The sequence below is a fragment of the Mauremys reevesii genome, linkage group 3 (genome assembly GCF_016161935.1).
Source record: "Mauremys reevesii isolate NIE-2019 linkage group 3, ASM1616193v1, whole genome shotgun sequence".
Classification (NCBI taxonomy): domain Eukaryota; kingdom Metazoa; phylum Chordata; order Testudines; family Geoemydidae; genus Mauremys; species Mauremys reevesii.
The window spans coordinates 200,297,411-200,574,971 of NC_052625.1; the positions used below are offsets into that span (position 1 = coordinate 200,297,411).

Below are 277,561 nucleotides of genomic sequence, written 5' to 3' on the forward strand. Positions count from 1 at the left end.
CTGGGGCGCTGACGCGGGTGGACGTTCCCTCGCGGGACAAGGACACTTGGTGGGACGCCCCCCTCCCGAGGGCACTTGGATACCGAAGACGGCGATGGACGCGGCCGGAAGTCACGCTGCGCGGCTCCCCGGCTCCAGCGTCACCTAGCAACCATCGGAGGCGGCTTGAGGACATCGCGTCAGGTGGGCCCGCCACGCGCCCACACGGCACCGGCCGGCGCTGGGCCCAACCCCGCTCCAGGCAGGATCAATCCGACAGCCGTAGGGCTGCCCTGCAGTTGCCTGTGTAGCTTCCACGCCGCGCTGGGGGTGGTTGAGCGTTTTAATAGCACTCGGTTTATTCTACGTCCCTAGCAAGCCCCGCTTCCCCCTTGGAAAAGCGCCCTGTTTTGACTTGCCTTCCCTTTTAAGTCAGGCACATCTTCGGGCGCCCTATTCTGCGCCCGAGGGGAAGAAAGGCCCCGTTCTCCCAAGATGGCGGCGCCGGCTGGTTACCCGGGGGCTCTGCGCGCCGCTAGCTTAGAAGGCCCCAAAGATGGCGATGCTGGCAGAGCGTGAGTAGTGGGGCTGCTGCGGGGGGTTACAGCCGGCAAGGCGGGTGCAGGGAGAAATCATTAGGTGCCTGGGAAAGGGAGCTACCACTCTCTACGCCGGAGGGGTGTGGGGAGAAACCATAGCCGCTGAGGAGGTGGACACCACTAGGGATTGGGGGGAGGGGAGCGTGTCCGTGACGGAAGGATGGACGGAGTTATTGTGAGGGGTAGGGAGATACCACTATTCCTCCAGGGGGTGGGGGCGCCGCTCCCTGCTGCGTTCCTGTGTCCCGCTGGGCGATGTCCCCTCTGGAACCCTGGCTCCCTGCCCCGCCCGGGGTGCTCTGGGGCCCCGGCCCAGCGGTGGGGCTGCTGGGAGGAGCCCCTGGGCGCTACCAAAGCAAGGAGGGGGGGGGGAGGAACGTGCCTTGGCCCAGGCATTGGGGGAGCGAGTGGGGAGGCCCCTATGGGGGTCCTGCCTGCTGGGCCCCTCTGTGGGGCTTTGGGCAGGGTGGGCACTGGGCCCCAGCCCCTCTGTGGGTGGGGGCAGGGTGCTGGGTGGGGGCAGGGTGCTGTGTTGTTGGCCCCCCATGGGGTTGTTTCCCACACCAGCGTCGCTTCCCCCCCCCCCTAAAAGAGCCACCCATCTGAGGGGAAAACGCTCCTCATCGTGGCCCTTGGTGTGTGCCCGGACACTGCACTATGGTGTGAGCGCGCACATGGATGCCGTGGTGAAACACAGCCGTCTCTGGCGAGGAAGGGTGGCAACCGCTTAACGACGCACAGCAATTTAGGACAGGAAACGAACACTGCCTTATCCCCAGTGATGGCAAGAGGGGTTTTCTATTGTCAGAACAAAACTTCGTAGTATCTGCGTGAGAGAGTACCCTGACTGTGTAAAGACTTATACATATGCAGGAAGTTAAGAACATACTTGACATAGCCCCGCTGAACTCAAACAAGATTTGTGCTTAATGTTAAACGTTAGTATTATAGAGGTTTTGCATAAGGAGGGTGTATGTTCTTGTGGGAGAGGCTTTTTTTTAATTGAGTGTGCGGTAAACTGTTACCACTATTTGATTATTTAATGCTGCTGGATGATGGAATCAAGTTCGAGGTCTTGGTACATATCTTCAAAGCACTCAAGGGCCTGGACCCAGGATATGGAAAAGATCAGCTAAAGTTCCAAGATAAAGACTGTGATCAGCAACTTTGCTCTTCTGCTGCAATGGAAATCTCAAAGGCTATGTCTACACTGGCAATTGTATGACACAACTTGAGTCTTTCAGAGGTGTCCCCTCCTCCCCCGCCCCCCGACAAAAGTTTTGCCATGACAAGTGCCAGTGTGAACAGCGCGTTGTCGGCAGGAGCACTCTTGTTGGGGGTAGAAGTTTTTGTTGGCAGGAGAGCCAACAAACGGCAGCTACACTGCATGACTTTTAGCAGCACGGCTGTGGCGACACTGCCATGTCGCTAAAAGCTGTGTAGTGTAGACAAAGCCTAAGAGAGAGGCTTATTACTATGGTAAAACACTCATGGTCTGATCCTGAGATGTTTCCTATCTACCTAAGCCAATAATACCTGGTATTTATTTCAGTAAATACCAGGTATTATGAGATACTTAGCATAAGTGAGCAGGATTATAAGTAAAGATCTAGGCCAATTTAGGCTATATAACTGCTACAAAATTTTGTGCTTGATGCATACTAATGTATATGTGGTGCGGATAATACATATTACTGTAAAATATATATATAGATATGTGCTGGCCAGCATGTATTGGTCAACAGAATGTATAAAATAGTTTTTAATGCCTTTAGATGGTTATTGAAAGCTTAATTATTTATTGGGGCACTCAGAGCTTTTGAATGAGCATTCTTCTTTTCTTTTACTGTCAAATCTAAATAATATATTTCTGGAGGACTGGGGCCAGAATATGTAATGAATCTTAAAAGTTGTTTTTTTTTTAATTTGGGAGACATACTTCTGAGTTGATTTGAAAAAGTTATACCCAGAGAGCACAATTACATGTAAGTCCCCATCAGCATGGTTATTCAGAATTGTGCAGTATCCAATGTACAATAATTGAAAATTTAGTGCTGTGTTAACATTTATACTTGCATATACTGGGAAGCACTGAAATAGTTATTTAAAGAATAAATCTAATTACGTAGGGTTTGCCAGAACTCTGAATGTGTGACTAGCTTGTGGTAATTTTGAAGGCAGATTATGCACATTCATTTTTGTGTGTGCAGTTCTGGACCAAATTCAATCACTGTATTATCAATATTCATTCCAAAAGAGAGCAGGAGAACTATTTTTTATCCATCCACGTAGCTAAAACTCTTGTCCAAGCTCTCATTCTCTTGGTTCTCAATTACTGCAACATCCTTCTCTCTCGCCTTGACAAAAGCAACCTTGCCATGCTTTTATCCATTCAAAATGCTGCTGTAAAGACCATTTTCCTAGCCTGTTGTTTTAAGCATGTCACTCCTCTCTTTGCATCCCTCCACTGGCTCCCCCTTCTCTATCGCATCAAATATAAGCTGCTTATTGTCACTTTCAAGGCCCATCCCTAGCCTTACTTGTCATCTCTCATATCAAGATGTCAGCTCTTGCATCTGGTCAGCTCATGATGCTGCCTCCATCACCCATTTATAAATTTTCAAACTAAGATCTTCTGCTTTCTCCCATACTGCTCCTCACACTCAAGAGGCGCTTCCCATAACAATTGAAAAGCCACCTTGTTATCCTTTTTCAAGCATTCTCTGAGATGCTCCCAGTTCCATGTGCAGGGCCAGTTATACAGGCAGAATTGCAGAGTCTCAATGTGTGGATGAGACAATGGCGTAGGGAGGAGGGGTTTAGATTTATTAGGAACTGGGGAATCTTGGGAAATGGGATGTCTATACAGAAAGGACGGGCTCCACCTAAACCAAAATGGAACCAAATTGCTGGCACTTAACATTAAAAAGGTTGTAAAGCAATTTTTAAACTACGGGCTGGGGGAAAGCCGACAGGTGCGGAGGAGCACATGGTTCGGACATCCCTTAGGAGAGGATCTATTAATAACGAATCTCTATGTCCTAGTGAGGACGAGAGGATGGAAAATGATAAAATATAGGCAGGGTCTGATCAGAATCAGTCAAATAAAAAAGACTCCCATTCAATTACATTGTGTAATGTCAGACAGCTAAAAGGAGCGAGGTTTTTAAATTACCTCTATACCAGTGCTAGAAGTCTAAGTAATAAAATAGGTGAACTAGAGTGCCTCATATTAAATGAGAATATTGATATAATAGGCATCACAGAAACTTGGTGGAATGAGGATAATCAGTGGGATTCAGTAATATCAGGATACAAAATATATCGGAAGGACAGAACAGGTCGTGCTGGTGTGGGAGTGGCACTATATGTGAAAGAAAGCATAGAATCAAATGAAGTCAAAATTGTAAATGAATCAAACTGTACCATAGAATCTCTATGGATAGCAATTCCATGCTCTAATAATAAGAATATAGCAGTAGGGATATATTACCGACCACCTGACCAGGATGGTGATAGTGACTGTGAAATGCTCAGGGAGATTAGAGAGGCTACTAAAATAAAAAACACAATGATGATGATGATGATGGGGGATTTCAGTTATCCCCATATTGACTGGGTACATGTTACCTCAGGATGGGATGCTGAGATAAAGTTTCTTGACACCTTAAATGACTGCTTCTTGGAGCATCTTTTCCTGGAATCCACAAGAGAGGCCATTCTTGATTTAGTCCTAAGTGGAGCATAGGATCTGGTCCAAGAGATGAATATAGCTGGACCCCTTGGTAATAGTGACCATAATATAATTCAATTTAATATCCCTGTGGCAGGAAAAACACCACAGCAGCCCAAAACTGTAGCATATACTTTCAGAAAGGGGGAACTACATAAAAATGAGGAGGTTAGTTAAACAGAAATTAAAGTGTACAGCGCCAAAAGTGAAATTGGTGCAAGCTGCATGGAAACTTTTTAAGGATGCTATAATAGAGGCTCAACTTAAATGTATTCCCCAAATTAAAAAACATAGAGAACCAAAAAAGAGCCGCTGTGGCTAAACAACAAAGTAAAAGAAGCAGTGAGAGACAAAAAGGCATCCTTTAAAAAGTGGAAGTTAAATCCTAGTGAGGAAAATAGAAAAGAGCATAAACACTGGCAAATGAAGTGTAAAAATACAATTAAGAAGGCCGAAAAAGAATTTGAAGAACAGTTAGCCAAAGACTCAAAAAGTAATAGCAATTTTTTTTTAAGTACATCAGAAGCAGGAAGCTTCCTAAACAACCAGTGGGGCCACTGCACGATCAAGATGCTAAAGGAGCACTCAAGGACAATAAGGCCATTGCAGAGAAACTAAATGAATTCTTTGCATCCGTTTTCATGGCTGAGGATATGAGGGAGATTCCCAAATCTGAGCCATTCTTTTTAGGTGATAGATCTGAGGAACTGTCTCAGATTGAGGTATCATTAGAGGAGGTTTTGGAACAGATTGATAAATTAAGCAGCAATAAATCACCCGGCCAGATGGTATTCACCCAAGAGTTCTGAAGGAACTCAAATGTGAAATTGCAGAACTACTAACTGTAGTCTGTAACCTATCATTTAAATCAGCTTCTGTACCAGATGACTGGAGGATAGCTAATGTGACGCAAATTTTTAAAAAGGGATCCAGTGGTGATCCCGGCAATTACAGGGCTGTAAGCCTGACTTCAGTACCAAGCAAACTGGTTGAAACTATAATAAAGAACAATATTGTCAGACATAAAGATGAACATAATTTGTTGAGGAAGAGTCAACATGGTTTTAGTAAAGGGAAATCATGCCTCACCAATCTACTAGAATTCTTTGAGGGGGTCAACAAGCATGTGGACAAAGGGGATCCAGTGGATATAGTGTACTTAGATTTTCAGAAAGACTTTGACAAGGTCACTCACCAAAGGCTCTTATGCAAAATAAGCTGCCACGGCATAAGAGGGAAGGTGCTCTCATGGATTGGTAACTGGTTAAAAGATAGGAAACAGAAGGTAGGTATAAATGGTCAGTTTTCAGAATGGAGAGAGATAAATAGTGGTGTCCCCTAGGGGTCTGTTCTGGGACCAGTCCTATTCAACATATTCATAAATGATCTAGAAAAAGAGGTAAACAGTGAGGTGGTAAAATTTGCGAGATGATACAAAATTACTAAAGATAGTTAAGACCCAGGCAGACTGTGAAGAGCTACAAAAGGATCTCTCAAAATTGGGTGACTGGGCAAGAAAATGGCGGATGCAATTTCATGTTGATAAATGCAAAGTAATGCACATTGGAAAGCATAATTCCAACTATACATATAAAATGATGGGGTCTAAATTAGCTGTTCCCACTCAAGAAAGAGATCTTGGAGTCATTGTGGATAGTTCTCTGAAAACAACCACTCAATGTGCAGCGGCAGTCAAAAAAGCGAACAGAATGTTGGGAATAATTAAGAAAGGGATAGAAAATAGGACAGAAAATATCATGTTGCCTCTATATAAATCCATGGTACACCCAGATCTTGAATACTGTGTGCAGATGTGGTCACCCCATCTCAAAAAAGTTATATTGGAATTGGAAAAGGTTCAGAAAAGGGCAACAAAAATTATTAGTGATATGGAACGGCTATTGTCTGAGGAGAGATTAATAAGACTGGACTTTTCAGCTTGGAAAAGAGACAGCTAAGGGGAGATATGATTGAGGTCTATAAAATCATGATTGGTGTAGAGAAAGTAGATAAGTGTTGTTTAGTACTTCTCATAACACAAGAACTAGGGGTTACTAAATGAAATTAATAGGCAGCAAGTTTAAAACAAACAAAAGGAAGTATTTCTTCACACAACGCACAGTCAACCTGTGGAACTCCTTGCCAGAGGATGTCGTGAAGGCCAAGACCATAATAGGATTCAAAAAAGAACTAGATAAATTCATGGATGATAGGTCCATCAATGACTATTAGCCAGGATGGGCAGGAATGGTGTCCCTCGCCTCTGTTTGCCAGAAGCTGGGAATGGGCGACGGGATGGATCACTTAATGATTACCTGTTCTGTTCATTCCCACTGGGGCACCTGGCACTAGCCACTGTCAGAAGACAGGATACTGGGCTAGATGGACCTTTGGTCTGACCTAGTAGGGCCATTCTTATGTTAAAATTCTCCTCAAAACTCTCCTATACCATGATGCCTACAAAAAATTTGACACTGGTCAGGGTGCTGGTGTGCAGAGTATACTGCCTATCATGCTGTCCAATATTGTCATGTCGTGTCCTTGTACTGCCCTGTCAGTCTGTAGCTGTCTGTTGTCTCCTGTCTACTTAGACTGCAAGCTCTTTGTGGCAGGGATTGGTTTGGTTCTCTATTTGTACAGCACCTAGCGCAACAGGGTCTGATCCATGATTGGAGCTCCTAGGTATTACGTATCAGAGGGGTAGCCATGTTAGTCTGGATCTGTAAAAAGCGACAGAGTCCTATGGCGCCTTATAGACTCACAGACGTATTGGAGCATAAGCTTTTCTGGGTGAATGCCCACTTCGTCAGACGTGAAAAGAATAATCTAAAACAAGAGACAACAGATGGATTCAGATGGATAGATGGGAGGGCAAGGAGGGCAAGAACAGTAATGTTATTAGCCACCTCTTAGTGCAGTTTAGCAGCTGGAGACATGGAGGAGAGCCATTAGCACATCACCAACCAGCTCTCTGCCTGTAATTATTGAGTGCTCCATGGACCACAGTTTCAGAACTGCTAGTTCAGCGTCACATTCAGGGCTGCAGTTGGGCAAAAGGTGTGCAGGAACTGATCCATTGCAAACAGCACAGAGCTGGAGTTAGTGGAATAGCAAAAGGTGTCTTGAGTGAATGAAGTTTTTCTCCACTGGATGGTGCTGCTTGTCCAGGATATCAGTAGCACCTCCACAGTGTAATTCTTCAGGGGCAGTTTGATACAGCGGAGTGCTAGTGTTGGAACTGAATCACTTCGCTTGCAGGATGATAGGTAGTTTACATCTTCATTTTGGAAAGATTACAGTGAACAGACATCTCTGACAAAGAGAATTGTTCTTTCCAAAACTCCTTTGGAGGAGAAGGGATTTTTCACTAGGAGAGTGGTGAAGCACTGGAATGGGTTACCTAGGGAGGTGGTGGAATCTCCTTCCTTAGAGGTTTTTTAGATCAGGCTTGACAAAGCCCTGGCTGGGATGATTTAATTGGGGATTGGTCCTGCTTTAGCAGGGGGTTGGACTAGATGACCTCCTGAGGTCCCTTCCAACCCTGATATTCTATGATGGCTGCAGCACAGAGGTTGGATTCCTGGCTCTGCCACAGATTTCTTGTTTTTAACTAAGTCACTTCACTTCACTTCTCTGTGCTTGAGTTTTCCTATCTGTAAAATAGGACTAACACGTCTGCCTCAGAGAAATGTGAAGATTAGTACTCTGTCTGTAAAGTGATTTGAGATCCTGTGATTGAAGGTGCCAGGAAAGTGTTACAGATTTCAGCTTTGAGAAGCTACTCTACTAGGTCTTGGAACCAGGGTTCTCTGGGGAGTATGAACCATAAAGCATCTTAGATATATGTGGCAGCTTTACACCTGTGTAGGATGTACCAGTTTAATTCCTCAGGTTTTGTTAAGCCATCATCCTGCATAATAGTTACAATAGACAGAAGAGGAGGGTTCTGCAGATGTTATAGCCGGTAGGAAGTGCTGAACAGGTGGGATTATAGTGATTTGAGGAAGGTGAAAGAAGAACAATGATGAGGAGACTTCAGGCTAAAGGGGTACAGGAAAAGGGACAGTGTAAGACGTGGAATTGGGAAGGAGACATTAGTGTACTTGAAACCTTCCGTATGTGTGTGACTATGTCCTCTTGAATTGATCCTCCTATGCTGCACTGGTTGACTTTTTTTAAAAGTACAACTTTCTGTGGCTTAAAGGGACACTGGCCAAGATTTTCAAATGTTGTGAGATTCAATGTTCAGTTCAATTTTCAGAGGACTGGTGATCATTATTTTTTGAAATCAGGTTTCTTTGAGGTGTGTTAAGTTGGTTGCCCAAAATCACTAGTTAGCTTTGTAAATTTTGGCCAGCATCCACATAACTCCTTTTGGTTGAGATTTTCAAATTAGCCTAAGGAGGTGAAGTGCCCAGTTCCCAGTGAAGATCTGTGAGAGTGTTGGGCACTTGGCATATTTAGGCCCTTTTGATCATCTCAGCCACTTTGTGTTTATCTGTAAACACAAACAGTCTGTATGTTGTTGGTATCACTGTAGATTATCCACACTAACAGAGCTTTAGACTTTTCTCCCTTTATGCTCTATTAACTTCTTGAATTTTTACTCAACTTGGATAGTGAAAACAGGCTGATCAGTTTCACTTATGGAAAAGCATACCGGAAGTCACATAGAGATCTCTCTAGAAACCTCTAAAGTTTTCCAGAGAATGAGATCCTTTCTAGTGGTATTTAACCATCTGATGGAATTTTGGGGTATTCCATCAGCAGGGTATAATTTCCTCTTAAATCCAATAGGACTTTTCTTGAGGGTGGTTTTTCTGTACTGCACAGGGTAGTTACTAGCGCTTCTAATGCTGCCTGGAAACTTTAATGTTAAAAAACACAATTAATTTTGTAATTTTGTTCATCGCTGTGTTTTGTGGATTTTTTTTTTTTTAAGTCGGAGTGTTTTTTTAGAAGAACCAGAATTGGGGCCGAAACCAAATTGTGATCCTGTACTCTTGTTCCTATTTACCACAGGTGCATTTAGAGGAATGATGGTCTTGTAGTTAAAGCATGGAATTGTGACTCGGGAATTGGGTTCAATTCCTGGCTCAGCCACAGAATTTTTATGATCTTGAGCAAGCCATTTATCTCTCTGTGCCTCCATCTGTAAAATGAGGGGAATAATACTTCCTTTTTCTGTTTAGGCCCTGATCCTGCAGACAGTTATGCACATGCTTAACTTTGCTATGCCAGCTTCACTTCGTTGGTTTCAGTGGAAGTTAAGCATGTGCATAATTGTTTGTAGGATTGTAAGCTTTTCAAAGCAGAGGATCTTTCTTACTGTGTCTGAGCACAATGTGGCCTTCACCCTCATTTGGAGACTCTAGGTGGGTGCAACTGTAATACAAATAATAATGTCATCTGAGTTCTCAGATAAATTAGCCATTCTCTGTGCAGCCCTTGAAAGTTTTCATCACATTGGGGCTTGTTCTGTACTTGTTTGAATAAGCAGGCGTCTGTGACTAGTTATGTTTAGGTTTGTTTTTTTTTTAATTAAAGCAGTGATTAGATTTACTATATTCTGACATTCAGGGAGGAAGGATGGTCCAGTGATTAGGGCACTAGCCTAGAACTTGGGAGACCTGAATTTGAGTCGCTGCTCTGCCACATACTTCCTGTGTGACCTTGGGCAAGTCTCAGTCTCTCTGTGCTTCAGCTCCCTGTCTGAACAGTGGGGCTAATAGCACTTCCTTACTTCACAGAAGTGTTTTGAAGATAAATACATTGAAGATTGAGATGCTCAGATACTTTGATAATAGGGACTATATAAGTCTGTTTTAGATTCTGTTTGGAGGGAAAATAATGTCTTGACTTTTTTTTTTTTGTAATTGCATTATCAGCTTCTGTGATATTAAATGGAGCATAACATTTTTTCCCCCCTGCTGTAGCCCGTAAAAAGCAGAAGTGGTCCGTGGATCCTAGAAACAGCGCCTGGAGTAAAGATGAATCCAAATTTGGCCAGAAGATGTTGGAAAAAATGGGATGGTCCAAAGGAAAGGTATGGTCTAAAGGGAAGTAAGTGGACTTGCAGAAAAGCAAACTCTCAGGTGTTGCAGAATTTGAAATACTGAGAGAGATCTGGATACAGGAATTCCAGGCAGCTCTTAGGCCTGTAGTTGATAGGGCCATATCCTTTTTAGTAGGTACTTTACTGTTACCCCCTGCTACTGATTTCTGGATCTCTCCTGCTGTCCTGGTTCCTTTTTTTTCCCCTGTTCTGCTCTCTTTTGATAAGGAGATGGGTGACCCCAATTCAGAACTGCAGGAGCTACAGATGGGCCTCCCAAATGCTGACAGCTGCTTGGGGTGTAAGATGGAGCAGCTCCTGAAGCTTCTCTAACTTTTGACAGCTTTCAGTGACCCCTTATGATCTGCTCTTCCAACAGAATAGCCAGAGCATTGCATCAAGCCACAACTCTTCCCACCCCAGGAATGCTCCTATGGTAGAGAGCTCTGGGTGGAGGCCAGTGATCTTCCAATGCCAGAAATATTCCCTGTTGGCCAATAAAGACATCTCTACTACCTCTTTACAGTGGCTCAACTTCTATAGAGACCCCACAGAGCCCAGAACTGAGGCCTGTGTCTCTTCAGCATTTCCAGGTGCTAGTTACCTGACTAAACGCAAAAGAGAATAGTCTTCGTTGTTTTTGTTTTTAAAGGCATCTCTCATCTCGGATATTCCTCATCCACCATTTATAAAACAATATTAGTTGGGGCTTTCTTGAGTTTAGGAGACTCACAGAACTTCTGATGAAAGAACAGAGGTACTCCTGAATTTCTCACAGTAACTGTGTTGACTTGGGGAAGTTGCTTAAAGAAAAGAGGTTTTTAACTGGCTCTGATTTTGCACTTAGTTGCTGGAGCAGAATTTCGCATACAGACTGCAACAGGTAGGGCCTGATCCCAAACCCATTGACATCAATGAGTCCATTGGCTTCTATAGGTTTTCTAACTGTGATTAATTAACTTCTTGATTTGTAAGCACAAATGCACATTTGTTAGTGCTTTTAATGTGATGTGAAAATAAGTATGAAAGCCATGGGATTTTAAAACTGAGATTGAAAGGATGCTGTCAAACATTCTGCTCACATTGGATAAAATCATGCTGGCAACAGCCATGTCCAAGCACAGCTGTTATCTTAACTAAAGTGGACAGAATTTTTTTCCGAAGTATCCTAAAACCATGCTATAAGTCCTGCCTACACTGGAATTACAGCTAAAGTGGGGAAGATCGGTTACAACACAGACCCAATAGATGTATGTGGCAGTGAGAGGAATCTGGCTAGCATAGTTTTTAAAACAAAATTCACTGTCTGCTGGGCCCATGTTAGCAACAGTCATGTTTAAATATGAGTTATTGCTACATAAAACAGGTTTTCAACCATAGGCCTCATCTACACTACTCCCAAATACCGTGATGTGGCCTACAAGTGTTCTTATGTGACTTCTCCTTATCTGTGTGGCTAGGAAATAATAAACAGGCTAGAGAATGAGGTCTTATCTTTGATCGGTACCTTGGCTAAAACATGGTATCCTAGCATGGGCTTAGCATGTTTGGTTTTCCTGCCACCTGGGCAAGAAAATACATATTGGGCCCCAAACATATTTCCTTACTGAATTTAAACACTGTTAGTTTTTAGTATGGACAAAGCCAAGATCTGAAGTCCTGACTTGCCCCCAAACTCTTCATGGACAAGCAAATAGTAACAAAATTGTGTGTGAGAATGCAATGGAGGAAGGAAAAAGGTAAGGAAATGGGTCCTGCTGAGTTCCAGTTAGAGTCCATTACATTTTTATTTGCCTCACTCTAACCTCTCTCTGCAAGTTCAGTATTCTTCGTTTCCTGTTTGGCAGTTGTTTAACTAAGCACAACAATTACATCTTCCACCCCTGAGGTGGATGCATTTCTGTGGTGAGAGAAGCATTCCCAATGTGTGCTCTCTCTTTCTGTGTTCAAAGTTGTAAAGCACTGCAGGATCACCTAGAAATGTAAGGTGGTGTCCTGATTAATCATGCACAACTCAGTGATATTACAACTTTGGTGTTTTGAGAGGGACATAAACAATAAGTTAAAAATACACAAATTCTCAATGTGCTGCTTATAGCATTTGCCTGAATTAAATCATAGGCTAGAAAATAAATAATATAAATTGTGTCTTGTCTGTATTTCAAAAACAAATGGTCTTTCGGTGTGATACCTATATTTATCTTTAGTGTTGCTCCTGAAAAAAGCTTACAATTTGCCTTATATTCTCATTAGGGTCTTGGGGTTCAGGAACAAGGGAGCACAGAGCACATCAAGGTTCAAGTGAAAAACAACACACTTGGTTTAGGAGCAGCCATAAATTATGAGGTGAGTATTAGTTAGCTTTGCTGCCAACCCAGGTAAGAGTGTGCTGATTGTTGACAGCCCCTTTATGTAATGGGAAGGGAGTGAAATCTATCATCAAGTTTGTGTGGTGTCGGGATAATGATGAACATCTCACAGAAGAGAGAAACCAGCTAACAGCGGTATTGGTACAGTTGTGTCCTCTTGGGTTTTTTTGGGGAGGATGTTGGAGCGAGGAGGCAGTGGTGAATAATGGGGAGTAGGCTGCTCAGAGATGCCACTTCCCACAGACAACTGAAATGTTTGTTTGCTGGTAGATATCCCTTTGTCTCCTTTTACTAGGCCTGGTTTTGTGCCTTCCTGTCATTCTGCTCCCTATTCCTGGAACAGTCCCCATTTCCCGTTGGCAGTCGTGGGTTTGCGCAGAATGTGGGATCGAGCCCTAAAGGCGCTGTCTGAGTCAACATCTGAACTGACTTTGTGTGTTCTCATCTTTTGTGCTGCAGGAAAATTATGTTAGCATTTCCTGCCTGTAGCTGAAAACAACTTGCCCAGACTGGGGCATGACAGAGCCAACAACAACTCAGTATTGTTTGAAGACTTTACAGCGCAACTCGTAGGCACTTGGAGCGAACTTAACGAGCTGTAGTTAGTGTTTCTACCTGTGAAACTTCAGGGGATTCCTAGTTACCCTTTGATGTTTAGAGCTAGAGGATGTAGAGTGAGACTCTGATAGACCTTTTGATAGGATCTTTTGCCTCTTATTCACTTGGGTGCTATTTACAGGACAACTGGATTGCTCATCAAGATGACTTCAACCAACTTCTGGCTGAACTGAATAATTGCCACGGGCAAGGTGAATCAGGTATGTTAATACTTCGCTATATTAGGTGCTGGAAGTTTCACTGAGAATTTCCTCTATTTTTCATTTCTTAAAAGGCAAATTAAAGTCCAGTCCTGTGGGCTGGCGATACTTCTTGCACAGTGCTCATCCCCCTTCAACTCTCATTAAAATGAATGGGAACAGAGGGCTCAATGCCATGCAGAACCAGGGTGTTGATTTTGATGAGAATGTATATGAATTTCATTTAAATTCCATAGATTGTAATGGGCTTTGAATCAGGCCCTGGTTAGGGCTTTTCAATAGAAAAGGCAGACGGATGTGTTCCCTTTATCTGGTGGGATATGCAGAAGCAGCAGCTGGCCACTGAAAAACAGCCTGAGGCAGTTCAAAGGCGTGTGACACAAACATTCTCCATTGCCACACTTTACCTCTTGTCAGCCTCATTGATGAAGAATTGTGTCTGGCTTTTACCTAGTGGCAGTTTCTTCAGCGTTTCCCTTTTTCTGCCCTGGAGAAACTGCTGTTTACATGAGCTGGGGTCAAAACCTACGTACTCTTGAAATATGGTGGGGTAATGTGATTTAGTTGGGCGAAAGGGAAGGACATGCAGAAGCAGGAAACTTGTCAAAAATGTCCGAAAAGAGCTGTCTCTTAGTCTCAGAAAGTACTTGGGCCTGGTCTGTGCACATGCTGGTTTAAATAATAGGAACAAACTAAACTGATAGAAGCAAGATTTAAAACAGTGCAAGCGTCCACATAGTGCTGGATAAGTTTAACTAACTCAATCTACTATCCTGCCTTTGCTTAGACTGGGGCAATTTTTATGTGCTGACAAGCCGTTGGGCTCCAGGTCTGCAACCGTTAGTTCCCTGGTGGGGCCCCATTAAAGTCAGTGGGGTTCTGCCTGGGTGCAGCGTCTGGTCACAAATTATCAGTTGCAGTATGTTGGCCTTAGTGAATTTATTCAAAATATTCAGAGCAAACTGTAGCTGCTAATGAGTTAATCCTAAAAATGACAGCAAGAGTGTGGGGTTATTTTGGAGTTACAAGGAAGATCAAAATCAGTTTTTATGGTGGAGAAACTACAATCTCCCCTTAATAAGCCGCACACCTACAGGGCTGCGACTGGTATCCTGGTCCTCAAACTCTAAGGGCCAGATTTTTAAAGGTATTTAGGTGTCTAAAGATATAGAGAGGTGCCTGGGTCATTTTCAAAGTGTCTAGTTCTTAACTTCCATGGAATTTAGGTGCCTTTAAAGATCCCACTGGGAACCTCTCTACATCTTCAGGAATCTGAATACAATTAAAAATCTGATCATAAAATCCTACTGAGCTACAGGAAGTTCCGTTAGCTGTAACCCCTGGGAAGACCCTAATGTTCTTTGTAAGTTGATGCCATCCATTAAGTGCTTTTAAAGGTGGGCAAGTGTCACTAACCCCATTTTTACAAATATGGAAACTGAGGACCAGAGAGGCTTAAATGGCTCATCCAAGGATGCACAGTGAGTTAGTGACATTGAAGGAAGCTGTCCTGGTTCCTAGTCCTGGGCTGTATCCCCTAGGTAGACCATTGTGACCTCTCCAAAGTTCTATGCTGTGCTAAGTTTTGAAGACCCTTGATATCGAAAGATATTTATGCTTGGCTCACCCCCATGGTATCTGAGCACCCATTTCGTAGTTCAGTAGTCACGAAAAGTGAATAGGATATGGACATAAAGCAGATTTGTTTTTAAAATGAGGGTGAATATTTCTGCAGCATTCGCCCAGCCCTAATACTGAGTCTCAGTAGTGTAGAGGAGGTGATAATGCATCTCTCCAGTGAAAGCTCCATAGATAAAATTCCTGATGTTGGATACTGAAGTTCCACCTTACAGCCACAAGAGGGTGCTGATGTCACTCTTGCTGGAAGTGTGAGATTGCGATTGACACTCCACTGAGAATTCTTATTTCTGAGAATGTTTTGTGTTCCCCCTGGATTAGACAGCAGTGGATTCACGTACCTAATCCTTGTTTGGGATGCTGCTATTATGATGCTCAGTTTCCACACAGGACCTGTCTTTAAGGGCTTTCAACTCTGTCTGCAGCAAATTCTTTATAGCCTCAGATTTGCTAGACCTGTGAGTAACTAGTTATTTACTAGTAATTTAAACAGATTTTCAGTTTAAATGCAATAGGGGCTGGATGGATCAGGGAGTGATCATGGGTTATTAGCTTTTCCCCTCTAGGTTGCTGGTTTAACTCCAGCTCAGTCATTCTTAATTCCAGGCAGTGCCACCTGTTCTAGTCCATGGAGGGTAATGGGTTTGCACAGGTTCACCAAGGGACTAATTTTGTCTGCAGATCCTTGATTACAGGTGAGGGTGCGTGAGAATGAAGGAACCCAGCTTGGTTCTTGGTACCCAGGCTGAGTCTGCAGGCCTAGCAGTTAGAAAATACATCTTAACTTATAAACTGATGACGATGAGAGGGATAGCTCAGTGGTTTGCGCATTGGCTTGCTAAACCCAGGGTTGTGAGTTCAATCCTTGAGGGGACCATTTAGGAAACTGGGGTAAAAATCTGTGTGGGGATTGGTCCTGCTTTGAGCAGGGCATTGGACTAGATGACCTCCTGAGGTCCCTTCCAACCCTGATATTCTATGATAATAACACTTCTATGATAGTATTGTGGTAGCAGGTAGGAGCCCTAGTCGAGGACCAGGACCACACTGTTAGGTGCTATGCGAACACAGAACAAAAAGCCGTGAAGAGCTTACAGTCTAAGCATAAAATGAGACAACAGATGGGTACAGGCAGATGAGGGAGCACCAGGAAACAGTGGGATGATATTGATCAGCATGATAGGTAGGGTCTCTGCAGATCTGCAGCCTAACTGTTATCAGGGTTTTTTTTAAGCATCCTAGCATAGGAGTTGGGGGTGGACAACGAGATAGCTTTGTGGATGTTTATGAGGAATTCCTCTGAAGCGTGTGGGACAGCATGGGAGAAGGCATGAAGGTGCTTGTTTGAAAATTGAATAAGTGGATGATGGAGACTGGCATGATGGGCTGATCAGAGGTGAGTAGCAACCTCTTGATGCTAAATGAGAGATGCTAGGAAGGGTGGGAATTGGCCATGAAAAGCCTTGGAAAGGAAGAGAAGCAGCCTATGAGTGATTGCACTAGAAAAATGGGAGTCACTGAGAGATGATCACAGAACCTCACAATGCCGTTTCCAGCCGCTTTTCAGGGTAGTACCCTAACTTAAAGTCGCTCCTATATATCAGTGTGTTTGTCTTCAAGAATTCCTTTTAGATGAATTGGTATGGTGGGCAACAAATGATAACAACAGACTCTATCTAGGGGTTGTACATAAAGACAATGTAAAGCACTTAGAAGCAATCAGGTTGGCGGGCCATTGTTCTAGGCACTGTTGCCATATAAATGTTTAGTAACAAGACACTGTCCCTGCTCTGAAGAACTTGCATCTTTTTTTTCAAATTACTTTTATAACAATTGGGGGTAACAATAGCTGGGAAGTGGGGTAATAAGATCATTTGGTAACGTATCTTGAACAGCACTTACCATGCTCCTTTGATGTTATGTTGTGACTGGTTGTTGGGACATGGCCCTAAATCGTTGTGTTAAATATACTGATGTTTGAGTTTAGTGGTTAGCGTTTGTCTAATGGAAACGTAACCTTTGTGTTTTAGAGCCCTCTAGCGAGCAGAAGAAGACATTCAGTCTTGAAGAGAAATCCAGATCCTCCAGGAAACGTGTTCATTATATGAAGTTTGCAAAAGGTATGGGGCACATTGTTGTTCTTCCATGAACTGCAGGGTTATAAATATCTATGTACCAGGATGACACATACCCTCTGACTTACATTTGGCATTAGACACATCCATGTGGCAACCAGCTTTAAATTATAATACAGCCTTCCTGCTTTATTTGGCAGTTTATGTTGGCTTTAGGCTGGTATTCTTGAATAATTCAATCATTGTCTGTAGGAAGCTGCTATTTAATAAGGAAGGGTGACTATTTTGAATGGTATAAAAGAAAAAACACAATGGTCCATGTGTTGAAAGAACTAACTAAAAGTTGTTGCTTGGACATCTGTACAGCTATATCCTGTGCAATCATGATAGCCCCTCTTAGTGGTCATGTGTGTAAGATCAGTGATAAGCTTACACTTGATTGCAGTAAGAGGAAAGCCCTGTTACCAGGTCTTCTCTCTATCATTGATCATTGGTCTAAGTCACCCAAATAATTGAATTTAACTCCTGAAGTTTTGATTTTTTTTCTTCGTGATAACTTGATAACAGCCATCCTCTGCTTCTGGCTTTTCTTTAATAGTAATCCTATCTCTCTATCAGTTCTCTCTCTCTCTCTCTCTGTAAGTAAATAAAAATGTCATTGGAGTTGATTCTACCCATACATACTATTTTCCACTAATGGGTACTTTGTTAAAATATAATCCCCGGTATAATGTTGTGTTACACTAGTGAATGCATCACATAAAATAGTGGCAGTTGATTTCTGAATGGGGCCATATTTTAGTATTGGGGCTCCACCAAAGGCTGCAGCTAACTTTTGGTGGCATCTCGAGATGTCACATCACTCCTCCTTTCTTCCCCTTCCTCTGCTTTGTCTACCACTCCTGTATTCAGACAGCGTAGTATGCAGATGGGGATAAAGCTTATTGTAGGGCCTGAAGCATCACTGCCCTGCCCTTGAAAACGTTTTTAGAGACCTGTGAGCTTGGGGCAATCTGATACTTTCCAACGGTAGAAGTTTTGCTCTTCATGAGCCAAGATTAACCCCCACCACACCCCCCAGCCTCGATGGCTACACTGTATCTAGAGAAGAAGACACAATGCTGTCAGAGGCAGGGATATCCATCCAGAGTTCGAGGAGACGCTTTCTCCCTGCGCTCGCCCTGTCTGTAGGGGGACACAGACCATGCCTCCCTCTAGCTTGGTGCAGCCTTCTCCACCCTGCTGCATCCAGTCAGCAGCATGTCCATCAAGGTGGAGGGAGAGGGGGTAGGGCCAGGACTCCACCCCTTCCCTGGCCTCTTTGGGATGACTTGAGGGAGTGCAGAGAGACTTTTTTTGTCTGTCTGAGGACAGGCACTACAGTGGGCTTCTTGTGCCCCCTTGCTGCCTCATCCCTACCCATTCCTCCCTCTGCAAAAGGGCCAAGGACAATCAGCGTTTAGCATGTTGTCCCTGTCTCTCCCCCAGCCCCCAAGGCTTCTGGAACCCCACTGTTCACTTTTGACATTGTCCAAATGAATAATGGCTGCATTGCTTTGCTCTCCCCTCCCCACCCCTCCAGGAAAGGATCTCTCTTCCCGCAGTGAAGATGACCTGTCCTGCATTTTTGGGAAACGACAGAGTACAAAAACTGAGGTAAATCATATGAATGTAGAACTGGGAAGGACCCCCTGGGTCATCAAGTCCAGTCCCCTGCTATCACAGGCAACCCTGTCATAAAATCCTGTTTATAAACGGACCAAGTTTCATCTCAAAACTAGTTAGGGCAGTGGTGTGCAACCCACGAGCTGCACGCCGCCCGTCGGGGTAATCCGCTGGTGACCCGTCAGACAGTTTGTTTACATTTGCACGGTCGCCTGCAGCTCCCAGTGGCCGCGGTTTGACGTTCCTGGCCAGTGGGAGCTGGAGGAAGCGGCAGCCAGCATGTCCCTGCAGGTCGACAGGCCAGTACGTCTTTCTTGATCGTGGGTTCAACAGTATAAATCATTCCTCTTCCTTTAACATTTTTCCCTTTAAAGAAACCCATGCACATATCCAAATGCCTTGGTGCAAGTGAGATTTTTACATACTCTTCAAGAGCAATGGCTTTAAAGCCCCCATTAAAGCTCTGAATGGAAGGGCAAGCTTTTAACTGTTGGGTGAAAAGAGTGAGTTTAGTGGATGTTTTAATGATCTACTGCGGGCATGGCATAACTTCTCTACAAATCAGTCAGTATTAAGAATTTTGTTTTTCCTTTTACACTCTTATTTGCAGTATAGAATGCATAGTAGCTATCTGTTGTTGTTCGAGTTGCAGATTATGTACATATTGTAAATATAAAGTACAATAGTTAGCAAAAACTGACCAAACTCAGCAAAACAGCAACTTATGTTTCCACAAGAGAGCTGAATATTTACAAATTCTAAACCTGAGGAGCTTTTTAATGTCACCTTAAATATGGTGGCTTGGTTTTCACTTTTGTTGTTCGGTATGCAGTACACACAGGCATAAATGAGTTCTGCTATTAAATATCTCCCAGGGACTCTTTGTTCCTTCAGGTAGGTAAAATGTGAAGTCCAAATTGGCACTTATAGACTCACCTATGTGAGTTCTGTAGGTCACAGCTAGGTTTGCACTTAATGTTTCAGTAGCATTTTGCTGTTATGGGGAGGGTGACTGTCTTATGAATATGCAGAGTGATTCCCTTGTGCAGGAACATGACTAGTGCAACCAGGCAAGTGTTTTGGCAATACTGATGATCACTAGTGTGCACACACAGAAGGGACAAAAAAACGTGTCACAGGGATTATACTGCTAATCCTGTGGGCACTCTGAAGTTGGTTGTGGTTAGAGGGAAGTCTGGAGCCTGTGTTTGAACTGAGAGGATTTCTTGAATACCATATGTGATGGAGCTAGACTATGCAGAGCCTTGTGCCAGCTTCAATCAAAAACATTTTAAAGCTGTTCTACAGCTTCACGGGAAGCCAGTGACAGGGAGCTTGGGAATAGTGTGCTAGGAGATCCTGTCTCTGGTGAGTGTTGTAACAGTAAAGATCTCTAGGCTATCAAAACTATAGCACCCCCATGAGATTGCAGGCTGTAACCCAAACTAGGATACACTGCCTTGCTGTTCTCCTACAATTTACCATTTAAAATTTTTTTTGGTTTTAAATAAATGAAATCTTGGCAGGGAGAGAAAGTGGGTAACAGATCTGCTTCTTATGATAAGAATTCCCCAAACTGCAAGAATAACGCTACCATTAATTGAAATAACTGAGGCTAGAAGAGACTTAAAACCAAGAACCGTCCTGTCTTGTCAGCAACTGAGAGTCATAATCCAGACCTTCATTTTACAAGCCACATCATTTGGACTTGATGGATAACAGTTTGGGGAGACTCCATCAGCCACAATATAGCTGATCTTAATGATCCATTAATTTATTGCAGTTTTGAAATTAGCTTTTGGACTTCAAGTCCATAGCAGCCACCAGCGGCCTAAGCTATCATATGCCTTCAGTAGTTGAGCCCCCTTGATTAACGTCTCCTATTAGCTGTATGGCCATGGGCTCTCTTGTTGAGGTACTGCCACCTGATAGCTCAAGGTGTAGCAGAACCTGCTGAGACTTGTAGTCTTTTTATAGTCTTCATCACCACATTAAATTTAAGGAACTCATGGATCACATTTTGCCCAGAGTTATCCAAACAGTGATCTCACTGTAGAATCGTAGAGCTGTAGGACTGGAAGGGATGCTGGGAAGTCATCAAGTCCAACCCCTTGTGCTGTGGCAGGACCAAGTAAACCTAGACCATCCCTGACAAGGTGTTTGTCCAACCCGTTCTTAAAAAAATTCCAATGATGGGGATTCCACAACCTCCCTTGGAAGTGTATTCCAGAGCTTAACCACCCTTAGAGTTAGAGAGTTTTTCCTAATAACTTATATCTCCCTCACTGCAGAATAAGCCCATTACTACCACTTCTACCTTCAGTAGACATGGAAAGCAATTGATCACAGTCCTTTTTGTAACATATTTGAAGATTGTCAGGTCCCCTCTCAGTCTTCTTTTCTCAAGACTTCATGTGCCTAGTGTTTTTAGCCGTTCCTTATAGGTCAGGTTCTCTAAACCATTTATTTTTGTTGCGCTCCTTTCAACTCTCTCCAATTTTCCTAAAGTGTGGCCTCCAGAATTAGCCGTAGTACTCCAGCTGAGGCCTCACCAGTGCTGAGCAGAGTGGGACCTCCCATGTCTTATACACAACCCAATTTTAATACACCCTACAATGATATAAGCCTTTTTCACAGCTACATCAGATTAACTCATATTCAATTTGTGATCCACTACATCTAGCTTAAATACATCTAGCGTATCTAAATATACTTTAACTTATTCTTTCCCTATTTTAGCTTGCATTCCTTTCACCTGGTGGTTAATGTTTTGTTGAGTATCTGGTCACCATTAACCTTTTTAGTGAAAACTGAGGCAAAATAGGCATTATTAAATAGCTCCGCTTTCTTGATGTCATCATTTAGATATTCCTCCCCACTAAGTAGAAGACTATGCTTTCTTTCATCTTTCTCTTGCTCCTAATGTATTTTTAAAAAACCTCTTCTTATTGCCTTTTATTTTGTGCCTTAACCTTTCTGATTTTTGTCCCTACATGCTTGTGCAATTCTTTTGGACTCCTCCTTAGCAATTTGTCCATGTTTCCACTTTTCGTAGGCTTCCTTTTTTGATTTTTCAGGTCATTAAAGAGCTCCTGGTGGAGTCATATTGGCCTTTTACTATATTTCTGTCTTTCCTTCACATCACGATAGTTTGCAGTGAAGCCTTTAATATTGTCTCCTCGAGAAACTGCCAATGACCTGGCAACCCTAAATGGCACCCGAACCAAAAGCCCAGTTACCCCAGGGTGGGGCGAGATGCTGGGTAATTAACCCGCACCGACACCTGCTCAGCTGGGGCTGCCTGCTACCTGCAGGCAGGCTCCTTGTGTTGAGCCAGCAAGTGATGGGAGCATGGAGGGAGATGAGTGACCAACGGGGGCGGGGCCTTGCGGGGAGAAGGTGGAGCATGGGCAGGGTGTCTGGGGTCTGGTTACCAGCTATTTGAAAGGTGGCGGCACTAGGAGTGGAAGCACTATAGAAGTGCATTCAGATATAGACATGTATTTATTCTTATCAAAACGTGATGGCTAATGGCTTTGATGTGGCACTGAACTATGGGGGTGCAGGAGAGGTGCTACTCTCTGTGATGCTATTCCCTGTTCCCTGGCTAGATTTCCATGCTGAAATAGTGGCAGAAGAGGTAGGGCAACTTGGCATGGTGGAATTGCCCCCTGTATCCCCTCTGAAGCTGCTGGTAGACCTAGCCAATAGCAGCACAGCTGCTTCTTAAGCCATTCTAGCCACAGTGCAATAGCCCTCCCTTCTCTCTGGATCCCAGAGACCTGTGACGTTTAGAGGGCGAACAATATAAAAACTGCACTGCTCAGCCCCTCAAGTAAAGGGAGACTTGCAGCATGGAACTTCACACACTTTTCCTACTCCTCTTTCGTCTCCTACACTTGATTTTCCATAGGAAGGGGGAATCTGGCTTGGTATTACATTAATTGGTCAGTTGACCCTTTTAAATGGTATTTGTCAGGTTTATTTGTGGTCTCTGCTACAGTTCCTGGACACTGGGCATTTCCCTGATGTGGCAAAGAGAGAGCACTGCAGATGCTGTAATTCTCCTGGACAGTAGTTTATATCAGTTCCTATTCAGAGAGAGAGTCGGAAGAGTCCTGGTGTCCATCAGAACCCTGGGATGTGCTTTCGGACACTGGTAGTCTGTGGTCCCTTGCCTTTTCATTACAGTTTCAGCCTTCAGCAGTTGCATGCTGTCATCCCTGCATGGGAGAAGTCAGGACAGGTGGATTTAGGTGCTAGAACTACTGCTACCAAGGAGTCTTATTGCCTTCTAAAGCCTTATTGTAACCACACTTTGTATAGTGCTAGGGCGTCTTGTATTGCTCCTGCATTCTCAAACCATGTGTACTTCAGAGAGATCTCTTTCAAAGAACCGGTAATAGAATGTCTAATATTTTGCCTCTAGTTCATAGAATCCAACTCAGGTCACTGAGTCATCAAAACTCCTCTACATGTAATAGCTGTTTGGTGGTCTGTGTGAGGTGGTTTCAGTCCATTTCCTGCTGGACAACTGTCCATATCACACAACCTCTAAAGAAAGCACTAAGGACTGAGTTAACCCGAACGCTAAATTCCCTTCTTATTCCTAGAGATGGTCCCACCAGCTGAGAGTCAAGAGATGCAGAGAAACTTACATTGTAATTGCCTGTTACGTACCTATCCTTGGATAAATCTTCAGTCTTTGTCTCTCAGAGATCTCAATGGGTAGTTGTGGGCACATGGCTTTTTCCTGAAAAGTTCTCAGATGTGGGGGCCATGGGGTGCCAGTCTGTCACCTTTCCCACTCTACCTGAGTCTGAGCCATTAGGAGGATTAGGTTATTAAGGAGTCGTGGGGGTGTTATCAGTATGTTGCTGACACCCAGCTGTATCTCTCTCTTGTCCCACTCTCCTGATGCAATTCAGCACCTCAGCCAGTAAGATTGAGTTATGGGTCAGAGCAGCCTGCTTGAAGCTCAGCGTAGACAAGACTGAGGTGATGGTGGGCCGGGGGAAGCAGCTAGAGGAGTTGGTGGAGATAATATACGTCCTCGTGAGGGAGTACATCCACCATTAGTCACTAGCGTTTGCAATTTAGGGGTGGTTTCAGCTCCCAGCTGCTGTTTGATGACCACATTAGAGCACTACACCTGCACCTGGCTAGGAGGCTGGGACCTTTCCTTTCAAATGTCGACCGTGTCACTGTTATCGATGCTTTTGTCACCTGAAGATTAGACTATTGTAGCACATTCTGCTTGGGGCTGCACCTTAAAACCATTTGGACACGGAAGCTGACACAGAATGATGTGGCTCACTTACTGAGCGGGACACATCACTGGAAGCATGTGACCGTTGAGCTCTGGGATCTGTATTGGCTGCCCATTAGGCTGCGTGTGGAGTTTAGGATGTTGGTTATACCCTATAAAGCCCTGAATGGTCTGAGGCTACCTGCCTGAGGGACCACCTCTCTCCCTACCTCATTCTGCCTCCTCTGCAGTCAGCAGGGATGCACAAGCTGGATCCCCCTCTTTATGAAAGAGATGGGTGGCTGGCAGTGCATTCTCTGTGAAGGCTCTGAGACTGGATCTTGCTTCCCACCCCCAGTCCCAAGTAGCCTGAATTTAGCCACCTTTCAGGCAAGCTGAAAAAAACCACATCAGGTTGGGTAAGGTTTTTAGAGAGGGCTGTGTGTTTGCTCCCCATACCCATGAAGGGGTGGAAAGGCGTTTTGGTAGGTGTCTGGCTGGCTGAGATCTCGTTAAAGTGATCGCGTCAATGCTGCTGGGATTTCGTTGTATGTATTGATGATGCGAAGGTACCCAAAGCCTTTGATAGGCGTCTTTTTTAAATTATTTAAAATCTAAAATAAATGTTTCCCTTCATGATAGATCGTGTGGCCAAACAAAGCCTTTTTAATAAACTACAGAGGGACCTCTGGAACCGTCTCCCTTAAAGTGAAAACAATGGCTGAGCTTTGGAGCTCACCTAAATTGGAAACGTCTGCAGTTTTCTCAGGGAGACAATGAGTGATCGAAAATATTGAATTGTAATTATGGCGCTCTCCCGAGACCCACGGTGGGGACCTGCTTGCAGGGCAGTGCCTGCCAGCCTTCTCCCCCACTCCCCTTTAATTTTCTCACTCGCTTCGGAGCTGGGGAGACAGAAAAACAAATTCCATTAGTTCCTATCTGGTTGAACTTCCTGGAACCCCCACTGTTTTTTTTCTTCTCAGAATTTCCTTCCTCCATCCAGCTGTGTTTCCTGATGGAGCCTTATCACAGGAGAAAATACTCTTGAGTGAGACTGAGGATTTGGGAATGAGTTAGACGGTCCCAGCTCATTAGCTGAATAACATGATTCTGGCACTGACTAATTTTGGGGTTTGGGGGAGAAGCCCTGATTTGCTGGGATGCTTCTAATAAATCAGATTCTTGCATAGAAAACTTGAGTGCTTTAAGCCTTTCTCACTTCCATGTCTCAGGCCATCTGATCAGTAAACAGCTTCCTTAAATTATAGTAACATAGATATTGTCATGCATGAGTTCCCCTAAATGGACAAAGACTAGCTGCTCATTTACCTGCAGGTTTTGTGTGATTCCTTTCCTGTTCATCATCCGGAATTTTAGCCTTCGTCCCTATTGCTGTCTCACTTTTTATCAGGAAATTGGCTTCTCACACATTTTCCAGAGTTTCCTCAATTAATTTGCATTTCCCAGCAGTTATCAAATACCTCATTGCCTAGTGGTTAGAATCCAGAACTTGAAAATGTGCCTAATCCTGGCTCTGCCATTGACTCACTGAGAGGCTGTGGGCAAACCACTTTCTCCCTCTGTGCCCTGGTTTTCCCCTTTGTGAAATGTGAATGCTGATACTTACCTGACATAGGGTATGTGAGGCTTAACTAATGTGTTCTTAGGCTAGTCACAACTTCTCTCTGCATCAGTTTTCCCATCTGTAAAATGGAGCTAATACCTGTGTCACTGCGGGGTGTCAGGATTCATTAGCTGTGTTCTTCAAAGCTTGGTTTGTGGACATTATTAAGTGTTGCGTTAGACAGAAGTTGGTTATCAGATAAGAATTACTGATAGTGCTATTTGAGCTTGGCAAGATCACAGCTGGCACAGGGTGTTCGGAATGGGAATGTGCAATACAAAAAGGACGCTGAAAAGCTGGAGAGAGTCCAAAATGAGCTTAGTAAAATGGCTAAAGGGTTAGAGGGCATGTCCTAGAAGGCGGGAGTGGAGCAATTGGATATGCTCGTCTTAGAAAAGAGGCAGGAGGAGACTATAAATATCTGGGTGTGGGAGAGTAATAAAGGAAAAGGAAAGGCTTCTTCTATTCAGGGTGGTCAAAAGCTGGGAATAGAACAGGGAGCAGGCACTTAGTTAGGAAAAGGAAGACACATGCCAGGTCTTCTGCAAGCTTCCTAATGGCAATGTCAGTGGGATACTCTCCGAAGGGAAATCCAAGCCCCTACAGTAAATAAGTCAAGAAAACTGGATTTAATATGTCAGCGGTGGGGAATTATAAACTGGTTTATTTGAAATACCTCACAAAAATGTGATGGCTCCCACAGCATTGTCTTCCTCCTTCACTCTCTAGTGGTCTCTAATATGTATTGCATTTATTCTCCCCTGCTGTATTTATTTGATATTAGATGTATAATATCCCCAGTATTCGAGGGTGAGGAGCTGTGACCCAGGGGTTGTGACTTGGCCCACAGAGGGAATTTGTCAGAGATGGGATTAAAATTTAGGACTTCATGGCTCTCAGACTCTGAGCACAGGACTTTGTCTCATATATATCAGACAGCCCTTCATGTTTACAGCTAAAGAATGTTTAATGCATTCTGTATTGTCGAGGGGTAAATATTAGGTTCATTGCTTTTAATGCAATGTTTAATATCAGTAAGGGAAGTAAATGAGAATAAATAGTCCTGTAATGAAGTGTCAGATATTGAATGGATGGTTAAATACTGAACGACTTCTATTGTAAACCCTGACCAAACACTCCAGTAACAACATAGTCACCACTTAGACTCCGCTCACAGCTTCTGGTTTTTGTGATGGCTGCTCCTTGCAATTTGTACATCGGTGATGGTTTTTCACTTCAAAAAATCCATAGTTTGGGAGGTGGGGGTGGGGGGGCGGAGAAAATGCTTGATCACTTACAGTAAACTCTGGTAAGTGATTGACATGCACTCTGTCACCCTATCAGTAGCCGTGGGAAATTGCTTTATGCTGTTATATAGGAGAGCCAAACTTTGAAGACAGTGATTGGTAGGAACCCTCCCTGTGAGCTGTTAATTTTTGTCTGCCTTGACCATTCATGGTTTACTCAGTACAGATGATTGGTATGTGTGCCTATATGTATAATTTGAGAAATTGAATGTTGTGTAATTAGACCAAAGGGTGGATCTAACGCCCATTAAAAGGCAATTATAACACTCGTTGACTTCAGTGGGAGCTGGCCATGTTTCCTGAGGCACAGGCACAAAGGGAAAGAGTTAATATTGTACATTCAGTCTTAAGTTCTGCATTTCCTGCCTTTTGACCATTTGAACGAATTACCTTAATGTTACTTCTGAAAGAGAAAAGTTTTTGTGAATGTATTGTATTAAATCTGTGGCCTCTCAGGTGTTGCTACACTGCAAACCATGGCCTGTGAAACTTCAGAGACAAAAGCTCCTTCGTCAGCTGTTAGCAGTATAGGGCCTTTGACCCACATTTGAGCACTTTGCCACTTGAGCAATTCTGCTGCATCCAGTAGAGGGCAGTGGTACGTACAAATACTAGCTAACGCATGAAACTATAAATAGAGGGCCCAGGTCATCACAGCCTTGCACCTTGTGCTCTCATTACAGCAGTACAAAGCACTACTAGTAGCATTTTGCACCCATTTTGTGCTGGTGTATCTGAGTGCCAGCTGCAGGGCAGCAGTGAATCAGACCCCATGTTTTTTATTCGGGGTTATGTTTGGTGCTTCTCAGTACCGGGCCTGTTATTGCGGCAGCAATGGTAAACATTCCTTTATCTACTGTGGTATCTTAGCTCTTCTTTCCTTCTATCAAGAGAACTGCTAAGTATTGACGTTTCATTGCCTATTCTGTAAGCACCCTGTTAATCAACTGAGGATAAATTATTGCTGTTCAGAAATCAGCAGATAGAGAGACATCTCCCAGTGTCAAGGAACCTGTGCTTTTTCTTTTCTCCTCATTGGTGAAGAGTCTTGCCTCTATCTGTTCATTCCTTGGGGGTTTAGTTAGGGACTGCAGTGAAACTGGGGGGAGCTCTTTTGATTTATCTTCTCTCCTTCCCTTTTGGTCACTTCGATAGGCTAAAAGAGCCGAGTTGGCTTTAATGTGTCGCTGTTAGAGACCAAGCATTAGCAGGAATAAACCATCATGCCTCACAGTGAAAAATGTCCTCTGATTGGCTAATTAATCAGTCAAAGGGGAATGACATGGCTCTTGGCTTGAGGGACTCTGCTGCAGAGGTAAACAGGCCCGTTGATAAATGGTTTGCCCACAAATTCATATATCAGGAAAACTTAGTCATTTTTTAACTACACTCTGTGAAAACTGCACTGCATTTTTTTGGGAGGTAAGTTTTTTGCTGCTGCTGCTTTTTGAAGAGTGCTTTTTAGGTTTGGGTGGTGAAACATTTTAAAGGGAGAATCCCAGATATAACCACCTGCTGCATTTATCACTCATGTCTGCTTTCTAAAGTGCAAAAGGCCTCCCTCTGTCAAAGCAACCTCAAAAACATAAATCCTTGCCCTGGATTGGTAGTGAAGCTAGGTAGTATATCAGGTTGGAAAGTGTGGCTTTCACGTTTATGTACATTTCAATAGTTTAACGGGCCATATCATCCCTTCAATGAACAATACTTTACTCCATGATCAGGCCCAGTGGCATCAGTGGAAGAACCTATGGGGTAAACTGTCCAGTGTAATTAAGACTTGACTTTGCCACCCATACACTAAATGGGCTCTTCCTCTGCGAACGGTCTCATTGATTTCCCAGCAGGCCTGTTTCCAGAGTGAGGTACTACCTGCTGTGCAAAAAGGTGGCAGAACTGGGCCCTTAGCATTTACAAGTTGATTTGATACAGTGTAAAATAATATGATCCAGATCCCTCCTCAGAGGAGGAAAGGGTAAACCTAGGTTGGAGCAGTGCAGCCATGTAAAGAGCCATAAAAACACGCACACTAGAAAAGGTTTAATTGTTGAATTTGTCACGTAAACCAAGAGATGACAATTCCTAATTGGCTGTTGTAAAGCTTTTAAACTATGAGAGAGCTGCACCCATCATATAGGAATTTTGGATTGGCGCGTGGAGAGCTTAATTAGCCTTGACTTTGTCTTGTGTAACCCATTTCTGACACAGCCCTTATTACGGACATTACAATTTTGTGACAAAATTGTGTGTTTCTAACTTGTCTTTTAAAAACGTGGTTGATTTCAGACATTCTTTTTAGAAAATTGGTCTGCTGGACGGGAAATAAAGTGATGAGAAAAGTTCACTGAAGTTATAATCTATCCCTCACAGAATTTGTATATCATACTGTGATATAATTACACCTTTTGCTGTTAGTTTATGGAGTCCTAGGTCCCTTTTGATGTACAGCTCCTCCGTTCCCCAACCTGCCGTCTGGCCCTGGGTTGATGAAGTACACTGCACTCTGCTATCCACACGTGGCATAGGGCAGAACATTGGTTTTCAAACTGGGGTGCACCCACGTGTGAGGAGATGATGAGGTTACCAGGGAGGCACGGGTAGGGCTGCGGCTGGCTGGGAGGGAAATGATGTGGATGGTGGAGTGTTTTGGTTTGCAGGTTTTATGCGCGCACAGTGTATTTGTGTTAGAGAAGGCTGGTTGCAGTGTGCTTTGCCCTTGGAGCAGAAGGTGGTGAGATTTGTGGTAGCTAGTTCCTGCAGGGGTTCAGTCCACACTCTCAGGCAGGCCCCGAAGAAAGTGCTGTCTCCTGCACAGGGGAGCTTTACCTTAATGGTAGAAAGTTCTATGGTGCCTGAGGAGCAGAGGTGTTAGTCACAGTCTTATTCTGTGGCCTGGGATTATGTCTATACTGCAATTAAAAACCCATGGCTGGCTTGTGCCATCTGACTCGGGTTCATGGGGCTCGGGCCCTGGGGCTGTTTAATTGTAGAGTGGACACTCGACCCGGCTCGACCCCACGAGGTGGGAAGGTTCTAGAGCTCAGGCTCCAGCCCAAGCCTGGAAGTCTACACCGCAGTGAAACAACCCGATAGTCCGAGCCCGCAAGATCAAGTCGGCTGGCCCGTGCCAGCTGCGGGTGTCTAGTTGCTGTGTAGACATACCCATAGTATGAAACTGACAGAGGCCTTGAACTTGACTCAATATATTAGTTGGATAGCAACTGTAGAGAGCAGAGCACAGGTGTGATATGCTCACGGTAGCCCATCTTGTTGTGGAGATGTACTGCAGTGTTCTATACTAGTTGGAGTTTCCAAACAGCTGATGGCTACATGTCCAGGTATATCACATTGTTGTGGGCCAGCCAGGAGGTGACAAAGGCCTTTATAACAGAGGCTGGGTCATAGTCCATTAGTGTGGGATGGAATCTCCTAGCCAACTGTTGATGGAAAGTGTTATGCCAGCATTCTAGAGCGTTAGAACTTAGTGTCAGTGAGACACTCTGAGGTTCTTCTGTAATGAAATCGTTCTCAAGCTAAGATCCTGCAATGCTTGAACATAAGAATGGCCATACGGGGTCAGACCAAAGGTCCATCTAGCCCAATATCCTGTCTTCTGACAGTGGCCAATGCCAGGTGCTTCAGGGGGAATGAACAGAACAGGTAATCATCAAGTGATCCATCCTTTGTTACTCAGCGTCTGGCAGACAGAGGCTTGGGACACCTTGGCTTGGCTAATAGCTGTTGATGGACCTATCCTCCATGAATTTATCTAGTTCTTTTTTTAACCCTGTTATAGTCATGGCCTTCACAACATCCTCTGGCACAAAGAGTTCCACAGGTTGGTTGCATTGTGTGAAGAAATACTGCCTTTTGTTTGTTTTAAACCTGCTGCCTGTTAATTTTATTTGGTGGCCCGTAGTTCTTGTGTTATGAGAAGGAGTAAATAACACTTTCTTATTACTTTCTCCACACCAGTCATGATTTTATAGACTTCTATCATATCCCCCCTTAGTTGTCTCTTTTCCAAGATGAATAGTCCCAATCTTATAATCTGTCCTCAAATGGAAGCTGTTCCATAACCCTTCACAGTCTCTGCACGTCTCAGGATCAAGTCCTTAATTTAAAAAAAAACAACTTCTTTAGGATAAACTCTAGCTTGTTTAAGTAGCAGTTCCCTATCACCAGTCTCACTCTGTCCTATAATGTAGTAGTACAAACCTAAAACCGTTCTTAGAAGACCATCACATCATAGCTTTTTTTGTATAAATCCTGCTTTTGGTGATGCTTTATTTAAATCTCGGGCTGCTATGCTATGCTATGCTATACTATACTATACTATACTATACTCAGCTATTGGTTTCTGCAGCTCTGACATTTGCTTGTATCTAAAACGTTCTGTAGGGCGCAATCCTACACTGGCACAGGAATGGACTAGGTGACATAATTTCCATCTGTAATACACCTCTACCCCAGTAGAACGCTCTCCTCGGGAGCCAAAAAATCTTACCGCGTTATAGATGAAACCGCATTATATTGAACTTGCTTTGATCCGCCGAAGTGCGCAGTCCTGCCCCCCCCAGAGCACTGCGTTACTGTGTTATATCCGAATTCATGTTATATCGGGTCACGTTATATCGGGGTAGAGGTGTATTTGTGATTGTACTAATGCTTAAAACTGTAGGTTAGTTATTGACTTACATTTGATATTGAAAGCAGTAGGATCATAAATGTAGAGCCCGTTGTAGAGGTGATGACATACAGTGGTGTAACCTCACATGTCAACAGTGACCATAAGGGAGTCTATTGTAACTTGCATGCCAAGAAGCTGAAAAAAGCCAAGATGCCCCTACTTTAACTTACCCCTCCTTACACCGTCTGTCAGTTGCTGCTCTTTCTATGCCTGTCTTTTCCAGCCCCTTGGCATTTTATGCCAACACAGATCTGGGAGTATAGTTTGTGCTAGTTTGTACATCGCCCTGTAGTGAGTCTCATGAACGTGATTGAAGCAAGACTCTCTGAGCCAGTAGTTAGGACTCCTTGGCTCAGTTCCTGGTTCTGCCACTGACTTCCTGTGTAAATTTGGGCAAGTCGCTTTAATTTCTCTGTGCCTTGGTTTCCCCATCTGTAAAATGGAGATAATTAATTTACCAATGGGTGTCGTCAGCCTTTTTTAACAGCTTAACTGTTTACAAAGTGCTTTGCACCACCTTTCACCTGCAGATGTTAAACTTCCTTTGGCTCCCCCTCTCTATCCCATCAAACATTAGCTGCTTATATTCACTTTCAAGGTCCCTCATGGTCAGTCCCCACCCTACAGATCATCTCTGATTCATTTATCAAGTAGTCTGTGCTCTCCAATCAAGCCATGATGTCAGCCTCCGTTGCCCACTTGTGACTTTTCAAACAAGCACCCTTGTGCTTCTCTCATGATGTCCCATGTGCTTGGGAGACACTTCCTGTAAACATCCGCAAACCTGCCTCATCATGCACCTTCAGATCCCTCTTTAAAGCTCTCCTGTGCCATGATGCCTACAAAATACTTAAGTCAGGTTACTGGGATGCTGTGATAAATGCAGGGGATGTTGTCTCCTTCTCCTCTCCTATCTACATCCATCTGTTGTCTCAAGTCTTATACTTAGATTGTAAGCTCCTTGGGCCAGGGACACTCTTCTTGTTCTGTGTTTGTACAGCACCTAGCACAGTGGTGTTGTGGGGCAAGATTAGGTCTCCATGGCTCTATGACAGGGGTCCCCAACGCGGTGCCCACGGGTGCCATGGCACCCACCGGGGTGTCTAAGTGCGCCCGCGTACTGGCTGGAGGTCGAGCATCCGCCGAAATGCCACCAAAATTTGGCGGCATTTCGGCGGCAACACCTCTCGATGACGCTGCTTGTCGGTGGCATTTTGCGGATGCTCGTCCGCCGCCACTGTCCTCCGTGGCTCGTCATCTGGTGCCTGCCAGACGAAAATGATTGGGGACCACTGCTCTACGATAATATAGTAATGTGCATGTGTATTTACTAACAACGGCTGCTGCTGGAGAACTAAAAAGCTGTCTGAAGTATGCTTTGTGAATGTACATACATCTCTACCTTGATATAACACAAATTTGGATATAACGCGGTAAAGCGGCACTCCGGGGGCGTGGGGCTGCGCACTCCAGTGGATCAAAGCAAGTTCGGTAAAACACGGTTTCACCTATAACACGGTAAGATTTTTTGGCTCCCGAGGAGAGCGTTATATCAAGGTAGAGGTGTATTTATCTTTTGAACTCTACAGCCATAGTGCCTGTAAACTCAATGCAGTGGGTTTAAGATATCCTAACTTAATTAGACTTTCTGAAATTCCTGAAGCATGACTGGCTCCAGCTTGCCTGAAATACTTGCAGAAGCAAAGCTGTTTACATAATATTAGGATGAGGAGGGACAGGAGGAGGGAATGTGCTCCAGAGAACTAAAATGCACATATGTGGAGCGGGGGGTATGGGGCGGGGAATGGGGTGCTACTCTAATTAGATCTTTGGGTCTCAGAAAGCTGAGGTCAAATAACAAGTGAAGAGGTATCTACCTGCTGGAGTGTTTGTATAATCTGTTGCTTCTGGTTAAGTGAAGTAGCAGCCCTTGTTTTGACAGTTAGTACTTAATGCATCATTTGGGCTGCTGATTCCCTGACATCTATTCATTACAACAGACCTCCTCCAAAACAGGTCTTGCAGACTGGAACACCTCTTTTTCCCCCTTTCCCCCTTTAATAAGCCTAGTGTTTCTAAGTTACCAAATGGCGAAAGAATGTTACATGTAGTAATTGTAGTGGATCTTATCCAAAGGCTCAGAATATGGTCCATGTTTTTTCATTTGTTTGTTGGGGGGAGAGGGTTCTCCCTTGTTTTAGGATGCCCATGAATAGCCCTCATTTGTTGGCCAGCCTCCCCACTCCAAAAAACAAAAACAAAACCAACCCAACCCTGGGGATTCTGACTTTAACCTTTGCTACTAGGAAACCCACAGTTTGTCACACTCGGAAACTAGCCTTGCAAAAACACTCATACAATGAAGGGCTTTATGCTGAGCCCTAGCCTGTGCTTGCTTTCTGGGGATGCTCCAGGATAGCGGTGACAGTCACCTTCCATGCATGACCCTGCTCCCCTTCTTCATTAACTTACGGAGCCGGCCCTGCATGTGGGGAGCTCACGATATGCTCTGTGAAAAGGTGACCCAGTGGCCATGTTCCCCCTCTACTCCCAGATGCAATGTGCCTGTCTCAGGTACATTGCTTCCCAGAGCTCCATCTCAAGCAGTGTGCCATCCCCTTGTCTAGGGTCTGGTTTTAAATAGGCCATCAAGCCCAAAACATACTGTAGACACACCAGGAGCTTTTGCAGACATTGCTCAAGCCACTGAGTAGAACTAAAGTCTTTATCTTTCATCTGTCTCTGTCTCTCACCTCTATCTAAAAAATGTATTGTGGGGCACCTGGCAATGGCCACTGTCGGAAGGCAGGATACTGGGCTAGATGGACCTTCGGTCTGACCTAGTCTGGCTGTTCTTAGATTCTCTTGAATCTTCAACAACCCATTCTTCAATGAGAGTTAGCAGCCATTAGTGATACAATGGCATAAAATGTTCTCCATTTGTATCTTAGGAATTTTCTTGTATGCTGGTTTGAGCCAAACGGCTGCGTTGGAGAGTACGGCCCAGCACCGGTAGTGCTAAGCAGAGAGTGAACGGGAGTGTCGCTAAGGTTATACCTTGGCCCGTGGAACCCTTATTACTAGTGCTGGTGGCTAGGGCTATGTCTACATTTAAAATGCTACAGCAGCCCAGGCAGAGCGCTTCAGCGTAGCCAGTTACTGCGGCAACGGGAGGGGTTCTCCCATCGCTCTAGCTATTCCACCTCCCCTAGAGAACTCTTCCATTGACCTAGCGTTGTCTGCACCAGGAAGTAGGTTGGCTTAACTACATCTGAGGGATGTGATTTTTTTCATACCCCTAAGAGACATAGGTGTGCCAGTGTAATGTAGGTGAGCCTGGAGAGGGAAAGAATCCAGCTTGACTGTCAGATCCCAGGGTGAGTTTGCAGGGCTGGCAGCTAGGAAAAATCATCTTTTATACTGAGCATACTTCCTCTGGATATGGAGCTATGGAGTTATCTGAATGCTTTGAACTTGAGAGCTAGAAAAACATTTTTTGCCAATTAATATACAGTCCGGTGGGAATTGCTATTAGCCAGAACAGCAGAAGAATGCTGCTTCTGTCTGTCCCCAGGGTTGAACTCACTGAGGGAGGGCACTGAGGTATTCTTCTAGGGGAGCCTTTCCCTTTGGAATTTGATCCCTGTTAAAATCTCCTCATGCCAGAGCGAGGCTACCTTCAGGATGGATATTGTGCCAGATCCATCCATTCAACTTCCCATTTTATCCTTCTGGAAGAATTTCTTGCTGTGTTGCTGATGGTTGAGTAAAGATGGTTGCTCTGTTATTTGGCTGAGTATTCTCGGTGGGAGTACTCTGGTTTTATCTTGTGATATTTTTCTTCCTTTCTATACTGGCGCTTAGATGTGCTGCATGATGGTGATAGGTTTATTATACAATCGCTAATACATAAATGATCACCCTACTTGAAAGGGACAGGTGTTGAGAATGGGCATAGACCAACATGACTCTTTGAAAAGGTGCATCTGGAAACAAATTGTTCTGTAAAGTAGCTTCACTTTCTGACTTTATCTGGTGAAAGATGACCCTTTCCCATCCAAATTGTAATGCTGACTATTTCCACAATTGTATCTAATAAAATTGCCTGTGTGTAGGAGATCCAGGTAGTAGCCTTGCTTAGGACTGTGGTTTTTATAATGTCCAGTAATTTATGAGCATTGTAGCCTAGTGTGTTTCTTAGAATTGGTGCCCGGTTGTTGTTTAGGAGGGCATATTATTCACTTTTGTCTAAAGACTTGGAAAAGCATGACATATTCATTTGAAAATCGTACCAGCTCCTTTATCACTGCCAGTCATCTTCAGCAGCACTGCATTCCTCGGCTTGACATGAAGGAGGAGGCTTGCCCTGAATAAATACAGTAGATAAATGGTCTTTCTGTTCCTCAGAAGAATTGGGCCACTTCTCAAAGCTGGTGCCAGAAATATGGTAGCAGAGTGGCATGCTTAAAGTTAATTGCACTAACTTTTTAGTTAAAAGTCTAACTGGCTTGTCAGCTTTGAATTTATATTTTCACAGTTCAGTAGGGAGTGATAATAGGGAGGCTTTGATGTAGTTTGCTGCTGTTTGCTTTGTGCCTTAAGCGCCAAAGATTAGTTAGTAAATGTTTGAAGCATTAAAAAAAAAAAGGACTTTTAAAACTTACTGGCCAAAAGTGCATGGTGTACTTGTGTGCGGCGTTTAAACAATCCGTGGTTACCTAGGGCTTCACAGTAGGCCCTGTGCTGCACACCATGGCCACTCGGAAAGTCACAAGACAGCAGAGATAGAATATTGATCCTCATGCTCCTAGAGCTCAAAGCCCTGCCACGTAAATTAAAGGAGCCTCTCAAGTACAGTGCCTCTGATAGACAGCGGAGCAGTTCTGATTCCATCCAGCAGAGGGCAATAGAGTGTGCGCATGCACGCTTTTCTACACGAACGCTTGCACACACGTGCAATATCGATAGTAGGTAGCATTCTGAAAATAGGACTGCAGAGTAATTGTACAGTAGTTAGATAATTAGTAACTGATTGCTAATGAAAATGAGATTTTCAGTCTTACATAATCATGATCGTATAGTAATACTTGGCACATAATTGGTACCTTCAATCAATGTTCCAGATACCTTAAGGCCTGGTGTAGCCATAGTTTTTGTACTGGTATAACTATTTCAGTTAGGGGGCTGATTTTTTTTAAACCAAAACAATTATACTGGTTATTTATTAGGGGGTTATTTAATTAACCCCCTAATCCACCCACCCCACTTCCACCCTTATGTGGACCGAGTTATATTGACATAAAAGTGCCTTATACCAATATAGTTTATTCCCTTCCTGCATAGTAATAAGCTCTATGGTATAAACATCCTTATACCGGTTCAGCTGCATCCATACTAGGCAGTTGTACTGTGTAAGTATGCCAGTATAGTTTGTGTGTAGACAAGGCCTAGCTAACTAAGCTTCACAACTCTCCTGTGAGATAAGTTGTGATTTCGTTGTAAATGGAAACTTTTCAATAGAAATAACAGTAGCCCTTCCTTCCTAGAAGCAATAGATTTGATTCCTTCCTTTGTAGGAGAAATAGCTTGATTATTTTGTTTGCATATTTATCTGGGGTGTGTGAATAAATTACTGAGGGGAAGTCAAAGAAATGAGTGTTGTGTGTAGTTCGGAAGCGATTAGTTCCGTGCTTGTTCTTCCATCCTGAAGCAGGCAGTTCCATAGGGTTTGTCTACACTACAGCTGCTACATGACACAGTTACGTTGCTGCAGCTGAAAGGAACGAGGCTACAGACTGATTTTAACATTTGAGTGAGGAGTGACTTTCTTTTTTTGCAAGCCCTACTGATGTAGATTTCAGCAGCTAGCCCGTGTGATATGTCATGGGTAATAACTGCTCTCCTTAGAAAAGTAATCAGTTTTGTTTTAAAATGTCTTGGGTTTTGTCCATTCTTAGCCTGATGCTTGAGGATTTAAAAGGTTGATGTCCTTTTCAGCAGAAGAGTTTCTGTTTTCATGTTGAGACCCCTAACAAGAAAGGATCACTTACTCCAAACAAGGTGCAGTGTCTACCTGTAAGAATAATTTCTGCTCTAATTGGAAGAATGTATATAGGAAGATGCCCAAAATTTCAACACAATTGGCATTTATGTGTTTTGATATTTGAATACAGTGCACTCTGTCTACATAGCTCTGTTATCCTGACAGCATAACACTAATTCAAAATTTGCAGTTGAAAAGAAATCACAGGCCAGTACACATTTTTCATGTAATGTTTATTAATGTATACATGATCCTCCTAAAGTGTATTTCATAAGTTCTGCCTGACAAGAACGACATTTACATTTTTTTAAGCAGCAGTGATAGAAAGATCATGAATTAAAAATCTGTACTGTTTTGCACCAGTATATTATGTTTAGTAGCACTTCAGCCAGATAAGACTTTCCATAGGATCACTTTGTTCTGCTCAGATTCTCAACATTTGTACACATTTATCCAGAGACATTATACTGGGGAGGGTATCCTGCAAGTGACACTTAGATATGCTCTTAATTGAGTTACACGTTCACGCTTACATAAGGCCAGGATCACATACTCCAGCAAGTAAAGACTGGGATCAAATGATTGCCGTGTATACACTTAAACAATACAGACGCCCCCTGGGTTATGCAAACCCAATTTACGCAAATCCTCACTTACGGAAAAAGTTCCGTAAGCTAGAAATGGGAGGGTTTTTTTGGTTAGTTTGGTTTTTTGCGTAATGGTTGGTATACGTTTCCGACTTATGCAAAATTCGAGTTATGCAAGGCATTCCGGAACGGAACACTTACGTAAGTCGGGGAGCGTCTTTATGGGCTTAAGTGGAGCAGCCTGTATTGCTAGAGAACATCCACTCCTCAAGACAGTGTCAAAGTGCATGTAACAAATAGAAGGCAGTCTTTCTGAGGCTGTTGTGATTTGATGGAGCATTAGATGCCTTTATATAACAGTTCTGGTTTACACTTTGTTAATTTGGTGCTGTTTCTATGTTGCGAAGTATCTTTTATCCCAATTCCCTTGCCCTCCCAAATTTACAATCCCAATTTCCCTGTATCACCCCCCTCACATAACCCACTAGCCTCCCATCTAAGTCTCCGTTCCCCCTCTCCCTTTCACCAGTCCAGCTCTGGTCCCTTCTGCATCTGAATCAGGCAGCTGCCTCCTCCGGAGGGGTACTGAGGAGACAGGAGAGGTGGTTTACCTGGCTCTGAATTCCAGTGCCTTGCCCCAGCACAGCCCGCAGCACCCAGCACTGCAGTTGCACAGAAAGTTCTGCTCTGGCCTAGAATGGGGCGTGAGCAGTGCAGATGGAATCTTCAGGAAATTTAGTTGTGAGGTTCTAGCAAGTCTCTACTGAGCATGTGCAGACTGATTTTTTCAGAGGTGTGTGACTTCACCAAATTCTGCTGGACTTTCACAGGGTAGGGTGACCAGACGTCCCAATTTTATCGGGACTGTCCCGATATTTACTTGTTTGTCCCGTGTCCTGACCGATGTTCGGTCGGGATGCAAATTGTCCCGATATTTTGCCCTCCGGTGCACAGGCAGAGGGGGCTCGTGCCCCTCTGGCCCCACCCCGACTCCACCCCCTCCCTCCCCCATTGGATCCCTCCTCAAATTCCCATCCTTGCCCCGCCCCCAGCCCTGCCCCCTCACTGCCCCATTAGATCCCTCCTCAAATCCCTGCCCTGGCCCCACCTCTTCCCCAAGCATGCTGCATTCCTCCTCCTCACCCCTCCCTCCCAGGCTTGTGCTAATCAGCTGTATGGCGATGCAAGCGCTGGAGGGAGGGGGGAGAAGCAGGATGTGGCAGCCAGCTCAGGGAAGGTGGAGGCATAGCGGAGGCAAGCTGGTGCAGGGGGGAGGGGCATGGAGCTGCTGGTAGGTGCTCAGCCCCCACCAATTTTTCCTGTGCTCTGGCAGCTCTTTTTCTTTTGTTTTTTGTGTTTTTCCTCCGCCACCGGCTTCTGATATTTCACGGCTCTCATCTGATCACCCTATCACGGGGTGACAGAAGTCACATACTGACACAAAGGCTAACCCTTGCCAAATTTCAAGTTCTGGCTCCAAAGCATGCAGGCACTAATGCTGCTTAAAGAAAATGTCACCAGTATTTGTTGACTTGAGCAAAACAAGGTGTTTTTTTCCTAGCCTGCTTCTTGGAAATGGCTGAGCCATTGTGGCTAAAATTCTCTAAAAATATTCAGTCTAAGGCACATCCCAAGCAAGGAAACTTCGGCCCAAATGATTAAAGCTTGGCAAAGTTATAAGCAACTGAAAACAGGGTCTTATAATGGGAAGCATCAGGCAAATTTATTAATGGGCAGTGCTACCAGCCCCTATTTCCAGCTCTGCCCTGACTCAGTGTGACTGTAACCAAGATTCTTTGACTGCCTGTCTCTCTTTCTCAGCACAGGAATAACAGCACTTAAGTACCTGTTTCACAGGGGCATTGCCAGACTGATATTCTAAGCACTATACACACATTAAATTATATGTAAAGTACATCTTTGTTCTGTTTGCATAACACTTACACAATGGCATCCTGACCCATGGCTAGGGCTCTCTGCAGTTTTGCAATCATATAAATAACTATACAAATGTAAAGCACGTGGGCTAAGTGTTAAATTAGTATCCAATATCTACGTTGTAACACAGAAGTCTCTTGCTATAGAACAGTATTATAACTGTAGAGAATGAAAGCCAAATTCATCGCTATGTAGGCACCTAAATAAGTGTCTTGGATTTAGGCAGTCGGGTTTGACAATGTTGGCCTTAACTATTAGGTTAAAGAATTGTCCATTGCAATTATGCATATTATTCCTGGTTGGTCGTGTGAGGGCAATTCTTGCCCTATCAGAGAGGGGAATTGTGACTTTTGCGGGGAAATATTTGAGTCATTTCATCTAACATTTACAAGGGTAATTAGTGCTCAGCATGTAGCCTTGCAAAGGAAGTGCACCATCACAGGAATTTTTCTATTCCTGTTTGACTCACTTTATGATGCACTTACATTTTTGCCTTTTTTGGATTGCTGTTTCCTATGCAAGTACGGTCAGCTCAGTGGGAGGCTCAATCACAGTGAGAGATGATATAAATACCTAGGCAGAATTTCAGCCTCTGAAGCCACTCTATTAATCCCTGCCATCAGGGAAGCTTCTTGTATGTGTCACCTCGTGAATGATACAGGTGAGAAAGCTGAGAATAAAAGCTTTTAACAAAGACTTTATTTTCTGTAAAATTACAGAGCTTGGGGCTAAATTTTCAGCAAGGGCTCAGTCTGCCCTCCATTTATACGTGCACACATGTAACTGCTTCTATGTGCCATTTTTTGTCCACTCTCATTAGCAAGTGTATATAGATTGTTCACACACCAACCATTATTTGTGGGCTGACCCAGTAGTATTTCAGGGACAATTATGCATGAAAATGACTGAGCACAGGTCACACACGTACAAATAGAGTCCATCTCTTGCAAGTCTGTCTTATTAATTAAGGCAGCAATAATCTAATACTTTGCATGTGCAGTGCCTTCCCTCTGAGCATCTCAAAGCATTTCATAGAGAGATTTGTCTATTGGTATATGAATTCTATGAGTTAAGTATCTTTGTGTGGTTAGACTTCATCTGGAAACTGCAATGATACTTCATTTTCAGTGGAGGATAAAACTAAATGCACAAAAGAAAACTTAGACCTTGGCTGCCAACTGCACTAATTGCTGTAGTGTATTGAGTAAGGCATAGAATAGCGTTTTCCAAACTGTGTGTACCAGGTGGGGCAGGGTGGTCATGAGCTATTGAGCCAGCAGGGAGGGGAGAGGTAAGGAGCAGAATGAGAAGAACATCGAGGGGAGGGAGGCAGGGGCTCTGGAAGAAGCGCAGCTGGCACCCAGGTCCCACTCTGCCTACTGGGCTGTCTTGTCAGAGACCCTCAAGACATATCTGAATTTCCACCACTGCCCCAGCGGGCTTTATTAACACACGTGAGCCCATAGTGGGTCGCAGCATGAAACACTGGCATAGCGGATTCAGAAGTCTATCTTATCATCTGAGTCAGTCCTCGCTTTTTATATGATAAAAAGTTGAAATATTAAAGGCAGGATTGGTTATAAAAGCATGCAGCCTGTTTGGAACACCTTACTACACAGAGGAGATGTGGCTAACCAATGTGTTTTTTTTCAGTCAGTTGATATTCCTGGCTGAGTTTTACTTGGGCCACCACTGAAGTACTTCAGCATAAATTCTCTACCTTCCATCTAATCTGAACCTTCTAGCAGTGTACATTAGCTCAGGTTGAGACAAATAGGTCACAATGTTAGTTCAGTGTCTTTCTCAGAAATAACCTTGGAAAGTCAATTCTTGATCTGTGAAGGCTTCTGCAATACTGTAGTCATCTTGAAGTCCTTTGAGAGTACAATGTCACTTGAGATCTTTCAGCTGTTAGAGACTCCCTTCTCCTATGCCCTCAGCTTTTTCTTTTCAGATCCATGAAGCGTGTTGGGCTATTGATGCAATACACCTGCTAATAACAGTCCCACACCTCTGCTGATGATGCTTCCTATGTTTGCTGCAGTCTCCATAAGAACATAAGAATGGCCATACTTGGGTCAGCCCAGAGGTCCATGTAGCCCAGGATCCTGTCTTCTGACAGTGGCCAGTGCCAGGTGCCCCAGAGGGAATGAACAGAACAGACAATCATCAAGTGATCCATTCCCCATCACCCATTCCCAACTTCTGGCAAGCAGAGGCTAGGGACACCATCCCTGCCCATGCTGGCTAGTAGCCACTGATGGACCTATCCTCCATGAACTTATCTAAGTTCTTTTTTGAACTCTGTTATAGTCTTGGCCTTCACAACATCCTCTGGCAAGGATTACCACAGGTTGACTGTGTGTTGTATGAAGAAATACTTCCTTTTGTTTGTTTTAAACTTGCTGCCTATTAATTTCATTTGGTGACCCCCTAGTTCTTGGGTTATGAGAAGGAATAAATAAATCTTCCTTATTTACTTTCTCCACACCAGTCATGATTTTATACACCTCAATCATGTCCCTCCTTAGTCATCTCTTTTCCAAGCTGAAAAGCCCCAGTCTTTTTAATCTCTCCTCATACGGAAGCTGTTCCATACCCCCAATCATTTTTGTTGCTCTTTTCTGAACGTTTTCCAACTCCAATATATCTTTTTTGAGATGGGGCGACCACATCTGCACATAGATCTGGGTGTAACATAGATTTATATAGAGGCAATATGATATTTTCTATCTTATTATCTATACCTTTCTTAATGATTGCCAACATTCTGTTCACTTTTTTGACGGCTGCTGCACATTGAGTGGATGTTTTCAGAGAACTATCCACAATGACACCAAGATGAGGAAAGAGTCCAGCGGAGGGCAACAAAAATGATTAGGGGGCTGGAGCACATGACTTATGAAGAGAGGCTGAGGGAACTGGGATTGTTTAGTCTTCAGAAGAGAAGAATGAGGGGGGATTTGATAGCTGCTTTCAACTACCTGAAAGGGGGTTCCAAAGAGGATGGATCTAGACTGTTCTCAGTGGTAGAAGATGACAGAACAAGGAGTAATGGTCTCAAGTTGCAGTGGGAGAGGATTAGGTTGGATATTAGGAAAAACTTTTTCATTGGGAGGGTGGTGAAGCACTGGAATCGGTTACCTAGCGAGGTGATAGAATCTCCTTCCTTAGAGGTTTTTAAGGTCAAGTCTGGCAAATCCCTGGCTGGGATGATTTAGTTGGGGGTTGGTCCTGCTTTAAGCAGGAGGTTGAACTAAATGACCTCCTGAGGTCCCTTCCAACCCTGACATTCTATGATTCTGTGATCTCTTTCTTGAGTGGTAACAGCTAATTTAGAACCCATCATGTTATACGTATAGTTGGAATTATGTTTTCCAATGTCCATTTTTTTGCATTTATCCACATTGAATTTTATCTGCCATTTTGTTGCCCAGTCGAGAGCCCTTTGTAGCTCTTCTCAGTCTGCTTTGGACTTCACTATCTCGAGTAGTTTCGTATCTGCAAATTTTGCCACCTCACTGTGTACCCCTTTTTCCAGATCGTTTATGAATATGTTGAATAGGACTGGTCGGGACACTACTATTTACCTCTCTCCGTTCTGAAAACTGACTATTTATTCCTACCCCTTTGTTTCCTGTTTTTTAACCAGTTACCGCTCCATGAGAGGACCTTCTCTCTTACTCCATGACAGCTTTCTTTGTTTAAGAGACTTTGGTTGAGGGACCTTGTCAAAGGTCTGAAAAATCTAAGTACACTTTATCCAGGGGATCCCCCTTGTCCACATGCTTGTTGACCCCCCTCAAAGAATTCTAGTAGATTGGTGAGGCATGATTTCCCTGTACAAAAACCTCTTTCCCAACAAATTATGTTCATCTATATGTCTGACAATTCTGTTCTTTACTATAGTTTCAACCACCTTGCCTGGTACTGAGGTCAGGCTTACCGGCCTATCATTACCAGGATTATCTCTGGAGCCCTTTTTAAAAATTGGCATCACATTAGCTATCATCCAGTCATCTGGTACAGAAGTTGATTTAAATGATAGGTTGCAAACCACAGTTAGCAGTTCTGTAATTTCACATTTGAGTTCTGGTGACTTATTTCTGTTTAATTTATCAATTTGTTCCAAAACCTCCTCTAATGACACCTCAGTCTGGGACAGTTTCTCAGATCTGTCACCTAAAAACAACGGCTCAGATTTGGTAATTTCTGTCATATCCTCAGCCGTGAAGACGGATGCAAAGAATTCATTTAGTTTCTCTGCAATGGCCCTATTGTCCTTGAGTGCTCCTTTAGCATCTTAATCGTCCCGTGGCCCCACTGATTGTTTAGCAGGCTTCCTGCTTTTGATGTACTTAGCAAATTTTTTTTTATTACTTTTTGAGTCTTTGCCTAACTGTTCTTCAAATTCTCTTTTGGCCTTCCTAATTATATTTTTACACTTCATTTTCCAGAGTTTATGCTCCTTTCTATTTTCCTCACTAGGATTTAACTCCCACTTTTTACAGGATGCCTTTTTGTCTCTCAGTGCTTCTTTTACTTTGTTGTTTAGCCAGGGTGGCACTTTTTTGGTTCTCTTACTATGTTTTTCAATTTGGGGTGTACATTTAAGTTGAACCTCTATTATGGTGTCTTTAGAAAGTTTCCATGCAGCTTGCAGGGATTTCACTTTTGGCGCTGTACCTTTTAATTTATGTTTAACTAACGTCCTCATTTTTGTGTAGTCCTCCTTTCTGGAATTAAATGCTATAGTGTTGGGCTGCTGTGGTGTTTTTCCCACCACAAGGATGTTAAATTTAATTATGTTCTGGTCACTTACCAAGCCGTCCAGCTATATTCACCTCTTGGACCAGATGCTGTGTTCCACTTAGGACTAAATCAAGAATTGCCTCTCCTCTTGTGGGTTCCAGGACTAGCTGCTCCAAGAAGCAGTTATTTAAAGTGTTAAGAAACTTTATCTCTGCATCCCGTCCTGAGGTAACATGTACCCAGGCAATATGGGAATAATTGAAATCCCCCATTATTACTGAGTTTTTTATTTTTATAGCCTTTCTAATCCCGCTGAGCATTTTGCCCTCACTATCACCATCCAGATCAGGTAGTCAGTAATATATCCCTACTGCTATATTCTTCTTATCTGAGCATGGAATTGCTATCCATATATATTCTGTGGTACAATTTCATTCATTTAAGATTTTTACTTCATTTTCTTCTACGCTTTCTTTCACATATAGTGCTCCTCTCTGACCAGAACGACCAGGTCTGTCATTCTGATATATTTTGTACCCTGGTATTACTGTGTCCCATTGATTGTCCTCATTCCACCAGGTTTCTCTGATGTCTATTATATCAATCTCTTCATTTAATACAAGGCACTCAGTTCACCCATCTTATTATTTAGATTTCTAGCATTTATATATAAGCACTTTTTTGCTGTCTGCCATTACATGATGTAATTGAATGGGTCTCTTTCGTTTGACTGTTTCTCCCAACATTGCTAGATAAGATAGGTATTTTCATGAAGAGTTAAGACAGACAGAGAAGGATTTGTGTCTTGGAGAGCTGTTTAAGGTGGACCTGATGAGCCTACATCTGATTTGGCTGTCTTCCCTTGAGACTATCTTTAGAAAGGTGCAGAGATGCATGTTGGCATGCATTGACATATCTTGGTTAATTCCACAAAAGATATGCAAGCAGTTCCATCCTGTTCTTCAGAGAACGAAAGGCACATGTTATCTTGCCATCACCCTGTCTTGGTGTCAGAACATCTGCCTGTTGGCATCGTTATTGTAGCCAAGGGAAATTGCCTGATATCATTTAGAAACGTCTGAAAATCTAGACTGCTTGAGTTGGGCACTCGGTGGATGAATTGCCAGATGTGGGGTTTGCCTGTTGGTAACGTCATCCAGGTAGACAAAAATGCCTTGATTTTAGTTTTAGTGCCTGTGGTCTTAGGGGAGGAGCAGCAGAGAGGAACCAGTCAGAGACTCCAGCTGATAGAAGCAGCTGCAGCAACAATCAAAGCAGGGACTGCTGCACTGGAAGGAGGGAGGAGGTAAAGTGGATGTGGCCCAGCTAAGACAACCCTTTCCCTCAGACCTGTGCAGGGGGAGACCCCCCCCCCCAACACACACACTCTGTGGGCACCAGGACCTACATGGTTTAGTGTGTCTCTCTCTCTCTCCTCCTCTTCCCCCCCCCCCCCCCCATGTTGGGGACAGAAAGAAGCCAGGCAGAGATTCCTGCTGGTAGAAGCAGCCAAAGTGGGGATCTTTGGACATTTAAAGAGCTTCCTACAGTTTTAACTGGACTTTCTTTGCCCTGTGCAGATTGGCTGTTTGTGCCAACCCTCCCGCTCACCCTCCTTCAGTCTGTTTACCTCAGCTTCACACCTGCCCCTTTTCCCCTCTTCTTCCATGCCTGTCCCCCTCTCCTCCTTCCCTTTGCCCTTCACTCTTCTTTCCGTTGAGCTTATTGCCTCTGGACTAAACCTACCAAAAGTAAATAAATTGTGGCACTAGCACGATGTTTGCCACCATCACATTGTTCGCTCTGCTCCCTTTCCCCAGCCAGTGTCTGTCTTGTCTTGTCTAATTAGCTCTTCGGGACAAGAAATGTCTTGCTTCCGTGTTTGTACAACATTCAGCATAATAGGGCCTCGTTCTTGGTTGGTTGTAGGCACTACCATAATAAACATGATAAATACTAACGTGATTTAGTAAATCCTTGAAATGCACTTCTACAGATGAAGCAGAGACAATTCCAAGTGCTACGGACCAAGTTAAACATCTGTTTCTTTTTTTAATATAAGTTGGCAATTGCCAGTTGTATCTGAAGGCAGAGCATAAAGAAGAGTCTCTTATGACATGGCTTCTGTAAGAGAAGAGATCTTGGTGTTTTAGAGTCCAAGTTGTTCACTATATGTTCTGTGAATCATAAGAAATAAAGTAAGAATATCTTCAGCCCTTGCTGTAGAAGAGAATTACAGAAGGTCAGACCATTTTAAATGGAGGCTTTTGCACACTGGTGTCCAGATAAATCCACATCTTTTATCTGTATCAGGCACACTTTATACAATCTCTGATGGTTTTATTTTGGTGGGAAGTACCGTATATACTCGTTCATAAGCTGAATATTTTTGGTAAAAAAGTGACACATCAAAGAGCGGGGGGTCGGCTTATAAACGGGTCTACATCAAAATTTGATGATTTTAAACTCTATGGAATCATTAAATTGAATAGCTAATACATTGTCATTTTGTTTACCTGGAGCGTCTGCAGGCATAGAGCCCCTCAGCTCCCTGTGGCCGCGGTTCACCGTTCCAAGCCAATGGGAGCTGCAGGAAGCCATTGGCTGGGAACGGCAAACCGCGGCCACAGGGAGCTGAGGGGCTCTATGCCTGCAGACGCTCCAAATAAACAAAACATTCCAACCAGCCAGCAGCTTACCCTGACGGGCCGGGAGCCAAAGTTTTCCAAACCCTGAAATATAAGGTCGGCTTATAAAAGGGTCATACAGTTTTTGCTATTTTTACCTATTCGTTTTGGGGGGGGTTGGCTTATAAACGAACGGACTAATGAATGAGTATATATGGTATATTTTACTTCCCCTATGTACGAGAGAGTGTACACTGTTTTCTGAGAGATTTAACCTGGCCATGATGATCCTAGTAAAATTTTTTAGCTATTTAGACCATTTGCATTTTTGCATATATGAACATTTTTCTCGTCATAGAACCAGTGAGATTCTAACACTGAGCATTGCTCTGTACTCATTGTAGAATCCTTTTCCCGCTGATTTTTTGGCTTTCTCCATAATTAAGAAACCAAATTGCTGCTCAGACAAGTTAATTTTCCAAAGGTCCTGTAGTCCTTATCTGAAGTAGACAAAACCTTTTAGGAAGTTCATTCAGAGTTTTGTTTCTTCAGACACCACCACAGAAAATGGGGCTTTGCCAAACAGAACCCCACTGAAATGGTAGTTGTCTTTCATTTTTCATTGTTGTTGTTCTTTGACAAGACTATCTCGCTGTTGTCAAACGAGAGCTCGCTTAACCAAAACAGTAGCAGTAACAGTATCCAGTCGCTGATCAGTTTTTGCCTCCTGAGATTTTCATGAGTTTATTTTGCCGCTCTTGAGAGGCGAATTCTTTTACAACCAATCCTGCCTTTGATATTGCAGCTATGTGGAGGTACTAAATTTGGCCTGGCTTTATTTTCTGAGGACTTCCTGAGCTAGTCAAATCTTCCTTTCTTTCCTGTTCTCTCTGATATCTAGGGATAAACACACACAGACACATTGTCTGTTCTATAAAATCAGTAACTTTTTAAAAAAATATATAATTTCAATTAATTGAGATTTTGTTTTGGAGGAACAGTGGAGACTTCGTCATCTGTGTTTTTATATTGGTGCTCTACACCGTAGTATCTGTGCATCATGCAGAAAGAGGGCTTAGTAATTGACAAGATTGTGAGATCGTGAAGGATGTTTATCTCACCACAAGAAGCTTATCTTTAGACCTGTGCTGCTTTGAAAGTGTGATATCTGAGTCATGTATTTCTGCCTCTAAAGAATCTGTGTGTACTCTTCCTGAAGTGAATTTAAAATAAATTTAAAAAAAATTGTATGGAACATTGGTGAAAATCTACCTATTCTCGAAGCAGGCCTTCTTAAATTTTCAAACTTTTGTAAGGGATTGGATTTGTTGTTTTAAAATTTGGCAACACCGAAAATGTACCTGTTGGATATGGCAAAGTAATTTAATAGTAATAGTAATTTAGCCATTTTCTAAAATCTTAATATGCTTTAGAAATATCAGTGAATTAAGCCTCCACATATCACGGAGATAGGGAATTTTTATCCCCATTTTCTAGATGAGGAAACCGAGATTAAGGGTAAAATTCTCAAAAGTGCCTAAATCCACTTTTCTAAAATGACTTAGGAGCCTTACGGGTTGTTTATGTGGCTTTGGAATTCTAAGCCAAAAAAGATACTCGTGCTGAAATGTGTGTCCCCACATGGGGAGTTATATCAGTATGGGCTTGTCTACACTAGAAAGGCTACTGTGGCACACCTGCAGCTGTACTGATATCACATTTCAGTGTAGACACTCACTTCAGCGATAGGAGGGGTTTTCCTGTTGCCATAGTTAATCCACTTGCCTGAGAGGCAGTATCTAGGTTGATACAAGAATTCTCTCTACACTGGGGTTAGGTCATTTTAGCTATGTCTCTCAGGGGTGTGGATTTTTCACACCCCTGAGTGACATAGCTGGATTGACTTTTTTGATTGGAGACCTGACCTAAATTATATTGGTTTAAGTACACACCTTATTTTACACCATGTAGACAAGCCTTTAGTCTGGTTGACTTTCAGTGAGATATAGGGCTTGTCTACATGGAGACATCCGGGAAAATTAATCTGAAATAACTAAAGGGGTGAAATGAAAGTGGATTAGTTAAACTGCATTAAACCCCTTTGTGAACACCTTCTTTCAGAGTTAAAGTGGCCTTAATTTGATTTTAGCTCAATTAAGTTCCAAAGTGAATTAAACTAAACTGAATGAAAGTCCTTTAATTCTCATTAACATTGTCCATACAGGGATTTAATGAGGTTCATTTGCCACTTCATATTCACCCCTTAAATTAATCCAAGTAAACTATGCTGGCTGTCCCCATGTAAACAAGCCCTTAGTCTCCTAAATCCCATTTTCAGAAGTAACTAAAGGCTTGTCTACACAGGGACACTCAGAAAAATTAATCCAAATTAACCAAAGGTGTGACTTGGGTTAGTTAAACCTCATTTAAATTCTTGTGTGGCCTCAATGTTATTTATTGTAAAAACTAAACTGAATTAAGGCTACTGAATGAGAGTGACCACATAGTGCTTTAATGGAGTTTAATTAATCCATTTTCATTTCACACCTTTCGTTAATTTGGATTAATTTTCCTGAGTGTCCACATGTAGACAAACTCTCAGGCCCTTTGGATACAATTTTCAAAAGCACCAGAGTGACTTGTCCATGGTCACACAGGAAGTCTGTGACAGAACTGGGACTAGAATTCAAGTATCCTGAATCATAAATCCATCCATCCATCCTCCTCCTTAGGTTCAAACGTACTTTGCTGTTGTGGTCACTTGCATGGTTTGGCAACCCTTACAATACTGAGATCATCCACAGTTTCTAGTGATATCCCTTGGGTTGTATTGTTTCCATTTGACATCTCTTATGATGAACTACCTAATGTTTGTACAGCACTGTAAACATGTAAAGCACTATATAGTCACTAAATTGTTATGAAGTTGTAATCCTCCCTTTTGACTAAATAGAGCTGAACTTGGGTGTCCGCCAAAGGGGCTTTGCTAGATTGTTGGCAGCTATCATAGTGATGTATCCAAGGGGCAGGGTTGTGATGTAGGAGCAGTGGCTGGCTTTCCAAAATGTGTTATGTGGCAGTGAGTGAGTACCTGCGTGGGTACCACATAGGGAATGGAACCATGATAGTGTTAATTATTAGTAGGGATGTTTTTTGTATACAGGTTTTGTATATATTGTATAATAGTGTGTGTGGCACTTCCCAGAGACATTGAAGATGTGGTCCCTTTCTTGAGGCATTTACCATCTAAATCTTCTCATAGATGAAAGCCACTTCCGAAGGATGGTGAACCGTAGTCCATCCTACGGAGTTGGTACTCTGGTTAAAAATGACACATCGGGTCAGCCTGGTGCTAAGCATCAGTGCAGTGTCCTGCCACATGGGACGTTGGCATTCAGGTATGGGGCTTGGGGATCTTATTCTTGGGACAGCATTGCAGAAGCAAGATGCACAGTACCTGAAGAAAGCAACAAAGAGTCCTGTGGCACCTTATAGACTAACAGACATATTAGAGCATAAGCTTTCGTACCTGGAGAGTGGGTTATAGTTTGAGACAGACACGTGCACACCTGCTGCACTTCTTGCCCAGAATGATGGTCACTGCCATCCAGAACATTTGAGGCTGCTGAGAGGACCTGGAGGAAGCATGAAACCTCTCTTGCGCTCCTCACACTTTCTGAAAATATGACGGTAATATTGTAAAATCCTGCAGTAATTTTAATATAAACTTTTTGGGGAGATTTAGAAATCAGTTTATTTTGTACAAATTAGGTATGGGGGTGAAATCATTTTCCCAGAGGTTGAACCCATTCTAACCAGTGGTTCAAAACTCAGATATTATTGAGGTTGCATTCCACTTTATAAGAGCCAGGTATTATTATTTATTGTTTACATTTCATCTGTAGATCTCAGAATGCTTGACAAAGGAATAATGCTAGCTCAGTTTTACAGATGTGGAAATTTAGGCACACAGAGATTAAATGACTTGCCCCCTGCTCATCCAGCATATCAGTGGTACAGCTGGAGTAAAACACAGGGCTTCTGATTTGCAGCCCAGTTCCCTGTCCACTGGACCATACTGCAAAACACAGTAAGAGAACGCAGAGAAGAAAGGGACTGCAGTAATATAATGTGAGAAATGCAGCAACAAAATAAAAGAATGAAAAGGAAGCAGAGAGAAGTGTGTGTGAGAGAAGTTCTAGTAAAAAAAATACCAATACCGTATATAGGACATGCAAGTGTGCATTGGGGGTGGGAGGAGGCACTTTTCTTTACTATAGTACAAACTGCCATTTAGAAACGAAGAACTGTTTTGTTTTGTTTTGTTTTGAATGCTAACTCATCCTTGGAGTGGGAGGAGTAGAGATGGGCTTAAGTTAGGGGATGGGGACTTTCAAACTCCAACTAGTTTTTGCCAACCTCAAAACATATTTTGAGAGGCTCATGAAACTTCCACCTGCAGTAGGTTCAGCCAGGCTTTGTACAAACTGTTATGAGAAATGTTAAAGTCTCTTTATTTTTCTTTTCTTGTCTTACATGAGCTAGTTGCATTTTACTGCCAATCTTGGTGGTGTCTGTGCTGGAGAGTAGCAGGAAAAGCTGATAAGGCCATAGGACAGAAATCTTTGTGCTTATCTCACTGCAGCACATGGAGCTGAGAGTGCATCCTTTTCCTGTCCTAGGACAGGAGACGTAAACTGACCATCTCCTGACAGTAGCGACTTCAAACGGGGGCTGTAACGTCTACAGGGTATGAATCTTCTCTCAACTTCAGAGGCCAGCTAGGTGAAAGTGGGTCACCGCTTGTTTAGAAAGCGGTTTTTGTGCCAGCGAAAAGTTCTGATAACTGCTGGGTCAATAGACGACTTTGTATATATTATTTGAAAAGTATAAATTCAGCACAACTCTTGATTGTTTGTTTAGATTTTTACCAGGAGATGAATTAAGTAGAAAGGAGTCGACTTTTTTTCAGTCAGGCAATTCTACTAAAATAACAAGTGAGCTACAAAGTTTGGATCCGGGTTCAGATCAGAACTTTCCCCAAGTTAGGGGGGAATATTTGGACAGGGAGTTTTTGTCCCCATCTCTGAATAAAAGAACATGTGGCTGATTTAACCACTGTCTTTACTAGAAATATAAATGAATTGGAGGATCCAGTTAAAAGTTGTAATGTAGATGGGACTGTGTCCTGAAACCAGCACTGTTCAGGGTTTTAACTTGGTTACAGGGACTTAGATACAGAGCCCGTGGGACTTAACATTTAGCCAGGCTGTAACCAGGATCTCTTATGGTTGTGGTATACTGAATAACTCAGGGAAAGATTTGTGTACAGTTATGAAGGGTAGAGAACCTATAAGTATATGAGCAAAGCTCACCCTAGCTGTTCCCTGTACATTTTGGTTATGCTTCTTTTCCCCTTCTCATTCTCCCCACCCCACAAACTGTCGCCAATACTGCAGCACATACATACTGGGCACAAGGGCTGAACATGCAGCTTCCCTTAAGAGAGGGTACAGCCTAATGCTTGAAGCACTGGACTGGGAATCAGAACTTCTGGGTTCTGCTCCCAACTCTGCCACTGATTTTGGGCAAATCCTTTTATCACTTTCTGTGCCTCAATTTTTCCATCTGTAAAATAGCCTTAATATCTATTTCTCCATAGTGGTGTAGGGCTTACTGCATGAGATCAAAGTATTTCTGTTCTAATTAGCCAGCTGGCAGGTGGGCACCCATACAGTGACTGCAGTCTGAAGTCTACCATGTAGATCAAGCATGTCAGGTGAGCATGGCGCCTGGTTTCCAATTACCCAAAGATCTCAATTCTAATGGTTGCTGTGCAGGCTACCCATGTTTGACAGCTGTGTAGTGTGTTGCCACCTCAACTACAGGTGCAGCCTTATTTATAGTATTATTTGAACTTTAATTTATTGCTATGTTATTGGCTGGCACACCTTGCAGAAGAGTGAGTCTCATAATATGTTTCACACACTGGCGGTGAGTTCTCATCAACGCCGAAGTAGTAGCATATGATCTCATCATTCCCCTTTGTTTCAGTACCTGATGCAGAACGGTTCCCTCTTCTGTCTTTCTTTTAAACCATGACTCCTAATAATGTGTGTGAGAGCAGTATGAATTATTAGTCTCTCCAAGCCACCTAGACTCAGCCTGGAGTTTGAGGTTTGCTGCATTCCTGAATCTCTGCCCATGCTCAAAAAGTTTGTCAGAGATTGGCTTTGACTGGAAAGCCAGCAAACTTTATTCCCCACTTCATCAGCTACCCCCTCACTCCCAGGAAACCCCAAGATGCTCTCCTGAGTGTATCTAAGTTCAGGAGTGTTCCCAAGGCCTTTAAATAATGAGGATTGGAGATGGGCTCCCCTTTGATTTCTGAGTTGATCAAATTGAAGCTTGAATCTTCTGGTTCATTTCCAATCCCTGTGAACTAGACACGAACTGCACTCTACAGGGCTCTCATCTGTCTGCTCCTGCCTGTGGTGAATAGCAGATTATGTCATCTACTCATCCAGCTTCATTAACAATGCAAAGCCTTTCATTCTAGTATTTAAAAGATCATCTTGGAGACTTTGTTATGGAACGCTTTCCTTTCCCACTTTTATATTGAATCTCAGGGATGCAGAATATTGCTAAATTAGCTTTAGCTCTGATTTAAGATGCAGGACTAATAGCTGCCAGAAATAACAGTCTGCTTCTAAAGATGCTGTGGACCTGAGACTAGAGTAGACTAATCTTGCTGTGATTACCACTTTCCTTCTGACTTTCACCCACCTCCTCTCTCTTTTCTGTTCAGTTAAGGAATGGGCCCAAACCAAAACCCAGCATTTGAAAATTCCTGAAGGCAAGGCTTCATAAATGAGCTACGAATATCAGCGTACCCAAATCTAGCAATGTTCACATTCATCACCTTAGAGAGCTTTGAGTTGAACTCAGATCCTGACTCAGTGTTGGGTGGGGGAGTAGGAGATTGGGTTAAGGCTAAAATGGGTTATTTAAGGGAGGAGAATTTTAACATCACTCAGTTTGACGTAGATACATAGGCAACCATAATGTACAAAGCATGGACTAGTAATTAGAGCACAGGACAGAATCAGAAATTCTGGGCTCTAGTCTCCATTCCTGCCATTGAGGGTATGTCTACACTGCAGTTAAACACCTGTGGCTGGCCCGTGCCCACTGACCTGAGCTGGTGGGGCTTGGGCTGAGGGGCTGTTTAATTGCTGTGTAAACGTTCAGGCTCTGGCTACAACCTGAATTCTGGGACCCTACCATCTCACGGAGTCCTAGAGCCCAGGCTTCCACCTGAGCCCGAATGTCTACATTGCAATGAAACAGCCCCTTAGTCCGAGCCCCATGAGCCCAAGTCCACTAGCACGGCCAGCTGCGGGTTTTTAATTGCAGTGTAGACATTCCCAGTGTGGCTGACACTTGGGCGTGTTCCTCAGTTTCTTCAGCTGTAAAAGGCGATCGCATTTTCCTACTGCACAGGGGGGTTGTGAGGCTTATTAATGCTTGTAAAGTGCTTGCGATCCTCTTATAAAAGGGGGATACATTAGAGGTGAATTAGTTGCTTGTTTATTAATTTGATTTAGATGTTCATAATTTTTTGTGTGTATATAAGATGTTAAAGGAAACTTGGCATTCTCTTTCTAGTCTTAGCTAAGAATCCCGTGGCCATTATTCAGTGATCCAAAGTACATCTGTCCTCTCAGAAGGAGACTGCATGACCCAGAATTATAATTTATAGACAGTTTGATTTGATTTGGCTTCCATCCCAAAGGACATTGTGCCTTAGTTTCGATAATTTCTGATGTATGTTCCTCAGCTTGGGGAGGCTGTCATTTATCTTTCAAACAACTTGGGCCCCAGCAGTATGTTATGAACCGTTGTTACATGAGTCACGGCAGCTTTTCCGTGCCCCTGGACATTTTAGAAAGGCGGGAAGTCAACTCCTCTGTCTCCCATCCCCCTCCTGGAGATGGAGTGTTGTCGGGAAATTCCTTAGTTACTTCAGGAGTGGTTGCTATAGAAAGTGGCCTTTTAAACGTGTTTGTATTGGCTTTTCTAATTGGCTGGCAATACAAGCATCTGACTAGGCAAAAAAAAAAAAAACCCCATAAAAACAAACTTTTAGTATCTGCCATCTGATGTTAACACTGGCAGCTTTTTCTTGTAACTATTGCAGTAAAATTAACTTTGGTGGAGGAGTTTTTCAGAGGTGCCGATGTACCAAATCTGAATATTTTTTAACCTCTTTAATTAGATTTCGAAATCTCTCCCTCTCCATTTCCAAGATGCCATTCACTATGGCATCTGGGTACCAGGATGTAAGGTGGCATAGAACAATTATTTAAAAGCACCATTATGTTGGTTGGTTTCTTTAATCAGTTAGTAAGTAGCTTTTAACAATCGTGTTGCTCCAGAAATACCAAGACCTAAAACCGTGTTTTAAAAACTGGGCATGCTGCAAAGCCCATTTTATGGTCATTAATGGAGGACTTAGGCCAGGGATGGGCAACCTTGGCACGCGGCCTGCCAGGGTAAGTACCCTGGTGGGTCGGTTTGTTTACCTGCTGCGTCAGCAAATTCAGCTGATCGAGGCTCCCACTGGCCAGGGTTCGCCGCTACAGGCCAATGGGGGCGGCGGGAAGTGGTGGCCAGCACATCCCTCGGCCTGCGCCACTTCCCGCAGCCGCCATTGGCCTGGAGCAGCGAACCGCGGCCAGTGGGAGACGCGATCAGCCAAACCTGCGGACATGGCAGGTAAACATGGCAGGTGCTTACCCTGGCAGGCTGCATGCCAAAGGTTGCCGATCCCTGACTTAGGCAATTGAGAGCAGGATTTCTGTTTGTTGGGAGAATGTGGTGGGAGGTTTAAATTGTATTGGTCTCATGATTGGTGATTAAATGATGAGTGGTAGGGTGGGAAAAAGATCCCTGATGCTTTGGGTACTTAATCCTCCTCCTACATCAGGGCTGGCCAACTTGAGCCTGAGAAGGAGCCAGAATTTACCAATGTACATTGCTTAAGAGCCGCAGTAATAGGTCAGCAGCCCTCCATCCCGCTCCCAGCACCTCCCACCCCTCGGCAGCCCTGCTAATCAGCGCCTACCCTGCCCTCCCCGCTCCTCCCAATCAACTTTTCCGTGGCATGCAGGAGGCTCGGGTGGGGGAAGCGAGGGCACGGCAGGCTCAGGGGAGGGGGCGGGAAGGGGTGGAGTGGGGGCAGGGCCTGTGGCAGAGCCAGGGGTTGAGCAGTGAGCACCCCCCGGCACATTGGAAAGTTGGTGCCTGTAGCTCCAGCCCCGGAGTCAGTGCCTGTATTAACTGCTGAAGAACCGCGTGTGGCTCCAGAGCCCCAGGTTGGCCACCCCTGTTCTACATTATTGTGGTTCTAAATGTGCATCAGGGACTCCTGGAGCTGTGGGTGGGCATCACAATGCTGAGTTCATTCTAACTCAAATGTAAATGATAAAAGTGTTTTGAATAATTAAAATAATTAAATGCTGCAGATGTGCACAGCGGATACAGCCAGCCAGACAGAGCAAGGTTTGAAGCTGTATAATTTACAGTTTGTTCTAGAGAGACTAGACACAGCAAGCCATAGAAATTGTTTGGTTTTGCGGTCTTTGTTGTTGATTTATTTGTAGTGTACGAAAGATACTACTGCTCTGACCTTTTGGGAGGGATAGCTCAGTGGTTTGAGCATTGGCCTGCTAAACCCAGGGTTGTGAGCTCAGTCCTTGGGGGGCCATTTAGAGATCTGGGGCAAAAATCTGTCTGGGGATTGGTCCTGCTTTGAGCAGGGCATTGGACTAGATGACCTCCTGAGGTGCCTTCCAACCCTGATATTCTGTGATTTTAAGTTAAAGGTGTCTACCCTGAAGAGCTCATATTCTAAAAACACTGTAGTGTAGCTCTTGGAAGATGCACAGTCAAATTTTCTTCCTATTGAATCAGTTTCTTCAATAAAATCTCTACCATTTAGTCACTCCTCCTTTACTTATGGCTTCCCCCTTAATGCCCACGTTCTCTATGCCTCACTTCCCCCGACCCCCTTATCCCTCAGCATTAAATTCCAGGGTGAGTTTTCATTCTGCTCAGAACGTGTTACAGTGTAACCTCTTGAAAGGGAGCAAATCCCTTCTCACGGTGGAAATAAATAAGGTTGCTTTGGTGTTGCAGTACCAGCATTGTTGTATGGCTAAAGCTGTGAAATGGGAAGACGCTGGTCTGGAAGGAAATTTTGAGAATGGATTTTAGGTGGTGTAACTTCAGTTTTAATGTGACCAATGTGCTGCTTTTGTAACATGGATGGAAGCATCTGTAGTTCTAGCATTTTTATTCACAATAAAACCTAACAATTGCCCTGATTTACAGTGAGACATTGACCTTGTACTAGCTAGTACTGCTTAAGGTTCAGTGCTATAAACTTCACTTCAGCCCCAAGCAAATACCTGCCTTTTAACAAGGGCCATGTTAGCAGGGAAGAGATGGAATATCCCTGGGAAGCCAGTGCAATGGTGGTACAAATCTACATTACTAGTAAGCACGGACGGTGTGACTAATTTTGCCAGCTGTTAAATTCGGACTCCTTTTATCTACACTACAGAAATAAGCTTGTTTTGTATCTGTGCCCATGTGGATTAGGGGCCCTAATAGGAGTCCTGTTGATTCTGTGTATCCCATTTTAGATTGCAAAGACGTGTGTTATTTCAGGGCCAGGTGAACTACCTGTGAGGGAAGACGGGCCTTAAACCCAGGCCTTCAGGTCACCAGGCAGCTCACCCGAACCACCGGAGAAGGGGGATAGCAAAGCTCTAGCTCACAAAGGGCCTGTAGACGTGCGGACTCACCCCTGCGGCGCCTCCTGCTGGCTGTCCTCGGGAATTAGCTCTGGAGTGCTCTCTGCAGGCCGGTGATCCACCTGGCCTCTGTCCCCATGTCCCTCCCAGGACCCTGGTGCCCCATTAGCTGGGGTGCTGCCCCCGGCAGTAACCCCTCAGTCTTAGGGTCTCCCCTCCCCAGGGAACCCCCACCCTCTATCCCCACCTTGCCTCAGTATCAGTATTGGCTACTGCCAGTCATCATCTAGCCCCACGCCCTGGGGCAGACTGCAGTATCAGCCACTCATCACTGGCAAGGAGGGTTTGGACCTGCTGCCTTGGCCTACCTCTGGGCTGCCCTCTGCAACCCCCTAGTACCCCTTGGCCTTCTGCTAGGCCGCAGCCTGGGGCTTTCCAGGCTGGAGCTCCCCAGCTCCTCAGCCCTGCTTCACTCAGGTACTCTGTCTCTAGCTCCCTGCAGCCAGGCCCTTCTCTCTCTGAATGCAGAGGGAGACTGCCTGGGCTTCTGGCTCACAGCCTCTTATAGGGGCCAGCTGGCCCTGATTGGGGCCTGGCCACAGCTGAGCCTGCTTTCCCCAATCCGCCCAGGCTTCTTGCCCCAGCCACAGCTTTCTCCTGGGCTGTTTTAAGCCCTTCAGGGCAGGAGCGGGGGGACCACCCTGCTACAGGGCCCCACCTACAAAACTCCTGACTGGAGGGAGGAGTTCAGCTTCCCTGATTGGCTGGGACACGCTACTTAAGCCATAAAGAAACTCAGGAATTTGTCCAAGCAGCCAGGTAAATCCTTGGCTGGCAGCTGCTATAGACCCTGCCTAGTTGACTGACTCCTGAGCCCTGCCTGTTCCTGGTTCCTGCCTCCCAACCTGTTCCTCCTTATCCCAGGCCCCCGTTTGTTCCTGGTTCTTGCTTTCCTGCCTCACTCCGTGTCCCTGCTCCTACGCCCTACCCCAGACACTGACTCCGGCTCTGACTTCTGACTGACTCCAGCTCTGACCTTTGGCTTGGCACCGGACTCTGACCCCTGGCTCTGGACTCTAACCATTAGACCTGACCACCCTTGCCCTAGTCCATACAGCACCTGATCATGTTCTGAAATCTTGCAATTCTAATATTTTTTTTCTGTACGTTTCCAAAAGGGCTTTTAAAAAAGTGGGTTACCATCCCCATTATCATTTTGCAGATAAGAAATTCTGAGATGCAGAGAGGAGGTATGATTTGGCCAAGGTCACACAGCTTGAAGAAGCTTACATTTCTTGGTGTGAGCACTTATATTGCATAGAGTAATGTATCTTTTTTTTTTTCTTTTTTAAGTCAGAGGTGCAGTTTGACTTTCAAAGTATCCAGGACCTTAAGCTCCATGCAAAATGATTTCTTTGAAAGGTCAGGAGCCCCACCCTGCAGCTTTTCTTGTGGCATGAAGTATGGGGCAATCGAGGGAGGAAATAAAAATGAGCCGGCACTGCTGAATAACTGCAGAGATCTAAATCTAAGTGAATTGTCAGGTGTGTGGGCAAAGCACAACTCAGGAGATTTACACTGTTGGAACTGACTGGGTGGGGCAGGGATGGCATGGAAGAGCTTCTACTATAAAGGAGAAGGGAGGGTAGGAAAGTTGACTGACAGGATGGTAAAATGAAAGTAAAAATAGCTTTTTAGTGGTGGTCTGGCTATTTAATCTAGACCTGGAAGGATATTGATAAATTGGAGAGGGTTCAGGGAAGAGCCTCAAGAATGATTAAAGAATTAGAAAACATGTCTTAGAGAGAGAGAATGAAAGAACTTAATCTATTTAGCTTAACAAAGAGGAAGTTAAGGGGTGATTTGATTACAGGCTGTAAGTGGCTATGTGGGGAACAGATATTTGATAATGGGCTCTTCAGCGTAGCAGAGAAAAGTATATGAGGATCCAATGACTGGAAGTTGAAGCTAAATAAATTCAGACTGGAAAGAAGGTGTACATTTTTCATGGTGAGAGTAAGTAACCATTAGAACAGTTTACCAAGGGTTGTGGTGGATTCTCTATCCCTGATCATTTTTAAATCAAGATTGGATGTTTTTCTGAAAGACCTGCTCTAGGAATTGTTTTGAGGGAAGTTCTGTGGTCTGGTGTTAGACAGGAGGTCAAACTAGATGATTACAGTGTTCCATTCTGCCCTTGGAATCTATTGTGAAAACTAGTGTAGTCAAGTGATTTAGAAAATTAATTGCACGCTTAATCTCACTGTTAATAATAGAATACTATTTATTTAAATATTTTTGGATGTTTTCTACATTTTCAAATATATTGATTTCAATTACAATACAATACAAAGTGTACGGTGATCACTTTATATTTATTTTTATTACAAATATTCACACTGTAAAAAATAAAATAAATAGTATTTTTCAATTCACCTCATACAAATACTGTAGTGCAATCTCTTTATCATGAAAGTTGAACTTACAAATTTAGAATTATGTACAAAAAAAACTGCATTCAAAAATAAAACAATGTAAAACTTTAGAGCCTACAAGTCCACCCAGTCCTATTTCTTGTTCAGCCAGTGGCTCAGACAAACAAGTTTGTTTACATTTGCAGGAGATAGCGCTACATGTGTCACCTGAAAGTGAGAACAGGTGTTTTCGTGGCACCATTGTATCTGGCGTCGCAAGGTATTTACGTGCCAGATGTGCTAATCATTCGTATGCCCATTCATGCTTCAGCCATCATTCCAGAGGACATGCATCCATGCTGATGATGCTCGTTTAAAAAAAATGCATTAATTAAATTTGTGACTGAACTCCTTGGGAAAGAATTCTGTCTCCAGCTCTATTTTACCCACATTCTGCCATATATTTCGTGTTATAATAGTCTTAGATGATGACTCAGCACCTGTTGTTCGTTTTAAGAACACTTTCGCTGCAGATTTGACAATATGCAAAGAAGGTGCCAATGTGAGATTTCTAAAGCACTCGCCCCAACGTTTAAGAATCTGAATTGCCTTCCAGAATCTTAGAGGGATGAGGTGTCTTTCAGAAGTCTTAAAAGAGCAACATTCTGAAGCAGATACTAGAGTACCCAAACCACCAAAAAAGAAAATCAACCTTCTGCTAGTGGCATCTGAGTCAGATGATGAAAATGAACATTCCTCGGTCGGTACTGCTTTGGATTGTTATCTAGCAGAACGCATCATCAGCATGGACACATGTCCTCTGGAATGAAGGGACATATGAATCTTTAGCATATCTGGCATGTAAATACCTTGCAACGCCGGCTACAACAGTGCCATGAGAGCACCCGTTCTCACTTTCAGGTGACATTGTAAACAAGAAGTGGGCAGCATTATCTCCTGTAAATGTAAACAAACTTGTTTGTCTTAGCAATTGGCTGAACGAGAAGTAGGACTGAGTGGACTTGTAGGCTCTAAAGTTTTGCATTGTTTTGTTTTTGAGTTCAGTTATGTAACAAAAATATATACATTTGTAAGTTGCACTTTCAAGATAAAGAGCTTGCACTACAGTACTTGTATGAGGTGAATTGAAAATTACTGTTTCTTTTGATCATTTTTACAGTGCAAATATTTGTAATAAAAAATAATATAAAGTGAGCAGTGTACACTTCTATTCTGTGTTGTAATTGAAATCTTTATATTTGAAAATGTAGAAAACATCCAAAAATATTTAATAAATTTCAATCGGTATTCTGCTGTTTACCAGTGTGATTAAAACTGCGATTAATCATGGGAAAAAAATTGAGTTAATTGCGCAAGTTAACTGCGATTAATCGACAGGCTTAATAAAAACCTTTAATGTTTAGACTGGTAAACTCCTCAGGGCAGAGGCAGTTTCCTTTTGCAGTATTGCCAACCCCAGATGTTAAAAAAAAAAAATCATGTCAGGCTCACTAAAATCATGAGATTGGCTTTAAAATAATGAGATTATGTACAAATAGATTTTTATCTGTCTTCTGCCTTTTGAGCCTTTAGCACACATGGGGCCACATTTTGAAGCTTTTTCCACAGTCACAAGGGCTAGAAACTTACTTTTTCTTTAAGAATGAAGGTTGAAATCACATATCCACTTGACTCCAGGAGCTGGGACTTTAAGGAAAACAATAATTATGAGACTCGTGATAAAATCATGAGAGTTGGCAACACTGCTGCTGTGAGTTCTCCACAACGCTAAGCACCCTGCCAGTGTCTCAACATATAATAAAAAAATGTTTCTAACTAGCATCTGCCCTTAAGTGAGATCCTGCTTCTCGGTGAGCTAGCTGGCTACATTGAATTACAGGGAGTCAAGTAAGTTACTCAGTCTCATTGGAGAGTTAGCACCTCCTGTGTTTTTGCTCTCACTTGAAAACAAAACTCCATCAATTCTTGACAGCATCTACAGTTGCCTTATTACGATAAAGCATTTCTGACAGATGAAATATTGGGTTTTCCTCCTGTTTCATCATGCCCTCACTCCTGACGTCTTCCTTCAAATCTTTGCATCTCCCTCATGCTGCTGCTTATTCCTGAAACAGTTTAAGGACCTAACCAAGAGACATTGGATCACCCATACTGGTGTGCTTACATGGCACTTCTGTGTAAAATAATAACTTGTATTGTTCTGTACCCACTCATGGCTTTAGCTTCTGAGCTCTGTGAGGCACATTGGCCAGCTGTGCTCGTGTGCATCTTAGTGCACTATATAAATTATAGTAATAAAATCCCGGTAGATCAATAAATCTATTTGGATTTATAGGCATTGGTATTTCCCCATCCTCTTCTGGTCACTGTTACTAAATATGTATGCAATGCCATATGCCTGGCGCTTTACAGACTTTAAAAAAATGCAAAGAGTTGATCATTTTGAATTAGATGAACTCTGGGAATGACAGTACCAGAGGGAAGTGAGGACCGGGGTAACTGCGAAGAAGTTACTAACTGAAACTTGTGTGACGCATTGAAGTTTTGAGAATAAGGCATAAGGAAGTAAAGCACAGTATAGTGGAGGAGTTGTCAGCTGTCAGAAGTGAGCCTCTAGAAATGAATTTTGAGGTGGGTATTGGAGGCAGAAAGTGAGGGCACTTGGCCTTCTGGAAGAGGAAGGCTGCCCTTGGCCTAAAGGCAGCCTGAAAAAAATTGTGAAGTCTGCAAATAGGAGGAGACCAAATGATGAAATTCTATGGCCTGTGCTAAGTGGGAGATCAGACTTTAAATGATTGTAATTATCTCTTCTGTCTTTAAAATCAGTGAGCATTGGACACAAGGGGGAGATAGGTAGAATCAGGTGGGGAAGAGTACAGGTATTTGATGCTGAAAGATACAGTGAGCTGGAGGGACTAAAGGTGTGATCTGCCAAATGGTGGGTGAGGCTGTTGCATAGATTGAAGTAGGAGGAAGTAAGAATTGAGGCTAGAAAGGAGAAGGGTACAGTAATCTAGGTGAGAGAGGAGCAAGGAGAGAGCCAGGTTTTCAGCAGTGGTGAGGGAAAGGAATACGTTACGCTCTAATAAAGGACAGGTCTTGAATTAATCTACACAGGGATCAGAACTCCTCCCCTTATTCAGGATATCTGTTCCAGTGTGTCACTGATATCTGAAGTCTGATTGACCAAAACGAAGAAGCCAAGTCTTTGACAGATAGTCTGTATGATGCTATGAGTTTTTTGACGGGAAGTGAAACAGACCAAGGGAACAAATATGTACAGGCTGATATAACAGCCCTTATCCCTATAGGACTGAAATGTACGCAGTCGTCAGTGTCTATGTTTTACAGGCCAGTGTTCTGCCAGTGGGACAGATGTCAACCCTTATCCATGAATCCCATCATCTTTACTACTGGGGAATGACCCATGGAAACTATAGGTCTCAGCATGCCAAGCTCCATTTTGCTCAGAGTGGGAAGGCTGCTCAGATCAAACTGGAGCATGGCTCATTAGGAGCTGTGATCTCCAAAGACCATCCCACCCCCCTCACTGCTAATGTCAGTAGCTGCAGCCTCCTCTTGGCAAGGTGGCCATGCAGTTGGTGGCTGGGAAAAGTCTGACATTGACCCTGGTTCAGGCTGTCATTAGAGAGCACTAGAAGTGGTTATTTCAAGGCCAGAACTACTGTCACCAGATCTGTGATCAGTACTGCAGTGTGTGTTCCATTCCATCCCCCACTGTCCCACTTGCTCTGAAACACCCAGTCCCCCGAAACAACCTTCCTCCTAGTGTAATCTCTGAACAGACTGCCTTCCTTCCACTGCTCACCCTGGGCACACATCCTCTCCCTTCCTCCACTCTCTGCACCCTTCTCTCAGTTCCCAGTTTCGTGCCTCACTTGCCCCCCGGGCAGGGTCTAGACTCCGCTTTCTCAGCCTGGCTGGGATTAAGTGGAAACCCCATACAGCTGCTTTGGGTCATGACTCCCAGTCACTCTCCTTCCAATACCATGAAGAGAGGCAGCACTAGAGGACGTGGGCGCCATGCTCAGGAGCAGCCAAGGAACCACTGAGGTGGCTTCACTTTATCCCTAAACGGCTGAAGAACTGGGAGCAGATGTTCTCCGGTCTGAGGGCTGGGAAGGGCTTTCCCCCTCCTCCCAGCGAGGGAGGTTTGGAGTCCTTTCAGGGCCAGCAGCAATTAGTCTGTCAGCCATTCGCTAATGCCAAGTGATCATCAGGGGCAGGACCTAGAGGTTCTGGCCAGGTCGCGTTATTCCCCACTAAGCAGTATGGAGTCTCCGCAGAAAAGGTGATGTGGAAATGCTGTGCATTTCTGTCCCACATCTGTTGTTGTTTATTTGTTAATTTATAGTGCCCATATGTCTGCGGATTGCTTCAGAGAAAACAGATCCATCCCCCAGAGAGCTTACAATCCAAGGGATGGACATGACAAGTGAGGGTATAACGTACACAAGGGATGGGGTAAGGAAGGACACTGGTTAAGTAGATGTTCAGCTGGGCATATGTACATCTTGGTGGTTTTTGTTCGTTTGTTCTTTAAGTTTAAAACGGTCACGTTTGGTAGGTGCTGGTGTGGAAGTGTGTCTTTTGGAGGGATCAGAATCCTGTGAGGCCCATGATTTGCTTGTCATTTTGGAAGGGTGCCCCAAGTATAAGGGGAAGCTTGCAGAAGGCATGGAAACATTTATGAAAGAAGGCAAGAGGTGTCCCAGCTGATCTCTCTGGCAGAGTGCTTGGGATGGTCACCAGGAGACCCAGTCAGAAATGTAGGCAGGGGAATGTGTGATCTAAGTCCTTGAAAGCAAGAACAAGAAGATCACATACAAAATGAATTACACCTCACAAGGGAATTTCCCACGGCCACACAGCATGTCTTTGTCAGAGCTGGGCCTGGATCCCTTTCTGCACTCAAACCCTTTATGAAGACCCACTTCATCCATGAGGCCCCCAGCTTCCCCCCACCCCCCCAAGGTAAGAATATGTATGATTTTATTTTGCATATACACTCAGTTCCCTGCACTCCCAACACATCTTGTCTTTCTGTACCTCCTAGACTACAAGCTCTCCTAGGTGGGGAGTACGTTGTGTTTCTGTTGCTTGCCCTGTCTGAGCAGCTTGCTGGTCTCCTGATTGGCAGTCCTGTACTGGAACCAGGAGGATAGCCACCTTGGCACCGTGCAAAGGAGAGGAGCTAGTTAGCGACGATGGCTTGTTAAGCAGATATGTGACTAAAAGGTGACAAAGACTTTCTTAACAGCTCCTCTGCTGCCACTCACTGAAAAACAGGAAATGTCTGTATCCCCAGTGCAAGGGCTCTGACTTGATTCTGGTTATATGGATCATCTCCGAAGCTAATTACCCCCTTACGGAGTAATTTCAACTGTGTATTTCCTTCATAGAAAGACTTTTTAAGGAAAAGCCCCTAGAGAATCAGGCAATACAGTTTTTATAATCCTCCGAGGAGCTTTAATTCCTGATTTTACGTGACCAAAGAGGTACAAGTAAAGGTTCCCATAGGTCCATATTATTTTCAGATTTCAAAATACATGTGTTTTCCTCATCCTTTAGAAACCAAGCCCTGCTGTTGACACGGCTTCCTCTGATAATCTTGGCCAGAAATCTTTTCCGTCTTTTGGGTATTTTCAAGTGCATTACGGCATCATTCCTCCCAACTGCTTATCTCAACAGAATCTCCCCACGCCCCCATCCTCTGATATCCTTGCTTGTGGTTTGGCTACCCGAGTGCGCTGACATGTGTCCCATCCAGTCCGTGTAACTGGTGCCGTGTCTGACAGTGGGGAGCAGATCGAAATCCTTCTCTTCAACCAACAATTGAAGAGGGTTTGGTGTACTAGAGTCTGACTAAAAGGATTAACAGTTATGCACATTCCAAGTGCAGCTGAATAGTTCCTGCAGAACCACAGGCAGGTAACACAATTGCCCCTAGAAGAAGGGTCTATTCTCAGTGCAACTTTACCATCTTTAATTCATTGGGGGAATAAAACTACATTATTGCAAACTTAAACATCAGGAAATTAAAAAGCTGAGGCTGCTTTATAATTCTGCCACTGTAGTATGGTAATTTTTAATTGTATGGTTACATATTTCCCAAGTAATATATCCTCTGGTTTATCTGCAACACAAATGTGTGTGAACCTGCAGCACTATATGTGCCAGTTAAACAGTTCCTATAAGTCATTTATATGAAGAGGACACAGACTTGGAGAAAATTCTACAGGTGAAATATTACAGCGTAGTGAAAATGTGTGCTTGGCATGTATAAGAAGATGATTGCTCTTCAAGGCAGGGGCCATGTCTTTCTATGCGTTTGTACAGCACGTGAACAATGAGGTCTTTCATCCTGACTGGGGTCTCTGCATGCTACTGCAATACGAGTAATGAATTCAGGGCTGTCTAGCCCTGTCTGGAAGGCTATACTGAGCCATTATAGCATTGAAATTAGTGTAAGTGTACAAGGATGTCAAGATTAATCTGAGGTGAGCCGTGTGTATCTAGGGTTCTAATTGTATTTGAAAAATAGTATGTGTGGTCATGTTATTGAAGATTATCATACTGGATATGTACAAAGGGACTTGTGACCTAAGACTGCATTGTCATCCTTAACCGGGGTATCTTTGGAACACCCAACCTTGCCAACTTAAGGCTGCATAAACACACGGTCTTGATATTTCCATAATTCTTTCTACTTCTTCCCTTGGAGGATCTCAAAGCACTTTGCAAACATTTAATTCATGAAAAACTTACAACTCCCTTGTGAGTCAGTTAAGGATTATTAGACCCGTTTTACAGCTGGATAGCCTGAAGCACAGCTAGAGTAAGTGACTTCTTGTTCAAGACTGCACTGTGAGTCGATAGCAGAGCTAGGAATGGCGTATGGGAGACCTGGCCCTCCCAGTCCTGTCCTCTGATTACCAGACCATATTTCCTCTATTATTATGCAAGGCGAGAACACACTGATTAGGACTTCTAAATAAGTCCCTTGGAAGGGGGAAGATGAGGTCACTGTTTGGATTTCTGTATTGTACGAGTAGAGGAATCCAAAGGGAAATATCTTCCTTAGCCTTGTTTAGTAAATCTAACACACAGCTGTAATTTACAAGGAAATGAATAGGAAGAGGAATTTTGTGACCTCAGCTGTGTAGGTAGAGTGGATTGGGATGTTACCAGAATGTCTAGGTTTCTTGCATTCCGTTTCACAGCTTGGTTATTACTGTAGGCAATGCATCAATTTACCCTCTTTTTCCCTCTCCTTATCTCCTCCCACTGTGTTCACCTTTGGGTTTCCATATCCTGCTGGGGCGCGATTTGCCTGCTGCCGTTTTGTTTACACTACAATATGTGTGGTTCTACTCTAAGAACAGCAGCATGAAGTTCCATAAGAATTTTTGTGACACCCTATCACGTTTGCTAAGCAAATATTAGAAAAATGTTTGTCCTGATGGCCAGGGCTATTGGCCTAGCCCGGGATCTGAAAGTAAAGCATGTCCTTTGTGGCTGTTATATCACCAGTAATTAAAATCTTTCTGGCCAAATTTTTATCTGGTGCACCTGTGCAACTCTGTAATCTTCAAATTCTGCCATGAGTTACATCTGTGTTCAGTGGGGTTGAACAGGTGTAACTGAAGGCAAAATTTGGCTCTGCACTTAGTTTACTTGCAAGTCTGTTATGATGCATGAGCCAGATTAGAATCCAGCTCAGTCTCTGGGAGCTGTGTATGCTCTTTAGGACTGACAAGAGTGGTCAGCGATAAAAATGTATTGTTTCTAAAATAAGAAAATAGAATTCTGGATACGTAGGGTTCACATCTGTTGAGTAAGATGACATCTTCCTGTTTTTAACTGAAACTACATATGAATTTAAAGAGAAATAAAAGCTGAAATTGTCTATTTGCTGAGATCTTTGGCACAAGCTCTTGGCAGAAAGTTTATAAAGCAACCTGGGATGTTTAACACCTTTTTAACTGAAGTGCCTCATTTCTGAATTCAAGAGGGAAAAAAACTTAATAAATAACACGGCATATATTCGATAAATGTGCAGGAGTGTCTAAATAATGTCTTGGAATCCATATTTTGACGGTTACTTAAAAGCAAAGTAATTTTAGATTTATACAGTAGGACTTTTATAGTGAAGTGCTCTTTTGTTTCCTTGTCCAAAAACAGCTTTATAAGCAGGGATTCACTATAATAGGCAAAGACCTATCTGGAAAAGACCCCTCACCTTTTATACCGAAAAAGTAGTGGCAGCACCTCTTTTCGTCCTCTCCATTTGCAGAGCTGAAGCAGTAGTAGCAAAACTGGTTCCTCTTCACTCCTTTCAGGAAACAGCTGCATCAAGGCTGGAAGACAGATTCCTCCTTTCCCCTTCTATAGGTTACTCCCAAACCCCAGTCCTTGTCTGCTTAGTCAGAACAGAGGGGTGGGAGAAGGAGCTGATGCCTATGGAATGCAGCGTTTAGCATCTAACTGGTGGATAACGTATTTTCCAAGGTGTCTAGCAAAGCACAATATGCTTATAGGAGAGTGAAAAATAGTAAAGCTATACTGATTGCAGTAACCAGAATTAAAGTCCTTTTCAAACATGCTGCCACCATTCAGGATTCTAATTCTGCTTCACAATAAATGGAATTTTCATGCTTGAAGTTTACTTATAAGTGGGTTCTTCAGTTTAGGATTAATGTACATATGCCATTACATCCTTGTAATGTAACGTGAGGGTCCAAGAGGAAATGAAGGAGAACAATGAATAGCAGAAAAGGAACAAGCTATTTGGGAAAGAAAAGACTGAATGTTTGAGATCTTTCTTCTGGATAATAGGGTCTGTTGAATTAATGTGGCTGGAATATATAGGCCAAAGGTGTTAACATAACCCAGTTACTGTCTAACTTAGTGTTAAACATGGGAGAATTGGCTACAGAACTGTGGGAACAGTTTTTAAAAATACGGTGCTTAAACTAAAAACACCACTACAGCCATTACTTGCTGTGTTGTCTGTTTGGTCCCAGTCCTGCAAACAGTTATGCACATGCCCAGCTCCAGTGTTTAGTCTACGCCCCTGATCCTACAAGCTCCTCGGAGCAGAGATCTTGTCATCTTTAATGTCTATAAAGTGCTGTGCACATCTGTTTGTCTGCTGTGCTTCTTTACATCAGCGTTGGACCTGGGCTCGAAAGACACAAGGCAGCCAGGAGCTTTTTCTTGCCTGCCAAGTTTTACTCCCTCCAAGGGAGTGGTACAAACTCATCTCTGCAAGGAGGACCTAAAGTAGCAGTCATGAGACCAGATTCTCTAAATCTCATTGGTACGGTTCCTCAACAAGGAAATCACCTCTCCACTCTGACAGAGCAAAGAGTCAGGAGGTAAGGATGCATAGGGTTTTAAGGCCAGAAAGGACCCTTATGATCATGTAATCTAACGTCTTGTAACACAGACCATAGATATACTCAGTAATTTCTGCACCAAACCCAACTTCTATTATTTAGGAGAGCATCTATTAAAAATAGGGCTGTCAAGCAATTCAAAAAATTAATTGCAATTAATAGCATGATTGAAAAATTAATCACACTGTTAAACAATAATAGAATATAATTTATTTAAATATTTTTCTATCCCAACAAATGCATCTTCATTTTCATCATCTGAGTCAGATGCCACCAGCAGAAGGTTGATTTTCTTTTTTGGTCGTTCCGGTTCTGTAGTTTCCACATCAGTGTTGCTCTTTTAAGAGGTCTGAAAGCATGCTCCACACCTCCTTCCTCTCAGATTTTGAAAGATAGTTCAGATTCTTAAATCTTGGATCAGGTGCTGTAGCTATCTTTAGAAATTTCATATTGGTACCTTCTTTGCATTTTGTCAGATCTGCAGTGAAAATGTTCTTTAAAAGAACAATGTGCTGGGTCATCATCCAAGACTACTTTAACACGAAATATATTGCAGAATGCAGGTAAAACAGAGCAGAAGACATACCATTCTCCCCCAAGGAGTTCAGTCAGAAAATTAATTAACATGTTTTTTAATCAGCGTTATCAGCATGGAAGCATATCCTCTGGAATGGTGGCCGAAGCATGAAGGGTCATATGAACGTTTAGCACATCTGGCATGTAAATACCTTCCAATGCCTGCTACAAACGTGCCATGCTAACGCTTCTTCTCACTTTCAGGTGACATTGTAAGTAAGAAGCAGGCAACATTTATCTTCCGTAAATGTAAACAAAATTGTTTCTTTTAGAGATTGGCTGAACAAGAAGTGGGACTGAGTGGACTTGTAGGCCCTAAAATTTTACATTGTTTTGTGTTTGAGTGCAGTTATGTAACCAAAAAAAAATCTACATTTGTAAGTTGCATTTTCACGATAAAGAGATTGCACTCCAGTACTTGTATGAGGTGAATTGAAAAATACTATTTCTTTTGTTTATCATTTTTACAGTGCAAATATTTGTAATAAAAATAAAATAAAGTGAGCATTGTACACTTTGTATTCTGTGTTGTAATTGAAATCAATATATTTGATAATGTAGAAGAACATCCAAAAATGTTTAATAAATGTCAGTTGGCATTCTATTGTTTAACAGGGTGATTAAAACTGAGATTAATCATGATTAATTTTTTTAACTGCATGAGTTAACTGCGATTAATCGACAGTCCTTATTAAAAATATGTTCAGCCTTGTTCTACTATGCCATCCTCAGTGCCACTGTACTTTTTATTCCACACCATTCTGATAGTCATGTAAGTGTCAACTCCTGTTAAGTCACATAACAGGGAAGCTGAGACATGGGGAGGTAAAGTGACTTGACCAAGGTGTTATAGTGAGTCAGCGGCAGAGGTTGAACTAGAATCTGGATCTTCTAAATCCCGATCATGTCCTTGAGGCATTAAGAACAGCTTTCTCTCCTGTTCAGAGTTCACCTGAACCTATTTGAACTAACACAATATCCACTGTTGCTTACATAGTAACCACCAGTTATTTTGTAGATGATTGATTTGTTACTACCTCGCTTTCCCTCCTAGAAACATGTGGGACCCACTTTTTCTGTCTGGACTTCTGTGCTACTAACTCAGCTCTTACTCTCCTCTGCTGTTGTCAGGTTTCTCTGTGTCTTTTAACAACTGCCCCTTTCCCTACCAAAGGTGGCTGCGTTTCAGTGGTGGGTGAAATATTTCCTATACATAGTTGGTCACTCACTTTGGGCTGAAAGGTGCTAGGTAAGTATAAGGTAACATGGGGGAAATCCTGACCCCACTGAAGTCAATTGGCCTTTTGCCACTGACTTCAGAGGATCCAGGATTTCACACTGTAAGGTTGTTATTCTGCTGACCTATTGAAATCAGCTTTTTGTTTTTTAAAAAAAGTAAAAAAAATTGAATATCAGTAAATGCTTAGCACTTCAAAGCATGTTTCTTGGGGTGCAAAAACTTAAGTAATTCTGCATCTCACCTTTCTAGAGGTTGGACAGAAGCCATGTGTATAGTTCTAGGATGTTTCCATAGTTTCTTAATCAGGTACAACACAGAAGGGGAGGAGGAACATTTCTGGCACTTAACTGCCCTTCCAGATGATTTACGATTTTACATAAGCTTTCCCTAAACTGAAGGGATTTTTTTTAGGGTTGGCACCTCCTTCCCTGTCTCCATGCCCTGCTAGTTTTGTGTTCAGTGGCCCATGGTTATTAAAATTCTTATCAATACAGGAATTTCTGTGGAGTGTGCTTGTTTTCTGGGATCACAAATGCCTTCTGAAGTTATGGGCTTAGCCAAAGAACAAGTTTCTGTGCCATGTTTTTAAAAATAAATGTATAAGGTTCAGTTAATATTCACATTCAATTACAGTAATTAAATTGTCAGAATCAGAACTTGCCAAGGGAATTAACAAACCCTTTCCTGCTTTGCCCCAGGGTTAGTGGCGCTCTGTCCAGGAGGACATTTTGTATATCAGCGAGGGCCAGTTTTGGCTTGTGTCCATTGCTGAGAAAACTGGGAGACCGTTTGTCATTTTGTAGAGCAAGGTGTCAAAATCGTCTTGCAGGTAGATGGAAAAAGAAAAGAAAGTGACCCGTTTAAATTTGCCTTACCAGGGCAGCTATTTTTGATCTGCACCAATGTTGCTTGATAGGACTCAAATTGGAAGGTACCTTGTTACAAAGACTGGGCTGTGCTAACAATCTAACAATTTATTCTGTGGATTCTGCCTTGTCAAGCTTTTCCTGCATCTTCCCCCATCAAATGTAGAAAAATTGTGGGGGGAGGAGCAGGAATTCAGCTTTAAATAACATTTCTTAATAACAGAGTCCTACAGTTGCATTAACTGTGCTTAAATTTCCCCTTTTAAACAAGGTGTATTCCTAGAGGAAAAAGTACCTAATTTTTTTAAGTGCCCATGCAAACATTACTGGAATCTCAAGTGTAACGTTATTTTCGTTCCACTAGAATAACTCTCTTGAGAGCAGATATGAGGAAGTAGCCACTCTTGATGCGTCGCTAATGACACAAACCTGCAAATTCTTGCTCACACGAGTAAATATTACTGACATGAGTAAAGATCTGTACCTGGAAATCCTCACTTAAAAACTTAGAAAACCCCATGTCAGCTAGCAAGTTAAATATCATACCCTAAAGAGGACTGAGACCACTCATGTATGCCACCAAACAATAACTACAGTATTTGAGATCAGTGGTTTTATATTCTCCCCGTTCACTGCTGCCCTTCACTCTGTGCAGCAGTTTAAATCTATGTGGCTATAAAATGCTAGCTACCATTCTGATTTGCTTGCATTTTACACCCACTTTGTGCTGGTATAAGATAAGAACGGCCATACTGGGTCAGACCAAGGGTCCAGCTAGCCCAGTATCCTGACTTCCAACAATGGCCAATGCCAGGTGCCCCAGAGGGAATTAACAGAACAGACAATCATCGAGTGATCCACCCCCTACTGTCAACTCACAGCTTCTGGCTGTCAGAGGCTATGGACACCCAGAGCATGGAGTTGCATCCATAACCATCTTGGCTAATAGCCATAGATGGACCTATCCTCCATGAACTTATCCAATTCTTTTTTGAACCCCATTATACTTTTGGCCTTCACAGCATCACCTGGCAACGAGTTCCACAGGTTGACTGTGTGTTGTGTGAAGAAATACTTTAGTTTTTTGGGGAGCGGGATAGCTCAGTGGTTTGAGCATTGGCCTGCTAAACCCAGGGTTGTGAGTTCAATCCTTAAGGGATCTGGAGCAAAATCAGTACTTCATCCTGCTAGTGAAGGCAGGGGGCTGGACTCAATGACCTTTCAGGGGCCCTTCCAGTTCTCTGAGATGGGTATATCTCCATTTTAAAAAAAAATTGTTTTAAACCAGCTGCCTATTAATTTCTTTAGGTGGCCCCTGGTTCTCATGTTGTTATGAGAAGGAGTAAATAACACTTCCTTATTCACTTTGTCCATACCAGTCATCATTTTTTAGATCTCTATTATATCCCCCCTTAGTTGTATCCTTTCCAAGCTGAAAAGTCCCAGTCTTGTTAATCTCTCCTCAAATGCAAGCTGTGCTATACCCTTAATTATTTTTGTTGTCCTTCCCTGTACCTTTTCCAGTTCTAATATATCTCTTTTGAGATGGGGTGACTAGAACTGCATGAAGTATTCAAGGTGTAGGTATACCGTAGATTTCTATAGAGGCATTATGCTATTTACTGTCTGATCGATCTCTTTCCTAATAATTCCCCATTAGCTTTTTTGACTGCCATTGCACATTGAGTGGATGTTTTCAGAGAATTACTCACTGTGACTCCAAGATCTGTTTCTTGCTTGTTTGTAAATAATGGACACCTTAACATGCTTTGTATTTTCAATCCAGTTTATTTCTATCGCTTTAAGAAAAGGATTAACTTTTTAATAATCCAGTATGTCCATTACTCAACTCAGTGGTTATTTGCTTCTTATTTTATATAGATTGTCTAGATACAGAATCTCTTCTCAAACTGTGCGTGTGTAGAACCGCTGTTGAGTTCAGCAGTGGTTCTTGGTGTGAAAGCCTTGCTAAATCTGGCCTGTAATGGAGTTTGTTCTTTCTGATAGCTTTGCTGTGTGTGTAATATATATTATATTAAGGGAACATTAAGGTTGCAAAGTCAAGCACTCAAAAGTTAAGAAATGCCTGAATGAAGGTTGCTTGAGCATTATTGAAAAAATGTATTATTTCCCCCCTAGCCTCCTTATCAGAAACAGTGAGCCATTTTTGCTGACATCTTCCCAGAATGTGCAGCCTGAGGCGGACACATGGCATGGAAAATGTCAGCCTACAAAGTTAGAAAAAACAGAAAACGGTCTTATAATGAGAAGCGTCAGGCAACCTTAATGATCTATATTAAGTAGTGCGGTGCTATGGTAAAATGCGAAATGATACGAAACAGTTATGAAAGAACTTTTCAAATGATCACAGGTGTTAGATGAGATTTGTTACCTCAATCTCCTCCTGCCAGTGCTGGAGTGTTCCCTACAACATATGTTCTCGTGCTTTAAGTATCTTCCGGGGATGAGGTTTCTACCTCTTCCCTTGGGAGACTATGCCACAGATTAATAGAGCTCACTATATTTTTTCCTCACCACTTTGCATCTTGTGGAGACATTTGTACCTGTGCAAAGTGGGTGTAATACACTATTTGGATTTGGGAGCGTTTTAAACATGCTTTGCATTTGCATAGATGACTGCATATGGTGCAAACCAATAAAGAATCAGGCCCTCTTAAGTCTGAATATTCCTTGCCTTAATTTTATCTCCTTATTCCTCAGTATACCAAAATATTGGCAATGTTCACAAAAACTGTAGTATGGTCTCTCCTTTCCCTTGCCAATTTAAGAAGGTGGGTTGGTTGGTTCCCTGTCCCCTTCACACTGCACTAATTTCTAAATTTCAGTTTTGGGCCCCACACTACAAGAAGGATGTGGATAAATTGGAGAGAGTCCAGCGGAGGGCAACAAAAATGATTAGGGGGCTGGAGCACATGACTTATGAGGAGAGGTTGAGGGAACTGGGATTGTTTAGTCTGCAGAAGAGAAGAATGAGGGGGGATTGGATAGCTGCTTTCAACTACCTGAAAGGGGGTTCCAAAGAGGATGGATCTAGACTGTTCTCAATGGTAGAAGATGACAGAACAAGGAGTAATGGTCTCAAGTTGCAGAGGGGGAGGTTTAGGTTGGATATTAGGAAAAACTTTTTCACTAGTAGGGTGGTGAAGAACTGGAATGGGTTACCTAGGGAGGTAGTGGAATCTCCTTCCTTAGAGGTTTTTAAGGTCAGGCTTGACAAAGCCCTGGCTGGGATGATTTAGTTGGGTTTGGTCCTGCTTTGAGCAGGGGGTTGGACTAGATGACCTCCTGGGGTCCCTTCCAACCCTGAGATTCTATGATTCTAGATCCTGTTCCCACTGAAATCCATGGGACTTCTGCCATGACTTTCAGAGTAGGGGCTAGGGTCTGACCGGAGATACTTTTCTTGTTTTCTCTCTTTAGATGTTGAAATGCAAAAAAAAACCTTTAAATCCATATGCTGAAAATCTTTTCCCTGATGGCCTTTAAATTATTTCCCGCAGGAGGACAACACCTGTGCAGATTCTCCGGAAGAGGACAGAAAAGAAGACCATGGGATGCCCAACTCAGTGGACCATAGTAATACAGTGACCAGCACTATGACGGTGCAAGAGTATTTTGCCAAGCGCATGGCAAAACTGAAGAAATTCCAGAAAGAACCAGAGAGTGAGTTAGCTGATCCTGGCACGACCATGGCTGAAGACTTAGAGTCTTCACAAGGACTGAAAACCAAATCCAAAAAGAAAAAGAAAAGCCGGAAAAATGCTGAGGCAGAGAACGTGGACAGTTATGAAGAACCAAAGGTGAAACGCTCCAGAACAGATGGCTTGTGGGAAGAAGAACTGGAGACAGCAAACACTGAATACCAACCAGGGAAAAAGAAAAAGAAAGCTAAAGATCCACGCAACGGTGAAGATGTCAGTTGTGATGGAAATTCTTGTGTTTTCCCAGGGAGTGGAGAAATTTACCCTGGAACATCTGACGGGGAAAATCTTGGTGAAGAAGACTCCGAGACAAAGCAAAAGAAACCATATAAGAAAAAACACAAAAAGCAGAAAAAAGAGGCAGCTGATTATGTCGACGGAATGCAGAGAAAAAAGAAGAAACATTTGAGTTAACTTAGCAGCATCTTGGACTTAAGAATGAGTTAGATGTTGACATGTTGAATATGAAGCCTTCGGTAAATGCTAGCCAGACATCAAAATGTAGTTCATCCTATGTGTAGCACTCTCTCTATCTGTACTGAAACCTCAGACTCTTTAAACACAGCTCTTGTTGGCAGGGCGGGAATACATTGTCTCGTCATAGGTGGGGATGAAGCCTGCTATTAACTGTTGTACATAACAGTGCTGTGGGCCAGGCTTTCCCCAAGTCTGCAAAGCATGGCTTAAATGTAGTTAGGCTCTGCCTGTGCTTAAGTCAGTCTCTCTCTCTCTCTCTCTCTCTCTCTCTCTCTCTCTCTATACTTTAGCACAGAGGACCTAAACCTACTCTCGCTTACACTGGTATCATTTCACTGAAGTCAGTCACCAGTTGCTAGTGTGAGAAAAGAACAGGACTGCGTTATAATAGAAAATGCCTACAGATCACTACCCTATCCACTGCCCTCTTCCCAGCCTTGCAAAAATTTAATTCAGTTGCCTTTTTTATCATCCCTGATTTCTTTTGTGCCCGTGCAGTTGCCTTCTGTGAGTCTGAGCATGTACCGTATAGATGTGTAGAACCTTTTCATTGATTTCCTTTTGCAGCTAAAATGAATTTTGCTTCCTCTTAAAATGCCTGCTCTAATTAAAGGATTATGCCCATGTGTCAGTGCAGGAGAATGGAACGAAATAGTTCCTTTTGTTCCCTAGCCAATAGTTAACTATTGCCGGGTAGGTATTATGTTGTTACAAAGCTACACAAGAATTCTTTTTAGTAGCCTTGTCTGTGTAGCTTAACTTTGAGTTTCAGGCCACAATTCTGGTATTTATATTGACCCATTCAGTGTTCAAAATGTCACACTTGAGGAGCTTTGTATGTGGCATACCTGTTAGCAAAAAAAATATAAACAAATGTAGCTGTTCGCATGCATTGAGGGAAGGAGTTGCCATTTGTACAAGGAATACCTAATTGATTAGTACAATTTAGCTATTTAAATTTATTTTTTAAAATTAGCTATACATTAGAAATGGAGGACAGCTAATGTTGGGACACACGACTCCCGTGGAGCAGTTTTGTACACAAGTGTAAATGTTGAGGACCAGATTCTGGCGCGCTTAGATAGAGGGTGGCAGAATCAGGGCCTGAGGAAGCATTTTCTCTTGGACCTTTTTACAAACCTTCAGCCTGATTCTGATTTCATTGACACCAGGGAGGAACTCCACTGAAGTCCGGAGAGTTACTCTGGATTTCAGTCAGTGTAACCAAGTAGCGCTTGGCTTTTAATATTGTTGTATTACAGCTGTGCATTTGACTCTGGGCCAGAGTCTCTTTATATCACCACTCGAAATCTGGAGTAACTCCACTGGCCTTGTCCTGACACATAAAAAGGGAGGGGTTTTTTTTATTGTGTTAGCGTAACATGATTGAAAACCCCACTGAGATGCAGGCTAACGTGTATGAACCTGCATTAGCTGGCCGTGCTGTAGCCTGAGAGAAGCCTATGCTGCACCACGGCCCATTAACATTGCTTCAGACCTGTTAACCTTCATCTCAATGGGCCTTTGCAATTGTGTCAAGCTAACACAATTGAAAAATGCAGCCTCTTTGCCCATCCGGACATAGCCATTTCCTGCTGTGGGATTATTCCAGATTTACATCAATGGAACAGCAGATTTTGGCCGCCTCTACGTTCCACACTGTACTGTTTGGCTTTTAATCCCTGTAACATTTACTTTTCAGTGCTATACAAATATTGGCCATCATGATGCGGCTATGGCTGGTGCTGCTACATGGCTTTCGTAAGCAACATGTCACTTACACAGTGTGAGTCTACTACAGACCTGAGGTAGAAAAAAGGGTCATTTTTCTCAGTGAAAGGGGCCAGCTACACATGCTGTGATTTGCGGCGTGAGCATTCTAAGTGGTGCAGGCCTACTTCTGAGACGCAAAGCAGAGTAGCACAGGCAACTCATTGCTCCCAATAGGCATGCTGCCTATTGAGGGCCAAAATCTGACTTTTGACCTTGGTTTTTAGCTCTGCATTGGCTGAGTGTTACAGCATTTATCGTGGATGAATTAAAACTCAAAGATGCTATTAAATACTTTTTTTCCCCAATTAACTTTGATCTTTTGTTTGTTCTCTGTATTGGACTTCACTGAGATGCTAACTGTTTGGGAGGCACAAAAGGCCAGATTCCAATCTCAGTCAAAACAAGTGTAAAATCAGGAGTAACTTCTTTTTAAGGCAGTGAATTTACAGCAGTTAAATATAATGTAACTGAGATTAAAATCTGGCCCAAAGATTCTCTGCTTGTACAGGAAGAAGTGTAAATTTCATACTAACCCAGGAAGAGTGTGCAATTTTACGTACTAGAAAGTCCTTCAAAGCTGAAGCAAATCTGGGTTGTCATGAAGAGGAATATTTCTTTAACAATGGTCCAAAAATGGAGAAAGCCTTATGAAAAAGGTCTTCTCTAACTGGCCTCCATTTTTTGCAAGTATAGTTTTGTATTTTGCTGTTTGTTTTATAATTAACTGCTGGTGCAAATGCTGTTAGCACTTACGCCCCAGTCTACCTAATTTCCAGGTGCAGTTAGGTAGCTAGCAACATAGATGCAGTGCGGTGTCCTGTTGAAGTCAGTGGGGCCCCATATGAGTGCCGGGTTCTGCTCCCGCAGAGCACAATGCCGGAATCAAGGAGGTAGCTATTAAAATGTGGTGCTGGCTTTCCAGACTGCTACTGATTATACTGCCATGGTCACAATGAAAAGTGACATTTTCACATGGCCATAGTTGCCTTGATGTAACTCAGAAAGTTACATGTTCCTACGGGGCAGGTTTAAACAGGGTGCGGGATGGAACTGATCTCACAAAGGCAACCAAAATGTCTGACCAAAAAAAAAAAAAAATCAGAGGTGTGATGTTTTCCTTCATTCTCGTGTATGCTTGCAAAGCCCCTCAAATGTGGTCGAGACACAGAGGAAGATTGTGGAAGAAATTCCAGATCTTAGTAGTATTTATTCCTTTACATTATCGTGGCACTTAGGAGTTGCTCCCATGGACCAGGACCCCACTGTGCACTGGACAAACCTAGATCTATCTACTTATATGGCTTAAGGCCCTTCCGATTCCATGGCCATGTAAAGATGTGGACCGTGAACTAAGCACTTGCCCATGAAATCCCATCTCCCCATACTGCTGGGAGTGTCCCAGCTGGCTCCTAACTGCTAGTCCAGGCTGGGCTGGGGAGGGACAGGACTTGTCCTTCCCCTGCACCGCCACTCTCAATGGGGAAATTGGAGCCACCTCCAGAGGCAGCAGTGAGGGTGGCAGCAGCCCTGGAGCTGGGCTTAGCGCTTCCATCCATGTAGCTTCTGTCAGCATCTGGGCTCGGGGCTTCTGCACCCTGTGGCATCTGCCAGGGCTTGGCCCACCTGGGCTTGAGTCCCCCGCAGCTTCTTCTGGTGCTCAGGGCACCTGCTCCCTGCAGCTTTGGGACCCCCAAAACCCTTTTTGGGTCAGGACCCCCACAGTTACAACACCCTGAAATTTCAGGTGTAAACATCTGAAAATATGAAATTGACCAATTTTCAAATCCTAAGGATGTGAAATTGACCAGAATGGCAGTGAATTTGGTAGTAAAGTACTTTTCAGTAGTTTCTCTGGCTTAAGTCTTTAGACTTGGCGAAAATGCTCCTGCCTTTTTTACAGTGTTTGGGGCAGCAGAGGGCAGGCAGGTGGCTGAGGTCCTGCACTTGATTTCAGCCAGAAAGGGACCCATCAATCAAGCCACTCCTGAGAGGTGAGTCCCTGCAGATAAGAGCAGAGGCATTTTGGCTGCCCCGTTTAGCTCCCTGTGCCTGGACGAGTGTGAGGGCATCTCAAGTGAACTGTGGCCAACCGCACCCCACATCTATAACATGCCCCGCTCAAGGTTGCAGGCTCTGAGGCGTATCTGTTTGAAAGGCAGGCACTGAATTTTCTGTGAAATTGGCTTAGAACCCTGTTAGCTACAGTTCCCTGTCCTCTTAGGGGTGTCAAAACTGCTGGCTTAAAGTTAGAACAGAAGCATGGAACAGTGTGTGAAATCAATAGTCCGTCTAGCCCAGGCTCTTGTCTTCTGAGAGTGGCCAATGCAAGATGCCATAGAGGGAATGAACGGAGCAGGGAAATTTAGCCAGTGAGCCCATCCCCTATCATCCAGTCCCAGCTTCTGGCAGTTGGAAGTTTAGGGATGCCAGAGCACAGGGTTGCATCCCTGCCCATCCTGGCTAATAGCCATTGATGGACCTATCCTCCAGGAGCGTATCTAGTTCTGTTTTGAACCCGGTTATAACTTTGTCCTTCACAACATCCCCTGGCAATGAGTTCCACAGGTTGACTGAATTGTGTGATGAAACATTTTCCTATGTTGGCTTTAAACCTGCTGCCTGTTAATTTCATTCGGTGAGCCCTGGTTCTTGTGTTATGTGAAGGGATAAATGCAATTTCTCCACCATTTTTGATGTATACATCTCTGTCATATCCCTCCCAGTCATCACTTTTCCAAACGGAATAGTCCTAGACTTTTTAATCTCCCCTCATGTGGAAACCGTTCCATCCTCTAATCATTTTTGTTGCCTGCCCTGTACTTTTCCCCAATTCTAATATCTCTTTTTTAAGATGGAGTGACCAGGACTGCACAATGTATGCAAAGTGGCGGAGTTGGGGGATTTATACTGTAGCATTGTGATATTCTGTCTATTATCCCTTTCCTAATGGTTCCCGGATGCCACATATAAAAACTGAAGCATCTCAGATCAAGTCCCTCTAGCAGCTGCAGTGTGCAAACTGCATCCGTGACACCTGTGCATGTTCCCTGCTGGATTACTCTTCAGGCACTAACTGCACACTTGCAATGGATACTGGAGACAGACAAGAGTCAGGTAAATGAGTCCGGGGCATATTTGAATTGCGAGCGCAATCGCTACGGGGAGTTACTGGCTGCACATGTAGGATTCCTCCCCGGAAGTTTGCTGCTGCTGCTCTTTCTAGACCAGACCTCCAAAACGCAGATCAGGGGAGTAACTACCTCCTGGGTTATTTTTTAAAGGAATTTAAAAATCTGTTTTGACAGCCAGGAAATCTCCTGGGCCTTTTAGACTTAAGAGAAGTTGCCTTCCTGTTGTGTTCTCCGATAAAAGAGACTCAGATCAAACCCACTTGTAAATAACTAGATTTAATCAGTTTCCCTTGGGAAACGTTGATGTTTCCGCGCAGTTTTCAAAGCCTGGTTACCGAGAGAGCCTCGTAAGGGCAGTTGCTTTTGTAGGGTGTTAAATAACTTCGCGCGACGTTTCTCCACCAATTCTGCCCCCACCGTCGTAACAAAATTCCTAGTTTACCAGCTCGCGGATGCACTGAGGAGTGTCTAGGGCTCAGGGAGCTGCGCCGGATCTTGGGCCCGCGCGATACGTTTACACGCCACCAGTTAGATCACCTGTAACCTGGCAAGTGTCCGCAGAACCCGAGACACGTGTTTGAAATCGCCCTGTCTGGGGTCCGCCTGTGCAACCCCCCGGGCTCGCTGGGACTCTCCGTGCGGAGCAGCCAAGCGGGCTCCCGACCCTTTGAAACGCCTCCCCAGCTCGGGGCCTGGCTCGCTGGCAGCGCACACGGGAACTCCACCAGCGTTCAGCCGGGAGCCGCTCAAGGGCTGCAAGTCAGAGTCAGACAGGGACCCGGGGTCTGACCAGAACCGTCTCAGCGCCGCAGAGGCGCTGGCCACCGCCTAGCCCCCGAGGAGGATTTCAGATCCCTTTGCAGGCTGGGGGTGGCTGCACCTCGGTCTCTGGTGCATTGGGGGGGGGCTATTTAGACCCCACATTTCTGGCTGAAACTTTCCAAACAATTCTTAAAACTCCTCCCCCGTTCTCCTTCCGGCGAGCAGCACCTGCTGTTGGCTCTTGGTTGGTTTGTTGTTAAGCAACAGCTTTGGGGTGATGCTATTTTCACTTGAGACGTCCTGGATTTCCAAGCAGGGATGCGCAGGGGTGCAAAATACCGGGGGGGGGGGTTGTCAAGGAGACAAAATCTTACACCTGGGGCGGGTGACAGCGGCTGGATTGTAGAGGGCAAATTCATGCTTCTGGGGAGAGAAGGGGGGATCTGTAGTGTTGGGGGACCAGGGTGTGTCCGCGTTTCTTTTTGTAGGCTTGGCTTTTCCTGCCTCCCTGCGAGGCTCTTCTTGCAGGTGTTCCCAGTCGGGTGACCAGATGTCCCGATTTTATAGGGACAGTCTCGATTTCGGGGTCTTTTTCTTATATAGGCTCCTATTACTCCCCACCCCGTCTGGCTTTTTCTCAGTTGCTGTCGGGTCACCCTAGTTCCCGGTGTCTTGGGAAAGCAGGAGCCTGGGCTTTGCTTGGGTCTTTGTGGGTAACAAAAGCCAGGTCGCCTTCAGGGCCCCTTGGATTCATTGTTTGCGTGGGAATGTGAAGCTCACGCGAACTCTATAAGCAGCTCGGTGGCAAGTCGCCCCGCAGCGAGGGCTGTCGGTCTCGGTCTAGTTAAAGGTCCCCATAAGGCTGGCAGGTGCCTTCAGCTGATGTCTGTTGGGCTGCGGCCCGTAGGCGTCCACACTGCAGAGATTTCCCCGAGTCTGGGGCCGCCTGGCCTGTCGGAAACAAGCACCGTCCGACAACCCGCCGCACGGGCTGGTGGCTGGGGCAGGGGGCCAGGGCGTGAGTGGTTCTGCAGCTGATTGGCAACTGGACCTTGGTCAAGCCACGTGGCTTCCATGTGCCTCAGTTTACCTATATTGCAAGTAAGGGGTGACGTGAGCTCCGCTTTGCAGAGGCCCGTGAGATCCCGGACTCCGAGAGAACTGAAGGGAGGGGTGGGTGAGAAGGAACCAGGCCTTGGTCCTTGTATTCTGAATGTGCAGTCAGACTACGGCGGGGGGACTCCGATCTTTTTGAAAGCTCCGCGTCTTCTTTTCTTCCCTCTTTCACCCAGAGCTGCCCAGCGGGGCCACGCGTCGCTGCTTTTACGCCCTGGCTCTTCCCTCGGTTACCTGCCCGCAGGCTGGGGTCGGCAGGTGGCTGGATGTTGAACCTGGACGCTTCCCCCCCCCGTCCCCCCCAACACCGGACTTGCTCCGTGGCTGGCAGGCGGAGTTGGAGCCTGGCTCGCTCGGTTGCATTGTCCCCTGGGGGCAGGCGGAGGGCGCCCCAGCGAGCCAAGGTGGGCGAAGCAGCTGGAAGGCCGGAGGGGGGGTTCCCCTCCCCCCCCCAGGGCTGAGCCAGCCCCTCTGCTGCGGGCAGGTCGCAGGAGAAGTTGCTCCCAGGCCTCCTGTCTGGGGCGCCGGAGTTTGAAAACAAGGAGGAGCCGCAGGCACCTTCGGTGTCATTGGCGGACGCTGCTCCGAGGAGCTCATAAATAGCGAGCCCGGGCTGCGGGGTGCAGCTCGGCCGGGGGCCTGGATTAGGGAGCCGGAGCGGGAGGGAGGGGGGCAGCCAGGGAGCCCCGGGCGCTGCAGCGGGGACGGAGCCAGGCGGCGGGGGGCGAAGCGGGGGGGTCCCGGCCATGGCTGCCCTGCTGGGCTCCTGCCCGTGGTCCGAGAGCCTGGAGTGCCCCGGCCGGGCGGCGGAGCTCCCGGAGGGGCTGTCCCCGCCGGCCGCGCACCGCTCCCCGGGGGAGAAGGGCTCGGAGCCCCGCATCCGGAGACCCATGAACGCCTTCATGGTGTGGGCGAAGGACGAGAGGAAGCGGCTGGCGGCGCAGAACCCGGACCTGCACAACGCGGAGCTCAGCAAGATGCTCGGTGAGCCGGAGCCCCCGGCCGGGATCCGGGCCCCGGGGGGACCAGGCTCAGAGCTGCGGGGACCCCAGGCACCTGCCCCGGGCTCGCCCCCTGGGACCTCCCCTGCCGGGCTGGACTCCGGTAGCCAAACAAAAGCAGGTGCTCGCCTGGCCCAGACCCAACCGCCCGGGCGGAGCGACTCCCGGCCCCGGTTCTGCGCTTTGTCTCCCGGATCCTGGCCGGCTTTGGGGGACCCCGCCGGGACTCCGGGCCCGGAGCACGGAGGGGGGAGAAAGACGGTCCCGACGCGCCTTATTGTCCGGGTTGAAGTTGTCCCGTTGTGTTAGTTTTGCCAACTCTTCAACCCGCCCCGTTCGCTAGAGCCCGGGGCGGGGAGACACGGTCTGACCCGGGGGAAGCGGATCTTCGGGGCGAGGGGGGGTTAACCCTCAAAACAAACCCGGGGATTTATTTGGTCTTTTCCTTCTGTGCTCAGAGGGGGGGAAATGCCCTTCCCGACCTGCCCGCGGCCATTCACTGGCCCGGGTTGCTTCCCAGAGTGTAACTAACTTTCCTTCGTTGGGTTTGTTTGACAAATGTCGCGTGTCTCCGTGGGTCCAGCCCCCCAGGCTCTGCGCGGAGGGGGCAGATTGTTTCCATCTTTCCCCTTGGAAACTGCCACCCGCGCTTGGGTCTGTTTCCTTTTATTTCGTGCTCAGACGCTGGGGGTCCAGGGCACGAAACGCGCTGCCCGCTTTGCAGGAGCTCGGCTCGGTCCGGTTGCAAAGCCAGGGGGCTTCTCCGCATCTCAGGCAGGGCGGGGGTTTGGTTTAAGGGCGCGGGTCAGGGAGCATCTGATCAAAGCGGTTGTTTAAAGGGGGGAAACCAGCCACACGTGGCTCTCGCCCTCCCGCTCCAACCTCTTGATTTTTTGCTCTCCTGGGGGTGTCCCACTCCCTAGAGCCGTAGGATTCGTGCAGTCCCCTCGACCCGATATTTTGTATAGGGTCATATCGCTGCCTTGAGGCCAAATCCCAGTTCCCTTGGATTCAGAGGGTGTTTGGCCATTGCTTTGTACAAGAGGAGGCTCTGCCCCTTGCTCCCAGCCAGCGCTCAGGGAATCAGGCCCTCCATGCCCAGCTGTGGATTCTAAGCCGATTCTTGTTCCTTCCTTGTTGCAGGCAAGTCCTGGAAATCTCTGAGCCCTTCCCAGAAGAGACCTTACGTGGAGGAGGCGGAAAGACTGAGGGTGCAGCACATGCAAGATTACCCCAACTACAAATACCGGCCCAGGAGGAAGAAGCAGGTCAAGCGGATCTGCAAGCGGGTGGATCCAGGCTTTCTGCTGGGGAACCTCTCCAGGGATCAGAACTCGGGGCCGGAGAAGGGGGCCTGCGGCAGGACCGTGGGGGAAAAGGAGGGGCAGGGTGAGTACTCGCCTGGCCCGGTATTGCAGAGCATCAGGGGCTACAGAGAGGCCCAGGCCAGCCGCGGCAGCAGCACCAGCATGGACACCTACCCCTATGGGTTGCCCACCCCGCCTGAGATGTCCCCTTTGGATGTGATCGACCCTGAGCAGAGCTTCTTCTCCTCCCCGTGCCCGGAGGAGCATCACCACCCCGATGTGACTGGGGCCCCTTACTCTCCAGAGTACTCCCCCAGCCCCCTCCATTGTAACCACCATCCCCTGGGCCCCATGGCCATCCCTCAACCCAGCACCTCCATGATCCCCCCAATCCCCAGCTGCCCCCCTCCTCCTCCCACCTACTACACGCCAGCCTTCCACCCCATCCACCCCCCCACCCTCCATGCCCACCTTGGTCAGCTCTCCCCGCCCCCTGAACACCACGGCTTTGACAGCCTGGACCAGCTGAGCCAGGCAGAACTTCTGGGGGAGATGGACCGCAATGAGTTTGACCAGTATCTCAACACTCCTGGCCACTCAGACCACAGCGGGGTGATAATCAATGGACACGTCCAGGTGTCTCAGGTTGCGGGTGGCTCGCCCTCTACGGAGACTAGCCTCATCTCCGTCCTAGCAGATGCCACTGCTACTTACTACAACAACTACAGCGTCTCCTAGGCCAGAAGGAGCAGGGCCTGGGGACTGGCTGAGGACAGACCCTACAGTATTACTGGCATGGCTCCATGGACACAACAGCTGGTGGACACCTCGCTCCTCACCTCAGGGTTGCCAAGTCAGAACTGAAACGGTTTGGGGGCCTCCTTTCTGTCCTAGGTAATGGATTTTGCTTCTCAGACCTCCACTGGCATCAATATTAAATATCCTGCTTTAAAAGGTATTTGATATTCTGCTTCAGAAAAGGTCTGTGGTCAAGACCCTTTTCCAAGCCAGCTGGTCACTGGCTGCAGTCCTCCTACCAATTTATTGTATAAGCATGACAAGTCTTTGGATGGTGGGTCTGATTTTTCAGTGGCACCGAGGCCCAGCTCCGTAAAGGTATTTAGGCTCCTAATTTCCAGGATCTGGCCCAGAGCTCCCTCAGTTCCAGCTGGATCCCATGGGGGCTGCAGATTCTCAGCTCCTCTGAAAAATCAGCCCCTGCGTCTTGTTCTGTGTCGCACTATGCCTTTGTGGTAGGGATGGGGGAAAAGCAAAGACGTGGCAAAGGAGTTAATGCAACCCTCTGGTCAGTGTGTGCCGCCTTCTGGGCCTGCTGGTGTGACTCCGTTACTGCCTTAAACCTACAGAACCTGGCTCTTCAAGCTGTAGTCGCTAGTTCAGTAATGCAGGTTTCCAATTCCAGTCCCAGTATTGGCTAAGATGGTGGCTGTCACAACCAGCTATTGCTGTACAGCGAGAATACGATCAGGTGATCATGAATGTCCTGTTCTCCCGTAATTACCCTACGTGAAGAGCTTTAACCAAAGACAGCTCTGAGGCTTTCATTCATAGCCGTGTGCGTTTTCTGTTGGCCTGGTCTTGCATTCCCTATGTACTCCCAGAAGTGGCTGGGAGTTTTCGAGTGTGCACTAGCATAAGGAATGCAATTCCGGTGAAGTCACTGGACTTGCAATCCCTAGTTCCAGAAGTGTATTTGGTCCTGTGTATGCAAAGGCATCTAATCTAATCTGTTGCGCCCACATAGCCTCGCTCTGTGTCCCTTTGGCTCCTGAAACTTTTTGTGGATTTCAGTGGAACTCTGAGGATGTATGGAAGGAAAGATCAGACCCAAGGAAGGAAAGATCTGGCCCAGGGTGGAACCCTGATGTCATTCCCACCCCCCCACCCTGAACAACTTGAGTGGGAGAGGAGGTTCACAATAACTGGAACTGTGGTGTGGTGACACAACATGGTCTTGTGATAATGGACTGACTGCTCGCTGCTCCAGTGCTAAGGTTGCGGCTCAGCTTCTGTTTGAAGCTGAATTTTGTGCACTCTATAAAATTCAGCTGGACTTCTCTTTAAACAGAGTTTCACTGGGCTCTGATCCTGCTTTCCCTGAGTTAAATGGGAGCAAGATTGGTCCCTGCCTGAGTCACTACAAGTAATTTCCCATGTACGTAGCCATGGGTGGCCTTCGTAACAGCTACTCTGAAGGCCAAGAACCTTCAGTAATATCCCATCATGTCCCCTTTACCTGAGGCTACAGCTGGAAAGAATTTATTGTGATGAGCACTTTGGAAAAGAGGTGATACGTAGCAGACACATTTGTATCAAGCATCATTTGAAGGCAAATGTTTAGAAATGAAATGCCCATTCCTCTTTACATCAGTATATTATTGGTTGTAATATAGCTGTACATTGATTTGTATGTTCCATTATTTCTCCGTCATATTTTGTATTGCTCTTTTTTCATAAAGATGACATTTTATTTTAAATCAATTATGTATCATGATTAATCTTAGGGTTACTGTATGACATTTGGTTATGATTAGTTAGCAGCATGGTTATGATTTTCTGGTTTCAATCCTGAGTGCGTAATTAATTGCAAATGATAATATAATTGCAAATAATACTTTAAAAAACCACAACTTTTAAGCTAACATTTTCCATCTTTTTTTGTGTGTGACTCTTATGCATTTTGAATGCGTGTAGATATGAGTTCGCATAAAATATTTAATTTAAATAAATATGTTTTTATACAATGACTGTTTTATCATTTAGATTGCTGTAGTTCTGGACAAAACTGTTCAAAGGGAAAGCATTTATTGTGCTCGATGTTGCATTGGGGTTTTTTAATTTTCAGCCAAACTTTTCTTCATCTGTTTTGTTTTGTTTTGTTTTGTTTGTTTGTTTTTTTAATAAAAAGGGCCTGTGGCTCTCTTTAAAAATTGTGTAATCCGGGACTAATTTAAGTCACAATTTGAAATATTTTTTCCCTTTCCAATGTATCAGTGGAAGTCTCATTAAGGGACCTGATTGTGCATTCCTGCTTACCCAAAGCACCCTTCGATATCAGAGTTTTGTGTAGGCGAGGATTGCAGGATCCAATCCAGGCACCATTTGGGGGCCCACTGAAGTTAATGGGGAATTTGCCATGGACGTGGCGTAGGAGTGGACCTCAAAATAGGTGGACTGTTTTGCTGAGTATAATATGAGTCTATAGGGCACGATTCTTATTTGCACTAAGGACACTTTACACTAAACATTTACACCCCTTATGAGCCTTCCTTTACATTGCCAGAGTGATGTAAAGGGGCCTTGGAGAATCAGGACGAATAGTCTCCGAAGGTGAAGTTGTGGGTGTGAAATGTAAGAAGTGGGAAAGAGGGGAGGTAGGAAACGCAGGGGTGTGTGATGGATGGGTTTCAAATTGTAACTCTGAGACATAGTGGGCGGAGAGCTCTACAGACAGAGCCAGATCCCTCTCTACTCAACTGGTGTAACAGACGAGAGTTTAGCCCTTATCCCTCGCCTGATCCTGCCGGCCAAACCTACAGCCCATCCATGCAAAACTTTACTTGAAGCTTTGCCTTGTAAGGACTTTGAAATCGGGTCCATGGACCCATATACCTCTGTAAGGCCTCTTTCTTCCCCTCAGATCCATGGGGCAGGAGCCAGTTTTCCAAGACATCTTGTGATGGGTGACTATGAATTCTGAGAGGAGTGAGTCTTGGGAGAGTCCAAACTAATCAATTTCACCGGCTTTATATGCACCAGACCAAGCATTCTCATGATGCCCTAATATCTATACCACGAGGCCAGAAGGGGGACCGACGCTAGGGAAAGCTGCCTAGAAATCCAGCGCTCACTGACACAGCCTCTTCTTTGGTTTCTGCTCCTCAGCGTACACACTTCTGTGGCTATGGTGCGTCTGTATTGTTCAAGTGAGTTTCGATGGGTATTAGGGACACAATATACTACACTCAAACTCTGTGCATGTGGTTTGAGGGAACTATGCCAGAAGGAGCCCTTTGCAAGATGTTTTGCGATCATGACTGAATTAACCCTCACAATCCTGCAGAGTTGATATTCCTAACCCCATTTTACAAGTTGGGAAACTGAGGCATAGAGGAATTAAGTAATTGGCCCAAGGTCACATAGCGAGTCAGGAGCAGAGTCAGTACTGGGTCCTACAGCTCCAGACTCCTATTTCCATGCTCCAACCACGATACCAGGCTGCCGCTCGGATGATAGGGATGACTTCAAAGCACGAGAGCAGCAGAGCCGTAAAAGGAAGTCTCCATTTATCAAATGTGGGATAGATTCCAAATTCATAGGGTAGCTTGGAAGTGCTGCAAAATCCAATCTGGATTTAGTTTTCGAATACCCCAGCATTTGGGGCTTCTTTGATTCAGGAGTTCTAGTCAGCTCCTGGGAAAGAGAAGAGGGTGCATGCAAAATTCAAAATGTAGGGTGAGATTTTCAAAAACAAATTTTCCATTGACTTGCAGGGTGACTTCTGTTCCTGGGTCAGATTGGTGCTTCTGCAAATCCCACCCCACTGGCCCCATTGAAAGTCAGTGGGGTTTGTACTTCTAAGTCACCTAAGTGCTTTTGAAAATCCCCCATGTAGTCTTTCAGCTGAAGTAGTGAGGGCTCATGCATGTAGATCTGGAGATTGCAGGTTGAAATGCTGCGAACAGACCAAGCAGGGTTGGTTATAGTAGAACCCATACTAGGGTGACCAGACAGCAAATGTGAAAAATCGGGACAGGGGGTGGGGGTTAATAGGAGCCTATAGACCCAAAAATTGGGACTGTCCCTATAAAATCGGGACTCCTGGTCACCCTAACCCATACCCCAATCAGTATTGGGCCTCATTGAGCTAGGGGCTCAAAGCACAGAGACAGACGTGGTCCCTGTCCCAAACAGCCTGCAATCTGATTTGATCGTAAAGAACCAGCCTGATTTCTCCTCCCATCTCATAGGCAGAGTCTTGTTTCCTGAACAGAGATTGCGTAATGACCACCAGGGAGCATCTCACCAGCGGCCTACATTAGGAGTAGATCTGTCTAAGGAGGTCAGGCTAGCAGTGCCCCCTGAAGGCAGTCTGGATCCCGGGTGGGTGCAAGGATGCAAACGGCTCTTTTATCCAAACGAATCGGTCTCCCAGCCCAGCGACGGTACAAACAACAAACACACACCAAAGCCTCGCAAGGAAATTAGAGCTTGGGGCTTGTAACAAGCCAACGAAGCTCCCATCATGAGTCTCTGGGTAAGTTATAACCGTTTATTACATTATTTGTATCTAATGCAGATATTGGGTCTAATTTTCCGGGCCGCCTGGTTCCCATTGACATCACGTGGAGCAATGGGTGCTCAGCACCTCAGAAAAATCACATCCGGTGCATCTTACCTACTGGTCTGAAGATGTAACAGGTATTTTTTAAGCCCTCTAATCCATCTTGCAGGGCAGAAGCCAGCTTAATCCTTGGTTTAACTCGGCTGACTTCTGTGGCATTATGGAAGGGATGACTTTGTGCCCCCTTGTTTAAAACAGAATCACATGAGGAAAAGCAGCGTGAGTCTCCCACACACCTTACTTGTAGCAGAGCTGGGCTGAATCAAAAACCTTGGACACTGGGGGAATTTGGATCTGAATTTGAACGCTGGGTTTGACTCTATAATAGACAAAACTGGCATATTGGGCACACCCGTACTTTGGGGAAATCTGCTTCTGGATCAGAACCTGGTCACTGGGGTGGTTTCTGCGGTGGAAAAATTCGTGATCAGTGCCACCAACCCATCTCCTGACCGTCTTAATAGCCACAGCAAAACTGAGTTCTCTGTTTTCATCCTAGGTCGCTAACTCTGCAAAGTCAGCGCTCTTGGGAATTTATTTTTCGCTCCAGGGTTTCAGTGGTGCCGGAATGGCACCCTGGAAGGCACAGTCCCTTATTTACTCGCCAAACAGGGCATGAGCAAGTGGTAAGCTCCCACTCAGTCCTCCAACAACGTTTCTCAAATCAGACCTGCAGGGACCATTTCCGCTCTGCGGGGCAGGGACTCTTGATTGCTCACTATGTGTATGTACAGCACGTAGCAGAGTAGGGCTCCAATCTGAGATGGGGGCTACTGGAAAATAAATAAATAGCCATCAGACATGGTAAGGAACATGCTGCCGTTTCTAGGTCCACTCAGTCCTTGGCCTCTCTGCTGCAAATACCAAGTACGAGCCTATTGTGGTGGCGGCTTTTGTGACATGGCCATCTCAGAGAGCAGCTTGTTCCACATCGATACCCTACGCGGGTCTGTCTTTCCCCTGCAGCAGTTGGCGACTCTCCCCAGAACGACCTAGCGTGAGGCCTCGTCTTTGCACCAGGCTGGCGACGATTCTCCATCTCCTGCTCCTAAGATGCGTCGGGCGTCTCTTCCAGATTGCAGCGGGCGGGGAGTGAAAATGAAAATGAGCCCGGGGGAATTCAAACCCAATCTCTCCTGCAGTTTTTTGGCATGGATCCAGGGCAGGGATGGGAGGGAGGAGGAGGAGAATTGGAAAAGTCACCTGTAGCCTTGGGCTGGGGTCTCAAAGCCCACTGTTTGAACCAGCAGGGCAGCGGTTTTCTACACTACATTCAAGCTGCAGTCAATATTTTTGTTGTGCAAGTTGCACTGTGAGTAACTCTGAGCAATCATGACCTCACCCTTCCCGGATAGCCCTGGAATTCAGTCCGTCTGGGAGTTAGTGTGTGTCATGCGCCTGGCCTCCCGGGAGAACCGATTTCCTTTAAATGCATAGAACAGGTGGTGATTCTTCTCAGTCACTGAGGCCAGAATTGCTGAAGCTGAATCTGTCCTAACTCAGCCACTATGGGGAAGGAGGAGCCGCCAACCCTTTTCTGTGCCTCTTTGATTGACATCTGACCAGATCTCATTCTGTCCGAGATGTCAGAGAAGAAAAGGTTGAGTGAGAATCAACCTAGCTATGTGGGGGTCATTTATTGAGTAGTCAATGGCCCAGCTGGTGTAACATGGCCTCGCTCTCTTGCATCCTGTGTGTTTAGTGTGGACATGGCACAGTCCCACCCCAAGGAGACTAGATTCTAAAGCGGGGCCAGACAGTTCAGAAGCACCATATGCTGGGTTGCTGTTGCTCACCGAATCCCAAGTTGGGGTGGATATTTTCAGTGGAACCCCAGTTGGCTTAATTGGAGGGGGGGGTGACCATTTGTCACAGGAGGAGAAGGATTTTTAAGGTCAGGCTTGACAAAGCCCTGGCTGGGATGATTTAGTTGGGGTTGGTCCTGCTTTGAGCAGGGGGTTGGACTAGATGACCTCCTGAGGTCCCTTCCAACCCTCATCTTCTATGATTCTATGACTTGCAAGTGGCAACAGCAGCCTGGATAGCAAAATCAGTCAAGCATAGGCAACGCCCTCACGGGTGGGAGAGGCTCTCATCAGAGCAGTCCTATCATTTGGAAAGAAGGGTGGTCCTGTGGTCAAGGAGAACTAGGTACATATCCCAGTGCTGCCACAGACTCTCTGGGTGACCCCAGGCAAGTTACTTCGCCTCTCTGTGCCTCAGTTTCCCCATCTATAAAATGGGGATAAGGATGATCCCTTTGTCTGTGTTATCTATTGAAGCCTGGTCTACACTGAACAAGTATGTTGGTCAGGGGTACGAAAAACCCCCACCCACCCTGACACAGCTTTGCTGACACTCCCCTCCCCCCTGTGCAGGCACAGCTAGGTTGATAGGAGACTGCTTGTGGCAACAGGGCTAACTTTGTTTGGGATAGCGGTGTTCCCCGTCTGCTGGTGCAGGCTGTGGCTACAGCGACATAGCTGTGCCAGTACCATCTCTGTATCACAGGGATGGCCTTACGCTAAGCTCTTTGGGGCAAGCACTGTCTCTTACTATGGGTACGTCTACACTGGAGCTGGAGGTGCAATTCCCAGCTGAAGTAGACTTACCTATGCTAAAAATAGCAGTTTGGCTGCAGCTGCATGGTTGGTGGGCTGGGTTTGCTGCCCCACGTACAAGCCCGTCCAGGGTCCTTAGATCTCTGAGTCCTTTACAAGGGAGTGGGGGTATCATTGTCCCTGTATTACAGGTATGGAAGTGGAGGCATAGAGAGATGAAGGGACTTGCCTAAACTTGCACTGTGAGTCAGTGGCGGAGACCCCTGATCTTCTGGCTCCCAGCGAAGGGCCCCGCTTTACTGGACCCGGTGAATGCTGGGAATACAATAGGGTGGGATTGGTTTCTCATTTCACTCGGAGTGGAGTCTTGGTGGGGGAATAAAACTCGTAACAGGAAGATCTTCTCTCGCGCCTGTTTGTGGGGCCACATCTCCCGTCAGGGCCGGTGTAACCACTAGGTGAACTAGGCAGCCGCCTAGGGCGCCAAGATATGGGGGTGCCAAAAAGCAGTGCCCCCCGTTTTTTTTACACTACTGTATTCATTTTTGAAAGTTTATAATAAGCGATGCTCCGGGGGCGGGGTGGAAGTTTCGCCTAGGGTGCAAAATAGCTTTGCACTGGCCCTGCCTGCCCCGTACCAGCCCAGCCAGGCCTTACTCCGGGAGCTCTCCCGTTCTGGACAAGGAGAGTTTTTCCCCCGAGTTAGGACACCGGGCTCAGGCCCTCCCTTGATTCAGAGGAGGGAATGAGTCTTTTCCTGCTGAGCGCTGCCAATGGGAGCTGCAGGGAGTGCGGGGAGGATGTGCCCAGAGCTGAGTGTTTCCTGCCTGATAACGCCGGCCCCTCCTGCCGGATGTTATGAGTCCGGGTCCTACCTTCACGATTCAAGTAAAGGGCCCAGGGAAAGCCTGGCTGTTTATGTCAAGAAAAAATAACTTCTCCCTCCAGACAATTCTGCAGCTCCCAAGTTTTCCCTCGCTAGCTCCCTCTCACCTCCACAGGACAAAACGCTGGGAAAATGAAAACAGGCCCAAAGCAGGAGCTGGGTGCCAACGGAGGAAAGGACAGAGGCGCTCCTTGAAATGTGCAAACGGCGGGCCCTCTCCCTCATAGGGTGACCAGACAGCAAACGTGAAAAGCCAGGACAGGAGGTGGGGGGTAATAGGAGCCTATATAGGAAAAAGACCCAAAATCGGGACTGTCCCTATACAATCGGGACATCTGGTCACCCTACTCCCTCATGTCTGTTATGAAGCAGAGGTCGGGCAGAACAGGAGTGTGGATCTGAATGCAATGGGCCGGACTCTGCACTCAGTTACTCTGGTGTAAAACTGGAGTCACTTCACTGAAATCAGTTGAGTTACTCTGGAGTGACCCCCATGTTAACAGAGAGTGTGATCTGCCCCCATCCCTTTATAATGGGGTGAAACAAGCACCCAAGTCTGATGACTCCTGAATTCACAGGTGTGAAACCCAGATTCCAATGGGAACTTTCCCAGCGTTCACATTTGGAGTTCAGATTCTGTTGCAGAGAGAGGCTTAGGCTGCGAACGCTGATCCCAACCCAGATACAGGACTGGAAATTGGCTTCAGGCCCATCTCTGAGATAAAAGACCTCAGTAACTAATAAGCAAGATGAGAGTGGGTGACAGAAGCATTGTGGAGGAATGGTGAGTGGGGAACACTTTTCTGGGAGGTTTTAAGCAGGGGAAGCCAGCTGGTGGGTGGAGAGGGAATGGCACCCAACTCAGTAGGCAAAGGCCATAATTTCTCTAAAAATCTGTAAACACCAGCCCAGGCTGGGACCTCTTTTTATCTGTAATTGAGCCTTTTGTGCTGCCTCTCTCTCTCTCTTATGCAGCAGGGCTGGGCTCCAAAACAAAACAGTGCTGTGAAAAGCAGAATGACACTTCTGCCATTCCTAGATGGACGTGAAATGACGTTGTCCCCAGTAGGTGGCGTATGCACGGTGAAGGGCCTCGGTGTCATTGATAAAGCAGCACGTGTGGCAAAGCCCTTTATGGTGACAGTCCTTCAGGCTTCCACTCTGGATCTCGGTGTGCTTTGCAGAGGTGAGCAGTCTCCTTAACCCTACTTCACAGGCGGGGAAGCTGAGGGGCACGGACCCGCCTGAGATCACATAACCAGGTCATTTCACTAGAAGGGTGGTGAAGCACTGGAATGGGTTACCTAGGGAGGTGGTGGAATCTCCATCCTTAGAGGTTTTTAAGGCCCAGCTTGACAAATCCCTGGCTGAGATGATTTAGTTGGGGTTGGTCCTGCTTTGAGCAGGGGGTTGGACTAGATGACCTCCTGAGGTCCCTTCCAACCCTGATATTCTATGGTTCTGTGATTCCAGAGCTGGGGGTGGAACCCAGTCCCTTGCATTGGCCCATGAAAGGGTGTCCTGAAAGGGTGAGATCCTGGACCCTCTGGAATCAGTGGGAGTGTTGCTGTGGACTTCAGCGGAGCCTGGATTTCACCCTAAGTGTTTTCAGTTGTACAGAGCTGCTCCGGGAAGCTGTAAGATCAGAACAATGATCCGGGAAGCCTGTCTTTGGTGGACAGGTGGAACATTTCAACACACCTAAAGGTAGTTAAGACCCAGGCAGACTGCGAAGAGCTACAAAAGGATCTCTCAAAACTGGGTGATTGGGCAACAAAATGGCAGATGAAATTTAATGTTGATAAATGCAAAGTAAAGCATAATCCCAACTATACGTATAAAATGATGGGGTCTAAATTAGCTGTTACCACTCAAGAAAGAGATTGTGGAGTCATTGTGGGTAGTTCTCTGAAAACATCCATTCAATGTGCGGCGGCAGTCAAAAAAGCCAACAGAATGCTGAGAATCATTAAGAAAGGGATAGATAATAGGACAGAAAATATCATGTTGCCTTTATATAAATCCATCACGCCCACATCTTGAATACTGCATGCAGATGTGGTCGTCCCATCTCAAAAAAGATATATAGGAATTGGAAAATGTTCAGAAAAGGGCAACAAAATGATTAGGGGTCTGGAACGGCTTCCATCTGAGGAGAGATTAATAAAACTGGGACTTTTCAGCTTGGAAAAGAAACGGCTAAGGGGAGATATGATTGAGGTCTATAAAATCATGAGTGGTGTAGCGAAAGTAGATAATGAAGAGTTGTTTACTATATCTTATAACACAAGAACTAGGGGTCACCAAATAAAATGAATAGGCAGCAGGTTTAAAACAAACAAAAGGAAGTATTTCTTCACACAATGCACAGTTAACCTGTGGAACTCCTTGCCAGAGGATGTTGTGAAGGCCAAGACCATAACAGGATTAAAAAAAGAACTAGATAAATTCATGTAGGATAGGTCCATCAATGACTATTAGCCAGGATGGGCAGGAATGGTGTCGCTAGCCTCTGTTTGCCAGAAGCTGGGAATGGGTGCCAGGGGACAGATCACTTGATGATTACCTGCTCTATTCATTCCCTCTGGGGCACCTGGCATTGGCCACTGTCGGAAGACAGGATACTGGGCTAGATGGACCTTTGGTCCGACCCAGTAGGGCCGTTCTTATGTTCTTACTTTAACCCGGGGGGGGGAGGGGAGAGGTAGAGGTCTCCCCCCCCCTTGTGGGGCACAGAGAGGAGCCAGAAGAAAGGAGATGAAACAGCCTTGAAATACAGCAGAGGGAAGAGGGGCAGCTCCACAGCATTCTCCATCCTCCTTCACAGCTTGTGGGAGGGGGGGATCTCCATGGACACCATCCCGGGTGCGGGGGGAGTTCTGTGAATTTGGGGGGCACGTGTGGCAGGTGATGTGCAGCCGAATAGCAGTCAAGCTGCTGGACATAGGGTTGTGGTGAAGAATCAGGGTGTTAAAAGCATCCGGATGGAGCTTTGAACTGCCTGCAGCCCATTCACTCACGCACGCCACACGCTCTTCCGCCAGCCCGGCCCAGCCGCCACTGCTAAGAGACGCTCCCTGGCCCAGCGCAGCCCTGCCCTGTTGTTATTTGCTCTCCCTTGCAGGCACCCGTGTGCCTGCTGTGTCACTCAGCCCCGAGAGCTTCAGAGCTAACAAAACATCAGACCCATTCTGTGCGCTCAGGAAGGAAAGCTGCTCACGTGACGGGGTTAGTCTGATTTCTGTCCGCTTCTTCTCCAGGATCCCAGGCAGCAGGAGAGGCTGCTGACCAAAAATGTGTCTGAGACCAAACACCAATGGGGGTGGCAGATTCTGGCTCGCCTTGCTGCCCGGCTGGCTGTCGGGAGCACACATCCAGGGGTGGCAAGGCCCCTAGGGAACAGCTTGGTAATACCTCCCTTCTTAACGTGCCCGGCCCGAAAAGCTGTTTTTTGCTCCCATCTTCCTGCCCTGAGATCTTCAAAAATGTGGTTAATGTTTTCCTGTGAATTTCCTGCAGGTGAAAAGTGCTAGATTTACAGTCCTGCGGAGGGAAGGCCTTGCGGTAGCCACAGCTCAGGTGCAGTTTGGGCAGTAGCAAGAGAAGCTTCCCCTCTCTGCCTTTGAATCCTGATTCGAAACCCGTTGAGGCCACTGACTGCAGCAGGCTTTTGGATCGGGCCCCTAATGTCCTGGAGGGACCAGCTCCTGGGAAGAAGAGACATTTAATTCTCCATAGCCTGTTATATCCTTGTTTTCTCGGGCGTCATACAGTGCCAGGCGAACAGAGGCTGTTACAATGCAGACCACACGTCTGCCGAGAAGTGCCATGAAATCCCTTCCATTGTGTGGAGTTCAGATTTGTTTCTGGCAATGATTGACAGTAGAACATTTTCTCCAAATGAACAATGGAAGACGTTGGGGCTACAGGTTACAGCAGGAGTCAAGAATCCCAGCTCTGCCACTTACTGTCTGGGTGACCAAGGGCATGTCTCCAGGCCTCAGTTCACCCCACGTATGCTGCGTAGGATGATGTCTGCCTCACTGAGATGCTGGGAGGTTTGATTCGTTTGTTTGTTTAAGTAATATTCTTAAAGCTCTTAGAGATTCTTGGATGAAAGGTGCTATCAAAGGGGGAAGTATTATTGTTATTCAGTGACAACAAAACAGTAAGCTAATACTGAGAGGCTATAAATACGTATCAATCACTAAATTGGGTGTGTGTGTTGGGGGGGATTAAAACCATTGGAAAGCCAGGAAACAAGTCCAGGTAAAACTTAAAGAACTAACATGGGAAAATAGGAAATTATAACATTATACTCAGAGATATAATTATAGGTGGCACTGGTAGCACCACTCACAGGTGCCGACTTTCTCATTTCCCCGGGGGTGCTCGACTCCTGCACCCCACCAGACCCTGCCCCCACTCTGCTCCTTTCCCCAAGCCCCCCCTTCCCGCCCCCATTCCACCTCTTTCCGCCCCACTCCTCTCTTCCCACCTCATTCCACCCCTTCCCGAGTGTGCCCTGCCTTTGCTCCGCCTCTCCCTGCCCTCGTTCCTCCCCCTCCTCACAGCGCCCCCTGCCCGCTGCTGAACAGACAGCTGATCGGCGGTGGGTGGGGCACCGGGGGGAGAGGGAGGAGCTAATCCGCAGGGCCCGCGAGTGGGTGCCGAGTGACCACTATTTTTTTCCAGGGCCGCCCAGAGGATTCAGGGGGCCTGGGGTCTTCAGCGGTGGGGGGCCCCCACCACCGAATTGCCGCGGAAGACCCGGCACTTCGGGGGCAGGTCCCGGGGCGGAAGGACCCCCCGCTGCGGGTCTTCGGGGCACTTTGGTAGCGGGTCCCGGGACAGAAGGACCCCCCGCCATGGGTCTTCGGGGCACTTCGGTGGCGGGTCCTGGGGCGGAAGGACCCCCCCCACACAGCGGGTCTTCGGGGCACTTCGGTGGCGGGTCCCGGAGCGGAAGGACCCCCTGCCGCCGAATTGCTGGCGAAGACCCGGAGCGGAAGAAGCTCCAGCGGCCCGGGCCCCACAAGAGTTTTCCGGGACACCTGGAGCAAGTGAAGGACCCCGCTCCAGGGACCCCGAAAAACTCTCGTGGGGGCCCCTGCGGGCCCAGGGCAAATTGCCCCACTTGCCCCCCCCTCTGGGAAGCCCTGTTTTTTTCCTGTGGGTCCTCTAGCCCCAGAGCACGCACAGAGTCAGCGCCTATGGCCCCGCCTATTATTAAGGTTACCTGACATTTTCCATTATAAGACCCTATTTTCAGTTGCTGATAATTTTGCCAAACTTTTACAATTTGGCCTGAAATTTCCCACACTGGGTGTCTGCCACAGTCTGAATGTTTTGGAATGTTTCAGCCAAAACTTGATCGGAGCTTGCGCGAGTCTGTCCAGCCGGGCTGAGGCTCACTCCCAGCTGCAGTGTAGACACACCCTCTGTGACTTACCTCCCTGTCTGTAAAATGGAGCCCGGGCTCTGAGACCCTCTCCCCTTGCAAGGGGCCTCAGAGCCTGGCCTTCAGCCCGAGCCTGAAATCTGCACTGCAGTTTTATAGCCCTGCAGATCGAGCCCACACGACTGAGTCAGCTAACCCAGCTTAGCCACTGTGGGTCTTTTATTGCAGTGTAGATACATACCCCCATGCACGTGAACAACACCTATAAGGCTGCTTCCTGGGTACTGCCTTGCAAGGGCAGGAGTAGGAGGCAGGCCGGGAGGTGGCCTGGGGGTGTGCTGTGGCTGCATGCATCGCTATGCAGATTCTGGGCAATGCTTCAGTCCCAGGCGGCTGCTGTAATGTAGACAGGCCCCCTGAGGTTTCTAAGTCACACCAGAGGCCTCTCCAGCAGCCGAGGCTCAGGGGAGGCACGAAGGTGTCTCACAGCTACCTTAGTCCACATGCCCCCATGGCTGACTTCTGTGCTCCACCTCATGCTGTTACTCTATTCTTTGCATGGCTGTAGCACCTCCGGGTCCCAGTCATAAGTGTTGCCAACCGCGTGCGCTCAAAAAGCACGAGTCAGCCCCTCCAACATCATGCGATTGACCCTAAAATCATGAGATTTTTCTTAAAAAGCCAAACCATGTTTTTTAATCTGTGTTTTGCCGTGTTGACTCCCCTCTAGTCCTCTGCCAATGTCTCTGTGATAGCTTCAGGTGGCAAAGGCAGGTCTGGTCTGCATTAGAAAATTAGGTCAGTTTAAGTACGTCAGTCAGGGGTGTGAAAACTTCACCCCCCCCACCTGAGTGGCCTAGTTAAACCAACCCAGCTCCCCATGTAGACAGCGCTAGGTCGTCAGAAGAATTCTTCCGTCAACCTAGCTGCTGCTTCTTGGGGAGGTGCCAAAATCCTGTGGCTTGTGATCTGTTCAGGAGAGTTGTCAATGCTGCCTTCCCCTGGCTGCTTGGAGGGGACTCTCCTTCCCTACCACAACCCCAGGCTGGGGGAGCGGCCATTCCATCCCCTCTTCTCCCACCCCATCACTGTCCTCTGCACCCCCCTCAGTCTCCCTCCTGCCCCCCATTCCCCTGTAGGTGCCTCAGCCTCCCTCCTACATCTTCCTGTGCCCCTCAGCCTCCCTGCTATCCTCACATCTCTCGGCCCTCAGCCTCTCACCTGCCCCCCCACATCTCCCTGCAGCCTCTAAATCTGCCTCCTGCCCCCCCCTTCCCATCCCCCTTTCACAGCATCTCTACTGCTGCTCACACTCCCTGTGTCCTGTCCAGGCCCTTGAACCATAGTGTGGCAGCCATCTTCTCTGGGCCTGGCTTCACTCTCACTGAAAACAGTGGGAGGTGGCAGCCAGCACTGTCAAGGACTGCCTGCATGTGCAGATAGGCCGTGGGGAAACAGTGGCCATTTGCTGGCTTTAGTCCCATTGACAGTAATAGAGGGCCAGTGGCCATTTTGAATATGGGAATATTCGTACAGCAGGGCCTTTCATCGGGTTTCATGAGATGGACAGAAACACCCATAATCGCTGGAGTTGGCGATACTGAGCCATGGACAAGGACCCATCATGAACCTCTAGAGGGCAGATTTTAACAGCCCTGAGGCTTCTAGAGATTAAACCGATTGACAGGAGTGAGGAATACTAATACTTTGTTCATCTTTCGTGTGAGGGTCTCAGAGTTATTACACTAGGCCTCACTTCACCCCTAGGGAGTGAGTATTATTATTATCCTTATCAGCCCTCTTTTACAAATGGGTAAAGTGAGGCGTAGCAATAGTGAGTGACTCGTGCAAAGTCACACAGCCAGGCCCAACCAGGGGCACTAGATGATCCCAGATTGCCCGATTCCCATGCCCCAGGCAGGGGCGGCTCTAGACCCCAGCGCGCCAAGCAGGCGCTTGGGGCGGCCGTTTCCCGGGGGGGCGGCATTTGGCTCCGGTTGAGCTCCCGCCGGCATGCCTGCGGCAGGTCCACCAGAGCCGGGCAGCGGACCTGCCGCAGCCATGACTGCGGCGGGTCCCGTCTTCCCGCGGCTCCGGTTGAGCTCCCGCAGGCATGACTGCGGCAGGTCCGCTGGTCCCGGGCTCCGGTGGCCCTGCCGCAGGCATGCCGGCAGGAGCTCAACCGGAGCCGCGGGAAGAGGGGACCCGCCGCGGGACCGGGGAAGGGCGGCGCAGCGCTCCGCGCTGCTTGGGGCAGCCTACTTTCTAGAGCCGCCCCTGGCCCCAGGACACTCAGCAGAATAAGACGGGTCGAGGAGAGTCAGGCCATACATTTGTTAGACGGGCCTCTTGCTCTTTATTGCCAAATTCAGAGGGCCAGCATTGCATCAGGAAGCTGTTAAGAGGACAATAAAGTCGTAGCTCCCAAAGCTATGCTAGCAACACTTCCGTCTATCACACTGGCCCATTCCAGCCAGGGTAAGGTGAACAAACAGCCCAGCATCAAGCTATGGATGGAGCGTTTAAAACTCAGGACTGAAAAGCACAATCCATGTTATTACAGGTCAGTCAGGGATTTCTGCTAAGTGTTACACCAACCAAGATGCGTCTCCTCACTTCTTCTTTTTCTGCGGCTGAGCTTTGGTTGACTTCTTTGCTCGTTCTTCAAGAAGGGGAGGTGGGGGGTAGGGGACAGGAGGGTTCAGGATCAGGGCCCTCTTCTGGAGTCTCAGGTCCAGGATCTCGAAGGTGGTCTGGATCTCAGTCTGCAGGATCTCACGGAGAGCTTGGATCTGGGTCCCGATCACTTCTTTCACTAGGGTCTCCAAAATCTGAAGAGCAAGCAGAAGAACATGAGGGCTGTGGTTAATTGCATCTCTCTTTTTACTACCTGTATTACATTACAAAGGGGCCATTCCCTTTGAACTGATCCTGGGCCAAGCTGGCAGTGAATGAAAGAAGTGGGGGGGGGGGCGGGCAGAAAAGGTGGTGAGGTGCCTCCTGTGTATCAGCTTTACCTTTCCCCCAGCCTGGTGGAAGGTCCTTCTAGCCGGCTCGGTGAGGCTTGAGATCTGCTGCTGAAGAAGGTGCGGGCCTGGGCATGCCTGGGAGGTAGCCATTCTCCAGAGCAGCACCCTCCACTTAGCACTGCAGAAATTCTCTGCATGAGTCACTGATGACTCTGAAGGCAGGTTCCCCTCTGCACTCTGAAGCACCAGGGTGGGGAGGGCGAAGACATGGGCATACTGCTTCATCGAAGCCACGCTGCCAAGAACTTTGGGGTGGGGCTCGGAGACAGCATAAAAGCACAGAGTGTAGCATTTATTGTCAATATAACAGAGGCCTCCATGCAGATGGCCCAGGCCACCACCAGTTTTCCTGAGATCTAACCAGATCTACGGGCCAACTCCCCCTCACCCCAGCTGATTCCGCAAAGAAGAGGAGCAAGATTCCCCATCCCACTGAGAGCCAAGAAGGAAACCCAGAGGGAGTTTCCAGACCTATATTGGGACTGACCCACATAAGGGGCCTGTGGTGCTTGAAGAACCAGTTAAACTTTCCTGGCTGCTCTTCTCTGCTGTTTGCGTGAGTTCAAAAGGTGATTTGGGAGGATTGTCTCTGCTTGACTTGACCTTGCCAAGAGAGCAATTAGCCACCCGCACGTTATTGTACGTTAATTCCACGAGACAGGTGGCCCAATAATAAAAGTGCCTCGTTAGAGTTTAATTAAGTTTCCAAAACGATTTGCTCCTGGGCTGAGAACCTGTAGTGCAAGCTGAGGCAGGTTAACGTATTTTTTTCCCTAAGTGTTACAAACTCTTCACAACTGGTTCTGGAATGAGACTGGAAGTGGCAGCCCAATACCTACCCTAGCCATGAAAAGCCTCATTCTGCATTGTTTTGCACACCCAAGACTCCCATTGACATCAGTAGGAGTTCAGTGCTTGTGTGGGAGCTGCACGCTCTTGCACCAAAAGACTTGAATGTGATGAATACAGGGTGGATCAAGAATTAAAGTTGTGGCCAAAGCCTCAGGACTGTCACCTCTATTAAAGGCTCACGGTCAAGTAGTTTAGTTCCCACCAGTTAAGCGTGGTTAAAAAAAAGGGATTGGGACATCCTAACACGGCGGCATTGTGTGAGGGCAGGAGAACAGGGCAGTTGACTCTGCTCTCTCCAGATTCACTGTCCAAGCTCAGTAAAGCGCGAACAAGCAGCATCGGTGGTGAAATGTACTTTTCTTGTAGCTTTTTCCAAATGAATTTAGTGGCGTGAGGGGTTATTGTTAATGCAGGAGAAGAGGATCTGCTTGTTTAAATACAATGAGGCAAATCCTGCAGCCTTTACTCAAGCAAAGCTCCCACCGGGTATGGATCACAGACTTTGGTCCAAGGCTTTTCTCCCTTCCATTAACACACAGGTCACCGAGGTAGAGAGCTGAAAGCAGCCGTGAGCTGTACCACTCCATGCTGAGATTACAAAATCACTGTAAGTAAAACAAACCCAAGTTCCATCACCTCAGGTGCGGATCTCATTCACTCAGCAGTGCCTGGAAAACAAATCTGCATGAATATGAGTCAGTGCCAACAGAGCAAGTGGTATCTCGATCTTTTGCGTCAGAGCTGATCAGGGTAAGATGTGTTTTGTTACCTTTGCGTTTCTTTGCTGTCTGCTTTATTTAAAAAAAAATACTACTATTGCCCCAACGTATAGAATGCCTTCCTGAGATCACTGGACCAGTCCCCCACACTCACTTGTTACTTCTTCAGAGCACTGCACTGGGAGTCAGGTGCCCTGGTTTCTATTTCCTGCTCTGCCACTGTCCTGCTGGGTGACCTCACTTTCCCCATCTGTAAACTGGGGATAACAACCCTGCCCTCCTTTGTAAAGTGCTCTGACCACCACTGCGGAAAAGTGCTATACAAGAGCAAGGTGTGATTATTCCCATCCTTATTAAAGCCTCGTTTCTCCTGTCAAGACATACATGGTGTGGTCAGCTGAGTAACTGTGTCACCACATCCATAACTTACGTCCTTCTTTGCCACGTCTCGTCATGGCGCATGTTGTACCCTCGCTGGTCTGTCATGCCCTTCCTTCGGGGCTGTGTTCTCAAACCCTCTCTCACATTAGTACCTTACTCCCGCTGAAAGTTGCAGGGGGAAAGGTGGCTTATAGAGTTTCAGATCTCCGGGACAGGGACCTGCTCTTCGTGTATTTTGTATGAAATGCCTAACATGCTGTGGATGCCACAAAAAAATAAAGAGTGGGTCAATAGCATGGCTGCCCCTTTTCGACCCAAGTTGCTGGACAAAGTTTGGGGTGCTGGGGGTGTTCCAGTCGGGAGTAGAAATTGATGATCATCAGGTGTTTCTCTGAGGCAGTTTTGTTGATCTACAAAGAATGCAAAGAGTACTGTGGCTCTGAATGCAATATGGATCAAATAAAAGGAAACAGCTTCTTTTGCTCACAGCCCCAAGCTTTTCAGCCTGCACCCCAACCCGCAAACCCAAAAGGTTTCTTCCAAAGTCAGCCAGACACTTTCAGCTGCTCCTTCAGGGTCACTCTCTCTCTCTGTTCTTGCCTGCCTCAGTGTCTGTGTGATCGCTCTCTCCACACACACTAGGGTGACCAGATGTCCCAATTTTATAGGCACAGTCCCGATATTTGGGGCTTTGTTTTATATAGGTGCCTATTACCCCCACCTCCCTCCCAATTTTTCACACTTGTTGTCTGGTTTTGGCTGTGGAGTTGAGTGATCCCACTGGATACGGCCATCAGGGCTGGCTCCAGGCACCAGCCCAGCAAGCAGGTGCTTGGGGCAGCCAACGGTGAGGGGCGGCACGTCCGGGTTTTCAACGGCAATTCGGCGGCGGGTCCCTCACTCCCTCTCAGAGCAAAGGACCAGCTGCTGAATTGCCACTGACGACTGAAGCGGTGGTGGTAGAGGTGCTGATCACAATCGTGGCTTTTTTTTTTTTTTTTGCTGCTTGGGGCAGCAAAAACCCTGGAGCCGGCCCTGATGGCCATCCAGTCGGAAGAGTGTGAGACGGCCTATGTTTGGGGCACATTTTCTAGCCCCCCCACCTCCATTTGGGATGAGCAGAGGGGACCCTAAAAAGGCCTGCTCAGCCACAGCTGCTGCTGCCGAAATGCACTTCTGTCTCATCCAAGCACAAGATGATTGTCACACGGCTGCTGCCTGCGTGCAGATTTGTGACTAAAGACTCCCAGAGATCACTGCGCCCGTCTTCCCCGCCGCTCATCCGTCGCCGCTGGACTTTGTGTGGGTGTGAGCCCTTTGGTGCGCAGGTGGTGACCATACAAGACTTGACAGGAGGAAAACCCTGACCCAGTGACAAGGAAATCCAAGATCACCAGGGTCCTCCCTTCTGCTGCAGCCCTCATCTGCCTTCACAGCCACAGATGAGTCAAAGGTCCTCTATTTGCACCTGCTCCACCTTTGGGGTCTTTGCGAAGTTTGGACCGCAGTTAGTCAGGAAACTCGCCTCAGATCTGCTTGCCAAGCGGGACCCTACCTGGAGTATGAAAGCTCTGGATGATTGCTCAGGCATTCTTGTTTCTTACAAATAGTAACCTTATGTTTCCATGCCTGTAAATACACTCCTCTATAACCACTCAAAGGCGTAATTAACTGCCTGGAAACAGTGAACTGTGGGTGGAGGAAGGTGGAAATGGATCTCATTTACAAGTCCAGTTGATTTCAGTTAAAGGTAGTCCATAGGTGGCAAAATCATTTGTCCCAAAAATTGTCTGAGGTTTGAAATTTTGTCCAGATGTGTGCCAGGGAAAGGGTGGTGGGTGGGGAGGCTGTGGATAAGGTTTCATAAGCCAATGCAAAAGGAGGTATGCAGGATCCCCCAGAACAAGGATGGGAATGTCATTTTTGACAATGTCATTTGGTGGGAATAGCGTCCCAGCTTGTCTGTAATGTTGACTTCCTATTGGCGAAAAATCCTGGCATCACGAACTTTTCTAGTGCAGCCCATGTTAACATTCATAAATCAAGTGCTGTTGTCCATGAGGACCCGCATACCAATGGAGTAGCACCCTTTGTGGTTTATGTACTCGTGTGCTCCTTGAGGAGGGCAAACGATGGGCACGTGCTCCATCAGTGGTCCTGGTTTGGATGACCCATTCTCTCAAAGCCAGCAGTTACTTCCGAATATCTTTTACGCTGGCCACATTGGGGTAAACCACACCCCTGGTCGCCTCAGAAACCTCCACCACCGCTTTACCAACAGTCGACTTTCCAGTACCACACTGGTTGGCCACAGGCTGGTAGCAGTCCAGGGTAGCCAGCTTCCAGATGGTTATAGCGACCCACTCATGAACTGGCAAGGCTGCCCTCATGAGGGTATCTTTATCCTGGAGGGTAGGGACAACCCACTCACAAAGCTCCAGAAAGAATAGTTTTCTTCATGCAAAAGTTCTGGACCAACCACTTGTCATTCCAGGTCTGCCAGGGGATGCAGTACCACCAGTCTGTGCTTGTGGCCCTGCTCCAGGAGTGCCAGTCTATGTAGGGAGCATGAGCGGCTCTACCAAGCATAGTGAGCAACATCACCAGTTCGAGTCAGCCATGTCTGTGTTCTCCTTCTCGTGCTCCTGCTCTATCAGAAGGTCTGTTAGGTGCCTTCGGTAGGTCAGAAAACTCTGCCAAAATGCCCACCAGCATCTCATGGAAGCCCTGCCTGTTTCCTGAACCAGGAGCGAAAGCGCAAGCGAGATGACTTCTTCACCAATTCCGGCTCTGGTTGGTGGGAGCAAATGCCTGCTTGGCAGGATGTGTTGGCGGGCTGTTCAAACTTCCTGTAACGTGCAGGGTGGACTGCTAACTTTTCCTACATTGTACCATGGTCAAAGAGCTAGAGCGACTACCTTTTGGGAGGATGCTCGGGAGTCTGGGATACGGGTGGTTTGACTCAGGGCTGCATACTGCAGTGTGGACACCAGAGCCCCGGGTTCAAGTGTGAGTTAGAAAATTCTTAACCTAGGACTGACAATCAGTGGGGACACTCAAGCCCTGATTTCGCTAACCCAGGGTCCACTGACTCAAGTCCTGCTAACCCTGGGCTTGCGTTGCAGTTTAAACATGCCCGAGGTGAAGCCTGACCTTGTTCTGGGATAGGCAGGGTTACTTTGCAGGAGCAAGCCCAGCACCTCTTGTGCAGGAGTCAACTACCCAGAGGAGCAGAGGTAACTCCACTTCCCATAATGCATTACTCAGCTCTTGCTCAATCCCTACAGCTCCTGCTACGCGTCAGGTAGCAGGGAAGAGGCCTGCAATGTGGGCAGACAGTAGGTGTATCCAGGGCCGGTGCAAGGATGTTTCGCGCCCTAGGCAAAACTTCTACCTTGCACCCTCCCCCATCCCCAAGCCCCCGCCTTGAGGCGCCCACCCCCAGTGGCAGCTCTGCCCTCTCCGCCCTGAGGCGCCCCCCCTCCCCGTCCCAGCTCACCCCTGGTCTGCCTCCACCCCGAGCATGCCATCGCTGCTTCACTTCTCCTGCCTCCCAGGCTTGTGGTGCCTAAGCTGATTGAGGGTGGGGGTTCCCCTAAGACTTAGGGGTTACTGCCAGGGGCAGCACCCCAGGTAAAAGGGCTCCGGGTCCAGGGAGGGAAATGGGGGCCAGAGGACACGTGGATCACCGGCCTGCAGAGGGCGCTCTGGAGCTGGAACCAAGCTAATTCCCGAAGTCACCAGCAGGAGGCGCCACAGGGGTGAGTCCGCTCGTCTACAACTAGAAATAAAACATCCCAACTCATGTCAAAATACCCAAGGATCATCATAAATAGGAAGAACCTCCATGCATGTGCCACGGATTCCTGGCCACCCCAGGCATGTCTCTGGGGAACATTGTCCCAGGGGCTGGTGACAATTGAGGCCACAGAAGGTGAAGTGACATGGCCAAGGTCACAAAGTGAATCAGTGGCAGAGCCAGAAGCCGAATCCAGGTCTCCTGACTTGTAGTATCCTCGCCTGTGGAGCGCACTGCATCCTTTTCAGTATGAAGTGCCCGTTTCTCTACAACGACTACAGCATTACCTGTCTGTCTAGGATCTCTGCTCGCGATTTCAGATCATCATACGCTCTTTGCAACATATGCTCCCTCTCCAGGGGTAGTGTCTCTCGGAGGAGCAGCATGTTGGTACGTTTTTGGACCTCAGCGGCTGAGAGGGCAGCCAGCTGCTGCTGATAGTGCCAGACTTCAGCGTCGACGCCTGCCATCAGCGGCAGAGGCTGGGGTGGCACACAGATTTCTAGGTGGGCAGACGTCTGGTCAACGTCTCTCTCCCGACACAGCACAAACTGGTAGAGCTGGTAGTGCCTGATGAGCGTGTGATAGAAGTATTCACACAAGACACACGGTTTGAATGGACTCAGCTTTGGCTCACACGCCACGAGTTTATCCTTTAGGACACAGATGGCCTGAGAAACGGGCAAACCTGGAAAGAAACGAAAAGAAAATGTTTCCTAAGCAACCCCTACAAGGTTCTGGCAGCAATCCGAATGCCATTTTGCTGTTTAATGGATGAGATGATTAGCGCCAACCAATATTTGTTTTTTGGGGGATGGGTAATACATTGATATTATCCCACACTGACCATCTTTAATCTTGTCACGGGGGAAAGACGGGAAGCCGCTGTTTCTTCAGGGCTGTTGTTTACAAAGCCGTGTTAGACCCACGTGGCTGCATTTTACAGGACACAACAGCTCGGGTTGAAGGATGGCACTGAGTTATTCAAGAAGGGCTGCAGCTCAGCCCGGAAGCTTACAACAAATGAAATGGTTTAACAAATGTGTTTGGCAGACAATGATCCTATCGGGATAACCCCACGCCAGTATTTTACCCTGTGATGGTGTTGATACACCCTTGAATCAGCTGCATGAGGGAAGGGGAATTTTTGTGACAGACGCGGATAACAGAGCAAGGGCTGGTTCTGCACCTACTGATTCTGCAGTGCACTCACACCTCTTGTTGAATTGCCTTTGAGGTCACATCGAGTGCTGCTGCTGTTGTTATTTATTACATGTGTACCACAGCGCCTAGGAGCCCAGCCAGGGACCAGGGCTCTATTGTGTCAGGTGCTGTACAAACGCAGAACACAAAGACGATCCCTGCCCCAGAGAGTTTACGATCAAAGTATAAGACAAGAGACAACGGATGGAAACAGAGAGAGCCAGGAGGGAGAAAAAGGAAATGATGAGGCAATATTGGTCAGCATCATACACAGTGGTCTCTGCACATCAGTGGCCTAGCGGTATAGACCTAATGTTCATGCCAGACTGCTAACATTATATCAGAGGACTACAGGCTTATCTGGAGGGATCTATTTCTGTGTTTACTTTTCACAATGCTTTGGAAGTGACAATCTCTTTGAAGTATCAGAGGGGTAGCCGTGTTAGTCTGGATCTGTAAACGCAGCAAAGAATCCTGTGGCACCTTATAGACTAACAGACAAATCTCTTTGAAGACTTTTTAGTTCCTTTTAGACCATTTAGAACCCGAGCCTGTCAAAGGCAAAACTCCGATCGTCCGCCATGGGAGTAGGACTGGGCCAGAGGGTCTACTTGCTTTCCTGCAAGCGGTAGGGTTGCCACCTATCCAGATTTTACCCAGACAGTCTGGTTTTTGGCTTCTGTGTCCGGGTGCTTAGGGTTGACAGGTGCCCGGCAGCTGTTTGGCGATGTGCTGGGAGGGAGGGGGAGGAGCAGAAATGTGGTGCGCTCAGGGGAGGAGGCGGGGCCGGGGTGGGGACTTTGGGGAAAGGGTTGGAATAAGGGTGAGGCAGGGGTGGGGTGGCATGAAAGGGGTGGAGTGGAGTGGGGGTGGGGGCGGGGGCAGAGGGAGAGGGTGAGCGCCCAGGGGAAAGCGGGGAAGTCGGTGCCTATGGCATGAGCCTCTACCACATGAGCTAAAAGCCAACTGCCTGTTAGCTAAGGCTGCAGAGCAGACTCATTTTATCTCTCTCTCTAAGTGGTCTCAGCGCCACTAGATGAGACAGAGCACCACACCCAGGAGGTGTGTGGATTACACTTCCTCAAAGTCAACAGTGACAAGTCTGAGAGTGACTGACACCAGCTGGGGTAAAAGTAGGTGGAGCCCAGGGAAGTAAAGTCATTGGGGTGAAGAGATCTGGCTCATGAGAGTCCCAGCCTCGCCAGCTGACTCAGGCAATGGACAGCAAGACTGGAGCCAAATGCTTCAGGAAACTAAGGTGAGTCTATGCTGAACTGGCTGATAGGGAGATCAAATACACCATTGTCCCAGCCCTTAGAATGAGGAGTGACTGCCTGTTATTCCTTCACAAGGCTCTGAATTGCAGTGGTGATGGTACCAGTGGGGGCTTTGACTGCCCAGATGCCTCATGCTAATGCAAGTTTTGCACCCATGAATGGGGCCACGTGCAAAATTGGCCCTCTTGATAAAATGGCCCTAATGGGAGTGTATAGACCTAAATCATTTGTTATAGTGTTTATATATGTCAAGGGAGAAGCCAAATAATGAAGAACACATCAAATTCAAGTATCAGAGGGGGAGCCGTGTTAGTCTGGATCTGCAAAAGCAGCAAAGAGTCCCGTGGCACCTTAAAGACTAACAAACAAGGTGCCACAGAACTCTTTGCCACATCAAATTCAGAAGCCCTTGGCCTAGATTTCACTCCACAGCAAGCAGGGAGTGGGCAAAACGTGTATTAATATTACAGTAGCAACTAGAGAGTCCAGCGGCAACGTTAGGCGCTGCATGCACGCAGAGGTGTAGCGAGCACCCTCCGTACCCTCCGACCGGAGGGGGCCCCGCAAGGAAGGGGGCCCCTAAAAGTGGCAAAAAAATGTAAGGTATAACTAGGTAAGTGACATTTATTGACGCTATTGCACAATCCATGTCGGTTTTACTGACAAAACCGTGAAGTCATTATGATACATCATAATGCTATTGGCTACATCAGTTGTCTGTCGGTCAGTTTCGAATTTTAGTTGGACCCATTCAAAGAATGTGTATTTGCGTTCATAATGGCGGTCGGCGGATAAATGTTATTAATTTAGTTGTTTAATTTTTTATCGTTTCCAACGCAGAAGCGTGCTTTGTGATGTCTAAGAGAACGTATAAGAGCGGAGCTAGTAAACGAAAGGCAGCAAAGGATGCCGAGAAGGAACTTGAGAAAATTCCAAAGTTGTCAACGTATTTTGCGCTGCAATCCAACGTACAGGTACAGGCACATGAAACGGACAGCGCTAGCAGCGACGAATCGTATCCAGAAGTGCTTCAAGTGAGGTCGAAGGTGAAGCCAGTTGTTCTACCAAACAAACAGTGACAGATATTCCAGCTGCTGCCGGGAAAGAAGTATCTGAATCTGAACCACTGACTGATGATCCTGGAGATTGGCCATCTATAATATCGGACAGGCAAGTGTGTGACATTGTTGCACGTGGCCCACCGCAGCAGAATGAAAGTTACGAATTTCCATTTAACGAGGAAAGACGGAGGTTCACAAGTACTCATTTCTATCGAACCATGGCAAATGGCGAGAAAATAAGACATTCATGGTTAATGTACTCAGTTCAGAAAGATGCCATTTTTTGTTTTTGTTGTAAATTATTTGGCACTGGCGACATACCGCTACGTCGTGGAACATCTGCACTGTCAAAAAGACTTCAGCAGCATGAGACAGGCAAAGGTCATCAAGACTGTATGGTGAAATGGTTTGACCTTCAGTCAGGCATAGTAAACCGTACATCTATTGACCAACTCAAATTGCAGGCTTTTCTGAAAGAAAGAGATTTCTGGAGAAATGTTGTCAAACGCATGGTTGATGTCGTTATTTTCTTGTCCGAAAGAAACTTGGCATTTCGAGGAAGTAATGAAAAGCTCGGCGATCCTTCGAATGGCAACTTTTTGGGACTGTTTGAATTGCTTGCAAAGTATGATACTGTCCTCAGCGAACTTTTACAGAGGATTAAGAAGGCAGAGACACATGTTCAGTACCTCAGTCCACAGATCCAAAACGAGCTGATTCAACTTGTTGCCAGTAACATTCAAGAGGCCAACATAGCGCAGCTTAAAAAAGCAAAATATTATTCAGTTATTTTGGACTGTACTCCCGACGTGTCACATGAAGAACAGATGTCTGTGGTGTTACGCTTTGTTGAATGCAACAGTGAAGATGGTGTCAATATTCGTGAAGCGTTTGTTGGTTTTCTTAATGTTCATGATACAACTGGCGAGGGCTTATTGGAAGCGTTTCTTGAAAAGGCAAAGAACTTAGGAATAGACATTGCTGACATGAGAGGCCAAGCTTATGATAACGGCGCAAATATGAGAGGAAAGAATAAAGAAGTTCAAGCCCGCATGCTAGAAATAAATGACCGTGCCTTGTATGTACCATGTGGAGCTCACACTTGGAATCTTGTGATCTCAGATGCGGCAAAGTCATCGAAATATGCCGTTGACTTTTTCAGTCTGATTAACAGAATATACGTTATCTTTTCTTCGTCACCTTCACGTTGGGATATACTTCAAGAACATATGCCAATATCTGTTAAAGGGTTATCGGACACTCGTTGGGAGTCGAGAATTGATGCTGTGAAGCCATTGCATTATCACTTTGAAGAATTGTGCAATGCTTTGTCATCTTTGCGAGAATATGCGCTCAAAAAGAAAGATGGCAATACAGCAACAGAAGCCGGTGCGCTTTTAGACCATGTTACTACATGGCCTTTTGTTCTGACTGTGTACACGTGGTACGATATACTATTTCACGTCAATAAAACCAGCAAATTAATTCAGTCACCAGATGTGTCAATTGACGTACTGCAGGCAGAAGTCGGTGCTACAATGAAGTTTTTGGAAGACTATCGAAATACAGGATATAACTCTGTGGTCACAAATGCACGTGAAATAGCAGAGCATATGGGTATTGAGCAGGTGTTTCCAGAAACCAGGGTGCGACGTAAGAAGAGAATGTTTGATTACGAATGTGCTGATGCTTCGAGTCGTCTTTCTGCCGAAGAAAAATTCAAATCGCAGTTCTTTCTTGTTCTCACTGATCAGGACATATCTTCTGTTTCGTCGCGATTTGACCAACTCGTGGAGTGGTATAAGTTGTTTGGATTTCTGTACAACGCTAACAGCCTGAAGCAGTGTCACAGAGAAAATGAACTGGAGAATCACAGCAAAAATTTTGAAAGAAAAATGGGAGACATTGATGCCAACGAACTCATAATGGAATTGAATCGTTTTATTTATGTCATCGAGAAAGAGAGAGGACTTGTCACGGCAAACAATTTTTTAACGTACATATACAAGAACAGCCTTCAGGAGATGTATCCGAATCTTTGCATTTGCATCAGAATTCTTCTGACCACACCAGTTACTGTCGCCGGTGCTGAAAGGAGCTTCAGCAGAATGAAACTGATCAAGAATATCCTGCGCTCAACCGTGACAGATGACAGGCTTTCTGCGCTTGCAGTTATCTCAATCAAAAACAAGATTGCCAGATCTCTGGACTATGATGCATTGATTAACCAATTTGCGGAGAACGAGGCTTGAAAGAAGCGCTTTGCGTAAATACGGAATACATGTACACTGTAGGCCTATGTATACATAATATGAACCCTGTATATTGTATAAAATAAATACCGCATTCCAGTTTCTGCATTGTAAGGGGCCCCGGACATATGTTCGGAGGGGGCCACGTTCTTTGTTGCTACGGCCCTGCATGCACGTTGAGACCTGGGCTACACCTAAAACGTCGCTTGACCTGGGGGGTAAAAAAAATCACACCCCTAAGGCTACAGCTACACACAAGAGTTTACAGCAGCACCCGCTGTGCCCTTATAAGCTCTCTAATGTAGCCGCTCGAAGCCGACGGCAGGGAGCTGTCCCATCGGCTTAACTACTAGAGCCCCCGCGAGCAGCAATAGCTCTGCAGCCGGAGACGCTCTCCCACCGACACAGCACTGTTCACACCGGCGCTTAGGTTGGTGTAACTTATGTCACAGAGGGGTGATTTATTCACTCCCCAGAGCGATATAAATTATGCTGCCATAAAGGCAGGGTAGACAAACCAACCTAAGCCCAGAACAGAATTCTTCCATTGACCTAACTAGTGCCCCTAGTGAAGGTGGGTTTACTACAGCTGCTATGGCATAGCTGCATAGGAGTTGTGCCACTGTACTGCTTGTAGACAGCTCCCTAATCAGGGCCACGAAGCACTCAGAATTTAACTAGACAGGACAGACAACAGGTGAGAGAAAGGAGGCCTTGTTGCTATTCCCATGTTACACAGGCACAGAGAGCCTCGTTCTCATTTACACTAAGACCCCTTTACCCAGTTCTGGCAGGCAGCTGGTAACGTGACTTAAAAACCACTTTATGCTACCAAAGTGGTGTTAAGTCAGAGGTGGGCAAACTATGGTCCATAGGCCACATCCGGCCCATGGGACCCTCCTGCCTGGCCCCTGAGCTCCTGGCCCGAGAGGCCCGCCCCCCAGCCCCTCTCCTGCTGTTCCACCTCCCCTGCAGCCTCAGCTCATCGTGCTGCCGGCTTGTGCTCCTGGGGCAGCGCAGCTGCAGAGCCCGCCCTGACCCGATCTCTGTGCTGCGCGGTGGCGATGGCGTGGCTGGCTCCAGCTGGGCCAGCCCCCGGTGCTCCAGGCAGTGCGGTAATGGGGCAGGGAGCGGAGAGAGGGGGTTGGATAGAGGGCAGGGGAGTTCGGGAGGGTGGTCGGGGGTGGGGGTGTGGATAGGGGTCGGGGAACAGGGGAGTTGAATGGGGGCAGTCAGAAATAAGAGGAGGGGTTGGATGGGGCGGCGGGAGGCAGTCAGGGGCAGGGGTTCCAGGTGCGGTCAGGGGACAGGGAGCGGGCGAGGGGATGGGGCAGGGGTACTGGGGGGGGCAGTCAGGGAACAAGGTGGTTGGATGGGGCAGGAGTCCCGGGAGGTGGGGCGGTCCATGACTTCCTCCCCTAACCGGCCCTCCATACAATTTCCGAAACCCGATGTGGCCCTCAGGCCAAAACGTTTGCCCACCCCTGTGTTAAGTGCTCCCAGTCTAAATGAGAACGAGGGTCTGCTGGAGAGATGTGCATCACATAAGGAGCCTGTGACAGGGCCAGGAAAGTGAACCCAGATCTTTGAAGCCCCTGGCCAGCATTTTCACCACAAGATGATCCTTCCTCTCAGAGTGACCATTATTATGATTATTAGTATTGCAGCAGAGTCTAGGACCACAGTCACAGGCCAGAACCCCACTGTGCAAGGGGCTGTACAAACACAGAACAAAGAGATGCTCCTGCCCCAGAGAGCTTACAATCTCTGTATCCATGAAGCTGAAATAACATGTAAATCAGGCCTGGGATCTTCTTTTGGGTTCATACCAGTATAACTCCATTAACTCCAGTGGAGTTACTCCTGGCTTACACTGGTGTCAATGAGTCCCGAATTAGGTCCATCGGCTTCAGTTAAAGAGTGGTTTCAGGGTTTATTTCACAATCCCAAGCACATAGGGGGCTCAGTTACACCGCTGTAAATCTGGAGTAGCTAGTGGAGTTACTCTGGATTTACACTAGTGTAAGTGAGACTAGACTCTGATCACATCGTTTCTGGATCAAGACCTTCAGGAAAACAGCAGGAGTGGAGAGGGAAGTCTATATTTAGGGCCAGTGATTAACAGCACCAAGATGCTACCGGAAAAGGAGAGCTGGACTGGAAAGAGAACTGGAGTCAGCACTGGGGCAGGGGGTTGTAGCGGAGAGATGGTCACTGTGAAGTGGCAGCAAAGTGACACTTCCAAGGTGCCAGGTGGCCAGGATGGTGCCCTGAGGAAGCCTAGCCTTCCTTTGCAGACTATGTCCTGGTGTAGGAAGGTATCTCTGCCCTTCCCTCTCCTGCAAACCTTCTCTCCCGGGGTTTGTGTGCACAGCCCTAATCTTTGTATATAAAGGAAAACAAATAAGCCTTTGCATTTTTCATTTCAGAGGTAGATGGGGATTTGGCTGGGATTGCAAAAGAAGGAAGCAGATATTCCCTTTCACCTAGCTACCAAGACTGCCTCCTCTCTCGCCACCCCAGCTCTCCCCTTTTCAAAGATTCATCGGTTCCCAGGCCAGAAAGGGACCATTGTGATCATTCAATCTGACCTCCTGTCTAACACAGGCCAGAGAACTGCAGCAGAGTGATTCCCAAAGTATATATCGGTAGTTAAGAAAACATCCAAGCTTGATTTTAAAATGGCCAGTGATGGAGAATCCACCACCACACTTGGTAAGTTGTTCCAATGGTTAATTACTCTGACTGTTAAGAATGTATGCTTATTTCCAGTCTGAATTTGTCTAGCTCCAGCTTCCAGCCATTGGATTGTATTATACCTTTCTCTGCTAGACGGAAGAACATATTATCAAATATTTGCTCCCCAGGTATGTACTGATAGACCGTAATCAAGCCAACCCTTTGCCTTCTCTTTGTTACACTAAATAGATTGACTTCTTTGAATCTATCACTATATGGCAGGTTTTCTAATCCTTTAATCATTTTTGTGGCTCTTCTCTGAATCCTCTCAAATGTATCAACATCCTTTTGGGGGGAATTCCCCCAATCCATCTTGTATGCTGTCCCCACAGTCTTTCCCCTTGCCAAGCACATCCCATCCCTCTTCAGATCTCTGTTACCGTCCCAACCTGCCACTCCGAAGGCATGATCCAATGTCCAGTGAAGGAAAGACTCCCATTAACTTCTGTGGGCTTTGGAGTGGGTCCCTGGTCCTTGCCTCATGGCCATGCACAACGTAACACCTCCCTACCTCTCTGCTCTTGTCTCTTTTCACTACCCCTTAACCACTCCACTCTGCCTAAGGCTGCATGAGGAACCAACCCTTCTCCCACTCCCATCTGCATGCCCGAGTCCAAGAGGCCCCCTCTGCCTCTGATCCTGTTCACTGTACCCCTACTTCCTCCTTCATCCACCACACCTCCACCTTCAAATCCCCCCAACCCTTCTTCCAGGTAGCCCATAATCCTGAAGCCCCCTTGAAAGAAGAGTTAAAAAGACAATAGAAAACAGGAACAAACCATATGCAACTAACCAAACAGGCGTGAAACCTCACTGCTGGGACACTTTGCACCATCCTTGGCCTGCAAGCTGGCTATTTAGATCAGGGCAGAGGACCTTGGGCCCGCTTCTCCACTGCCTTGCACCTTGAGCAGTCGTTTACAGCTGTGCAAACGAGGCAACGCTCCCATATCGGAATTCTCCACTCCCACCAGCCATGTTGCACCGTTTACACCCATGTTGCACAGGCGTTGGTGACCTCACAAAGGAGCAAGGCAGTGTGGAATCTTCTTGCTGTCTGTAATGCACATAGCGCAATCTTGGCACTGTCTAAATAACAAATCACATAGTTAAGCTTTCACAGCTAACATACTGATGGAAATGGTCTTAACAAGATTTCTCAGGCACTAACGCAGCCTTAGTTTATAAAAGCAGCATTTTCCATCAGTGTCAAAGCTTGGGCTCCTCACTCTGAAGTGAGTTTTTGTTTGTTTTTTCCACAAAGATTTAGTTCTGGAGATTAACTCCGGGTTCACGCTGGCTCTTTTGCAAGATTTCAATCTATCATTAGCTCCCCATCCATTATTCAGCAGGGCTGATTATGAACGACGCAGCACAGCTTTTTCCCCTGTGAATTGGCAGGGAAAACTGAGAAGGGGTTGCTACTTTATTATAATACCCCATGGCATCTTCCCCACCCTGCAAAGGAAAATTTAATTTGTTTGTGATGTTTTAATTAAACTTAATCTAATTGCTAAGAAGCCATGGATGTCCCAAATAGAATCTGTCTCATAAGGCTCGATTGAGAATCGATATTATGATCCCGGGTGTTGAGTGGCAATAACTAGGACACCATTGAAAGGCAGCCAATTCTGAGTGAATTACTCAGACTGGAAACTTCTTGAGGCAGGGACCATCTTTGTACAGCCCCTAGCACAATGGGGTCCTGGTCCATAATGGGGACTTGGAGGTGCTACAGTAATACAAATAATAAAAGTCACCCATACACAGAGGAATCAGAACTGGCCTATGCAGTTCTTAAATCCCACTTAAGCTCTCAGCATATGTGGGTTGCAAGGAGTGCATAGGCCTGGAGCTGGTCCCTGGCGCGAGGTGAATTTCTCCTTCTGTGTGACATGGTTTTGCTAGGCTGTCAGTCACACCGTGTTACCCCAAAAGCCCAAACCCGAGTGGCCTGCAGAACTTTCCTCAAGCCCAGAGCGAATGTGCAGAATAAACGTGTAGTGCAAACAAGTTGGCTACTAGGACAACAACAGCGAGGCCTCTGAAACCAGCATTATGCAAACATGACCCACCTCAAACTATGTGCACCGGCGTGATTAGCTCATAAGTAATCAGCTAGCAATCTCTGATTGTCCCCATCCTCACCGACTCACCCGTCACAGGCCAGATATGGGGACGTGCAGTGCACCCTCAGCTCCCATTTGCTCATTGGCTGCTCAGCAACTTGGAGGTGGCACTCAGCACCCCTAAATGCCATACACCCAGAGGCATCGGCTTTATGGTCAGTCATACAAACGGGCGATTATTTAGCGAGTGCATTAAAAGCGTAAACATTCTAACGCCCAACATTGTGAAGCAGGGCATGCAATGGCCACGCTTTGTAGCTGGTAGGTTTGTATCCTATCCAGGCATCCCCGAGGGAGCTCTGTTCTCTCTTTCATCCCAAGGCATGTGGGTGGCTCTGATCACCTTGCACACAGAGGAGAGGAACTAAAACTGACTGGGATGTGAGGTGAAACACCCAGGTGTCCCACGATGGTTAGATGCCCCCTCCCCAGACCGTTACCCCGGTGCTTCCCGGAATGGAAAGTAGGAAAACTGTCCCTTTGTCTGACTGTCGCGTAATGACGGCCTGTCTAACTGGGCCACTGTGGCTTTACCGCCCAGGAGCACTGGGAGCTCCCTAAAAGTGGAGGGGGACACTGATGCCTGAATTGTGGGCCCACCCCTGCGTTGCACTTCCAGCCAAGGCCCCGCCTCTGTGCCACCCCTTCCCCTGAACGTCTGCCCCCATGCCACCTCTTCCCTCCCAAGACCCTGCCCCCCACTCACTCCTGTCCGCCCCTCCCCCTGTCACTCACCCTTACAGCTGGTAAAAAGGGGGGGCATGGCCCCCTGTCCCCCCTTCTGGCGCCCCTGTTACCATCCGTTCCTTCCTTCATCTGCTGCTCTTCATTACAGGGGCATGAAGGAGGAAGGGATCTGACACCCGCTCCTCTCAGCTTATTCTAGATCTGATTCCCCCTCTCCCGTAAGCTGATGTGAATCAGAAGCAACTCGGCCGAAGTCAGGACACTAAGACTGGTATAAAATCAGTTGTGGGAGGAGAATCTGGCCCTGTGCAGCCTCTAGAGTGGGAAGGGGGAGGGGAGGATCACTCATCCTTTGCATCGACAAGTGTAGGACAAGCCCTAGAACTAAAGGGGGTGGAATTCAACCCCAGATATAAAGAAAGGATTTGAGAAAGTTCAAATGACATCCGGATCCAAACCTTGTGGCCCGAGTCCATCTCTGCTTAAATCTTGTGCTAAATAAACACGACGACACACCTAACTGGTGTGAACTGAATGTATTATCTCATAAGCAAACAAGGACAGTATTAGCTCTAATTTGTTTCTTGGCAGCACAGTGGGGGCAAAAAAAAAAATTACACAAACCTGCGGAGGATGACGTTGAGGTCACCAAACTAATGCCTGTAGCAAGAGGCACTGTGCACCTTCCGGGGCAAAGTAGCTCAGCTGAAAGCTATGTCTGAAACACGTGCGTCTGCATGTTGAAAGCACGGCAAGCAATGGGTGGGATTGACAGATGACAATGGGGCTCGATCCTGCAAAGAGCTGAATGCCCTCGGATCACACTGACCTTATAGGCTCAGGTTCTAGAGGTCCAAGCTGAGGCCCGTTGTCAAGACCCATTGTCTTTGGTGGATGATGCATCAGGCCCTAACATGACACTTTACATGCACTGGGGTAAATTCTCCCCTCAGTTACACCAGGGCAAAGCTGGTGATCCTGGAGGGGACCCCAGTGGGGTTACACCCATGTAAATGATGGGACTAAATGGACCATTCGCTGATTAATCTTCACTCCTCGTTTGGTCAATATCCCTGTTTTCCAGATGGGGACTCAGAGTTAGGTGACTTGCCAAAGGCCACCGGAGGGGCCAGTGCCAAATCTAGACACTTATGTGGGAAGAAAAATAGTCAGGTGACATTTACACTAAGGGTTCGCGCCTGTCTGGCAGGAGTAAGGACCCGCAGCTAGCTTGCTAATCAGAGGCAGCCTAATGAGTTCAGCTGGGCCCCACCTGAGCCGCTTGATTGACCAACCGCCTGATTGGCTGAGGGGGATCAGTAGACCTGCTTTTTAGATCAGCAGGGCACTGTCTGCACAAGGCATTCGCCCACCGCGGCAGCAGGCCCTGCGTCTGCTCGTTCCTGGCCGCGTTCCAGCCTTGGCGACACTGCCTGAACGGTGGGAGGAGTCAGCAGACCAGCTCTTAAGCCCAGCAGCAGCAGTTCGGAGGCTTCTCAAAGCATTCGCCCATGGCTGTGACAGCACCTCCCTGGGGCCCAGCCCTGCTCCTACCTTGCTCCAGATAACCTGACTGATCTTCAGCTCCCATTCCTGGCTTCAGCTCTCCCCCTTGGCTCTGGCATCTGGCCTTTGATCCTGGCTTGACCCTCGGTTCCTATTCCTGGCAACCGATTCCTGCTCCAACCACTTGGCACGACTGCCCACATCCTGGTCTCTGACAGTGTGAGCAGCCCCAAAAGAAAACACACATTATAAGGGAACTAGAGCTAACACGGTGAGCCTAGATCCTACAAAGGCCAGTAGCTCTCTGATGGAGCGAGTGGGACCCCTACAGCCCTTGCAGGCTCAGGGTGCCACCCTGCAAGCGCAGAACATGGGCCTGCAAGCTCGACTCGTGCTGACTGCAGGGCTGACCCCCTGCTCCCGGTGCCTGACAAGTTCAATAGTGATTGCAACAAATGTTGGGGGGGTTCCTAACTCAGTGTCGGTGCCTATTTCTGCTATGCCCGCTGGCATGCCCCACTGACCCAGCCCAAGCAGGACTGATTATCAGCCTGCTTATGGGGGTGGCCCTGACTGTGGTGTTTCCACTCCTGGGAAAACCAAGCTGGTTTCAGGGACAATTTGAGGACTTTGTTTGAGCTGTGGAGGTGATTTCGATGACCAGAGTTGCAAGCGTCCAGCCAAAGCCGCACTTCAGGCCTTGCGGCAGGGAGGCCAGCCAGTTGCTAAATATGCAGCGGGAGTTCCAACGCTCGGTAGTAGACAGTGAGTGGAACGAGGCTGCCCAGTGTTACCATTTCTGGCTCCGCCTGAACAATAATCTTAAAGATGAACAGGCCTGGGTGGAATCCCCGTCTGGCCTGGATGTCTTAGCTGAGCTAAGCATCAAGATTGACAATAGCCTGACTGAACGCCACCAAGAAAAAAGATGGTCCTTCTGGCTTCTGCCAGTCCTGCCGGCATGGCCCCCCTCCCTTCTCCATCGCCCAAACCCATGCAAGTCGATCAGGTTTGGCCCTGCCTCCCCCCCACGGAGAAATATTGACACCAGGCATCAGGCCTGTGTCCATATTGTGGGGAACCAGGAGACTTTGCATCGAGCTTCCATGCCAAGATCCGATCTGTGCCCTCATCAGGAAATGCCAAGCCCCAGCCCTGCTGGTCTCCTCTCCTGAACCGTCCACACCAACACTCGTCTGACAGTACCCTGGTGATGGCCAATCAGCATCCAACACATCTCCAACTCCCTCTCTGGCACCCTGTGATGCCTGATACCAACCTAGAATCACTGATGGACTTGGTGGATCTGGAGTTCAGCCAAGCAGTAGCACACAAGATCCCCACTCAGTGCAAGGACTCTCCTGAGTTAGCAGAGTCCATGGATGGGTCACTCCTTCTGCCAGAACTGGTCACCCACAAGACAGCCCCCTTAGAGGTAACTACCCTTTGAAATCCTCCAGTTTGCGCTAATTTATGCGCCAAATTCATCAGTTGTTATTGTCATCCCCTGGCTCATTGCCCTTGTTCCATGCATCCAGTGGCAATCAGGCAACAATCCTGTTTCCCAAAAGCTGACAAGGGACCACCAGCCCTTTGCAGCTTACTTGAATCCAGAGAATTCAGAGCCGCAAAGAGGGGATCCAAAGGTGATCCTGGCAAGCCCCATGACCCCCTGCCCAACAGCTCTAGGGATTCCTGTTAAATATCATCACTCTGCCAACATGTTTGACAAAAAGAAAGCAGACACCCTACCACCCTGGCACAGCCATGCTGTCCTCCAGCTGGAGGCAGAGGTTCCCTTCGGGTGATTTACTCCCTCTCTGAATCCGAACTACAGGGGCTCCGGAGGTATCTCAAAGAAAACCTTCAGGATTCATTCTTCATTCACCCCTCCACATCTCAAGCTGGGGACTTGAGCTTCTTCATGGCAAAGAAAGAAGGCTTCCTCTGGCCTTGTGTGGACTATCAAACTCTGAACAAGATTATAATCTGAACCAGTACCACTTAACATTTATTAATGACCTATTCAAAAGACTCCTTCCTGTCAAGGTCTTCACAAATTTGGACCTCCATGAAGCTTATCCTGGGGAGGATCTGAGAAGGAGAGGAATGGAAGATCACTTTCCATACCAGCTGTGGTCACTTTGAATATTTGGTCATGCTGTTTGGGTTGTGCAATGCCCTGGTGACCTTCCAGCATTTCATAAATAATATCTTTAGGGACATGCTGGACTAATTTGTCATCATTTACCTGGATGACAGCCTTGTTTTCTCCAAAAGTCAGCACCACCACAGTCATCATGTGCACATTATCTTGGAGATACTCTGCCAAAACCATCTCTGTACAAAGCTCAAGAAATGCAAGTTCAGTGGAATTCTTGCTATATATCATCTCGCCTGAGGGACTCAGCATAGACCTGTGTAAGGTGGTGGCAATATCTTCCTGGGCTGCATCCAAGGATGAAATTGGGGTGCAGCAATTCCTGGGGTTCACCAATTTCTACAGGAAATTTATTAAAGGGTTTTCTAGCTTGGTTGTACCCATAATGGTGTTCCAGTTGGCCGGGCCCACAGAGGCTCAGTGGGTCTTTGATTGACTGAAGAGGGCATTCACCTCAGCACCCAACCTGATTCACCCACATCCCACTAAACTATTTATGATTGGAGCTGGTGTCTTTAATTTTGCCATAGATAGTTTTATATCAGCATGTGGGCCACCTTAACCAACTCCTTCCCTGTGTCTTTTATTCTCAGAAACTAATCTCAGCAGGAAAAAATTGCAATACCTGGGAGAAGGGGCTACTGGCTATCAATGTGGCTTTGAGGAGCAGCACCATTTCTGGTCCGAGTCCTGATGTACCACAAAAACCTGGAGTAACTATGGATGGCAAGATGCCGTAACCAGTGCCAGATCTGCTGGTCCCTCTTCCTTGCTTGCGTCAACTTTGTGATAACTTATCACCCAGGGACAAGAAACAGGAAGATGGAGGCCCTGTCCTGCAAAGGTGAATATCTCAAACCTGATGGAGATGCACATGCTCAAGGTGCCCAACTTTATCAGTGAGAGGATCAACAGTGGTCTGGCATCCTCCATCCACTCCCTGATGATCCATACACAACCCAGATCTGCCAGACCCTGAATGATGTGGGTAGCCAACCTGACTCTGAGTTCCAATTACAGAATGGCCTTTCCTATCACAAGGGTTGTACTTATGTTCTGGAGGGACAACCTGGGCTTCAGGTATTGAAAATATGCTGCAATTCACTGTTTGTGGGCCATTTTGGCCAATTCAAGATCTGGAATGTGGTCTTGAGGAGCTTCAGGTGGCCAGGTCTATAAGAGTATATACATACATAAGAGTATATACATCAAGAAGTATATACAATTCTGAAACCTCTCCAACCATACCAAGAACCCACGATCAAACCCTTAGGTCTCCTCCAGCCTCTGCCCACACCTCTGCAGCCTTGGTCTACTATATCAATGGATTTCATTGTAGAACTGCCACACTCCTAGGAACACTCAGTAATCCCAGTTGCCATTGATGTCCTAACAAAGATGGCACACTTCATCCCACGCTGTACTGTTCCTACCACATGTGTGACGGGTTGGCTCTTCTTGGCAAATGTCTACCACTACCATGGGTTACCACCAGACATTGTATCAGACTGGGGACACCAGTTCATCTCTCAACTGTGGCAGGAAATTCTCAGACTCCTTGGCATCAAGTCCCTCATCTTGTCAGCCTAGTACCCACAGACTAATGGACAAACAGAGAGAGACAGTCAAATCTTGGAGCAGTATCTTCGCTGCTTTCTAAATTTACCACCAGGATGGCTGGCTCCCCCTGGGAGGCAGTGACCATGAGATGGTCGAGTTCAGGATCCTGACACAAGGAAGAAAGGAGAGCAGTAGAGCAGAGACCCTGGACTTCAGAAAAGCAGACTTCGACTCCCTCAGGGAACTGATGGGCAAGGTCCCCTGGGAGAATAACATGACGGGGAAAGGAGTCGAGGGAAGCTGGCTGTATTTTAAAGAAACCTTATTGAGGTTGCAGGAACAAACCATCCCGACGTGTAGGAAGAAAAGTAAATATGGCAGGCGACCAGCTTGGCTCAACAGTGAAATCCTTGCTCGTCTTAAACACAAAAAAACAGCTTACAAGAAGTGGAAGATTGGACAAATCTTTGGGAGGAGTATAAAAGTGTTGCTCAGGCATGCAGGAGTGAAATTAGGAAGGCCAAATCATGCTTGGAGTTGCAGCTAGCCGGAGATGTTAGGAGTAACAAGAAGGGTTTCTTCAGATATGTTAGCAACAAGAAGAAAGTCAAGGAAAGTGTGGGCCCCTTGCTGAATGAGGGAGGGAACCTAGTGACAGAGGATGTGGAGAAAGCTAGTGTACTCAATGCTTTTTTTGCCTCTGTCTTCACAGACAAGGTCAGCTCCCAGACAGCTGCACTCTGCAGCACGGTATGGGGAGGAGGTGACCAGCTCTCTGTGGGGAAAGAAGTAGTTCGGGACTATTTAGAAAAGCTGGATGAGCACAAGTCCATGGGGCCGGATGCGCTGCATCCGAGGGTGTTAAAGGAGTTGGCCGATGAGATTGCAGAGCCATTGGTCATTATCTTTGAAAAATCATGGCGATCGGGGAAGGTCCCGGATGACTGGAAAAAGGCTAATGTAGTGCCCATCTTTAAAAAAGGGAAGAAGGAAGATCCAGGGAACTACAGGCCAGTCAGTCTCACCTCAGTCCCTGGAAAAATCATGGAACAGGTCCTCAAGGAATCAATTCTGAACCACTTAAAGGAGGGGAAAGTGATCAGGAACAGTCAGCATGGATTCACCAAGGGCAAGTCATGCCTGACTAACCTAATTGCCTTCTATGATGAGATAATCGGCTCTGTGGATGAGGGGAAAGCAGTGGATGTGCTATTTCTGGGCTTTAGCAAAGCTTTTGATACAGTCTCCCACAGTATTCTTGCCAGCAAGTTAAAGAAGTATGGGCTGGATGAATGGATGATAAGGTGGATAGAAAACTGGCTAGATGGTTGGGCTCAATGGGTAGTGATCAATGGTTCCATGTCTAGTTGGCAGCCGGTATCAAGTGGGGTGCCCCAAGGGTCGGTGCTGGGGCCGGTTTTATTCAATATCTTCATTAACGATCTGGAGGATGGTGTGGACTGCACCCTTAGCAAGTTTGCAGATGACACTAAACTGGGAGGAGTGGTTGATACGCTGGAGGGTAGGGATAGGATACAGAGGGACCTAGACAAATTAGAGGATTGGGCCAAAAGAAATATGATGAGGTTCAACAAGGACAAGTGCAGAGTCCTGCACTTAGGACGGAAGAATCCCATGCACTGCTACAGACTAGGGACCAAATGGCTGGGCAGCAGTTCTGCAGAAAAGGACCTAGGGGTTACGGTGGACGAAAAGCTGAATATGAGTCAACAGTGTGCCCTTGTTGCCAAGAAGGCTAATGGCATTTTGGGTTGTATAAGTAGGGGCATTTCCAGCAGATCGAGGGAAGTGATCATTCCCCTCTATTCAGCACTGGTGAGGCCTCATCTGGAGTACTGTGTCCAGTTTTGGGCCCCACAGTACAAGAAGGATGTGGATAAATTGGAGAGAGTCCAGCGGAGGGCAACAAAAATGATTAGGGGGCTGGAACACATGACTTATGAGGAGAGGCTGAGGGAACTGGGATCGTTTAGCCTGCAGAAGAGAAGAATGAGGGGGGATTTGATAGCTTCTTTCAACTACCTGAAAGGGGGTTCCAAAGAGGATGGATCTAGACTGTTCTCAGTGGTAGAAGATGACAGAACAAGGAGTAATGGTCTCAAGTTGCAGAGGGGGAGGTTTAGGTTGGATATTAGGAAAAACTTTTTCACTAGTAGGGTGGTGAAGAACTGGAATGGGTTACCTAGGGAGGTGGTGGAATCTCCTTCCTTAGAGGTTTTTAAGGTCAGGCTTGACAAAGCCCTGGCTGGGATGATTTAGTTGGGTTTGGTCCTGCTTTGAGCAGGGAGTTGGACTAGATGACCTCCTGAGGTCCCTTCCAACCCTGAGATTCTATGATTCTATGATTCCACCCAGACCTAACCGTAAGGTCTCTAGTACTAGCCACCACGGTTTTAGTGTCTCACCTGCACTGGGAGCTCAAGGAACATTTGCAGTCTGCTGGAGAAGCCTATAAATACCATGTGGACCAAGACCGTGAAGCTGCCCCCAATCTGGCTGTAGGGGACCAGGTATGGCTTTCTGCCCAGAACTTTAAATGGAGTCACCCGTCTGTCAAACTAGACCACCAATTCCTGGGCCCCTTCAAGATTAAAGAATGGGTAAATCCAGTTGCCTTCAGGTTATGACTACCCTTGAAGATCCACCCTGTCTTTCACATCTCACTTTTAAAGCCCTACACGAGAATCCATACCCAGACCACTCCAACCTGCCACTGCCACCCAGTCTACGGACAGGAGGAGTGCTTTGTCTGCCTAATCCTTGACTCTTGGAGAATTAGGGGAAAGCTCTACTACCTGGTGGATTGGGAAGGCTATAATCTGGGTGAGCGGTCTTGGGAAACAGTAGAGAAAATCCAGGCCCTGGGCTTATTGCAAAAGTTCCATCAGAAGTACCCGGAGAAACTGGGCCCTGAGGTCCCCAGGAGATGCCCTCGGGGAGGGGGGGTTAGTGTCAGGAATCAGGGCCTTCAGCAGAGTCAGTCTCCAGGCAACAAGTGCAGCTGGCCTGTAGCAGGCTGCCTGATTGGTGGGAAGAGTCAGCAGACCAGCTCTTAAGCCCAGCAGTAGCAGTTCGGCATCTGCTCAAAATATTCACTTATGGCTGCAATAGATCCTGCTTCTGCCTTATTCCAGCCCTGCTCCTGCCTCAAACCCAGCTTTGTTCCTGGCCTTGCCTCACTCCAGCTAACCTGACTCTGATCCTCAGCCTCTATTCCTGACTTCTGACTCTGGCATCTGGCCTTTGACTTCAGCTTGACCCTTGGCTGCTATTCCTGGCTCCTGGCTCCTGCTCTATCCACTAGGCCTGACTCCCTGTTCAAACCACTAGGCATGATCACTCATGTCCTGATCCCTCACAGCCACACAGGAGACCCGAGTTAGAGTCCTGGACTGCTAGTGAGGAATGCTCAGAAAAGTATGTATATAAAACTGGTATGAATTGACAACAGGGTTTCAACTTGAGCCCATAGCAGAGATTTATCCCACTTGAGCTAAAGGAGTAACTCCATTATCTTGTAGAAGCAGTAGGCTATTATCCTCCAGGCTGACCATCCACTAGAGGGAGCTGTGATACACTGTGGGCTGCATGTGTTGAAACTTAACTGTGTGTTGCAGGAACAAAGTGTTACACTTGCACACCTAGGTGATGGAAAGTTTAAAGTGGGCGTGCAGGTGTTTTCACCAACAAATCCATAGGCACACATACATCACATGGGAGTAGGGTGACCAGATGTCCCAATTTTATAGGGACAGTCCCAATATTTGGGGCTTTTTCTTATATAGATGCCTATTACCCCCCCACCCCTTGTCCCGGTTTTTAATACCTGCTGTCTGGTCACCCTACATGGGAGCCCAGGTTTATAAGTAAGGCCCAGTAATATTTATTTACATGGGGGCTGTTGTGAGGGGAAGCTCATGAGTGCTTATCCAGTGCTCTCAGATGCTTGCATGGAAGGTGCTGTATACATGTGGCCGCTCTTATGAAACCAAGAATCAAGTCTTTGCTTCTCACGGTCTCTAATGGAGGGCCTGATTTCAGCTCTTGCAAACGTGATACGTACGCAGACCGGTGTCACCCAAACAGACTTGTTCTGCGGGGCTGCACTCAGAGACAGGTCAGCCCACAGCTAGGCGGAGCGCATCTCCTGGGTGCGTCCCCACTCGCTGCAAGAGCAGGGCTCTTTCCGTGCCCGGACAGATCTTGGAATGAGGGGCCTGATTCTGCTCTCATTTACACTGGTGTAACTCATGCGCCCTCTCCTGGAACACTGTGGTCACGAGGGCGCTGCATGGGGACAACTGACCCACCAAATATTAATTCCCTCCTCCCACCCACGTAGGGCTTGATTCTCCTTGCACCAGTTTCACCCCTGTGTAACAGCACTGCCTTCCATGCTTCTGACTGACACCGGGGAGAGACAGACAGGAGAAGCAGGAAGCTGGAGGCAGTTCCCATCGCTAGGACGCACCTTTGGTTTCGTTCAGCAGCTCTCCTGCAAGCTTTCCCGCTTCCACGACTGCAGGCCAGGAGAGCCCTTTCTCCACGGCGAACACAATGCTGCTGTAAACGCTGTCGAGCTCTATGCTGCGCCTCAGATCCCCAACATCATCAAACTCCTCCCATCGCAGGAGCGCTCTCAGGCACTGGCGCCCTTCTTCCCTCTGGCACAGAGACAGAAAGGCAAGTGACATGGGAGTGGCGGGGGAGGCAGGTACTTCACTTGCAGATGCAGCATCCTCTCCTGAAGAGAATGGGCCAGATCCTCACCCTGGCCTAAGTCTGAGTAATTCCCTGGAAGCCAAAGGAGTAATTTCGATTTACACCAGCTGAGAATCTGACCCAAGTGTCTCAAAATATAGGCACATGGGGCCAGATTCTGATCTCATGGTTGTTTTACTCCGTATGGTTCATAGCCCCTGGTTTTCCCAGGCGTGAGAGAGAGCAGAATCAGGCCCTTAGGAGTTTCCGCTGGGTCCATCCCAGGCAGTATCCTGCTTGGTCTGTCGTGTCTGATATCCCACATCAGTGGAGAGCGAGCAGCTTTCAGAAAGTGACTGGGGGCTTTACTGGGCCAAGTTGGGGAGTCACAGCCACCCACCCCCATGTCCTCCCCAACTCTTGCTTGGCCTAGCTGGGTTTCAAGTCTCGGTCTGGTGCAGCTCACAGACTCTGCTCTGTGGATAGGTGGGAAATTGGGTAGCGCCTTGGCTCCAACCCGCGTCCCCCCGTAATAGGTCAGCGTAGCCGGCCCGGTACAAGCACTCTTTCAAGTCACTGTGAGGTATTTTCTCCCTGGAGTGTGGAGGGAATTGTGCCTCAAGGTGATTTCTGGGTTGGTGCAGCTTCCACTCCACTCCTTGCTCAGGAATATGTCTAAAGGCGCAATCATGGAGGCGGCAAAGTTCCTTCCTGACCCTTATAGGGTTGGTCCTGCAGTGGGAGAGATTTGCCTCATCGCTGCAGCCATCCAGCAACAGGCTGCAGCCCAGTGACTATGTGGGAGTCAAATCCACGGGGCTGAACCCTGCGGGGTGCTGCGTGCCCAGTGGGAGCGAAGGGCAGGATCAGCGTATTTCCTCTTCCGTTGTCTCAGTTCTACCTGCCATAAACTGCCCTTGGGTTTGCGGCCAGGTGTACAATGGCCAGCCATAAACTTCCCTGAGCTGGTATCTAACCTTTTGTTCCCCTCACTCACTAGTGCAGTGGGAGGGGGTATGAACCCGTATCTGATTCTGAAGGTGAAAAGAAGAGCAAAAGAGCAGGTCTGGGGGGCAGAAAGAGGCGGAGGGAAAGGACTGTCAGCATCCCAGAGACACCTGCCGGGCGCTGTGCTGAGGTTCAGCGCTAACTCCGCCGAGCCCCGGCTGTGCTGTGGCATTAAAGACCCAGCTTCTGAGCTCAGAGAGGTCAATCTGGAGTCGCTCCACTAGCGTCAATGAGGTTCTTTGGAATTTCCACCAGCATTGCCTAGAGAAGGATTTGACCTAATGGCTCTGACCTCTCAGTATTTCCGGGCTGCTATGACAGCTATCCTTACCTGAAGCTCACAGACTCTCCTTACCCCCTCTGCTGATAAGGCCGCCATCCTTATCAGAACCCGTTACTAGGGGGTGCGGCTTGTCTTATACAATCACAAAGGCGGCAAAGTTCCATTGAGTGGTAATGTTCTAGGAGCCGGTCCAAGCCCTCCCCGCCCAGGCAGGACTCTCCCCTACAGCAGATTCCCTAGAGTTGTGTCAAGGTTGCTGTTAAATGTCCCGACCGATGGGGCGGCTACCCCTGCCCCATTGCGCAGGCTAATAGATCTCGCTGCCAGGAAGCTTTTCCAGGCACTGGATGCAGCCACTGAAGTCACTAGAAAAACGGATTGACTTTAGTGTGGGCAGCAGCGGGCCCCTTTCTGCCTAAATTGTCCTTCCCTTTGTTTCAGTCCAGCCCTCTTTGTTATAACACCCATTTGCATTTCATGGCTGTGACCAATACCTCTGCTTCATAGCAGCTGCGCACTCCCACCCCATTGGCACTGTGTAGCCAGAACATACAGATTCATGGCCAGATTGTGATCAGTCCTCGTGCGGAGGTTGGGGTGCAAGAAACCTGCCCTCCCTGCCTGGACCACTAATGGGGCTGATCGCAATAGCAGCCCTTAGGAGCAGGGGCTGCTCAGTCCCTCCTCCTGCCACCAGGAAAATTGCCCGAAGGGTCGTGGCAATGGGACACAAGGTCATAGCCCTGCCAGCTCTCTGCATTGGCTCCTGGGGCAGGGAGCACACACACACACGGGAGCGCCAGGAGGGCACAATGTGCCAGTGCTTTCCCGTGAGCAGAGAGGCTCTGCACCCTCCTGTACCCAGGGACGGGAACAAATCGCACAATCTAGCACTTAGCTCTTTTAGGGCCTGATCCCAAGTCATCACTCAGCCATTCCAGCCTCTTTGCCACTTCTGTTGTTCTTTCTCTTAACTGCCTCCCATTTTTCCCCCTACATCTTTCTCCTATTGGGCCTGGTGTTCCAGGTAAAGCATCCCTGAAGGGCTAGCCACCTTCCTGACCTCTGACATGGCATACACAACCAGCTGTGCATGCACACAAACTCCTCCCGGTGAGTCATGTTCTGTCATTGGATCTGCACCTACTCCTCTCCAAAACTAGTAAAAGCAAAGATTTGTGAGAGCAGCTCAGGGATTGCTAACCACTTTCTCTCTCAACCAAAGAGTCTGTGGCTGGTTTATGGCCTGAAGCATGAGGGAATTATCCTGTCTCTCTCTCCCACTCATACACACACTCCACTGTGTATATCTGCATCAGGGGGTTGAAAACATGTGGCCCTGGCTCATACACAGTATACTCCTGATTTTCGGAAACCGTATTATCTGACCAGCCGCATTATCCAATTCCCTTCCTTGTCCCCCAGCAAGCTGTTCATTTTGTTGATGCAGAAGTCAGACTATGATAAAACGTAGTTCACTCCCCCATGGAATTATCGGCTCTGCAGCACCGACAGGACAAATTAGTAACTTTGTCCTTACTCAGAGCCTGGACTGTAAAATCCCCAGGAGACGATTCTCTTAGTAAGCATGTGATGGTCACTTTACAGAGCAAAGCCCCACTAAGGATTTTTGTAGACCCCCTTCCTATGTTTGTTCAACGTTTCCTCAATGGAAATGTCACGCTGACCTAGGCCATCAGTGTTGTTCCCAGGGGCAGAATCTCAACAGCCCCAGGGGGGCTGGAACAATTTTTATAGTGCGGGTGCAGAAGACGGAAACCATGTGGTTGGTGTTTGTTGTTACTACTTCAAGCCACAGGGTGCGGAAGCACCCCCAGCACCCCTCGTTCCAGCACCACTGAACAGCCCCACATCTCTGAGGGCACTCACATTATTACAATCTAAATGTATTTCGAAGATTCGGCTGAGGCAAAATGACCAAGAATCACTAGACTAAGTGTAGAAAACTAGTGCAGGGAAGGGTCTGAGGCTTCTATACAAGGGAGATAAACTGGCACACTGAGGGTTTCTGTCTGTGATAAGGGGAGATAAGAAAATCAGAGCAATACAACTCAGCAGCTGCAGGGGTGAAAAAGGTCTAGAGGCAGAGACACGTGTTTTAGTCTGGGGAAGAACAACATTAGTACCATTCCTGGACTGCAGCCTAACTCACCTCCGCAGAAGAACTGAGGTTAGAGTGAAACGGTGAGAAGCTGCAGTCGAGAGGCCACACAGCAGAGGCAGAACCAAGTGGAGCTGCAGCTTGCTTTTCATTCCCATCTGATAAGCAAGGCAGCATGCACACCCGGAGAGGTCCGAGGGAACTTTGGCAGCTGGAAGCTGTATGAGACAAGCGATGCATTGGGATAATGTAGAGGTTCGGATAATAGAGCAGAGACCGCCCGGCTGTGGGGGAGGCCACCCTACTGCGCCTGCAGGAATAGGCTGTCACAGGCCGTGGGCAGCAGAGAGAGCCCTCTGCAATCCCGCTATCACAGGAGGGAGGGAGTGGGGCTGTGACAGCCAAGCTGCATGGGGCTCCTGGGTGGGGTTTCTGCTCTGCCCCGCCTGCACCATACCCTTCCCCGGCACCTTGCCCCTGCAATAATGGGGAGGGCTCCCTGCACTACCATTCCTGCCCTGGCAGTTCTCCAAACTTCCTATTAGCTGAATAAAATCAGTGTCCTCATCGCTAGCTGGGTGCGCGGGGGTTCGCCGTATGTGTTAACTTCTCGGCATGCCGGTCATTTGCTGCCATGAGTGTCCGTGTATGTGTAAAACATGGCTGGTGCTTTCGTTGTTCAGGCCCTAGGTCTTCTGGCTAATCAGGATTTCAGCCTAGGTGAGCTGGATCGCTTGGTAAACTGAGCGCCGCAAACTCTAGGCGTTGGATACGGCGAAACGTAAATGTGCACACCTGGGAACAAGGAACGTGGGCTGTACTTACACGAGGGGGGACTCTGTCCTGGGAAGCAGCTGATCTTGAGCTCCCAGTGCGACGCTGTGGCCAAAAGAGCTAATGCGATCCTGGGATGCATAAACAGTGGGATCTTGAGCAGAAATAGAGAGGTTATTTTCCCTCTGCATTTGGCACTGGTGGAATCCTGTGTCCAGTTCTGGTGCCCACAATTGAAGAGGGATGTTGATCAATTGGAAGAGTTCAGAGCAGAACCACAAAATGTACAAAAGGTTTAGAAAACCTGCCTTGCCGTGATAGACTCAAGGCGTTCAGTCTAGTTAGCTTAACAAAGAGAAGGTTCTTCATCCCAACTCCCTAAGTATCTATATGGCAAAAAATAACCTCTGATAATGGGCTCTTCAGTCTCGCAGAGAAAGGTGTAACATGATGCAGTCGCTGGATGTTGAAGTTAGACAAAGTCAGACTGGAAAGAAGTTGTGAATGTTTAACAGTGAGAGTAATTAACCAGTGGGACAATTTCCCAAGGGTTGTGGCAGATTCTTCATCACATGCAGTTTTAAAATCATGATTGGATGTTTCTCTAAAAGATCTGCTCAGGGTCTTATTGTGGGGAAGTTCTCTGGCCTGTGTTAGACTGCAGGTCAGACTAGATGATAATGGTTCATTCCAGCCTCGGAATCTATGATTAGTGATTGTGAGGGAGAAATTCAAAACCTGGCAGCAGAGGCAAATGTTAATGCATCCAAAGCACCTGACAGGGCTTTCACAGGGCCTGGGGATAGCAGTGGCTCTGACATCAGATTCAGCAATAGCCCCACCCACAGGGATGATGCTGTCTGCAAGCACTTTGCAGGGCTGGTGCAACCATTTAGGTGACCTAGGCGGTCGCCTAGGGTGCTGGGATTTGGGGGATGCCATTTTCTTTGGCAACAACCACGGCGGCCAGATCTTCGGCCGCCCCGGTCGCCGCCGGCATTTAGGCGGAGCACGGGGAGGGCCGCCTGCAGCAAGTAAGGTGGGGGGTGGCACGCAGGGGAACTCCCCACCTCAGCTCACCCCTGCCCCGCCTGCTCCCCGAGCACGCCGTGGCCGCTTCACTTCTCCCGCCTCCCAGGCTTGTGGCGCCAATCAGCTTAGGCGCCGCAAGCCTGGGAGATGGGAGAAGTGAAGCAGCCACGGGGTGCTCGGGGTGCTCGTGCGCGGAGCAGGGGTGAGCTGGGGCAGGGGGGGTGCCTCAGGGTGGAGGGTGGGGGTGGGGAGCTGCCGCATGGGGGCCTCAGGCGGGCGCAAGGTGGCAGTTTCGCCTAGGGTGCGAAACATCCTTGCACCAGCCCTGGCACTTTGCCATAGGAGAAGCCTTTGCTGCTTGAAGAGTGACTTGTGTTGCACATCTCACCATATGCTGTTGTGGCTGGGGCCAGATCCTGAGCTCCTAACTCCGGGACAGGTGGATCGTTCTTCAGAATGCACGGGGCCTTCTGCACACAATTCCTCCCCGTTCTGTGCATGCTCTGTGTGTGACTGTGTGCAGGAGAATGGATCAAAGCCGGGGGTAGCCTCCCAACGACCTGTGCATTTTCTCACAGTTAGGACTGCGTTCACTTTCCCACAAAGCCTCCCTGCTCTGCAGAAGCCACATGACAATGGCTGAGCTGGTGCACACTGCCACCAAAGCAGTGTTATTGTGTGGCCACAAGAATTGGCAATGTCTGTTTCCAGAGCCTCCTGGTTCTAGGCAGATTACCCCTGCTAGGAGCTAGGATAACCTAGGTGGGAGTGCAGACATAGTTCCCATTGCTGAGCCGGGGGGGGGGACCCCCCGCTGCACACGTGTCCCTGGCCCTCATGTTCCACCCTGCACCCAACCTCTGTGATTCTTGTCTCACAGGGTCTGTAGAGCAGCCTTTCAGCCAGGTGCCAGGGGAAGCTATTACCAAGGAAGGACATTTCTGCCCCATGCTCCCCCTCGGGCCACAGTTTTTCTGGCCTGACCCCAGAGCTGCAGAGGCAAAGGTGCAAGTGGTGGCCTGTCTCGCTCCACCTGGCCCCGGCTCGTGCGTTCTGTTCTGAGAGGGGACCCGGCCCGTGAGTATAAGTAAGGTGACCTGGTGCCTGACTTTGAAACCGGTCAGCCTCACGCCGCTGAAGACAAACCGGCTGCGAAGGTTGGAGGCAGGAGCATGAGGCCTTCAGGGTGGCTGTGCATTAGCTGCCTACCAATAAAGGGCCAGATTCTAATCTCCGAAGCTGCTCCTAGCCCCACCGTGCAGACAGCAGGGTAGCAGATTTTTTTCAAGCTGTGCAGCGATAACGCGCTGTGCATCTGCAGTCACACGCTGGCTCTGGGTGTTGAACTGCTGAGATGAAGCTGTCAAGATATGCAAGAGAGCAGCTTCCAGCAGAGATCAGATAAGCTGCCGTTCGCCTTTGGGCTCACCTGGGGAGCTGCTGTTCATGGAAGGGTTCCGGTCAGAGTCTCACCTGTGGTAAACGAACCATCCTCTGCTCATCATCAGAGAGAGACCCAGGCAAAGCTTTGGGTGGGGAAGGTGTTTCAAAATCTGGCTCACAATTTCACGGCCGGCTCTTATCTCTATAACAGCCCAACCAAGACACACCTCCCCCACACCCCTGCCACTATTCAAACACTGCCAAGTGCTGGGTGGTTTGAAATTCAGACCTCGATCTGAGGCTTGTGGTTAGAGCCCCTTCCATTAACTCTGGTTGAGTCTGCTTCAGTGGCTGTTGGCTGAGACAAGACAAATCCGTTGCCCGTGGGCCTGACTGTGCCAGGCCAGTTAGCTGATTTTTAAAAGGCTGTCGGATAGGTTCTCAGTGATGCAGGGGTGAGATCCCTGCGATAAACAGCAGAAGCATGTGCTAAATTCCATCGGTCATTCAGGGCTGGCCTTACAGCTGGGCGACCTCCGAGGGCGCTGTGATCGGGGGGTGGGGTGGGGTGGCGCCATGGCTTACGCTATGTCCTGGCTCGGCAGAAGGGGCAGGCAGGTTCGGCCGGCTCACAGATGCGGGAGGGGCTGAAGTTGCAGTGGGGTTGCCCAGGGTGCCATTTTCCCTAATGCCAGCCCTGGTCATGCCCTTGTAATAAGGTGACCAGATGTCCCATTTTTAAAGGGACAGTTGTGTTTTTTGGGACTTTTTCTTATATGGGCACCTATTGCCCTCCCACCCCCGGTCCCGTTTTTTCCACAGTTGCTATCTGGTCACTCTACCTTGTAATCACTTCACCTGCGCTCTGGCCGCGGTTCCAGCTCTGCCCGGAGTTACACCCTGACAATTGCCTTGAAGTCAGAGGGCCAAACTCTTCTCTCACTTACACCCATGTAAATCCAGAGCAACTCCCTGAAGTCACCCCAGATTACACTGGTGTGTTGGAGAGAATAATTTGGCCTGTTTATTTCAGTGATACGACTGCAACTCAGGGCAGAATTCCACTCCATGGTCACGCTTTCAGGTGCTTCAGTGTTCATAAAAACAAAACAAAGCAAAAAGCTCTTCTGGGTAACCCTATAATAACAAACCAGGCTGTGTGTACATGCAATGAAGGGAAAAGATTTGGGCGATGAATCAAATATCAGTTTCAAACTGATACTGTAGCAGAGTGGGAACCCTACTATAATTAAGCTTGAGACTAGCTTACTGTTTAACAATGGCTTTCTCTAATTGCTCTAGAATCTGAAGATTTACTCCAATTGTCTTGAAAATTACTATGTCTCATGGAGGTCCAGGGTCAGATTCGTGGTCCAGGTTTGGAGTCATTTGAGCAAGAGGTTCTTGAGATACAGCCTTCCTAAAATGTCATGTGAGATCAGAATTTTACATTTCTGTCACGGGGTGCACTCGCCTCTCGTGAGCTGAGTGCGAGCACCTGCACACTCCTTCTCAGCTTGTCCCTAGTCCGGGATAGAGCAGCGCCCCAGGGCTCCCTCCCTGGAGACAATGTCTTTGCCCTCTTTGGGCTTCCTGGCTACAGTTCTCCAGCTGGGCCGCTATAGTTCAGTTCTCTCTTTGGGGTGCCTCAATGTCCAGGCTACTTTCCCCGCAGTGGCTAATGGGAGGTGGGGGTGGGAGAAACCTAAGCCCACCCACTACTCCAGGTCCCAGCCCAGGGACCCTGTAGATCACAGCCGTCTGCTGTGTCCCATTAACTATGTCGCACAGCTCCTCTAATTCCCTGGGCCACTTCCCCACAGCCCTGCGCCATCTTCACCCTTGTCCTGATGGAGTCCCCACAACCAGCTCAGGCTCCTTCTCACTTCTCCCGGCTTCTGGCAGCACTGCCCTGTCCAGGGTGCTGTAGCTCCATCAGCCAGCCACATACCTACAACTCCAGCAAGGAACTGAACTCCCTCTGGCCCTGCAGCTCTTCTTATACTAGGCTGCTGGGCCGTGATTGGCTGTGTCCCACACTGCCACTCTAGGCAGCTTGGAGGACCCTCTCCACTACCCTTTTTTGGGGCTGGGTATGGCGGGGCCATGAGGTCTTCAGCAGGGGGCCTCAGCAGTCCGGTATACCCCGTCACAAATTCTCATAATGTTACCTTAGACATGTGGAGTCCAAAAAAGCAATTGGCTCAGTTCTGGACACTGTTTTGGCAAATGAAAGCTGAGCTAACCACAAAGATCCGTGGTGAACACCTTTCTATCTGGGCTGTGGGGAGCAAGCAGCACATTAGCCTAAATGAATTCTTTCCAGATTCCCTGAAGTCTTTGACCCAGTTCCACATTTGCTGAAGTGATCCCAAAATCATCATTCTGTATCATCAGGGATGCTGGCAAACTCCACGGAAGCACTGGGACAGCCAATGGAGCCCTGCGTAAGTAATGAAATATGAAAATGAGAAGAGATTTAGAAAACATGACTGATGGGGAAAGCTTGAAAGAACCGGGCCTGTGTAATCAAGAGAAGAGAAGGCTGAGGGGTACCATGAAAGCAGGTTTCAAATATGTAAAAGATTGTTGTAAAGAAGAGAGCAATCAATTGTTTTCCATGTCCACTGAGAGCAAGAATCATCTTAGTCTGCAGCAGTCTGCACTGAGGTTAGATATTAGGAAAATATTTTTAACTGAAGGCTAGTTAAGCGCTAGATCAGGTTACCTAGGGATGCTGTGGAATCTCCATCACTGAAAGTTTAAGAACACCTGTCAGGGATGGTCTGGGTTTACTTGGTCCTGCCGCAGTGTGGAGGAATAGATTAGATGACCTCTTCCAGCCCTACATTTCTATGGTTTCCATGTTTTATTTTCCCATTCATGGCACAGTTTTCAAGTGTTCCTTTTTTAGTATAATCAATTATTTATTTTACAATTTACAGGCTTGTAGGTCACCTTAACGAAGTCAAGATAGATTCATCCACCTCTATCTGCAATACCGAGCCCCATCGCTGCAGTATCTCAGGCCTTCCCAACTATTCACGGATTTATTCTGTGAGACAGGACAGTGCTATTATCCCCATTTCACGGAGGGGGAACTGAGGTACAGAGAGGCAAAGCTCCCACTTCAGCAAAGCATGACCTGAATGGGATTGAAGCCGGTGTCAAAAGTTAAGCATGTGCTTATGCGCTTCGCTGAACTGAGGCATGAGGGACTTGCCCAAACTCACATGAGCCTTGCACTCTGATCGCCTCATCCTTGTTAGATCTGTCAAGCTGAGTTTCGGTTTTAAAATAAAAATGAGTTAGAAAAAGTTGACAATCAATACTCCTTAGAGGGAGATTATGGGAGCTAGATCTCTAGGCTGATCAGACAGTAAATGTGAAAAATCAGGACGGGGGTTGGGGGCTAAGAGGAGCCTATATAAGAAAAAGACCCAAAAATCGGGACTGTCCCTATAAAATCGGGACATCTGGTCACCCTATAGATCTGTAACTGCCCTTTGTACCTCGGAAAATCTGACCCTTAGCTCTCACAGAGCACGTATAGTCAATAGAATGATTACTTTAGACTAAGGAACGGTGTGTTGTCTAGAAGTTAGAGACGGGGACCGTGAGTCTGGATTTGTGGGTTCTGTACCGGCTTTGCAAATGGTGGAATGTTGAACCTCTCTTTCCACATATGTAAAATGGGGACAATGACACCTCCTTATTGCACCGAGGTGTCGTGTGTCAACTTCCGTTAATACCTTGAAGTGTTTTGAGATCTCCAGGTAGATGGGCTGCAGAGAACAGCAAAGTGCCGTTAATAATAGTAATCCTTGAACTATTTAAAGGACTCAGAAGAAGGCTAGAGAAAAGGACTGGAAAGCCCCACTCCGCGCAACTTGGCGTGTAATCTCCTTTTGGAAAAAATGCCAGTCAAAAAAAGATCCATCTGCTGCCTCAGGTAAAGCTGATTTTGTACAGCTTTAACTTACACAGCTCTGGCTACATACAGGCTAAAACTTGAGGGATTCCCTTCCTTTCTCATGCTGATCAGCAAGCAATCCCTCAAGAGAATTAAAGCAACACCTGCCTACAATTACACATGCCATTATCCTGAATATCACTATACACCTGCTTCAGATTCCACGGAGTGCAGAGGGGTGAGGGCGGCTGGGGAGAGAGAGTTTCCATATAATATAGGGCAATTCAGTTTGGCCTGGAGAAGAGCAAGAGGAAATAAAACAGAGGTAGATATAAGAATTAGGGATGAAAAGGGCCATTGAGAGGTTCCTGTGTATCCCAGACCATCAAACAAGAGCAATTAAAAGGCAACACATAAAAGGAAAACCTCTTTTCACACAATTAGCCTCATGGGCCTGTGCTTCGGGGTATCACAGAAATGTAGGGCTGGAAGGGACCTCGAGAGGTCGTCAAGTCCAGCCCCCGGCACTCAGGCAGGACCAAGTAAACCTAGACCATCCCTGGCAGGCATTTGTCCAACCTATTCTTATAAACCTCCAATGACAGGGATTCCACAACCTCCCTTGGGAGCTTATTCCAGAGCTTAACTGCCCTTAGAGTTAGAAAGTTTTTCCTAATATCTACTCTCTCAATCTCTAAGTCTATTATTTAGACAAATCACTTTGGACTGATATAGTTATGCACATTGAGTAGAACCTTACTCCATGAGTAGCCCCAATAAAAACAATGGGACTCCTTGCATAGGTTACAATTTCACCAGGAGCAAAGGATTGCTCATTGTGAGTGAGGGTGAGAGAACTGGGCCTTTAGCGAGCACTTTTTAATAGGACACATCTGATCTCCAAACTCCATCCCCCTGCTGTAACCACTAGACAGTGCTTCTAGCCTGTAAATGTCTGATTGCATAATTAAATGCAGTGTGTGCATTTAATACCTTCCTCTGAAGCACTGAGCAGGATTCAGGACTAGATGGACCGATAATCTAGTATGAGAATTCTTAATCTACATGTAATACAGCACTAGTGTCTTCTGTACACAGGGGATTCCAGAGGACATGTGTCCATGCTGATGATGGGGTCTGCTCAATAACGATCCAAAGCAGAGCAGACCGACACATGTTCATTTTCATTACCTGACTCAGATGCTACCAGCAGAAGGTAGATTTATTTTTTTGGTGGTTCAGGGTCTGTAGTTTCCACATCGGAGTGTTGCTCTTTTAAGACTTCTGAAAGCATGCTCCACACCTTGTCCCTCTCAGATTTTGGACGGCACTTCAGATTCCTACACCTTGGGTTGAGTGCTGTAGCTATCTTTAGCAATCTCACATTGGTACCTTCTTTGTGTTTTGTGAAATCTGCAGTGAAAGTGTTCTTAAAACGAACATGTCCTGGGTCATCATCCGAGACTGCTATTTCATGAAATATATGGCAGAATGTGGGTAAAACAGAGCAGGGGACATACAATTCTCCCCCAAGGAGTTCAGTCACAAATTAAATTAACTAATTGGTTTTTTAACCAGCATCATCTGCATGGAAGCCTGTCCTCTGGAATGGTGGCGGAAGCATGAACGGGCATATGAACGTTTAGCATATCCGGCACATAAAGACCTTGCAGTGCTGGCTACAAAAGTGCCATTCAAATACCTGTTCTCACTTTCTGGTGACATTGTAAACAAGATGCAGGCAGCACTATGTCCTGTAAATGTAAACAAACTTGTTTCTCTGAGCGATTAGCTGAATAAGAAGTAGGACTGAGTGGACTTGTAGGTGCTGAAGTTTTACATTGTTTTGTTTTTGAGTGCAGTTATGTAACAAAAAAAATCTACATTTGTAAGTTGTACTTTCATGACAAAGAGATTGCACTACAATACTTGTATGAGTGAAATGAAAAATAACATTTCTTTTGTTTATCATTTGCAAATATTTGTAATAAAAATAATATAAACTTTGATTTCAATTACAACACAGAATACAATATATATGAAAATGTAGAAAACATCCAAAATATTTTAATAAATTTCAGTTTGCATTCTATTGTTTAACAGTACAATTAAAACTGTGATTAAGCGTGATTAATTTTTTTGAGTTAATCGCGTGAGTTAACTGCATCAAACAAAGATCAAACGAAACTGCACTAAAAGCTTTGGATATCCTTTAAAGTGGTAATCTAAAACAGAGAACTGCCTGTTAGACATGGCCTTCAACGCAGGTTTCACGGTTTTATTATTTATTCATTAATTATAATATAAAAACATAAGAATGGGTCCATCTGGCCCAGTATCCTGTCTTCCCACAGTGGCCAGTGCAAGGTGCCCCAGAGGAAATGATCAAGTGATCCATCCCATGTTGTTCATTCCCAGCTTCAGGCAAACAGAGGCTAGGGACACCATCCCTGCCCATCCTGGCTAATAGCCATTGATGGACCTACCCTCCAGGAATTTATCTAGTTCTTTTTTGAACCATGTTATGGTCTTGGCCTTCACAACATCCTCTGGCCAGGAGTTCCACAGGTTGACTGTGGGGTTACACAGGAAGGGATACACTTCACCCACTACTGAAATGTAGCCACCTCTGGAGTAGAATGCAGCAGCTATTTAACAGCAATATTGAACAGCATGTTGGGATCAGGAATGAAGAAAAACATCTTTATTCAAGAAAATACATTGGGGTCTTCAGAGAGCAAGCACTGTCTAGTGGTGAAAGCAGAAAACTAGGACTCAGCAGACCTGGGCTGTATTTCTGGCCCTGCTGTTGATTTGCCAGTGAGCAAGTCATTTAGCCTTTCTATGCCCCTGCTTTTGTAATCGGTAAATTAGGAATAACGAGACCCACCTGCCTCCCCGGGAGTTCTGAGGTTAATTCATCAAGGGTTATAAAATGCTTTGCGATCCTCAGGTGGGATGGACTAGATATGGTTAAAGGATTGTTCTTGAATCATAGTTTATATATATCCATAGACTTTTCAGGCCAAAAGGGGACCATTATGATCACCTAGTCCAGGGATTCTCAAATTTTGGGTTGGGACCCAAAGTGGGTCAGGACCCCATTTTAATGGGGTCACCAGAGCTGGCTTAAGACTTGCTGGGGCCCAGGGATGAAGCTGACGTCTGAGCCGCACCGCCAGGACCCAAAGCTGAAGCTTGAGGGCTTCAGCCCTAGATGGCTGGGCTCAGGTTACGGGCCCCCTGCCGGGGGCAGTGGGGCTCAGGCTTCTGCTCTGGCCCCGGCCCCCTCACTCGGAGCAGCAGGGCTCGGGTGGGCTCAGCCTTCATCCCCCCTTCCTGGGGTCATGGAGTAATTTTTGTTGTCAGAAGGGGGTTGTGGTGCAATGAAGTTTGAGAACTCCTGACCTAGTCTGACCTGCCTAGCACAGCATTAAACATATGGCTTATTTTCCTCTAGCCAAAGGAAGCCTGTGCCACCAGGCATTTAATAGGAAGGAGCCAGCTCTGCCTCTGGATTCAGGCTCGTGGCGCTGGCTGAGGTGACTGAGATCTGTGCATCCACGACCCAGGGAGATACGGCTCACAGTCTGCATCTCTTTGCAGGGTACCATGGCAGTGGAGACCAGGCAAATGCATTCTTTCCGGGCCTTCAGCACAACATTTCTGCAGCCCCAGTAAAACGTATCCGTGTGAGCAGCCAGACAAACAGTCTTCACAACCTCATTATCTTTGCTGCAGATGGTGCCCAGCCCTAAGCCTCTTTGTGCTCATCCTAATCCAATTCACCGTGGCCACTCGGGTGACAGTAGCCCACTTAGGCTGCGCCTGCGGAGAAGCGGTTCCCGGGGTGAGAGGAGAAGGCTGCACAAGGGAAGAGATGTAAAGATTTAGGAACCAATGCCAGGGCCCTTTCCCAGCTCTCTGGACAGCCAACAGTTGACGGAAAGTGGCTTCACCGTTAGCTCACAAAAACAGCCACAAGAAGAGGGAAGGATCTTTATCGTGACCTTGGATTTTCTATGCCAGGGCTCGGGAGGGACAGGCTCGGCTCTGGATTATTGGCCTGAGAAAAGCGATGTTCCTGGTTTGCTCTCAGCGAGGTAAGTCGAGGAATATATGTATTTTTACTCTTAAGGGCTATGCCTCTCCCGTGGTGGAGGCCCAAGTGTAAGGCTGAGTGTGGGAAATGAAGCCCAAAGGGGAGACATATGCGAAAGGTAACAATGCAGGAAGCTGGAATGGCTGCAAGATCAATGTCCGTCTCAATCGTGTTTTTCAGTAGCTTGATCGTCCTCCCTGTGGACGCCCATCATTTATAGTAATGAAAGCAAGATGATGCATGGGGCAAACATGAACTGGCTCTTAAGATGAGGGCCATGTCTCTGAGGGGAGGATACTCGAGACGGATGATAGGGTGGGCCACAAGTATTACTGATCAGTGTCTTTTGAGCTGTTTAGGGTCTTCTAGTTCAGGGGTTCTCAGACTGGGAATCGGGACCCCCTCAGGGCATCACAAGGTTATTACATGGGAGGGTCGCGAGCTGTCAGCCTCCACCCCAAACCCCACTTTGCATCCAGCATTTATAATGGCATTAAATATATAAAAAGGTGTTTTTAATGTATAAGGGGGGTCGCACTCAGAGGCTTGCTGTGTGAAAGGGGTCTCCAGGACAAAAGTTTGAGAACCACTGTCCTAGTTGGCAGATTTAAAAAGATTTGATCGAAAGCCCATTGAAATCAGTGGGCGTCTTTCCATTGAAATCCATGTGCTTTGGGCCAGGCCCCTAGCGAGGCATTTCAGAGGCAGAGTTTTCCTGTTCACCGGCCACTGGATTGAACTTTCCTGATCTAACCTGTCATGGCTGGTTGAAATCACACGTGATATTCAGGGACAGAGGCAGATTAAGAGCAGATCAACCAGATAAGCTGATATGGGCTCCCATGCACTGAAGGGGGTTCCCAGTGCTCCCAACTGGTCCTATCTGTTTTTAATAGCATTCCCCACCTTGATTAGATCTTGGGATCCCTGCTGTGAAATCGGTCTCTGATGGCCCATGGGGCATGTGCCTTTTTCACCAGCACCCCTTCCATTGCCTACAGAGGCTGAACCGGGCCTTCTGCTTGGAAGGGGTCTCAGTGGGATCTGAACAGACCTCAGAGCCTTTTTCAGTCGCAACCCTCAACTCCCATCCCTGCTTGTAACTGGAAGCAAGTCTGTAGTTTTTTTGGCCTGTCCAAGCCACAGGTCATTAATTCATCCCTGCACCTGGGTGACTTATCATGGAAAATGGATGACTTATTTGGACTGAACATAGACTCAGAGAATAAGAGAATGTAAAGCCAGAAGGGGCCACGACGAACATTTCAGAGTTATGAACAATCTCCATTCCCGAGGCGTTCGTAACTCTGAGGTTCTACTGTACTTATTTACTATTAGCATTTATCATCATCATCAGTCTTTAGATAGTGCCCAAAATGCATTAGGCGCTTCTCAGGGCAAAGAAAAAGTCATGATATGGTCCTTTCTCCACCTCCTGTTTCTCCTTGTTGTACTGGGCCGCCCTTTGATCCATTGTATCTGTGGGAATTCTAATGTGAATATCCCTTTATTGTTTTTTAAGTATGTTATTGTTCTGTTGTGAAGAGCCCTGAGATGCTTGGCCAAGTGGGTGCACTTTATAAATATCATAATTAGTGGTATTTGTGCCTACAAAATGTGTTCACACACCTATTGCCCACACGCATGTGGAAAATGGGGAAACCTGCACGTGTAAATTAGCATTTCTGTGCGGGTCCGTTCTGAGTGCACAAATGTTAATTTATGCAGGTGCAATTTAGGTGTTTATATTTGAAAAGGTGGTCCACTGACTCATTGCCTCCATTCTCCTGTTAATGCAAAAGTGTTCCCTCTGCTCTTGCATCCGGTCTATTCTCCACTCTTGCATCCAGTTTAATTTTATATGACCCAAAGGAAGGGGTTTCCTCCACTTCATTTTGGTGGATTATTCCAGTCTAAATGGCCTCAATTTCCCTTCACTCACCAATACATGATTGTTCCGTATTTTATATTTAGCAGTTTTCTAGCCAAACTAATTTTAAATGTGCCAAGTGATGCGTCTTCCGTCTTTTTCCCTCAAGGCACCACTGACACTTTTTAATACTTGCAGACTATTTTAGTTTCTCTTACACGCTGGTTGGCCAAGTAACGTATATTTAGTTCTTTTAATCTTTCTCATACGTACAACATCTTAATCTCCAATATGTCTCTCAAAGTCTTTCTGGCTTGCAGATATCCTCCACTGTATGCAATATGCTACGGCCTTGGTCTTGCAAAGCACCTAAGCACATGCATCAGTTTACTCACATGAACATTTCCATTGCTGCCCATGAGCAAAGCTACATGCATACTTCAGTGAGTGCTTTGCAGGAGAGGTGGCCTAAGTGTACAGAGGGAGCACAGCAAATAACTCTGTGCAAAATAGTCGAGGGAGGGGGGTTCAGAAAAAAAAACACATTGGAAACCATGTGTGTATGTAGAAAATTGACCATTTTTTGTGAGGCCATATTGCCAAGTGCAGAGGACACTGGGTTGAGACTTGGGAGACAGGAGCGCTCTTACCAGTTCTGCCACTGGCATACTGTGTTGCCTTGGACAAATCATTCCACCCTCCTACTTTTGTCAGTCCTGTCTATTTAGACTGCAAACTCTTTGGGGTCGGGAGTGTCACAACTGCAGCCCGATGGGCCCCCAATCTCAGTGGGAACCCCTAAGCAGCACTGTCATACAAATAAGTAAATAATAACGTTAACTATATAAAAGTGCATCTTCTTGCTCAACAGCTACATAACTTATGTATCAGCAAACAAATTGCCAGCTAACTTCCAACAGCAGAATCTCCACCTGGGTGATAATGTAAGTGGCAGAAAGATCATGGCTCGTCAGATCCCACGCTGAGCAATAGGGCTTGGGCAGCAAGAAAAAGAATCTCCTGGTGTATAAATTGAGAAAAAATTGATCTAGAGCCTTTGAAAAAATTAATACCTAATTTTACAGTAACCTTTTGGACTACAGTTGCACTTCAAAATTGCAAAATACCATGACTTGAACAGATAGCAGCTGGTAGAACTGAATCAATACTTTGTAACAAATAACTGAGTTGGTGAATTTGCCTTTTTTTCTCCCCTCATGGACCCTTCACTAACACATCACAATTGTCTTGAATTTGTTATTTGAAATTACGTGATTGAAAACATTTGCAAATATCATTTACTCCATGGCCAGATTTGAAATCTAAAAATCATGCTGTGCTGGTTAGTTGTGGTAGGTCACAAGCATCCCATGATAGAGTTCCTGCTTCCTGATAGCACAAGCATAACTCGTATCATGAGGATTTTGGTGTGAAATCCTGTGGAAAGTGAATTCTGCTTTGCTTTGTACCAGTACCTGAGCAATCTTGACATTCACATTCTGCAACGATTCATGCTAGTAAAAATGAGCGTTCATGCAAAGTGAACACAAACTGTGTGCAAATGGGGCTTGAAGCCAATTCATTTAAAAATTTGAACAAATGTTCCTCAATATTTGCTGTATTCTTCCAGCTGCATTAGTCACTGCAAGCTTGTGTGTTTACTTCCTAGACTCATGGACAGTATATTATTTTAAGCCTTCTCAAATGCACCCAAAGCCTCTTAATAACTAATCTTGGGTTTTTTTGCCCATCTGCCTTTGAATTGGATATAGGAAAAAGCGGGCTGTGGTCAAATCTGAATTCAGGTCAGGATCAGGTATAGGCTGGGGACTGGGGCTGAGGAAGATCCCTGAGACGAGCTCAGTGTTATGCAAGCTTTGTGCTGGCTTCTGTGTATGTGTTTTTGGAAGAAGTGGGCTTTGAGGACAGAAGTGGGCTTTGAGGGCAGGTTTATGGCAGAGAGAGGATGCGTGGTGCACTGGGTTATGGAGGACGATCTATCTCAGGAGTGGCCAGCCTGGGGCTCCGGAGACACATGCGGCTCTTCAGAAGTTAATATGCGGCTCCTTGTATAGGCACCGACTCTGAGGCTGGAGCTACAGGCGCCAACTTTCCAATGTGCCGGGGGGTGCTCACTGCTCAACCCCTGGCTCTGCCACAGGCTCTGCCCCCACTCCACCCCTTCCCGCTCCCTCCCCGAGCCTGCCATGCCCTCACTCCTTCTCCCCCCCAGAGCCTCCTGCACCCCACGAAACAGCTGATCAGGAGGTGCGTGGAGGGAGGGGGAGGCTCTGGGAGCAGGGGAGCTGATGGGGAGCTGCTGACGTATGACTGTGGCTCTTTGGCAAGGTACATTGCTAAATTCTGGCTCCTTCTCAGGCTCAGGTTGGCTATCCCTGATCTATCTACTTAAGTTTTTACAAGGTTACCCATCACCATGGTATCTGAGCACCTTCCATTAACGATTCAGGCACATGAGAGGAGGTGTGCAATCAGCTGGTGTACATTAAAGAGAGCTGGCCAAGCACAGAACACATGAAGCCTGGACAGAGCTGTACACGGCGCTGGATGTGAACATGACATGGAAAGAGATCAGACTCAAGGAAGAGGGGTGCCGCTGATCTGGTGGCAGGCAGGGGATATGATTTTAGTGGTGACATTTTCAATAGGAGTGAGGAGAGTATTGTGGAAACGGGGGGGATGACCAGAGAAGAGTTTGCAGTAGCTGAGACAAGATATCCCGGCACTGATCAGGATTTTATCAATAACAGGTGGCGAGAGGAAGGAATAGATCTTGGAAAGATTAGAGTGGAGGAACCAGGAGGAGCAACAACCCACATGCGGGTCGTTTGGGGAGAAGGACAGAGAGGAGATGAATATGACACCAAGATAATGAACTTGGGTTGAATACAAGCAGGGGCGGCTCTAGGAATTGCGCCGCCCCAAGCAGGGTGGCACGCCGCGGGGTGCGCTCTGGTGGTCGCCGGTCCCGCGGCTCCAGTGGACCTCCTGCAGATGTGCCTGCGGAGGGTCCGCTGGTCCCGCGGCTCCGGTGGACTTCCCGCAGGCATGCCTGCGGATGCTCCACCGAAGCCGCGGGACCAGCGGACCCTCTGCAGGCACGCCTGTGGGAGGTCCACCAGAGCCGCGGGACCAGCGGACCGTCCGCAGGCATGTCTGCGGGAGGTCCACCGGAGCTGCCTGCCGCCCTCCTGCGGCACGCCGCCCCAAGTGCGCGCTTGGCGTGCTGGGGTCTGGAGCCGGCCCTGAATACAAGGAGGGTGGGCTGATTATTTACAGTAGAGTTTGTGGGGGGAGATGTCCAAGCAATCTTCTCTGAGATCCTTCCTGTCCTGTGAATGAAGGAAGACAGAAGGCAGAAGATTCTGGAAGTGAACCACTGGCTAGGTAAGTGATGTAGAGTAGAGGGTTTGGGTCTTGTGGAACAAAGGTCCACCCTCTATTGAGAGAGGGGGCTGTATAGGTTAAATGGCCTCTGTAGAAGGGGAACCAATCTCCTTGGGGACAGGCTGGAGGGCAATAACTAATAACAAAAAGGGAAGGTAAAAAGAGGGAAGATGTGAGCATTCAGCACAGAATCAAGGTGTTCAGAACAAAATTAATCAAGGAACCAAAGGATATGAAGAGAAGAAATTCTTGAATTGCCTATACACCAATGCTAGGAGTCTGGGTAACAAACAAGAGGAATTGGAATTGCTCCTTCATGAGCATAAATTTGATCTAGGTGGAATTACTGAAACCTGGTGGGATGGTTCACGCAATTGGAATGTTAACATCAATGGTTATAAGCTGTTTTGGAAGGATCGACTGGCCAAACGGGAAGAGGAGTAGCACTCTGTCAAAAATGGCATTACCTGTTTCAGAGTCACCAATAACTGGAAGAAAATGATCTGGAATGTGTATGGATCAATGACCTAATAGATAAAGCATAAGATGAGGTATTAGTTGGTGTCTGCCACAGAGCACAAAATCACACTAGGGAACAGGATGACCACTTCCATACACATGTATTTATAGTGTATAGGAAAAAAAGTTGCGTGATCACGGGGGACTTCAGTTTGAGTGACATACTCTGGGTGTCTCATGCTGCTAGACTTAAATCATCCTTGGAATTTCTAAATATTATAGATGACAATTCCCTAACTAACAACACGGGGGAATTCTATATTAGACCTCATCTTGACAGATAAAGAGGAACAGATCCATGGTAGATTAGGTACAAGTGCTCATGACTTGATCACATTTATAATGTGCGAACAGAACAGTATTCAAACCGGTAATATATATGGTATATACTTGGTACTTTAACAGGGCAGATTTCACAAACCAGAAAACAAGTATGAGCCAAATCAGTGGTGATGAAGAAGTTCATCAGAAATATATGAATGATAATTGGGGATTATTTAAGAACACTTTACTAGGTGCCCAGAAAGCCACAATTGAGCAAGAAGGTCACACTAAAAAAATAGACCTGGTTTAGAGTGGAGGAAATGAAGGCAGCTATAAAAAATTATAGATATATAAATATATGTCTCTCTCTCTCTCTCTCTCTCTCTCTCTGTGTCTTATATATATATATATAGAATGTAACAAATGGAAGAAAGGGGATGTTGATAGTAATTAATATAAATCAGAAGCAAGGAATTGTAGAAAACTGATCAGGGAAGCTAGGGACCATGAGGAGACATCTATGAGCAGCTGAGATAAGGCTAATAGCAGTTTTTAAAGTATATTAGGGACAAAAAGAATCCTAACAATTATATTGGTCCATTACCAGATGAAAATGGTAAAATTATCAATTATGATGCATAAAAGGAAAAGGGGGGTGGTGAATAATCAGCTGAGCATGAGCTCCCAGTGCAATGCTGTGGTCAAAAGGGCTAATGAGGTCCTTGGATGCATAAACAGGGGAATCTCAAGTAGGAGTAGAGAGGTTATTTGACCACTGTACTTGGCACTAGTGCAACTACTGCTGGAATTCTGTGTCCACTTCTAGTGTCCACAATTCAAGAAGGATGTTGATAAATTGGAGAGGGTTCAGAGAAGAGCCAGGAGAATGATTAAAGGATTAGAAAACCTGCTTTATAGTGATGGACTCAAGGAGCTCAATCTATTCAGCTTAACAAAGAGAAGGTTAAGGGTTGAGTTGATCGCAGGCTATAACTAGCTACCTGGGAAACAAATATTTAATAATGAGCTCTTCAGCCTAGCAGAGATAGATATAACATGATCCAATGGCTGGAAGTTGAAACTAGTTAAATTCATACTGGAAATAAGGAGTAAATTTTTAACAGTGAGGGTAATTAACCATTAACCAATGGAACCATTTAGGAAGACTCATGGTGGATCCTCCATCACTGACAATTTTAAAATCAAGATTGGATGTTTTTCTAAAAGATCTGCTCTCGGAATCATAGGAGGTCAGACTAAACGATCACAGGTTCCTTCTTGTCTTGGAATCTATTAAAATACAAAAACTATTTTTTCAGTCACATATGTATAATTTACACATGCAATCCAAACCTGGGAGTGATTTGGTGTTGCTGTGACATTCTCTAGAGCATTGGAGTGAACCAAGTCCCCAGGTGGACATCATACACATCAATTTGAGGGAAACGCTTTGTCTGGTCTCAGGCGAAATGTGGACTGTGATTGCCAGAGCCACAGCTCAGGATGAGAGTCTGTGGAAAGCGAGTATGTTTCAGGACATCATGTTCTCAGCCCCTATCACTAGTTCAGGAAGGAGCTCTGAGCCCTAGATGGGATTTTGGTTAAAGACACCAGCATGGGGATCCTAAAAAGTATTACAGAAAACCATGTTAAAAAGGACATGCGAAGGCCATTTAGGGATTGAAAAGTCTACAGGAGGGGCTAGAGATGTTTTATGCTGGCCTCAAATGAACAGAAACATTGTCAAGGTTTGTTGCGTGTGCCATACCTACAGGCCAGGTCAAGCAAAAGGGCCCATGCTGTTGGCACAGGAAAAGTAGGCATAGATTTGCTTATAGTGACTGGAAAAAATGTCCTCATTCTAGACAATTATTCTCACTTCCCTGAAATAGCTTTACTGGCAGATACTGCAGCTAAACAGGTGATTGTGCATGACAAGTCAATTTTTCCTTTACCTGGTATATCTGCCACAGCAGTGTTTGACAATAAGCTGCAATTTAGTTCAAGCAGTTTGCAATGAAGCTTTGGTTTAGACATGTAACCACTAGTCCCTATTATCCCCAATCCTGCAGGTGGGTGGGAAATGATGTTAAAATAATAAAGCACCTACTGAAAAAGGTTGCAGAGTCAGACTCTGAGCCATATTTACTACTGCTGAATTACAGGTTGGCATCGATGCAATGTGGTTTGTCACCTGCAGACATTCTGTTTAACAGAAAACTGAGAACTAGTATACCTGTAACGGTGGAAGCTGATGTCAGAGGAACTGGGGATGTGCAAATGCATAAAGCTAAATATAGCTAAACAAAAAAGCAATGTCACTTGGGAGTCCCAGGAGATGCCAGCACTTCATGACCATGATGCAGCATGCACCTATGATGGAAATCAGTGGTGGCAAAGAGCGCTGATGTCATGTGAGTTTACCCCACAGTTTACTAGGTGGTCATCCAAGACAGATGCATGCTGAGGAAGAGTAGGGGACCCCTTCCTCCAACTTCCAGAAGGGAGGAAGATAAGGGGCACTGAATCTGCCATTTTGCTTGAGAAGGTCTCAGTTAGGCAACAACTGCAACAGGTCAAGACAACCAAGCCCCAAGCCACAACACTGCCAGAACAAATGGACTTACAGTCTCCTAACAGTAGTACTCATCTTTGAAGGGAAACCCGCAAGGCCAAGTGAAGCAGAGGGCACCTCAGGGATTAACTGAACACTGCTAATAAGCTTAGTTAGTAGGTTGGCTATAAGTTGGCCATAAGTTTTTGGAAGATGTGTTATATCAGTGTTATTTCAGTGTTGTTTAAGTGTTGTTATGGCTGGGAAAAGAAGATGTGGCATTGGGAACTGTACCTTTGAGTCCGGGGGGAGGATCACTGCAGAAGCCTATGTGCTGTTACGCAGAGGCAGTTGGAATTGCATCACTGGGCACAGAGGATCTCCATCAAGCACCCAGGTCCCGGAGTGATCAGTGGACACCACACCAATTCTCAAAAAACAAAAGGAGAGCATGGCAATTACTATCATTTCAGTCTACATACTATACTTTGTCAAACAATGGAACAAATATTAAGAGAAAAAGTTCACTGAACGGCTACAGGGTGATAGAATTATGAGCATTAAGCAGCACTGCTTTAATAAGCAATTAATCTTTCCAGACCAACCTGCTCACTTCTTTTGTTTACTGAATTAAAAGATCAGCAAATGAGGGGAGCTCAAAAGATGTGATTTTTTTGGATTTTAAAACATTTTGACTGTTTTATGAAATCTGGATGGAAAAATGAATTCAGAAGTCTTGGATCGCAATGCTGTCATGTGGATTCAAAACAGTCCAAAAGACCACGAACAAAGGGCTTTGAAAAATAAACTGTGCGATAGTAGAGAGAGCCCTGAGCTGCAAAGCTTAGTTTCAGATTTGGGTCCAAACATCTTCGGCGTTCAGGTTGGTCCAGGCTCATCTTCCATCAGCTGGACCATGAGTATTCCCTTTAAAACACTGCCCCATGCCCAGAGCTCAAATCTGTACCTTTGACACAGATCTCTCCTGATAGAGACGGTTTTAAAATTGCCTCAATTTCCTCATGCGCATAGGTGCTGACTCTGTGGGTGCTCCAGGGCTCGAGGACCCATGGAAAAAAATTAGCAGGTGCTTAGCACCCACCAGCAGCCAGCTTCCCGTCTGCCCCCAGTGCCTCCCGTCCGCCAGCAGCCCCACCGATCAACTTCTCCCCCTTCCTCCCACTGCCTCCAGCCTGCCACGGATCAGCTGTTCCATGGCATACAGGAGCTGCTGAGAGGGAGGAGCAGGGACAGAGTGTGCTCAGGCGAGGGGGCAGAAAGAGGCGGTGAAGAGGTGGGGCAGGAAGAGACAGGGCAGGGGTGTGGCCTTGGGGAATAGGAATGAAGTAGGGCCGGGGGTGGAGCGAAGATGGAAAGAGGTGGGGTGGGGGTGGGGGTTTGGCAGAAGGCGGTGGAGTGGGGGCTGGGCCTGGGGCAGAGGGGGGTCAAACACCCACAGGTAGAGAGGAAGTTGGTGCCTATAGTCATGTGGCTTAACCCCCATCACCTACAAGACTAGGAGATGAACCCCATTAGATGTAAGAACATAAGAATGGCCATACTGGGTCAGACCAAAGGTCCATCTAGCCCAGTATCCTGTCTTCTAGCAGTGGCCAGTGCCAGATACTTCAGAGGGAATGAACAGAAGAGGGCAATTATCAGGTAATCCATTCCCTGTTGTCCAGTCCCAACTTCTCTCAGTTAGAGGTTTACAGACACCCAGAGGATATGGTTACGTCCCTGACCATCTTGGCTAATAGCCATTGATGGACCTATCCTTCATTAATTTATCTAATTCCTTTTTGAATCCCATTATAGTTTTGGTCTTCACAACATCCTCTGGCAAGGAGTTCCACAGGTTGGCTGTGCGCTGTGTGAAGAAGTACTGCCTTCTGTTTGTTTTAAACCTGCTGCCCGTTAATTTCATTGGGTGACCCCTGGTTCTTTGTCATGCTTTGCACCTGAGGAGGTGAGTAGTTAAATGGTTCCTGGCCACAGGGGGTAGAGCTAAGCAGTAATAAGTAGATTGAAGGAGCTTAGTTCAGGGGGAGATGACAGAGAAGACAGGTCTCTCTGGCTGAGAGAAGTCCAGGATTAGGGTACACAGCCAGTGGCAACGGAGGCAGTGTAGGCTTCTGCAAGAGAAGCCTGGAGATAGGGTTTGCAAGTGGAGAAGAAAAGACTTCAGTTAGCCCAAGGGGGCAGAAGAACTATGCAGTTTAGCTGGACTTTTGTTTGGACTTGTTTATGATACGCCAGAAGGGGTCTGAACTCAGGTGACTTGGCCAGAGAGCTTGGCCAGAACACCTGGGGCCAGAGGCTGGTGGCTGGCAGGTGGTGCTGGAGCTGAAGATAGCAGCAACACCCCACACTGACACAAGGGGGTGTTCTGAGGGAGCGTGAGCCCAGCCACACTGCTGTTAATGTTCTGTTTTCCCCGTGCGCCCCTGTCTGTACTTTATCTCAGTTAAACATGTGAACTGCTCAGCCAGGTCAGACTAAAGCATGTAATACCCCAGCTCCTGTCCCTTATCTAAGCATTGCTAAGAAGCATTTGTGACTGTGTGACAAGTAACCTCCCAGGGCTATGGCTATGCCAGATATGCTCCTTTGCAGCAACAGGGAATGAGCTCTGTGTGTAGTGAGTTTCAGGAGTTTCTTTTCCTGCTCTGGCCCTAGAGCACCAGAGAGGACGTGCAGCAAACTGTGCAGTTTCAGGGGTCATTTGTGGAGGGGATGGGAAGTCGGCTTTGCCTGAGTACTGGGGCTGCACATTAAATTCTGCAGTGTGCGTTGCCTTCTGGAGCAACAGTGAACCAAAGGGAAGGGAGATGGGAGGCTACTGCGGGCGGGAGGGAACACAGAAAGAGAGTAGGTGAGGAGAGTATCCAGGGGAAGCCAGTGTGGGGGGAGTGTGGGGTTCAGGCAGAGAAGGGGCGGTTAGCTGCAAGGGAATTGGGGTCGGGCAGAGAGGGGCAGTCAGCGGTGAAGGAATCAGAGTAAGGCGGAGAGGGGGCGGTCAGCAGCAATGGAATCAGTGTCAGGTGGAGAGGGAATGGTCAGAGGCGAGGGAATCGGGGTCAGGTGGAGATGGGGTGGCTAGAGGTGAGGGAATTGGGGTCTAGCAGAGAAGGGGTGAGGGACTTGGGATTCGGCAGAGAGGGGGTGGTCAGCAGTCAGGGAATCAGAGTCAGGTGGAAAACGTGGAGGGAGTTTGGGGTTCAGGGAGAGAGGGGGCAGTTGGCAGTGAGGGAACTGAGGTAGGGCAGAGAGGGCGTGGTCAGCGGTGAGGGAATCGGAGTCAGGTGGAAAACGTGGAGGGAGTTTGGGGTTCAGGCAGAGAGGGGGCGGTTAGCGGTGAGGGAACTGAGGTAGGGCAGAGAGGGAGCGGTCAGCGGTGAGGGAATCGGAGTCAGGTGAAGAATGTGTGGAGAGAGTTTGGGGTTCAGGCAGAGAGGGGGTGGACAGTGATGAGAGAATAGGGATCGGCTGGAGAGGGAGTGGTTAGAGATGATGGACTTGGGGACAGGCAGAGAAGGGGTGGTGTGTGAGGAAGGTATTGGGGTAGGGCAGAGAGGGGGCGGTCAGTGGTGAAAGTATCAGAATAGGGCAGAGGGGGAATGAGGAAAGTGTCAGGGGAAGCCAGGGGGAAAAGGCATCAAGAACCCGTGCAGGTTGAAGGAGGATCAATGTGGCTGTCGAGAGCCAGCAAGGAAGGGGGAACAGGAGCTACTGGTGTTCCTCGGCCACCAGGCGCTCCGGTGGGAGGCTGCCCAATCTGCGTTAGATAAACCCAGGACATGATGGTAAGAGGTGAAGGAGTCCAGAGGCTGGGGAGGAGGGATGGGGGTTAAAACGCATACAAGTAACATGAGCTGTATTACATAGCGAGTGAACCTGATATGTTCTCGGACAGGGTGAGGGCAGCTGTGGAAAACCAGAGGGAAGAATTTGGGAGAGAGATGAAGGCAGGTGAATGGGGCACAGGGAGGGGAACGGGACCGAGGGACATGTGGGAGGAGAATGGTGGAGCTGATGAGTGAGAGGCGACTAGAGGTGAGAGGTCAGCACAGCTTAGGGCCCTTCGTAGTGAGGCCAAGAACTTTTAACTGGGTGTGGAGAGAATTAGGGAGCCAGAGACTCCGTGTGGCCAGAGGGCTGGGAGAGGAAGGTTGTTGTAGCTGCCATGTGTTGCCTAGATGGAAGAAGTGAGAGGCAGGGAGGTCAGAGAGGAGGAGGACGTGGTTACCCAGGGCAGATTGAACCATGAGGCTCCTATTAATGCTAATGGGATAGGAGCTGCTGGCTGAATACTTTGTGCAAATTCCTTTGGCCCGATGAGGGTTGTTTGCACACTGTCCACTTTGATTGGTCTAGGTTCTGCACTCACTTGCCCAGCCGTGGGATTGGTCAGCTAAGATGCACACTATTGTTCAACCCCCTCGTTGGGTGACCTGGCCTTTACAGACAGGAGGAGTTCGGCCCAGCAGAGCTGTTCAGAGAAAGGTGATTCCATGTCCCGGAGGATTTCAATAGTCAGGTTCAATGTTCTCCATGAAAGGCAATGGGGCCTGGGTCTGGGGCGGTCCACTGGACTTGCTGCACAGGAGCAAAGGACCTTTGAAGTCTGGGTCCCCCAGCAGTCTGCCAGGTGTGCTACTGGGGTGCCAAGTGGGTGAGCTGGCAGGAAACCAGGCAGGGTTCTGATAGAAACCTGCCTGGCTGGCAGGGTTCTGGTTGTATTTTTGTGAAATTGCCCCATCTCTGAAACATTCTGATTTTGCCGAGTAGGCAAATTCTGATGAAACAACGTTTGCTCCGAATTTTTCAAGTGAACAGCTCAGTGAAGCTTTGATTCTCTCCAAGAGATGCTAATAAACACATCTTAGAAGGAGAGCAAGAACCAGGAGGTAGCAAGCCTAGGGAATCTAGCTAGGATATTTAAAATCTTTTCACCTGAGCCAGGGTTTCTGTATTGTCCTAGTGATGCGGACACATTCACGTGCCCTTGTTTGTCTCATTTGATTAGTACCAGGTCTCTGGCCTGGGGTTTTGGTAATAACACAGCCCCTGCCATGCTGTATAGTGTCCCTGCCAATATATAGCAATATTTTATATATCTCCCATACCCAAATATACCCATGACACAAATATGCATGAGCACATAGAAGAAAAGAGCAGTGCAACATCGCTTGCACGAGTATTCAGAGATGTGAATAAGAAGGGGTGGGAATGTGGCTGACTAGAACTGTGAACTTGCAGAATGTTCATGGATGATTGCAGCACTTGGCAAAGGTCCAGCAGTAACAGTATTGTCGTTAAAAGAAGCAGCCGCAGCAGCTGTGGCCTAAAGTCAATAGTGCTTTCCATTCAAGGCTTCCAAAGGGCTTCATAAAATGTACACACTGATTTATTTACAAACTACTAGAGATGGGTCTGCACCAAAACTGAATCTAAACTCTCCTGAACATTGGGAGCTCAAAAGCCAGATTTAAATGTTGCTGTTTGAGCCCATTACAAACAAGTGTGACAAGGGACGTTTCATATATTGCCAAAATGCAGTCACCTCTTGGGTGGTACACAGTAATTGGTTAGCAGTACACAACAGCCTTTACCCTACACTGTAATTTAAGCCCATGATTTATTATTAAGGGTCAGCACTGTTTTTCCAACTAAATTGGAGCCCGTGGTCTTTATTAGGGGTAAATGAACCCCTGTTCCCCACAGCACACATGCTTCCCTGTCACAGTGGATGCTCTTTTTACAGTATATAATGTATTTTTATTATTATATTTCTCTCCCCCCTCCCACCTCTTTTCCTCTCATCACAGTCTCTGCTAAGCAGAAAGTAAACCCCACAACTGCAGAATCTGAATCAAAGTCTAGAACCCAGGATATCTTCATGGGTTCAGATTTAGGCAAAATGAGCTGACCCGCTCTGAGGCTCCAGTCCTGTAAGCAGATCTGCATAGGCAAATGTTTGCACCCTGGAACACCAGTGACATCAATAGGACTCAACATGGGGAACAGGGCTTTACCCACATAGGTCTGATTTCAGGGTCAGGGCTCGAGTTAGCAAAAATCATGACTCCTCTGTGGCGTGCTGGGTTTATTTTAAAACAAGGTTCTAGGTTATGGTTTAAGTTAATAAACAGGTCATACAACTGCCCCAGCGCCACTTTCAACAGATCCAGTGTTTTAAAAACAGTAAGCATTGAAAAATAATCAATTTTAGCTCTTTTGTCATTTCAGGCGGGTGGGTTTCTGTTCCACGGGATTCTGCCCTCGGATTTATTGCTGAGGAGTTAGATAATATATCTAGAACTGGAGGGAGGAGATTTGCAGCCTACGGCGAGGTCTTCAGCAGCTGTAAAGCCAGGGGACTCTGCTGATTTACACGAGCTGAGGATTTGGCTTATAGCTTTTGTGTGTTTAAGGGCAAGAGAATTCTTTGAGAACTTGTAGCTGGGAGGAGAATCTGGATGAAAATGCTTGAAGATTAATTTGTTTTAAATGAATGGATAAAATCCAAAAAATCTGAGACGCAAATATAAAGAAAACTTAGTATGGTTTTCGGAAAGAATAAAGTCTTATCATCTAGAACCTATCTGACTTTTATAAATGAATCTGTAACTTTTGGGGGAATTAATTCAGTGATCGATAATGTGAGGAACTAACAGGACGATAGTGGTTAGCAATGGACAAGTCCAATTTGATCACAGAAACTGTCCCCCCTCCCCAAAAGGGAAGGATTTAGTTTTCCAATAAGGGACATGTCATATTAAACTGATACCACACTAGATCTTAGCCACAAGACTGGTCTGAACCAGGCATAGTATAGGCAGGCATTGTGTATGCTTCTCTCACACAGCACTGCTAAGACAGCTCATACCCCTTAAGCCCTTAAATTCTGCCAGGTAGAGATTGCCTGGTGTGCTGTGATTTTACAATGAGAAAACACACATATACAATGGTGGTGGGTATCAATATAAGAATCTGGGTGGATGGGTAGATGGGAATGTCCACAGGGGACGATGAATGAGCAAACTCCATGCCTATTTGTGCGTGTGACCTAGTCTAGGATGTAACCCAGAGCTGGCCTCAGCTGTAGGGACAGGATGTGGGGTGGGGCATAACCAAGGCATGCGTTGCCTCCCCACTCGGTCCCAGTGCTGTAGGGGTGAGGAAGGTCTAATGGTGAGATAATTCCTTCTTCTTAGGTCCCACTACCAGACAGGGAGATAGAGTGGATCTTTGAATTTAATAGGCCATGGTGTATTGGACTGTATGTGTGTGCGGCCTGTTACTTTCTATGGGTGCATAGCAGGGCGGTCACTCCGCTCCAGCCCTGAGGGGGTTAAAGGCCAGCCCTGGGAGAGGGCGGGGGCTGAGAGCCAGTAGGAAAAGGCTGGGAGGCAGCCAATCAGGGCCAGGCTGGGCCCTATAAAAGAGCTGCAGGGCCAGAAGGCAGAAGTCAGTCTCACTCCAGCCTTGGAGTGGAAAGGGCCTGGCTGCCTGGGAGCAGAGGGTACCTGAAGCTGAGCAGTGCTGGGGAAGGGCAAGAGGAGCTGGGGAGCTCCAGCCTGGCAACTCCCCAGCTGAGGCCTTGTTAAGGCCTAAGGAGGTACTGGGGCTGCAGAGGTGCAGCCCAGGGATAGGCAGAGGCAGCTGGTCCAACCCCCTTGCCAGTGACGAGTGGCCATTACAGACTGCAGTCTGCCTCAGTGAGTGGGGGCTAGATGACAACTGGCAGTAGCCACTGAGGCAAGATGGGTATAGGGGATTGGGGTTCCCTGGGGAGGGAAGACCCAGAGTGTGGGGGTACTGCTGGAGGCAGAACCCCAAGGTAAAGGGCACTGGGGTCCAGGAGGGACATGGGGTCTGCGGCAGGCGAGACACCGGCCAGCAGGGGGTGCTCCGAGTGCTGGAAAAGAGCTATTTCCCAAGGCAACCAGCAGGGGGTGCTGCAGAGGTGAGTGCTCCATCTGCTACAGATGGTACATGGAAATTAGATAAACCCTGCTTCCTGTGCAATCTAATTTATAGTCATAGATTCCAAGGCCAGAAGGGACCATTGTGATCATCTAGTCTGACCTCCTGTACAACCAAGGCCAGAGAATTTCCCCAAATAATTCCTAGAGCAGAGCTATTAGAAAAATATCCAATCTTGATTTTAAAATGGCCAGTGATAGAGAAACCACCACAACCCTTGGTAAATTGTTCCAAAGGTTAATTACTCTCATTGTTAAAAATTTACACCTAAAGCAGACTCTTGTTTAGCTCAACTAGTAGAATGTTTTCAAAGCTGAAGGTCCTGAGGTGGATCCCCAGTACATGTGTGTGGTCGGCTGATGACCAGGATGTCTGTCTGTGTCCATTATAATATTCCTATTTGATTCCAAGTCTCCAGAGAATTTTAACTTCACAGGCCTGGCACTGGTGCCAGATGTGCTTGTATATTCACCCAGTCAGAGAACACAATCTATACCGTGTGACTTATCTGACAAATCACTACAAACCATCTTAGACAAGAAATGTTGAATATTTTGAGAGCGTATTCAAACAAAGTTTGTCAAATAATATTAAATAATGAATAGTCTGGAAAATATTGTGATCTTCCTGTTTATATGCCAGGGTAGGAAAAGCAGACACATTTTTCATTGTTATTAATGAAAAATTATAATCCAACACCTGTAAATTGTAGTAAATCAAATGTAGTTACAAAGTAGAGCTGGTCAAAAATTTTCAAGCGACATTTTTTTTTCACCCAAAAATCCATTTTTGTCAATATCTAAATGTTTTGCATAAACAGTTCAATTTTGGCAATTTTTCAATGGAAAAAAATGTGAAATAAAATGAATAGACATTTTAATTTGATATCATTTCAAATTCTACATTTCGTTTTGGTTTGGTTTTCAAAAACTAAAGCAAAACAACAATTTTAAAATCAAAGTAAAACAAAAAAAAGCTCATTTCCAATTTTTTTGTCAACCCCCCCAATCTTCCATGAAAATTTTCAAATGAAATCATTTTGATCAATTTTTTTTGGCAGAAATATAATTGGATTAGTCAATCAGCTTTGTTTGAAAGGTTGATGGTGTCGCAAAACTGTGATTCTATGTAACAATGGCACCTCCAAGTACCTACACGGAAAAGAGAGATCTGATAGGAGATGACTCTTTAACAGAAAAAGGCATAACAAGATTCACAGGCTGGAAGCTGAAGCTAGACAAATTCAAACTGGAAACAAGGCACAACGTTTACCCGTGAAGGTAATTAATCCTTGGAACACCTTATGTAGGGATGTGATGGATTCTCACTTGCTTAAAATGTTTAAACCATGAGGGATGCCTTTTGATAGGATATACTATAGCTCAAACAGAAGTTACAGGCTTTATGCAGAAATTGCTGAGTGAGGTTCTATGACCTGTGTTATGCAGGAGGACAGATTACATGCTCATAACAGTCCCTTCTGGATTCTAAATCTGTTAATAAATTCAACAGATCTGCTCCCTGTGTGTCTTCAGAGACATCTACTTACTTTAGTCACAGTAAAAGGGGTTTTTACTCCTGGAGCCTGGTAGGGCCAATGCAGCTACTGGACATCAAGCTGGATTCTATTCCTCCTTGTGCAGCACCAACAGAGGAGGTGCTACCAAAGCAGGGAAACCTTGGATTCAGTCGGGGGAGGGGGGGGAAGGAGCAGAAGGTGGAACTTACATGGTGGAGGAAAAGACAGAAAAGAAGAAGTGTCTGCCCAGAGAATGTCAACTTTAATTTTGAAAAAAATTGGTGAGATCTTTGGATAAGAAGGTGGCTGCAGAGGAGGAGGAGGGGCTAGAGACAGCTGGAGTGGAGCAAGACTTGACAGGTCTTAGAAGCACAAGACTTCCCCTGGAGACGTTCTACCTTCGCAACTGAAACATGAAAAGGGGCAGCTGGTCCCCCAAGAGTGAAATACAGCATTAAGGACAGGTAGGGCATACAGAACGGCAGGATAGTCTAATGGTTAGGATACTAATCTGGCACTTGGGAGATCCAAATTCAAGTCCTGGAGCTGCCACAGACTTCTTCCAGAACTTTGGTCTCTCTGTGGTTTAGTTCCCCCTCTGTAAATCAGGGATTCTAGCTCTCCTCTATCTCCCAGCAGTGTTGTCAGGGTAAATACCTGAAAGACTGGGGGGTGCTCAGATGCTATGGTGATTGGGGGGCCACATAAGTACTGAAGATAGTTAGACTGCTCTCCAAGCTGGGTGAGCTGTGCAAGCCATACAACAGGTCAGTGCCCTGGAGAGTTTAGGCTAAAGGCATGAGCAGGTATACTAGAGAACACGCAGTGATGTATGGTCAGTGCGTGATGTATGGTTCTTACTATTTTCTTTGTATTGTAGTAGAACAGAGACCCTGGACTTCAGAAAAGCAGACTTCGACTCCCTCAGGGAACTGATGGGCAAGGTCCCCTGGGAGAATAACATGACGGGGAAAGGAGTCGAGGAAAGCTGGCTGTATTTCAAAGAAACCTTATTGAGGTTGCAGGAACAAACCATCCCGATGTGTAGGAAGAAAAGTAAATATGGCAGGCGACCAGCTTGGCTTAACAGTGAAATCCTTGCTCGTCTTAAACACAAAAGAACAGCTTACAAGAAGTGGAAGATTGGACAAATAACCAGGGAGGAGTATAAAAGTATTGCTCAGGCATGCAGGTGTGAAATCAGGAAGGCCAAATCACACTTGGAGTTGCAGCTAGCCGGAGATGTTAGGAGTAACAAGAAGGGTTTCTTTAGGTATGTTAGCAACAGGAAGAAAGTCAAGGAAAGTGTGGGCCCCTTGCTGAATGAGGGAGGGAACCTAGTGACAGAGGATGTGGAGAAAGCTAGTGTACTCAATGCTTTTTTTGCCTCTGTCTTCACAGACAAGGTCAGCTCCCAGACAGCTGCACTCTGCAGCACGGTATGGGGAGGAGGTGACCAGCTCTCTGTGGAGAAAGAAGTAGTTCGGGGCTATTTAGGAAAGCTGGACGAGCACAAGTCCATGGGGCCGGATGCGCTGCATCCGAGGGTGCTAAAGGAGTTGGCCGATGAGATTGCAGAGCCATTGGCCATTATCTTTGAAAAATCATGGCGATCGGGGGAGGTCCCCGATGACTGGAAAAAAGCTAATGTAGTGCCCATCTTTAAAAAAGGGAAGAAGGAAGATCCAGGGAACTACAGGCCAGTCAGTCTCACCTCAGTCCCTGGAAAAATCATGGAACAGGTCCTCAAGGAATCAATCCTGAACCACTTAAAGGAAGGGAAAGTGATCAGGAACAGTCAGCATGGATTCACCAAGGGCAAGTCATGCCTGACTAACCTAATTGCCTTCTATGACGAGATAACCAGCTCTGTGGATGAGGGGAAAGCAGTGGATGTACTATTTCTGGACTTTAGCAAAGCTTTTGATACAGTCTCCCACAGTATTCTTGCCAGCAAGTTAAAGAAGTATGGGCTGGATGAATGGACAGTAAGGTGGATAGAAAACTGGCTAGATGGTCGGGCTCAACGGGTAGTGATCAATGGTTCCATGTCTAGTTGGCAGCCGGTATCAAGTGGAGTGCCCCAAGGGTCGGTGCTGGGGCCGGTTTTATTCAATATCTTCATTAACGATCTGGAGGATGGTGTGGACTGCACCCTTAGCAAGTTTGCAGATGACACTAAACTGGGAGGAGTGGTTGATACGCTGGAGGGTAGGGCTAGGATACAGAGGGACCTAGACAAATTAGAGGATTGGGCCAAAAGAAATCTGATGAGGTTCAACAAGGACAAATGCAGAGTCCTGCACTTAGGACGGAAGAATCCCATGCACTGCTACAGACTAGGGACCGAATGGCTGGGCAGCAGTTCTGCAGAAAAGGACCTAGGGGTTATGGTGGACGAAAAGCTGAATATGAGTCAACAGTGTGCCCTTGTTGCCAAGAAGGCTAATGGCATTTGGGTTGTATAAGTAGGGGCATTTCCAGCAGATCGAGGATGTGATCATTACTCAGCACTGGTGAGGCCTCATTTGGAGTACTGTGTCCAGTTTTGGGCCCCACACTACAAGAAGGATGTGGATAAATTGGAGAGAGTCCAGCGGAGGGCAACAAAAATGATTAGGGGGCTGGAGCACATGACTTATGAGGAGAGGCTGAGGGAACTGGGATTGTTTAGTCTGCAGAAGAGAAGAATGAGGGGGGATTTGATAGCTGCTTTCAACTACCTGAAAGGGGGTTCCAAAGAGGATGGCTCTAGACTGTTCTCAGTGGTAGAAGATGACAGAACAAGGAGTAATGGTCTCAAGTTGCAGAGGGGGAGGTTTAGGCTGGATATTAGGAAAAACTTTTTCACTAGTAGGGTGGTGAAGAACTGGAATGGGTTACCTAGGGAGGTGGTGGAATCTCCTTCCTTAGAGGTTTTTAAGGTCAGGCTTGACAAAACCCTGGCTGGGATGATTTAGTTGGGTTTGGTCCTGCTTTGAGCAGGGGATTGGACTGGATGGCCTCCTGAGGTCCCTTCCAGCCCTAAGATTCTATGATTCTATGATTGTGTGGCTGAAAGGTTGATTCTAACATTACTGGGTCCATATGACACTGAGGATAAACTGTGGGGAAGAAAGATCAGAGACACGGATGAGAAACTAACAATGCATCCAAAATCAGGTGGAATATAGAGCAGAGAGTGAACAAGGGGTGGGGGAGAGAAATGCTGAGAGATGATTTGTGGGGTGGGGGAAAAGGCTCAAAGAAAAGAGTCTAATGGAAAAATACATCTAGTTTATATACAGTACCATATAAAAGGCACTCGTGCCAGTCTAGCATTTGGGGGCAGGTTCACCTGTCCATAACACATAGCACAGGGGTTACAACAGGGACAAACTTGGCTCTAAATCATTAACTATGCCTACTGTTATATGACTCAGGAAAGTTAGATTGAGCTCCACGTGTTTTATGCAATAGGAAAGCATTGCTTCTTCTAGCCTAATTCTGCTCTCTTTTACTCTAGTGTAAATCAAGAGTAACTCCATTGAAATCAATAGGATGCACTCCAGCGTAACCGGGTGTGCGTGAAAGAAGAATCAGGCAGTGTGTGTCTAAAGCCCTGTTGGATTTGAGAACCTTCTGTAAGAGATTAGGTAGCTTTGCTTTCTATCCTTAGCCACACAGTCCTGATTAACCCTCAGAGCTGTGGTCAGTCATTTTGAGGACAGTTTGATTGACAGCCTATACCAGCTATTGCTTTTCACTGCGTTGGCCAGTGGTTCAGGTGTTGGAGTTTTTTTTAAATCTCTTGGATGTTTTGTTAAGGAAAAGTCATCTCGGTCAAGAACCATGCGGCAATTCGGTGTAAATACAGACACGTGCATTGAGGGGACTTTGTGTTATTTTTCTACAAGGTTTTGTAACTGGTCATTAATTGCCATTATGTTGTCTAGCCCAAACGTTTGATACAATCCCAGTCTAACCCTGGACCTTGAAACAAATGTTTCCACCATTCTCCTTTTGGGACCTAGTTAAAATTTAAACCAAACTGAGACTTCCCTGGGTTTTGTGGAAGGGTTTTTCATAGTGTGGGCCATTTCTCCACATGTACCACCTGCAGGTGTGTGGACCATCTGTTGTCCCATTCGCCACTGTATGGACCATTTCTCATTCCATTTGCCATCACCTAACATCCCTGTACAATTGCTTACATGGAAAAGTAATATAAGGAAAGTATTTCATGTAATTTTAGCTCTCATTTAATGTGATTTAGCAGCTAGAAACAAGGCGAGCCAGCCATATCTAACCAAACAAATTTCCATGAACCACCTACAAGTTCTTTGTGGTCTACCGGTGGCCCGCAGATCTCAGTCTGGGAAGCTCTGGGTTACAAGCTTATCTGCAAAGTATACCTGCTAATATCTGAAAGCTAGGAGAGGGATTTATGAGCAGAAGGAGAGGGACATACTTTTGAATGCCACTGAAATACATAGGAATGGGACAGCTTTCTGAAGGGATAGAGCGGTGGATAGATCTTCATTGAACAAGAAAAGAAAAACCACCTGTCCTTCTCTAGCAAGGAGAGTTGATGCATATGTGAAAAAGCTGGAACTCCTTGCAATCGGAGTCCACGTGAAAGAGCATCAAAGAGCTGATTAAAAAATGTATCAAAATCTTTTAAATGGTGCCGAAGTTCATTTTTTCACTCATTCTAGGTCAAACCATCAAGTACAGAAACGGTAGATCTGTTGTACTATCAGTGTGCCGATATTTAATTACAGCACAACGGTAAAAAGAAAAAAATACTTGGGATCCAAAAAGATGTAAAATGGACCAAATCACCTTATGTATTGAGGCCCAAATGTTACACCCATTGAAGGCAATAACAAAATCCCCATTAACTTTACTGGTAGCAGAGTTGGGGTCCCGCTAAATAATTTTGAGTTGAATCATTATTTTCTTGAAATTAGAAGTAGCTGTGAAACACTACAAATAACTGTATGCTCATGTGTTTGAACTGAAGTAGCCATGTACTTAGAGATCTGTTTATCACCTTCCTAGGGAATTTACGGCAAGTAAAAGCAGTTCTTTTTTTAAGAGTAATTCAGACAGAGTTCCTGTCTACTGAGAATGTAACGTGGAAGATAAAATGGATGCTAGTCCTGGACACCATGCCTTACCTGGCAGCAATCAGGGTCTCTTTCTTTAGGCCAACAATCTTTGCTGATCACTTTCACATTATCTCTGGTAATTTGCAGTGCCTCCACCCATCCAATCATACTTAAAGCCGTCATAGACTTTGCATGTAGTTTTAGTGCTTTGTTGCACATGTATGAACAGTAATATGGAGATTATTAGGCTGGCAAAGTATCATTTTTAGAGTCTTGATTCCTGTTTAATTGAAGGGGCTTTTGTGGTTTAAGCTCTTACTCAAATGACATTGTGGGATTTCCTGTCTGTGTGTTTGTCTAGGCATTCATCTCACATTCATCACCACAGTATTTGAGCAGGTATAAATGACATTGAGATAAATCTTTTCAGTTCACAAGTCAAAAAGGATAGTTTTCTAATAGCAGAGGTGACTCCATGTGAGACTTGAACTTTTTCGGTAATAGTCTGCCAACAGTAAGTAGCTGACAATTTAATGTAAGAAGCATGAGAAAGAATAAGAACCCAGCTTGCTCTCCCCTAGGTCTATGCCTCTACAACACTGACAGCAGTAAAAATGGGGGCCTAGATTCTCAAAGTTGGGTACCTGAAGTTAGGCTTCTTACTCCATAGCTAGGCATCTAAATAGGGAGCTGAGCACCCAGAAGCTCCTATACAAGTCAGACATTACTTTTCTGATGACACCTATATTTTAAGAGCCACATTCTAGTTTCACCACTGTACAGAGTTGCCTGCTATAATGCTTCTATTGAGAGTCTCACTATATTTGGCATTTTTAAAGCCCCAGCTCATGGAGTCATGGGATCACATGAGAATCTCAGATTCCTTTTTTTTTAAAAAAAGAAAAGTAAATTTGTAGCTCTCTGTTTTGGAGAAAAGCTTGAAAACAAGAATGTGTGTGTGACTGACGCATAATTTTTGAATGCTTGGGTTTGGCACCACTGACTCCACTCTCGGTGTGTTCAGTGCAGTTGCTCCCAAACTTTAACAACCTGTGAATCCCTTTCAATAAAATGTCAAGTCTCACAAACCTCCTCCTAAAAATGAATATTTCCAGGGACTTTCTCCTTTACCTGAGTATAAATTATAAAAGCAGTGATCTTGGAAATATAACATTTGTTTTTTTATGACATGCTTATTACACACTATTTATTAATTATTATTTATCATTACAGTATTTTTATTACATTATGAAACCGGCAACACTCTTCCAAGATCTCACTTTCATAGCTTGTATCACTTTGATTACTCCTGTTATAAGACAAGGCTCCTATGTTTCATCAAGGAGTATCAGATGTGAAACAGCATGAAGGGATTTAAGAAGCCAACTCAAAGAGTTCCTCCTACACATGCATTCAGGTCTTGAGCAGTCCAGGCAAACAATGCATGTTACAATAAAGCTTAAACTTGTTCTTCATAATAATTTTAAAAACAGCAAAAAATATCCACCTCCCTTTCCATTTCTTATACTGTAAGGAGTCTTGAAGTTGAAATCTCCTCAGTGTGATAGAGATGCTTGCTTTGAGCTGCTTAGCTCTTGGAAGTCCCCAAGGCTCCGGGCTGGTGTCCCGTGCTGCCCAGAGTCCCTATGGACAGCCCTGTCTGCCATTAGGGAATATTTTCCCGAGAACCCCCGTAACATTTCGTGAACCAGTTTGAGAACCAATGCTCTATTGTAACTGTGAACAGAATTTGTCTGCCAGTTATTAAAGGCTTGTAGTTACATTTGCAGCTACCAACCCTCGTATTTATTCGAGCCAGTTCATTTGCAATGGTATGATACCAGGGGCCAAATTCTGTTCTCCCTTACACCCATACAGTAAGTATGGTTGCCCATGTGCACCAGAGAGCAAAATTTGGGCCTGTGACTTGTCAGCTGTCAGTTCTGTGTGACACAGTCCAAACTGTGCTGTGTTTGTGCTTTTGTTGCAGGTACCTTTAAGCGTGGGGAATGACTCAGGCACCTTCGGATTACCTGACCACCTCCAGCCCCTACAACTATGAGCAGCCCCTGCCTGCCGTGGCGCGGACAAATTTCATCACGCAGGTTCCTCTGACCAAGAAAATAACGTTCTTCAAGAGCGGAGACCCTCAGTTTGGGGGAGTCAAGATGGCCATTAACCCGCGCAGCTTCAAGAGCTTCAATGCCCTCATGGATGACCTCTCCCATAGGGTCCCTCTGCCGTTCGGGGTGAGGACCGTCACCACTCCACGGGGGATTCACTGCATCAGCGCGCTGGACCAGCTGGAGGACGGAGGGTGCTACCTCTGCTCTGACAAGAAATACGTCAAGCCCTTTAGCATCGGCACGGGCCGGAGGGGAGGCCCTCAGTGGAATGGCCGCCCGGTGAGTGCCCTGAGGAAAGGAGGCCAGGAGGGCAGGCGTGAAGACCATTCCAGGCCTTTCTCCCAGCAAGGCCCCAAAATACTCAAGAAAATCACTCTGGTTAAGAACGGGGACATTGGTGTCCGGCGCTCGATTATCCTGAATCACAGGAATGCCCGGAGCTTCAAAACTCTCCTGGATGAGATTTCCGAGCTCTTGCAGTTCACGGTGAAGAAGCTCTACACTGTTGATGGGAAGAAGGTGAGTCTGTGAGATACATGGTGCTTGCTATTTATTCCTAATGAGTATTAACCCCTCAGTCCCCTTTATACCCTATAAGGCAAATCCTCTGGCCCGAGAGAAGGCACAGAACACAGTGAAGCCAGTTCTGCTGCCTATGAGATGGTCAGCACCTGCTGTTGACTGTGGATCTCAATCAGCCTCCATGTAGAAGGGATTTTTGTGGGGATGAGGTTGAGGTACGCCTGGACGGATGTGGCCCTTCCCATGAAGCACTTGGCATGGGGGAAGGATTCCGGACAGTCAGACTCGGAGCAGCTCACCTGTGTAAACTCCACTGTTTTGGGCTTTGCACTGGGGAGAGGATTTGTTCCAGGGACAGCAGCACTAGTGCAATCTCTGACTACAAACACAAGGGGTCCTTCAGCGGGTGCCCTGGGCCAAATTAATCCTCCACTGAAATCGGGGGCCTGCCTTCAGCGGTTAGAGAGCTTCAGGTTCCCTTTCCCAGGAGTGAGCCATGGAATGGTTCCTATTTGAGTCAATTGTTCTGCACATCCAGGCAGGCTGGCGCAAAAGAGAATGCTGGTGAGAGATCGGCGCTGGCTGGCTTTTAGAGTTTCCTGCCATGGAAGATTATTGACTTGGACCTCTTCTGACATGGTGTAAAATTATAGGCAGTAAAGGCTCAGTTGTGCCAGATAGGCACAGTCCTGGAGAAGGGGTGGCGTGGAGATGCAGCACCCCTGGAGGACCACGAGGAGGCACTGTGATTCAGGGAAGTCCCATGGTTCCTCAAGCTCCCCAGAGTGCAATGGGAGCAGTTTCCCGACACCACCTACTATGAGAGCGCAGCATGCTTCCTGTTGTGCATATGGACAGCTCTGCTGGCCAGTGCAGAGTCAAGGCAGGGCCATGGCGTGGGGGTGTGCAGGGACTATGACTGTGCCTAGTTACTGTATTAGGGGCACAGGAGGGGAAGCTTCTCGTGTCTTCCCATCCTTGTGTGCCCACCCAGCACCCTGACCTTAAGCTTGTGCCAAGGGAGTGACTGGGACTTCAGCTGAACAAGGTGGGCTTTAGAAAATATGGTGATGGGAGTAACAGAAAACTTTAAGGTAGAGGGAGGAGGAGAGAGAGAAATCTGTGCTGGGGATGTGATAAAAGGGCCTATCACATGTGATCTCTGGGACTCTCTACATGACAAGACATGTACAACTCCTTCCTTTTTCCCTCCCCAGAATGATTCCTCAGCTGCCCTGAGGAGCCTCTTATTTTCTCCCTTCTCCCCGATTTTTGGCTTGAAGTCCCCTCCCCCTTTGGAAGCCCCCACATGCCAGTCACCCTCCTCTCCCACAGAAGGACTAAATAGAACTTCCCTTCGAGTTCATGGGGGCAGATCCTGAATATCAGCTGGACAAGCTGCTGCTGTGGCACATGAAGAATGTATCCCCTCCAGAGGCAAACTTCCTTCTGCTGTAGACCTCCCAGCCCTGCTGATGTAGGGAGTAAGAGAACAGCAGGCTGAAAACCAAGCCTAGTTCCCCTGCCGTCTAGAGGATTGACACTCAGCCACCAGGCAAATCCAAGCCGTGTTTCAGACTCCCACCAGTGTCTGCATGAGCCAATAGCTTTGAGAACCTGACAGTCTCACAGAAACGAGATCATTCAGGTGTTATGAATGGAGTCATCTTCCATTGGGCAGCTCATGAGCCAGTGTGGGATCTCAGACACACAGCGCACGAGCTGTGGGTAGGAATGTGCAGAGTGCAATCAGAAACCGTACAAAACTCAACCCGTTTCATGTTTCATTGCAAACTCTAAGCTGCCGCCCCAATGGAAGATTCACCGAGGTTCGTGGATCAGCCTGGGCCAGTCTGTGTTTTAGGGTCACACCTAGCTCTTGGTTGCAACGGACTTGTGCTTGGAGGAGTTTTGTGCTGAACCTCACAGTGGAGTTGAATGGGGCGGGGTGGGAACTGAAAGTGAAGATGTTTGCACAGCTCCCTACCGCGACAGCAGCTGAATTTCAGGTGGTTCCAGCTGCAGCACCTGCTTACAAAGGGAGTGATCTTGCATTGAAGCCCATGGCAAACATCCGACAGATTTCAATGGTACAGGCTCAGGCTCACAGTGGGTTAAGCTAAAGACAAAGTAAACTTACCCCCACTCTACAGGTCTTCCCTAGGGCTTCACTGTCACTCACTTGATAATTGGATCAGGATTATATGTTACAGCAGAATTTGGCCCAGACATTTTCACTGAATCTTCTGTCTCTGATTCAGTTTTGTTTGCTTTATTGGTATGACAAAGACCAGAAAGGCTGGAAAGTTAACAGAGCACACACAAATCCGGACTGAGTTTCCTCTGCAGATGGCTGTGGGTTACCTTCACGGGTTGCAATAAGAGTAGTGCCTGCCTGTCTGAAGGCAGAATCTGGCTCCTTTCTACGACCAGTTTCCAAGTGGCAATGGGGTTTTATATTGTGCATCCATTTCCAACGTGGTGACACCATCTGGCGGGGCTGTTTCTGACATTAGCCTTTGTCTTCCTTGCTATTTCATCACCAGTCCTGCGCATGCTGATGGCAAGGTGCAACAGTGGACACCATGAGCAAGCCAGCAATGGCTTTCCTATGCTCACTGGGGTTCTCTTTCTGAGGCAGCCAGGAGGCAAAGTGCCCCAATGCAGTCTCAGAGCTTGAACCGTCGTAGAGATGGGGGCAGAGGTAGGAGTGGCAGTGTTATCCGTCTGGAGACAGAGTTAAGTTACTAAAGTTACAGCCAGCTTCTGATCTCAGTTACATCAGTGTGATCAGTTACTTGGGATTTACACTGGTGTAAGTGGGATCAGAAGCTGGTCCTAATTATTATTATTTAGTATAGTCATTGCTGGAAATGATTACTAGTATTAAAGTTGCACAAGTTTGCATTTACACCTCCTGTTTGAATTTATTCATAACTAGTCTGAGGAATTAAACTTTTGGACTGAATTCTGCCCGGTTGAATTTTGCATAGCAGTGACCTCTCTCTTTTCTCTCTTTTCTCCTCTCAAAAAACTCTTGCTCTAGGCTGGTTTGTTTTAATAACCCTTGTTTTCTCTTCACTTGTATTGACTCAGCTTTGCCCTGAGTTTTCACCCCAAAGAGAGAGAAGTGCCAGAGATTCCATGAAGTCCACTAAGGACGTAGACATTGCTATTTCTTTTACATGGAAGGTGCTCAGACCTTGTGGCGAGGGACAGCAGTATAAGACAGGTAGAATTGGCTAAAGGGCCTGATCCATTTGTGATAACTGTCTACTGTGTCTACAGTCTCTATGCAAAAGAATAAATGGACACAAATCAGACGTCGAGAATTATAACATTAAAAAACTAGTAGGAGAACACTTCAGTCTCCCTGGTCACTCAATTACAGACCTAAAAGTGGCAATTCTTCAACAAAAAAACTTCAAAAACAGACTCCAATGAGAAACTGCAGAACTGGAATTAATTTGCAAACTGGACACCATTAAATTAGGCTTGAATAAAGACTGGGAGTGGAAGGATCATTACACAAAGTAAAAACTATTTCCCCATGCTAATTTTTCCCTACTGTTACTCACACCTTCTTGTCAACTGTTGGAAATGGGCCATCCTGATTATCACTACAGAAGTTTTTTTCTCCTGCTGATAATAGCCCACCTTAATTGACTAGTCTCATTAGAGTTGGTAGGGCAACCCTTGTTTTTTCATGTTCTCTGTGTATATTGTGATGGAGCAAGGCCGGATGGCTACAGGAAAGTTCTGAGGAACAGGTATGTTAGCCCCAGGCTAAGCAAATCCCTAATACCATGGGAACCAAAATGGCAGTTGCTCCAGGGTAATCAAGGCACCTGGGGCCAATTAAGAACTTTCTAGATGGCACCGGAGAGAGCTACGTTGATTGGAGCACCTGCAGCCAATCAGGGCAGGTTAATCAAGGCACCTGGGACCAATTAAGAACTTTCTAGATGGCACCAGAGAGAGCTACATTGATTGGAGCACCTGCAGCCAATCAGGGCAGGCTAATCAGGGCACCTGGTATAAAAAGGGGAGCTCACTCCAGTCTAGGGAGGAGGAGCCAGAGGAAGGAAGTGTGAATGAGGAGCTGGGAGCCAGAGACACAAGGAACTAAGAACTGAGAGGGTGTACTACTGGAGGATTGAAGAAACACCATACAATCAAGCCGTATCAGACACCAGGAGGATCCTGTGGTGAGGATAAAGAAGGTGTTTGAAGGAGGCTATGGGGAAGTAGCCCAGGGAGCTGTAGCGGTCAAGCAGCGGTTACAAGTAGCACTATAGAGACTGCTGCAATTCACAGGGCCCTGGGCTGGAACCCGGAGTAGAGGGCGGGCCCGGGTTCCCCCCTAGCCCCGCTACTCCTAATCAGACAAGGGAGGAGTTGATCCAGACTGTGGGTTTCATCCAAGGGGAAGACCACTGAGGGGAAGAAATCCGCCAATAAGCGCAGGACCTACTAGAGGAGAGGAGGAACTTTGCCACAATATATATCTTCCTACTGTATTTTCCACTCCATGCAGCCGATGAAGTGAGTTTTAGCCCATGAAAGCTTATGCCCAAATAAATTTGTTAGCCTCTAAGATGCCACAAGGGGCTCCTCGTTCTTTTTGCTGATCCAGACTAACACGGCTACCACTCTGAAACCCGAAACCACTGCGGCTGCTAACTTTTACAGCCGCGCTTGCTTTTATTGTTCTCTTGTCTTCCATTCCTACCCTCCCCCACCCCCGCCGCCCTTTGTTTGTTTACTCACCTGTTGCATATCATCAAATATGCTTCTTCCTGAGCTGGCTGGGCCAGGGACTGTCGTCGTGTTGTTTGTACAGTGTCTAGTACAGTGAGTCCCTAGTCGCTTTTGTGGGTCCTTAGGTCCTACTGTACTAGAAATAATTAAGCATAATGATGCAGAGTTCATTGCAGTCAATGGAAATTTTAGCTGGGAGATCCTGATTCTGATAGGTTTCAGAGTAGCTCGTGTGAATCTGTATCTGCAAACAGAACAGGAGTCTCTAAGGTGCCACAAGTACGCCTGTTCTTTTTCCTGATTCTGATCTCGCTTCATACCGGTGTTACTCAGGAGCAACCCGAATGGAATCAGCACACCTGATTTTAAACCAAGGTAAGAATGATTCCAGGAGAGTTACTCCTGATTTTACACCAGCATGAGACCAAAGGTGATCACAAGACCCTGCATCCTTCTGTCCATTGGCGTCAGGAGCAGACATGTCATCTGTGCAGCAATCAGATTGGACAATGGGTGGGGGGAAAAACCACAGGTGAAAGCTTAGCCCCACTGAAGCCTGGATTTTACCTCCTGACACTAACAGTGATTTGGTTTTATTTTCTCAGTTTCTAAATCACAAGTCAATTCAATGAGCTGATTTAACCTGAGATGGCTTTTGGGGCAAAGAGGTTGATTTCTTTCTTTGTAGCTTTAAAACAGCAGCCAGGTTCTCAGGGGGTATATAGCTCTTTTGACAGCAATGGCACTGCTCTGTTTTGCACCAGATGGTGATCTGGATCAACACCTTTTTCCTGCATCCAATGGGAAAGCTACTCGCTGGATAAATGGATCGCCAAAGAAACTTCTATTTGTGCCTGTGTGTGCAATGAATTGACACCAGGCATCGGTTTGTTTATTTGTTTGTTTTTTAAAGTTCTACAGGCATTTAGAGGTTTGCTACCCTAGAACATGTCATGCTGAGATGCCTGAATTTAGGATGTGGGGATTCTTTGTTGTAATCCGGATCTCTCCTCGCTCTCACTGGGGACTTCAGGTCTGGATTTAAAGAGCTCTGTATGCTGCTACAGAACGGAGTCACAGAAATTAGAGGTGGGAAAAGAACGAATAGGTCATCATCTCCCTCCCTGGCCAGTGGATCTAAATGACTCGAGCTAAGAGGCTTTCATCTCCGTGGGAGGCTATTCTACATTATAAGAGATCTCATTGGCACAGATCATTCCTCTCCCCCCTGCACTTTTAATCTACCCACAGAAGACTCTCTACCTGCTTCGATTTCCATTGCATATACATGCACAATATGGGTAGTGCGCCCACAGGCACTGTTCCCGCAGCCAGAGCCCACTGAAATACAGAAGACCCCGCCCCCCCAGCCACAGCCCGTGGTTCTCAGGTACACCCTATGCACAGGAGAACTGGAGGGAGGGTGGTGCAGGAGCAAGCCACCGCAGCTGAACAGCACCGGAGGATTGCTCTAAGCAGGGGCAATCCCCCAGAGTCCAGCTCAGCTGGCTTCCGGGCTGCTTTTGCCACAGCAGGAGTGCAAAGCCGCTGCAGCACAGCTGTGGCGCTGACCTCGAATCTCCTGATTCTAAAGCTTGTGTTGTAATCACAGGGCCAGGCTTCCCAAAAATCCTCTTCCTGGGACTCTAATATCCTGGTATAATTGAATTCTACGAGCTCGTTACCTGCTCTGGTGAAGAATTCAAGTGGCTTATGGCCAATGGTATCGAGCTCCCCTATTACTTATTAGCTTCTCAAGCAAGAGTAATAACCGATACCAAGAACCTGTAACCCTGGAACAATTTACCAAGGGACACGGAAAAGTCTCCAGCATTTGGCATCTGTAAATCAAGACTGGGTGTATTTCTACAAGAAACACTCAAGTTCCACCACAGCTTATTGCGCTGGATGTAGGAATCCCTGGGCGACGTCCCATATAGCCTACACTATGCTGGAGACTCGGCTAGATGACTGTAACAGCCCCTTAAAATCAATCGGAGTTGGAACTGAATGCAGATTTTAAACCTCATACGGCCAAGTTCAGAATCTTTCTATTTAACTTTCAGCTTTGCTCTGGCAGATGTTCTCCTGCAAGGGTTACATCAAGTTCTTCTCTCATCCCTCCCTGCGCCCCGCTTCTCTTCTGCAAGGCAAGCCAGAGAAAAAGACAAATCATTGGTCCGTCACTTGCACTGCTAGTCGAATCTTTAAGACAAGCTTAGCGTACTTGCTGGATAAATGTCACTGTCTTCTCATTAAAAAAGGCTCTAAGAGTCACAATCCTTAGCTGCTAGATTGCAATAAACCCACAAAGCGGATGCCCTGGTTTTGTCGCCTCTCGCTGTTCAGCTAGAACATCTTTTTATGGGGCCACTGTGCCTCAGTTTATCTATTTGAAAAATGGCCATAATACTCCCTACCTGTCTGGCAGAGATGCCGTGAGGATTAATTCTCTAATGTTTGTAAAGCTAGCAGAGCTCATTGGATGAAAGGCTCAACAGAAGAAGATCTTAGATACCAAAGTGAAAGGCACCTTATGAATTCCTAAGGAGCAGATTTTGCTACGGTTACTTACATTGAGTAGTGCTTTACTAAATGAGTAATCCTACTAATTTCACTGGGGTATCATTCAGCCACATACTACTCAGCCTGTGGCCCTTACATCAGGAGTGTAAAGAATTACCTAGATTATAAACTCTTTGGGCCAGGGACTGTCATTTTGTTGTCTGTTCTTCCAGTGCCTGGTCCAATGTGGCACTGGTCCATGACTGGTCTCCTCGAGGCTACCCAACTACAATTATTAATAAATAATAATGAAAATAGCAGAGCTATGCCAAAGGTATCGGCTTTCAGTCCTTGTGCCAGTATTCTCTTTGGTTTCATTCAGAGTGGGTCTGCAGCCTCCCCACCCCACTTTGTTTCACACTGACCGTGTCTGAATGATTCCCAATTGGGCCAGATTCTCAGCTGGTGTAAACTGGCACTGCCTTATTGACATGCGGTGAGCTATGCCATTTTACACCCGTTGTGCATCTGGGTCGTAATCTCAGAACAAATCAGCACATTCACACTGAATTGTATCCAATTTCATGGCAAATCTCTGATGAAGCCAAACAGGGTTTTTTGGGATTCCCTGTGAGCATTTTGCCCAGGGGCTCTTCAAGCTATAGTTTAAGTGACACAAACTGAACTGCTAGCCCCAGATCCACAAACTTCCATTGATTGCAGTGGCCGTTAGGAGCCCAAATACCTTTGTGGAGCTGGCCCTTCCTGCTTTCCGATTTAACATGCAGTTCCTCAGCTGCTCTTAATTGTCACAAATTGAAATCAATGCAGCTATGACAATTTATACCAGCTGAGAATCTGCCCAACAGTGAGCAGGACTCATTCTCAGGCCAGCGAATTCTCACAACTCAATAGTTCGCAAGCAATCCTATTGGACCGGGGGAAATCACCAGGTTTTGCTGTGTGAAAATTCATGTGACAAAACAATATTTTTCCTGAATATCTATTAATTTAATCCATTTTTAAAATAACTTTAGACTGGGAAACATAGTGCTGTTTGTTTATATTTTTTAATGATGCAAAGAATGGCAAAATTCTACCCCCTGATGGAAAAACTGTGAATTTACAGTAAGAAGAAATTCTCCATTTCTGGAGGGATATTGTACTGGATTTGTTTGAGGGTGTTTTGGCAGACAAAGCTGCTTTTTTTTTTTTTTTTTTATAGAGACATAAGAGCTTTCCAAGTGTTGAAAACAGCCTTTCATTTTTATGAAAAAAATTGGAAATGAAAAGAGAACATATTGCTTTTTCATCAAGTCACATATTCATTCACTAGTGACACACACACACACACACACACACACACAGATCTGATACCATGGGATTTTGCTGCCATTTAGTTAGAGGTAGGGTCTGATTCTCCTCTGACTTACACCTTTCTACACCAGTATAACTCAGCTGACTTCAGCTCCTGTATTGCTGACAACTCTTAGGATTTTATTGCAAATCTTGCAGTGGTTGGGGTGAAATCCTGCCCCCACTGAAGTCAAAGGCAAAACTCCCGTTTACTTCAGTGAAGACAGGATGTCACCCTTGGTGTTTTTCTTTAAGTCCCAGTTCTTAGAGTCAGATGATTATGTGAGAATCTCAGCTTTCTTTGTTTTAACGGCATTTGTAGCAGAGAAAAGCCTGAAAACATGAACCAAGTGCCACCTAAGGGTTCAGAAACCAGAAGGCAAATAAAAAGAACTAAAATGTATTTGAAAAATGCAATGTGATTTTTTTTAAGCTAATCTCATGATTTTTTAGGGGTGGGGGGAACTGATTCATGATTTTTGAATGCTCAGGGTTGGAAATACTTCTGATTTACCCCAATGTAAGAGATGCTGAGCTGATTTGGGCCCTGAATTCTCACTGCAGAATCTTTACTCTTGGTGATTAACAGTTGGTTGGAAAATGAAGAACAGTCTTCTTTTGCTGTCAAAAGCTCCACATTTTTAAATAAAACTTCCAACCATTTCTCTTGTGGATTCATGATTCCACGGGGAGATTGTAGGGCTGGCAAGTAGAAAGAAAGGTCTTTTTACTTTTAAAGGCCTGATCTATACTGGGGGGGCGGGGATTGACCTAAGATACTCAACTTCAGCTATGAGACTAGCGTAGCAAAAGTCGACGTATCTTAGTGCGATTTACCTCGCGTCCTCATAGTGACACCAGATCAAGTCTGTTTGCCAAGGCCAGGTCTACACTACCCGCCAGATCGGCAGGTAGCGATTGCTCTATCGGGGATCGATTTATCACATGTAGTGTAGACGCAATAAATTGATCCCCGATCGCTCTCCCGTCATCTACTGTCCTCCAGCTCGGCGAGAGGTGGAAGCGAAGTTGACGGGCAATCGATCCCATGCTGTGAGGACGTGAGGTAAGTTGAACTAAGATACGTCGACTTCAGCTACGCTATTCTTGTAGCTGAAGTTGTGCATCTTAGGTCGATTCCCCCACCCCTAATGTAGACCAGGCTTAAGGACCCAATCCAACTCCCATTGTTTTCAGTGGGAAATGAATGGTCCCCTTGAGAGACAAAAAACATGGAGCCTTATGATGACATTCTAATACTCTCCTCAGAGGAGAACCAGACTTTCACCCTTTGCTTCCCTCCTCATCCCTCACTTTATCCTGTTCACCTATTTCTCAAGAACTGACCTGCTTTTCCTATATTCCTCTCGCCAGCTCTTTCCTTTAGGTCCTTCTGTCCTGCTCAGGAGCTCAGCTTCTCCTGTGTCCCAGGCATTGTTTCTCAACAGTCACAGAACCCTAGGGCTGCAATGTTCCTTCTGGAGTCTTTGAAAGGGGCATCACCCTAAACAATCTTTGGGGCCAAATTCGGAGGGGTGAGTAGGTGTAATTTACACAAGGGACAGGAGGGTGGGGTTATAGCTGTAAAAGCAGCCAACAGCCCAGATAGGTGGGAAGTTAAGATCGCTGCTCCTGATTGGCTAGGAAATGCACATATCTAATTGGTTTTCGTTGCCCCCTCTCATCCAGTCACTTGTTTGTCACGTGCCTTGTCTTTTAGCTTGTGAGTTCGTTGGGGCAGGGACTGTCATTTTCTATATGTCTGTGCAGCACTGAAAATGACAGGGCTCAACCTGGTTGGCTACCACAATATAAATATTAAATGAGAGTTATAGCCGTGTAGGATAAAGCAGTCCTCTGTTCTGTTCTGCGTAGGCTTACAATGCCCGCATCACATTAAGCAAGACGACTAACATCTGGCCTGTGTGGCTTATTCCGCCTCTTAACCTCACTGCAGGGGAGAAATCGTGTAGGCAGTGGAGTGAGGTATTTTTAGTAGGGCTTTTGTTTCTTAAAATGTACACGCCGCTATGTGTTTATGTTAGAGAAGGCAAGGTCCAGAAATGTACCTTATCTTCTTATTTCACCTTCTCATCCGCCCTGTTGGCTGCATTCCCTGCTACAACCCCATCCTTTCATCCTTCTGCATGTAAGTAGGACCCATTTTTGCATCACTTCTAAATTTAGCCCTCTCTTCCAAAACTCTTTAGCTGTCTTTTGCCAAGCAGGCAAAAAGCCATGAATGTTACGTATATTGTACCCCTCGGCCAAAATAGACATAATTTTGTTTTCTGGTGGCTTCTGAATACACCTTCTGCATCATCCCTCTGAACCCAGCAACGTCTCCACTTTTGGACTCCACTTTTCAAATTGGTTAGGTTTTGTCCTCTGCTCACTAACTGGTGGCAAATATATTATTAATTCTATTCTAGTAACACGTAGAGGCCCTAGCTGAGATCAGGGCCCCATAGTGCTAGGCGCTGTACAGACACATAGTAAGAGACAGTCCACGCCCCAATTTAAGTTGATGAGGCAGGTATAGAGTGGGGGAAAGGAAGTGTTTTGCTGATGAGGCGCCAAGTGAATTGTCTTCGGTCACAAAGAGAGTCTGACACAGTCAATAACTGAAACTAGATCTCTGAGTCTCAGTCCAGAGCCTTACCCACAAGGCCATCCTTCTCTATAAACCTGATCCAAAGCCTTTTGAACTCAATGGGAATCTTTTCACGGATTTCAGGAGGATTCAGATCACATCCTAGATTGAGATTGCCACACCTTGCTTCATTGCTCAATGTTGTTTGATATGTATTTTTATGTGAACATATTTCAGCCTATAGGTTACTCTGCGAACTGCTCCCTGTAAGTAAAGCTTCCTGCTTCCTGCATTTACTCTTTGAAATTCAAGCTGTTTGTGTTGGAAACACTCCTGTCAGTGACTTCATTAGGGTTTCACAATTATGGCTTCAGCCAAGAAAAATTTGAAGGTTTTCGCCATCGCTTTCCTCCCAAGCTGTTCATTTCCCTCCCACTCCTTTCATTTTACTCCCAATTGCCCATGTACCTGGGATTAGCAGAGTTTAATGCTTACCAGCTAGGACTGGGATTGGCGAGTCAGCCAGTCTGGATTCCACTCCTGATTGGGCCACTGACTGACATTGTGACTCTCGGCAAGTTGTTTAACCAAGCTGTGCTTTGATTGTGTTACCAATCAGAGGGGAATAATAAGGGGACTCATTCAGATTTGTATAACCTCTCTGAGATCCTGGAATGGAAAGCTCTATGGAAGTGCAATCTGGGCTCTCTTGCAAGACACTTTTGCAGCTGCTAGGCATGTGGTCTAGCATGACAGGTAATTGCTTCCACGGGAGGTGAGATGGTCACCTAAATGGTACTCCTGACTCCTGTTGGTCCAAGGTTAGACGCCAGTCCCGGCAATTCTGCTTGGAAACTCCTGCAGTATGTTACCCACAGGGTCTCCTGAACCAAAGAACTAGAGGCAGAAGGTTCTGAGGTCTGTCACAGTTAGTCTTTCAGTTTATGTGTGCATGAAGGGGCATGGGTTCTGCACTTGACCGGGGGAGGTTCACAAATTCGTTTTAAGAGGTCACAGTGAATCTCTCTCTTCAGAGCTGGATGGGAGAGGGAGGTCTTAACTTTTTTCTGTGGTAACATGGGATGGAGAACCACACTTTGGAAAGCTTGTATTTGGTGGCTGCTGAAAGGCAATAAGTTCGGCTGTCGAGGCAGTTTCCTTTCATGCTCAGAGCCAGGAATGGTCACAGCGCCTCACAGGTGGTTAAAGAAGAAAACCTCAGGGCGGGGGAATGCTGTGCTGGCCAATAAATGCCAATCATTTTATTTCGTATAGAGCATCTTCTGAAAAAGTGAGGCTTTCATGTAGGGTTGGTGGGATACAGGGCAAGATAATGGCTCTGAAACCCCTTTCTTCTCTTTGGAATGGACATGGGATGAGCAGATCAGGCATGTGGGAGACTGTTTCCCCATCTCACTATTTGCCTCCTGATATTCAGCCTAACGCCACCTTTCCTTAATTTCATTCCACCAGTCCTAGCTGTATTACCCTGACTCAGTCCTTTCTTTCTTTGGTGTTTTCAGCCTTCAGAAATGTTTATCGTTACTCTGCCTCCTTTTAGCCAATTTAGTTTTGTTTTTTATAGAAGTCTTTCCCTATAAACCAGTCCCTCAAGCACCTTAATCAAGTCCAATGTTTTCCCCCTAAAGTTTGCCTATGAAAACTATATGGTAGATGTCATCTCACAAGAGCCATATATGGAGGGTCTAGCGCCTGACTGCCCAGTGACCCATGTCTCATATCACGTCAATGAGACTGCTCATGTGACTAAAGATTACAGAATCAGGCCCATCATTTTAATGTGGGAGTTTTAGTTACAGACAGTGGGGTTGTCAGTGGGAGTTCACTGACATCAGTGGGGCCAGAATTTCACCCGGGGAGTTTAGTGCAGTCAGTGGACACTTGCATGAGTGATGGTTGCCAGAGTGGGGGGGCCTGCCATTTTAATTTTTCATCTCCGTGAAACAAAAAGGAAACCCTAAGAAGCAATGTATGGGTTTTATTCTGCAACATGCTGAGTATTAGAAGGTGCTGAGTGCAGGATCAGGACCTCTATTTTGAAGATAATTTAGTACTGGTGAAAGAGGCCATATTGATTGTCCTCGGGAATGGTGTCCTCTGTTTTCCTGAGTATGCCCCGTCATTAACAGGATGGATTATTTGCAGAGAAGTGGGTGCAATGTTTTGCTAATTGAGCTGAGTTGTTGGTTTAGTCCTATAGATCTGTGTTCTACAGATGGAATGGGAGAGTTTGGGACAGTACAAATGATGTGATCAAAATGACTTCTGAAAACCCTTTCATGTGCAGCAGCTGTCTCTACAAATACATGCAATGGTTAAAGGAACATCAGGGTTCTAGGTGAATTACTAACTATTACTAGTGATCAATTAAAAGAGATGGTGCTTATATATAAATACAGAGCTAAAAAGCTGCTGATGCTTCATATGCTACGTTATAGACATTTTATTTTAAATAACAAAGTGGCCATAAGCATATTCTTTAAGAAAGAATTCTGATTATGCAGCATAAGCCAGGTCCTCAGCTAATATAAATTGGTTTAGCTCCATTGATTTCTAAAGCTATGCATATTTACACCAACAGAGAAGATAGCTCCATCCATTTCTTGCATTCAGTATGCCACAGTGATGCATGTGATATAAATGCTTAGATAAATATATACTTACAGCTGAGAGAAACTCTGAATAAAAATATTTTTCATCCCCCCAAATGGCCTTTTTTAAAAAAAAAAAGAAGTGAAAATTACCACAAAAAATAATTGTCCAACTTTTCTGGTTTGGTTGTTGCTAATTAAATCTGAAAAAATGTGTATGGGGGGGGTTGGTTTTGGTTTATATTTTGTTTCTTTCCCCCTCTTTCTCCTCACTTTTTTCCCTTCCCAGTGGCAAATGGAGAAATGTGGGGAGAGGGAAGAGAAAGAAAAGCAGTGGGCTATGAAAAACCAGATCCATTTTAAACTGAATTTTTTTGATAAAAATGTTGCCCCCTCCTAAAAATTGCTCCTTTTTGAAAATTGAGGATTAAAAATGGCTAGGACTTTTAAAAATTATGCACAAAAGTATCTTTATCATTACTGATAGCCTAGAAAGACAGAAATACAAACCAGCTAGGGAGATAGATAGATAGATTGAGCTTTCTGGGTTGGTTCCTTCTTGTATTTTCTCTTAATTAAAACAAATTGCACAGACGTGAGATCTTTCTTGTTTAGTACTTAGCCAAAGTGCTGCTCAGATTGTAAACTTTATAGGTCAGATTCTCTCTCGCTCGCTGTTACATGTTTGTAGAACACCTGGTACAGTGGGTTTGGGGCCTGTAAGTACTATAGGGAGGGATAGCTCAGTGGTTTGAGCATTAACCTGCTAAACCCAGAACTGTGAGTTCAAGCCTTGAGAAGACAATGTGGGGATTGGTCCTGCTTTGAGCAGGGGGTTAGATCAGATGATCTCCTGAGGTTCCCTCCAACCCTAATAATCTATGACATATGATAATTAGTAGATCACCAACTTGCATTGCTTATTCTCCACTAAGGGTTTGATTCTACAGCCTTTACTAAGGCAGAACTCAGCAAGACTGCAGGATTTGGCCTCTATTTGTCTATCTGGTACTTATATGACCCCAGTGCCTGAGCCTCTCACAATCTTTATTGTATTTATCCATACAACCCCCCAGGATACTGCCTAATGATTTCCATAAAAATGTAATGTGATGTCACAAACTGAGGACAGTGATGTCAAGGGGGCCGGATGTACCAGTCTTCACTTAGGCAAAATTCACACTGAGCCAAATCCTAAAACCTTGCTCTATGCTGCCAGGTTCTGAGTGTTGCCAATTCTCGTCACAAGTCTTGAGATATTTGGTGGTGTTCTTCAAGCTTCAGCGCCTGGCCAGAGGACCTGCAGCTGCCTGGTGAACATGTGAAATCCCAGCTGGGCTGCACAGATTCCCAACAGCGCTGCCAACACAGCAGGGTCATAAGAGATCTTGGCCACTTGGCACTAGCAGCCCTTATTCCAGGCAGCGTCCCCCTAGAAATCACTGAGCATTTTACCTCGGGACCTGGTTCTACGGCCCCTGCTCATTGAGTAGCATTTACTCATGTAAGCAGTCCCATGAGTACGGGGCGCAGAATCAGATCTGAACAAGGATTCGGGATTTGTCAGGGAGCAGCAGCAGACTGAATTCGTACAGAGGCCTCTGTTCCGTCAAGCCCTGTACACAGGCTACACCTCCAGTAGGGGCCACATTCTTCCACCCCACTGATTTCACTGGGGCCATTTGCAGAGTAGGGTGCCCCCAACAGTGCGCAAGGGTGGCAGAACCTGGCCCTAGGAAAACTGTCAGTCGCTGTTGGTGCAGTTCAATCTATGGAAAATGTAATGCAGCCTGGATTTGGGATTATTTTGTAGCACTATGTCATCTCCATCACTTGAAATCTTTAAATCAAGATTGAATATCTTTCTGAAAGATATACTCTAGCTCAGGGGTCCCCAACGTGGTGCCCGCGGGCACCATGGCACCCGCGGGGGCATCTAAATGCACCCGCATCCTGGCCGGCGGTGGAGCATCCGCTGAAATGTCGCCAAATTTCTGCGGCATTTCGGCGGCGACACCTCTTGATGATGTCACTTGTCGGCGGCAAGTGACGTCATTGAGATGCGTCGCTGCCGAAACGCTGCAGAAATTAGGTGGCGATGCCTCTCGGTGATGCCACTTGCCGCCGACAAGCGACGTCATCGAGAGGCGTCGCCACCGAAATGCCGCAGAAATTCGGTGGCATTTCGGCGGGTGCTCCACCGCCGCCACGGTCCTTCGTCTGGCGTCTGCCAGACGAAAAGGTTTGGGACCACTGCTCTAGCTTAACAAGAAGTTATTGGCTTGATGCATGCTATATTCATGGCATATAGACAAAAAAGCAAAATACTCATTCCAGATGGTTGCAATGTAAGAGAGCTTTATTTCTCAAAATCTAGAACCTTAACTCACAAGAACCAAAACCACACATACAGAGAAAGCAGCTATTTACCATCTCCCCCCACTTTTCTCTAGGCTGGCTCTTTGCAGACTGACTGCTGAAGACCCATCAGATCACACAACTTCCCTACAGGATGCTGGACCAGGGAAATTTAAAGTGGTCGTGTGTAATTGTTATGCAGTTTTCAATACACCACAATGCAGGATTCACTGGGTGAAATTCTCTGGCCTGTAATGTACAGAAGATCAGACTAGAACATGGACTAGATCAAGCCAAAATGTGGGGAGGGGGGAAGAGGGAAACGGGTTAATGACTATTTACTTTAGTTAGATGTATCCAAGTCAGCAGGATCTGATGAAATTCATCCTAGGGTCCTTGAGGAACTAGCTGAAGCAATCTTGGAGCTATTAGTGATTATCTTTGAGAGCCCATGGAGGAAGAGTGAGGTCCCAGAGAGCTGGAGAAGGGCTAACATAGTATCTATCTTTAAAAGAGGGAACAAGAGGACCCAGGGAATTATAGACCAGTCAGACTAACTTTGATACCTGGAAAGATCCTGGAACAAATTATTAAATAATCGATTTGTAAGCACCTAGAGGATAATAGGGTCATCAGGTATAGCCAGCATGCATTTATCAAGAACAAATCATGCCAGATCAACCTACTTTCCTTCTCTGACAGGGTTGCTGGCCTAGTGGATAGCAGGGAAGGGGTAGATGTGATGTAGCTTGATTTTGGTAAGTCTTCTGACACAGTCCCATGAGCCATTCTCATAAGCAAACTAGGGAAATGTGGTTGAGAGCAGGGGCGGCAGGTTTGTAGAAATTTTGGTGGTGCCCAGAATGCCCAAAGCCCGCCCCTCCCCCAAACTCCGCCCTCACCTGCCTAAGGCTCTGGGAGGGAGTTTGGGTTGGCGGGAGGGCTGGGATGCAGGCCCTGGTCTGCGTCAGGGGATTGGGGTGCAGGAGGGTGCACGGGGGCAGGATCTGGGATGGAGTTTGGGTTGGGGAGGGGGTCTGGGGTGCAGGATCTGGGATGGAGTTTGGGTGATGGGTGCAGGCTCCGGGCTGGGGCAGGAGATGCGGGTTCAGGGGCGGCAGGTTTGTAGAAATTTTGGTGGTGCCCAGAATGCCCATCCCCTCCCCAAACTCCACCCCCACCTGCCTAAGGCTCTGGGAGGGAGTTTGGGTTGTGGGGGAGGTCTGGGGTGCAGCCCTGGGCTGCGGCAGGGGATTGGGATGCAGGAGGGGTGCAGGGTGCAGGATATGGGAGGGAGTTTGGGTTGGGGAGGGAGTCTGGGGTGCAGGATCTGGGATGGAGTTTGGGTGCCGGGTGCAGGCTCCGGGCTGGGGCAGGGGATGTGGGTGCAGGAGGGGGTGCAGGAGGGAGTGCAGGCTCTGGGCTGTGGGTTGGGGTGCAGGATATGGGAGGGAGTTTGCGGAGGGAGGGGCTACAGGCTCTGGGAGGGAGTTTGGGAGCGGGAGGGGGTAAATGGGGAGGGGGTGGCGGTGAGGGCTCACCGTGTGTGTGTGCAGCGCTTACCTGGGGATCTCCACATGCTGCTACCCCCAGGCACTGCCCCCGCAGCTTCCTATTGGCCGCAGGGGCACTTGGGGTGGGAGCAGCATGCGTAGACACAGACCCCCTGCCCAGGGGCTGCAGGGAGGGGCCGGCAGCCACGGGGAGCAAGCAGGCAGGAAGCCGCTCAGCTCCACTGTGCTGCCAGTGGTGGGGGCCCTGGGCCATTTTAAATCGCCTGGGGGGCGCGCGGGGGGAGTGCCCGGGGGGTGGAAGGCAGGGTCGAGGGAGAGACCCAGCCTCAAACAATGCTGGAGCCAGGCCCCGGGCCAGGAATATTGCTGGTGCCCAGGCACCACCGGCCCATAGAACTCGCCGCCTATGACGAGGGTGCACTAGTGGTTGAAAAGCCATATTCAAAGAGTAGTTATCAATGGTTCTTTGTCAAACTGAGAGGACGCATCTAGTGGGGGGTCCCATAAGCATTAGTCCATGGTCTGGTACTATTTAGTATTTTCATTCATGACTTGGAGTGGAGTGTATGCTTAAAAATGGAGGTGAAGTGGAGAGTATGCTTATGGAGTAGACAATAGGCTTATAAAAACTGAAGATGACCTGAAGCCTGGAGGGGTTGCAAGCACTCTGGGGGACAGGATTAGAATTCAAAATGACCTTGACAAATTGGGGAATTGCTCTGATAAAATTCAATAAAGACAAGTGCAAAGTACTTCCACTAAAGAAGGAAAAATTGAATGTACAACTACAAAACGGGGACTAACTGGCTAGGCTTCTGAGGGAGGCTGTGGAATCCCTATCATTGGGTGTTTTTAAGAACAGGTTCTCAAACACCTGTCAGAGATCAGAAGGGATTAGAAGGGACCACAAGCATCATCTGGTCTAACCCCCTGCCAGGATGCAGGATTTGTTGTGTCTAACCGTCTAAAGCAGATGGCTATCCAACCTCCTTTTGAAAACCTCCAGGGAAGAAGCTTCCAGGACCTCCCTAGGTATAAATGGTCAGTTTTCAGAATGGAAAGAGGTAAATAGTGGTGTCTCCCACGGATCTCTTCGGGGACCAGTCCTATTCCACATATCCATAAATGATCTGAAAAAGGGGTAAACAGTGAGGTGGCAAATATTGCAGATGATACAAAATTACAAAAGATAGTTAAGACCCAGGCAGTCTGGGAAGAGCTACAAAACGATCGCTCAAAACTGGGTGACTGGGCAAGAAAATGGCAGATGACATTTAATGTTGATAAATGCAAAGTAATGCACAGTGGACAGCATAATCCCAACTATACATATAAAATGATGGAGTCTAAATTAGCTGTTCCCACTCAAGAAAGAGATCTTGGAGTCATTGTGGATAGTTCTCTGAAAACAACCACTCAATGTGCAGTGGCAGTCAAAAAAGCAACAGAATGCTGAGAATAATTAAGAAAGGGATAGATAATAGGACAGAAAATATCATGTTGCCTCCATATAAATCCATGGTACACTCACATCTTGAATACTTTGTGCAGATGTGGTCACCTTATCTCAAACAAGATATATTGGAATTGGGAAAGGTTCAGAAAAGGGCAACAAAAATGATTAGGGGTATGGAATGGCTTCCGTCTGAGGAGAGATTAATCAGTCTGGGAGTTTTCAGCTTGGAAAAGAGATTGCTAAGGGGGTCTATAATACAATTGAGGTCTATAAAATCATGACTGATGTAGAGAAAGTAGATAAGGAAGTGTTGTTTACTACTTCTCATAACACAAGAACTAGGGGTCACCAAATGAAATGAATAGGCAGCAGGTTTAAAACAAATAAAAGGAAGTATTCACACAATGCACAGTCAACCTGTGGAACTCCTTGCCAGAGGATGTTGTGAAGGCCAAGGCCATAACAGGGTTCAAAAAAGAACTAGATTCATGGAGGATAGGTCCATCAATGGCTAGTACCAGGATGGGCAGGAAGGGTGTCTCTAGCCTCTGTTTGCCAGAAGCTGGGAATGAGCGACAGGGGATGGATCACTTGATGATTATCTGTTCTGTTCATTCCCTCTGGGGCACCTAGCATTGGCCACTGTGGGAAGACAGGATACTGGGCCAGATGGACCCTTAGTCTGAACCAGTAGGGCCATTCTTATGTTCTTATGTTCACCTGACCAAAAGAGCCAATGGAAAGGCTAAAACTTTTTAGAGGGAGCTTCCCCACCCCAATTTATCACACTGGGTATGTGCTCAGAAGAAAACCTGTTGGAGTGCCCTGAAATGATTGGAGGCTCTTACTCACCTCTGCTAGAAGTCCTATCATTACAAGTGATGTTAGTATGTGTGGGTTCCACTATGTCCTACCTGGTTCTAGGTCTGGAAGATGAAACAAAGCTGACAGAATCATAGAAATGTAGGGCTGGATGGGTTCTCAAAAGATCAGGATCATGTAGAACCATCCCTGACGTGTTTGTCTAAGCAGGTCTTAAACACGTCCAGTGACAGAGATTCCACAGCCTCCCTGAGTAACCTGTCCCACCACTGAACGAGCATGATAGTTAGAAAGTTTTTCCTAATATCTAACTTGAATCTCCCTTGCTGTAAACGGAGCTGATCCCTTCCTGTCCTCTCCTTGGTGGACACAGAGAACAATTGATCACCGTCCTCTTCATAACCAGTTACATATTTGATGACTGTTCTGTCCCACAAGCGAGTTGTGACTCAGCAGATATTTTCTTCCCTCCAGATTGACAGCCTGCAGGCTCTGCTCCACTGCCCAAGCATGCTGGTGTGCGTAGGCCGGGAACCGTTTAAACCACTAGTCATTGAGAATTCAAGGAAGCGCTCTGCCGAGAAGCTCCCTGGCCTGGCTTCCCAATCCAGTGACAACAACATCAGTGAAAACAACGGAAGTAAGAAAGACGGTGAGCTGCGTTGTCCCAGACAGCTCGCTCAGGGCTGTCAGCCGTTCCATACCTGTACCTCTGGACAACTAGAATTCTGGAGATTATGTGCACACGTTGTAATGAGCTAATGTGCCCATTCAATGCATGCGCATCACTTTCTTTGCATAATGTAACCACTCTTAAATATTTCCACTTGCCCTTTGTTCTCTCTGGCTTCTTCCTTTTGAATTTGCCCCTGAATCCCTTCCTCTGTTTCCTTTCCACATGCCCCCTCTCTGCCTAACTTCCCCTCCCCTGCATCTCGGCCTCCTCCCTTCCCTTCTTGAACTTCCTCTTTTCCTGCCTCTGTCTCCCCAAAGCCCTCATGTTTCCCTGCGTATCCCCTGCCCTCAAGTCCTTCTGTTACTTGTCAATATTTTCCCACTTGACTTCACTGGGAGCTGTGGCTGAAAATCAGGCCATTTCATTAGGTGTCTCATATGAGGCACGTGCTTCTGCTAGCTTTGGGTTCAACCTCTCTGACTCCCATTTCCCTACCTGTGAAATGGGGGAATGCTGCTTGACAGGCTTTGTTTCACCTTTTTGAGGATTAGGGCTTGGCTACACTGCTGTGCAGTTCGGAATCCAGGGGTGAGAATAGCAGCGTACACCTAAGGGCTACTTGTAACTCCCCTGTGTGGATGCTGCAGGTGCAAACTAAAAGGTTCCTAGTTCGCGTTAACGTAGTTCTCTTCAAACAGGATTATGTTAATGTGAACTAGGTATCTGCAGCATCCACAAGAGGAGTTACAGTGCAGCACTTTAGTGCGCACTACTGTTTACAACCCCATAGTCCTCCCTGCAGGGCAGTGTAGACATAGTCTTAGTTAGCTAATATCAGCAGAGCACTTTGGAAATGACACCTAAACAATGGACTGAAAGAAGGTGTCAATTAAAGTGCTTATGTAAGGTTGGGTGGGAACTACTTTGTGTCACCAAATCACAGAATTCAAGGCCAGAAGCAACCAGCAGATCTTCTAGTCTGACCTCCTGTGTATCACAGGCCACTAAGATCCACCCAGCCAACCCCCACACCGAGCCCAACAACCAGAATTAGACCAAAGTATTACATCTCTCAGGAGACTAAACTATTGTGTGTCACAGACAGAGAATGGGTGGGACCAATTTGCACCAATGCTGAGGTTCCTGAAATGGCAGGGAATTGATTGCGTGAGAGATATATGCTACTTCTTGGGCATAAGTGTGACTCCATGAGTCTCCAGGCCTGAAGCACCCATGGAAAAAAAATTGTGGGTACTTAACACCCACTGGCAGCCAGCTCCCCCAGCCCCAACACCTCCTGCCTGCCGGTGGCACCACCAATCAACTCCTCCTCCTCCCTCCCAGTGCCTCCCGCAATCAGCTCTTCTGTGACACGCAGGATGCTCTGAAGGGAGGGGGATGAGCGGGAAAGAGGGGCGTTTGGGAGAGGGAAAGAACATGGCAGGAAGAGGCAAGGAAGGGATGGAGCAGGGGCGGAAAGAGGTGGGGTGGGGATTTGGGGGTAGGGGTGGAGTGGGGGTAGGGCCTAGGGCTGAGGGGCAGTTGAGCACTCCCAGGGAAAGGAGGAAGCCGATGCCTGTGTTCTTAGGTGTGTTTCCTGATTCATCCTTCTTTTCTGGGCCTTTTGTACATATTCGGCACTTGATCAGACCTCTTACACCCACTTGTACTTTCATGCCGATATGCAATTAGCACCAATGTACACATCTTAATTTTGGCCTCATTAATCCTGATAAGCGTTATTATTATTCAGAGTAATGTACCCATATGGTGCACCCGCCAATGTGTGCTCTGCCCTACGTACATTTGTCAGCATTCAGGTGGGTCAGCAAACAATACAGAATAATTGTCCAGTACCCAGACATTTGTCTAAAGGCTTGGGCAGTTCCTCAATGCCCTTAGGCTGAATAAGAAAGAAAACATATTTAGAGAAATGCATATTTGCAATTAAAAAAAAGAGGGGTGGGAATTATTGTTGGGCATGGTCTTTTCTGCACCATGGGACAGAATAAAAGGCATTACCAAAACATTTGTAATTTAAACTAGACTTAAAAAGAAAAGCTAAAGAATAGAAGCTTTCAGTATGAGCTATTCATTCTGTAGTTACAGTTTGTGGCACTTCTGTTAATTATGTCCTGATCCTCATTGGGTAATAAATTGGCATGGCATCACTGACTTCAATGGAGCTATGTCTATTTACCCCAGCTGAGGATTTGGCCTTGGATGTTTCATGTTACCTTTACATGAATTCTCAGTATTCCCTCTTTGTTTCATTTTCTTTTTCCCAATTCCAGTGAACTTTGGACTGAAAGCCAAAAAAAGTGTCATCCACCCAAGATCAGCTTCAAGCAACAGGTCAATGAGATTTTCCTTATCATCAGAAAAGTCCTACGCAAATGGTCTCAACACATCACTAGAGAACGGTGCGCCTTTCCCAAACAACTGTCCACATGGAAAAGCTGGGGACCTGGTCCACTCCTTAGTCAACGATGACATTGAAAAACGAGTGCACGTGAACAAGGATGGCAGCCTGTCCGTCGAGATGAAAGTCCGCTTTCGTTTGCTAAATGACGAGACTCTTCAGTGGTCCACACAGATCAAGAAGTCCAATTTGATGAGTAAGATGCCCTGTGAAGAGTCAGGGGTAGAGGAAGACAATGGAGTGGACCCCATGCAGAAAATGAACCTAGAAGTCAGCTCAGAGGCCGAAGATTCATTATATCCCTGTGATGCTGATTCCTACATCTCAAAATTCGATGAGTCAGAATCTGAGGAAACTCATTGCCACAGCTGTGGCAAACAGCACCAGGACTATGACATTTGGAAGAATCCCATGCATGCTTCCCAGAAAGAGGAGCCTGATATAAGAAAAACTTGGCACACACGGTCTTCATGCTCCAGCACATCTTCCCGTAGGAGGGTAGTCCACAAAAAGATGACCTCCGTGGAAAGCATCCACACCACGTCCAGTGAAGAATATTCTGAGCACATCATGCAGGAGTCTTCATGCTATTCAGAGACTATAGAAAACAGGGTGGAGTACTGTAACATTAAAAAGTGTAACTACCGAAGCGCTTTGTCTACAGCTTCCTCCAATAGAGAAGAGTCACAGGAATACATCCGAATGAACACTAGCAGTAGCCAAAAAGCATCATCATTAGGGCCAGTCTCACATTCAAGTTGTGAGAACAACCTGGATCCTGAAGAAGCTGTTGATGAAGTCAAGGTCAGTAAGACCGATTCACAGAACGAGGATGAAAACTGCATGGAAGTTTCTTCAGTGAAGTGTTCGAAGGAGGAGATGGATGAAATTGAAGGCAGCAGGGTTGGAAGTAGCTTGTCCAGGTCATCTCTGCACTCCAGACAAAGTAAGAAGAGTATGTGTGAGGAAACTAATAGTGTGGCAAGGACCATGTCATCCTGCAGTTTGAAAAAGGCAGAAGAAGAAGATATTGCTGCATGCTCAAGTTCTGCCCATAGTGTCTACAGCAGATCTAGCAAGTACAGCGTGCCAAGAGAGAAGAGCGACCAGGACAAGCATTCTGACAATGATCCAGTGATCTCTTCCTTTTCCAGTGAGTCCTGCCCTAAGGAAGATGCTGATGAGAAGGAAGCAAAACAAGAAGACCACAAAGATAATGAAGTCAGTTCAGTATCAGCACAAATGGTGCCCAGTGACTCGCTCAAAGATGACTTCAGCAAATGTGAAAGATGTTCTACAGAAGGATCTTCCCATTCCAAAGCTTGTGATGGGAATAGCAGGAGGAGTGACAGTGGTGAAATACTTGTGTGCAATGCCTCCTGTTCTTCCAGAACATCAAAGAGAAGCAAGCACAGTAAGATTCATCTGGATGCATGTTCTGAAATGTCCATGTCATCACTTGGATCAACTTCTAAGAAAAAGAAGAAAAATTCTCTCCATGCAGAAGTTTCAAGATCAAACAGCAAGGCATCTAACTACTCCAAAAGTTCTTGTGAAATCAAGAAAAATTCTGTCGGAAACCACACGTCTCATTCAGACTCTCTTCCTTCAAGCACATCATCTATGAATGAAGCAGTTGCACCTCCCATTAATAACGAGGACCAAAGCACAAGCAGCACCTCTAAGTGCTACAGTAAGTCTTCAAAAGGCACCAGACAGGGAAGCCAATCAGAAGAGAGTGGGAAGATGTCATCCCCTTCCTCAAGTTTGTCAAAATCTAATGGAAATGATGGAGAGGGAAATGCCAAAGTTAGTTCCGAGACCCCAAGCTCAAGACATGGAAGCATGTCAGAGTCTTTATGCTCAAAATGTGATCAGACCACTGAGGCTGGGAATGGATACCCCCCAAGTTCAAGTTCAAGAGTCTCTTCTTACTCAGACATCCAGGGCCAATGTGCAGAGACACAGGTGTTCAAAACAAGCAATGATGGCTGTTCACAATCCAGTGTGACACGATCATCTAAACCCAGGAGGAAAAAAATGAAGAATCTTCATGCTGAGGTGGAAAATTCTAGCAGAGCATCGGGATCAGAGGTTGCCTCGATGTACAATTTGCACTGCCCAGCCCCACCAAAAGGAAAGCCAAGCAGCAAAAAAATACGATCTGTGGTGTTTAAGAATTCCTCCAGCACCAGCGCATGCACTGAGTCAATGCTGACTGAGGACAAAGAGCAGAAAGTAGTAGTCAACTCTTCCAGACCAACTTCTTCGGGGTCTAAATCAGCGGAAACTAATACAATGAAAGCAGCAGAAAATAACTCAGATGATGAGCAAAAAAAGGATGGTGGTTCTTGCAAAGAGAAAATGAAAGAGAAATTACAAGAGGCCAGTGCACCAGAGGAAGATGATCATGATTTAGCACCTTCTGCCCTGCCAAATACATCTCCAGAAGAAGTTGTCCAGGAGTGGCTAAGCAAAATTCCTCAAGAGACGTTGCTTATGAAATATGAAATGGAGGATGATGGGGAAGAGGAATGTGCAGAGACAACCACCGAAATATCAAACTGTGCAAATAATCAAGAAATCTCAGAAGAGGAAACTGCTGAGAAAGAGGATGCAGGGGAAGGTGAAAATGGTGTAGAGGAGGAAATGAAAAAAGAGGCAGCCGAAGCCAATGCTGCTAACGAGGGGGCAGAAGAATGCCCCAAAGAGGAGAAGACTTCTCAGGTGACATCAGAAGGAGCTGAAACCAATCAAGCAGAATGCAGCCAGTCCATTGAGACCTCAAGCCAAAATAATAACAAAAAGGACTTGCCAAGCACTATCCAGACTTCTGTGCAGATAATGAAAGCACTGCTCAGTTCAAAACAAGAAGCAAAATTTGACCGCTCAAACAGTTTGCCTGAAGTGTCCCCCACCATGGGGAGGAAGCTCAGTAACTCTGCCAATATTCTGATCACTTGTCTTGCCAGTCTACAGCTCCTTGACGAAGAGCCATTAGGTCCATCGGATAAGCCAAAATGCTTGAATAAGCCTCGATATACAGAACTGCTGAACATTTTTCAGGCCCTGTGGTTTGGATGCACAGTGGAAAAAGGTGGTCCGAGTTCAGGCCAACCAGGAAGTGACCAGACAAAGATGAACTCAGGCTTTAAAGACCAGAACTCAACATACAAAGACTTCACTCCAATGTCATCTTCTGGGGTTGATGTCAGTAGTGGTTCTGGTGACTCAGGAAGTGTGGCCAGTGCCAGAGATTGCACTTTATTGCCCCAGAAGACAGTTAAGTCCAAATCAGCTGAACAGGGGGCAAGTTTAGAGAATGAACCGGAACTGAGTGAGACCAAGGGACACGATAAAGAAGGAGAAGAGTGTTCTCGGCCTTCAACATCCTGCTCCAAGTCCAAAGAGGAAGACGAAGCAGAGTCCACCGGAGCGGACTCTCCAGAGAGGGGAGCTGAAGCAGACCCCGATAAAGATGATCAGGGTAGTAACTGTGAAAATGGCGAAGGGGGTGAAAATGAAGTGGAAGAAAACAGCAAATTAGATGAAAATGAGGGAGAAGCAGAAGCTGAAGCTGGAGATGAAATCCCTCCAGAAGCAAATGCTGATGAGGCAACTGAGCAACCAAGCAACACTGCTGAAATTGATGCAAATGCTGATGATGCTAATTGTGAGAAAGAAGCTGAATCCAATTTGGAAGAGGAGGTAGGGAAGGGTTCTCCCAGTGATCAGGAAGCCAATGTCAAGGACATCCCAGAAACCAGTGTGAAAACATACTCCATCACCCCGCAAAAATCAGTTGACCCCAACCCAGTCTGGGTGCTGAGGCTGCTAAAGAAAATCGAGAAGGAGTTCATGACTCACTATGTTAGTGCCATGAATGAGTTCAAGATCAGGTGGAACTTAGAGAACAATGAACTGCTAGATAAAATGATATCGGAGCTGAAGGACGAAGTGAGTAAAAGAATACAAAAGAGCATAGAAAAGGAGCTAAGGAAGATCAAAAGCAGAGCAGGGCAGAGGACTCCAAGGCCTCCAGATGAAACACTCAGGCGTGAGTCAACAATCCAGACAGAGCAGAGAAGACAACGGCTGCAGACCATGCGTAATAGGTCTCTCTTTAATGACAGGAATATGACCCAGAGTAAGCAACCGGGGACAACAGACTTATCATTTGACATTGACGAGGAGGATTTTGGTCTCAGTACAGCTCTTGCCGATGATGTTAGTGAACAACCAAGTGAAGAAGAATACTGCCCCTGTGACACCTGCATAAGGAAGAAAATGGCTTCTAAGCCTATAAGAAACCCGGTGGTGGCAGCCAATGCCCCAGTCATGAAGGCATTTGACTTAAAGCAAATCCTGAGGGGAAATGAAACAGAAAACAAGATGGTGGACTGTGCCTCAGAAGCAGTTCAGGACAGAGAGGTGATTCCCAGTGAGCACATGCAAGAGGCAGAAGAGGAGACCAACCCAAATGAGGAGGACGGTGAATATGAACCTGACCACCCTGAGCAGAAACTGGATGCGGATGACGAGAAAGAGCCAGAACAACATGAAACTGATGAGCAAGTAGAACAGGAAGTGAATGAAGATGAAACAGCCGCTCCTGCTGAGGGAGATGAAATTTCAGATCATCAAAACTGTGAGGTGGTGACGGAGGAGGAGGAGGAAGACACAGAGAAGGAGGAGGAAGTAGTAGTGGAGGAGGAAACAAAGGAGGAAGATGGTGAAGTGAAAGAGGAAGAGGAGAATGAGGAAGAGGAAATGAAACAGGAAGAGGGGAATGAGGAAGAGGAACAGGAAGAGGGGAATGAGGAAGAGGAAGTGAAACAAGAAGAGGAGAATGAGGAAGAGGAACTGAAACAGGAAGAGAGGGATGAGGAAGTGAAACAGGAAGAGGAGAATGAGGAAGAGGAACAGGAAGAGGGGAATGGCGAAGTGGAAGAGGAGGAGAAAGAAGAAGAAGAAGAAACACAAAATGAAGATCAGGAAAGTGAGAAAGAGCCCAAGGCTGAAGAGGAGGCTGAGGGCGGAGTGGAGGAGGCCGCGGGCGAGGTCGATGGGGATGATAACGAAGAGAATGCATCTGAATGTGAAGAGAATGCTGAAGTCTCTGAGGCTGTTGAGGACTCAGAAGAAGCAGCCACAGGCAGAAACGAAGAAGCTGAACAAGAGCCCCAGGCCGATGCTGGGGATGAGGCTGTGGAAGAAGCAAGCCCAGAGGTGGAATGCGAGGCATGTTCGGAAGCACCAGCAGCTGAGGAGGAAAATGAAAGTGAAGGAGATACGGAGCGTGCACAGAATGGTGATGAGGCAGCAGAAGCAGCCGGTGAAGAACCTAAGCAAGATAACAACGAAGACAGAGATGCAAGGAACAGCGAGGTTCCTGAGGTGGCCTCTGATGCGACAGGAGACCAAGACTGCAGCAAAGGGCCAGAAACTCTGACCAAAGCAGCCACCTTCTCCTGTAACTCCTCCATGGGAAACTGTTCGCAGCAATCCCAGAAAGGGTCAGAGGATGGAAGTGAAGGAGAGTGCAGAGGTGATGGGAATCTGAATGAGGACCCTGACAGGGAGGCTAATAGCGATGGAGGCAGCAAGCCTGCAAAGATGTATCCTGACAGTGAGGAGGACGATGAGGAGGAGGACAGACCATCCTCATGCACCAGTCCTGTAGATGGTGAGAAGAATGGTGCTGATGACGCTGACTCCCAAAACAATGTAGACACCAATAATGGCCAGGAGACTAAAAAGAAGGCAGAAAATGGCGATGAGATTGACCAAGACGACTTGGACTTTTAGAGCTGCTAATCAAAGACTGGGCTTTTTTTAATATATATTTTCGTTATGTATTCCAGTATTACCAATGAGTCAGACCACCCTAACGGGCATGTCTATTAACTGAGTTAAACATGTAACCTTCATTTGGAATCCTGTAAGTGAAATGTGTAAAATCAAGTTGCTCACTCTCATTGCTATAGGGCTGATCAACGTGTTCATTAGACTGAAGAGGTTTGAGAAACGTGGGTTGGGGGAGCTGCTGTCATGTGTATCCCTCTTATTCCAACTCTTTAGCTTGCCCTGGTATTTTCTTCTTGGGTAATATGTGTCTCAACTGGGCTTCGTCGTGATTGACTTCAAGATGCCTTGATGTATTGCATATAATCCTCTTGCAAATTCTGATAAACTGTGCAACCCTGACACCATCTGGATCATTTGCCAAAGTCTGCTGAGAGCCTGCATAAATGTCCATTCCTTATCTCTACTAAGATGTTCTCCAGTATAGGGCATGATGCTGTGAGATGTGGAGTGATCTTAGTTTCCACTGACCTTTCAATGAATCACTCAATGCCTTGCAGGATCAGTTTAGTATAGCCAAGCTCTACTCAGTCATCCATTTCTACTGTGCTCATCGTCCTTGTATCTAAGCACTTTACCCTGATCTAAGGTCCCTCATACAATATTCTAAGAGGCACCGTGCTTCTGAAATCAAAAGCAGTTGCAATTGCTTAGTACCACTCAGTATTTATCTATAATTTATTTCCCCAGTATAACTGGCCAAATTCAACTCTAAAGTGTAGGAGATTTGCCCAGTGCCACTAAAAGTACCAACCAGAGGAGTATGAAATAGTCACAACAGAAGCTGGAACTTTTCAAAACAAGCTTGAGCCGAGGTCCTGTTTGGGGAAAAATATAGCTAAATTTCACACTTCTTTTCTGAATAGAAACAGAACCATTTCCAAGAGGAGGCAACACTGCCTCAGAAGCATGTGAAAATATAAATTTTTGCATGTATTTGGGATACACAAAGCCAGTTCACAGAAAAAAGAAAAACTGGTAAAGTGTGAAAATGCCTTAAACAAAATGGCTAAAATGTGGGTGGGCAATTTTGTGCATCTATCTGCAAACCACATTAAAATAAGTCCTCAAAGCATCACCTTCAAGATTATTTTCTAAGTCAGACACAATTAATTAACTTCAGCACGTGCTTAAAGCTGAGCTTGTGCATAAATGCTTTGCTGAATCTGGGCTTAAAAATGTAGAAAAATCAGATAACCCGACCCTCCCTGTCCCAAAAACATACTTGCATTTTATAAGAACCCAGTATTACACCAGATGGTCTCAGTTCTTACATCTCAAGTTAATATGTACCTTGGTCTATAGGGGTAAATTACATTCCTGTGCAAGGGTCTATGCATGACAGAAGTCCCACTTAAGCCCTATCTAGAGGGCCCAAGTATGAATGAAGTGGTGCATATACGTCATGCTTGGCCTCTGCACAGATGGGACTTGCACCCTACACGAATACTGCTTAACTGCCACACAGTCTGAAGTCAACTTTGTGGTTACATGTAACCAGTGGAAACCACTGGAATGTTGGAACTATGTTGTGACTGCAAAGGCCATGAAATCCAATGCAGGGATCTTCCAGAGTCCAAGACTGCACTGTCCCCATTTCTGCTGAGAACTGAAGAACACCACACTCACTTTATTCACCGAGGTCACCGCTTTGGAGTAAGTGGGACTATTACGTCAGTCATTCACACGCATGTTTGCTGGCTCGGACCCAGAGTTTCAAGTCTCAGACTGAGCAAGAGAACTTAAGACAGATAGAGAAGGCGTAGCCCAGTGTTTCTCAAACTTTTGTACTGGTGACCCCTTTCACATAGTAAACCTCTGAGTGCGACCCCCCTTTATAAATTAAAAACACTTTTAAAATGTATTTAACACCATTATAAATGCTGGAGGCAAAGCGGGGGTTGGGGTGGAGGCTGACAGCTTGTGACCCCCCATGTAATAACCTCATGACCCCCTGAGGGGTCCCAACCTCCAGTTTGAGAACCCCTGGCTTAGCCTGTACACTCTCACGTCTACAAGCAGGTTAAAGAAGCACAAACAGACAGGCATGAGCAATGTCTAGCTATTCCTTCCAGAACTCCTGCTTCCCCTTTCCAGATCCTGCTGCCAATGATCCTGATCCAGCAAGGCACTTAAGCATGTGCTTAACTTTAAGCACATGACTAGTCCCATTAACTACTCACATGCTTAAAATTAGGCATGTGTTTCAGTGCCTTGCACAGCTGGAGCCAGCAAGCACTATGGTACTTGCTTTCTGGTTCAGAGACAAATAGCACATCTCATCGGTCATTTTTCTTACTACGCTGGTGTCCTATGACACACCAACTTTATGATTGTGAATTAATCCCTCGTAACTAAGAAGACAAAAGCAGACATCACATAGCCAGCTAGGAGAACATCCTACATTAGATACAACTGGGAGAACATCCTACATTAGAGACAGCTGGAGAACATCCTATTAGAGGTGTATTTTTAAAAATGTAACCGTAAATCCATAAACATTGGCAGGGGGACATGGGGTAACAAAATGATTTTTAACTTGTATTTACATGGAAGTCAACGGCGTTCCTATGAAAGAGAAAACCTGCGCGAATACACCTCTACCTCAATATAACACTGTCCTCGGGAGCCAAAACTCTTACCACGTTATAGGTGAAACCGCGTTATATCGAACTTGCTTTGATCCACTGGGGTGCACAGCCCTGCCCCCCGAGAGCGCTGCTTTACCGCATTATAGCCAAATTTGTGTTATATCGCATTGCGTTATATCGAGGTAGAGGTGTATTTGAATTCTACCCCCTTTGTGTATCATTGTAACGCCTAAAGCGTGCACATCCACCCATGTAAGAGCCCAATTGTGTTATGTCCAAATCACACAAACAACTCTGTCAACTTCAGTGGGGCTATTTCCATGAGTAAGTGTTCCCGGATTGCACCCAGAGATTTATGTTGTTGAACTAGATCTTTTTCACTGGTTCCCAGGCCGGTCTTCTCTCCCTCAAGTGCCCGGGGTTTTTTGTGAATGGAGTGTACCGCTGAAAAAGGATACATTGTGATTATGTTTCTCACCCCTGCTCTGCTCCAAAAGTTTACGTTTCCCTTTGGCTGATATGAATCACTTGCCTGTTAAATCTTGCAACGGCCCTCTCCTTTTGCCACCGGGACGCATGGTAATGGCAGATAAAAAGCCCTCACATTCTTGCTGGCTGGGAAAATAATGGGTGTCAGCACCTCAGGGTGGGGATTATAGCTGGTCTCTTTCAGTGGGGAGTTGAGGCTGAGGGATTATGAACAATATGGCATTTCCACACTTGTATAAAATGTGTCTGGCTGTAAATAGTTGGGTGGTTTTGTTTGCAAGCAGGACGGATTCTCTTTGAGCGTTGTTTGGGTTTTGTGTTTTTTTAAAGACTATGTAGTGATGGGTTAAGTGAAAGGTGATGAAGCGTGTGATGGAAAATGAGATTGCAAACCACTGAAATAAAACAAAACTGCTTTCTAACTCTCAGAGTCGGCTCCAGATATGTGCCCGGCGCAAACCCATCTCACAAAGCACAGTGATCTCACTTGCCTGGTGGTTCCCTTCTCACACAGTGCTCTGTGCAGCTCTGGTCCTTTACAATCCCAGCTGCCTTGCAGGAAGGGAGGGGCCTGTTGTTATTACAGGACCTCAGAGTTAGCCAATGGGACTCTGCAGAAGCTGGGAATGGGTGATGAGATGAATCACTGGATGATTATCTGTTCTGGTCATTCCCTCTGAAGCACCTGACATTGGCCACTATTGGGAGACAAGATGCTGGGCTAGATGGACCATTGATCTGACCCAGCATGGCCGTTCTGATGGTTCTGCACGCTGCACGACTTCTTACATTGTTCTTGAGTTAAATAGTCACTGAATCAGTGATACTCAGACTGAGGCTCGGGAGCCGCAAGTGGCTCTTTAATGCGTCTCCTGCGGCTCTTTGCAGCACATGATATTGAAACCCTGTGATTTAATTATTAACCACTCTTTTGGGTACTGTTGGTCACTAATTTGGCTTCTGCACCACTGAGGTCTGAGTATCACTGCACTGGCTGTACACAAAACGATTTGATGGCAGATGTTGTAAAGCCCTCTAACTCTCTGAGGCTAGGAAGGTGCAGGTAATGGGATAACACACCTTCCTTGTTACCCAGGGGTATCCCCACACTACCCAGCTCTCCAGGGCACACTGTATATACCAGGTACCTGGAGCTGATATTTCCTTCAATGTCACTCCCCAAAAGTACAATACTGCTGCTTTTCCCAACAGTGACACCAATGGCAGTGAGCTCACTGTGTCTGCCACTCAGTGCCTCTGACAAGGCCCTATCACTCCCGCAAAGGGGCACCCCTGGTAGCTGGAAGGAAGGATGGTCTAAGTCGCACCTGGTGACTGTCTTTATCTTGTATACAGTTTTGTTCTATTTTTCAGGGATTTTGTGTTATTTTATTTTATCCATTTTAGCCAGACCGGGGTGGGGGGGGGAGAGCAAGTTCACTTCCTGCCCCAGGATTGGGGAGGGGAGGGGTGGCATGCCCGGCTGGGAGAGAGATCGGGTCCTATCCCCAAGGGGGAGAAGGGAGGCCCTGGGAGGGTTGGGTCCTGACCCCTGGAGGGGGTCTTGCCCCAGAGGTGGGGGTGGGGGTTGGAAGGCCCTGGGGTAGGTTGCAGACATAGTTTCTGTTCCACAGGACTGGGTCCAACTCCCCGCTCCGAGTGTTGCAACCTGGCACATGGGGGTCACAGCACAGCTCAGGTTTGGCCTGGCTGCACCCCTTCCCCTATGAATTTGAGTGTGTGGATGCCATTCAGTCAAAATTGGACCTGCAGTGCCCCCAGGCAGGATGAATGGGGGGGGCAGCCAAACCCAAACAGCGCTGTGACCCCTGCGTACAGGTTGCAATGCCCAGGGCAGAGAGTTGGGCCCAGCCCTGTGGAACAGGAGCGATAGGATCCATGGCGCTGGGTGAGTTTTTCATTTTATTTTGCATTTGCAAACAAACACAGGGCTCTGCTTATACATGCCATAGACAGGAGCAGTAATTCTCAGAGGGAGGTGGAGAGGAGATGGGGGCGTACCGCTGTCACAGACAAGGATCATGTTTTCACAGTATTAGCACAGGGGAGCAGTCAAAGTGTTCATCGGGCATTGTGGTTAGCTGAGCTAAGTAGGCTCGGCTATAGCTGAGGGCAAGAGTCCAAGGCAAGGATACTGAAGTCATTGCTGTGCAACCAGTGCTTCATTCTTGTAGTTAAAGAACCCACTGTAGCTCTAACTGGGTTAATCTAACAACGGATTGTCTCTGAGATTCCCTGTCCCCTATACTACATCAATCAGCTGGGAGCTTCTACGTTTATCTGCAGGTGCCAGGTCTTCATGGTTTCAGAAGGCCCATATTTGGTGACCTTTAAGATGCAGTGCAAAGCACAGCTGCTCAACCTAACATTTTAGTGATGGAGTGATGCAACTGCAGTGTCATGCACTCCAGGGGGAGGTTCTTCACTCCTGGTGCCCCTTCCAAAGTCCTCCCTACTCCAAGTAGTTCACCTGCTGACCCATCATCTTGCAATGCCTCGGCTACTTCCAGCCACCTGCATCAAACATGGATCTTGAGACAAAGTGATCTTTGGCAGAGGTGGCGCTGGTGGTGAAGAATATGATCTGCTCTGGTTTCTGTAATCAAAGACAGACAAAAAGACTCGATCTGAAGTTCCACAGATGCTTTTCCAATGGTGCTCTCAGCAAAGCCCCAGTGAACAGCGTCAGGTTTATTATAGGCCTCATTACAACAGACATTGTCTAGGGGAAAAGGTGGGGATCAGCCACAAAGCTGCCAGTTCAGTGGTTTAACTAGCGCTGGTTGAGTGCTTCATTGGGCAGAGGGTATGTGGAAGTTTTATTCAAATTAATGATGCGTGAATCAATCAGTCCATTGTTAGGCCAGCCCTCTAAACAAGCAAATAGTGTTCCGTGACTTATGGGCCAGACCCTCAGCTAGTGGAAATCGGCATCCGTCCACTGACTTCAATAGCCCTGCATTGATTTACACTAGCAGCTGTCCTGGCTTTATACATTTGCTTGAATCACTGATTCAAGATTGACTTTTGTCAGCCTCCAGCCGTCTCTAATTTTAACCGCTTACCCACTGAACCTTAGTGCAATGTCAGGGATTGCTGTAGCCCGGCCAGGAAGTGCTCAGACTGATCTTTCTAATTCCAGGAGCTTGATTCTTGCATAAAGGGCTCTTGCAAAGTATTATCTGCCGCAGTCCTTCAGAAACCAGTTCCTAAGTGCAACCTGCACCATTCTAATTGCAGGCTGTGGATTGTTGCACAGCCACTGTCAGGCCGATGATAGGAAGCTTTCATTGAGGAAAAGGAGGCAGCAGGAATTCAACTCTATTCTTTGATAGAGGGATTTTTTTTTAAAGCAGCCATTACATTAAAGTGGAACTCGACTGATTTTGGTTGTGGGTTTTTTTTTTGTAAATCCCTGTTTAAAATGCAAAGGACCAATTCCTGCCCATCGTCTGCAGGTTCGGGCCCAGCTACAGTGGTGCAGTGCGGCTGCAGAAAAGGGAGGGATGGGTCGGAGCTGGGGTTTCTGCCCCAAGTACTCAGGGGAGCTCTGCTGCACAGGGTCTCCCCAACACCCTTCACACAAAAGGTTTTGGGTGGGGGGGCAGGCCTGCTGTAGGCGGCTCATTGACTATGTGGCTCCAAAGGCCATACCCATGTGCAACTAGCCACAACAGTTAGCAAGGATCCCGCTTTGTTGCCTCTTTAGCTGTGCCAGACAGGCTGGTGGCTAAGGTGTTTGCCTGGGCTACGGGAGACCTGCGTTCAAGTCGCTGGTGTGCTTCTAGGCAAGTCACTTAGGCCCATATGATCAAGGGTATTTAGGTGCCTAATTCCCATAGATTTCAATGAGTGTTAGGCACCTGGATACCTGGGCCTTAGAGAATATGCAATGGGAGAATAACCTGGGATTGGGTTTATAGCACACACAGGGGGGTGGGCCTAAATTAGCCAAGACAGTGTGAGATCTTGCTTAATGCTTTATCAATACTAGCCTTGAATTAGAACAGCCTTGAACCCTACCAACACATCCATCTTAAGCCAAACCGTTTGACAATAATTTCCCCCTTAGTTCACCTGCCGCAAATGGAGGCCAAGTGTCTTTGCTTCTCTTGCCAGAGCCGCTGACTTTGCAGTGCCCTGCTTCATTTTACATACCAGGGGCCAAACCCTGCTCTCAGTTGCCCTGCTGCACAACTGGCGTCACTCCCACAGTCACGCTGGATTTTCACCAGGGAAATGGAAAGCAGCCCTTAGAGGGGAGCACAAGTCTCAGTGGAAGCAACTGGGAGTCATGCTCCTAGATCACTTACACGCTTCTGGAGCTGAAAATCCCTAGTGATTTTAGTGCAGGGAGAGGGGGTGCTTGCCGCGGTCAGGAGGGCAGAGCTGGATCTGTTACTATTGCAGGAGAAATGTGCACATGAATGAAGAGCTTGTCAGGTTAAAAAAAAATCCCTTTCGTTTCATTTTGAAAAGGCAGGGGTTAGTAATGTGACAGCTCCACCTGTTCTCTGGGAAGGGGGTAAACTGGAGGGGAGGGGCTGGTTTGTTAAACCTGGGAGTCCCTAAAGCCCCAAATCCAGTGACGTGCCAGAAGCAGCTCCTGGGAGACCCTGGTTCAAATCCCACCACCAGACTGAAGTGAGCAGGACTGAGGTTTCCCTGCTAATGACAGTGCTTCCCCCTGTGCCACACTCCAGGTTATTGCTGAATCTGCCCCTGCCAGAGATTATTTTTTATGCCTCGAGCTCAGCCACACATGGCTGAGGACCAACTTACATCGCTTTATGAAGAGATCAGATTGTACTGAATGGCAGGAACATCCCAAAATACCCCCTGGAGGGGGACACCCCTTGTTCCATAACATCTTCCCCGTGCCCCGTTGTTTCTGCAGGAGCTGTCTACAACAAATATCTGACGCATGCATGAAGAGAATGGGCTGGCAATGCAGGGGAGGGATCCCTCCACAAACAAGTTTGTGCTTTTGTGAAAAAGATGTGCCCGGGCAGACATAGGATGTTTGCTATGGAAGATAATAGTTGCTTACACTGAACCAGAGTGACTTAATTACACCGGACATTTCTTGTGACTGCCAACCAATCGTGGAAAGATTCCTGCTCTAATCTCATTAGCTTCACCTTCCCATGACATCTCTTGAGCAGAGACAGAGGATTGGGGATCTCTGGCAACATCCTTGAGCCACAGCTGGCAGCATTTGGGGACAAGCCATCAGGCGTACTGTTCGGGGGGTGGGGAGGGGGGCAGAGCAGATGCTAGAAATGAATAATGCAAATACACCTCTACCTCGATATAACGCTGTCCTTGGGAGCCAAAAAAATCTTACCGCGTTATAGGTGAAACCGTGTTATAGCAAACTTGCTTTGATCTACCGGAGTGCGCAGCCCCGTCGCCCTGGAGCGCTGCTTTACCGCGTTATATCCAAATTCATGTTATATCGGGTGGCGTTATATCGAGGTAGTGGTGTACCAATAAACCACAAGGCCGCGTCTTCTCCACCCCAGGTCTCCCTCTTCCGTCTCCTGTCTCTCATCTCATCTGTTGATCCTGGTGCAGATTTTCTATCCCCACCAACCCAGCAAGTGCTGCATGCTCTTTTTGCTCACCCTTCCTACTAGCCCACCAACCTACTGCTCTCTACCAGCTAACTACAGGTCAACCACCAGCATGTGCAAGGAGCAGTGCTGCGTAGCACCACTTGGGAAAGGAGCTGGGAGAGCCCATGTGGCTGGCTCCAGCTTCCTGACAACAGGGATGCACGTGTGCCCCTGGAGGAATCTTGCCCAGATCCTCAAAGATATTTGGCATAACATAAGAATGGCCATACTGGGTCAGATCAATGGTCCTTCTAGCCTAGTATCCTACCAGATGCTTTTGGCAATAAAAGTTTAGGGACACCCAGAGCATGGGGTTGTATCCCTGACCATCTTAGCTAATAGCCATTGATGGACCGATCTTCCATGAACTTACCTAATTATTTTTTGAACCCCGTTATACTTTTGGCCTTCACAACATCACCTGGCAACGAGTTGTACAGGTTGAATGTGCGTTGTGTGAAGAAATACTTCCTTTTGTTTGTTTTAAACCTGCCACCTATTAAGTTCATCAGGTGACTCCTGCTTCATGTAGGGGTAAATAACACTTCCCTATTCACTTTATACACACCAGTCCTGATTTTATAGGCCACTATCATATCCCCTCCTAGCTGTGTCTTTTCTATTCCCAGTCTTTATAATCTCTCCTCATATAGAAGCTGTTCCATACCCCTCAACATGTTCACTGCTTTTTTGAGATGAGGTGACCCGAACTGCATGCAATATTCAAGGTGGGGGGGGGGAACCATTGATTTATATAGTGCCATTATGAAACTGCCTGTTTTATCATCTCTCTCTTTCCTAATGGTGCCTAATGTTCGGTTTGCTGCTGCCCATTGAAATCAATGGGAGTTCAGCACCTAAATACCGTGGGGAATCTGGAGCCTACAGTCTCCCCGAGAGGGGTACGCTGTACAAGTACCAATTCTCTAGTCTCACTCCTGCCCCTTCCAGCGGGAAAATGACTTATACCGAACACTTCTCTCTCTCTCTCCAACTTAGAAGCAGTTCTGTGAGTGCAGGGCTGGCTCCAGGCACTAGCCGTGCTTGGGGCAGCAGATTCTAAGGGGCGGCTTTCCCTCCAATCCTGTTTTTTTTTTGCTTCGCCGTGTCCGCCACCCCACAGGTTTTTTTCTTTTTGGTTCGTCGCTCTGGCCGCCTTGTAGGGGGCGGCGGCACGGAGGAGGGGAGCGCCCTGCTGGGAGCGGGCTGTGCGCTTTTTCTGCCCCAGCCGGTGCCAGGTCTGTAGCAAGCCAGCAGGGCAGCCCGCGTCCTTCCCTGCCCGCCGACCGGAGCGGCGTGGAGCCCTCCCGGCAGGCGGCGCGGCAGAAGCCCTGGCCGTCCTACTTCTCTCTCCCCCCTGCTCCTTCCGCCTCTCCCCCCGCTGCCTGGGGCACATCTGCAGTGCCGGGAGTCCCCCTGCACCCGTGCTTCGGCCGCCCTGCATGGTTTTTTTTGCTCTGCCGCTCCTGCCGCCCCGCAGGTTTGCTTTTTTTTTTTTGCTCCCCCTGTTCCCTCCACCCAGCTATGCCACTGACCCCGATACAAGGTTATGGTGTAAACATACTCCCCGAAGATGATACAGGGCCACACTGACCTCTCCTAAGGATAAGGTCAGGATGACAGGGTGATGGATAGAGATGGTTTGATCGGACCAATATGTACAAAGTAAAGGGTGGTAACTAACCACGTCAGAGGGGTGACACGTACCTTTTTTGTAGCAGTGTATAAAAGAACGAGGAGTCTGGTGGAGCCTTAAAGACTAACAGATGTATTTGGGCCTAAGCTTTCGTGGGTAAAAAAACCCATTTCTTCAGCTGCATCTGAAAGCTTAGGCCCAAATAAATCTGTTAGTCTTTAAGGTCCCACCGGACTCCTCGTTGTTTTTGCAGCTACAGACTGACATGGCTACCTCTCTGATACTTGAGTGTATAAAAGAGGGGACACTGAGGGGGTGTCTTTGTCTGACCAGGGGCAAGGCAGGGGGCAGAGATCTCGCTGCTCACTGAGCCAAGTCCGTTGTCACAGGCATACACGTGTCACTGTACCTGTAGCACATACACGCAGCCAACAACTGACAACAGGGGGTAACTTATGAGGGAAGATTAGAAGAGCAAAGTAGAAATGAGAGCGGCTAAGAGACAACCAACCTGGTGGCCCTATTCTGTATGCCCATTTAGTTCCATTGACAGACGGAGCATTACTCCTGATTTAGAGCAGTGTGAGCTCAGTATCCTGAGCTACAAAGCTTCACAGGGATGGGACTACTTAGAGTGGGTTCGTTGTGGGGATAGGAACGATAGAGGAAACTGACTTGGTCTTGGGGGAAAATTTGTGCCAAGGAAACGGATGAGGTTGTAGAATACCGTAGTTTCCCAGGGGAGCCCCCATCAGTTGGGCTATTGAACGCTACCCTTGTAAATGTACCAGAGAGAACCAGCTGGCATTGACTGGGAGACAGACTGGATGACTCCCTAGGTCTCTAGGCATAGAGCTGTAATAGCTTTCTGGACCTGGAAGCTAAATCCATGAGCATGGCTAGGAAACAAGCAATACTGTCAACAAGGTCAGATGAAAACGATCCTCCTGCCTCGAAAGCACTGAACAACTAGAAGAGTAGAAGGGTGGGGGTGGGGTAGGCAGACAAGGATTTGAAAGAAACTAGTTTTATCTGAGGATGTTTTGCGGGGGAGGTAGAGGGAAGATACCAGCTGTCCCTATCCATACTAGAGTTGAAGCCAGGCTGGTGGCAACAGACCCATGGTCATTGATGGCAGGGCTCTAGAACGGTTTTATCGAATCAGCGCAGACAGGGGTTGTTTGCTTCTGGAAAAAAACACCTTATAAAACCAGGCTGTTCACTACAGCTGTGCCTGCACGTACAGCGCCTCGCCCAGCGTAATCCCCGTGAATCTCCGACTGAGGCTTCTCGGTGCTACTGCAGTACAAACAGGGTGAAGAGGGTGTGAGTTCCTAAATCCTTTCTACTGTCTCTGTGTGGAAGACGCTCACATTCTGTGGAGATGGGCAGCAGCATAAAACCCGGAGATGGGCCAGTGTTAAGCAAAGGTCACCTGGCCTGCTGATTTCTTTTTCCAGAGACACCTCAGCCTGCTGCCCCACCCCTTGCCCCAGCATGACTCTGGCCTGACCACCCCTTTAAGGGTATGTCTGCACTGCAAGTGGGAGGGGTAATGTCCCGGTTGGGCCAACCTACACTCACTAGCTCTTCTTGAGCGAGCATACTAAACCCAGCAGGGTGGCTGCAGTGACATGGGCCACGGTATGGGCGAGCTGCCCTCGTTCACACCTAGGCTCTTGGCTGGGGCTGTAGTCAGGCAGCAAGCCTGAGCTACCACCTGCACCATCCCGGCCACTCTGCATGAGTGCTGGGGCAGAGGGAACATGTATATGGCTACCCAAGCTGAGAATTACATCTGGGAGCTGCCACACCATAACTAGCCCAGCTCCAGCCTGTCCGCACAGCACCACGAACCCACTGGGCAATTTTTAGGGGCTGCCTAGGGTGGCAAAATGTCTAGGGCCAGAACAAGGCCTAGGCACTGCTTAAGCCCTCCAATAAGAGGATGTAAGGTGCACAGGCCTTGCTTGAAGTGCACCTGGCAGGACAGTCCAGGACAGTCTGGCTAGCGTGAGTCTCGCTAAATACCTCTTCCCTGTGGTAAGGTAAACAGAGTCTCTTGGAACGGGGCCGTTTACAGCATGACTTTGACTGTGGTGTCGACAAGGCCTGAGGTGGTGAGTGCTGAGGGGTTCTCTTGCCCTCACTCCCAACTGCTGATTTGCCCATGAAATTTCACCTTTTCCAGCTAGAACAAGCGTGTACCTTCCCTTGCTCAGGGGACTTGGCCTTCCCTCACGTAGGCACAGCCATAGCACGGCCTGCCATCGCTGACAGGCAATCTGCTTTCCTTCTGTGCACCAAGGGGTCCATTCACCCTTTGAAACATGCACCATGTTCCTGTGGCTACTGATGGTGATTACACGGAAGGTGATTCCAGGTACAAACTTTGCTAGGGAGCATTTGTGCATTGAGGCCAGAGACCCCGAACCAAACTATGGGTCTCTGCTATGGGTGTGGTTATCAGAAGAACATTAAGGAGTATCTCTGAAGTGGTGTATATAAACCAATCCTCCAGGCAGACAGGGCTCCAGACAGAGAACCCTGCTCTAGAAAAGACAGAGCCCATCAGAAGTTGCACTGCCTTTCACAGATCCCCTCTGCAATCGCTGGCGTAAGATCTCCAGTGCCCTTTGGCATGTAAGGGGTGAACCCTTCCTGTGGCAATGAAGCAATGAATTCAAAGGAGCCCTTAGGAGCTGGACACTATGCACGTGGCAAAAGCGAGAAAGTCATCATCATTATCATAAAGAGAGGCTGCACTAATTGCCTCCCAGGAGGGGGAGTCCACATGCAGGGCTTGCTATCGGTGGATTTGAACTTTATCACCGTTCCCTGGAGACCCGGCCTGCCATCCCCTGGAATAACCCTTCCGCATGAAGATACATAATAAGGGTAAAGCAAAAAAATCTTCTTTATCCAGGTGGAAAGAAGAAGCATCTTGTCTGACCCAGAGCCATGCAAACCCTGGCAGGTTCTGTCCCTGGGGAAGCCACGACACATCACTTCGCTTTCTGTCCATGCAAGTTTGCAATCCCTGACATTTTGCGTTGAGTTTAGGAGTTAGAATCCAAAAAGCTGCTGTGACACCTGGCCGAAACTGGTGAGTTGTCAGTTTTCCTGGTCACTACAGTGTTGTGGTCCTTTAAAACCTTCATTACCTCCTTTCGGACCTGATCAAAGGAAAGATTCCCAGTAGTTTTGGATCAAGCCCTATCTGCAGTATTTCCTGGTATGTTCATCTCCATTTTTACTATACAGGGCACTGAGGATACACCAGATTCTGAGTTTAACTAACTGCAAATACCTGTGCAAAGGCAGATGATGGGGATACCCATAGTCATACTCTGAGCACCATTACAGTAGCAGCTAACTCAGCTCAGGCCCAGGCACAGAACAAACACATCATAAGAATCGGCTCCTGGCTTCAACGAGCTTCCAGTCTGCACAGACAAGGGCATGGCCAGGTGAAATGACTTGCCCAAGGTCACACGTGAGGTCAGTGGCATCCCTAGAAGGAGAATGCAGGTCTCCTGGGTCCTGGTCACCGGCCCACACTGCCTTGCCAGGAGTAATACCCGACTCGTGTGAGCCTAGACAAATTCAGACGGGAAATAAAGTGGACATTTTTAACGGTGAGAGAAATGAGCCACTGGGACACTTTACCAAGGGGCGTGATGGATTTTCCATCACTGCAATTTTTAAATCGAGATGGGATGTTTGTCTAAAAGCTCTGCTCTAGGAATTGTTCTGGGGCAGTTCTCTGAGCTGTGTTATTCAGGAGGTCAGATTAGGTGAGCCCCATGGTCCCTTGTGGTCTTAGATTCTATGAAGCTTCTCCATAACCAGCTCCAGTAACATCAGTAAGACCACTCGTGATGTAAGGTGGGAGTTGGCTGCTTAACTACCTGTGCAGAGCTGGGCCCCAAACATATCACCAGCTATCCCTTCATTAGCTAATAAGGCAATTGTCAATATTTCAACATCACTTCCCTCATCCTGTGGTGACAGCACATTAGGCCTGCTAGACGTAGCTCAGAAGACAGACAAACAGGCACACTGCAAAAGGGCCCATCTGAGAGGGTTTAGACTGGGAACTGTCAGCTGAGCCCATCGCTTGTGAAACTGTGGTGCACTTTTGCAGACATTTTAAAGAACCCGCAGTGAGTTGGGAATAAAAACTGCCACCAAGCCAGGGGCTGTAGATTCAGATTTCACTGCAAACACCCCATATACTAATTACATTATTATCAATAAACATTTATTATGAAGCACTGTGGGAGCACCCAGAGGTGACCCAGGCTGGGGCCCCATTGTGCTGAGTGCTGCAAAGACATTTAGGAAATGCCAGTCCCTGTCCTAAACAGCTTACAAATAAAAACCCAAGACATCATACTATCTAGTTGTTACATAGCGCTGTTCATCAGCAGATCTGAAAGCACTTTATAGTGGAGGTCAGTATCGTTATTCCCATTTTACAGGTAGGAAAACTGAGTCACAGGGTGGTGCAGTGACTACACAGTTAGATATGGATGAGACCGCTGTAGAATGATCCAGTCCATCTAGAGTGCATCTGAGAGTCTGTTCTTCCCTGGTCTACTTTTACATCTTCCAAGCGAGATGGGCCCCATTGTCTCCCTTATTTGTAATTCAAGAGTACTGTCTAAGTTTTGCTTGTCCATGCTTGTATTCAAAGTACAGCAGGTTGGGAAAGAAAACCCAGATTTATAAAGCTGAAATATCTTGTGGAAAGAAAGAAATGCAAATAGGCAGCCAGAAGTAGCTGGGGATCAGCTGTAACGGGAAGGTTTCAGTTTGATATATGGTGCCACAGCTATTATTAATGGTTTGCTGGTTTTTACCTTTAAAAACTTTGGCTGGATTATTTATTATGTCACCCCAGCATTCGTATGATCTATGGAAGGGGCAATAATATTTGTTCTTGGCCTCTCGGATTTACTGGGTTTTTACAGACTTTAATTAGGTTTAATTCTGCCCTCCCAACACATAGAAAGAGTGTGTGCCTGAACACAGACAGACACACACAGGCATGGACAGACACATGAATATACCCCAAGATTAAATGACAAAACATAAAGTAGAAAAAACAGTTTTAAAAAAATTGTTAAATTTTAAAAGTCTTTCCACAATAACGAGCAACTCTGCTGATGGTCGTTGCACATCATGGATGGATCAGAAGATTTGTTTTCAGTTGCAAATGATCAGGAACCCAGGAAATCCAATAGGAGAAGAAACTCCACCAGAACCATGGAGTTGGGATCTTCCCGTGAAAGCTGTTGTATTTTCCAAAAGCTACAGATTTCATTTGAAAAAGTTTCTAGCCTCTCTGGTTGCCAAAGTAACAGCCGCCTCCTTGATATAAATGGATGGAGGGGCTGCTTTTGGGTTCAGGCCACAGACTAGTCAGTCCTTTCCCCATGTGTTCCTTCCACAGCCCTACATTGCAATCGTTTGGCTCTTTCTACTCTCTCTGCAAGCTTGCCCCTGAATTCCCAGATCTGTTGCAGCCCACTACATTCCCAGACTCCATCGTCAATCCCTTAATGCTCCTCTTCCAGCTTTCTAAACTGATCCCTGAATGCCCCCGCCCATGCTTTGCCAGCTCGCTCTGCTTTCCCCGGCCATTTGGCAGAATGTGTTTGATTCACACAACTGTTCTGCCCACCCCCACATGGTGGTACTGGAGTGAGGCGAATGCCGACAGCCACAATGTTTCTTTGCCACGAAATACTACATGTGGCACAGAACGGATCCACAGCAGTGATGGGGAACAGTGAGAAGGAAGCAGGAAAAGGGAGGCGTCAATAGAAGAAAAGGCATGTGGCCACCTGCAAGATGTCCTGCCCCCCCAGAAGATGGAGCACTGTGACTGGATACTGAAGCGTGGGGAACAGCACCCAAGGCCAACCTACCAAAGATTACAGTTGTGCATGTATGAGGGTGACATGGTAAGAAGAATTTGGCACACAAAACATAAGGCCAACAAGACGCACGGCAAACTTCATCCTTCAGTTGCTTTGCCTCCTTCTGCATCCCACCCCCCAGGGTTGGTTTGTGCATTGTTGGGTCGGGTCGGGTTGGGACAGGGGGGAAGAGAGAGACTGCTCTATACCCTTATCTAACAGCCTGTTGGCTTTAGCTCATGCCATGGAGACTCATGCACTAGGCTCCAGGTTAAATCCTACTCACCGAGGGCCGGGGTCTGTCAGCATTACATAAGCTCCTGTAATAGTAGTTTAGATGCAATAAAAAGGCCAAACGGTGTTAACATAACCTAATCACTGTCCAACATTAAACAGTGTTACACATGGTTTGGCATGCTGAGACCTCAGCCTGCTTAAGACCATGGCAAAACACACCATTAGCAATCCTTTTAACCTTTCACTAAAGACACAGAAAAGAAGGAAAAAGAGTTAAAGCATTTGAAATGTAAAGTATTGAGTAAGGCTTTCATCTTAACATTTTTTCCCCTTTCCTTTTAGCTGGAGAGAATTTTAGAGGGAAAAACCCTCTTGTTTGACAGTCTCTTAGATCAATGGCTCTCAACTTTTCCAGATGCCTGTACCCCTTTCAGGAGTCTGAGTTGTCTTGCATACCTCAAGTTTCACCTCACTTAAAAACCACTTGCTTACAAAATCAGATATAAAAACACAAAAGTGTCACAGCCATACTATTACTGAAAAATTGCTGACTTTCTCATTTTTACCATATCATTATAAAATAAATTGATTGGAATATAAATATTGTATTTACATTTCAGGATATAGCATACAGAGCAGTGTAAACAAGTCACTGGCTGTATGAAATTTTAGTTTGTACTGACTTTGCTAGTGCTTTTTACGTAGCTTGTTGTAAAACTAGGCAAATATCTAGATGAGTTGGTGTACCCCCTGGAAGACCTCTGCGTACCCCCAGGGGTACACGCACACAAGCTTCAGAACCACTGTCTTAGATGGTATCACTGATGGTAATAACTTTCCTTTTGGGGAAAAGAGAAAAAGGTCAGGGAGAGGAGCTGGAGCTGTTGTTGTGGATGCTGTTGTTAAAGTCCAATCCTGTTTCATCTCAGGTGCTGTTCAGGATTCAGCTGGAGCTGCTAGTGGTGGCCATGTCTGGGTCCTTCTCTCTTGCCCAGCCTGGTCAGGACATCTCTCAGGATTAGGATGACAAAGGCCCAGGGTCCCAAGAAATGGTGGGAGTGGCTGCCATGATAGTGAATGATCTGGAGGATGGCGTGGACTGCACTCTCAGCAAGTTTGCAGATGACACTAAACTGGGAGGAGTGGTAGATACGCTGGAGGGTAGGGATAGGATACAGAGGGACCTAGATAAATTAGAGGACTGGGCCAAAAGAAACCTGATGAGGTTCAACAAGAACAAATACAGAGTCCTGCACTTAGGACGGAAGAATCCCATGCACTGCTACAGACTAGGGACCAAATGGCTGGGCAGCAGTTCTGCAGAAAAGGACCTAGGGCAGTGGTCTCCAACGCGGTGCCCACGGGCGCCATGGCGTCCCCGGGGGCATCTTAATGCACCCACGTCCTGGCCCCCGGGAGAGCTCCCACCGAAATGCCGTGGTGGGGATGCCTCTCTGACGCTGCTTGCCGTCGACAAATGACATCATCGAGAGGTGTCGCCCCCGAATTTCGGCCTCTTGATGAAGTCGCTTGTCGACGGCAAGTGGCGTCATCGAGAGGCGTTGCCGCCGTGGCATTTCGGTGGGTGCTCTGCCGCCGCTGTGGTCCTTCGGCTGGCTCCCGCCAGCCAAAAAGGTTGGAGACCACTGACCTAGGGGTTACAGTGGACGAGAAGCTGGATATGAGTCAACAGTGTGCCCTTGTTGCCAGAAAGGCTAACGGCATTTTGGGCTGTATAAGTAGGGGCATTGCCAGCAGATCAAGGGACATGATCATTCCCCTCTATTCGGCATTGGTGAGGATTCCTCTGGAGTACCGTGTTCAGTTTTGGGCCCCATACTACAAGAAGGATGTGGAAAAATTGGAAAGAGTCCAGTGGAGGGCAACAAAAATGATTAGGGGGCTGGAGCACATGACTTATGAGGAGAGGCTGAGGGAACTGGGATTGTTTAGTCTGCAGAAGAGAAGAATGAGGGGGGATTTGATAGCTGCTTTCAGCTACCTGAAAGGGGGTTCCAAAGAGGATGGATCTAGACTGTTCTCAGTGGTAGCAGATGACAGAACAAGGAGTAATGGTCTCAAGTTGCAGTGGGGGAGGTTTAGGTTGGATATTAGGAAAAACTTTTTCACTAGGAGAGTGGTGAAGCACTGGAATGGTTTACCTAGGGAGGTGATGGAATCTCCTTCCTTAAAGGTTTTTAAGGTCAGGCTTGACAAAGCCCTGGCTGGGATGATTTAGTTGGGGATTGGTCCTGCTTTGAGCAGGGTGTTGGACTAGATGACCTCCTGAGGTCCCTTCCAACCCTGGCATTCTATTCTATGAAGCTTGTTTCAGTAGTCGCTGTCTGTTCTCCTGTTCCGTCTGTTGCTTCTGTATTCCCCCGGCCCCGACCCAAAGTCTCTGTCTTTAAGGAGACAAAAGGGAATGGTGGGTGGAATATCCATCCCCTCATTATTTTGTCCACCAGTTAAGCCTAGTTTCTAACATGCTAATTTTGGCTCATTAATTTCCAGCTCCACATCTTCTGTTTTTACTAAGAATGATTTTAACCTAGTCCATGAACCGTATCAGTAGGCCCTTTTGTTTAGACAAATTTACTTTCTCCATCTCTTTTTCGTACCTTTTCCCATCGATATTTGTTATGGTAGGTTATTGTAACATCTTATGAACTTTCACATACTTGTGAGCTCAACAGTAAAAAGTACCGCATATACTCGCTCATAAGCCGAATATTTTGAGTAAAAAAGTGAAACACCAAAGAGTGGGGGTTGGCTTATAAACGGGTCTACACCAAAATTTGATGATTTTAAACTCTGTGGAATCATTGAATATCGAATAAATTGTCGTTTTGTTTACCTGGAGCGTCAGCAGGCACGGAGCCCCTCAGCTCCCTGTGGCCGCGGTTTGCCGTTCCCAGCCACTTCCCAGCACACTGTTGGTGCTATGTAACCAATCAGTAATACTAATTCATTGAAGTCATCAGATGTTCTACAGAGCGCAATGGACTAGCTCATTGCATAACAGCAGATGATGAGAAGATGGTAGAACTTCCCACAAAACTCACTTGGCGCGAGCAGAGAATTGGGCAAGAGAGCAGCAGCCATATAGGTGTGAAGTTTATGAACTATGTTAACAAATGGAGCTAAATTAATTGCAGGTGTAAATAGTTTTAGAATATGCTCTTCTCCACTCAGACCTTCCAAACTGCCAGGGCTCCGGTGCATGGAGAAGAGAGAGAGATCAAGAGTGAAGGACACAGCAGAAAAATAAATGAATCAAGGAGAAAGTTTGGAATGATGTGAGGAGGTTAATGGAAATAAGGGCCAACAGCTGCCCCCAGGGAGTGGGTCACAGTGCTATCACAGGATGCAAGGCAGTGTGGCCTAGTGGCTAGCACACTGAACTAGGACCTAGGTGACCTGCGTTCAAGTCTCCAGCTCTGCCACTGCTTTGCTGTGTTACCTTGGGCAAGTCACTTCCCTCTCTGGGCCTCAGTATCCCCATCTGTAAAATGGGGGCTAATGATAAATGGCCTCCTTTGTAAAATGCTTGGAAGTCTACTAGTAAGAGCTAGGTGTTACTACTGTCTTCCCATACGTTCTGCGTTATGATTCTGCTGGAAGCGGCGCAGGCTGAGGGAGGTACTGGCCACTGCTTCCAGCAGCTCCCATTGGCCTGGACCAGCGAACCACAGCCAGTGGGAGCCGCGATGGGCCGGACTTGCGGACGGGGCTGGTAAACAAACCGGCCCAGCCTGCCAGGGGCTTTCCCTACACAAGTGGCGACCCCAGTTTGAGAAACCCTGCCCTATGGCCTGGCTTGCTCCTTTGCAGAGCACAAAGCTGGACACCTGCAGGACCCACAGGCAGAGGGCATTCTGAGAGCTACCAGGGGGGATACAGTGTTGTGGGGGCAGCTCTCCATTTAGGTATGTAGCTAGTCCACATCACAATGACACCCCTGTGCCTCTTCCCCCTGAGGGGATGATATAGACCTACATTAGCTCGAGCTTCTTTCTGGGCCTGTGGCTGTGGCTCCAGTGCTCAGCTAGATTAAAGCTAGTTTGGCTACAATTGCAAGGCCGACGGACATACCTTCAGAGGGGACTAAAGACACAACGGCTACTACTGCAAAAATAAAATAAAATAAAGGAACATTTGTACTTTTTCAAACAGACAAAGGAACACCTGTGAATAACAATGATACGCCCCCCGCCCCCAGTTTTCCCACAGAGAAACCCACAAGGGTTGCCGATAGAAAGGTTCACAGCACGGTGAGACTGCAACAGCTCTCTGCTCAACGGAGCCACTTGCAACATGCCAAGTCAGCGGTAAAGGGTTAAACAAACGCCTCAACTGACTTAAAAAACCCCACAGCCCTGTTTTATTAGTTGTTAAACAATCTTTTTCTCTTAATCATGAATCAATTATTAATAAAATAGGAATGGCCGTGAGCCTGCAGCTAAGTGTGTTACTGGAATTCTGTTCTATTGCTTTTACTGGCCAATATGCCAAGGCCAAAAGCACCCTCAGATCATTTTTTCAGTTTCATCTGTTGATGCATCAATTGGGATGATATAATGCCCTCCATAACCTGTCTGTCCTGGGAGAATCTGTGTTTACTCAGTACCCTGTCAAGGTGACAAGTCCAAAATCCCATGGCAGGTCTTGATGAATCATCTGTGTGCTGGATTTCATATATCTCCTGCTTCCAGAGGGGACCTGACACAAATAATTGGTGTCACTACTGCTGGTCCGATGCCAAATGCTGACAAAACAGTTCAGAATAAGCAGCTCGGCTGGTTTGCCCCTGATCAGGTGGGGGAAAGCTTCAGAAGCAGGCACAGGATATTATCACGATAAGGCTATGGGGATAAATTCTGCCCTGTCAGTGGCACTCAGCTGCCACTTCGGACAATGGAAGATTTCAGCGTTGTGTGAGGATTGAGTAGGATGGCACCGCATACAGCAGAGCCTGGGTGCCGGCACAACGGTGATGACGTAGGTCAGTGCCGAGCTCTGGAGTGCTTTGAAGGTGAGGAGGAGAAGCTGGAGCTTTATACAGAGGAAGAAGATTGGGACCAAAGCACCTGGTGGCCCTCTCAGAGTTGCTGTTTCTCAATGCAGGGTTCTGTATATCCCTGTGTGGGAGTCTTCAGAGCCATTCACCGCACTGAGGTAACCTTGTCCTCGGCACCTCTCGCCTTGTCCTAATAATGTTCTCCTCCTCCTCCTCCTCCAGGGCATGTCTATGCTGCACCCTAAACCCGGGCTCTGACACAAGGCGAAGCCCAAGCCCCTTCTATCCACACACAAATGAGTCTGACTTGGGTCAGCAAAGCCTCAGGATCCAGATCCTAGGCTCCTACTACTCAGCTGAGGTTCGGGTCCAAGCCCTGTCATTCTGCAGTGTGGATGCACCTCAAGCCACACAGGTGGTCTGCGTAGTGCAGTACAGATGTGCTAACATGGCGTGAGGCCCAGATCCAGCAATTGTAAACCCAGGTTTACAATGCAGTGTGGACGCTCAAGCATAGGCTTGGAAACACGGACAAGCGCGGGTCCCACACTTGGGTTTACAATGCAGGGTAGACATACCCTCAGACTCACTTCTGCTGAGATACCTGCAGGACACTGACATTTAATAACGGCTAAGGAGATAGCACGCTACACTGTGTACACAGCCAGTCCATGCAAAAATATGCTTGTCTTACTGTCACTGTTAATTACTTTCATTACAATAGTCATGGGCAGTGGGTGAACTCCCCCTTCAGGGAGGCGAGCCTTCCAGCCCCACCCCGTCTGCACAAGCCGCCCTCCCCCACGGCCAGAGGAGCCCAGGGCTGCCTGCCCTAGCCACAGGCCACCAGCACCAGGACAGCCCAGACCGCCCAGCCCCTGGTGGGCCTGAACTCCCGGCCACTGGCTAGAGCTAAGCCCCCACAAGCTTCAGGAGAGTGGGGAAGGGAGGCGGGGCCTGGGGGCAGAACATGGGCGGGGCCACAGCCTGGGTCAGGGGAGGCTTAGCCTGCCCCGGCCTTTGAGACCTGACGTCCATGACAGTGCCAACTTTCTGATCAAACAAAACCAAACACCCTTGCCCCGCCCTGTCTCTGAGGCCCCGCCCCACTCACTCCATCCCCCCTCCCTCTGTTGCTCGCTCTCCCCTACCCTCACTCACTCGCTCATTTTCACTGGGCTGGGAAGGGCCCCTTTGTGACTGGGTGTTCGGTTGAAAACTGGACACCTGGCAACCCTAACCCACAGGCCCCAAAAGAGACCAGGGCCCTATTGGGTCAGGTGCCCTACAGACACACAGCAAGACACATGCCCTGCCATCCAGGGCTTACATCTAAATAGACTCGTCAAACAAAAGGGAGGAGAAAGAAAGCCTTAGCAAAGAGAAGTGCCTTTCCCAAGAGGAGTCTCTGGCTGAGTCAGGAATTGAACCCAGAGCTGCTAAATCCCACTCCAACAGCTTAACCCCGGCACTCTCAATCCCCACGCTGCCACCAGTGTATCTTATTCATGGCTTTTATCTTGTCATTAACCAACACTGAGCATTTCAGGGCAGAGACTGTCTTTATTCCAGGTTTGTCCAACACAATGTGGCCCCAATCCCTGCCTGGGCCCTCTGTGCTATTGGGCCCCAAGAATAAGGAGGGCTGGAGCACCAAGGGTCCTGGCCACCGGTCCGGGGGGCTCTGCGTTTTAATTTAATTTTAAATGAAGCTTCTTAAACATTTTAAAAAAACATATTTAGTTTACATACAACAATAGTTTAGTTATATATTATCGACTTATAGAAAGAGACCTTCCAAAAACATTAAAATGTATTACTGGCACGCAAAACCTTAAATCAGAGTGAATAAATGAAGACTCGGCTCAGGACTTCTGAAAGGTTGCCGACCCCTGTGCTAATTCCTCAGCTGCCCGCACTTTCTACCTCAGCCAGTAGCACTCTCATTGCCATACATCCCCAGGCAGATCCAGGGAGTGCCCTGCCAACAGGAACTTTAAGTTACTGTAAAAACAAACAAACCAAAAACCCTCCCCAAACACCCAAAGGGCTCAATTCTCCTCTCACTGGTGTGAAGCAGGAACACCTCAACCAAAAGCCATGGAGTTATGCTGCTGTCAGACGATTCAGAATCTGACCCAAAGTTCTCTGGCCCAGAGATTCAGCTAATAACTACACCCATGTTTCTGTACTTGGAAACTTGGACATGGTGACACATGAATAGTGGGAGGGTATTTTACATGTCCCTAGAGCTTTAAAAGGCTGCTTAATTGTCCTTCGTCTATACCACTTTTCCTTTGCTGTATTGTTAACGTTATCAACAATTCCCATGCACTATACCCCTGCGCAGGAAAATAATTCAGCACCTGGCACTGGACTTGTATCCTGTCTGAAATGGCTTCAATTGAACAATTAGCTTTGCCTCTACTGTCGGGCCCCATACATGGCTGTTCTGGGAAGGAAGCCTGGGGCAATTGTACAATTGATGGGGGAAGCATCAGCCACGCTCGGTGAAATCGTTAGCTGTTGGCAGATTTGTTGTGCGCCTTGGACTTCAAGGAACAAGTGTGCATTTGACTCCCTCTGCTGGTTCTATGATAAATGCAGAGATGCAGGCTCTGTATTGAACACTGCAAAGCAAAGACAGGCCCTGTCATCATGACAGCGCAAGTAACCCCGTAGTTACTAACGCGCCTCAGCCCAGGGGGAGCCAAATGCAGCAGGTCTAGGTTCTGACTCCACCTGCGTGGGATGGCCCAAGGAAGGAGAGGAGCAGTTGAAGAACACCCTACCCGTGCTGCTGCTGCACCAGGGCAGCCCCACTCCCACCATTTGTGCTGTCAGTTAAGCAGCAGGGTTGTTAGCCCATCACGTCACCCTACAGGGGGTGAGGTGAGGCAACAGCTCTGGCCCCTCTTCGGTACCAGGTGGCAAACCAGGAGGGGAACAAATGTGACATCTATGAAGGGCTGTCACAGCTGCTGCTCCTTTGTATGCTCCTGCAACAGCCTGTGAAGTAGGGAAGTAGTTTTACACATGGAGAAACTGAGGCACAACATGGAATTAGGGATCTCTTCTCTGGGGACAGCATATGAAAAACTCCCATTGATGCTGGTGAATCGAGCTCCAGGACTGCTGACTCCCAGCCTCTCTCTTCCCCGCTTGGCCGGCGTCACTGGTGGTGGTGGGGCGGAGGTCTGCAGCTACACAGTCTGATCATAGAGCCCAGAGATGGGGCCCTATTTTGGAGGGGTTCTGCTCTGTGAGGGGGTCCAACCATCACTGTTTCACGTCCCTTATTCTGGATAATTACATGAAAGGACTCCATGTTTGTAAAACTAAACTGGCTCTTTCCTAAGAGAGCTATTGACAGAGGTGCTAGGTTTCCAGCCAGGTGCATGCAAACTGAGTTCATGGTGCCTCCTCCAAACTCTTCCCTCTTACAATCTGTGCTCCTCCCTGCACATTCCATGCTGGCTGCCACATCTTTCCTTTTAACAATTTTTATTGTCTTTCCTTCCAGCAGTTGCTGACTTTCTGGGGCCAGAGGTTACTAGTACCTAGCCCAGCCTCACAACATGGCCTTTTCCACCAGCCTGTTGTGGCTTCACAGTGCTTCAAGTGTGCTGGTCTTTGCACCAGTCTTCTTCTTGTTTGTGTTATGGCTCTTGAGGGGAGGGTCTTACTCCCACCCTACTTCTGCCCCCGGGAGTCTGAGTTGGCTGGCACAGGCCCGCTCCCGGTGTTTCGTTTCTGTGCAGACACACCCAGTGTTGCTCATATAGCTCGTTTCTTCCGACTCTCCTACATCAGGCCAGCTGGTAGCAGAGGCTCTTTCTAAGTCCTCCTGGTCTGGACCTTGGCCCCGTCCGTCCAGGTGTGCCAGCCATCTGCCACTACTCCACATGTCTCTTCAGTTCATCTCCACTGCTGTCCTGAGTCAGCGGTGGCCCGTGCAGCTTGGATCATTGCCGTTTGCCACTGCTTCATGCAGCTCCTCAATGGCTGGACCCACCCTGCTCATCTGTATGTAGTGGCCTCAAGTCCTTGGTGCTTCCATTGTAGCAGGCTGCCTGCTTTTAGCTTGGCATTCGCCTGACAACTATCCATTACTCCTCTGCTGTGCTAGGCTACTCTCTAATTCCGATGGGACTGTATTGGGACGGTGTAACATTGCCAGGTAGGGATCCCTTCCTGTCTGGCCTTTGGCATCAGTCTCTTGGTTGTCTTTACTGCCCACTCTGCCTTCCCATTGCTTTGTGGGTACCCGGGGGAAAGGAATCTTCTGCTCCAATTCTCATTTGGCACCACATTGTTTGAATTCTGCTGCAGCGTCTGATGGTGTCAGGTACATCATCACTTGCAAAATGCGCCTTCGGTTCTCGCCTCAGCCTCCTCCAGATAATCCACCTCCCAGAAACAGGATCAGTGCTCTACTGTGACCACATAGCTCTTTGCATTAAAAGTCAACAGGTCTGTTTGCAGCCTCTTCCCAGGGCGGGGCTGGCTGTAGAGTCTCCTTCTGTTGTCAATCACTATAGTCACATTATCCCATGGGTGCTCAACGGGGCCTTCATGCGTGGCCAGGAGATATACCCTCCCTGGCTCGTCTCAGCAAGGCCTCTCTCCCCAGCTGTGAATGGTGTATCCATCTCAAGATGGCAGTTCTCAGTTGGCTGGGATTACTGCCCAGTCCCCTTGAAACAAGATCCCATCTTGCACACACAGCTCCTCCCTCACCTGGGAGTAGAGGAAACATCCTGTTCCACTTGTTCCTTGGGATCTAGCCAACCCTGGCACAGAAATCGCTTTACTTCCTGTAGCGCCCCATCCTTTTTGTGGAATTGCCTGGAGCCTCCCATCAGAGATGCAGAGGCATTGTAGCATGTAGATAGACTATCTCCTGTCTCACACAGCTATCTATGTGGTAGGTGTCTGGAAGGTACACCCTGTACAGGTGTAGCTGCCACCAGTAGTGACTTTCCTAGCTGGGACTTTCCTAGTGATTTTCCTTACCCTCCCATCCAAACGCTGGAGTCTCAGTATCATGCATTGTATTCACCTGGGTGCACTCAGCAGTGGCTTCTTCATGATGCTTTCTAATGGCTTGTGCTCAGACCGCACATCCACCTTGTGCCCAGAGCTGCTGGAATGTTCCACCCCAGAGATCACGCCCCGTAGCTCCTGTTCTAGCTGAGCGCACCCCATTTCAGGTTCTACTGGCACATTCTGTGGGCTGCTGGCTTCACACCAGTGCAGCACCTAGGCCTCTTGCGGCATCCCACTATCGCTCTAGCTGCTCCACAGGGGTGTTGTACCTCAGGACCGGTGCCTCGCTTATGATTTTCTGTACTCTTTCAAACGCCAGTTCTTGGGCCTCTCCCCATTCCCAGGCTGCATTGTTGTGTGGTAACTGTCTCAAGGGTTCACATGTTTCTGATAGGTGGGCGCAAAATCTGGAAAGGTAGCTGGCCATCCCTCCAAATCACTGGACCCCCCCCACGTCCTTTGGTCCAGACATTTCCTTAATGGCGCTCAGTTTCTGTCTGGAATCCTTTAAAAGTCAGCAGATGTCCAATATACTGAACTTGAGTTCTTCTCAGCTTTAGCTTGTCTGCATTCAGCCTAATATTCCACACTAGGGTGACCAGACAGCAAATGTGAAAAATCGGTACAGGGGTAATAGGAGCCTATATAAGAAAAAGACCCAAAAATTGGACTGTCCCTATAAAATTGGGACATCTGGTCACCCTATTCCACACCCAGGCCCTGTTTAGGAGTTGTTGCAGCTGGGTATCATCCTCACGAATTGCCTTTTCCTGGTCATCTCCTTCTACAGTAAGAATGTCATCAGCTACAATCTTGGGCCACTGTCAAGGTGGCTTGATGGCTCATCTAGCTCCCTATGCCAGAAGCCATTCTTGACAATGAACAAAATGAATATTTCTGACAGATCAGGTAGTAGGTCCTCAATTGTTGGTAAGAAGTAGCAACTTCTTTACCTTGCTGCATCAAGTGGTTTTGGATCAATGCAGATCCTCCCTTTACTAGGTTCTCTCACCACTACTGGATTGCTGATCCACTCTGTGCTAGTTTCAACAGGTGTAAGGATGCCTCTTCTTTTCAGGCTGGACAGTTCCTTCTTCAATGGCTCCACCAGAGCTAATGGAACTCTGCATTTTGGTAACCTCCTGGACTGCATGTTGGGGTCTATTTCTGTTAGAATGCTGGATAGGGCCCACAATGGCTACTATCCCTCTTATCTCTCAGTGAGGATATGGTGCTGCTGTACTGTGATCAAATCCATGGCTTGCACTGCCCTGCTGCCCAGCAGTGGGCGCTATTCCCGTGTGTCAACTACTATATTCTCCAGGCAATGACATCTTTTTTCAGGTTTCAGAATGAATTTACTGTCCATCACCAACACCTGGCCACAATTCTCTAGTCTAATACTGCTGCTTACCAATGTTGCTGGGCTTACATTACGGTTGGCTCCACGATCCAGTGGGAATCAAATAGGTTGTGGACCAGATGAATGGCTGGCAGACTTCTTCTGTAGCGTGGATATACTGAGAATCGTGGGATCCTCCCCTACACTGGAAGTCTCTGCATCCTCATCACTGCATGTATTCATGCTTTTTTATTCTTAAGGTGGCTGCAGCATTGAGACATAAATTGGTTCAGTTTCTCCCATCCCTTGCACCCCTGTCCATAGACTAACCATTTTTATTTAGGTCTTTTTTTTTTTGCTGTTTTCCACAGTGTATTCACTGGATCATGATGCCTGCATTCTCAGTCAGTCTGTCTCTGGCCTGCTTCCTGGGTTCCTTTAGCTTGGCACTGTAATTGTTCTGCACTAGTGACTGTCATTGTTTTGATCCTTTCCCTGGACAGTTCAGCTACCCTTGCTATTTGGGAGCATTTCTCTGGCCTTAGCTATGTTTCTGTCCACGATCTCTCCTGTAAGCACGGGTCCCACAAATGATTCTGCCTCTCCTTTGCCTCCAGAGTTACATGTGGATGCCAGAGTTCTCAGCTCTGTAATGTAATTATCCATTCCCTCTGCTCTTTATTCATTGTGGGGTGGCAGGGGGGAAACTGTTCTCTCTCCACAAGTCTCATTCTGTCTGGGGTCACAATATTCAAACACTTGTATCAGCTGCTCTAGTTTTCAGGCATTAGTTCTGGCAACAGTGTCTCACTCACTTCTTCTCCACACCCACCGACCCCAATGAGATGGGAAAAATAAAGATAAAGTTTTTTTTACTAGCTTATCCCTGATGGCCAGCTCTGTATACAGAATCAATTCTTGCTTCCATGCTTGGGCGCGGTATTTTGTCTGGAAATCCAGCATTCCTGGTGGGCCGAGTCCCTCCATGCTGCCTGTTTGCTCTGTTTCTAGGTGCTCTTTTGTTTGCTTGTTAATCATACTCTTTTCCTTGGTGTGTGTCTCACATCTGCCCACCACCAAGTTTCAGGCGCTGAGAAATGACATGAAAGGACACATACTTGTATGACAGAGTGCTGGGCAACAGCAGCTGTACCAGCCCTCTGATCACTGTGTCACCAATTAAATCATCCCAGAGTCAATCTGGCTGGCAAAACTGTGGCTACTTAGCAGATTAGAATGGGCCGGGGAGAGTTAAAGCACTCATTAGCCTAATAGCTCCAGGAGTAGAAGACGACATAGGAAGGAAGTGAAGGAGGAAGAGAGCCAGAGTGAGGCAGGCGGGCTTTGAGAGACAGAGCAAAAAGACAGCTCAGAGAGAGACACCTTTTCCCTCTCCTATACTTGGCCAAAGCGGCTGAGGAATAATAGGTGATAGTAGATACGGTGCTCCACAATTCCATACAGGTGATGGGGGCACTCTGTAAATAAGTCACACGTGGTATTTATTGCAGAGAGTCTCCAAGGGTCTGTGGGTGCAGAGGAAGACAGGAGCAGAGGGGTCCCCTGTCACAGCTTGTAAAACTAGACTGGTCTTTCTTAAAAGAACTATTTACAGAGGTGCTTCAACCGCAGCTAGAATTCCAGCCATGTGCACAGAGACTGAGTTCCTGGTGCCTCCTCTAAACTCTTCCCTCCTGTAACCTCTGCTCCTCTCTCCAAGTTCCGTGCGGGTTGCTATTATCACCACCTGTAATAAGGACTTGCAGGAGAGAGAGGAAAGAAGGGGCTCTGTCTGGCCTGCAATGCCAACAGATCTTGGCCTCATAAGAAGGGATGAGATCAGACATGGGGAGAGTGGGTCTTGGGGCTTTTAATGTTTTCAAATATCTGTAATTCTCAAGGGCTTTTAAGAGTATAGTCTCTTAGGTTAAGAAATTCCTGTGCTAAGCCTGTGTTCCTGGCTCTTCTGCTATGTTATTCCTGATGGGGTTAACTTAATAGCCCAGCCAGCCCGCAGTCAAGGTGGAACTGTGGGAGCAGGTGCAAATGACTGGGGGTTCAGGGGGTCTGAGACACTGATTTGGGGGACTAGAGCAGCTGCATCCTCTGTCCCAGGGAAGGGCACCAACAAGAGGTCTGAGCCTGGGAGTTTGCCCTAGACACCCAGAGCCAGAAATAATGACTAGACTCTGCCCCGACCCAACTGGCTTGAAAGTACATGGGACCCAGTTCCTGGGTCCAGAGTGGTGAACCAGAAACAGAGTGGTGTCTGTACAGTGAGATACTAGGCCAGGTTGTAACAAGGAGCATCTTCAACTCCAGCTGAAATCAGTGGGAGCTGTGGGTCCTCTGAAAATAAGGAACAGGGTGTGTTTGGTTAAGGGTCCCCAGATCAGTGGATGCTTATGAAAGTGTCGATATTTAGTTCTGATGTTGGGAAGTATTTAAACTTGACAAGAGGACAGCCGTATTTCCTGTATCTTAGACCAAGAGACAACATGCATACGTGTAGCAAGTTTATGTATCTATACAGAATTTTGCCTTACAAGGAACAAAAGCAACTTGAGTCAAGGGAAGTCACCCAACCAATGCAGTATGTTTAGATTTTTGCTTTGGAAAATATTGTGCACACGGGAGTTCCTTAATAAGGCAAGACAGCAAGCAGCTTCCTGTTATGAAAACAGTCAACAACCTGACATTCAGAAAGTCAATCTATGCACTACACATGATAAACAATACAGATAAAGATCTGCTGTAATAGACACAATAGCAAATAGCCCTATCAATGGAGAGGGTCAGGACATGAAATAACCCCTGACAAAGTGAATACCACAAACTGTCTCACAAGGTTTATTTAATATTTAAGATCAATAATCTCCCCCACGCACTTTCAATATTATCTGACATTGATTAGTTTTACCTTTGGACGGTGTATGGAGTTGGATCCGATCCTGAAGATCTCTTCTTAGTTATAAGTAGGCCTGGAAGCATTAGATTTATCAGTAAATGTCAATAAACTTCAGTTTCACCATACAGCCACAAACTGACAAAAAAATGTTTCCATTGATAATAATTAACATTTATAGATAGGCAAAGTAAGAAAAATGCTGCTTAGAGTCTGGCTTAAGGAAATTTACTTTACATATTTTGACATATGATGTTGACAATTTGTGCTTTAACGGTTATAAAGATTTAACTTTTTTAATCTCAAACTCCATGGTCATTACATAATTGTCTGACACCCTCCCCCCGCCTTAATTTCCCACAAAGAAGAATAGAAATGGCTAAGAATCGAAAATAATGCTTAAAACTCATAATTGTGCATAACTGTAAAAATTAAAAATAGATAAAAATAAAAAATGCTTAAAACTAAACATCCATATCATCTGTTGAAATGATATAAAAATTGAATTCTGCCAAGCCTAGTTATAAGTCAGTGAGACAAAATCAAATCATGAAATAGGTTTATTTACAACTTTCCTCTCTCTTCCCGTTTATGGTCCCCCCCGGGTTCAAGACAACAGCTGTTGAACTCATCCAGTCTGTCCCCAAATTAACATTCTCTATCTGAATTAAACTTCAGAAGCAAAACCAGAAGAGACTGGACATTTTTTCCCCTTCCCTGACCTTGCTAATGTAAGTTCCTTGCAGCTGTGGATGCCTTTTATTATGTGTACACACCGTGCCTAACACAAGAGGGCTCTGATCCCTAAAGGGGACCTCCTGGTGCGAATGTAACACAACAAATAATATCAAGAAGAAGAATTCACCACAGGAAGAGACCTGTTGAAAGATGCAGCTCTGCTCTGAAAAGCAACTAGAAGAGAACATAAGAACGGCCGTACCGGGTCAGACCAAAGGTCCATCTAGCCCAGTATCTGTCTACCGACAGTGGCCAATGCCAGGTGCCCCAGAGGGAGTGAACCTAACAGGCAATGATCAAGTGACCTCTCTCCTGCCATCCATCTCCACCCTCTGACGAACAGAGGCTAGGGACACCATTCTTACCCATCCTGGCTAATAGCCATTTATGGACTTAGCCACCATGAATTTATCCAGTTCCCTTTTAAACATTGTTATAGTCCTAGCCTTCACAACCTCCTCAGGTAAGGAGTTCCACAAGTTGACTGTGCGCTGCGTGAAGAAGAACTTCCTTTTATTTGTTTTAAACTTGCTGCCTATTAATTTCATTTGGTGACCCCTAGTTCTTGTATTATGGGAATAAGTAAATAACTTTTCCTTATCCACTTTCTCAACATCACTAATGATTTTATATACCTCTATCATATCCCCCCTTAGTCTCCTCTTTTCCAAGCTGAGGATCAACACAGGGCTCTGTTTATTGACTCTCAGCTACTCCATATCCAGTGTGCTCTGTTTACAAGTAAAATGATTGCTTTTCCCCCTAACTGCCAGCCCTTAAACCTCCCGCAAGGTCGGGGAGTCGATCTGGGTCCTTTCCTTCTCACACTTCTTCACAACAACATTCCTGCAGGTCAGGTTCTGCCCTCGGCAACGACTGTGCCATCTGCCATCATATTCTGCCCTCCGTGATGCTTCCACCATCCCATGACCTTCAAGCCCTCCCAACTCCTTTTGCACTTCTGAGTTTTGCTCCGAGTTTGGGGTTTTTGCACTGTCAGACGGGAACTTGGGAGAAAGCCCACATGTCCCAATGAGCTTAACTGGAATGGATAAAGCTCCATGGGATCATCTCTCTTCACCATCTCCCCATGTTCCAACAAGTTCCAGACCTCCCTCTACCTTGAGCTAGATTCTAGAGCAGGGAGGACAGATGCAGAGGCCTGCTTCCTAATGCCTGTGGGATACAAGCAGGGAGCAAGATACTCTGATCTCTAGCTTTTGCCTTCAAGCAGAGGGAAAGCTCCCCCACATCCTCCAGCCAAGAAGGTCTTCAAAGGGAGCATAGGTGCTATTCTACAGCACAGGAGAGTCTAAAGACTCCTGAGCCCAGCCTGCTTCACACTGCTATAAGGAAAACTAGTCTGGTTTCAGATTGACCCCAACTCTTCCTGAGACTTACTGAAAGGTTCATTGCACCTTGACTAAAGCTTCGCACACCTGGCTGCAGAGCGGTCCTGTGATCCCCACAGAGGGGGTTCACAAGGCATTACACATTTCAGTATCTATGAGATGCTCTAAAAACCAAGCCAGTGTCCATTCTTGAAATAATGGAAAGAGCAGAAACAGGCCTCTCTATCCTCTCTATCCTGATCCAAATTTTTCAGTACAAGCCCATGTCCAGATAGAAAACTGCTGACTAGTTTCAGTCTATGACAACTGGATTGAAGATCTGTTCAGCGAGATCCAGCAGAGAAATTACTTTAAGCACATCTCAGGGACCAAGATGATAAAAAACCCTGCAACAGCGAGTCTCAGGGCCCAGGCCAACTGACTGGGGCTTGCACAGCCATGCTACAGGACTAAAAATAGCAGTGTAGCCATTCCCACTCGGGCTCTGAGACCCACTCCCTTCACCGGGTTGCAGTGCCCCAGTTCTAGTCTGAGCAGGAATGTCTACACTGCTGTTTTTAGCCCCATAGCACAAGTCTCACGAGCCCAAGTCTGTAGATCCAGGCTCCGAGACTTGCCACAGGGTTTTCGTTTTGCAGCATAGACATACCCACTATGGAAAAGGAGGCGTGCAGCCAGACATTAGCAGCTGGGTGAAGGAAGCACCAAGGCTTAGAATCATAGAATATTAGAGTTGGAAGAGACCTCAGGAGGTCATCTAGTCCAACCCCCTGCTCAAAGCATGACCAACCCCAACTAAATCATCCCAGCCAGGGCTTTGTCAAGCCTGACCTTAAAAACCTCTAAGGAAGGAGATTCCATCACCTCCCTAGGTAACCCATTCCAGTGCTTCACCACCCTCCTAGTGAAATAGTGTTTCCTAATATCCAACCTAGACCTCCCCCACTGCAACTTGAGACCATTACTCCTTGTTCTGTCATCTGCCACCACTGAGAACAGCCATGCTCCATCCTCTTTGGAACCCCCCTTCAGGTAGTTGAAGGCTGTTATCAAATCCCCCCTCACTCCTCTCTTCTGTAGACTAAATAACCCCAGGTCCCTCAGTCTCTCTTCATAAATCATGTGCCCCAGCCCCCTAATCATTTTCGTTGCTCTCTGCTGGACTCTGATTTGTCCACATCCCTTCTGTAGTGGAGGGACCAAAACTGGACACAATACTCCAGATGTGTCCTCACCAGTGCCGAGTAGAGGGGAAATAATCTCTTCCCTCAATCTGCTGGCAGTGCCCCTACTAATACAGCCCAATATGCCGTTAGCCTTCTTGGCAACAAGGGCACACTGCTGACTCATATCCAGCTTCTCATCCACTGTAATCCCCATGTCATTTTCTGCAGAACTGCTGCTTAGCCAGTTGGTCCCCAGCCAGTACCGGTGCATGGGATTCTTCCTTCCTAAGTGCAGGACTCTGCACTTGCCCTTGATGAACCTCATCCGATTTCTTTTGGCCCAATCCTCTAGTTTGTCTAGGTCACTCTGGACCCTCTCCCTACCCTCCAGCGTATTTACCTCTCCCCGCATCTTAGTGCCATCTGCAAATTTGCAGAGAGTGCAATTAATCCCATCATCCAGATCATGAATGAAGATGTTCATAGAATAGAATGTTGAACAAAACCGGCCCCAGGACCGACCCTTGGGGCACTCCGCTTGATACCGGCTGCCGACTAGACATGGAGCTGTTGATCACTACCCGTTGAGCCCGACCATCTAGCCAGCTTTCTGTCCACCTTATAGTCCATTCATCCAATCCATACTTTAACTTGCTGGCAAGAATACTATGAGAGACTGTATCAAAAGCTTTGCTAAAGGCACAGCGAGGGGCCAGTCATCTCTGTTGGAGTCACACAGCAATGTGACCTCTAGCAGATAGAATGAACAACAACCTTGCAATGTATTATCACTTCTCACTTAGACCCATGTAAACGCCAGCACTCTGTACATTAATGAATTGTAAGTGCAGGCTAAATGAATGATAATCATCTTACATAAAACTCTACTTACAAAACACTCGGTAATGGCTAAACCACTGGCCTGCTGCTCATTACACTAAACCATACCATCCATCAGAGATACTTATATGCCCCTCAGTGTATTATCTGAGCACTTCAACCTTTAAATGCATTAATCTTCACCACACTCCTCTGAGGTAGAGGAGTGCTGTTATACCCATTTTACAGATGGGAAACTGAGGCACAGAGAGACTATGGCCCAGACTGTCAAAGGGCCATAGTCTGTTCTGGGCTCAGAGTTCATAGAATCAGAGAAGACTAGGGTTGGAAGAGACCTCAAGAGGTCATCTGGTCCAACCCCCTGCTCAAAGCAGGACCAATCCCAACTAAATCATCCAAGCCAGGGCTGTGTCAAGCCAGGCCTTCAAAACCTCTAAGGATGGAGATTCTACCACCTCCCTAGGTAACCCATTCCAGTGCTTCACCACCCTCCTAGTGAAATAGCGTTTCCTAATATCCAACCTAGACCTCCCCCACTGCAACTTGAGACCATTGCTCCTTGTTCTGTCATCTGCCACCACTGAGAACAGTCTAGCTCCAGCCTCTTTGAATGTTGCATCCTCTTTGGAGTTGCAATGCCTGACTGATTTAGGAGCCTAAGTCTCATTTTAAAAAGAGATTTAGGCACTTCGGCACCTAAATGCCATTGACAGTGACAAAGTGCCTAAATCCCTTTTGAAACTAGACATAGGCTCCTAAACCAGTTAGGCATTGCAATCCTGAGCACAGCGACAGACACACCTCTTTAAAAATCTCAGCCTTGGTAGGACACTAGCCTGGGACAGAGTCACTAACTACTAGACAATCCTTCCTCTCCAAATATTAACTCTTCCTGACTACAACCATCACACTATTAGCTTGTGTTTCCCGCTCTCCCTTTGCCAGATCTACTTGCAGTCTGTCACTCTAGAGTTAAACTGAAAGTTCCCTGGGGAGGCACTGCCTTTTCATCAAATGCCTGTGCAGCACCTCGCATAAAGGGGCCCGAATTCCTAACTGCTGCCTCTGGGCACCGTCACAATACAAATAAATCACAATTTGCACATTAAATGTACCTGACTTCTCTACACTGACTTTAACAGAGACAACTGGCCCTTCCCTGTGCTTTGACTGCATGGATATTTTCCACTTACTTGCAGGGTAAAACAGCAGCTGTTTCCCCAATTAATGTACAGCATCACTGCCCTGCAGTGTAGAGCAGGGAGGGTGTATATTCAGCTACGCTGTGCTATTTATTAGTTTAGATTAATACAAGATATTATGGAGCACCTATCCAGGCCTCTATGTGCCTTTGCTATATAGTAACAGCGGTACTAAATGTGACAGCCACTTCAAAAACCAGGCCGGGAAAAGAAAAAAACCCACTCCAGTCTTCTTGCACAAATCCCAGCTGTCAGCACACATGTCAGTCCACCCCCGAAAAGGTGAGGAAAGAGGTGAGTTGGGAGGGTTTGTTTGTGTGTGCACGCATGCGCGTACATGGCACCTTGCCAGGACGCTGTTGTCTTCAGGGGGAGGCAGCCATCTTGTGCTTCACTTCAGTGTGGGCTGTCACCAGAGACATGCACGCATGCTGTGTGCCCTCCCAGCATGACTCTGCTTTTCTTTCTTGCTTTGGTCTCTTCATCTAAAATAAAGGCCACTCAGACTTTCTGTGTAGGGAGAAATCTCACAATAAGGAGATGAGGAAGAACTCCCAGTCCAGTGGAAACTGCAAGGGAAAGTTAGGAACCAGAGTGTAACCACCTACATAGGAATTATTTAACCAGGATTAACAGGCTTGTTCTTGCAAAAAGTGGCATGGGATCTCAAGAGGCCCCATGCAGTCAGGGCTGCCTATTTATGTGATTATTCACAATTATTACTTGTATTGTGATAGCACTTAGGAGCCCAGTCCTGGATCAGGACTCCATCGCACTAGGTGCTGTACAAAACCAGAACAGAGGATCCCTCTCCTGAAGAGCTTGCAGTCTAAGTATAAGACAAGATACAACAGGTGGATACAACCTAGACAGGGGAGCAGCAAGTAACGAGCCAATGCCTATCGGCATGAGATACAGCACCCCCAGCTGCCCAGCCATTGCCAACTTTTTTGTAGGCATAATGTCAGATGAGACTTAAGGAAGGGCTTGAAGGAGGACCATGAAGTAACTCTGTGGCTGTTTACGTGGCGCTCCTGCCATGCGTGAGTGGGAGGATGGAAGAAAACACAAAGCAGGTTCATGTCCCTGGTTCCCCACTGCACCTGTGTAGACATTTACACCTGTTCACAATGGGGTTAAATTCTACCATTCTAACTGGGGAGTGTTTGACACCTAGTTTGCATCAGTGTAAATGACCAGGTAGAATAAACATTTTGGCCCAAATGTGGCCCATGATGCAAATATTTAGGACAGGGGTCGGCAACCTTTCAGAAGTGCTGTGCCGAGTCTTCATTTATTCACTCTGATTTAAGGTTTCGCGTGCCAATAATACATTTTAACATTTTTAGAAGGTCTCTTTCTATAAGTCTATAATATAGAACTAAACTATTGTTGTATGTAAAGTAAATAAGGTTTTTAAAAAGTGTTTAAGAAGCTTCATTTAAAATTCAATTAAAATGCAGAGCCCCCTGGACCGGTGGCCAGGACCTGAGCAGTGTGAGTGCCGCTGAAAATCAGCTCGTGTGCCGCCTTTGGCACCTGTGCCATAGGATGCCTACCCCTGATTTAGGATATAATGTATGTCAAAAATATAAGCTCTCCATGTTTTATATATACTGAGCATCAGTGGTGGATTAATGATTTTGCCGCCCCTAGGCCCTGAAATAATTGTCGCCCCGCCCACCCCAACTCCACCCTTTCCCTGCCCCCATTCCAACCCCTTCCCCAAAGTCCCGCCCCAACTCCGCCCCCTCCCTGCCCCTATTGGATCCCTTCCCCAAATCCCTGCCCTGGCCCCACCTCTTCCCCCAGCGTGCCGTGTTCCCCCTCCTACCTCCCTTCCCCACGAAACACCTGTTTTGCGGCGCAAGCGCTGGGAGGGAGGGGAGAGAAACAGGACGCGGCGGCACACTCGCAGAGGAGGCGCGCTGGAGCAGGGGAGCTTCTCCGTGGGTGCTCAGATTTGCCGCCCCTTCAAATTTGCCGCCCTAGGCCTAGCCTTGTTGGCCTAGGCGATAATACGCCGCTGCTGAGCACATATATTAGATAAGCAAACTCAGCAGAACTCTCCCAGTGTATTCAGGGTCATTCCCCAGATGAGCCCTTTGCAATCCTGCAGCTGAGCAGAGGCGCGTTGGGTTTCTCTCTTCCCCCACCTGGGAAGCTCTAGTTACTCTGGAAATGGACAGACTGCCATTGACTTCAGTGGGGATTAGAGCAGGTTGATGTGAAACCCATAAAAGGATGCACACTAGGAGTTTTTTCTATTTCCTTCAGGGCACGTTGAATTAGGAGAGATCACGCTGATTATTTTGTCAAAAGTAACCTGTACCGGTGCTACGTTAGGAGCCCTGCTTAACTTCTTTTCTGGGCATTTACTGAAAGGGAGCTTTTGTTAAAGCATGGCCAGGATTCATCCTCATATTCCCCAGCACAATCCGAGAAAGAGAGAGAGTAAGAGAGAGACACAGGGAGAAACAACAACAACAAGAAAACCACCCCAAATCCTCCAAACAATTGCAAAGCTTTGCAAATAATTCGCGGGGGAATAAAGTTTAAAAATAAAGTTCTGTTGTCCAGGGCTTTTATAAGCTCCAGTCATATTCTCTGGCATATAACTCAGAAGCACAATAGATTTTTTCGTTGTGAATGAGTGTGAAGTACCACAAAAGGAAAGAGGAAACCCCTAATGTAGTCCTGAATAGACCTGTGAAAAAGGATAATAAAAGTTGTCCTGGATTTCCTTTAGCAGCAGGTGCTTCCTTTGGAGTTTCTATTCATTCATACTTTGGACAGATAGAGGCTGCCAATTTTTTTTTTTTTTGGAAGGCCTAGAGTTCAGCTGATGTGAGAAAAGGTGACTTTATCTCCTCTAGCACTGTTAAAATGGCGGTTCCCCACCACTGCTGTGAGTGAATGCAAGAGCATAGGCTCTTCAGGCTTTTGATCTGGATGGGAGCTTCCCAGTACTCAGGGATGTTTGGGTCCAAAGTTTTCATTTCAGGCATATTTCCCCTTTCTAATTAACCTCTACACTAGTCCCAGAAGCAAAACTGCTGCCCGCCTCCCATTCATGTCTCATTCTACATTCCAGTGTAGCTTGGACCATGGTGGGAAGGCTAAGATTTGGAGTCACCCAGCCTCAGAGAGTATAGAGTTGAGTAGGAGACGTTAGGCACTGGCCAGTGTAGCCCAGGCCTTAGTTGGCAAAACCCAGATAAGCTAGGTAACTTGCCACAGGTTCCCATCTGATGAGGGGAAGGGAGATATGCTGATCTGTAATTCACCTTCCATGGCCACAGGGAGGACCACTGGGACTCTTACCTGAATGGTTTTGCCATCAACTCAGACTTCACACAGCCAAACTTAAACTCCTCATCTTCCCTCCCTATTCCTTCCCACAACCTTATTCTCTATCACCATCCCTACCATCACTGGTTTTTTTGAATCACCTTCCCTAATTCCTGTTCCGTCATCCCCCACAACATCTCTAAGTCCTGTTCTTTTCTCTCCAGTCTTCTTTGAAAGCTCTCGTCCATCTTGCCTACTGTAACCGCCTCCTCCTTGGCCTTCCCAGCATCCTCATCACTCTACTCCCATCCATACAAAGGCTGCCATTACGTTCATTTTCCTTGCTGTGACCTGGCTGTCTTTTCTGTGACTAGTTCTACCGGCTCCCTGTCTTCCAATGCATCAAGCTCAAGCGTGTCATCCCTGTCTTCAATACCCGTCATACCTCTGTGTCTCCCACCTTATTCTTCCCCTTCCCCCCCCCATCCCCTACCCTACCCACTCCACAAATGAGGTCAGCCTCAATGACCCTTTTGTCAGCTTTTCACACAAATATCCTTGTTTTGTTCCTTGTCACCCCCATGCGTACAGCTCATTCACAAATTCACCAAACTCTCTGCATTCAAGTCCCTCCTGAAGGCCAAATTAGGCCATGATGCTAATGTGAATCTAGTTGACCAATGACGACAAGTCTGAGGAGTCATTGGCAATAGTTTATATACTCCATTTAAATAATAATTACACTTGACATCCCATAATAAGGCCACTCACCACCTTGACCACTCGGCCCTCCCCGTTCCTCTATGTTGGTCTGTCTTTAGAGGAGAGTTCTTTGGGGTAGGGACCACCCTCTCTTGTCTGGTTGGAAAGAGCTTAGCATGTTGTGGCTGCTGTCGAAAATAGTCTAGTAATAGATTCTAAAGCAAGAAAGGACTATTATGTTCCTCAAATCTGACTTCCTGAATAGCACAGGCCTGAGAATTTCTACCAGTAATCCCTAAACCAAGCCCAGTAATCTGAGCTACAGTATATATTTTAAATGGCCATCCAGTCTTGACTTAAAGACTTGGGTTCCACTTTAGAGTGAATCCAGCACCTACCTTGGCAAGCTGATCCAGTGGTTAATGACTCAATTCTCTCGAAGGGAGTCTGTAGTAGGTAAGGTGGAGCTCTTCTTGAGAAGGTTTTTTTGGAAGCCAGGAAACTGAGGGAGATACAGCTTGAAAAGAAATGAGAAGAAAAACCGGATAACATTCAGCATTTAAGGTCATCTGCTGCAAAGTGTCAGCTCACCTATGGCAGGTGTGTCTGTCAGTTCAAGGGGAGCAGGCGATATTTGCAGAGTATGGCCTGTGGACTAAGCGGATACATATTTCCCTTGCCATAAAGCACCTCTTCAGCAGATCTGTCCCTCAACCACCTCACCAGCTTGTTCCTATGTCAATAGTACACAAATGCTAAGGGTACGTTCTGAGTCCAAAGCCGCTGACAATCTAGTAAGGAGGCAACAACTCTCAGAAAAAAACTACCAACCTCTGTAGCCCTCCAACACACAATTTTCACACCATAATAATGACCCTACTCTGAGTTTCCCCTGAGTAAGAACCAATATTTGGCCCATTGTTCGAGACGTGGTGTGCTCACAGCATGGAAAGAACATGTGCCTGTTGCCAAGTGCAGCTGACTTACAGGAGTGCAGTGCCATTGACCTCAACGTTGGGGTACATCAGTGCTGAATTTAGCCCTTTCGTCATGGTTTTAAATACAATTAGTGGATGAGGTCCTGAGGTTTGCCTGAGTCAGGACTGAATTTACACTGAGTGAAGACCTCTGGAGAAGTTACCTGCTGAAAAGAATCTGGTCAAACCTTCCTAAAAAACTAGTAGCCTAGGCAGCTGGTATGCTGTTCCTTTTACCGAGGAAGATAATTAGGATTGGTTCTCTGTTTATCTTCTCCTTCCCCCATTTGTTTGTTTCTTCCATCAGCTGTTGTCTTGTCTTAAATATAGATTTGATTTGAGCATGGACTGTCTTCTTATTATATGTGCGTAAAGTGCCTAACACACTGGGCCCTTGATCCCTGGTTGGAATCTGTAGGGATTACCAGGATAGAAATAAGAGTAGTATGTAAAATGAGGTACACCCTATAATTTTATCTGGAAAAGTCCTCTAAGGTCATCTAGTTCATTCTCCGGCTCCACTGAAGGATGGTTTGCCACAGTACAATCAGTCTCCAGTACTTTGCCCAAATTTAGTTTTAGATGATGCACATGAGGATGTTTCTACCACTTCCTCCTGGAGAGTCTTCCCAATGGTGAGGTCTTTGGGCTGTGGAAGAGTCCCCAAATATTGAGCCTAAATTGTCCTTTCCTCCTTGTTACACCATTAGAGGATCCTGCCTTCTCTCCAGTTGTCGGTGTGGCACCCTTGAAAAAATTTGGCCCTGAGCAATTTTGAAAAATCTGGCCCTAAATCTTGGCCATATCAACTCTGGATATAACTCCACTGCTGTCAAATGGGTTACAAGGATGAATTGGGCCAATTTAGTTCTTTTAATCATTTCTCCGTTTATGGGCATCTTTCTGGTGCTGAGACACCAAGTATTTCAGGACCAGTCTCACACAGACAGGGCCTGCAGCCTTTCTACCCCAAGACACAATATCTGTGTGAACCACAAGTCAGGTGAGAGGTAACTCTGAAGTTTAAGCAGATGAGGCTGTATTTTATTTTACAACCCTAGGACAGTGGTAGTAACCCAGGATCAAATATATTGTACTAGGAATTTTAATACAGAGCCAGCACCCCCTACAACTAAATTTCCTCATTCAGTTTCTTTCCCATTTTATCGGAAGCACCAAGGAAACCCAGAAGCAATCCATTTATAGTGAGCAGAGGCAAAACTAGTGCAAGCTATTCCTGGGTTTGGTGACCTAAACTGGGGTCTGTTGGTGCAAGAGCATGCCGGACCTGCCAACACTCAATGCTTTGGCAGCTGAATTAAGGATTTGTATGATGTGTGCATTAGCAGGGCCAGCTCCAGGCACCAGTGGACGAAGCATGTGCCTGGGGCGGCACATGATAAGGGGCGGCATTCTGTCCATTTTCGGGGCATCACAGTCCGGGCAGCTTTTTTTTTTTTTTTTTTGCGATTGGGGCAGCAAAAATGGTAGCGCCGGCCCTGTGCATGAGAGGGGGGGGGGTGTTTTCTCCACCCTGAAAGGGTGTTTGTTTTATGCCTATGATAACTTGTCATCAAGCTGAAGATTTCAGTTTTTTCAATTACACTTATTTGCACAGAACGTTCTGGCACTTTCATCTGAAGTTTTCCTCCCTCTTACCATTCTCAGCGTGGAGAATTCTCTTTTGCTTAATGCAGGAAAAGGTGTGAAACAGCATTCATTATCTCCCCATCTCTAAATATACTATTCAACTCCCCATTGCTAAGTTCAGGGAAAGGATTCAATGGAAAAGTCCATTTGAAAAATAGCTAAAAATCCATTCTTTTTAAAAAACAATTGACTTGTGAAAAATGGTTATATTGGTTAACCAATAACAGGAAACACTGTACATAATCTCTCTGCACTGGTAAGAGGAAAATAAAATTATATTATTAGTATTACAGTAGCGCCCAGTGGCCTCCAGCTGAGATCAAGGCCCCATTGTGCCAGGTGCTGTATTATTTGTATTTCTGTAGCACTTAGGGGCTGCAGTCACAGATCAGGTCCCCATTGTGCTAGGCACTGTGCAAACACAGTAAAAGGCTCCTGCTCTAAAAAGCTCCCCGTCTAAATAAAGACAAAGGGTTGGGGGAAAAGAAGTATTGTTTATCTCAACTGAGGCACAGAAAGATTAAATGACTTCACCCCAGCTCACACAGGAAATCTGTGGCAGAGCCAGAAATCGAACCCAGTTCCTCTGAGTCCAGTGCCTTAACCATTTGACATCTTCAGCCACAAAACACACCTTTTACACAGCAGACATTATTCAAGCAGTTGCATCATAGCGTTTGACATTACATGGTCTGTTTTAGATTAAAAAAAATATAGAAACACACACACCCAGTGGGGAATTTACTTAAATTTTAAATACAGCAGGACTTTAAACATCTTCCACTTGTTTCTGCCTTTTTTTTTAAAGCATAAAGACCTTTCTGCAAGAAAGGAAAAATAAAGCCACCCTTCCCATCCACGTGCTAGTCAAACTACACCATGTGACAATTTCCTAGCAGACCAGAATGAGTACAAAACGCTGAGCAGATTATCCCTCTCAAAAGGTGTGGCTGAAAGATATTCACCCTGTCTGCTGCAGAGCTAATCATTCTCAATTAGAAGCCAGCTGCAATAACCGTGGCATGCTGGTGTAAGCGGGGGAATGGTCCCGCTATTGTGGGGAACTTTCCTGGCTCCTGTGCTACCCCGGTGAAGTGGGCTAGCGAAAGGATCTGAGTCCTCGCTCCCACTTCCTTTACCCAGAGGCCTCCCTGCCCTTGAGGACTCTCCTGTTTGGCAGAGTTCTCGTAGCCCCAACAAGACTGGGCCCAGGATTCCTGGGGGGCTCAACCCCCAACCCTGCTGTGGCCACCTAGGACAGGGGCTAAGGTGTCCCCACTCCGGGGTACCCTCTCTGCACTGGGCACCTCCCTGACCCACTGATTATTCCATACAATTTAAAGCAAATACAAGTTGTTTACTTAACAATCAATTTAAAGAAAAGAATAAGAATAAATGGGAACGGTTACAGGGAAACACATCACCCTGCTCTGTGGCAGGGAACATTACAAACAATGTCTCTGGACATCAAAGCACTTTGCAGTCTGTTCCTTGTAGGCCCCAGGCCTCCTTCTCAGGCCCTGGCTGTGCTGCAGGGATGCTGTGGGTGGGACACTTGAAATGGTGGTGACCACACACCTCCGGGCTTTGGGTGGTGGGATCCTTCTTTCCAGTGCCAGCCCCCCGGCAGGTTAAGGTCCCCCTCCCAGCCTGGCCTGCATGGACCCTTGGCTGGAGTGTCTTTCTGCGCTGGGCCCTTTTACCAAGGTTCCCCCCCTTGGCTGGCCCCAGTTGCTCACCACACTCTGGCTCTCTGGCTGCAGCTCTGCTCCCAGCACAGGATCTGCTCTCTCTGGGCTGTGCCTCTGGCTCTCTGGCTGCAGCTCCGCTCCCAGCACAGGATCTGCTCTCTCTGGGCTGTGCCTCTGGCTCTCTGGCTGCAGCTCCGCTCCCAGCACAGGATCTGCTCTCTCTGGGCTGTGCCTCTGGCTCTCTCTCCAGCTCAGCTTGGGCCCCTGCTTCCTCCTTAGCTCGGCCCCACTCTGTCTGACTCCGGCACATTCCTGCTCACACACGGAGGACGGGACCCACACTGGCCTTCTGTCTCCCTGATTAGCCGGCCTGCCCTGTCAATCAGGCTGACCTGAAGCATTGGCCTCTTGCCATTGTTCCTGGGGACTGTCAGTCTCAGGGTCCTGATTTGCCATCAATCCCTCCCCTTTTAGTGCTGGGAGCTAGCAGCCAAAACACCCCCACTGAATGTTAGTAAGGGGGCAACAGTCCCCTTACATTCCCCCCTGCTAAAATTCTGCCACAGCCACAATAGTTACACCGGTACATCCAGGCCCCATAACAACAACATATATCCACATCATATTATATTAAAAACCCATTAACAATTACGAAAAGAACATTTAACATAGTTAACACTCCACATCTACTTCTTAATACTATACATAACAATATTCATCAACACACTACATAGAACCAATAAAATAAGTATCTCTAAGTCTAACAGGAAGTACACCTTTATTAGCCCTCTGGGACCTCCTTAAAACTGGTGGTTCGTTACCCATATTTTCTGTTTCCCTATCCTCGGATAATACTGGGTCAGTTTGAGGGATCTGGCCATTCTCGTTAGGGTTTGGGTTTGCCCCACTCTGTCCCCCTCTGTATTTGGTTTGTGGGACTAGAACCATTTCCCAACTGGTTTCAGCCTCCTCAGCGTGTACTGATCTATGCCTCCTATGGTCCCTGTCTGGACTAAGAGTGCAATGTTTCAACTGGTCCCTGTGTACTACTCTCTCAGGACCTCCTCGTTCAGGCCGAATGGTGTAAACTGGTAGCTCGGGATTGGTGTGAGCAACTACAATGTGGGGCTTTGACTCCCACTTGTCCTGTATTTTATTACGCCCCCGGTGTCTATGGTTACGAACTAGTACACGGTCACCGGGCCTGATGAGAGCCCCACTGGACTTGCGATCATAAGTCCTTTTCCTACTTTGGGCAGTGTCTTTAGTTGTATTGAGAGCAACTTCACAGGCTATCTTCAGCCTGTCATGGTGACCTTTGACTTGGTCATCATAATTGGTCACCTCATCCTTAGAAAAGATTTCTTGATGTTTCTCTGGCAACGCCCTTATGTTAGCCACATGTGCAGGAATCAGCCCTTGGCGTGCCACGTGAACAGGAACTGGCAGTCTCCCATCACATCTTTCTGGAAGAAAGGTAACTCGTCCTCCCTTCTCCTCATCATCTGCAGCTCATTTTCTGGTACACAGCGGTGTTCATCAAGGATCTTCCCTTTCCACGGAGGAATAATGGTCTTCTGTTTTCTGCCCACTTTAACATTTCCAATATGCCTCCTGGGGCCCAGGGAATGACTCTGCCTCTCCGCTCGAGCCAATACTCTACTCCGCACAACATTCTTCGTATAGTGCTCGTGACAGTTCATCCTCCTGGTTCCTTCTCCTGGTAAGAGTAGCTCCTTCAGCTCACTGATGATGTTCATTCCTAGAATCCCTGGAACTTCTTCTCCCATATGGCTCCCTTTTGACACTTTGTCTTTCAGGATGAAGATGCATTTTCCTGGCAGCGTTTGGCCCATATACTCTATGTCTGCTTCAAGGCACCCCGCCACTGGGATTGCCAGTCCATTAACAGCTGTTAGACGTACAAACCGTGTGCTGTGCATGGTCAGGTCCTTGTCCTTCAAATATTTTTTAAAATGCGACTCTGTAATGGTGGTGACTTCGAGCCAGTATCTACCAAACATCTGGTCTTCACCCTGCTATATATACTTCAGCAGTTAGACAGTCTCCAAATGCTCGCTTACAGAAGTCGCTAGATATGCTGGCACTGACCACGTTCCTCTCACTGTATGCAGAGGGATTTTCCACCAAGGACAGGCCTAGGAATCCTTCTGCCACTGCTTGGCCTTCTACTCTAGATGGACCACTCGCTCCTGGTGCCCCATTGGTTTCGAGTGCCTGGGACTCTGTTCTCCTTCTCAGTGAATATTCTCGGCTAGTATGTCCTGGCCTGTCACAAGTGTAACAAATGTATCTTCCCAGCTCATCCTTCAGTGGGGCTCTTCTTCGGGGTCCTGGGGCCCTTGGATGTCTTGGCATATTGGTGGGGTTTTTCTCTTTCATCACCTCAGTCATTACTTTCAGCATCTCCCCCTGTTGGACCGCCAGTTTTTGGACAGCTTCACTTAAGCTTTCCAATGTTAGCTGTGTTTGGGGCAGGTCTTTTTCCCCAGCAGCTGCATTCACTAGGCCCCCACTTCGTGTACAGGGGTTACTCTTGGCTGTCTCTGCCACAGGAACTTCCTCTTCTTCTGACCACATAATGGCAGCCTGCATGAGTTCATAGAACTTCTTACTGGGCTCTTCCTTAAACCTCCTTTTCATTTCACGTCTGAGGGAGTCATCACGAAGCCCCAACACCAGCTGCTCTTTCAGAACTGTATCTGGGTCTGGAACTCGTTGAGGGTCTCGCCGCTCCACTTTGCTCATTCTCTCCTGGAGGTCATATGCATATGCCCGGATAGTTTCACCAGGCTCCTGCTTTCTCTCAAAGAACTCCTTTAGTCGGGTTCCAATAGGCACCTTGTCTCCATACACTTCTAGGAGGAGTTCAAATACCTTTTCCACATCTTTCTTGTCTGCCACTGCCATGAACTTTACTGTGGCCTTGGCCTGGCCCTTGAGATGTTCCTCTATGAAGTCTACATGGTCTTCTACAGGTACTCTTAGCACACGCAGAGCTGCCTTCACAGACTTGACCCACTCTTCTACCGTAATGTCTCCTGGTCTTGTCGGGAAGCCACCAAACTCTGTGACCTTCCGCTCCCGTGGGACATAAATAGTAGCGGGTTTCTTAGCTTCTGCTGCCTGTTGGTCTATTACTGCCTTGGCCAGCGATAAGGCTTCTCTCTGTTCAGTTCTAGCTTGTTGTAATGCCTCCGCTTGGTCTGATAATCTGCGCTGAAGTTCAGCAAACTGGGTTCGTAGTTCTTCAATTCCAGCCATGGTAGAGTGCTCAACCAGGCCTGGACAGTGCTACTAGAACTCAACCAGTAAACCAATGGGGTGGACCCTGTGGATAGGATCCTGTTCGTGACGCCAATTATGTAAGCGGGGGAATGGTCCCGCTATTGTGGGGAACTTTCCTGGCTCCTGTGCTACCCCGGTGAAGTGGGCTAGCGAAAGGATCTGAGTCCTCGCTCCCACTTCCTTTACCCAGAGGCCTCCCTGCCCTTGAGGACTCTCCTGTTTGGCAGAGTTCTCGTAGCCCCAACAAGACTGGGCCCAGGATTCCTGGGGGGCTCAACCCCCAACCCTGCTGTGGCCACCTAGGACAGGGGCTAAGGTGTCCCCACTCCGGGGTACCCTCTCTGCACTGGGCACCTCCCTGACCCACTGATTATTCCAGACAATTTAAAGCAAATACAAGTTGTTTACTTAACAATCAATTTAAAGAAAAGAATAAGAATAAATGGGAACGGTTACAGGGAAACACATCACCCTGCTCTGTGGCAGGGAACATTACAAACAATGTCTCTGGACATCAAAGCACTTTGCAGTCTGTTCCTTGTAGGCCCCAGGCCTCCTTCTCAGGCCCTGGCTGTGCTGCAGGGATGCTGTGGGTGGGACACTTGAAATGGTGGTGACCACACACCTCCGGGCTTTGGGTGGTGGGATCCTTCTTTCCAGTGCCAGCCCCCCGGCAGGTTAAGGTCCCCCTCCCAGCCTGGCCTGCATGGACCCTTGGCTGGAGTGTCTTTCTGCGCTGGGCCCTTTTACCAAGGTTCCCCCCCTTGGCTGGCCCCAGTTGCTCACCACACTCTGGCTCTCTGGCTGCAGCTCTGCTCCCAGCACAGGATCTGCTCTCCCTGGGATGTGCCTCTGGCTCTCTGGCTGCAGCTCCGCTCCCAGCACAGGATCTGCTCTCTCTGGGCTGTGCCTCTGGCTCTCTGGCTGCAGCTCCGCTCCCAGCACAGGATCTGCTCTCTCTGGGCTGTGCCTCTGGCTCTGTTCTCCAGCTCAGCTTGGGCCCCTGCTTCCTCCTTAGCTCGGCCCCACTCTGTCTGACTCCGGCACATTCCTGCTCACACACGGAGGACGGGACCCACACTGGCCTTCTGTCTCCCTGATTAGCCGGCCTGCCCTGTCAATCAGGCTGACCTGAAGCATTGGCCTCTTGCCATTGTTCCTGGGGACTGTCAGTCTCAGGGTCCTGATTTGCCATCAATCCCTCCCCTTTTAGTGCTGGGAGCTAGCAGCCAAAACACCCCCACTGAATGTTAGTAAGGGGGCAACAGTCCCCTTACACTGGGAAACCCTCTGCTTCTCTGCAAAGCTCCTGAGTTATCTGTCTCTGTATCAGCCCAGAGGAGGGAGAAGGGAAGCTGGTGAAAACCTAAAGTCCTTGACTGTGCTGCTTCCGCCCATGCTAAATGCAGTGAGAGGATGATGTGTCAGGGGAAAGGTCTGATGCTGTTTTCTAGGAAGGGAGATGAGAACCTACCACACTCATACTGACTCAGGGTACGTCTACACTACGGGACTATTCCGAATTTGCATAAACCGGTTTTGTAAAACAGATTTTATAAAATCGAGTGCGCGCGGCCACACTAAACACATTAAATCGGTGGTGTGCGTCCATGGTCCGAGGCTAGCGTCGATTTCTGGAGCGTTGCACTGTGGGTAGCTATTCCCTAGCTATCCCATAGTTCCCGCAGCCTCCCCCGCCCCTTGGAACTTCCGGGTTGAGATCCCAGTGCCTGATGGGGCAAAAATCATTGTCGCGGGTGGTTCTGGGTAAATGTCGTCAGTCACTCCTTCGTCTGGGAAAGCAACGGCAGACGCCTTTTTTCCCTGGATTGCCCTGGCAGATGCCATAGCATGGCAACCATGGAGCTTGTTTTGCCGTTTGTGACTCTCACCGTATGTGTACTAGATGCCGCTCACAGAGGCGATTCAGCAGCGCTACACAGAAGCATGCTTTTGCATGACAGCAGAGATGGTTACTAGCCATATTGCACCATCCAAACCCTTCCATAAATTGGAACTGAGGATGATCATGGCTACCAGTCCTTTTGTACCATTTGCTGCTAGTGCCCCTGGTCAATCAGCCAGGGGTGCAAAAGCCAAGAGTGGTTGCTAGCCATATTGCACCTTCCATCGTTTTGTACCATTGGCTGCTGTCATAAGTGCCCCTGGCCGATCAGCCAGGGGCGCAAAAGCAAAAATTGGGAATGACTCCCTGAGTCAATCCCTCCTTTTTGGTATCTAAAAATAGAATCTGTGCTGCCTAATATAGGCAAGTGTGCTAGAGAACCACCTGCTCTGTGTCAGAGCCCGCAGAAATTATCTGTATGCTATTCACAGGGGGTGCTCCTGTAACAACCCCACCTGTTGATTCCGTTCTTCCCCCAGCCTTTCTTGGCTACCGTAGCATTGTCCCCCCACTTGTGTGATGAATTAATAAAGAATGCAGGAATAAGACACACTGACTTGTTAGTGAGAAATGAGTGGAAGGCAGCCTCCAGCTGCTATGATAGTCCAGACAGGACATTAAGCAGTGTGTAGGAGAGAAGCCCAGCATCCCACTGCTAGTCCAGGGGCAACTGAATCTTTTCTTTACACATGAAGGGTGGGGGCTGATGGAGCTCAGCCCCCTGTTGCTATGATGAGGATGGTTACCATATTGCACCATCCATCCACCAGAAAAAATTAGGGCCAATAGGCTGATGACGAGGACGGTTACCAGTCCTTTTGTCCCATCAGCTGAAGCTGATCATGAGGATGGATTTCCATCATTTTGCACGATCAGCTTATGCTGATGATGAGGATGGATTTCCATCTTTTTGTACCATCAGCCGCCCATGACGGGGGGGGGAAGCAAGGATGTTGGTGTTGACTGCTGCACTATCGCGTCTATCTGCAGCATTCAGTAAAGATAGGGTGACATGTAAAAGAGTCAGAGGATTGTTTTACCTTTCGCTTCTGGGGGTGGGTGGGGGGTGGGTGAGTAGATTGCCAAGCTATGCCCTGACCCGCGGGCACTGTGTTTGACCCTAGAAGCATTTGGAGCTCAGCCAAGAATGCAAATAATTTTCAGAGGCTGCAGGAACTGTGGGATAGCTTCAGTCCTCCAGTCCATGAGCGTCCATTTGATTCTTTGGCTTTCCGTTACACTTGTCACGCTGCAGTGCGCTGAGTCCCTGCTATGGCGTCTGTCTGGAGATTTTTAAAAAAGGATTCTGAATTTCATCTTCTGTAACGGAGCGCTGATAGAACGGATTTGCCTGCCCTTACAGCGATCACATCCACATGGTCCATGCGGGAGCTCTTTTTTTAGTTTGATTTCGGACTGCATCGCCACCCGTGCTGATCGGAGCTCCACGCTGGGCAAACAGGAAATATTCAAAAGTTCGCGGGGCTTTTCCTGTTTACCTGACCACTGCATCCGAGTTCAGATTGCGGTCCAGAGCGGTCAGTGGTGCACTGTGGGATAGCTCCCGGAGGCCAATACCGTCGATCAGCGTCCACACTAACCCTAATCCGATATGTTAATACCGATACTGGCGTTACTCCTCGTTAGGAGGAGTACAGAAACCGGTTTAAAGAGCCATTAAAATCGATATAAGGTGCCTCCTAGTGTGGACGGTTTTGGCGTTAAATCGGTTTTAAGCTCCTAAAACCGATTTAAACGCCTAGTGTAGACCAGGCCTCAGACACACAAAGACGGGGCTTGACTGTCCTCTCACTTTCACCAGTTTAAATCAGGAGTAAACCCTCTTTAAGTCAGTGGAGCTACCAAGGGTAAAAAATCAGGTCCCTGATTACTTCAGTGGCGTTGTTCCTGATTTCTACCAGTGTAGATGAAAGCAGAAAACTCAGGCCACTCACACACCACCTCCCTCTCATACACTTAGGCAGGGGGCCCCCTTCACTGGTGCTGTCTGGCTATGCTGGCCAAAGGGGCACAGGGCAGGCAGAAGGGCCTCGCAGCGAATATCCCTGGTGCAGGAGACCACGGTGCCACGTGCACACCTAGTCCCACCAGGATTCTGCCAGGGAGGGGTCGGAGCAGAGTAGAAGCATGTCAGGGGCAGGTGGGGGCATGATTACACATGCACACCAAACCATGTGACTTCTGCACCTATGCAGTGGCCTATAGGGGCCATTTTAACAAGGGCATAAGTTGGGCTGGGCCTAGGGTTGCCAACTTTCGAATGGCACAAAACAGAACACCCTAGCCCCGCCCCTTCCCCAAAGCCACGCCCCCCGCTCACTACATTCCCCCTCCCTCGGTGGCTTGCTCTCCCCCACCCTCACTCACTTTCACTGGGCTGGGGCAGAGGCTTGGGGTGCAGGAGGGCGTGTTGGCTGCAGCTGGGGGTGCAAGCTCTGGGGTGGGGCCAGGGATGAGGGGTTTGCAGTGCACGAGGGTGCTCCAGGCTGGGAGTTGGGGCCGAGGGATTCGGAGTGTGGGAGGGGGTGAGAGTTCGGGGGTGGGGCCAGGGATGAGGGGTTCAGGGTGTGGGAGGGGGGTCTGGGATGGGGTAGGGATGCAGGGTGGTGAGGGCTCTGGGTTGGGAGTGCAGGCTCTGGGGTGGGGCCAGGGATGAAGGGTTTGAGGTCCAGGATGGGGCTCCAGGTGCGGGGGGGCCTCAGGGATGGAGCAGGGGGGTTGGGGTATGAGGCCTCTGGGCCGGGGGGCAGGCTCTTGGGTGGGGCCGGGGATGAGGGCTTTGGGGTGCAGCAGAGGGCTCTAGGTTTGGGGGCCCAGGGCTGGGGCAGGTGGTTGGGGTGAAGGAGGGGGTGTGGGCTCTGAGGTGGGGCCGGGGATGAGGGCTTTGGGGTGCAGGAGGGAGCTTGGTTGGGGGGGCGTGTCTCAGAGCTGGGGCAGGGGGTTGGGGTGCGGGCTTACCTCCCGGTCAGTGGCACAGTGGGGCTAAGGCAGGCTGCCTGTCTGTCCTGACACCACGTGGCGCGCACCCCAGAAGTGGACAGCAAGTCCAACGCTAGTAGGCGGGGGGTGGGGGGCCAGCACATGGAACCTCATGGCCCCCCGCCTAGGAGCCGGACCTGCTGGCCGCTTCCAGGGTGTAGCGCAGAGCCACGACAGGTAGGGACTAGCCTGCCTTAGCACCACAGCACCACCGACCAGACCTTTAATGGCCCACTTGGCAGTGCCAACCGGAGTCACGAGAGTCCCGTTCTGGTCAAAAAACGGACACCTGATCACCCTAGCCAGGCCTCAGGGGTGGCCTTGCCTGCTCCAAGGGATGGTTTGGCCCCTGGCAGTCCCTGAATAGGGGAAGGACAAGTCACCTCCCCTGAGTAAGCCTCCCCAAGCCCAGTACTTATACCCAGCCAGCAGCTGCACGGGTAGAAAGAGGTACAATCAAGAGACCTTTCCCCAGGGGGGATTCGGAACTGTGAAGAAGCCTGTGAAGAAAGGAAGCCGAGGCCAAGCTCTGGCTGCTGGGAGCTCTTCCCCTAGGGGGGATTCGGGTCCCTTGATTGTTTATCCCTGGATTGCAAAGCCCCAGCGAGGCAGGTTGTTGTTGTTGGTTGCCAAGAGGTGATATTTGTTCTGACACATATGAGAAAGCCGGGCCATCCGTGCAGATGTTGCCCAGGGAAGCTGAGGTTCCCACACCGAATAGGAAACAGGGCCTCACGAAGCCTGGACTGGGAGCGAGGAAGTGGCAGTGGGGCTGGATTTGCAGTGGCAGGCTATCCAGGGATGAAGGGAGAAGAGAAGCCAGGCCTTGGCGGGGAGGGAGAGGGGGAATCTATTCTTAGAGAAAAGGGGGGGTGGAGGGGGATTTTATTGTGAGACCTTGTTTACACTGAGAAATGAATGAATCAAATGACCTTGTTTATTGTCAGCCGTCTGAATGGACGGCAGAGGGAGAGGGAGGGGTAGTATGGGGGGGGGTCTTTTTATATTATTGTTAATTTGGCCATTCACAAACTTCTTTTTTCCCAGCATACACGGTGTGTATTGTTGCCAAGATGAAAGAATAAAAGGTGAAACTCTATTCCTTCCTCTCTCTGCCTCCGCAATATTCTCCAGATCCCCAGACAGACATCTATTATGATTTCTTAAGTGCCAGTCCACACAGCCCCATGCAAGACACAGAGCCTGATTCTGCTCTCATTTAATCCACTTGCTTGGATTTTTAAACCCCAGAGACTTCAATGGCGCGGTTCCCGGTTGCCAACAGAGCCAGGTACACACCGTCCCTTTAACAGGCAGTAATAGATAGCACCACAGTTTCCTGATCTGGTCTGAAAGTTAGCTCAGTGACCCCCTAACTCTGTGATAGGACATGGGCTCGTTGCTATCAGGGAAGATAGACCCCCTCGGCCAAGCGTTTCATGTGACGACAAAGGTGGGGTGCCTACCTTGAAGTATCTTAAGAGGGCCTGATGCTCAGAACAAGCTGAGCACCTGCTCTCGGAGAATGAAGCACTTTTAACGTGTTTCAGGTTGGGCCCCCCACGATCCTTATAGAACACCTTGGCCTTAGCTCCTAACTATCACTAAGGGTTCTGCATGGTAGTTTCCCATCCAAGGACTGAACAGGTGTAACGCTGTTTAGCTTTACAAAAGCAAACAACTTCACTGCCTGAGTTAACAGACAGGTTACCCTGACCATGCAGGGTTTGTTGTTCTGATTTAGGTCTCACAGAGCCTGGGACATGCATGAGGAAGGGACAGTGGATTAAGTTAGCATCAAGTTGACATAAGCTTTCTCCCCTTTAAGAAAATCCTCACCTGTTTTGGACAGGTGGAGCCAGGAGGGATGTTTCCCAGTTCTCTTCCCTGCATGGCACTCGAGTACTGATCACAAGAGCACAGCTCAGTTTCTCATGGAATCAGCTCCAGGTATGACTCACGCAGGACCTCGTGTCTCTCCCCGGAACCAGTCTCTTGATGTCTCTCTCTCTGGTTGAATGGCTCAAAGGCATTTCAATTTCAGGAGCATTATGTTCCCAATTCTCAGTGGGTTTTAGACAATCTCCGTGAGTGTCACACCTGACCAGATGCAAGACAACCTAGTCTAAGGTTTTCCTCTTACTTAGGGTGACCATATTTCCCTGTGCTGAATACAGGACACCTGGTAAAATTACTCGTATTCAAGCGAGTTCAGCGGCAATCAGTCAGTCAGAACTATGCAGCACCAACGATCAAATTGACATCAAGTTGGCTGAGCCCCTGGTAAAAAGAAATAGTGCGTAGGTGGATTCTTTTCATTTACCTTCTTATCTGGAAGGCTTTAGGGTTCACAAGTGGAGGGGTGACAAATGTGTGCCTACCTGCCCCCCCCCCCCACAGGGAGAGGTGAGACCCATACACTCCTGTAAACCTCTCTCATACAGAGGGTGTGTGTGTGTGTGTGTGTGTGTGTGTGTGTGTGTGTGTGCGCGTGACCTGACCCTCCCTTCCCGGTGCTCTCTGCCCTCCATGCTTGCCTGGGCCCCTGGGACGGACCCGCCTCTCCTGGTATCTGGCGCCATGTTTTCCTGAGGCAACACGTGGAGGGGGGAAATGCAGGGTCACATGACTCCCCCTCGCCAGATTTCTGCCAGGGTTCACACCACAACATGGCCAGCAGCATCCTTTCAGCACTGTGCGGGAGGGAAGGGACAGGAGCTGCTTCCAGCCGCATGGGAGGAGGAGGTGGGGAAGGAATGACCTGGCCCATGTCTTTGCAGAGCTCATCTCTCCTCTCCCCGAGTCCCTTCCTGACCAGAGTGTCAAAAGACAGGTAACACCTCCAGGCTGCTGCTGGCCACCGACATAACCCATCCTCCTCCGGCTACAGTGTGGGCAGGAAGGGATTAAGACCTAAGGCTGAATCATGTACCAGGACCCAGGGAACCTGCCTGCAGGGGCTTCAGGGAACCTGGCCAGAGAGGTGGCTCAGGGGGGAGGGTATCTAGGGGACGGAGCAGTGAGGGTGGGGCAAAGAGGGTGCTAAGCCCCTGTCCCGGGGGCTGCTGCGAAGCCTGCAGGTTCAGGGTGTGAACAGGCTGGAAATCGCTTCACCCCCCCATCCCGTCACGCCAGAGCTTAGCTGAGGGGCAGAGAGGCTTCCCTGTGCAGGGCCGGTGCAACCCATTAGGCGACATAGGCAGTCGCCTAAGGCACTAACATTTGGGGGGCAGCAACCACAGCGGCCGGACCTTCCGCCGCCTCTGTCGGGGGCGGGACCTTCCACCGCCTAAGGCGCCAAAAAAGCTGGTGGCGCTCCTGTCCCCGTGCCAGCGCTGTGTGGGGCTTTGGTACATGCAGAACTCGGCTCCTCCTGGCCAGTGCCCTGGGCTGGCAGCTTTGGGGCTTTCCTGGGGCACCAGTCCAGCTGGAGGGGGAAGGAAGGAGCCTGCCGGCCAGGGTGTTGGTGAGCTGAGCGCTCTGAGCAGGGGCTGGTTCTCCGCACTGCGCTGGGAACAGGGTGGCGGAGGGGGTGTATGGAGGAGCAGTGAGGCTGTGGGGGACAAAGCAAGGAGAGGACAGTGGGAGAGGAAGCACACAAAGGGCTGCTGGGTGGGTAGCAGAGGCGACATGTAACCGGCTGCCACCTGGAGCCTGCCCACACACACCAGCCGCTGCAGCGCACAGGGTGGGGCCCTGCTGGCCGAGAGCCGGCACGCAGCGGGGGTTGTGCTGGTGAACCAGCAAGGGGAGCAGCCGGCCCCATGTGCTGCATCTTCACCCCACCACCAGCCTTACACATCCACCCCCATCGTTGGCCACTGGACCCCGCACTCACTCCTGGTGGGCGGGTGGCTGGCAAGCAGGGATCCGGCCAGTAGCAGGACCCGCCAGTACTGAAGGGAAGACGACAGAAAATACAGGACAATTTGCCCACTTTGAAGAAAAGTCAGGACACCTGCAGGAGGGCTTAAATAAGGGACTTTCCCTTTACAAACTGGACGTCTGGTCACCCTACTCTTACTCCAGCAGCTTTCTTCACATTCTCATGCACCTTTCACTAGGTGATGGAGTTTTTCCTAACCTGAAACATTGGTGCCATTAGAATGGCTTTCAGCTGGAGCAGGAACTGTGGGGCTTTGATTCAGAAGCCAGACATCACCCACGGACCCGGTTTGGCTTTGCCCAACTCCTCCTTTCCCAGTTCAGAGGGGTTGGCTTGAAGAGGCCACTCTTGGCTCTTTTCTAGCATTATGCTTGCAATGAAACACCACATCTACTTGTATTGCTCCCACCACCTTCCGCGGAGTTGCTCCCAGGTATTCATGGCTTTCTCCTCTCATCACAGCTGTGAAGTAGGGAAGTACCATTATCCCCATTTTACAAATGGGAAAACTGAGGCACTAGGCTTTTAAGTGACTTGCCCACAGCACAGAATCACTGGAAATTAAACCCAAATCTTCAGCGTCTCAGTCTAGTGCCTCAGCCACAAGACCATGCTTCCTTTCTGTGTAACTGTTAATTTAACCAAGCTAACAGAATTAGGCTGTTTAGTCCTGTAATGTTTCTAACTGTCTGAAGGTTAATACTTAAGTAACAGAGCTGTTGTGTTCCAAGTACCATTTGATGAAGTAACTTTTCATTTACTCTTGGTTTCATATTGATTGTTTGAACTGTTCTCTGTATAATGAGGAACGGTCTTGGACTGAAAAAAAAGAGAAAGTTTTGTATAACTTTAGTGCCAATTAAACATTCCAGCCTGACACCTGTGGAGACAGAGGGCCTCTAGGCCGAGACAGCAAGAAAGCAAGCTTCCCTACTAACCTGAACCAGGATACCGAGCTGCAACCAACAATGGGAGTTGGACCACATGAGAATGCACAAAACATCAGGTATGTTGAGGGGAGCAGGGTAGTACAGAGCTGGGAGAGAGAGGGACACGTCGCCCTTCTGTCCCTGGTTCTCTCAGAGCTGTAGCTGTAGAGATGGGAAGATACCATCGCTCACCACAACCAATCTCCAACCACCTAGTATTCGTCCTCCCATACCTGAGCAAGGCAGCTGAGAATCGCTCCCAGGTTATGTCCAGCTCCCCCAAGGTGGTGCCAGTATCCTGGACCCTTTTCAGTCAGACTTCAGGCCAGGATGGGAACAGCAATAATGCTCTTGGCCCCAGTGGGGGATCTCCTCGTGGTCACGGACAAGGGCTGTATGTTCATCCTCATGATTGGACCTCTACCCTGGATCTGACACAGCTGACCATAGACTCCTGCCATCCCTCCTCAGAGATGGGGCAGGCACTAGGTGGACAGCTCTGAGATGGGTTCAGCTGTTGCTGTCAGACCCAACCCAGAGAGATGAGCACCTGCTTCTCCTCTTCCAGAGCTCCTGCCCGCAGAGTCCCACAGAGATTCATCCTCCCACCAAGACAGCTACAGTCTCCATATAGAGCCACCAGGGGAGATTGTGAGAAGACATGGTGGTGACACTTAGCTCCACGGCACCTGCCTATCAGATGCAAAGGAAACCATCTCCCAGCTGAGGTTAGAAACTGGATCAAGAGCAGCAGGTTGAATCCAAAGAAGACACGTGGTGGGGGCTCCCCTTGGTGATAGTTAGTTCCGAACTCCCACCCCTTGCCTTGAGATGGAGACCCCTCCTTGTTGCCCTTGGGTAGGCAGGGATTCACCCAGAAATCACCCCACCACTGTGATCAGCAACAGTCACGTCCATCAGTGCCAAGCAGACACGGAGGTGGGGACTCCTGTCTGATCCTCACAGTCACTGTGGTGCAGGCTCATTGGGGCCCCATGCTTAGGCTGCTCCCTGGGCCCAGGCCACAGCCCAGAGCTTGGACGCCTGGTCTGCTCAGACCTTCAGTGGCAGCTCTCACTGCCACATGTGTGCTCTCAGCAGCCCATGCAACTGCAGTTCCTTCTCCCATTGCAGGAGAGCTCGCAGCAGGAAGCATGAGCTGGATTTCCTGCCTGCTTTCTAGCCCACCAGAGCTGTGAGGTTGGATTCTCCTGTCTGAGCAAATCCCGCCAGTCAGGGCTCCCTTGGAGTGGGGGGCTCTATAATAATCATGCAGGTGTGTAACATAGACCTTTTCATCACTAGATCTCAAAGCACTTCAATCTTTAATGTATTTATCCTCACCATGCCACTGGGAGGCAGGGCAGTGCTGTTATCCCCACTTTATAGATGGGGAACTGAGGCGCAGAATGGCTAAGTGACTTGCCCAAGGTCATACAGGAAGGTTGTGGCAGAGAAGGGACTTGAACATAGCCTCTCACAGGCTAGTGTCCTAACCACTGGCCCATCCTTCCACCTGTAGTTCACAAGATGACTGTGCCCTGTCTTGGTGGATTTGGACTTGGCTGTGGTGATCATTTGTGACCTCCTGCTCTTGTTACTGCACATTATTGAGCTTGACTGTGTTTGCTTAAGGAGAGAGGAAGTATAATTCCCTCTCTGCAGGACTTGCTGGGTGGAATCCCCTCACCTGTGCTGTGCAGGTGCTCAGACTAGACAACTATCATGAGCTATTCAGGCCTTAACATCTAGGACTCTATTCCTGCAAATGTAGGAATGAAATTGCCAACCTTAATAATAAATAAATAAGCTACAACTGGTTCAGATCACAGCAGCAGCAACACATCTGCTCTGTCCCGGAGCTTGCATCGCCCCAGTCCTCTGCTCTCTACACTGGGATCTGCATAGAATACTGGGTCACATTCAAGGTTTCGGTTCTCAGCTTCCTCATCATACATGGGATTGGCCCAGCAGGTTCCCAGAAGAACCACCATAGCTCTGTTCCACTGTCAGCCTCCAGAGTCAAACTCCCCTGTGCAGGAGATAGAGCTTTCTCAGACACCAGCTGACAAACCTGGGACTCGCTCCTGGGAGGCCACGGGATGACACGGGATCAGCACCTCCACAGCAAAGTGGAAACCCACCTCTTTGACAGAGTCTCAGGAACACCATGTTAGAGGTAAAACAAATCCAGAAGAGGGAGGAAAATGCATAAAACCAGGCCAAAAATGAAATCCCCGAGTGCCCAGAGAAAAAGAACCCTATACCTGTGGGGGATGCTCAGATACCTTGGAGGCCATGGAGAAGCCCAAGTAGATATTTCATTTGGAATGGCTCATTCACCCCACCAATCTCTGCTGACAAGGCCACTGCTGGTGCTAGGTGTGATGTAGACACTCGCCCACAGGGGAATGGAGCCAAACCTCTGAACTCATTTCACAAAGGTCTCCAAACCGCTCTCCTCAACCTGCCCCGTGGCACTGAGCCCTGTATAAACAGAGACAGGGACAATCCCTGCCCGTAAGAATTTACAATCTAAATGGGCTAAGAAATTTCTGCTATAACCTTGGTTTCAAGGTTCTGCACTTGTCTGTAATTTTCCATAATGAAAGTGAGGGGGTCACCAGCTGTAGGTGGAATGCAGGGCACTTTGGCCCTCATATAAAGGACACTTGAGATGTGTGCACCGAACCATCACGCGCTAACTCAGAACTGGTGAATTAAAGGAGAAAAGACCTCTAACCCCAGTAGCAATCTGCTGAGCCATCTACTCTCAGACTACATAGATATCAGAAGAGATCTATCTCAGCAAACATTCTCTGTTGCAATAAGCTTAGTTATGTTGAATGGAAGTGAGCGGCTAGAGACGAGAAAGCACAAAAGAAGGAAACTCTGCCATCTAGAGGTCATATTCCTCAATTACAACCATTAATTAAAAGGGTCACTGTCAGGTGGTTTGCCCTACATTTATGTATTAAAAAAAAATAAGCGTTTACAGGAGGTAAAGCCAATAAAAACATTTGAAATGTAAAAAAAAAATAGACATTTTTTCAAAAGACAAAATAAACATTCCTGGCAACGAGTCTAACCGGAATGTTGTAGTGTGGAACTAGCAAATAAGAACCTGCGAGAGAAACTGACAAGTCAGTTTTCATTTTCCAGACAGGGAAGTGAGCTATTTTAAAATGTTTTCAGTTTGAAAAGAAATGATCTAGAATTGTATTAATCTCCGGCCACATTTTTAAGGGTTCAGAACCTACAACGGGAGGGCAGAGTTTGAAAAGAATTCAGCTCCCATTTAGACACCTAAATGGAGACCAGACTTAACAAAGTGTGCACCCCACATCTCCTATTGCGCATGCGATGACCAGATTCTCAAAACAGCTCAGCAGCCAATGGGCCTGCATGGCATCTATGGCCTGTACTACGCACAAGATCAAACTGGATGAGCATAATGGTTCCTTCCGCCCTTCAAATCTATGAAAGTAGGAGCCTAGCACTGTTGAACGTCTGGATTCAGTTGTGATTGCTGAAAATTTCTGCCTTATTGAGTTGAGGACTTGTGCTCTTACCAGAGATGGAATCATCACATCCCGTAGATCACAAGATACAATGCAAAGGATTCCTTTTGTATGTCATCTAAAGGCCACTAACAAAACAAAATTTCAGGAAGCACTTATGAGGCCACAGGCCACATTTTCAATTCATATTGTTCATAAAAATCTCTGGCTGGAATGTATCTAGCAGCGTAACCAGTGTGTTAAAAGCTACTGCATGTCATTCTCATCACATATCATATGGACACTAGAGCAGGAATGGTAAATAGGACGTTTAGTCCATATACCAGCCAGCACAGTATATCCTCTAATGCTTTATCCAGCGTAATTTTAAAAATCTCAGGTGATGGAGTTTCTAGTGTTGACAGTCTAATAGCTCTCCTCAGACAGCTTCTTCCTGATATACAATTTGACGTTACTCGTTCTCAAGGGATGAAATGGCTTCTCATTATTTTTTTTTTAGAAATTTGTAATTTGAAGTTCGATCATCCATCTGCTCTGAGTGCTTTGGCATCAGATTTTCAAGTGTTCAGCACCCATAATACATGGCTAAAAATCAATAGCTCCCAAAACTGGTAGAAAATTAGCGGGGCTGTCATGATGTTCACACATGGCTATCGCAGTTGTCTAGAAAGAAAAGAAAATCGCTCTGTGCAGTAGCATTTGTGAGTTACTTGCTGTTAAAAAAAATAAGGTTACAAATGCTTTTTAGCAAGGCGCTTAGCAAAGCTTCTCTGGTCTGAGAGCTGCTAGAATGAGCTCTGGGTCAGAGCTAACAGAAAACACCTGAGGGACCAAATGACAGATTTAATGTCTGATGACTCTGATCCACCAGAGCAAAAAGTGAATGGCTGATACCACCTGAGAGCAGAGTATCTGAGCTTTCAAGTGGTATAAAGGTATCACGAGGCACTTGATACATCTCTATCTAGTAAGTGATGCTGCTCGCTGCTGCCTGCAGCAACCAAGTTATTTGCATCTGTCACCCTTCTGCCAGCTATAGATGGCAGCAATAGAAGCCAGGTTACGTAAATCTAGGGAACCTCTTCTAAATGGAATGAAACATGGCTTAAGTCTCCTCCCAGAGCTGCACTCCCAGGTCTGGCACCAGGAAACTACAATGCAACCTCCCCCAGTCACCTTTCCAGCTCAGGAATCCCCTGGAATGTGAAGTCACCTAAGCCCTTTATTTGGGGAAAACACAGTAAGCGGATATTTACGGAATAAAAATCAGCAAAACCCAACTAGAGTACATGGGTAGGGCCTTGGGCACCAGGTTTGTCTAATTTTTGGTGGTGCCCAGAATGGGTCCAAGCAGAGCCGTCTCATCCATAGGACTGCCCCAGGCCCCATGCTTTGGGGGCCCTGAACCTCAGGGGGATGCAGGGTCCAGGGTGGCCTGGAGGGTTAGTGGGGGGACTGGCACCGGCAGCAGCAAGCGACCCTGCCCCAGCCTGCCCTGCTCCACTCGGCCTCACCGGTGTCACTCGGGGGAGGGGGCAGAAGCCAGAAAGAGGCGGGGCAGGGGCTTGGGAAGAGGCAGGGTATAGCCCCCCAGGCTTCCCCCCTGGATCCCACATCCCCCTGAAGCATGGGGCCCCCCAAAGCGCAGGACCCGGGGTGCTCGCCCTAGTCGATCCTACGAACAAGACGGCTCTGATTAAATATAAGCCCAAACATTGGTGGAGCCAGGCCCACATTCCTACATATTGGTGGAGAAAGGGCACCACGGGCCCATATAATTTGCTGCCTATGGGTAAGGCCCACTATACAAACTCCATCCCACCTACAACTCACTCATAACCCTGATTAGATCTAGTGGTGGTCAAGTGGATGGTGTGAGGCAGCTCTCCCAACCTGGGTGCTTTAGTCTAGAGTCCAGCAGCAGTAGATCCTGCTCCACTCCACTCGGGCAGTCTTGCAGAGTCAAGTCCATGCCACTGCTAGTGCGGCAAAAGAACATCTCACAGGGTTCCAAAGCTCTGGATAGGAAACCCAGTTCCCAGCAGAACCCAACACAGAACCTGAATCTCTGAACCTTGTCTCCCAGATAGAATCCTTCTATTGTCACTGTCTCCTGGAGTTTGGGCCACTCACTACCTTTTAGAACCAGGTGACCCACTTTTTGCCAGGCTTTACCTTTCATAGTTCCTCCCCCATTAAGTACATAGAATTGTAGGACTGGAAGGGACCTCAGGAGGTCTTCTAGTCCAGTCCCCTGCACTCTTATGTTAATATGCACCATTTCATATAATTTCCAAAACAGACACAACCAACCTCCAAACAATACACCATAAAGCACTGAGCAGAAGTGTACTGGGGTGAAATTACACTATGTAAATCAAACCTGCCAGAACTAACTTTTCCCCTTTCTTTCACAGGGGGGAAGTAAAGAGGTCTATCCCTCTAGGCCTGGTAGCTCTGGGGCTTACTGACCATTATTAGCCTTTTTTCAGTTTCACTGTCTCTCCTGCATTGCGTAGGCTTTTCTATGCCACAACACTCTAGCACGTGAGTGCCAGACAAACATTGATGGGGTTTATCTTCACAGCAGGACTCTAAGGTCAGGTCTACACTATAAACTTACATCAGTAAAACTATGTTGCTCAGAGGTGTGAAAAATCCACACGCCTAAGTGACAGAGTTATACCAACCTAAGTGTAGACAGTTCTGTTGATGGGAGGGCTTCTCCCCTCGACCTAGCTACCACCTCTCATGGAGGTGGATTAACTACGCCACCGGGAGAAGCTCTCACGTTGGCATAGGTAGCATCGTCATTGAAGCGTTACAGAGGCGCAGCCGCATCGGTGCAGCATTTTGAGTGCTTTATTTGTGGGCAGGTCTACAGACTGGTTATCCCCATTTTACAGACTGGGAAGTGAAGCACAGAGAGATCAAGGTCCATCCAGGAAAGTACTTAAGGGGATACATAACTTTGAGCATAGGAGGGGTCTCATTAGCAAGTCAGTGGGACTAGTTGTGTTTAGAGCACGTTTAAGAGCTTTGCTGGACCAAGGCCTTAGGCTTGGTCTATAGTCCAACTTAAGTCGGTGTAACTGTCACTCAGAGGGGTGGAAAATCCACCTTCCTGAAAGACCTAGTTATACTGACCCTACCCCCAATGTGAACCACTCTAGGTCAACAGGAGGGCTTCTCCCATTTACATAATCTCTTGGAGAGATGCAGTACCTACACCGATGGAAGCAGCTCTCCTGTCAGCATAGGTAGCATCTTCACTACACGCTACAGCAGCACAGGTGCAGCACTGACAGTGTAGACAAGCCCTTAGTTACTTGCCCCAGGACCTCTGTGCCAGAGGCAGGAAGAGAACCTGGATCTCCAGTGTCCCATTCCAGAATTACTAGTTAAGCAAAGCTCCTATGTATTTAACATTTATAGAACGGCCCAAAGCGGAGCATCTGCCATACCAGTTATCAGAAGAACAAACCTGATTCTGCTCTCATTGGCAGGGGTTTTATGGCGGTGTGACCCCCATTGACTTCAGTGGAGGTACTCCAGGTTCACACCAGTATAAGTGAAAAGAGAATCGGACCTAGTGTTCCACCAGAAGGTCATTTACGGAATTGCTGCTGCAGCATGAGGTAGCAAATTGCTCCTTGCAGAAACTTCTTGCCAGCTGGCCATTCTAAACATCACCTTGCTGCTAACCCAACTCCCTGGAGTTGCTTGAGCAGCTACGATGAGCGTTTAGAGGTTTCCACACACCTACAGTAACATCGAAATGTATGGAGCCGACTTTCACTTGGCCAATGGAAGCTGCCTGCACAATCTTCAGCTGCATGTGATAATAGCCACAGCCCTCTCTGCTCCATCCCCCGACCTACAGCTGCAAGTCTGAAAGGTTTCCCCGTGCTGCCACCCACTTACTGGTCCTTTAATATCCTGGGGCTGAGTTTCTCCAGAGTGTACTAGTTTCTCCAGTTACCCAACTGGACTGTCAGGCTGGTATGTTTCTAACAAAACAAGGAACACGCGCGACACTGCTGCCTTGAACGTCTGACTGAGAAAATCCTGATGAAGTATAAACACTTGACAGTTGAATCATAAAAGATTGTTCTTGCCACTAAACCAGTTTTTATTGTCTGTAACCCTCAGCGTTACCAGGAGTGTTTGGTTCATCCCACTATGAGATAGTGGAACTAGATACGTTCATGGAGGATAGGGCATTCAATGGCAACTAGCCAGCAAGGGCAAGGATGGTGTCCCTAGCCTTCATTTGCAAGAAGCTGGGAATGGGCGATAGGGGATGGATCACTTGATGATTCCCTGTTCTGTTCATTCTCTCTGGGGCACCTGGCATTGGCCACTGTTGAAAGACAGGATACTGGACTAGATGGACCTTCATTCTGACCCAGTATGGCCGCTCTTATGTTCTAGGTGGGAACAGTGTTGTGCAGGTAACAAGAGCAAAAACTGTTAAAGCACAAGCAATGGGCTCACAGGCAAATTCTTGCCCTTGGACATGTACTGCCTTGTCCTGCAAGAAACCAGCTGCAGAGGAGAAAAGGAGACCTAACTGAGTTGCAGTGGACTATGTGGGAGGTCTGCAAAACCTCTGTGCTGTGCTCACCACAAGGGTGAAGGGAACCAAGTTACCTGGAGTAGACTGGTAGTTCATCCACATCCCATTCGTCCACACTCAGCTCATTGACTGGGCATTGCAGGGGGTCTTCCAGTTGGGTCCAACTGCACCATCTATGATTTGCGATGTACTACTCAGGCATAGCAGGTGTAGCAGCATCAAAGAACCCTGCACCGATAGGGCCAGTAAGAATGCCTGCTTTGAAAACTTGTATTTGTTCCAACTCCATGCAACAAAAGGGTGGGCTCCAGTTGGTACTGATAGCCCTTTGGCTTCCTTCCGCACAGTGCATGAGCCATCATCTGCCTTTGCCGAAAGTTGCTCTTTATATAGCAACAGAGCCGGCCTGCGCTCATCTAATGTGTGATTAAAGTCAATGTTCCTGCTAAGGAGATGTCGTCATGGTGATACACAAGCGCTATTCTTAGTTCCTCAGGGCTGCTCAGTCAAGCTGGTGGCATCTGAAGTTCTGTTTCTTCCTCTCAACTACTATTCTTTGGGGAAACTTGGAGGGGAGAGAGGGCACGAAAGGGTGATCTCTTTTTGACAGGAGGAATTTGCTGTAGAGACTACGTTCATCAACAGCTTGGGGCGAAGGACTGTTTATCGGCTATAGATGCCCATCAAAGACCCTTAAAACTAGCATGAGACGACCAGCCTGGTTTCCCCGCCCCCCTTTCTGTTAGTGCATGTGGTTTCTTATGGCTTCCTCTGAAGCAGCAGGTGCTGGCCACTGTCAGAGACAGGATGGAACAAGCATCAGTTCCAGCCTAGCAGTGCCTGTGTTCCTTTCAATATCACACAACAGGACAGCATTACCTTAACTGGGAGGAACAATGCATCATCAACAACAGTACTGCACCATTGTCAGGAGAGGCACCAGCTGATATTTCCACTGAAACATATGGGTATGGGACTTAGGGTTGCCAACCCTCCCAGTTTCGCTGGGAGTCTGCCGGAATCAGGCCCTATCTCCTGCAGGCTACAGAAGCCAAATCGGGAGATTTTAGGCGCTAAGAGTCCAGCGGTGGAGCAGGGCTAAGGCAGGCTCCCTACCTGCCCTAGCCCCGCGCCACTCCCGGAAGCAGCTGGCATGGCTCTGTAGCCCCTGGGAGGAAGTAGGGGGTCTCCGCGTGCTGCCCCAACCCTGAGCACCGACTCTGCGGCTCCTATTGGCCGGGAACTGTGGCCAATGGGAGCTGCGAGGGCAGTGCTCGGGGCACTGGCAGCACATGCAGATCCCTGCCACCCCCTGCAGGGGCCACAGAAACATGCTGGCCACTTCCGGGAGCGGTGCGGGGCCAGGGCAGGCAAAGAGCCTGCCTTAGCCCCACAGCGCCAACGCCCGGGAGCTGCCTGAAGTAAGCACCTCCCAGCCAGCGCCTGCACCTGATTCTGCACCCCAAGCCCCTACCCCATCACAGAGCCCCCTCCTATACCCAAACTCCCTCCCAGAGCCCACACCCTTCACCCTCTCCTGTACCCCAACCCCCTGCAGCACCCAAACTCCCTCCCACAGCTGGCACCCTGCACCCCGTCCTGCACTCCAACCTCCTTCCCCAGGCTCAGCCCGGAGCCCCCTCCCACACTCCAAACCGCTCGGCCCCAGCGCAGAGTCATCACCCCCCTCCCACACCCTGACTCCCTGCCCCAGCCCGGTAAAAGCGAGTGAGGGTGGGGGAGAGTGAGCGACAGAGGGAGTAGGGATGGGGCAGGGCCTCAGAGAAGGGACAGGGAAAGGGTGATTGGGTTTGTGTGATTACACAGTTGGCAACCCAATATGGGATGTGCCCCTCGAGCAGAGTGATGGCAACAGGCAAATACAACTTCACAGGTAAACATTGGACCAAATATCGCAAGCGTGGCATTGGGAGGGGAGGGGGACTTGTTTGGCTTCTGTGGGAGTTCTCTGTGCAGAGGGCTTATGGGAGCAAGCCCACTGAAACCCTTTGGCCTGGAGGAAGACTGTCTCTTTGGTACATGAAATTCACTGATAGAGCCATTATGAGGCATCAGGCCATATAAGTTTTGGGAGCCATGGTTCACCTTGAATTCAAATACACAGTCATACTGTGTGTGGGAGAGAGAGAGAGGCTATTGTGCTAGCATGCATCTTCATAGCATCATAGGTCTGGAAGGGACCTCGAGAGGTCATCTAGTCCAGTCCCCTGCACTCAAGGCAGGACTAAGTATTATCTAGACCACTCCTGACAGCTGTTTGTCTAACCGGCTCTTAAAAATCTCCGATGTGGAATCTCCATCCACCTCCCTAGGCAATTTATTCCAGTGCTTAACCACCCTGACAGGAAGTTTTTCCTAATGTCCAACCTAAACCGCCCTTGCTGCAATTTAAGCCCATTGCTTCTTGTCCTATCCTCAGAGGTTAAGAACAATTTTTCTCCCTCCTCCTTGTAACAACCTTTTATGTACTTGAAAACTGTTATCATGTCCGTCCGTCCCCCGCCCCCGAGTCTGCTCTTTTCCAGACTAAAACCCAATCTTCCCTCATAGGTCATGTTTTCTAGACCTTTAATCATTTTTGTTGCTCTTCTCCAGACTCTCTCCAATTTGTCCCCATCTTTTCTGAAATATGGCACCCAGAACTGGACACAATACTCCAGCTGAGGCCTAGTCAGCACAGTGTAGAGTGTGGATCCGCCGCAGAAGCGACATCTTTGCTCAGTGGTTAAAGTAGATTGACAGGGAGGCGGGGGGGGGGGGGGGAAGCCTCTCCCTCTGCTTTAAACAGGAGGGGATGCTATATCCCCTCCCCACATACTCCCCCTTACTTTAACTCCTGCTGTTGTTCTTTCCAATGAGGAGAATTGTGATGCTATCAAAAGGGGATTCTTCTGTCCTTTAGCAAACCAATGCGAATCGTTTTGGGAAAAGGATGCATCTAGCCATGCAAGGCCGCAGGGGCTCACCCAGGCTGAAATTAGCAGGTGCCTTTAGACTCATTGGCAAATGTAACCTCCTCTGTGGAGGCTGGCCAAGTCATCAGGGGTCTCCTAGCATGTAGCAAAGAGGCAAGAGAGTTGCCTGTCTTAAAGAACAATGAAGTGGCTCTGTCTATTGGGTTATTAATATAATGGCATAGTGGTGGCTTTCAAATTCTGGGGCTTGATTCCAAGCGTGGGAGGTATTTCAAAGCCTGGGAGGCAGCTCTTCCCAGCTCAGGCAGGCAGAACTCTTCAGCAGGGGCCTGTTACTCCTTTTTTAAAAAACAACAACACACAGATGAGCATTAAGTCACTTTGCAAAGCCCTTAGACGAATTTGTCTCCCGAGTGGGTGCTTTTTGGCAGTTGCTAAAGGTGCACCAGTTACATCTCTGACACGGACTGAGGTAGCTGTGGAATTCGGGCGGGACCTAGCTTTGCACCAGGCGGGCGAGTGTGGTAGCCACCATCTCAGCCAGCGTCAGAGCGGACAGAAGGAGTCTCCACAGCTTTGAGCTGGATAGCCGTATTCTGTAGGTGGGGGCTCTAACAGAGTCACATCCTTTGTGCATCAGGCACAGGGGTGATCGAACACACATTGGCTGACGTTACATAGACGTGTATAGAAGTGCTTTGCAATTCTGTATGTCCCATTATGCAAATGGAGCCAAATCTAGCTTTTACCACTACTGCAGTGGCTACATTGGTAAATGCAAAGTAATGCACATTAGAAAGAATAATCCCAACGATACATATAAAATGATGGGGTCTAAATTAGCTGTTCCCACTCAAGAAAGAGATCTTGGAGTTGTGGCTAGTTCTCTGAAAACATCCACTCCATGTGCAGCAGCAGTTGAAAAAGCGAACAGAATGTTGGGAATCATTAAGAAAGCGATAGATAATGAGACAGAAAATATCATATTGCCTCTATATAAATCCATGGTACGCCCACAGCTTGAATGCTGTGTGCAGATGTGATCACCCCATCTCAAAAAAGATACATTGGAATTAGAAAGGTTCAGAAAAGGGCAACAAAAATGATTAGGGGTATGGAATGGCTTCCATATGAGGAGAGATTAATAAGACTGGGACTTTTCAGCTTGGAAAAGAGACGAGTAAGGGGGGATATGATCGAGGTCTATAAAATCATGACTGGTGTGGAGAAAGTATATAAAAGGAAGTGTTTTTTACTCCTTCTCATAACACAAGAACTAGGGGTCACGAAATTAAATTTATAGGCAGCAGGTTTTTTAAAAAAAAAAAACAGTAGGAAGTATTTTTTCACACAACACAGTCAACCTGTGGAACTCCTTGCCAGAGGATGTTGTGAAGGCCAAAACTATAAAAGGGTTCAAAAAAGAACTAGATAAGTTCATGGAGGATAGGTCCATCAATGGCTATTAGCCAAGATGGGCAGGAATGGTGTCCCTCGCCTCTGTTTGCCAGAAGCTGGGAGTGGACAACAGGGGACGGATCACTAGATGATTGCCTGTTCTGTTCATCCCCTCTGAAGACAGGGTACTGGGCTAGATGGACCACTGGTCTGACCTAGTTTGGCCGTTCTTATGTTCTCGCTGGCCAGACCTCCTTTTCCTGAAGCCACAACTTCCTCAGCCTTTCTGCCAGCCCCTTATGCCACCCCAGCTGCTGTGCTGTTTTTTGCCCCTCCGACAATCAGGGTGGATGCTGCTGCTCCAGAGAGTGCTAGTTCTGAATTAGGTCACAAGCCATCAACTCGAAAACTAAGGCAATTTATTAGTGAACCAAGGAAACCAAAGAACACATAGGCCAAGACCTCAGAGTGTCCCCTATGGCACTGTTAGCCGAGGCTTCCATTAGGAGCCTTGCATACAAGAACTCCCTTTCAGTCCCGGTCCCAGCCTGTCAGTCCTACCACTCCAGCAGCTTTCTTTAGACTGCTTTCACATTTGGAGCCTTCCCAGTTTCCTAGGAGGCCTGCAGCTAGCCAGAGGGTAAAAAGCAGCCTCCCTCTCTAAAGTTACTCCACAGCCAGCCTCTTTCCGGTTCCCTCTTTCCAGCTGATCTGCGTGGTTCTACTCTGCTCTAACCACCACAATGTGCAGCTGCCCCCTAGCCCATATGGGAGCAGGAGTTAAGGATGGAATGGGGGTGCCATTCAGATCCATAAGGGTAGCCCCTGGATGTCCCGGTCAAGATCAAGGGCCTATTGCATTAGGTGCTGTACAAACACAAACGAGACAGACAAAACACAGGAGAAAGGGAAGTATTATCACCATTTAACAGATGAAGAACTGAAGCACAGAGAGGCTAAGTGCCAGATTGTGACACACACACACACACCCTGCTGATAAGGATTTACTCATGTAAGCTGTCCCATAGACCTCAGTGGGAGTGCTTGTGTGAGGAACTGCTCACCAGTGGGAGCAAGAGATTGACAATCTAGCTGTAAGAGATTTGCCTAGGATCACACATAGTCACTGGCAGAGATAGAAATTGAACTCAGACCTCCTGAGCTGGTGTCATTCCCTGACGCAAAACCGTCTGCTCCGCTGCCCACTTTGTGCCCCACCTTAGAGACATCCACGCTTTTGCTTAAGTTGTGCGCGATGTCCACAGCGAATGCTCAGAAACAGCACCAATTTTTAATCCTTGAGAGAGACAACATGATTTTTACGTTCCAGTTCCATCCTGAAGTTCAGCCTCTACCAGAGATGCCAAATGTAATACGTTGCACTGCAACTACCATCTGCTAAATCACCTAGTAGTCAAAGTCACAGCGTGCTGAAGAGCTCTCGAAACAAATGCATCAAACAGCAAAGAAAAAGAACAATTGCAAGAGCAGAAGATGCCAGTAAACACAGCCCTCTCCCAAGGAACAGGGCTTCACTTAGTCACATTAATGGCTGGTACCATTAAAACAAAGAAAACGAAATAGTCAACTTGAGGAATTCCCTCATGTAGGATGCTGTCAAGCAAAATGCTATGGGCTGAATAATTGTGCAAACCGTAATAACATTGGTAGTAATGTACACCAACGTTAGAGTAATGGAGAAGCATGGTCTGGTGGATACTGGCCAGGACGTTGATTAAGGACCTTTTAGGTTCGCTCCCTGACTCTGCTACAGATTTACTGAAAGACCTTAGGCAAGCCACTTAAGCTCTGCATGCTTCAATTGAAAAATGCTAATGCTTTCTTCACAGAGGTGTTTTGAGACTTACGTTGTAACAAATACAAACATTTTCAGACAAAGCACCTTTGTGCTTTCTACCGTGCTGCCCTTCATAATGAACACATTATTGTGTGGCAAATCCCTGCTTAAAACTCTACCTTGAAATGATGCCACCACAAAATTTGACAACAGGTCAGCTGCTGGTGTGCAGAGACCATTGCAGATCATGCCAGCCAATACTATCTCAGTGTCTACTTGTATTCCCCTCTCAGTCTGTGTGTATCAGTCTGCCAGCTTGTGTTTCTTACTTAGATTGTAAGTTCCTTGGGACAGGGACTGTTTTTTTTGTTCTGTTTGTAAGAGCCTAGCACAATAGGATCCTGGTCTGTGACTAGGGCTCTGAAGTGCCATATTAATTCAACTGAATAATAATGTATAATGGTTACAAACTGGTTTGCAATTGTCAGCTGCAAGGCTCTGTGCAAATTAGTGGTGTTAGGGCTCACTGAAAAATTTCAAATGAAATATTTTCCCATCATGCAAGGGGTTTTTGTCAAAATCAAAATATTCTGCTTTTGAAAACTCCATTTGGTGAAATTGTCCATCGAGAAAATCGTAATGTAACATTTAGACATTTCTGAAGCCAAATTTTTCAGGAACTTTTAAATTTAATTTAAAAAAAGTGTGGCTACTTAATCATTTCTCCCCAATTCAGCCCAAAAACTAATATTGCAATTGTGGAATTTCTCCTGGGAGGCCCATTTTGTTTTCCAAGGGGTTCTAATTAATGCACATTGCATTTCGTGTTTTTGGTTGCAAGGTGGGCACTTGCAGGAGCTGTTTATCCCGAGATGTATCATTGCACAACCAACTATAAAAGACATATTGAACATTTTCGGAGCCTTGGGAATCGACCAGTTCTAGGTTATTCGAGTAAAACAGACAGTTGTCTGATCTATGGCAAACCTTTCATTCTCAATCGGGCCTCCCCCTTTCTGCCAAGATGGAGCTAAGCATGAGGCAGATACCAGAAATCAGACTGAAAACTATCAACCTGGCAATAGGCAACAAGCATCATTGGTCTGGGTCCACATTCAAATTAGCATTCTGGAAGCCTCCCCCTCCAGATACGAGTCTTCTGAGCAACCTCCAGTGCGGAGAGCCTCCCTACAGCCTGGCAGTAATGCAACTAGACAACCAGGATGTGTATTATCCTCTCTCTCCAAGGACAGAATGAAGGCGTGCGCAAAGCGCCAGCGCAAAACACTGGAATCAGAGCGGCGTGACTTGAGGATGGCCATGACAATGGTTACAATAAGGGCAGCCTCCAAGAGATAAGTGTTAACGGAAGCCAAGCCACTTCTGGGCCAGAAGGCAAAGCCAGCACATTTGTGCAGTGAAGAATCCCAGGGAAATGCACGGACGCTCCTTACTATTGTGTCTCTGGAAGGATTTATGAGTGTGCTTGTTCGGGGTTAGCTAGGAATGCCTATCTTCCAAAATATGCTCAGTCCCATGTCTGGGTCCCCTCCAGATTTCATCCCCTCCTCCTAAGACAATCTTTCCTACAGACTGGCCGTGATGGTGCGCACGCCCCTCTCCTGAGCTTCTCCTGGCGGGTGTGTGCGAACCTGCACTCTCTGCTCATGGTGCCCCCCGTCGGCAGTTCCCTCATCAGGCGAGTCTTGAGTGGCTCAGCCCTCCGGCCAAGTCACACGCAGTCAACATGCACCAACAAAGGTCTAACAGAGCTTGTGCCTGTGTCGCTGGTAATGTCAGCAGCCCTGTCTCTGGGCTCCGTTCTCAGCCCCTCCTGGGCTAGCTTTAAGTCTGTCCCTGCCCTGGTTTAGAGCCGTGCCCCCACAGCGTCCTCCCTGGAGACAATTTGTCCTCAGCGGTTCTCACGGACCCAGTTTAAACTCTAGCCCAGTGGTTCTCAAACTTTTTGAAGTGGTGACCCCTCCCAGCAAGCCTCTGAGTGCGACCCTCCCTGCTAGGCATGGCAGGACTGACAGTGCCGGCTCTGCTGCCTGACTGCTCACGACCCCCACATAACCATCTTGTGACCCCTTCAGGGGCAAGTGAAGGACCCCGCTCCAGGGGCCCCAAAAAACTCTCATGGGGGCCCCTGTGGGGCCCAGGGCAAATTGCCCCACTTGACCCCCCCTCTGGGCAGCCCTGGTTGTTGTTGTTGCTGCTGCTGCTGCTGCTGCTATTCCCTGGGTTCACCCTTACCTCAAGGCTGAAGCTCCCTGTTGAACAGGTCTCTCCCAGGCCTCCTCACCTGGAGACTCTCACAGTCCACCCCATCCTTCTGGTCCTAGCCAGCAACTGACCTGGGCAGTCCCTGCACCTCCTTTTAACTGAGCCTGGTGCACTCTGATTGGCTGCTTCCCTGCAGCCTTTCTAGGCAGGCCTGGAGGACCCAACTTCGCTGCTCCTTCTCTGGGGCGGGGTGTGGTAGGACTGCGAAGCCTCCAGCAAGGAGCCTCAAAGGGCCCAATACACCCCATCACACTGGCATTCTTCATATTGCCATGCACTGTTAAATATCTACTGTCCTCTGTCCCGGAAGTGGCTTGGCTTCAGTCAGCATCTCTCTGTTTGGTCAATACATCTTGATGATCATCTCAAGAGAAGTGAATGTCTGGTGATTATTCTCATGCTCACGGATAGGTAAACTGAGGCACTGAGCTGCTAAATGACTTGCCTGTAAGGTCACTCAGCAAGTCAGCGGGTAGACATAGGAATAGAATGTCTCTAGCTCTAACCACTTGACAACACTCCCTCTCATTTTGACCTTATATTATATATAAAATACATAAAAATAAGGGCTGCCATATTAGTTTTAACATATGAACATGTGTCATTTATGATTCGATGACAACAGTCTCGCAAACTGATGGGTTTAAGGAGGGTTGGGGGCAGGGGAGGCATTTTCCTGCCGGAAAGGAATAAGCGCTCTGATATTTGCTCCCGCTGACATAAAAATCTCTATGCTGTGTTCAAGCAGCATAGTTCATTTGTTTTATTTGAAAGTACAATGGAAGCTGCTGTTTGAAGAAACAGACTGAGCGTGCTATGGGCTGGCTTGGTGTCTGTGGGGCAGATTAGCGCTCAGAGGAACAGAAAGACAGCCGGGAGGGGAAAAGACGTTTGTACACAGTCAGGGAAAGAACAGGAGTGTTTCAGTATTTGGCTAAGTAGCTAAGGGCCCAAGCCTGCTAGCGTTGAGTGCTCCCAGTGACTATTACAGGAGGCCTTCAGTATTCATCCTGCTCAGGTCCTGGGGCAGGGTTGGATTGTGTCCTGTCCCTGTGTGGATGTGCAGGGCAGGGAAGAGGACTACAAGAGGTCTCCCCTCCCTGCAACACACATTCCCTGCACAAGGACAGGGTACAAAGTACAATCACAGCCGCATGCTCGCTCCTAGAACCTCCAGAGTGCAGGCTACCCGGAACAGGGTCAGGAGGAGATGGGGCCAAGCTCCCGTCCCACTCTGCACTGGCCCACGAAGCTGACCAGATGTGGATAGCCACGGGCGAATTGCCATAAGGGGTCAGGCCATTGGTCCATCCGTCTAGTATCTCCATCTCTGGCAGCGTCCATGACCAGCTGCTTCAGAGGTAGGTGGAAGAAACACCACAGTGGACAATTCACCTGCCTGTAAGGGAGGCTTCTTCTTAACGCCTGGAAATTCATGGCTGGTTAATCCTCGAAGCATGAGAATTTACATCACTAACAGAAACCTGTTACTCCAGTTAACATAATTGTGGCCATGCTTGTTATTCACAGAGATGTCCAGTCCTTTTTGGAATCATATTAAGTGCTTGGTCTCAATGATATCTTGTGGCGATGAGTTCCATAGGCAAATTATACAATCTGCAAAACAGCATTTTCTTTGTCTCCATTTTTAATTTGTTGCCTTTCAGTTTCATTTCATGTCCACTTGTTTCTATATTATGAGAAGGAATATAGAGCAGGGCCTGATCTACCTTCTCTATACTATTCATTATCTTGCATGCCTCTATCAAGCCACTTACAGAAGTGCAATTCATAGAATATTGGGGTTGGAAGACACTTCAGGAGGTCATCTAGTCCAGCCCTCTTCTCAAAGCAGGACCAACCCCCAGACAGATTTTTGCTCCAGATCCCTAAATGGACCTTTCATGGAGTGAACTCACAACCCTGGGTTTAGCAGGCCATGGCTCAAACCAGTGGGCTATCCCTCCCCGCATTAGCTCTTCTTTAAACTAAACAGTCCCACTCCTTTTTAATGGATGTCTCCTCAATCCTCTAAATCAGTCTCATCACCTGTCTCTGAATCCTCTGTTTCTGCCATCCACTTTAGGGGTTGGGGTGATCAGAAATGAACCTGGTTCCTAGATGGCATGATAATAGAATCATAGGGTTAGAAAGGACCACAAGGGTCATCTAGTCTAACCTCCTGCCACGGTGCAGGATTTGTTGTGTCTAAACCATCCCAGAGGAGATGGACATTCAGGCTCCTTTTGAAAACCTCCAGGGAAGGAACTTCCACAATCTCCCCCCACCCCTGCCCCCACCCAGGCAGTCTGTTCCATCGTCCTACTGGTTTTACTGTTAGGAAGTTTTTCCTGAGATTTAATCTAAATCTGCTATGCTGCAGTTTGAACCCACTGCCTCTGGTCCTGCCCTCTGGGGCAAGAGAGAATAACGTCCCTCCATCTTTTTTGTGGCAGCCTTTCAAATATCTGAAGACCACTATCATATTCCCCTTAATCTTCTCTTTTCCAAACTACACATACCCAGTTCCTTCAGCCCTTGCTCGTATGGCTTGCATTCCATCCATTTGATCATCTCTGTCGCTCACCTCTGGGTCCTTTCCAGTTTCTTTACATCCCGTCTATACATTGATGACCAAAATGGGACACGGTTTTCCGGTTGAGGCCTAACCAGCACTGATTAGAGCAGTTCTATCACTTCCTGTGTCTCTGTTATGCAACCCAAAATTGCATTTGCTTTATTTGCAACAGCATCGCATTGTTGACTCATGCTGAGGTTGTGATCCACCCAACTCCCGGATCTTCTCAGCAGTGCTGCTGCCAAGCCAATTTTCCCCCATTCTGTATTTGTGCATTTGGTTTTTCTTCCCTAAGCGTAGCACCTGACATTTGTCTTTGTTGAATTTCATTTCTCCAATTTACCAAGATCCCACTGAATGTAGCTCTATCCTCCAAAGTGTCGGCAACCCCTCTCCCCCAAACCTTGTGCCATCTGCAAACTTGATCAGTACACTCTCTATAGTTACCTCCAGGTCAGTAATAAAGATGTTAAACAACACTGGACCCAGAAGAGATCCCGGTGGAACCCAACTTGAGATCTCCCTCCAATCCAACATCATTCCTTTAATAGTTACTCTTTGTTTGCAGTTGTTTAATCAATTATGTATCCACTTAATGGTATTCTCTCAAGCCCGCATTTCTCCAGCTTACTTATCAGAATGAAATATAGGACTGTGTCAAAAGCTTTGCTAAAGTCCAGGTATATTATGTCCCCCGCAGTCTCCCTAGCCACCAAATCAGTTACCCTGTCAAAGAAGGGTAATAATGGCGGGATTATTCTCCATCCCATTCCTTAGGTACCCTAACTTCCAGCACCGACTGTGCCGGCCCGGGGCGGCTCTAGCTTTTTTGCAGCCCCGAGCACGGCAGTCAGGCAGCCTTCGGTGGCATGCCTGCGG

The 277,561-nt window shown here is 47.2% G+C and overlaps 4 protein-coding genes and 2 long non-coding RNA genes across 9 annotated transcripts; 3 read left to right on the forward strand and 3 right to left on the reverse strand.

The window, feature by feature from the left end:
• Positions 1-208: 208 nt before the first annotated feature.
• On the forward strand, positions 209-79,390 carry PINX1 (PIN2 (TERF1) interacting telomerase inhibitor 1). Of its 3 annotated transcripts, none has more exons than XM_039528252.1 (7): positions 209-554; positions 10,248-10,357; positions 12,620-12,712; positions 13,475-13,553; positions 17,222-17,311; positions 18,849-18,922; positions 76,631-79,390. In XM_039528252.1, exons 1-7 carry the CDS (start codon positions 536-538, stop codon positions 77,243-77,245), a joined length of 1,080 nt encoding a protein of 359 aa, XP_039384186.1. In that variant the 5' UTR covers positions 209-535; the 3' UTR covers positions 77,246-79,390. The 3 variants fall into 3 exon arrangements, with proteins under 3 accessions (XP_039384186.1, XP_039384185.1, XP_039384187.1); XM_039528251.1 differs by lacking the exon at positions 209-554 and adding an exon at positions 657-760; XM_039528253.1 differs by lacking the exon at positions 209-554 and adding an exon at positions 1,180-1,516.
• Positions 79,391-84,830: 5,440 nt separating this feature from the next.
• SOX7 (SRY-box transcription factor 7) lies at positions 84,831-106,654 on the forward strand. 2 transcript variants are annotated; one of them, XR_005595424.1, is made up of 4 exons: positions 84,831-85,074; positions 86,235-88,846; positions 95,009-95,012; positions 106,643-106,654. XR_005595424.1 is itself a non-coding variant. In XM_039528249.1 (2 exons), the coding sequence occupies exons 1-2, from the start codon at positions 84,837-84,839 to the stop codon at positions 87,134-87,136; spliced, it is 1,140 nt and encodes a 379-aa protein (XP_039384183.1). In that variant the 5' UTR covers positions 84,831-84,836; the 3' UTR covers positions 87,137-89,296. The 2 variants fall into 2 exon arrangements, 1 of the variants encoding a protein (XP_039384183.1); XM_039528249.1 differs by lacking the exons at positions 95,009-95,012; positions 106,643-106,654 and having other exon boundaries at positions 86,235-89,296.
• C3H8orf74 (chromosome 3 C8orf74 homolog) lies at positions 102,944-132,165 on the reverse strand. The gene is made up of 4 exons (XM_039528254.1): positions 132,028-132,165; positions 130,459-130,651; positions 109,679-110,079; positions 102,944-103,442 (listed from the first exon to the last, which is right to left on the reverse strand). The coding sequence occupies exons 1-4, from the start codon at positions 132,073-132,075 to the stop codon at positions 103,224-103,226; spliced, it is 861 nt and encodes a 286-aa protein (XP_039384188.1). The 5' UTR covers positions 132,076-132,165; the 3' UTR covers positions 102,944-103,223.
• Positions 132,166-170,533: 38,368 nt separating this feature from the next.
• Positions 170,534-200,055, forward strand: RP1L1 (RP1 like 1). Its single transcript, XM_039530848.1, has 3 exons — positions 170,534-171,169; positions 191,624-191,801; positions 194,120-200,055. The coding sequence occupies exons 1-3, from the start codon at positions 170,534-170,536 to the stop codon at positions 200,053-200,055; spliced, it is 6,750 nt and encodes a 2,249-aa protein (XP_039386782.1).
• LOC120400193 lies at positions 176,816-181,237 on the reverse strand. The gene is made up of 3 exons (XR_005595588.1): positions 181,142-181,237; positions 177,959-178,076; positions 176,816-176,994 (listed from the first exon to the last, which is right to left on the reverse strand). It is a non-coding gene; the product is annotated as an uncharacterized LOC120400193 (long non-coding RNA).
• A 40,579-nt stretch (positions 200,056-240,634) lies between the features above and the next one.
• Positions 240,635-274,160, reverse strand: LOC120400311. The gene is made up of 3 exons (XR_005595710.1): positions 274,075-274,160; positions 257,392-257,476; positions 240,635-240,755 (listed from the first exon to the last, which is right to left on the reverse strand). It is a non-coding gene; the product is annotated as an uncharacterized LOC120400311 (long non-coding RNA).
• Positions 274,161-277,561: the final 3,401 nt, after the last annotated feature.

Coding starts and splice junctions, on each gene's coding strand:
- SOX7 (XM_039528249.1), top strand. CDS start 84,837: ATGGCTGCCCTGCTGGGCTCCTGCCCGTGGTCCGAGAGCCTGGAGTGC. Junction 85,075..86,234: donor GGAGCTCAGCAAGATGCTCG/GTGAGCCGGAGC, acceptor TCCTTGTTGCAG/GCAAGTCCTGGAAATCTCTG.
- RP1L1 (XM_039530848.1), top strand. CDS start 170,534: ATGACTCAGGCACCTTCGGATTACCTGACCACCTCCAGCCCCTACAAC. Junction 171,170..191,623: donor ACACTGTTGATGGGAAGAAG/GTGAGTCTGTGA, acceptor TCTTCCCTCCAG/ATTGACAGCCTGCAGGCTCT. Junction 191,802..194,119: donor CAACGGAAGTAAGAAAGACG/GTGAGCTGCGTT, acceptor TCCCAATTCCAG/TGAACTTTGGACTGAAAGCC.
- PINX1 (XM_039528251.1), top strand. CDS start 739: ATGGACGGAGTTATTGTGAGGG. Junction 761..10,247: donor GGACGGAGTTATTGTGAGGG/GTAGGGAGATAC, acceptor CCCCTGCTGTAG/CCCGTAAAAAGCAGAAGTGG. Junction 17,312..18,848: donor TTATATGAAGTTTGCAAAAG/GTATGGGGCACA, acceptor CCACCCCTCCAG/GAAAGGATCTCTCTTCCCGC.
- C3H8orf74 (XM_039528254.1), bottom strand. CDS start 132,075: ATGGCGGCCTTATCAGCAGAGGGGGTAAGGAGAGTCTGTGAGCTTCAG. Junction 110,080..130,458: donor GCTGCTGAACGAAACCAAAG/GTGCGTCCTAGC, acceptor GTTTCTTTCCAG/GTTTGCCCGTTTCTCAGGCC. Junction 103,443..109,678: donor CAGAGATCCTAGACAGACAG/GTAATGCTGTAG, acceptor CTTGCTCTTCAG/ATTTTGGAGACCCTAGTGAA.